Source organism: Thamnophis elegans, chromosome 2 (assembly GCF_009769535.1).
Source record: "Thamnophis elegans isolate rThaEle1 chromosome 2, rThaEle1.pri, whole genome shotgun sequence".
Lineage (NCBI taxonomy): Eukaryota > Metazoa > Chordata > Lepidosauria > Squamata > Colubridae > Thamnophis > Thamnophis elegans.
In genome coordinates, this window is record NC_045542.1 from 14816819 (window position 1) to 15095311 (window position 278493).

General features: G+C 41.0%; 9 protein-coding genes across 12 annotated transcripts; 4 read left to right on the plus strand and 5 right to left on the minus strand.

The window, feature by feature from the left end:
- Positions 1 to 33424: 33424 nt before the first annotated feature.
- Positions 33425 to 163702, minus strand: COL5A3 (collagen type V alpha 3 chain). Of its 4 annotated transcripts, none has more exons than XM_032210463.1 (67): positions 163531 to 163699; positions 131541 to 131708; positions 130903 to 131116; positions 129051 to 129213; positions 124142 to 124264; positions 121650 to 121781; positions 115914 to 116045; positions 112389 to 112574; positions 108924 to 108971; positions 108118 to 108159; positions 106290 to 106352; positions 105995 to 106069; positions 105112 to 105195; positions 102290 to 102346; positions 101177 to 101230; positions 96705 to 96758; positions 96557 to 96610; positions 94827 to 94880; positions 94692 to 94745; positions 90975 to 91019; positions 90726 to 90779; positions 89569 to 89613; positions 85694 to 85747; positions 82512 to 82556; positions 81975 to 82028; positions 81635 to 81679; positions 81375 to 81428; positions 78521 to 78565; positions 77449 to 77502; positions 74095 to 74202; positions 73538 to 73591; positions 73396 to 73449; positions 72190 to 72234; positions 70674 to 70727; positions 69393 to 69437; positions 68956 to 69009; positions 66845 to 66898; positions 66268 to 66321; positions 65137 to 65244; positions 64644 to 64733; positions 64184 to 64237; positions 63826 to 63933; positions 62175 to 62282; positions 61875 to 61928; positions 61629 to 61682; positions 61133 to 61240; positions 60221 to 60274; positions 60074 to 60127; positions 58694 to 58747; positions 57051 to 57104; positions 56709 to 56816; positions 55706 to 55759; positions 54714 to 54767; positions 49781 to 49834; positions 46556 to 46609; positions 45424 to 45531; positions 42823 to 42876; positions 41563 to 41616; positions 39811 to 39918; positions 39679 to 39732; positions 39257 to 39292; positions 38430 to 38483; positions 37590 to 37848; positions 37268 to 37380; positions 37050 to 37118; positions 35808 to 36044; positions 33425 to 35038 (listed from the first exon to the last, which is right to left on the minus strand). In XM_032210463.1, exons 1-67 carry the CDS (start codon positions 163613 to 163615, stop codon positions 34892 to 34894), a joined length of 5376 nt encoding a protein of 1791 aa, XP_032066354.1. In that variant the 5' UTR covers positions 163616 to 163699; the 3' UTR covers positions 33425 to 34891. The 4 variants fall into 4 exon arrangements, with proteins under 4 accessions (XP_032066354.1, XP_032066353.1, XP_032066356.1 ...); XM_032210462.1 differs by having other exon boundaries at positions 108924 to 108974; XM_032210465.1 differs by lacking the exon at positions 121650 to 121781 and having other exon boundaries at positions 108924 to 108974; positions 163531 to 163698.
- A 20370-nt stretch (positions 163703 to 184072) lies between these two features.
- RDH8 (retinol dehydrogenase 8) lies at positions 184073 to 207159 on the plus strand. The gene is made up of 6 exons (XM_032210548.1): positions 184073 to 184411; positions 190339 to 190500; positions 194999 to 195178; positions 196709 to 196802; positions 204857 to 205040; positions 206130 to 207159. Exons 1-6 carry the CDS (start codon positions 184306 to 184308, stop codon positions 206352 to 206354), a joined length of 951 nt encoding a protein of 316 aa, XP_032066439.1. The 5' UTR covers positions 184073 to 184305; the 3' UTR covers positions 206355 to 207159.
- Positions 207160 to 208548: 1389 nt separating this feature from the next.
- On the minus strand, positions 208549 to 211958 carry LOC116504652 (histone H4). Its single transcript, XM_032211817.1, has one exon. It carries the CDS (start codon positions 210028 to 210030, stop codon positions 209719 to 209721), a length of 312 nt encoding a protein of 103 aa, XP_032067708.1. The 5' UTR covers positions 210031 to 211958; the 3' UTR covers positions 208549 to 209718.
- A 1971-nt stretch (positions 211959 to 213929) lies between these two features.
- Positions 213930 to 215031, minus strand: LOC116504091 (histone H2B 8). The gene has a single exon (XM_032210933.1). It carries the CDS (start codon positions 214944 to 214946, stop codon positions 214566 to 214568), a length of 381 nt encoding a protein of 126 aa, XP_032066824.1. The 5' UTR covers positions 214947 to 215031; the 3' UTR covers positions 213930 to 214565.
- Positions 215032 to 215371: 340 nt separating this feature from the next.
- On the plus strand, positions 215372 to 217054 carry LOC116503595 (histone H2A type 2-C). Its single transcript, XM_032210120.1, has one exon. It carries the CDS (start codon positions 215412 to 215414, stop codon positions 215799 to 215801), a length of 390 nt encoding a protein of 129 aa, XP_032066011.1. The 5' UTR covers positions 215372 to 215411; the 3' UTR covers positions 215802 to 217054.
- Positions 217055 to 217376: 322 nt separating this feature from the next.
- On the plus strand, positions 217377 to 227359 carry LOC116503598 (histone H3-like). Its single transcript, XM_032210123.1, has 3 exons — positions 217377 to 217809; positions 222709 to 222722; positions 227033 to 227359. The coding sequence occupies exons 1-3, from the start codon at positions 217479 to 217481 to the stop codon at positions 227342 to 227344; spliced, it is 657 nt and encodes a 218-aa protein (XP_032066014.1). The 5' UTR covers positions 217377 to 217478; the 3' UTR covers positions 227345 to 227359.
- Positions 224643 to 225155, minus strand: LOC116503597 (histone H2A type 2-C-like). Its single transcript, XM_032210122.1, has one exon. It carries the CDS (start codon positions 225129 to 225131, stop codon positions 224748 to 224750), a length of 384 nt encoding a protein of 127 aa, XP_032066013.1. The 5' UTR covers positions 225132 to 225155; the 3' UTR covers positions 224643 to 224747.
- A 233-nt stretch (positions 227360 to 227592) lies between the features above and the next one.
- On the minus strand, positions 227593 to 228049 carry LOC116503596 (histone H2A type 2-C-like). The gene has a single exon (XM_032210121.1). It carries the CDS (start codon positions 228005 to 228007, stop codon positions 227618 to 227620), a length of 390 nt encoding a protein of 129 aa, XP_032066012.1. The 5' UTR covers positions 228008 to 228049; the 3' UTR covers positions 227593 to 227617.
- Positions 228050 to 228394: 345 nt separating this feature from the next.
- Positions 228395 to 228917, plus strand: LOC116503973 (histone H2B 5). Its single transcript, XM_032210745.1, has one exon. It carries the CDS (start codon positions 228443 to 228445, stop codon positions 228821 to 228823), a length of 381 nt encoding a protein of 126 aa, XP_032066636.1. The 5' UTR covers positions 228395 to 228442; the 3' UTR covers positions 228824 to 228917.
- The last annotated feature ends 49576 nt before the right edge of the window (positions 228918 to 278493 follow it).

The following is a 278493-nucleotide window of genomic DNA, read 5'->3' on the forward strand; positions in this document are numbered from 1 at the left end:
CTAATATCCAGAGGGAAGATTCTAGAACTTGAACAGACAGCTGCCTGAAACCCATCTCCAAGTAAATGGAAATGCAAATTTTTGCTTGTCCCTCAGGGCTTCCAGAAATCTGTTCGCACATTTCCACAGGCAATCTATGTGGTTCCCAAGGACTGAAGCGCTCGCTTTGCAACTGGTTGTGCTTCCCAGTTTGGGGGCATTCAAGTTTGGCATTGGAGGTTGTGCTTACCTATGCAGTGCTATCAACAACCTGGGGAATGCCACATGTAATTGCCACCAATCCTTTACTGATCACATCTGGCATAATTAAGCCAGATGTGCTAACAGCAACAAACAGCAGGTCCAGTTTTCCAAGAGGAACACTCTGCTGGCTGGTACTTTTCAACTCCAAATGCTACCACAGCTAGAGACCAGTTTATCAATCAGTAAGAGGGGAAGTGACAGCGCTGAGATTAATTGCCATTCCATTTCCTTCCCTGCTGGAGAAGTAATGGCCTTGGGAAGGGGGTCTCTTCTGCACCGAAGATGGAGCTGTCTCTGGCTGTACAATCAGCAGCTGCTGGATCTGACTGGTTGATATATATATATATGTGGGTCATAATTTGAACTGGGGAGGAAAACATCCATCCTTTTCCTTCCCAACCCATTCCAACAGTTTTGAGAGGGACTAGTTACAGATTTCATAGAAGAAAACTGTTCAGATTGAGTATGAGGGTCAGCTATTTAGGCTTTAGGTCAAATGTAGTGGCAGATATTGTGTCTGTTTGAGAAAATCTTGACAAATGCTCCCTTGAAGCAGAATTGGCAATGTTATGTGGGAATCATCTTGGGAGGCTGGGCCCTGAGACACTGCCTAGAGATGGGTCAGATAAGAGAATGACCTACAGCTAGGTAATGGGTTGGGCAAGAGGCTGAGAAGAGATCCTCCATAGTTTCTCAGGCACAAAGGAGAAGGCAGGGAAATCATTTTTTTAGATTTGCAAGATTCCGTTAATGCAGGGTCAAATTAATTCATCATGGTCCTTGTCTGGTCTACCTGGTAAGGTAATAGAACCTCAAGGCTTTCACAATGATGTGAATGTGGTATTCTTGGCTGAGGCTGCAGGGGGGGGGGTAGTGCCCATCAGCTACTCATGTGCCTTTTGTTGTTGGTAATGGAAAGGCCACCTATTCAGTGGTGTGTACATCTGGGTAATTGATATCTGTTTTTCAATAATTCTGCAATTCATCAGCATCTCTAACTCGGCTAATTGATTTCAGATTAATTTCCCTCTGCTCTCCCCCCTCCCATCCCTGAAGGCTTCTGAAGGTAGCATGGAAGAGGTGAAAGAGAGATTAAAGGGAAGGTGAAGGGAAGAACTGAGATTAAATGAAGGCAAAAAATATAGTAATGCTAGAATGTTACCTCCCTTTTGGGTTACATGTTTTTCCTTGTTTTCTAACAGTTTCTGACATTTTCGCATACACCCTCCCCACACCCTCACATACACAAACACACACACACATGCACGCACGCGCACACACACAAAGTCACTCTCTTGGTACAAGAGAATTGAACTTCTTCCCGCTTTTCCCCCTGAAAGATAACACAAACCAGCTAGCGTTTTAAAACAAGGCTTTATACAATTTTCTGCATATTACAACTTTAGATTGTGTAATTTGGGAGGCTCTCGGGTGAAATTAGTAAATGCTGAAGGCTGGAAAAGGAGGGGCTTTGGGTAATAGGGAAAAGCTGGGTAGATTCCCTGCTGACGAGCATTTTGTAGAATAAGTGTTTTGTATGAACACTCCCTAGGCACTGGCTTAAATGACAAGGGAATGTTTCGTCGATTAACGCAATTTTTTTTTCTGATTGAATGGGAAAAAAGGGTGTTTTTTTTTTTTTTAAAGAAAAGGTCTACAAGCAAGATGCTGAAGGCTGGAATAGAATAAGAACCATTACCTTGTAAAGATACTTCTTTTTTTTTCTTTTCTAAGCCAGCCGAATGTTGAGAAGAAATTAAATAAAAGAGATCAAGAGTTCCTCACTCCATCCACCAAAGCCCCATTTTTCCGTCTAGAAAACTGAATGGAATAGAAACAAACTTGATGTGTTCAGCAGGGGGAAGTCAGCAAAAGAAAGATCATGTTGTTGAAAATTGGCTAGATTTGGCTGGGGGCTAAAGTGGGAACATATTCTAGAAAAAAATCACTCCTACATCCAAAGGTGGTCAGGCACATGGTCAGGGGCTGAACGTACTGCCGACTCCTTCATTCTAAGCTGCCTCCCTAGTTCCCATTGCTCAGATCACAGACACATTTAAGGTGATGGGAAGAACTAATCCATTCTCCTGGTCATGGTCAGGATATTTAATTAATTAATTAATTAATTAATTAATTAATTAATTAATTAATTAATTTGTATGCTGCCCACTCTCAAAAAGACTCAGGGTGGCTTACAAGTAAAAAAGGGAAGGGGAAGACATACAAAAACAAAACAACATTAAAAGTCCACAACATTCACAACTTAGGATGGGGCTGGACAAATCAACAGCCCCAGGCCTGCCGGAACAGCCAGGTCTTGGTCGCTTTGCGGAAGGCCGGAAGGGTAGTAAGGGTCCGGATCTCAACGGGGAGATCATTCCATAGGGCCGGAGCAGCTACAGAGAAGGCCCTCCCCTAGGGAGTCGCCAGCCGACATTGGCCGGCAGATGGAATCCGGAGGAGGCCTAGTCTGTGGGATCTTATAGGCCTCTGGGAGGTGATTGGCAGGAGGCGGTCTCTCAGGTAACCAGGTCCGATACCATGTAGGGCTTTAAAAGTAACGACTAGCACCTTGAAGCGTGTCCGGAGACCAATGGGAAGCCAGTGCAGTTCGCGGAGGATAGGTGTAACGTGGGTGTACCTAGGTGCACCCACAATCGCTCGCGTGGCTGCATTCTGGACTAACTGAAGTCTTCGAACACTCTTCAGGGGCAGCCCCATGTAGAGCGCATTTATCTCCAGTGTCATGAACACTATTAGCTGCTGGGGAACAAAAATAGATGGCTTCTGCTGCTGCTGCCTTTGTCCTTTCTATGTTTTTCCCAGTGGCTCCTCACTGATCACATGAAGAACTGAACATTGCAGAACCTTTGACTTGGTTTATTTTGTTGTTGTTGTTTATGTTCCTAAGGTGCATGAAATGATAATGATATTTTATATTTGGTTCAAAATACATGAGCGTTTTTTTTTAAGTCTTAGAAAAGAATATCAATTGTTCTGGCTGATTCTAGGTTGAAGGGAGAAAACCTGTTGGTTTTTTTGAGGCTAATAATTTGCTAGTCATTTATTGATGAGCATGATAACATCACTAAATGGTTCACATCACTTTTTGTTTCCACCATTGATTGCCTGAACGATGAAAAAAAAAAGATAAATGAGCCTAAGCACCTGTGTATTTCTTTCTTCTATTTGATATGTGAGAGAAACACAAATAGAAACCTTTTACCAGGTCATACTATCTCTTGCCCATGGAGCTCAGTACTCAAAGCTCTGAGCAGAGGCTGTTCCCTAAGGATTTTTACCAGGGGTGGGACTCAATTTTTTTTTACTACTGGTTCTGTGGGCATGGCTTGGTTTGGGGGGCGTGGCAGGGGAAAGATACTGTAAAATCTCTATTCTCTCTCCACTCTAGGGGAAGGTTACTGCAAAATCTCCATTTCTTCTCAATCAGCTGGGACTTGGGAGGCAGAGAATAGATGGGGGCAGGGCCAGTCAGAAGTGGCATTTACCGGTTCTCTGAACTACTCAAAATTTCCACTACCAGTTCTCCACAACTGGTCAGAACCTGTTAAATACCACCTCTGATTTTTACCCATCACTACCTCCATGAAATCCTTTACACCACAGAGGTCAGGAAAGGACCCTGCTGCTTTCTGTAGGAAAAAATATATATATGCTGCACCCTTAAGCTCTAGGACACTCCATAAAAAGACTAACTTGAGAGGCGGCTTATTCACATGTACCTTTGAGTTTAATTCTGCCATAAACCTAAAAAAAAAACCTTTAAAAAAAAGTTAAAAGCCAAATCAAATACTGTTAACTCTTGAGGCATTGCAAGAGTAAGGAGTGTAAAAATAAAGGCTCTCCATCTATACTTAATCTTCAAGTGAAATGGGACGTGTGTCCTAAAATCCACTGATTTAGCTCTCAAAGAAATCAAGCAAATTACAATTGGATGATTTTGTCTGGGAGGGGGATTAACATTTTCCATTATTCAGATCAAAATGAATAAATTGTAATCAGAATAATGGAAAAATGAGGTTAATCTCCTGTTGGACTTTCATCCGAAAGCCAATATTAAACACATGGTGGGGATAATACCATGTGTTTAACGTTGTCTTGTGGATGAAAGTCCAACAGGAGTTCCTTTCCCATGCTTAATAGATATTGCCAATTTACCATGGCCAACTCACCGCTAGACAACTTGCCACAACCAATTTGCCATAGAACAACTTGCTGTGGGACAATTTAACCATTCTACTTAATTATTTAAAATAAATTTAAAAATATTTAAATTTTTGCCATTCATGTTTCATTCTGTCCCTCCTTTTGCATCCTTTTTAAAATGATTCTATTCCACCATTTCTTTGATATTAATGTAGGTCTTGTTCTGCAGTGAGTTGGCCATGATGAATTGTCCTGCAGTGAGTTGACTATGGGGAGTTGCTGTGGTGAGTTGACCACAGTGAATTGCCGTAGACCCAAGTACACATTCACCAGATGACTTTGGTCCAATCACTTTCTCAGTCTAATCTAACTGATTTGATTGTTGTTGTGGGACAAAATTGGAAAGAGGGAGTTCTATGTATGCAACCTTCAATTCCAGAACAAAATAGGAGTTCTCAATAAAATTGCTTCTCACTGTAGATTCCTGGGGATGGGTCTATATGACAACTCCCTCTTTCCATTTCTGTCCCACAACAACAATCAAATCAGATAGATTAAACTGAGAGAGTGTCTGCGGGAAAGTCATTTTATGAATGTATGCTTGCATCTCAATCCACTTTTACTTACATTATTTTCAAAGAAATGTTTTAATTCCTTTTGAAATCCTCCATTATTGCTTTTATTTTATTTCATCTTCATCTAAAAGAACTAGATTTCCCATATATACACCAAACTAACAGGATTATCATCTGAAAGTTTTTGGTAATAGCTCTACTTAGAAACCTTAGTGGCCAAATTCTTTGAAATCCAAATTGTATCTACTCTTTAAAAGGATCATTCTTTCAGAAAAAATAGGTGCACTCTGTTAAATTGTCAATTTTCTGCCTCCATATGTCCACAAGCTCTAAATTGTCTATCAAATCAAACAATTTTTTTGGCAATTTACCTTGAGTGGTTTTAATATATATTTTTTCTCAGAAGTTCTATCCAATTGTGGGGAAATCACTTCATTCCAATCCCTTATCAAACACCAAGAAAAATCCATTCATCTCTTCATAAATCCTTTATAAAATGATACTTTGTCTTCATTTAGGGCATAAATTCCCAATATCAAAATCTTAATTCCAAGCAAATTAACTTCCATCTCAACAAATCTACCACTGTCATCAGTCATTACAAGTTCTGGTTTTAGTTGGGGATTTATATATAAAGCAATTCATTTTGTTTCATTTTGTTTTGTTCGCACTGAGATAAATTCTTCCTGCCAGTGAATCACAAATGCAAATTGAATCACCCTCTCTTCAGATCTCGAATCTCCAATTTGAATTGAATCAGGGCCGATTCGAACAGATTATTAACAAATTAATAAGAGATTATTAACACTAAGAGCTCTTTTTCTTGTGGCTAATAACCATTCATTGGGGCCTCTTAGCCATGTGTTTTCTCTGTAAAATGACCGATGTGGGGGGTTATTACATGGGTGGGTTAAGTTGTCATACATAAAATGATGTGGGAAACTAAATGCTTGCTCCTGCTTTGTGACATGCACAAATGGAGACGTGGATACTTCCCTTGAATATTTGATCTCTGAAAAAGTCTAACACAAAGCTGGGGAAAGAACAGTTTGTGCCTGGATATACATTTCATCCCAAGGCACAGATATAAAATAAATAAATACAAAAAGTAGCAAGCAATGTAGCAAGCAAGTGACTATAAATTCAAGAGGGGATAAATCAAGTAAGGCAGAACCCCAACTACTCTGAACTGGAATGGAGTCCCTCCATACTGACAAATCTCAGCTCTTTGTCAGCTGCCCTCCTGCCTTTTGCAAGGGAGGCAGGGTGGCTCATTCATCTGCCTCTCCACTTCCTGCTCATTTGCACTCCTCCTAGCTCTCTCTACATTGCAGCCATTCTGACAGCTCCTCTTCTAAGGCTGCCAGTGATAGGAAGCTTCTTTCAGCTTTTGCAAATCCTGCTACTTTTCTTGACCCATTTCTCAGAGCTGTCAGGTTGGCCTCGAACCCCGTTCCTTCCCACCTGTCAGTTGCACGAAGGGTTTTGTTAGATGCTTTATTTCCTTTACACACACACACCTTTCTTCCCCACCCCTGGCTTTATGCTTTGTGAGAAGTAGGAACCCCAAATTATAGTTAGAGCCTCTTGCTCTCTTGAAGCAAAGGATGCTGATTCCCACATAATCGATAGGGAAATAAGGAAGTTGAAGTTCCACACATTTAGAATTGCCTAGTTTGTAAAAGCTGTGATGTAGCGTTACTTGCCTTTTTTAATGACACCTGAATGATACAGGCTTTTTCTGACTCCTGGAAAATGCTGGATGGGCCACACTCCAGAATTGACTAGACTCTGAATTGTCTTTAGCTTCCCCTTAGCTGGATTTGCTCCTTCTCTTCACTAGCACTGATGATGTTATCTAGTTTGGGAATGAAACATCTGCAAGAAAGCAACCAAGTAGAAAGTACTAAGGATCTCTCATTTCAACTCTGAGCTATAGTTATTCTTCTTTATTGGTCCTCCTTTGTTCTGATCTAGGCTTCCCCAAAAAGCACAAAGCAGATTCCTGGTCTCGACAAAACCCCTTTTATTAAATGAATGTTAGTTCCTCTCATTCACATTCAGCAAAGGCCTGGTAAACAGTCTTTCAAAGGTGAATTTATGACCACAGACCTTATCTAGCTTGGAAAGCTGCCATGTAAATATTTTCGAAATGCAGTGCTATGCAAGAAAAGACTTGGCAGAGTCTCTGACATTCATGGACAGATCTTCACACTCCTGAAACAAACAAATGAATGATCGCACAAACAAATGAACAAACCAATGCATGAACAAACCAACAAATTGTTTCCTACAAAAGCCAACTCCCCTTTCACTTCTCTTTTATTTCTATAGCAATAGCAGTTAGACTTATATACTGCTTCATAGGGCTTTCAGCCTTCCCTAAGCGGTTTACAGAGTCAGCATATCGCCCCCACACTCTGGGTCCTCATTTCACCCACCTCGGAAGGATGGAAGGCTGAGTCAACCTTGAGCCAGTGAGATTAGAACCGCTAAACTGCAGATAACAGTCAGCTGAAGTGGCCTGCAGTACTGCACCCTAACCACTGTGCCACCTTGGCTCATTTCTTATGTGAGGGGACATTCACCATCCTACTGTAGCTTTACTCCCAAGTCAACCCTGATTTCTTAGCTGTTTTTTCTTCTGGCAGCTCTGCGCATGTGCACACTGGGAACAGGCTCTAGCTATTCCTCTGCCTCACTGCTGTCTAGCTCTGAAAGCACTGGAAAACTGCCAGATAGTCCTGGACTCATCACTGCTTCCAACACAGAGCCCTTGTCCGAGCCTTCCCCAGCCTCCAGGACTGGACCATGTCCTCCCCAACCTCCTCACTATCTGACTCTGCTGCCATCTCCACTGGCCACTGGCGGGCTACAACATCCTTTCCTCTGATACTGATTTGAATTTCCTTGGCATTTCCCTGTGTATAGAATCTGCACAAGACAAGTTAAGGATGCTTCCAGACCATCACACTTTCATAGCATGTGTGGTTGAAAAGGATAGTCAGCAAATGTCAGCAGAGCCAGGAGGCATCAGAGCTATCAGTAGAACTCATACAAGTAGATAGGTCTTAACATCCAAGTAGAAAGCCTTTTTTTATCAAAAGCTTAGCGTCTCAGCATTCCATGCAGATACTTTGACTGTACCTCTCTTAAAAACACTGGCTGGCTTGGTAAAATTGCCTCATGGATTTCACATGGCCTGTGGGGTGTCTGTTAACCATCACAGTAATAAACATTCAGCTGGCAAGTGAAATTCATAGTTCTCTAGAGAACACACAGCAACCCATGAATGACTCAAGATTATTAGCACAGTGTGATGGCTGGAATACCTTGAGATTCATATAAAAAGGTCCACAGGCACATTGCTCTTTTCCCCTCTCTTCCCCTCTAAGCACATACTCAGCAATCAGAGATTGTTTTCTTATATACAGTATAAAGTCTCAAATTCTCCAAATTCTAGTCCTACTTCCAGAGATGACCCCAGAGCAAAAGGAAGGCAGCAGCACCATGGACAGCACATTATCAATGACATCATCTCCAACATGCCACTTTTTCACATTTCTGGGTGTCTGCTAGGTTTCATGTTCAAATTGATTAGAGGTGGTTGAGTGTTTTACCCTAGAGAAGTACAAACCATACATATATAAATAGATGAGTGAGCGCTAGAGAAAGAAAAGAGAGTGTTGATCTCTAATTCAGAAGTTAACACAAGTCCAGAGAGAGTCAAGTTCATTTGGAGCTAATTTTTATATACCTGAGTTGGAAGAACTATCTCTGTCTACTCTGCTCATTTGTGTAATTGTTGCTGCAAATTTTACTCCAGTTCTCAAATGTTTCTTCATCATGGACCCCCTTTAAATATCCTTTGTTGCCATGGTCCTCCAAGACGTAATTCAAGATTTAAATCATAACATTTCTTCAAGCAAACCCAGGTCTGGTTTCTATGATATTTCATGATGAATATTTTGAATATGAATACTCTCTCACAATCTCTCTTGCTTATAAATTTCATTCCACCGTGATGAAAAGCAAAAATATTATGAACCAAATTTGAAAAGGATGTCAATAACAATGTTTTTCCCATGCTAGGAAATGGAAGGATAGAGTTACCTCTGTTTGAAATAAGAAAGTGTGCTACAATCAGATCATTATGGATGGGATGGTTTATCACTATAGCATTAGATACAGTCCTTAAAAAATCTAGTATTTTCCACAACTTCTGTAAATATTTGTACTTTTATTTTTTAATTTTAAACATGCTCTATGGCCAGTCAATGAAGTAGAAATGAATAAGAAATGGACAGAGATTTGTGGGTAAATAAATCAGGGAAAGAGGGAGATCTGTAAGGAAACTGATAAAATAAAAATGAAATATTAAACTTTCATATTCCTGGGTGTAAACACAAGGTTTACCAAATCAATAATTATGTCCAACTTCTCTGTAGGGTTACTTAACTAATTTTGAATGATGCCAGGAAAACATTAGGTTTCCTGCTGATGTGAAACTTCTGAATAATAATAATAATAAAGCCAGAATTGAGAAGACAGCAACAGACAGCAAATGTCACCTCTGCCAAGAAGCTGAAGAAACAGTGGACCCCCTAGCTAGTGGCTGAAAGATGATTCCACAGATGGACTACAGCATGATGAAGTAGCAAAATGGTGCATTGGAATAACTGCCAGAAATGCTATTTGCCTGTATGCAAGAATTGGTGGGAATACAAAACAGACAAAGTAGTAGAAAGTGAAGAGACTGAAGTGCTCTGGGACTTTAGAATTGAAACCAATAAGCACCTGCCACATAACACCCCAGACTAAATGATTGTCGTTAAAAAAAAAGTCTGGATAGTGGACATTTCAGTACCTGATGACAGCAGAATAGAAGAAAAAGAACTGGAGAAAATCCAAAATAGAAAGATTCACAAATAGTAGTAGAGTGACTGCGGCAAAAGAAAGCAAAGGTAGTACCAATAGAAATGAAGTGGCTTGGGTGCAATCCCAAAACATCTGGAGCATCACTTGGATACCATCAGCATTGACAAAATCGCATCAGTCAAAGCTGATGCAGGAAAACTGCATCCAAAGACAGCTTTACTCGGAACAACTTACGTCCTGAAATGATATCAAAGGTATCAAATATGTACATCTGCTTATCCCAGATTTGATAAGTGTACAAAAATGTTAAATCCAGTCTCAACATCTGGCTGACTTTATGATGAACCATAATAATGCCACTTGACTCCAAGCAAATAAAAGGTAGTTTAGCAGCATTTGAAGACCTTTAACTTACTTTCTAAAATGTGCAGACTCTTGTGATTGATTTATTTGGGCCCATTTAATCCATTATTTCTCCAAGAGACTTGGAGCATTATATATAGTTCTTCTGGACTCTTTTATTAGTTTTTAATCTGCTTTTACATTTTTTTAGTACTATCTATCCAGAATAATGAATTTGAGATGGGTGACCCTACAATAAATAAATACCTGCTCTACAGAGGTTCATTAATCTTCATGACAGGTGGAAATTTGAACCTAGTTCTCCTGAAGGCCAATCATTTGTTTCTGATGAGATAGAGACCTATTTGCTAGCAACCTGAAAATCCTATGTGATGATTAGGTTTGAAATGGCACTTTCGTTGATGTCCAGGCCTTCTTTGACCATTCAATTCAAATGTGGAGCAGAATCCTTATTTTTAAAGAGATTACTGGGCCTTATTAAAATATGGTGGCCAATCCTCTAATATTATAGGGCTCCTGGGAGTTTGGCAGTAAGAATGTAAAACTCAAGACCTTTTATACTAGCAGAGTTTTGGAAGATGCAGCTTTCTCTTGTTGGGTGCTGCACAGTTTTGAAAAGACGAGTCTGAGATATAAAGCTGTGTAAAACTGGGCAGCCTTTGCTTTTTTTCCCCCTGGGAAGATCCGTGTTGTAATGAGTTGCTCGAGTTTTGACTGAAGCCTGCCCCTTTCTTCCAGATTTCCTAATAGCCCTGCCACTGAAATCTCAGCTGCCATTTCCAATCCGCCTGTCCATTACTCAAGCCTTCACTGTGATCAGATGAAATCTCTTGTCAGAGGTGCTGACCTCAGCCACAGTGTATGTGATGGACAGAAATCCCAAGAGCTGACCAGGATGACTAAGGGAACAAACAATAGCAGGCCTGCAAAAGATGGGGCTTGGGGATTATGGGGAAATATGGCCTTTCCCTATTTTCTTGAAATGTGGCGTTTCTTTGCATGGAGCTACCCCTCAACTACACTAATGACATGAAGGAGATCAATTCCCTTGCGCATATGAAGCCTGAGACTAATCTTTCACATACAAGCTAATCAGGGGTGGGTTGCTAATCCCGTTCCAACCAGTTCACGCATGCGTCTTAGCGCCTGCGCGATGCTCCAGCTGCTCGCGGAGACTTGCGCAGGCACTGTATGTGCCATCCAGCTGCTCGCGGAGAATCGCGCAGGCGCTGTATGTGCCATGCACCTGCGTGGAAGCGCAGAAGCCTTCAAAGACCGGTAAGGAGTGCGGGTGGGTGGGTGGCCCCTTCGCCGTTCCCGGAAGTTACTTACTTCCAGGTTCGCCGACCAACCGGTTCGCGGGGACCGCCGCGAACCGGTTGAAACCCACCACTGAAGCTAATGGCCCTTCCTTTGCTTTTTAAAGGAGAATGTCTGTAGTTTGTACAGATGGTACAAACACCAATCTTGGGGACCTTTGAACAAGGCTTGAAAAGATCTGTGTGAAATTCTTTTGATGATACTGAACTAGATGGACCAAGAGTTGTCTGACTCAGTGTAAGACAGTGGCTGTTATTTCTATGTGTTGGAGTTCTTGCTTTGCAAGCTGCAGTGTCTCTTTCTTCCTAATTGGGCTATCTGTCTCTGTTCCTGGCTCCTGGAACAGAAGAGTGACTGATCTGCCTGAGAAAGGGAAGAGAATGAGAAGGAAAAAGGGCAGTATCACTGAACCCTGCATTCCAACCACCTAATTCCAGATGCAGAGAACTGTGATACCCTACTAGTGGGAGAAAAGCAACCTGCACATGTTCCTAAAGTAATTTCCTTTCCCCCGGTGCCCCCTTACCTCACAGGTTCATAGACAAAACATGCCATTTCATGATTCAACAGCAGAGTGATTCTTGTTGTGGTCCCAACTAGCTTCTTTGAATTCAATAACTTTTTGCAGCAATCGTTGCCCATCCCAGACAGAATGATTCATATCCAACTCCACCTAATATGCTCTGATTTAGAAAATTGGGGCTACCTTCTTATAAGTCATCATTGCTTGCAAACCTTAGAACCACAGTGACCCAGCAGTGATTTCTTTGACCCCATTAACTATGTGGTTACACTCATTCTTGAGAGAGATTGAGGAATTTTTTCTACTTTGAGAAAGAAAACATTCTGCTATAGTCTGTTGGGCAAAAACAAACGCGGATGATAAGTAAATTAATCATACCCTACACTTAGTTTGCCTCTGTAGAATAGAATTAGCTAAGTCTTGTAAGGATGTTAGCTGAAACTGTAAGATTATGCTTTTTTAGAAGGGAGCTATCTGTGTGAATACATTAATATTTAATTCCACATAAATCCATCACTAACTGTCTTTGGTAGTCTATTCATTACAAGTGGTCCTTGACTTATGACCAGTAATTTAAAGACTGTTCACAATTACAGTGGCCTTGAAACCAGTGCTTTATGACCCAGAATACATTTCTAGCAATTGTGAAATGTTTCACCGGGTCCCCAGGTCACATGACCACATTTCAGACACTTGGCAATTTTTTTGCATTTTTGACCGATTGCCAAGCACACTGTAATCATGTGATTTGCAGCCTTCTCTGCTGAATTCCCCCTAAAAATCAATGGAGAAGACAGCAGGGAAGGTGGCAAGCAGAGGGAATGTTGAATTTAAATTCCATTTCCTACCACATTCTGGAAGAACGAATCTCAAAGCTAGCAAAAACACTAATGTTCTCAGTCTTTCAAAACACTGCTGTTTGTTAATGTTTCCCTCCACCCACTAGTAGAGTTCGAAAGGCTCCAAAGGGATGGGGAAAATGGGTAGGATTCTGAAAAGCTCAGAACATAGGTGTTCATTATTGTTTTCAGCAGATTTGAGATCTGTTTCTTCAGCATGTCGAGGGATTACCCCTCCAGAAAGGAAATCCCTTGGCACACTGGAGGAACAGATTTCAAATCTGTCAAAAGTTCTAGGGAGTGCCAGCATTGCTGGATCTCCCCAGGGAGAAGAGAGAGTCCAGATCTCCCAGATGAGGTGAGACACCCCACTCCCAAGGCCTCTGCCCACCCCAACACACCCAGGATGCCCAGACCCAGCAATCTGCTTAATGACTTACAACTGGGAGAGCTGAGATTGCAATGATTGACCAAAGTGGTCATGTGGCATCTTGCTTAATGACTGCCTCATTCAGTGATTGAAATTCCAGGCCCAGTTGTGATCATAAGTAAAGGGCTATCTCTAGCTGAGAGGAAAGAGTGTTCTCCAACCTCATATGGGCTTCAACTTTCATAATTCCTAACCAATATAGCCCTGAGTCATATTGTCGTGAAGCTTTGGCAAAAGAAATCCAATAAATCTGGAAAGCATCAACCCAGAGAAGTCTTGTCTAGAAAAGTATGTTCTGATATGATGCAACATGTTCCAAACATTCCTGGATTGAAACAAGCTGATACAGTATAGATGTATTAGAGGAGATTCCTAAAATTATTAAATGTCATTATCAACCAAGTTTTCATCATTCACTGAACATTCAGATTGTCTTTCACTGAAATTAAATAATCATCGGATTATTTGAAGGAGATTATTCAGATTATTTAGGGAGGCATTTTACAGACTAAAAGTTTTGGGAATGATAACGCTTTGTAAACTTGGTGCACATTATATATAGGAAGCAGCAGACATAAAAGGAGCATGAAGGAGAGGAAGTACCATGGCAAGACACGACCCAGCATGGGAAGTACCACGCCAAACAATTCTGATGACTCTAGATGCTTCTTCAGATACCTCTCCAGATGTCAGCTTGGAGGAAGATGAACCAGTTCCAGGCACAATTGGAGAAGGGTTAGTCAATGGCTCCAAGCAGCCGACTGAGAGGGATTTGGCTGAAGCACTACAGCAGTGGTTCCCAAACTTGGCAACTTTAAGACTTGTGGACTTGTGGACTTCAACTCCCAGAATTCTCCAGCCAGCTCTGTTCCACAAGTCTTAAAGTTGCCAAGTTTGGGAACCACTGCACTACTGCAACAGGATAGTCCTGAGGCTTCAGATGTGGAAAATATGCAGGTGTAGCCGGTCAGTGATGAGGAACTGCCTTCTGCACCTGATCCAAGAACACAGTAGGGCAGAGAAAAGGCAGGAGTAGAGAAGGTAAGTCAGATTACTCACGAGGAGAAATCCTCACCCTTCTTGATGGGCTGCACCAGAGGTTGGCTATTTAGCACAGGAGGCAGGTGGAAGTGATGGGGGGAATGTGTTCATTTCCTAGCTGTGCGTTTTCTGGTGGTTCTGATTCTTGCCTCACTTTGAATTGATGCTGTGCCTTGACTTGCATCATGCCTTGTAAGAAGTCCATTCTTATGTCATGAACGCTCTTGTATTGAGGATTTAAGTTTGCTTGGTGGGATTATGTCGATTGGAAAACTTTCAAGTGCCTTGTGGACTAGTTGGCCATGGACTCTGTAGACTAGCATTGGTCTGCTTGTGGCTGGACTTAATTGGGGCAGTTCTGGGTTTGGGGTGAAGGGAGTTGCAGGGGAAATTAATAAACCCACTAAACCACAGCTGTGAGTGTATGAGTGAGAGAGAGCAAGCAGGGCGGCACAACAACTAAAATAGGTGACATTGGGAAATCCTACCAGTGGCTGGAAAGGGCTGGACTGAAGCACTGATTGTAACAACACAAGAACAGCCCTGAGCACCACATTTTTGAAAAGCAGGAATCTACCACACTAGAGAAGACCTGAGGTGCAGATTGTACAAAGAGGCCTCAGAGATAGTCCAATACACAGTGGCAGGGTGTAACATATAGGCAGGAATTGTATATATTGAATAGTATCCCCAGGTAGCTGTCATTGTGTACAGGACCATCTGCCCAGTATATGAGGAGTTAGACCCTCCCAAATCCAGGTAGGACATTCTACAGAAGGGAAAATAACAGAGCTAAAAACCCGTGGGACTTCCAGATCAATACAAGCTGGCAGGTACTGAGCAATCAACCAGACAACATGTTAGTAGACTAGAGGACAGCGATGATAATAAATGCAATGATGACAATTGAAAGCAACATCAAGAAGGAGTATGAGAAGCTGAAGAAGGTTTTAGAGCCTATGTATGGTGCTAAGGCTGTCAACTTCTCCATTCTTGATCTAGGAAAATGTTCAGAAAAACATTAGACAACAATTCAGAGAGGGGGGAAAGGAAGATGGTTCAGGAAAACAGTCTAATTTGATAGATAATTCCTGTTGTGTTCCTAAACCATACCCATAGTCTGTCATAGTTACTACAGGGGCAAGCCCTTTGCTGGTAGGTAGAGATTTGTGACCATGCCAATCACTTGGTTCTCTTCTGCAGTTTTATTCTTCTGGCCTTTGAACTGCCCAGGATGAATCCCCCACCTTTCTGCATTATCTCTTGCCTTTGAACAAATTCAAAATAATCACTTTGCTTTTGCCAATCTGCAGTGTCATGTATTTCGAGTTGAATTGCGGGGCCATTTTCATTCCCAGGATGAGCCTACAAAATTGAGCATAGGATCACTCGCTTTTCGATTTTGATTGCTGAGATGCTTTTCATTTTTCTCTGTTCCTTTTTAGAGAGTCTGAGACTGAGAAAAGAGAACTTTCTTTTCTATGCCAATAAGTCCTTGGGAAGTGAAACATATAGTCTTTTCAATATCCTAGGACCCCAAATGAGCTATTATGATTGTTTTGACTGAATAAATCACATCTGCATGTCTATTACAGCCCCATCTATTACAGCCCCAGGAAGATTTTATCCCAGCTGGAAGGGGAGCACCACTTCAGACCTTACTTTAAAATTAAACACAGAGCAAGAGAAACTCATTGTCTCTTTGTGAACAATTTGCATATTTTAATCTATTATCCTGCTATGAACCTCAAATCCTTCTATGGCAGGTCTCTTTCACCATGTCCCTCCAGCTTCAATGAAATCTGCAGTTGTAGGCAGGTAGGTATTACTGAATACATCAACTTCTTGCAGAGTTCGAACTAATGGTAACTTTCAATGAACAAAACTTTATCAGAGCATGAGATGGAACCCTACAATTTATGCAATTAAAAATCACACCCAAAGTTAAAATAAATCTTGGAAATAATTATCGATGAAGAGGAAGTAAAATAGATGTTTTTTTTTACTACCTTCCTCAATACTGAGAGTAGGAGCCAAACACATTAGGAAGCACATATCATAATCTGGGTTATTTCCTGCATATCCAAGATCCACGTTTCTAGCCACAAGAGCATCTTTGGAAGAACTTCTACCAATATAAATAACCAGGCAATTTCTTAGAGATGAAATGATAAATGGAGAATAAACAAACTAATATCTGCAAACAAGACATCTTCCAACCCAGCAAATATATAAATGGATCTCTATTGATCCTTTAGTCACATAAACCATAAATATCAGGCTTTAAATTGCTGTAGGGCTTTAAAGGTCAACATTAACACCCCAGGTTTTACCCAGTACAAATATTTCAGTAGAAGCATCCTATGATCCCTATTTCCTGCATTGGTCAGCAGCATTCTCACTACCACAATTTGCATTAATGGTACTTTCCAGATGATTTTCAGGGATAGCCCTTGTAAAGCACATGACCATAGTTGAGTTGAATTGTTGGTGCACTCACCTTAATTGTGCAAACTTGTTTCTTGCCACAACAGCTAACTATAGATCTAAACTAAGAGTCAACTTTACTAAAAGATGAACCTGATTTAGTCAGACAGTATAATTCCATCTAGGGCAGATTTCACCCCAATCCCAGACTCAACTTTTCTCCAAACTATCTTCTCTAGATTTAATTTCAATTTATTCTCCTTCATCCAGACCATCACTAAGATTAGGAAATGTTCAAGGATATTGATTGCTTCTCTGGAGACAGAAGGAACAGGACTGCTGAGTGTCATCAGCATACTAATGGGATTTCAATCTAAAACTCCAAGTGACCTTCTCAAGCAATTTCCTGATGATGATAAACAGCACAAAAGACAAAATAAAACCAGTGACACAACGACAGACAATGACCTAACTGTTGAACAGTAGTTCCCCATAATGTAGGTCTGACCCAACAATAATTCCAAAACCATCGCAAATCCCAAGGTTCAACCTTGTTGACAGCATAGAAAGGTTACACTGGTTAATGTATTGAAAGCCTTTGAGAGATTCAAAACAGTTGGCAATTCTCCATTCCCCCTTTATCTAGGTTATTCCCTAAGGCAACCAAAGCAGTTTCCAATCCAAATGCTGTAGGAAACCTACCGTGAGGTAAATTCAGAAAATACATCTGGAGTTATGACACTACTTTACCCAAGAATGGAATACATCTTATGGTCTACGATTACGAAGGTCTTACAGACCATGTAGGTAGGATATTTTCAACAAAAGCCCCCATTTTCAGTTGAGGTCCATTTTCTAGGAAGTATTAAGTACCTCATTTATAAGTATGGAATCAATCCCTATTTGGTTAATTTAAATAGGAAAGGGTTTAACCAAGCAATAGTTTTTGTTTCTCCACATACATGGTCCATGTCTTCGAAATCAACAAGGTCAACATATAAACAAGACAAACATTTGTTGTTATTATATCACCCAATATTGGAGTCCAAAGCAAGGCACATATAATCAAAGAATAATAAAAAATCTCATAGTAAACCTCCAGCTGTTTTAGCCATCTCTCCCAACATCTTCAAGAAGATGATGCTTCATAGTACTCAGGGACATGTAACATGGACTTTGTAATACCAACAACATGGACTTAGTGAGTATTGTTTTCCTGTTTCTTAATGTGACTTATTTTTCCTCTCTTTTAAATGTAATGCTAACAGTTTTTCAAAACCTTGCAGGATGAAATGTAAAAAGCCTTTTAGCTTAGTAATTGGATCCTGTTAGGGCCAATTGATTGATATGTTGCAACATTCCCAAGCTGCAAGAGAGAACTCTTCGGTGTTAATTGACAACTGGTTTGTCTCTTCATGGACTCTAAGCGGACTCTAAATAAACTTATGATGTTGTTTTTTTCTCATTAACATTTCAAACTGTCTGCCATGTTTTGGGAAATACATTTAAATGATGATGCTAGGAATATTATAGGTTAGTATGCACTGATACATACGGGTAGTTACTGAGCACGCTCTCTAAATGTCTTACGACTCAAATTATGCTAGTCAATGAAAGAAAACGTTCCAAACCCAATATGTTTGAACATATGTATATAAAGTTATTTCTCTGCCTAAGGGTCTTTCTGCCTTGTATCTGTGGGAGACCTACACTTTACTTATGCATAAATAAAATATTCTTATCTACCTTTCTGGTTTGGATGCTATTTTGGCCAGGGGCACACAGGGGTAAAAAAAAATCCATAGCCATGATTTATGGCCAACAGAACATGCTTGGTATTATGTGGTATAAATACGTAACCTGTTTAACTCCATACAAGTGATATCCTATGAAAACTTTTAACCAAATTAACTTTTTTTTGTATTTTTCCTTTGATGTACTTACCATAAAAGAGAATGCTGGTTGATGCCTGGGGTTTCTTCTTTGCATGAGGACATCTCCTTTTTTACAAAATTAGAACGTTCTGAATAAATTGCAATTAAATTATCTTTCTATCCAGGGTTTGCTTAATTGGGATCTGTGCATTCCAGGGCACAAGCCTGGAGCCAGATTTTGCTATTTGTATCAAAAAGCATATCCGGTCTCTTCTGTGCAGACTCAAAGGAGAAAGAGAAGTAGATCCTATTCACTGTCCCCACGGCCACAGAGTAAGATTTCAAAGAAGCCTAGAAAAGAGGCCCACTCCATGATCCATCCATTTGTCTTAAGAGTTGCTCCATTTATATTCCATCCTTCCATCTATTTGTTTCATTACTGTCAGCTCTCTGGAGCACCAAATACCTATTGAGTTTTGCTGTAGGGAAGGAGATGCTCAGGAGTTATAGTATCCACCACTCAGGCTATTTCCTTGTTCCACAGATCAATCATGGCTTCCATAGTAACACCAGCAGACAAAGCAGGGATTTCCCTGAGGAAATTAAGGAAAACCATTTGGATCCAGGCAAGTGATTAGGATGGACTAGTTTAACCAATTCCGTACTTTCTCCCATTCCTCCTTCTCCCATCCTTTCCCTCACATATTCCGCAGCGCCAATGAGCAATGAATAAAAGGCAGCAAAAAGAAGTGGTTTTGCTACAAGCCAGTCAAGCAAGCCTGGTATTTTGTTGACCTTGTTCATGCTTTTAATATGCATGAGCCTTAAACAATAGATGTGCGCCTTCCATCTGACAGCAAGAAGCTCTGGAACAGCAAAAGGCACAGGTGTCTTTTTAGCGGGTACCCAGCTGCAGGTCTAGGCAGCGTTTGGAGATCACCTTCATTAATTTTTCCTCTCTGCGTGCTTTTGAATGTTATTGCTGGAAGGGCTCTGGCCTTTTTGAAGTGTATGCTTTGGTTCTGGGAACCAATTTTTAGCACTAAAAATATTAGTAGGCATGGAGGGTAAATGTGCGTAAGAGGAGGGGGAAAGAAGACCAGAGAGAGAGAAGCACAATTCACTGTAAGTGGAGGTTCTGGATTCGGTTTTTTTTCCCCTCTGAAAGAAACAGGTGTGTTACTTTCCAGGAATTGGAAGGCGTCTTGCTATTGATGGGGAATGGGAGGGAGAGCCAAGTCAAGACATCTTAATACCTAATGGGAAGTTCGAAAGGTGCTTTTTTTCACTTCATATACAAAAGCTTAATGGGTTGGCAGTTGAATCTTTCAACAGGAGTTGTTCTGGGCTGTGGTTTTCCACTGCATCGGAAAATGGATAGTTTGAGAACTCCATCCAGTCCTTGACTTACAATCATTCATTTAGCGAGCATCCAAAGTAGATACAGCAGCACTGTAAAATGTCTCTTACAACCAGTCATGCTTACAATTAACGCAGCATCTCCATGGTCATGTGATCAAATTTTGGTTGCTTGGCATCCTGCATCTATTGTATTTGTTGGACTATAAAACACTCCAAAGCATAAGACGCATCTAGCTTTTGGGGAGGAAAACAAGAAAAAAAATCTGCCTCTGCCTCCCAGCAATTTGCCTCCTTGCAGCAAACAGCAAAAAGAGTGGTCAGCTTGAGCACAGCCTGATTTAGCATGAGCAGCTGATTGGTGGTTGGATCTGCCTCCCAGGATACTTCTTATCAGCTGTTCCAGGCTGTGAGGATTGCCGCCCGCCACCCATTGGTACTGGCACTGCCCATCGCTATCTTCTTGCACCCCGTTTTTGGCCTCCACACAACCCATTTTTGGCCTCTGCATGGACCATTTTCAGCCTGTTCCAGGCAGCAGGGATCACCTATTCCCCACTGCCTGAAATGGGATGGGCAGAGGCCAAAAATGGGGTACATGGAGGCAGTGAATGGTGGTGACGGCGATGGGTGGTGACTCTGGCAATGAGCAGCAGCAATCTCCCAGCCTGGAACAGCTGATAAGGAGCATTCTAGGAGGCAGATCCAACCACCAATCAGCTGCTCATGCTAAATAAGGCTGTGATGAAGCTGACCACACTGTTTGCTGTATGCTGCAAGGAGGCAAATTGCCGGGAGGCAGAGGTTGAAGGATGGGGGGGGGGACATTCTGTCAGAACTATCATGTACAAAATGCTGGAGTATCTGAACAAATAGTTCTAATGTGAGACAGGTCCTTATACAGGAAATTTCGATTAATGATGCAGTGGGAGAAAAAAGAGTAAGATCTCTAGGTCAGTTGTCTCATTCCAGCAGGATTGCAAAACCATACCTATTTATTTGGAGAAAACTGCCAATACAATCAATAGGACTTACCATTGATCAAAAAAGTTGAAGGTGGAATGCATAAGAAATCCTGAGATCTTCTGAGATCTTACTACTAGAGTTGCCCACCCAATAGAAGAAAAATCATGATTGGTTTGCAAAAGATGCGTGGATTTTCAAAATGCATCCCATCAAAAGCTTTAGAATAAACCACCCTTGATATAAGAGGACTCATCTGTCCTTTTATGGATTTCTAACAGGTTCAAAAACTGAAAGCAACAAGTAGGAGTAAATTGATTTTTTAAATGGAGGAAAGGAAGAACTGGAAGTTCTGTGTGGAAACCAATCCCCTTTCACTTATTCATGCATTATTTTGGCTTAGGGAAAGTTTGCAAGGGATACTAAACTATTCAGGATGCAAAAAACAACAACAACAACAAGAGCTGTGAACACTTCAGAAGGTTCCCCGTTAAATGATGAATGGTCAATCCAATGTGAAATATGGTTCAGTTGAATAATGGTAGAAGAGCCAGTCAGTCATTGTTTTCATCACTGAAACCGAATTGCTTCCTTCTCAGCAGCTGCCTTTTACAACCCCACAAACAACCCCACGGTTGCTTTTTTCCAGTGTTTGTGTTTGCAGTCCACTGTTAATGTACATTTGTCTTCCTTTTTAGGGTATTTGATTGTGTGAAGCTGTTGGGTTATTCTTCCTATGTAAGTGGTGCTGTTTGTTCATTTCTTCTGTACAGAAGAAATGAGAGACCGCCTACTGCCAATTACTTCCACTAGGCCAATAAGATCCCATAGACTAGGCCTCCTCCGAATTCCATCAGCCGGTCAATGTCGACTGGCAACTACCCAGAGGAGAGCCTTCTCGGTGGCTGCTCCGACCCTCTGGAACGAACTCCCCGTGGAGATTCGTACCCTCACCACCCTCCAGACCTTCCGCGTAGCCCTTAAAACCTGGCTGTCCGACAGGCCTGGGGCTAAAGACTTCAACCCCACCCGAATAGTATGACTGTTGTGCTTTTTAACGATGTATTGTCTTCATGTGTATAACTTGTTTTGTACTTCCCTCCCCCTGAATTGTGAGCCGCCCTGAGTCCCCTCAGGGAAAAGGGCGGCATACAAATAAAGCTAAAATCAAAATCAAAATCAAAAAACATCCTCTGTCCCATTTCTCAGACATCATAAAGCATCTCTTACCACCATCAAAGCTTGCAAAACTCTTGTTTCATTTCCTCCATGTTTGGGACTATCCTCTTGGGTTACTTTGCACCAGAGCGAAAATAGCAATAGCACTTAGATTTACCATTTCCCTGAAAATGACCTCCCCAGATAATAAGCCCAATTGAGCTTTTGAGTGCATGTACTAAAATACCCCCCCCAAATAATATTAATATTAATATCCCTTAAAATATTTAATGCATGTGCAGTTGGTCCCCGCCATTTCCTGGGGGAAAAGGGGGAACATGCCTCATGTGCTCCGCATGCACCTGCCATCCATGCGGAACAGCCTCGCGGGAGACCTCTCCTGCAAACCCTAGCTATTGCGCCCCTTCTCTTAGTGACAGCCGCAAAAAGAGCAGCAGGTCCAGTGATGCTAGGATTGACAAGAGTGTGCCAGAAACAGAGACAGAACTTCTGGCCCTCTCTGGATCAGCTGATCCATGGACTGCAGGCCAAGGTTAAGGGGCCTCCTGCACCTCAAAAATAATAAGACCTCCTCAAAAACAAGCCAAGCACTTATTTTGGGGTTCGATGAAAACAAGACCCTGTCTTATTTTCGGGGAAACACAGCATATACTGCTTTACAGCCCTCTGTAGTGGTTTACAGAATCAAATATTGTCTCCCAACAATCTGGGTCCTCATTTTTACCGATCTCGGAAGGATGGAAGGCTGATTCAACCTCGGAAGGATGGAAGGCTGATTTAAGCCGGTGAGATTTGAACTGCCAAGTTGTAGGCAAGCTGCAGTCAGCAGAAGTAGCCTGCAGTTGAAGCATATGAACCTGGCTCATATGCTTCAACGTGCCTGTCTGCTTGCAGGCCAGGGGTATTTATGACTTGCCCTTCTCCACTAACAGGGCAAACCATTGTATATAAATAGAGGGCAAAGCCCACTTCTTCTATCACTGATGATGTTACCTAGTTGGATAATGAGACATCTGCAAGAAAACAACCAAGCCCAGAAAGCACTTAAGGACTCCACTGAACCTCCTCAACTTGGTTTTCATTATTTCAACAACAGTTGCTGAAGCTCAAAATGGCCCACTAGGTTAGAGTGAATGCAGTTGGTGACAGTAGGGTGAGCCGATAGATGCTGGCTTCCTCTGAAGGATGCATTTCTAAACATAGAACCAAGCAATCTAGGTTGTCCCCTGCCTTAGATATGATATTTTTTTAAATAGGAAAGAGACAGAAAAGTAGAGCAAAATGCTTACACAAAGAAAAGATGCCTTCATTTCAGCACAGTTTTGTTTACATGGACTGTCTAAACAAAGTGTTAGAAACAATCTTTTCGTATGAAGGTAAAAAGCCCAAAAAGTTATAGTCAGCATAGGGACAAATTTATATCATCTTAGATAGGAACTCTGAAAGGCACCTATATCCCTATAAGGACATTAGCAAGAAGTAGAAAATATGCCACTTCTATTATTCTTCCTTTGCCTTTTTCTCCTTAAAATAATATTCCCCACTTAATACTGACAACAAGCCTGAACCATTATCCCCATAGTCTGACTAATGGAAGTTCTAACAGACACTTCTGGATGGCACTACATAGTCAACATTTGTCACCATTTCCACAAGGTTGGAAAGGCCATCATGTTTCATTACGAGTTGGATAGCCCTGGACTGCCCTGAGATTACTCCTACTAAGATCATCATTGTCCCCAACAATTTGGAACATGAAGTCCAACATGACACAGGAATTAAGCATGGACTCATCAGCAAGCATCACCTTCTTGTGTCCAGCCTATTGGTCTTCCCAACGTATCTTGTATATTTTATCTGATTTTTAAATTGTATTATGTTATTTTTTGAAAGAAGGCAAGGCAGCTGTTTAAAATGATCGAAAAAAGTGATAAGCCACAAGAATAGAAACTTGATTCTTCAAAATATAAATGGGGGGTAGGATAAAAAAATATATCAAATTTTTACTAGTGTTGCGCTCTTCCATCCATTGATTCATGAAATACATGGTTTTGTTCACCAGGACATGCTTTTCTCCCATCCATTGGAGCTCAGGCATAGAAGGGCAGAAGGCATCTATAGGTGACATTGTCTGCCACTTGTTAATTGCTTCTTCATTTTCCAATGCATTAGCAGCCTCTGAATATTTGGGGTGCTGCAGGCTAAGCGAGATGCGGTGCGACCAGAAGGCTCAGGGATCATCAGCATGCAAGGAGCTGCTGGCTGCTGTTCTCAAGCTTTTGAATACAATTGGGACTTGGACCTCAGTTTTGTGAGGCACATTAATAGCCCTTTTCTGTTGTGCATTCACTCTCTCCACTCATATCTAGCGATGCTGACAAAGAAAGGAGATGGGAAGGGATGGTAGAGGATTGTGAATATTCAATGCCTGCCACGATTACTGCAGCAAACATTGTCAGAAGACGATTCCTCTGTGAACTGGCACAGGGTTGGGAAAATGTGCGGAGCCGGCAATTTCTTTTTGATAACACAAAAAACTACAAGGGTATAGCTGAAAGATTTATGAAGGTTATGGTGGATCTGTTGTCCCCCCAGAAGGCAAGCCTTCATTTCTTGATGTGGCTAGAAACAGGGACACAAACCATGACTAGTGCCTTCAGAGAGGTTTCTAAATGTCTCAAAATGATAAGTCAATCACTTTAGAAAGCCAAGATTAAAAAGGGAAAAAAAAACAAGCTCATGGGCAACTTACCAGCTCTGATGCAGACCCCAGTGTCCCCCATTAAATGATTTGAAGAGCAGTAAGAAGCCTGAAGCTTTCAAGAGTTATGGTGATTAGAGAGGAGCGATGCACAGTTCCTCTCTCTTACCTGTTTAATAGAATGTTTCCTGCGTTCAAAAACAGGTTATTTTTAAAGGGTTCCTTGAGTTGAGTTTCACTCCAACAAATACACCTCTATGCAATTTTTTGGGCAATGATATGGCAGTGATTTGCCGCTTTTTGCAGGATAGTTCTGGACTTCCATGGCCTGGGGTGTACTGATAAGATCTTATCCAAGCACTAAGCAGCTCAACCTTGCCAGGCGATATATTTTAATAATAATAATAATAATAATAATAATAATAATAATACCCAATGGGCAACTAATTAAATGCAACGAAAATGAAGCCTACAAATACTTAGGCATTCTGCAGTTTGGATAACATCAAGCATGGAGAAGTAAAAACTATTGTCAGGCGAGAGTACACCAACAGAGTTAGGAAAATTTTGAAAATCTAAATTGAATGGTGGAAATACAATCAAGGGCATAAATACCTGGGCAATACCAGTTATAAGATACACAGCTGGCATAGTTAACTGGACACAAGCTGATTTGACCTTTTGGACCGAAAAACCAGGAAACTAATGACAATGCACTACAGTTTACATCCACGTGGTGATACTGATAGACTATATCTGCCCCGAAATCTGGCAGAGGATTATTACAAGTGAAGCAAACAGTTGAAGAAGAAAAACATGCACTGGCTGATTATTTAAAAGAAAGTCAAGAACATCTATTAATCAAAGTAAAGAACAAAATCTACTGAAGGCCCAACAGACGAAACAAGAATACAGAAAAGATGTGATAAAATCAAGAATGGAGAGTTGGCAGAACAAAGCACTGCATGGCCAATTTCTGGAAAAATAAAAGATAAAGTGGACAGTGAACAAACTTGTTATGGTTAACAACAGGTACATTAAGAAAGAAACAGAGTCACTAATCCTGGCTGTGCAAGAACAAGCTATCCGCACAAATGCCATTAAGGCCAAATCGAAAAATCCTCTGATGATGCCAAATGCAGACTTTGCAAAGAAGCTGATGAACTGTTGATCACATACTCAGCTGCTGTAAAAAAATCGCGCAGACTGATTATAAATTGCGGCACAATTCAGTAGCACAAATGATCCATTGGAATTTGTGCAAAAATTATAATATTAAAACAGCAACAAACTGGTGGGAACATCAGCCTGAAAAAGTCACCGAAAATCAGATGGTCAAGATCTTGTGGGATTTCCGTATACAAACCGACAAAATACTGGCACATAATACACCAGACATCACACTGGTTGAGAAAAATAAGGTCACAATCATAGACATCGCAATACCAGGTGATAGCAGGGTCGCCGAGAAGGACATGAAAAATCGCAAGATACCAGGACTTAAAAATCGAAATTCAACGACTATGGCACAAACCAGCAGTGATAATTCCAGTGGTAACTGGCACACTGGGTGCTATACCAAAAGCACTGGAATTACATTTAAAACAGTTAAAAATTGACAAATCACCATCAGTCAAATGCAAAAAGCCGCACTGCTTGGATCTGCACGCATATTACGAAAATATGTTACGACGTCCTAGGCCCCTGGGTGGGGCCCGACTAGTAACCAATGCCAAATCCGGCGAAACAACTGGCCGCTGTGATACAATTGTATAATAATAATAATAATAATAATAATAATAATAATAATAATAATGAAAAAAAGTATGGCTCATTGATATTGCAATACCTGAGATGCACGAATTGAAGATAAACAGCAAGAAAAAATCACAAAGTACTGGGACTTGTAAATTGAAGTTGAGCGACTGTGGAAAAAGAAATTGTGTGTTGTCCCAATTGTAATTGGAGCCTTTGGAGCAATACATAAAGGGCTACCTCGCTATTTGAAAATTCTAAATTTACCTGACTTGAACATTCTGATTCTACAAAAAACCACCCTACTTGGAACAGCTTATATCCTCCGATGTTACTTTAACAGTTCCTAGGTCCTTGGTTAGGACTCGAGCTGTTGAGCTACCAACCAGCCCCAAAGGCTGTGAATGTCACAAAATATCATCATCATCATCATCATCATCATCATCATCATCATCATCATCATCATGTTGAACATAGCTGTGTGATCAAATGCTTACCTCTTTTACAGAACCACTTGCAAAACCCTCATCTACAGGTTCTGGTTTTTGTTTTTTTGGGTTTTTTTTTTTAATTAGATAGCTAAGTAGTATCACCAATAAAAAATATTATATAGTTATGCTTTATTGCTCAGCACACACACACACACCCAAATAATGAAGTATCATGACCTGGCCATCAAAACTACACAGCTATGGATGAAGCATGTAACAGTGATACCCATTGTCATTGGGGCACTTGGCACCATGTCCAAGAATTTTACAAGATACATCAACCAATTGCAGCTTCCTACAATAACACCAGCGGAATTGCAAAAAACTGCGCTACTCGGAACACCTTATATTTTAAGAAGGTACTTGGTTGATACCTAGGATGCTGGCAACAAAAGGTATCAACCATTAGCACCAGTCACAGGTATTTGTGATGCATTTTTGAATGTTCAGTTGGCTGAGTTTCATGTTTAATGAATAAAGTATATAATAATGGGATTATCACAGCTGTGTGATCAAAGGCTTACCCCTTTTACAGAACCATTTGCAGAACCCTCATCTACAGGTTCTGTTTTGTTTTTTAAAATTAGGTAGCTGAGCAGTATCACCAATAAAAAATATTCTATAGTTATGCTTTATTGCTCAGCACCCAAACTTCAATGGTATCCATCAAATTCCATCAAAATCAAAATCTATATGAACTATGGTTATCCCATGAGCTTGGTGCAATCTTTGGATCCATTTATTTAAGAGTTAGGGTAGGTCATGCACAACTCTTCCATTTTTATCAGCAGCAAGCATTTGTCTTTGCTATTTATATGGATTGTAATCCAAACCATCCAGTTGTCAGGCCTTTAGTTATGTTCCTTTTAGGATCTTTGGCCTGCCACACTTTCTATTATTTCACTATGCTGTTTCATTAGTGTAGTAGTTGGGAGGGGGGAATAGAAAGGAGTAGAATGGTGGAATGTGTTGTTGTCATTCTTTTCTAGAAGCCAAGGTCATCTTTTGTCTCCGCACCTCTGCACCTGACCGGAACCAGTTGGGTGGAGATGCCAGCATGGCCGAAGAAGATTGGACCCTGTGATGGATTTATGGGTGTGGGGATAAGATCATGAACTTTCAAATGGATGGAATCCCAGGAAATTTTCAGATTTGGGGTTCCACAGTTCGTTGCCAACATGTCTGTCTATTAAATTGGAACTTTAACGATAGCTCTGCCTTGGACTTTGATTTAATTCTGCATGATATTGGGAACGCTGACACCAGTTATACTTAATTCATAAAATCCATTGTGTTTTCTAAATGTATGGTTTCCAGAGATGTTAGGCTACAACTCATATAATGACAGTCACTATTACCTTTGGAGGGCATTCTGATATCTGGAAAGCATAAGATGGTTTTGTATCTTCCAATGTTTTTAGGTCACATCCTTTAATTTAGAGTGACCCACAGAATGGTAGGCTACCTGGTGTCAAATAAAATCTAAATATATTTAGCAGTGTTTTAAGTCACAAGGGAAAGTGGTGTCTCTGGATAATTAGTTCCTTTCGTGTGCTGAGTATGATTGGGATCATTACTACTTCTAAATATATAGAAAGGGACTTTCCCTAATAATTTTAGTGGCTGTCTAAGTCTGTCATTGTGAAGGCAGTTTGGTAGGTATTCTGGTGCCAACTGGGTTTTAAAATTGGTAGGTAGTATCATTACTTCAGTTGAAGTGTAACATGTGCAGACAAATGCCCTATTCAGACAGCTAGTAATCTGTACCTCTTTGCAATTTTAGCACCAAAGACAAGGGTAGTAAGCCGCCCAGCCTTATTGCGAAAATGGGTGATATATAAATTAGATATATAAATAAAATAATTCCACCTTAACTTCATTACAATTTTTTAAATGGGGGGTTCCCAGCATCTCAACAATTTTAATAGAAGAGAATCAAGGTGGAACTATGATGCTCTCTGAGCTTGGTCATTGACCGCAGATGCTTTGTTACCCAACAAGTTAACATCCTCATGTCCAGTAATAACCTGGCTAACTGTATGCTCCTGAATGAATCTGTTTTGAACTGATATGCTTATCATATGTGCAGTCTATCCTTTGGATGTTTCAGTTAAAATAATGTGGCCAAATAATATATTCCAGCCACGTTACCAGCCTGTTTTAATCTGAAGAGTATTCATTTTTTTCCAATCCTGTTTTCTCCTGTTGCTTCATCTGATACTGCTTTGATGCCATAAAGCTGGCTGATGAAATTGTAATTGCACTGTGCGTCTCCTTTTCAGGGCATACTTGTGACTGGTCAGGTTTTTTTTTAATGCTGCAGTTGGATAAATCTGGTTTGGCAGATGTTAGATTGACTGGGACCCAATTACTGTTTTCTCTAAGCAGCATGAGGATGAGGATGGAGTTGCAACATTTGGAAGGTTGTAGTTTCTCAACAATGAAATACTGTAGTAGTTAGCTTGGTCTTAGCTTCCAAATGTGAAGTCTCAACCCTATAATATCTGCTCCAATTCAATCAGCTGAAGGCATCAAATAGCAATACTTTGGGTTGGTGAAGCCTGATTTAGTATGGATACAGACTGGCAAAAGATTTTCTTCGGATTTCTCCTCCATTCAGGGTGCTCGCTTGAGTAATTTCTATCTAGCTTAACAATATCTTGCAGAATTGTTATAAGAATGCACTTCCCCAAGCCACCTCAGATGATGAAGGAAAAAAGGAATCAGGCACATTTTAGAGTGGCAGCTCCATACACAAAGAAAAAAAACCCCAGCTCTGAAGATTTTTTCTTTCTATTTTTTATGCCCTTGTTTGCTGTATGTCTAATCACACCAGACATGTGCAATTTAAAATGCCCACACACAGTTTAAGGTCAGGTATCTCTTTTTTCAAACAACATGTATTGTTGCAAGCCAAGGTTTCTAAAGGAAAGAAAAAGTCTAGTTTTTGAAAAGATCTCTCGAAAAAGCAATCTCTGGCCTCAATCATCTTCAATATGTGTCTGGGGCCATTTTTGTGTCTGTGAATTACCTGAGTGATCCCATGCTTAAAGCAATCAAATGCTTAAAACCATTTAACAGCATCCAACATCACTTTTTCCTGTATAGAGAAGCAGATTTAGCACTCACAGTTTCTGATCACTGAGGCCTTTTTTACCAGCTGCTTTAGGTATGTTGATCAATGAATTGTTCATACAGATATAATGAGCAATTGCTCTCTTGAGCTAATAATCTGAACGAGATAGAATTAAGGAGCCACTGCTTAGAATCATCACAAAACATGACTTTGATGGATTTTTTTTTGAACACAGAGGTTACTGCTGCTCCAAGCTCCACCCCCCAAATAAATTATCTAATACAGCCTTTTAAATTTGGGGTGGGGTGGGATAACTAAGAATCATTGTGGTAAAGGGTCAGCTTTGGTCCAGAAAAGTTCCAGTTCAAATCTCACAAGGGGCATAGATAATATTGAGGGTAGTCACTTTCTGGGCAGATAGAAAACTAACAGAGATTATGTGAGATGTAGGTATGACTTAAGTATTGACAATATGGCTGCTCACATGGGAATCACTGCTGGGAGGTTTCAGTTGCATCTTTGTGACAACTTGTATTGTCTGCAGAAACCAATCCAACCACATCAGAAAATTACCCATTTGAAAACTCTCCCAAACGTAATGAAGCTGGCCCAATTCCTGTCTTCCAGATATAAGTCTTGAGATACATTGGGCCAAGTCACCTACAGACCTCTAGCCATCATTAGTTAGAGATAACTATTCTGTGTGCTCCTGTTCTAAATTACATCCTTCTAGAATGGGAATGTGTATTTCCTATAGCTAGAAGCAATCTACATAGAGAGGGCCATATTCCATAAAATAGACATGTTCTCCTGATTTCCCCCTTATTTTTGTCATGCACACCCCAAAGCCACTTTCAATGGCCATTCTGAAGGCAGAGGGAAGTTGAGGAGCAGGCAGTTTTCATTATGGTGCCAGAAAAGAGCATTTCTAAGATAACAGAGACTGAATATCACCACCCTTGTACTTGCAGCTTCTATAAGGATGATAAGAGATTTTAATCTAATGTAAATAGGGGTACCATACTGGGGAGGGCAATTACAAAACAAAAAAGACTATTTGTCTATTGAAGGCTAATTTCCAACAAATCTATTTTCCCTTCTCTTCTAAGGCTGCAGTATCTGGCCTGACACAAATACCAAAAACACAAACACTTTGCTTTGATTACAACTGACAGGGAAGATATGGTAGCTTGTTCAACCTAGTTATCCCCATTGAAAACTTCAGCGAAATTAAAGATACAGTAATGCTTTGTCTTTTGTGATTTTGGGGAGGGAGCTGCTCCTAATAGAATTCTTTTTTAAAAGGGGCATTTTAAATCTACCCTTTCCATAGCCACACATTAATAGAGCTAAGTTGGGAATGAGTAACCTTTATTTTCATTGAAGGCATTTGAGAATTATTTGGGGGGGGGGGAAGCAATGGTGTTACTGGACCACTATCTCCTTCCCATGAGAATTAACTATGAGGTCTGTGGGAATATGTGCAGCTGGAAAACTGCTTGGCTAGCTTGTTTTAACTTGAATGTTTAATTGCAGTGGGTATCAATATATTCTGTATATGTGTGTGATTGCACATACATATGTACAAATACAGTAAATATATAGGTTTCATTAATCTCATTTTCCTTCTGTTTCCTTTTTAGTTAACCATTTCTCACAAGTGGATATATCGGGATAAATTACAAGAGCTAATTTGCAAGTGCTGTTGTTACTAGTTTTGAATTGCATTAATCATTAAACCCCATTTTATAAAGCAGTTTTGACCAAAACGAGACCAGACGCTATGCATTTATATACTAGCTGTTGTCCTTGCTCTAGATAGTGCTTAAAGACCTTGTATTCAAAATTACATTTTCTTTGAAGGCTGTGTTTATGAAAATCTTGTTTGGTATACCTCATCATGCAAGTGGGATGTGTTGTTACTTTGAGAAGAAGGACAGGTACTCTGCTGATGATCAGAGGAACTGTCCTTTTCTCTTCCTCCACCCACTCCCTTTTAAAATATTACTGTGTAAGGCCAGGCTCTTGTATTAATAAGGAAATGGTCTCTACCAAATCCCTGATAATTAAGTCCCAAGAATGAATAAAATGAACAGCTCAAAAAGTATGGGATGAGACAGATAATAAATATTTGAATTTAAGAGTCCATTTGCTCTATTTAGCAGCCCATTTGCTGCTAAAGATAATATCGATTTATAAAAGCACACACTCGTTTTTCTGTGAAAGTTAATGTAGGAGAAAAGAACTCTTCCCATACACACATCCCGAACCTTTATTAAAGTATGACACAGACTCTCATGGAAATATATCACTCTTTCTTCAACTTGACTTTAAAAAAACCCTGGGATCCTAGCCAATCAGAAAACTTAATCCTGTATAATATGATGTCACAGTGCCAACTACATAGCACAATAGGGTTGTGTTGAGATCACAGAGGAATGTTCAAGCTCCCACTGATTGGAGAGAGAAAATAGGATACAACCTTTTTGTGCCAGGTAGTCCCTAATATCTACTGTTTGTCACACCCACAAATATGTACTACTATTTCATGCCAAGACCTTTTAGTTTTGGACAGGAATAAGAGCACAGTTGGTATAAACACCATGATCTTCTCATATAAACATTGTAAATGGGGAATCTGGGATTCTATAAACCCATGAAAGGACACATTTGTGGGTGTGATAATATTCCTTAAATGTATTCTCTCACATTTCAGCTCAGCACTGGTCCCTGAAACGCAGTTTTAACACAGAATTAAATCTGTCTGATGCCACAAGAGATGCTGTTGGTGAGTAGCACAGGCTGGGAGTGAAAGTCCCAGTTCCAAAGATATTCTCCTCACTGAAACAAAAGAACAAAATATGTCCCTTTTCTGTCAAATACGCAAGGCGTTATTGATAGAAAATTTCACATGTGGTTCTCTCCGATCTCAGCAGTGAAAATGCAATAACTATCAAGTTGATGTCTTCCCACAGTTAGGCTTCTCTGCTTACGGCTACCTCTGCTTCAGCAGGAAAAATACTGGTTGTCTAACAATCAGGCAGAATTCTGATTATCACTCAAAAGAACAAAGAGGAAGCCTATCCTGCACAAACAACATTTGGTATGCAACTACACATTCAGAACAACCGAAACCCAACCCAGCATTTCTCCTATCAGACACTGGCTCTAAAATCCTGCATTAGGGAGTCTTTCCAATCCAGCTGATACAGAAATGGTGGGCAGTCACGTTTTGTGGTTTAATGAGGGTTGTTAGGTGAATACAGTAACCATCATACATGTGTGGACACATACATACCCAGTTTGTGCCACAGCCTGAGATACATGGAAGCATAACAAGAGGGGCACTTAGCACCATAGTGTGAGGAAAATTCAGTGATAAATGAACATGGCACAGTGCAGAAGGCAAAACACAAGGTACAAGCTCCATCTCTGAAGAGGTTGTTGGGTTTCAAGGACTCTGTTAAGTGTCTTGCTAGCAGAGAATCAAGCTTTACTCTACTTTCTTTCCCCCATAAGGAGAAAACATGCCAGAATCACTAGCCATACCTTACAACAGTCTTCCCCAACCTAATGCCCATAGCTGTGTTCAGTCTACCACTCAAAATTCCCAGTCAAGTTTTCCCTCCCAAAGCTAATGGTGGTTGCTAAGTTGGGGAAGAATGCCTTATAGGAATCTGCTGAGCATGGCTAGTATGATAGATAAGATGATGAGAGACTAGTGAGTATGGCTTGTGCTTACTCTTTCCAACATGAATATTGATAGTAGGCTTACAGGGTTATTGTGAAGTTCTTGTAGTAAATATAAAGAATGGGAGACATGCTCAGCATTCTAACAGTAAGACTTTGTATGTCTTGCTACACAAGCACCATTTGATCTTAAGATAGGAAAATAAAATAGTGATTATTTTTCCCAAGAGGATGCAGACTCTAAGCATAGTGTCTGGATAGTTTCTGGTTGTTGTAGAGAAGTATATGTCAATTAATCTCCATGGTAATTGGAAGGAAGAGATGGAAGAGTCCTATACAGGCTACCCCAAATTGCATTCCATTGTCATGCCAAAACACTTATCAGTTGAGTTGAATTCAATACAATACAGTTTTAAAAATATGGATATCCTATGCTTATTCCTTAAATCTTATATCAGTACAGTATCTTGTTTTTCTGTGGTTCTGTTGGATCCAAAACTATTGCTCTACTTCTCCATTCTTTCCCATTGCTTTCCCTCAGCGTACATGGCTGTGCCAATTGGTCCTGAATTTCCAGTTCCCAACATGCTTCAGGCATAATCTTGACATCCCGTGTCCTTTTTGCAGTGAAGTTCAACTATAGAGAATGTGGTCTCCATTATCCCCATCGCTACAGGTGGCCAGATCTGACCAGTCAGTCCAGTGCTTCACTAAGACGGCATAATAGCACCAATAATGGAGCTGCAACTAGAGAGGGCCCTGGCTCAGTCTGAACCCTGTGCAACTCCCCAAGAGTCACACCCTGAGGGACCTTGGCCGCATAAATAGGAGGCTGTCATCAGGTTAAACACAACGGCAGGTCTTTGCAAGGCTGACTCTATTCCTGCACCCTCCCACCCCCCACCCACCCACCAGTGCAGAGAGAAAGGGCTTTTAGTTCTCTCTTTTCTAGAGGTGGTCCAACATGGTCTAGAGGGAGTGTCCATCTTTGGAGGGCTCAGCCACTGAAGCAGACTGGGCCGAGTTCAAAGCCAAACTTTTGATTGGTATCTCCGAAATCCTGAACAGCCACATCAATCAATGGTAGATGCTCCACGTGTTGCGTCACCATTTGTAGAACTGTCCGCTCCTGACCTTTGCGTACCTGAAAGTAGAGAAGATAACTTCAAAAGCAAAATCTTGAAGATGTGAAATAATGGCTGCATCAGGGTTTGAAAATGTTTCATCGGGGGTTTCAGCAAAATAGTAGATCAAACATGGTTGAGAAAGCATAACATCCCTTAATTTGGCAAGCATGGACCAAAGTGGCAATGGCTCTAAATTCAGAAAAGCGTGGATATTTTTCTCAGAATAGAATAGAGAGGAATATTTTATTCTGGTCTTTTAACATGTCTCCCCTCTTATGGCTCATATGAGAGTTGCAAAATGCTGAAAAGAAAGATGAATGAAAGGGAAGAAGTCATTCAAAGGGTTTTTGGAGCAGATGGTTTTCTCTCATGATAATTTTGGAATACTCAAAGTTCCATCCCGTGATGGTGATCTCACAGGTCAATACCTTCACTTTAAGATCCAGGTGAAATCACTGTGATCTGCAATTCACAGAGTCATTTCATATTGTGGGGATGAAGAGCCAAGGTGGCGCAGTGGTTAAATGCAGCACTGCAGGCTACTGCTAGATCAGCAGTTCAGCGGTTCAAATCCCACCGGCTCAGGGTTGACTCAGCCTTCCATCCTTCCGAGGTGGGTAAAATGAGGACCCAGATTGTTGGGGGCAATATGCTGACTCTCTGTAAACCGCTTAGAGAGGGCTGAAAGCCCTATGAAGCGGTATATAAGTCTACTGCTATTGCTATTGCTATCAAGCAATACTGAAATGGTCAAGAGATACAAAAGTTAGAAGAATGCTCTCTCACCTGACAGCCATCATACACGGCATGGATGGGAGTTTCTGTGCTGTTGTGCATCAACTCCACATCATTGAAAGCCCGAAAATGCAGAGCCTTCATGTGGCTGCTGGTGTTGGCTTCATACCAAGCAGCCATATTTTGGCAGAGGAGGGTAAAGTTCTGCCGGGCAACAGCACTCAGCAGGCGTAGGAATGTGAGTTGAGTGACCAGCACAGGATTGCCATCTGCATCCACATAGGAGAACTGGCAAGGAGAAGGGGAAAGAAATGATGGGTTAGCAGAAAACCACTATGTTCCTTCCAGTCTACACTGCAACCTCCTCACAGATAAAGTCACAGACTGGCTATAATTACACTAAGCCTTTTATGATCCATTTGGCTTTGAATCCAGCAATTATACTTTGTAAACAATGGTTTGGGTGCATTGTCTGAACCCGGCAGCTGCCAAAAGAGCCAACACAGTCCTAGGCTGCATTAACAGAGGAACAGAATCAAGATCACATGCATTGTTAATATCACTTTATAATGCCTTGGTAAGACAACACTTGGAATATTGTATCCATTTTTGGTCACCACAATATAAAAAAAGTTTTTCAGACTGTAGAAAGAGTGCAGAGAAGAGCAACAAAGATAATTAGGGGACTGAGGGCTAAAACATATGAAGAATGGTTGCAGGAACTGGGTATGTCTAGTTTAATGAAAAGAAGGCCTGGGGTGACAAGATAGCTGGGTTCCAATATTTGAGGGGCTGCCACAAACAAAAGATCTGAAGGCAGGACAAGAAGCAACAGATGGAAACTGATCAAGGAGAAAAGCAACCTAGGACCAAGGAGAAATTTCCTGACAGAAGAAGAGACTGGACAAGCATTTTCCTGAAATGATATGGGGTTTCATTTAGGATATAGGTGGGGTTGGACTAGAACAGTAGTCTCCAACCTTGGCAACTTTAAGACTTGTGGACTTCAACTCCCAGAGTTCCTCAGCCAGCAAAGCTGAAGTCCACAGGTCTTAAAGTTGCCAAGGTTGGAGACCACTGGACTAGAAGACCGCCAAGTCCCTTCCAACTCTGTTATTCTGTTATTAAATCAGTTATAAATCATACCTGAAGAAAGGTGGCTTGGCTTTGCATATGGATTTGATACTGCATTGGGCCATGACTTTGATTAACAGAAAATGGGAAATAGTACTGTATTCCCTTTCCAGATTTTCTCTAGGTATAAAGCAATCTTGACAGAATGGAAAAGGTTACCTTTTTGCCTCTTTTGAAAGTGCTGAACCAACTTCCTGGTTGCTCCTTGTTCCAGGCAGCAAGTCGTACCTAAAGGCATAGATTTCATATTGTTGCTCATCTTAGGGTTTTACATTCAGGTTCCTTAGCCAAGTAACCTGTTTGAGGTACTAGGGCAATTTACATAGCATCTGATCTTTTTCCTGATCACCTCTTTAATGGTCAAGTGAGCTACTTACAGCCTCAAATTTCTTGTCAGGGAATAAGCAGGTTTCTCCACCAGCTGTGAAATTACAGTAAACTTTGAAGGCATCTCGGCTGCATCCCTGGTTTGGATCAATCCAGTATTCACCTAAAGAATAGTATGTGGATCAGTGCAGAAAGGGTTAGGGAAACCATGAGGAAGTAGGCCCTTCACAATCAAAATCTTGCAAGTTTGGCAGACTCTCCCTCTTCCCCAGTTATCAAATGCAACACACAGATCCCTTTGGTTCTCATAATTAGGGTAGATGGCACATTCTATTCTGAATCCACTGCTTGGAGTTTCACTTTGAAACTCACCATCTTTGAGATGAGCATGACAAAACTGAAGCTCCTTGCAGACCCTGGCTGGACTATCCAGAGTGCCCAGTGGGCATCGCATTTGCTCCACCTCATCACGTAGAGAGCTTAGAGCTGCCAAGACTTCTGCCAGTCCATCAGCATCAGGATCAATATCCCCTTCCCCTGGAGCATCCCCCTGTTCTTCAATCTCCCAGTCCTGGCGGCTTGTGCGCCCACTTTCCATGGGCATTGGATTCTGCAATTCAGCAGGGCGGCCCTAGAAGCAGGAAAATGAAAAACAGAAAGAAGATTCAATAGTTTGTGTACACATATAACATAAAGTTAGACCTGATTAAGTAACCCGGGTGGGAAATCACTAGAAAATTCCAAGGCTGCAACCAGGCAGAATGTTTAAAACTAAAAAAATGGAAGAAAGGAATCATAAACCACTTCTGAACGGTTATCATGTACATGTCCAGAAAATGTCAGGAATCAGACATGAATCAAAGGAGACCTTTTAAATTTATGTTGCCAAAACTCAAAGCAAACCCTTCATTTTTAACATTTCTTTGAATTTTGTAATGTGTAAAAAATGTGGATTCATGCAGTATTTACATTGCTAGAAATTTGCACAAAGTTGTATGCATTTTAATATCTATCTCTCCCAATGTGGGAATTTCTGTATGCTTTTATAACCATAACATGTATTATTAAGAGAAAATGTAATAAACATGCATGCAATGGGAGAAGATGGCTAGAAAAATGCACACAGACACAATAGGCATACCGTATCCTAGAGAAAGCTATATAGAACAAAGGTGAATTTTGTGTAGACCTTGTAGTAAACCATTCACTTACTGGTGGTCCTGGTGTCCCTGGTGCCCCTGGATCACCTTTTGGTCCAATAGGTCCCTGCAGGAAGATGGATCAATAACTTGGTACCAATGCACATATACCTTTTTACTACTGCTCATATCTGGAGCATCTGGGAATAGCAGTTTAGCAATATCTGCAGAGCCCAACTCTGTTTGAGTAGCTAATGTCAGGAGCTAAGCATCATAAGCACTATTCAGAGCCTCCCTTAAGTGCACATCTCTTCCCTTGACTAGAATAATAATACTAATGATACTACTACTACTACTACTACTACTAATAATAATAATAATAATAATAATAATAATAATAATAATAATACCCATTGTCATCAGGGTACTTGGCACCATGTCCAAGAATTTTGCAAAATACATCAACAAATTGCAGCTTCCTGCAATAACAAAAAACTGCAAAAAACTGCGCTACTCGGAATATCTTATATTTTAAAAAGGTACTTGGTTGATACCTAGGATGCTGGCAGCAAACTGCATCAAGCATTAGCACCAGTCACTGGTATTTGTAATGCATTTTTGAATGTTCAGTTGGCTGAGTTTCATGTTTAATGAATAAAATATATAATAATAATACATTAAATATCAACCAACTGTACAATTTGCGGTACATTGGTTGCCCCCTGGATTATAGCTATTATCTTTCACTGACCCAAAATTTAAGTTCCTTTGATACAGTTTTCAAAACTGTACTGTACAAGACTTTCAAAATTAAAGCCCTAAGAATAACAGCTAATATGTAGACAACTCTGGTTTGATCTCTTCCTCTTCATGAGCCCTGCAGTATTGGTTGGGACTTACCAAAGACCCTTTGTTGCCTTTTTCTCCCAGAGGGCCCTACGGAAAGACAGAAAGGGTCAACAGGCGAAAGGAGCTCCTGGATGTAAGAAGAAGATGGCAAAATAGCATAAGAGATAATATTCTTTTGCAAGGAAACTAAAGAAATAAAGACAATGTCAGAAAGTATGGATAGGCAATAATGAAATAGTGATAGTGATGAAATGCTGTAAGAATAAATGTTTTTAGATAACTGGGGAAGAACAGATGAGAGAGGCACAGCCACATAAAAGAAAAAAATAACTAAGGTGTAGAAGAGGGAGACAAATGTTGCAGAGTTCCAGAGAAGTTCTCATATCAGAAAGCTAAAATCCTGGGCATTACACAGTGGCAGCTTTTGAGGAATTATTTTGGAAGCGATTTAGAATTTTGCATGAAATACTTACTGAGTGGCCAGGAGATCCAGGTGGGCCTGGAGGACCATGAGGTCCAATATTGCCCTTAGGAAGAGGAAAAAGAGTATCAGTATTGTGTGCCTGACTGGGAAGTCCCATCTCAACCAGCTTCCATCTACTCACAGAATCGCCTTTAGTGCCCGGTGTTCCCTGGTTCCCTGGCAGCCCCTGGTCACCTTTTTCACCCATCTCACCTGGAGGGCCAATCAACCCAATGAGTCCTGCATGACCCTAGAAGGAAAAGGGGAACTGCTTAGTTAAAAAAAGAGCACTCTGATAAAGCTGGGAGAGGAGAACTTTGAAACCACTGTATAATAAAAGGTGTAAGAAATAGGTATGGGATACTTCACATGATGGGGGCAAGAGGTTCTGCACTGTCATTTTGACCAGAAGGAATGCTGATCTATTTTAATTTTCTGCTGCCTCACTTCAGGAAAAGTGGCTTTTGTCCAGCAAAGTAGCCACTCCGTGGCTGAGAAGCAGCTTCTCTTCATTGGAGTACTTCAGTCAAAGCTTTTGAAAGCAAAAGGCCATTTGAAAGTTCTACATGCCCCAGCCCCATCCCCATACATATATACACAGATTTCTGGATCTTGCTAGAAAAGAGAATTTGTCCAAAACGAAATACAGGCTATGTTTATACAATGAATGTTAACCATGCTACTGCTGGGTCATGATGTAACCTGATAAGCCAGTGGCAGCTATGCCTTCATCAAAAAGCAAGAAGCTGAAGCTATCAAGAAGCTGCTTTGTTGTTGTTGTTTGGGGAAAATGTTGCTGGGGAAAAGACAGATAAGAGGATCCAGAGCAATCCTGTATTTGCAGGATCTTCTAGGAATTTGCTTTTAAATCAAGAAGCAAGAAGAGCAGGTTAGCACTCTCTTAAAATATTATTATGCTCAATGTAGTTGGCTGGGGGATGTTTAGCTTAATCGAAAGCAACTATGTTTCATATTAAAATTGGGGCACAATGCACAATTGCTAATGTCTCAGTTGACCAAGGTGGAACCTAGTTCTATTAACTGTCTTATCTTTTTTGAACAATACTGCTGAACAAGAGGAGTTTAGGCTTTTTGTGGCTAAAACTGACCTCTAAAAATCCACCCCTACTGACTTTGTCCATACAATTGCATACATAACACTTTGCTCCAGTTAAGCATGACATGAGAACAGAACCAACTATTATTCATTAGATAGACAGGAAGCCCAACACTTTTGCTTAATACAGGTAGTTTTCTGGTCACAACCCTAATTGGAATTGGAATTTCCATTACTAAGTAAAGTAGCCATTAAGTAAAACATCACATGACCATGCCACTTAATGGCAGTGGTTTCAGCAGTCCTGGCTGCAATGGTTAAGTAAGAGCTGCATGGTCATTTAGTAAGGACCTCATACTCATCTATAATACTGTCTTGTTCTCTCTTCTTATGATCCATACAACATCCATTCATTTTTTAAAAAAATAATAACTTGAGCTGAGAATTTCAATAGTGCATTGTTCTGTTGGTCTTATATGAGTTAACAGCATCCTAAAGTAGTCCCGTTTGATAGTTGGTGAGCTCCCCTCAAGTACACGTAGCACTGAATACCTCCAGATGTGCTAAACAATCTCCTCTTTAACCTAGCTGAATTATAGCAGTTCTGGGCAGGGAGGCAAATATAAAATTCTTGTTGAGCTGCTATCTAAGGATCATCAGCTTCCTGCATCATAAATTATTCAAGACCCCATCTAACAGTTACAACAATTGAAAAGGAAGGTTCAAAATTTAACAAGGTAGCTGCAGAAAGAAGAAGCATTTCTAGGACAAGAGATGATTCAATTGAAGATTGTAAGGTCTTTCATTTTCTACCCAAGCAAGAATATATATGTTTACCTTCTCTCCCTTGTAGCCAGGATCACCTTTGAGACCAGGGAGCCCTGTAGGACCCTATGAAGAGGAGAACAGCTGCATTAAGAATGGAGTTCAAGAACCACTGCCTGGAAGCCTCATGATAACAGAATAACAAGAGCTGGAAGGGACCTTGGGGGTCTTCTAGTCCAACTCTCTGCTCAGGCAGGAAACCCTATACCATTTCACATTTTAACCTTCAGTCCCCTAATCATCTTTGTTGCTCTTCTCTGCACTCTTTCTACAGTCTCAATTTCTTTTTTAAATCGTGATGATCAAGTGTGGTCTTACCAGCATGATCAACCAGTGAGGCCCTCTAGTGTAGGTATAATCAACAATTTCAGCATTTAGATTTTTTTTTTGTTTAAAGTTTTGTTATTTTTTTTTCTGTTCATGCAAATAACCATTTGGATCTTTTTGTTGGTTTTGAAGTTTGCGAAAATTTAAAGGCCTACATTATTCTTTGCAGAGGCTTAGATCAGTGGTGTCAAACTGGCGGCCCATGGGTGGATGCGTCATGCACAGGCCACACCCACCCCAGCTCTGTGAAGGGAGGAAACATCGTGATAAATCATGTGATGGCAATGTGACGTGGCGAGTTTGACACCAATGGATTAGACATTCATTCCAGTTTTCCCTGATCCAGATGAGTAATGGTTTCATCCACTTCAGGTGTATTGCTATGTAATATGCTGTGTAAGGCTGAATATGGTCTTTGGGCCAACAGGAATTGACCAATCTTGCAATAAATGATCATTTAGAGCTGGAGTCAATAGCAAGCCACAATCCAATGACACCAGAAGAGTAGGACTATTACTCATTTGTCCTCCCATATTCTGATAACTGTTTCCTTCATATAGGTTCATCCACATCTATTCTTTGGTATGGCATCAGTTTATAATTTAATCCTGGCTAATTCATTAGAATCATAACTAGTAATTCCCTCTGGGAATTGAGCTTTAATCAACCATGAATTTTGAAGTAATAACTGCTCAATGAATCAGAATAAGCAGCTGCTTCTCTCACTTTTCTTTGAAAAATATTTTGGAAAGCCTACTGGGATTTTTTTATTTTTTTGTTGTTAGAAGGTCCTCCTAACATTGTCCCAGTGATAAATACCCATGTAAGACCAACCCTAATTGAGGGGAGGGAGATGAAAGTGATTGTGAAAGAGTCTCAGCATTATTAACTGACAATCTCAGGACAAAACCAGTTGTTGTGCAGAGGCCATTTCTTTTTGCTTACCATGGGACCTGGGGGTCCTGCCTGTCCTGGAGCTCCCAGTAGACCAGGTTCACCCTAGAGTTGAAAAAACTTGCAACATTAGTAACAAGAATTAGAAGACTTTTGGAGCTAAAATGTTCATCTGGGCAAACTCTTCTCTACATCATCTCCTCTCTGTGAAAAAGGCTTTGATTTGTACCCGTGCAAAGCTTTGAGGGAGTCATTTTAGTTGCTGAGTCATGACTCTTCGCAACCCCATGGATCATAACACACCAGCCCCCCCACCCTTCGTTGTCTCCCGGAATATGCCCAAACTCAAAGTCATTTGCCCTACCTCTAAAAGCCAAACAGCTGTGTTGCTTCATTCCACCCACCTCTCCATCAGTTCCAAGAGGAGAGCAGCATATGCAAAAGTATATTGGAATTAATGGGATTGATAAAAGAAGCTTTGAAGCCACACAAAAAATCAGTAAGGGGAGCTGCAGCACCAGTTGTCTTGAAACATCTTAGCAAAAGAAAGCCTGACAGCCTTGCATATTAAACTTTTGTATTCACTTTCACAATAATGACTCTTAAAAAGAAATTATCCTTTTTATGTGTCTTTCATTTTAAAAAACCTCAACAATGCTATGGATATATGTGGAGTAAAAACAAATTTATGTGGTAAAAGTATGTGGAGAGAAAAAGCAAGTTTTCAAATCACCTTGTAATTTTCTTTTGACAAATAATAAGCTGGCTGTGCAATATTATGTGGTCACTTGCCATCATGTATTCAGTTAATCTCTCAAAATATATTAAGACGGACAGCTATTTTCCCCTGCCCTTATTGTAGAAGGGGCGAGAAGAAAGAAAGAAAGAAAGAAAGAAAGAAAGAAAAGAAAGAAAGAAAGAAAGAAAGAAAGAAAGAAAGATTTGCAAAATAGCTGCTCCTTCCTTCTCCTTGTAAACTCCACCAAGTGACAAGACAGTTCAGAACTGTCCAATAAAACTTTTGCTGTATAGTTCCAATCCAAACTGAGAATTGGTGTTAGAAAATGGCTTAGGCAAAGCATAACTACTAGGTTCATATAAAATAATTAAATCCAGGATTTTGTCCAATCCTGTTCTAGTTCTTGCTACTTCTGGACTTATTAGAAACAGAAATCAACATGTGAAATTTTTTCAGCTGTGAACATTCCCCTGCAAATGTTTAGAAACATGCTCTTGAAACAATTTTTTCTCTTAATATACTCCTTTTCATTTTTTTAAAAATCTGATAACAGCATGAGGCATTGAGGAAGTATAGAATTTAAGATACATGTATTTCGTGGAAATGTCATAAAGCTCAACTCAGCTGGAAGATGATCCATTATAGGATGAAACATGTCCTGAATGTTAACTTTCCTTTTCTACCAATTACTGAGCTGGTTTTATATATATTTGTCGCAAGGATGCTTTATCTTTTTACTCGAAATCACATTTAATCCCTTTAAAAATGACAGTTTATATTCTGGGAGAATGTAATATAGTCTAAAGTACATTATATTTGGAAAAAAAGTTGGATGTTAGTGTCAGTTTAACTTAGAAACTCTTTATGGAGTACAATTCTGTACATGTCCTGCCATTACATCTGGGTTTTGGGTTCTCTTAAACTACAGATTCTAAACACTTTTCATTATTTTTATAATATAGATATCTAATTATTGATTTCAATAATATTTAAATACAAGTTTTGAAAGTACTAGAATAGTAAAATGGTCACGATACTATCTTTATATTTGTTTTAATCCAAGCTTATACATCAAGATAAAATTGATATTTCTTCAAGTTGAATAGTTTGTGTTGTCTTTTAATTTTATCTTTATGTTACTCTGCAAAGTTTTCCATGTAACATCTGTACTTTATAATTTTTGTCTTTTTCCTCTCTTTTCTTTTAAAATAAACAAAGAAGTGAACAATTAATAAATTAAAGTTTTCTTAACTAAGAGGTGCAGATCATGATGTGCTGGATCGTAATTTGCTAAGAGGAAATTCTTCAATCATTACTCACTAAGCCCTGTAAAATAAATGGCCTATAAACTAAAGGAACAATATGTGTGCATCTAAGGGAACTCCATGCTCAGCTGGAGCTTTCTTTGATGTCTTCACCGCTTCATTTCCCTCAGCTGACAATGTGCACAACTTTAAAATGCTGTGTGCCTCCCTTCTGATGCACCAAAAGCTCTTTTGAACTACAGTCACTCATTTGAAAGGAATCTAATAAATGACCCTGGAGTTAGTCCATTTATTCCTTAAACCGGAGTTTGTTCCAAAGAATAGAATTTTTTCCCACCACCTTTCCAACCTTATTATTCCTTGCCCAGGTTTTCTAGCATTAGAAAGACATTTTCTAATTTTTCAACTAAATCCACCTGCTAGGAGTTCAAAGATCATTGCTTCTGGCCCTCTATTTTTAGACTGAAGAACAGAGACTCACCTTCTCCTCAAAATCTTTTCACATTATAAAGTAACTTGATTTTCTGCCTTGGAACTTTTTTGCTAATGTTTGCAATTTTTCTCCATGCAACATGATATTGCATTAATTTGCAGCCTATTCTTCTTCATCCCTCTGTCAACCATTTGCCAAGAACGGAAGATACTTACTGCTGCACCAGGAATTCCACGCAGACCTTCTGAACCAGGTTGGCCTGGAGGTCCTTGCGGGCCCACAGGCCCCATTTTCCCCGAGGGACCATCTATACCAGATTCACCCTATGGGCAAAGAAGGGAAGAGAGAGGGGGAAAATATCCATTTATCATATAAATATTTAATTATTTCAAGATTGTCCAATGGTTAGTCACTATTTTCATGGAGCAGATAGCTTTAAAGAATACTAAGCTAATTTATTTCACTTTGCTTTTGGAGCTGAAGGATAGAGGTGGCTATTGTAGAATGATTTCTTGTATAGTATGCTTTGTCCTTCTCCTATGTACAGAAATTGGTTCCACCACAAAATCGCGGAGGACAAAATCGCGCTCGACAAAAGCGCGCATTTGACGTCATCACAGCGCGACGAAAACATCGCGCTGTGATCGAAAAATGTAAAAATAAAGCTAAAACCTTCCCCTAACCCCCCCAAACCTACCCCTAAACCTAACCCTTAACCTAACCCTAAATCTAACCCTAAACCTAACCGTTAACGTAATGCTAAACCTAACGCTAACCCTTAACCTAACGCTAAACCTAACGCTAACGCTCTAAACCTAACCTAACCCTTAACCTAACCCTAACCCTAACGCTTACCTTTATGTGAATCGGCTTGCTTTAATTTTAATTTTATTTCAATTTTTAATTTTTTTCGTCGCGCTGTGATGATGTCACATGCGCGCTTTCGTCGAGCGCGATTTTGTCCTCCGCGCTTTTGACGGGTCACGCAGAAATTAATTAGATTGACAGTTGAATGTTACTTCCTCCAATATACTTTGTGGCAGAGGCTGCAACATGGTGTTTCTCAGTCTTAGCAATTCTAAGATGTATGAACTTCAACTTCCAGATTTGGGAGTTGACAAAGATTACACATCTTAAAGTTGCTAAGATTGAGAAACAACATGTGCGTCTTCCAACATAGAGAAGTCATTGCTACTTTTCAGAATCTTCTGAGACATTTGCCTTGCCTCGGTCCAACCCTGCATGAAACACTGATAGTGGAAAAGGTGGAAGAAAAACAAACAAAAGAAAGAGAAACTAGCATTCCTTTATTGGATACCAGAATAAAATTAGCTTGGTTTCTATCACCTTGATCCCTTTCTCACCCTGTCGACCTTCACGTCCAGCTGGCCCAAAAGGTCCCTGGGGGAAAAAATGAAGTCACTGCATAAATCACTTGGATTAAGGTCTTGTGGTTTAACATTTCTGCCTTTCTTCTACAGAACACTTAGTTCTATTCATACCAGGGGTGAGCTGCTCCCGGTTCTAATCGGTATGGTAGAAGAAATTTGCCGTACCTTTTAGAACACGTTCCTCCAGTGGGACAGTAGTGATTCATACTCTCAATTTTATTAAATAAACATGTAAAATTCTATCCTAACCATAAGCTTATACAAAAATTAAACAACATGCTATCAGTTTGAAAAAAAATCAGGCACATCACACATAATAAAATGGGCAGTATATCAGAGAGGAGTCATCCCCATGGAGTGGAAATATATACACAAATAATAAAAATAATAAAATATCTCGAAAAAGTACACATGGATTCTTATGAATATTATTCAGACAATTAAAGGTAAGTTGAGAATTCATATACATTTGCTTAATTTTAAGCAAAGCCAATAAAAGAATTCAAGTCAACCTCAACCCCCTTTGTAAGCGGGACATCATTATGCCTTTTTTAAAAGGATTTTTTTCATTTAAAACAGCTCAGAAATACAATCTTTATTTTATATTTGGACCAGGAAAGGAAAGTTACATATTTTCAATTTCATCTAACATGGCATATATGTAATTACAAATTATATGGCATATTCTGGAATCTAAATGAAGCTAACCTAAAATTATAAAACCAGCTTGCATAGAGCCAATGTGTCCTTTTATCAGAAGGACCAGTATCAGAAGAAGTTAAAGTGGAGAGCATGTCCCTCATTCTGGAATTTTTGTTAAAGCAGATAAGATAACATTTATTTCCAGGTGAGTTTCTGGTGTGAAATTGCAAATGCATGATTTCCTCTAAGGGACCTTAGATGCATTTTAATATTGGTTCAGCTTGTTTACAAGAAATATTTTCTGCTTATGGAAGAGAGTTGAGCTGGAAGGTAAGTTGATCAAACAGAATTTTCATGGAAGCATCCATTGTGTTTTATTGGCTGTATCCATTGGGCTATATATACATACATCATTTTATTCTGGCATTTTAAAAAATCCTTTAAAAACATTGCACAAATGTTTTTTTTTCATGACTTTTTTTTTAATATAAGGAGCCTTTGTATATAGCTTCTCATAAAGTGGGTTTTCAATATAAATTCCCCAAGAACTTCATTTTGTTTTATTTTTGCAAATTACCTTGAAGTTTTCCTTTATTGCATAATTATCCAGATGCAGGCTTTTTTGAAAGGAAGTTTCCCTCATTTTTTTAAACAAAACAAAACAAATCAAATTACCATCGTTTGGCTAAGAGGGCTCTTGTGCCAGAAATATCACATCTTTAATCTATGCCCAATTTTCTTTTAGCTGCTTTATAGCCCATCAAGAAAGTTGTTAATAAGACTTTCACGTAATATATAAACATAGCATTTCCTTGTGTCTGGTTACTGTGGGTTGTGCTTTGCAATCTTTTGCTTTGAATCATGAAAGGGGTGATTCCATGGGTGTTCCTCTGTTATTTTGATATATTTGTCATCAAATTGAAAGTAGATAGTGAAGTAGAGATTGATGAGGTGCACGAATATGAGTATTTCAATCTTAGCATATTTGGTTAGGCTGAGTGTGTTGTGTAATACATCGATTTTTTTCACTACCTTCAGATTTATGGATACAAAGAGTGCTGTGGCATCAAATGAAACCATATTTTCATTTTCTTCTATTTTTTAGGCCTTTTGATTTTTTTGGGAGGTAAGTTGATAGAATATTCACTCCCCTCTGTGAGATGTCTGAGCATTTTTGTTCTTTAGCTATGTTGCATGTTGGGGTCCCTGATAAAGATACAACTGGATTAAAAGAAGTGTCAGACTTATGTATTTTGGGACATCTATAGAAGCATGGGGGGATGGGTCTATTGTTTTTCATCCATCACTCTTCTTCTTTTGTGAATTCTTTTGTTAGGTCATTAAGGGTTTTCTTGACCAGGTCATCTAGTTTCTCTATTGAGTTCAGGCTTTATGGAATGTAGATTTGTTTGTTTTCCACATCTTTGGGTTTTTGTGTATATTGTGTGCTGTCCATGATAACTGTAGTTCAATATTTGTCTGCTGATGGTGATGGTTTGATTCTTCTTTAGATTTTTGGGAGCTGCTCAGTCCTCTGCTTTGAATTGTTTCTGATTCTGTACTTTGATCCGTGGGTTTTATTGTCTGTTTTATGTTTTCTTGAGTCTCTGTGACAGGACCTGTCCCTTTAAATCCTGTTTCTAAGGTTGAAAGAATTCTAATTGTTTAGCATTGTTTATGCAATGTCTATACCTTTCACTGCAGGTGAGAACTGCCTCTTCTGGTTTTGCCAGCTGCCTGGAGCCCTGAGGGGGGCACTCACTGCTAGAAGTGGCTGATGGGATAAAAAGACCTTGTCCCTGTCCTGTCTGACTTTTAACACTCTTAGTTTGGTTTTAGTATATTTAGTTCTTAATAATAGTTTAACTTTGTGTTGTTTTAATCTTTTAACTGTGTTTCACTTGTTTTATAACCAGTAAGACGTCTAGAGTGACCTTGGAGGGGAGATGCAGAATAAATAAGTAAATAAATTAGATAGATGGATAAATGATAGATAGATAGATAGATAGATAGATAGATAGATAGATAGATAGATAGATAGATAGATAGATAGATAGATAGATAGAAAGAATGAATGAATGAATGAATGAATGAATGAATGAATGAATGATGATAGACAGAGCTTTGAAGGACATTGTTCTGCAATGAATTGTGGAGGACTGAACATGTTGATTACTCATTTAGGTTCTTTGATTCCTGGGGATTAGCTTGAACAGTTTGTTTTTGAGTTTTGTTTCCCTTTTTTTCAGCTTGTCTTAAGAGATGTCTTGATGGTGGTTGTCAGCATTTTTGTGTGTTCTGGACTCATAATACGACCCAGTTGTTCTTGAAGTTATTTAAGGAGTGCCAGTATTTGTTTAGTCTGGGGTGAACATCCATGATCCATAGCTGCATCACTTTTTGGCCACTTTGTGCTGTTTATTGTGCTGTTTATTGGAGATTTGTATCTGATACTGGGAAACAAACCATACTGTCGTTGGCATTGCTACAGAAAGAACAGTTGTTCCTTGGAGGTTTGCCTATGTAAGTCCCAACTTACCCTCTTCCCTGGTGGCCCAGGAGGACCTACTTCCCCAAAAGCTCCAGGTGGACCCTAAACAAAATGAGAAAAATAAAACAAAAAGTATTATGTCTATGGACATCATTTGGGAAGGCACGTAGTGTAGAGAAGTTTTCCTGATCCCATAACATGGTCTAATGTAGATCAATCACACACACACACACACACACACACACACACACACACACACACACACAATGTCCCTGAGTACAATGAAATGTAATTATCCTTGATTGGATTGATTTAAGTTTCCTGCTATGTATAAATATGCCACTACACGTGAATGCAGTGTATCTACTTGTGACAATCATTATTTGGATCAGTGGATGTGACTTTTAAGTATACATTAATATTAATATTTTAAGAGACAACTGTATATTATGCAACATTCTGACATCAAAATGCTTTTAACATTTTGATGGGTTTCAACTGTTTTCATTTTAGGGTTCTCATATTATTCATCACAATAATAGCAGTAAAATACATGATATTGATTTATCATGGTGATATTGATTTATCATGGTTTCCCCTGGTTTGCCTCTAAATTCTGGAAATTTCAGTTAACATAATGTTGAAAATGTATTTGTTGTCTCTTTTAGAGAACTTTAATTCTAAGGCTTCATTAATTTATTTTATTAAATTTAGACATCTCCCTGGCTCCCAAATCCCACTTTAATTTTTTTTTTAATTTTTAAATTCAGGGGAGGAAACAAAATAGTCAACTCCATTTGCATATATAGTGAGCATGTAGATCCCATATATAAGGAGGGGATCTGAACTGTCTGTAACTAACCAGGAAAAAAGTTAATAATTGGTGAAGATTCCACCAATGAATACCATCTGTGAAAAAAGCAAATCCATACCAGGCAACCTTTGAAAAGGAATGGAAAATAAAACTGGCAATATTGGCAATACAATCTTTATGTATTACATCCAAATCTAGAATAATGCATCATTCTAGTCACCAATTTTGAAAAATGGTAATAGAGATGGAAAAAGTACAGAAGAAAGCAATCAAAATGTGTGTGAGAGAGACCGGGTGACTACTTTTCACATGTGAAAATATTATAATTTGAGATTATTTAGTTTGGCAAAGAAGTATAATAGGGAAAATACGGTCAGGATATATAAAATAATGCATGCAGTGGAGAAAATTGACTTTTATATATATGAACCTAACCCACTATTCATTTTCAAGATGATCAGCAATATGTGAAGCACAGAAAATATATAAGAAATAGAATGGAAAAGAAACCCAGGGATATAAAAATAAGAACAAAACAAAGGGAAATAAAGCTAAATTTAATTCACATCATACTTTTTTTACACTCTTCTGTTCTTGTTTCAACCATGTCCCCAATCACTACATATGTTTGTTGTTTAGACCTCATCTCTCTATTTTTAAAGGTCTTGTCAACTCCATTCAACAGCATATATCCATTTTGCAGTTCAATCCTCACTGATTTTCTCTGTATGATCAAACCGACTCAGTGCGCTTCTCTCATATCAGTCACCCACTTTTGTATTCAAATCACATTCATTGAGCAGTCATTTGTTCTTAACCCCATCTTTTTCCCTTCTTCCCCTTCAGCATTCTACTTAGTTTTGTGTTTCTTCTGACATTCCCAACTCTTTTTTTCCATAGATCAAAGTGGATATAGAAGCAGTCTTAAAAACATTTCCACTTCTTTTGATAAAGAAATATTCTTCACAACAGATTACATTACTATCCATTACTTTTCTTAATATCTGAACACTTCTCCATCCATTTTGCCATTTTTAATGAATATTTCACCTGCAAGACACACAAATTCATCTCTCTTCACCGTTTTTCCATGATTTATGAAAAACGTGTAATGTTTTGCTCCATTTTATCCGTCAAATACAACCATCTTGGTTTGAAAATCTTCACAGGCAGCTTCACCATAAGTAAATCACATCAATATTTTAACATTTTTCATAGTAACATTCAAAACATTTTTTTGACTTATTACTTTCATTCCCTTACAAATCCTTAACATCCTGTTTCACATTTTCCCTTATTTCATTTTCATTCCAAACAATTCCATTAGTTTTAGTCTTAATTCTACTTACTCTGCTGGAGACTCCTTGTTTAGTTCTTTTCACACACTTCAAATCACATTTTCATTTCTTTCAAAATTGCTTTGTATTTTTCTATTATTATTTTTTTGGCTTAACAATCATACAAAGCCTACATATCTTGCTCAGTCATGCCCCAATCATGTCCTGTTTGGGCTATTGCAATGCACTCTACATATGACTATCCTTGAAAAGTATCCAGAAACTTCAGCTGCTGCAGAATGCAGCCACATGAGTAATTGTGGATGCCCAAAGACGGGCACATGTAACACCTTTGCTTTGCAAACTACATTGTGTTCCAGTTTGCTTCCAGATCTAATTTAAGGTGTTGGTTGTGATTTATAAATCGTTACATGGCATAAGGCCAGGCTACCTTAAGAACCATCTTCATCCCATTACAAAGATTCTTCCCCACGCAAAAAGGCAGGAAAGGTATGTTGTCAACCCCTTCAGTTAAGAAACTGACTGACGGAAACTAGGAAGAGAGCCTTCTCTGCCATTCCCCCATCCCCAACCTGGTTGTATATTCTCCCCATTCTGGAGATTAGGCAGGCCTTCACTCTCCTGGCCTTCTTTTAAAGGAATTAAATCATTGCTCTGTGGCTTCATATGGGGAGCTCAGAGTTGCACATTGAAATGGGGCTGGCTAGTGCCCTGAAAGCCTATCTTCATCTTCTAATTAATTTTAAGTGTTTAGTCATCCTTGCCTTTTAAGTTTTTAACTATTATACTGTTTTTATACTTTAACATTTTATTATACATTGCCCAGAGCCCTTCTTCAAGGAAGATCATTGGCATCCTTCAATCTCAAGAGACTATGGTATCATGCTCTGGAAAGAGGTCCTAAAGCAGCATCTGGTGTGGCTAAAAAAGGCCAATTTGGGGGGTGGCAATCCCTTACACACTGAGGGCAGATACATTCCGTCCCCCGCCCAGCCCCCAGATTCCGCTGGTTCCGGAACTGCCTCTTTGCCTCAGCCTGCTGAACAAGTGTATCTTTGAATTGGAGAAGGCCATGCTGTGTCTTTAGCCTCCAAACTGAATGATCAGAGGGAAGGATCCAAGGAAGATGGGCAATTGAAAAATATGAAAAGTAAATAAATACATATCTACAGATATTCTCAGTCATCTAGGCCATGGTTGTTCCAAACATGTTTTTTCAAGAGGTAAATGAACTTTCCGTTTTGTTCTTTGAAGATGTTTCGCTTCTCATCCAAGAAGCTTTGAAGAAGGTTCCAGTTGCCACTTGAAAAAGCACCTTTGGGATGGATGGATGGATGGATGGATGGATGGATGGATGGATAAATAAATAAATAAATAAATAAATAAATAAATAAATAAATAAATAAATAAATAAAGCCTCAATATATATTGTTGCTATCAAGGTACGATATGGACTTTCTTTTTTTTGGCAAAAGTGAACAAGAATATTGTTGCAGAGTAGAAGGTATAGTTCAGTGATGGCGAACCTTTTTTGGCTCATGTGCCAAAAGCAGGGGCGAGCACAGGGGGGTCGTGCGCAGGTATGCCACATCCATGCTTTGCGCATAGGACCAGCGCTCCCCCCCCCATTTTTGCCGTGCTTTTTTTGCCCTCCCCAGGCTCCAGAGGCTTTATAGGAGCCTGGCAAGGGCGAAAACAGCCCCCCCCCCGAGGACCTCCAGAGGCTTCAGGAGCTTCCCTGAAGCCTCCAAGCACGAAAACCCAGCCTTACAGGCAAACCAGAAGTTTGGGAACAGACTTCCGGTTTGCTCGTAGGGCCGGTTTTAGCCATCCAGAGCCTTCAGGGGCCTCCAGGAGACTTCCCTGAAGGCTCAGGAGGGCTAACACCGGCCCTACGAGCAACCTGGTCACTTCTGGTTTGCTCATAGTGTTATTTTTTGCACTGCGGAGCCTTCAGGGAAGCCTCCTGAGGGCTCCTGAATGCTCTGGAGGGCTAAAATCGGCCCTAGGAGCAACCCGGAAGTCACTTCCAGTTTGCTCATAGGGTCATTTTTTGCCCTCCAGAGCCTTTAGGGAAGCCTCCTGAGGGTTCCTGAATGCTCCAGAGGACTAAAACCAGGCCTACCAGCAAACTGGAAGTCCGTTCCTGAACTTCTGGTTTGCCCATGGGGCCAGTTTTTTGTGCTACAGAGGCTTCAGGGAAGCTCCTAAAGCAGAGGTGGGTTCCTACCAGTTCGCACCTATTCGTTAGAACCGGTTCGTCAAATCTACCGAATCAGTTAGAAGTTCCACCAGTGGACCTGGAAAGCAGGCCACACCTACAGAAGAGGTTCCAAAATTTTTTGAAACCCACCACTGGTCCTTGGATTTGATTATTCTACACTATCATGCTCATATTTATAAAACTCAGTGCTTCTGTGAAAGGTAAGGATGACTACTGCATTTGTGGTGCAATCAGAACATTGCGTGTGTTGAAGTTGTTTTAACACAAACCAAAGATGCCTTTTAAAAAAGAAAGTTTACATCATATTCTTATGCATGCCAGTGCTGTGTGTGAGGTAATTTAAGGTGGTTATGACAAGTGTCGTTGGCATCTTCATATCCGGTCACATGGGTGGCAAGCCACTCCCACAAAGGAGGCCACACCCACAGAGTAGGTTCGAACAATTTTTGAAACCCACCACTGTCCTAAAGCCTCCAGAGGGCGAAAAATTGCCTCAAAAGAAGGCCGAAGTCAGCTGGCCAGCGCCCGCATGCGCACTGGCCAACTGACAGGGCAAGCCTCGCGTGCCCTGACAAATGACTCCATGTGCCATAGATTCGCCATCAAAGGTATAGTTTCTCCACCAAGAATGTTTTCTATACTTACTGGAAGTCCTGGATCACCCACGTCACCCTTCTCACCAGAAATTCCATCTAGGCCCTGCACAGAAGTGGACAGGAGGAGAGCAAATCAGATTCTGAGTACAGAGAATATAAATGAGGCCTGCAACAAAATGTTGTAACATGGGAGGGCTACGATTCAGAGTTTCATCACTTAATTTGTCATCCCTTCTTCCTTCTATGCACCGCGTCGTGCTTTCCCAATTCCAACTTGAAACAAGCTTCTCTAATCATTGAATATGCTCAAACCTCATCAGGATATTTAGGCAGTTCCACCCATAGATCTTTTTCCTAAAGTATTCATTAATTTCATACCCAGTCCAGGTGAATCTCTAGCTCCAAAGCCCTTATTCGTATATATCAGGAATATAATTAAAACCTCTTTATTATTCACATCAAGAAACCTCTGCAGATTTTGCTGAATTATAATTTCCAGAAAAAATTAATCACTGGATCTGACGTTTTCAGTTGCTGTTAGCATTAGTTTAGTGACACCCAGAAGGCCACAGGATCCCTCTGCATCCCTCTTCTGTTGTGATTATTCACCCCAACATAAAAAGGAGCCAAGGTCTTGTCTCTCCTTGCATCCAGCTAAAGCTATGATTGATTATAAATCTAAAACAGCAGCTCCTAGGTGTTGGAAAGTTAAACGAGCATTTCCTAGATGGGGAACTGAGTGCCTAAAAAGTGAACTTTCTTTTTATTAATCTCTTAATTCAGGGTAGAGTTGGGGCAGTCCCTAACCTAACTCTCTCAAGAAAAAGAGTAAACAGTAGTACAACTTTCATGTAATTAAAGTTATGAAAGACAAGATCAGAGTAGGATCCCAGTATGAGATTCCTCTTTTCCCTATAAACAACAACAACAGAATTTGTAGCTTTCAAACTTTCCCCCTTACTTCTTACCCCACTAAATTCTTTTGCAAAGCAGGAAATGAAATGTGACAATGTTGTGACTCAGTTGAAAGTTGATACTTACAGGAGGACCAGGATCTCCAGTTGGACCCGGGTCACCAGGGAATCCTATCGGACCCTGCGATGGAGAAATGCAATAAGGCATAAATATCGGAAAGTACCAGTTTCTCCAAAGGTGAAAGGGAACCACTCCCTCACAAGCCTAAGTGAAAATAGTATCAATCGCAAATTACGTCAGTTGGTCTTGTTTCCAGATTTCTAGATCTCCTGAATTTAAGAACTGAATTGAGAGAACACCCTCTTGAATTATGCCAACTATGTTAGAGGATTGCAACTGACAGCCATGTGGTTCATTCCAGTTTTATCAATTAATTTATATTAATCAATTGATATTAATCGATTGATATCAATTGATACTAACTGCATCTTGAAAAGCTGCAGTTAACTTTACTTCACTGCTGTCAGCACCTCTTCATTGGGTAATTAGGAAAGAAGACCACGAGACTCCATAGATAGAAATCAAGTGTACTTTTACTAATTATAAATGATTAAAGGCATAGCGAAGCGAAGACTGATTATTTAGGCGCGAAAGCGATTGATATATAGAATAGCCCATTCCCCTCCCTTGGCATCACAGTTACAGTCCAATCATAATTCTCCCAAGTGTCAGGTATGAGATAACTTCAAAAGGCATCACGAAGATGGAATGTCGGTGCCGTTAGTCTTGGCGGGAACCTCCTACGCATGCGTAGTCCGTCAGGCAGCTGAGCTCCAGAATCTTCCTCCAGCACAATTAGTAAACCCCTCCCAAATACCATGCCCTCCCTCCCCATTTCATGGCAGCCGAAGCAGCAGCAAAGCAGAGGCTGACAACTGCAAAATGAGAGTGCTCACTCAGCTATCCATTCAAAGCAGCCGTGAAATCTTTCAATGGAAGTTGCTATAGAAGTGGATAGTCAATAAGGCCATAGAATCATTTTATATCATATGTAGATGACATGTTTTCCATAAGAGAGGTAGGACCAAATAGCTGTTTCCACTTTGACGTTCAGGAATCATTAACTCACCATGTTCCCTTTGGATCCATCTTCTCCTGGGGGACCTTTTTTCCCAGGTGGCCCTGCTGCTCCAGACTGGCCAGAATCTCCTTTTTCACCAACATCACCTTTCACTCCCTGTGAATGCATAGAGAGATATATAACCCAGAGTTCCCCACCATTGTTCATTAAATCATCCTTAGCATTAAGCTGCTCACTTAATCAAAGAGAGGGAAGGATCAATTAATCAAGTGATCCTATACTTCAGAGAATGATGTAATATAGAGAGACATTGAGTTCTAAGTAGCACGCCCTACTAAGAATGGGGAAGGAGTACCGCAGTTGAAGTCTTCTCAAAACTTGGAAACTTACTTGTTGGCCTGGCTGCCCTGGTGGTCCAGGATCCCCTGCTTCCCCTGGCTCACCCTAGAAGGTAGAGAAAAAAATAAAGAGGGAATCTTGAACCAATCTCTAGCCAATGTTGCATTTCCAGTTCTTATTTGAGACCAGTTTTCAGATATGCACATTGACACATACTAACATCTACCCATCTATTTTTAAAAACTAGACTTCCTCAATGTACCCATGAACTACTTCATTGGTCTCTGCCATGATGCCTGTCATTTTTCTTTTTAAAAAAATATTTGAAAAAATAACTTCAGCATGATCTTTATTTCCAATAACACTGTTGGTTCTCACAAACACTTTTAGAACAAAAATACCAGTTGAAATCAACCCAGAGCGTTGTTTGGAAGTATATCATCTGTCTACAAACCTCTATACAGAGGGGAAGGAGAGGGAGGGAGGGAAGGAAAGAGAAAAAAATAAAAAATAAAGGTAAGGTAGACAGAAGAATCTGTGAAGTTCAAATAGGATGGTGACAGGCATCCTTGTCAATTTGTTTTAGAGTGAATATTTTTTATTAGCCATACAGACTATTTTTTTTAATGTAAAAACTTGTAATACATTCTCAACATTCTCCAAATCACAGAATGAGGATGAAATTTTAAAATCAAGAGAAAACTTTTCTGGTTAGAAACTGTCCCCTGAGACAAGATTCAGGTTCTGATATATCCAGGAACTCCAGAAGGGCCTAGAAGTCATTGGACCCAGATTTCCTTATCCTGCCCTTAGTTGCTTATCTAAAGCAAATGTATATTATGCAGAATTTTGTTATCCTCCTATCTATGGACATGTTCTGCAAGCTAAAATGTTCTTTATAATTCTTCCTCTACCTGTTGATAGCCAGAGCACAATGAACATACACTAATTTCTTGATATTTCCAGCTTTCATCATACTCTCTTCCCTTCCTATTTGTTACCACACGCAATTTGTTTCCTCTTGAATAACTCAAAGCACCATGTATCCGCTGCTAGCTAAATTCTAGGCTGCAAGAGAAAAGAGTATGCAAATTTTACAGGGAGATTACAACCTTCTGTTCCCTTGCAGAGATGTGGATGTACTGAGGAAAATGCTGAGGCCCATGGTGTTGGTTCCAATACCATCACATAGTGACAGGCCATTAATTCATTGGCTTTGTATTTTTATGCAAACTTATCTCATTTGCATTTTCCAAGCTAGCACAAATCTCCTTCATGGTACACTCTTTTTCAAATATTGCTATGCCATTTCCAAATAAAAGATAATATGCTGAAACAAAAATGCATCCCAGAATGTGGATAGAATGGAAGTAGTATTTCAAAATGCACCGGATTAAAATGCTTACCCACATGCATCGGTCACGAGAAAGGCATATGAATTTTCATGCATATTTTGGTAGGCGGGGGTGAAAAGAGATCACAAATGAATATAGAAATGGGATAGAAGAATTAGGAGCACACTCTAGCTTCATAGATTCCCCCTTTCAGCACTGTACCTGCCTCCCCTCAGGAAAAATCCCAAGTTCCCCCAATGCTGACACCAAATACTTCACATCCCTTAGGCCCTGCTTGATGAAGTCATCTGTATATCACAGGGGTTACCCCTTCACCTGAAATATCCTCTCAGGCCTCACCTTTTCACCTACGGCACCAGGCTGGCCTACCCCACCACGCTGACCTTGTGGGCCCTGAAATAAAAAGATACACAACAACTAGTTGAGAGAAATCACTGTCCTGAGTGTTAACTGCTAAACCGATTACTTAATCAGTTCAGAGCATTCTGTTCCCTCCAACTAATAATACATGCGTTTATTATCTGAAGCCTTGTTGTTTTTAACTCATCCCCTTTTGCCTTATGCCACAGCTTCAGACTGAATAACTCACTGACATTTATCATCTTTGGATGGTGTGATTTAATACCCTGAGCATTTCCTGACACCAAACTATGTTTCTCTTTTCGCATGCAGGGAGCTTCATGCATATCAGAAGGCCCTACAAATTAATGGATGCTGCTGAGCCCAAGCACTTACTTAAATTGATTTTCAAGGGTCCTCATATGATTACTTGACATGCTGCATTACCTAGGCATCTATCTATCCGCTCAATAGCTACAGCCATTGAAGTATCTTGGGGATGCTTTCCTGGTGGGACCATTCATCCATCAAATTAGCACATCATGGAGACCCATGAAGCTATGCTTAGCAGTTGTTCTATTTCCATGGACCTGTTTTTGAGCTTCTATTGATAAAGGGAAGGCTGAATTTGTTTTATGACTGTATTAATTTTTTCTCTCTCTATCAGTTTAATCTATATGCTAGGTTTATTTCAATAGCCATTAGCCTGTTTAATTTACTTCTTAATTTTCTATTCTGTCTTTCGATCTGCAAGGATCCCCGGGAGCATCCATGCTTTATGGTTCTGATTATATTGCATCTAAAACTATTACAATGAGTAATGACATAAAACCCAATCAATAAATGAAAAAAAAAATATGTGGTCACCGTAACTGTAATTGTTTTGAAACTGTTGTTACAAAGTCAATGGATGCAGATCATTTCCATTTAGAAGATTGCTCAATGTGCAATGTACTGTATATATTACACAACAGCTTTTATATAAAATGAACATGTGAGTGAGCGCAGCACTATGAATAAATGTGCTGATCTATCACTTGGAACATATCTGGAATATAATGTGGTAAATGGGAGCTATACAGATATTTGGAATTTTCTCATCTGCCATATTTTCATATTCAACCAGCAATACTTCATAGTATGTCTTCTCAATAGTCCAACTACACTTGCACTAGTCATTCATATAACATGTTGCAACTCCATGCAACTCATCTTCAAGGATTACCCAAATCTGTCAGGCTAATATTTATATACAAATTGATGTCTCCGTCTTCCCTAGGAGGAAGATGGGAATATAGTGTTGAGTTACCCAGGATATTCAAATGTCTGAAATCACTCTTCTCCCCATTTTGCCCTACATGAGAAAAAAATATTGCTCACATCTCCACCACTGGAACCTTGTGGGCCTCGGGCCCCTGGAGCTCCAGGTGGACCCTAGAGAAAACGGAAAGGGAATGATTCATAGGTGATCCTAATAATAAAATCAAACCCAGGGTCAAAGCCAGAAGGTAAATGAATGACTCTTACCATTAGCCCAGTTTCACCACTTTCGCCCTTTTCACCTGTGATCCCTGGCATTCCCTGTGAGGGAAACACACACATATATAGCAGTCTACAGTTGAGCAGTAGAAGGCATTCCATTCATTTTCTGATTCTGCACAATGCTCAGATTTAAAGGAGTATATGTGAAATTTAGGTAGCGTGTTTTCTCTCTCTCTTTTTAGAAAAAATATTTGTGACTGAACTTCGGATTTAATAGGGAGATCGATCTAGGCATAGTAATGAAAGTGACATGATTGTGTAACTGCACCAAAATCTTGAATAATCGAATGAAATGTTTTCATTTTTACGGTAACATAAGACTTCAACAAACTATGATAAATGACATTCCTTTTTAAATTAATATTTGGAGAAACAAGATATTCCCAATATATCAAATTTCAGCATATCAAAATTTAGCCAAAGATTGGTTTGCACTAGAATCATAAACCAAAGGTTTATTTTTTAAAATATTTGAACTTCATGGGTTTGGATGTTTGGCTTTTAATTCAATAGCACATTTGTACAATGAACCAGCTAAGGATAATTGTGATTGCATAACACTAAACCAAAAAAACTGAAGCTACCCAAGTTATAAATCATTCAAGACATTTAATGTCTTGTGTAAATGTAGCTATTATGTTTTTAGCAGATTTGCTTAAACAGTTTATTGGGTGAGTTAACAGCCACGATCTCTTAGCCAAGCTTACTTCACAATGCTAGTGTTCTGAGGATAAAATGGGTGATCCTTGAATGGGATGTTTGAATTCCCAAAGGAAGGAGAGGATTTAACTGGGTAGAGAAATAAAATTAATAGAAACCTGTGGGTTTTTTTTTTTGTGCTGCCTTCATTCAAATTAATGTAGCCTTCTAAAGATTGTTTGTTGGTCTCATACCCACCTGTAAACCAGGTGGGCCACTGACACCTGGCAAACCACGGACTCCTTCATCTCCTTTTTGGCCAAACATGCCCTGCTGCCCTCGGCGTCCAGGCTCTCCATCAACTCCCTAATAGCAAAATATTATGTTAGAGATCAATGATTCTTCATTTGCTTTAAGCGAGCCAAAAATCTGGGTTGAATGTGACACAATGGAAAGCATTTTAACCAAGCAGGAGGATCTTAAACATTACCGTGGGAAGGAACTTCTTAATAGTTAAAGAAAATAGGGATAAGGGAAAGGAGCTGAGCTGTACATAGAGGAGACAAACAGTTTGAAGGAAAATGATGTATATATTTACTCAAAAGAAAGACAAACATTTCAGGGGAAGGAAAACATTAGGGCATTTTGGATTTACTGAAAATACAGAAAGAGGAAGGCTTTTTTTTTTTCGTCCACTAAACTTCTTAGATTCATATTATTTCAGCCAAAAGTGTTGGGGTGAAGCAAGACTCACAGCAGATCCTGGATGCCCAATAGGACCCTGGATCCCGGTTGGTCCTGGGGGACCCTGTTGAAAGAGAAAGTAAATGAAACAGTGACTCTTAGTTCTGTGTTCCTGGTGCTGAATTCCTGGTCTTCCAATCTTTTAAAGAAATATTGGTAGGCCAACCTTAAAAAAATGGCAAGCAAATGTGGGAGTAGTTTTAAAGGGCAATTGTTATAAGTTGCACCAAAGCCTTTGAGTAAACTTCAAACTCACCGCATCTCCTTTATCACCCTTGCTTCCCTTCTGTCCCGGGCCACCCATTTCTCCCTACACACACATACATTAAGAGACAGAGGGAAAAATAGAGAAAACATCATTACAGCAATTATTATCAGGAACATTTCTCCCACCAACTAAAGTCTTGGCTAAGGAAACCAGCTATAGGAATAATTGCTGGGAAAATCTCAATAAAGTTGTTGCCAAGCCATGTGTTGCCAAGGAAACAAAAATGGGTCTATGTAATCAAATGGATCCAGTGCACTCCCTATTTCCTCCAAAATGCAGATCTCTTACTTTGTAACCATCTTCTCCAGCAAGTCCTGGAGGCCCAGCTGGCCCTGGAAGCCCCACTGGACCTAGGATTCCATCACGACCAGATGGGCCCATAGGTCCTCGATCACCCTGGGAAAAAGAAAACATAAGAATGGGGTCAAATAAAGATGTCTGCTATGGAAAAAAATATTCACTATGCATAGAAAAGTGGATGCTGTGGTTTAATGGATACCTTAATTAAACATACTTTGGGAATAAACTTTCTTCAGACTTCTCAATTCTAAATTCTCAAACTAACTAGATACTGGCACTCAAAGATCCTTTGCAATCCACAAGTTATATACAAAGTATAGACATACAAATTTACATCTGAGTTATGTCACACTGGGGATGCTGATACAAAAGTCTCAAAGTGGCCACAAAGCTACATAAAAATTAGATTGCTGGCAACCAGTCAATTAATAGTCCCAATTTATGTTAGGAATAAAAGATAAATAATCAGCACAGGCCACTAATGGCAAGTTTTCTTCCTTTCAATTTTACTTGTAGTCATTTTTACAAATCAGCCTGTGACCTAATGAGCACATTTGAGTCTAACAAATCTTGAGATTTGACTGTGACATTATTTATACCAGGAAATTACAGACAAAATCTTGTATAAGTACCACTGTTTCATCTGTCATCCTGTTCTGATGGACAGGCTGCTTCTTAAAGTGCTGCAATTGGTAATTTATAAGGCAAGTATTAATGTAACGGTACTACTTCTTAATAATATGGGTGGGCATCTGGAAAACCTTTTAGTACTATTATTCATTCTTGGTATTTGGCTTTCCTGAATCCATTTTTATCTACAACACTTTTCTTTTTCCTATTAGTATTTTAATCCGATAGTGACACTCTTTTAGATTTTAATTAAAACTTGGCTAATTGCAAAACTCTGCATATTGCATTTAGTAATGCAAAGTCTTGTTCCCCATCAAAAAGATTAAAATATAAAGTGATGAAATGAGAGGAAGGCATGGTTTTAGTACAAGGTCCAAAGCAGTTGCTAGGCTGAATTTATACTATCTTATCATGGATAGAACCAGACCTAGGATGGAGCAAGTGATGCCACCTATGGATCTGAGCAAAGAATCTCTTTGCATTGGAAGTAAAAGAATGAGACCTTAAGGATTTATTATTTCTCCACACCTGGATCTTATGGTTTCATCTTAAAATTCTTTCTAAGCCAAGATTCCCAATCTGATGTTCTTCAACAAACTGGGATCCTTTCCCATCACAGAGAAAGAATTTTAGGCTAACATATCTGGAAGTTGGGAAAGACTATAATAAGCATTCATTAGATGACTTTCCTTTTTTGACGCTTCTAGGTGTCAAACTCAATTTCATTGAGGCCCACATCAGTGTTGTGTTTGACCTCGGGAGGTGGGGTGGGGATGGCCAGCTATACGTCACTCATGTCAGGGGTGCCTGTGGTGGCCCGAGACCTCTGCCAGTGAAAATGAGCTGTTTCCAGGGTGGCTGTGTGGGTCAGATCTAAGCACCCCATGGGCCGGATCCAGCCCCCAGGGCCTTGAGTTTGACACCCTGTTCTAGTTCACCTGCTCTTTAGGGTAAGATCATCTTGCATATTAGTTGAGCTCTGAATGGCAAAACGGTGCCTTGTACATACCGGTGCTCCTTTCTCCCCTGCAGGTCCAGGTGGTCCAGGATTACCCCCTCTTCCTGGTAGTCCAATGCCTCCAGCTGCTCCAGAGGGACCTCGCTCCCCAGGAGGACCCTATCAGGAGGTAATAAATCTATGAACCCCATTTATTTGATCTGAAGTTATCTCTAATGCAAACTTCTCCTTTGATTAATGTTCGCTATTAATTAATTCGGGCTGCAACATCACTACCAAGAATTTTACTCTAAGACTATCTTGCTGCAGTAGGGTGTCTTCACTTCATTGATAATGAGTATTATTTGCAGACACTCTCTCCATCATGCAACAAAAGTCTGATCTTTTGAAGTTAGGGGAAAATACTTACCATGGAGCCTGCTGGACCAAGTGGCCCTTCTGCTCCTTTCAGGCCTATTGGTCCCTGTGATAGAAAGTAAAACACAAGAAGATGACTTTCCATGGTACCATCATTTCATGTTCCCTCCTTATTCTCATTCTCCTTTTCTATTGGATCTTTTAGATCACAAACATGCAGGCAGGAACAGGAGAACTTCACTGCGATTGAAGAGGCTCATTTATCCTAGCATGATATTCCCAATAAGGAAATTGATCCATGGAATCTTTTACCCAAGGACCAAGACATAGCAACACAGCATCCTTAAGTTACGCATTCCAAGTACGTTGCAATTAGAGGTCCATGACGATTGCAACTAAATAACCCAGTTAAATTAAATTAGCCTGGTACAGCATAGGCCTTTATTATATTCTATACCCATCATAACTATTAAGTTCCACATTATTTCCTGTTCATCTTCTTGAACACTTACTTTCTCTCCAACAGGACCACGGGCTCCTGTGAAGCCTTTAATTCCAGTAGGTCCTGGAATACCTGGGATGCCACCAGGTCCAGGATCACCCTAGAAGTAAAGATCTAGTATTACTATGCAGTTACTTCTAACAATTTTGATGTGAGCTGACATCATTTGTCCTGCCGTACTTTAGACAAACCAATTGTTTCCTATAGTTACTGGACCCAGATGTATGGATCAGCATGTGGCCTTGCTATGGTCCCACTGCAAAGGATTTTGTAGAATGAAGGTTACATAAGCAAGCTCTTAATCCTTGTATTGAACATGACAAAAATACAGAATAGTTATTGCCTTAGGGCTGAAATGCAGCTCTTCTGGGATGTATATGTGGCAATCTCTTTAAGATAAGGTTAATTCTGGTTTAGGGACACTTGGCAGCATTTAGGAAAATCCATTCCTTTTCCCCTGCTCTCATCCCTTGTTTATGACTATGGTATCTGTAAGTGCTCACCTTGGCACCTTCCCTACCAGCAATACCGGGCAGGCCTTGTTCTCCAGGAGGACCAGGGGAGCCTGGGTGGCCTCTCTCCCCCATAGGACCAGTTTCTCCCGTGTTTCCCTGTAGAGAAGATGCAGTGCTTTTGAGAGCAGGTTAAATTTATAATAAAACACAACTGTAAAAATATTAGTACTATGCTGGGTCATATAATTCATTTTGCATTTCAAGGAATTCAACTGATATTTCCATTGCATCTTCTTATTGATCCAAGAAGAGCATAATCAAGATAATCTCTTCTTCTTCCTATATACATGGACTATATATATTACTACTTCAACATTACTGAATTGAAGGCTTGACACATGCATGCTAAGCTATCTGATGGTTTTATATATAACATGTAGCTATTATATCCATATATTTACTAGCTCGTAAGAGTTGAAGGAAAACATCATTGAAGCTACTGTAATAAAAGATCTCAAAGGAGGATGTATTTTTACAGTATTCTTGACAGAAAGCCAAACAGATAAGCAGCTTCAGTGAAAGAAAAAGTTACCTGCCAAAGCAGCCTATTTCACTACTGCTAGCTCTGTTTGCTATGAAGTACTAAGTAATGTTTAGCTAATACTTACTTCCTTATGTTTACTACTTCCCAAATTTTCATTCAGAACATTTTAATTCTCAAAATTGGGAAGAAGAGTATAAGCACATGGATATTATATCCCCAGTAGTTTTTAATGTGAGAGAAGGGGGGATATTAAATATTAAATACATAGGAAATAATCATTGCACTTAATTAACTTCAATTTTGCAGCATCTGTAACAAATGATGTCAACAAGACAACAAGCGTACAATAACATAATCATACAATTGCCACTGGTGGGTCCCCACTCAGAGATCAAATATGGCCCTCTGATTAAGAAATGTTACATGTCCCACTGTAGTAGCTAGAAATTCTGGAATATTTTTCATGCATGGTATCTACTAAATTCAAACAGATATCATTAATTTTCTACATCAGGTTTGCACATGGGTCTTATTGCTACTTTAGCAACATGGATAGTATCTCAGCCAAGGTTGCCCAGTTTTAATTATGAATTCATATTTTTATTATAAATACATAAACTAAAGAACCTCTTTACCTGTGGCCCCACAACTCCTGTTGGCCCCGGTGGGCCAGTTTTGCCATGAAATCCCTATAAAAAAAGAGAAAGAAAGATTACTATCTAAGATGAAGATATTTTGGTCCAATGGAGATCTCTTTCATGGTTCATTCATCTAAGAGCCCAACAATTCCCAAACAGATATTGGATAATTAGTTTCAGGATTCCATCAAGTGGGATCATGAACCAAATTCATTGGGGAATTTCAAGTATTGGCCCAAAGTATCTGAAGAGTTGTATCAGATAAGACAAGTAAAAATGCAATACTCAACACCTGAAACCTAGTTGAATATTTTAATTTTGACGACTGATCACCTTAGAACTTGTAGAGACAATGGTGTGACTTACATTTTTTACTTCCTCTCATGGAGAAATGAAAATCATTTTGGAGAGTCAACAATAGAATGCTGAGCCCATTAAAGAAATATAGAGAAAGCAGTCAGACAAATTACCAAGGCAAGAAATCAGCAAAGGAGAATAAGAGAAACAAGGAGGCAGTTATCCACAGACCACATGGCAACAACCAACCTTGAGAGAAGTTTATATTAATACTTACTGCCTCACCACGCTGGCCTGGATGTCCTGATAGACCATCTTTTCCTACAGGTCCCTTCCAAACAGAAATAATTGTGGTTATTAAAAAAGATTCTGGTAGATGTTCAAGCACTAAATATGGTGCCTGTCAGAATCCTTCCCTCACTTAACTTCATTATTTATTTATTTGTAATTCTTCTAAACCAACCAGTCAATGGGAAAACTGGCATACTATAAAGGAAATGGCAGCTTTTATGAGGAAATATTCAATAGGCCCTGGAAAACAGAAAAGGAAGCAGACGTATTAAAAGAAGGACTTGGGCCATTATTGAAAAGATATCTTGATCCAGGGAGGGGAGAACAGGAGAAAGAGGCTCAAAGTAACTAATACTTCTCTAGACATTAGTTGATCTAGAGAACTGTTCTGACAGGCTTTCAATAATTTCTCTTTCCAGAAATGCAAGAGGTGCTTGTTTTCTGAGTTTGCCTGCTCCCAATACCATCTTTATTTACAAGAATATAATCGAGTCCCAAACATAGCTCTAGAAAACATAAATGGTGGGTGAACTGCAGCTCAGCAGTATGTTTAGAGGTTCACCAGTTGCCTTAAGAAAAAAAAAGAGAAAGATAAGCTTAGATGGCAGGAAGTGTTGCAGGAGAATGAGGGTGTGGTGAAGATTTCCTATTAAAAACTGCCAGATTCTTTTAGCATGGGCAACATTAGGAGGTAGAACCACTGCCATCTTTATAAGCATTTCTGGCGCAGTGATTAGGGTGCAGTACTACAGGCCACTTTAGCTGACTGTGATCTGCAGTTCAGTGGTTCAAATCTCACCGGCTCAAGGTCGACTCAGCCTTCCATCCTTCCAAGGTGGGTGAAATGAGGACCCGGACTGTGGGGGCAAGTTGCTGACTCAATTTGCTAAAAAATTTGTAAACCGCTTAGAGAGGGCTGAAAGCCCTATGAAGCGGTATATAAGTCTAATAAATAAATAAATAAATAAATAAATAAATAAATAAATAAATAAATTCCGTTTGTCTATCCCAAGTATGTAATCATATGACTTCACCTGCATATATATATATATAATTGCAATGGCTCTGTAGAATCTATTGTGCTACTGTTTAAATGAATGTATTTCACAATGCAGTATAGATGGATAGCCATGGTGAGCTAGACCTAATAAAATGGTTTTAAGATTCCAATATATTTAATAAAAAAAGGCCTGGGAAATTTGGGGCTTGCGAAATCTATATCACATGTACTCAAATAGCAAACAAGGATTACAGCTTTTTCAAGTGTTCTGATCATGAACATGGGAGAAGAGATTGAAATATGACTGCCCTCCAGAGCTCCCCTACTGGCACTGAGATGGGAATAAGATAGCTCTGAAAAGGAAAGAAGATTAAAGAAGATCTAATAATAAATTCTGCCACCTGGTCCCCTCCAGGCAGCTTTAAAAGAATATGTCAAGCTATTAAACTGTTATGATAAAAATATGCCCCACATTTTTATGCTATTTCATCTTCTTTATGCAATTAATATGTTTTAGGTAAAACTAATTTGGTCAAAATGAATGCCCATGGCAACAAAATAATAAAGGAATAGGACTCAAACATGTTTCCTTAACTCAAATGCCATTCTTTGGATTCTACAAAATCTGACACTGGTGGTAATCTTTTAGGTTTCTGAAGTTTTACCTATCCTGTATACCTTACAAAAGCAATTCTAGTCCCAGGCAGGCAGATATCCAATCTTATAATCCCAACTGTGTCAACAACCAATTATCCAAACCACCAGTTTGCAGCAAAGTAGACCCAAGCTCCTTCATTTTGCAAGTAAAAATATAATACCACCAAGACTAAAATTCTGCACCTACCAGTATATTTACTTATAGGTATCCTGTAATGAACAGTAAGTCTATTGATTATTTAAGTCTTTGAATACACAATCTATTTTTAACTTGGGCTTTGCATTCTCCCCATGAATAATTCACATGGTAATTTTTTATTAGGTAGATTGTAATAATAAAAAGTACAATCTGCTCTCTCATACACAACTATTTTATGGAATATTGATCTTTACCTCTAGTTAAATAGAAATTTCTGTAAAAGGAACAGTGGGTTACTTACTGGCGGCCCCTTTGATCCTGGGAATCCATTGGCTCCCTGTGGCCCAGTGGGCCCCTGTGGGAAAAGACAAAAAATACTTTGATATATTTTAGCTTCCTATTCTGTTTTCCCCACTCTCACATTTTATCACATTGTAAATATTTAATTTCTGAAGTTAGTTCTTCATCCTATAAACTTTAAAGGAACTGTTTATGCAGAGATTTTTGCTTTGGCAAAGGAGGATCTCAGGAAGCGAACCTGTGACATCATAAAGGCTATGCTATTTCTGAGACTGTTGGATCCATGAAGACATCCCCATGGTTTCAACAACCTCAGAGACATCATGGCCTTTATGATGTCATAACTTCTCTTCCTGAGACATACTTTTACCAGAGGAAGAAAAAAGATTGCTGACCACAGATGTCCTTCATTTGCAGGGATTTGATCATTCATCTTACCTTTTCTCCTGTAGTCCCTGGGGAGCCATCATGGCCAGAGTCACCCTAGAGGAAGAAACATTAGTTAAAAAACAACAACCAACAAAAAAACCCTCTCCAGATTTTAACTTCAGTTAACGTCAAAGGCTGACAAAGCAGCAGGAACAAAACCCAGCATAACATCAGTGCAAATCGCCTAGGAGTTTTACTATTCATCTACAAAATCAGGTGATGCAGAGTTCCTAAAATAACATTTTGGACACTATCAGGTAAAGTTACACTGCAAAAATTTGTTTATAGGAAAATTGGCATTTTAAAAAAGTAGATGATAGTGTCAGGTCTGCAATTATATTCCTTTTAGAATTTTGGCCTGCCACACTTTCTCTTATTTCATTATGCTGTTTCATTAGTATAGTTGATGGGAGGGGGGAATAGAAGGATTGTGGAATGTATTGTTTTCATTCCTTTCTAGAAACTCAAGGTCATCTTTTGTCTCCGCACCTTTGCACCTGATCAGAAGCAGTTGGGCATAGGTGCTAGCGTGGAAGAAGAAGATTGGACCATGTGATGGATTGTGGGTGTGGGGACAAGATTATGAACTTTGAACTGGGTGGGATTCTGATGTAATTCCAGAATTGGGATTTCATAGCATAATGCCAAGATGTCTGATCTATTAAATTGGAACTTTAAGTATCGTTTTGCTTTGGACTCTGATTTAATTCTACATGATACTTGGAACGTTGACAGATAGATTTTATAAATAAGATACATCTATCAGCCCCTCCCATACTAATGCTAATATTCTAATATTCCAACGGACAAAGAAATTAGTATTTTATTAGTTCTGTTTGTGGGGGCTTTAAGATGGTTTTGCCAATAGTGTTAGTCTTAAAGTGTGGCACCATTTAAAAATGAAATCATGCAACTCTGTATGAAAAGTGCACAATCTTTACAATGTTTTTGTATAATGTAATTTAGTTACCTATAGCTGCCTGTGTAGATTGATTTAATGCATATTGACAGCTTCAGTTGTCAATAATGGAGTTGTATAATTTGGCAAAAAATGGTAAGTAGGTAAGGATCAAGACAGCCAGGCCTACAGTATATGCCCAAGTGTATATTTTAAAAATACATTTGACATAATCCAAGAATAAGCAAATTTTAAAAATATTTGAGACAGCAAATGATGAACAGACTCTGCATTTTAGGGAGTGCACTCGTCACAGCTGTTTACATACATATCCTGCACTGTGTATGGAGAAATGTAGAAGGCCATACACATCATATGGAAAACAGCCATACCTTTGATCCCGGTTTTCCTGTAGGTCCTGGCAAACCACGTTCACCAGGAATACCCTAAATGGGAAAGGATATTAGTTTCAGATTGGTATTAATAAACTGAAGTCTGGAGCTGAGCCAGGCTTCCTAGATCCCCAGAATAGAAATGGATTACCATTAGTATATGGGATATTTATTAAGCAGCTAAGCCCTGGATGCTTCCCAGAAATCAGCATCCCCTAACTCTTGTTTCAGAAATTGTGTACCAAATAGAAGTAGAGAGAGATAAGACTACAAGTAACATCTCTGTTTTTTGCAATGATCCAGCCACATGCACATGTCATCTACCTATAGAATGAACCAATAAGGAAAACAAATTCAAGGCTGGAGAAATTATCTATGGGCTGAAGACAGATGAATCCAGTTTAAAGGCAAGGTTTCACATTTTCACAACTATCATGTGGTTCATTTCATTCTAGTGAAATATGCAGTGCAAAAAGGAAGAAAATTAAGGGTTCAAACCCCAAATTTAATGGTGTGTGTGTGTGTGATATTTCAATGACTTTTATATCTCTGAAGTTTTCTTTTGCTGCTTTCTGGCTTGAGCAGCCCATTGGGACAGTCAATTTAATCTTAACACATTCTTGTGCTTTCTCCCCTCTCCCTGATTTTTCCATCTATAGAAATATTAATAATAGAACCCTGAGTGAGGGCATACAAATCAGAATATACATTCAAATCTCTGCAAGCAAATTCAAATTTGGAAGATCTGAATTAAGATTTCTTTGAATTAATTTGAGCTTTGTAATGGATATGCCCCAAGTGGCTACTATATTCATTGGCATATTATGGGAGAAAGGGGAGAGATAAGAAATATTAATGGAAATTCAGCTTAATCATCATATTTTTGTGAAGGGTAGGGGAGTTGCAACCAAAAAACACTCTCCAGATGTGTGAAATTCAAAGAGATACTTCTCCCATCCTTCAGACACCCAAACACGGGCAGTTCAACAACTATGATTTTTAATGGAGTCAGTCACATATTACTTTACAAAATTAAGGTGATGAGCCTTCTCTTTGCCCTTCACTTAAGCCATTAGTATCTTGCTATTATCAGAAGTCATTTTTAAAATAACTGAATTCACAGAAAGCAGTGTCCTTAGAATGGTTTTCCGGAAAATATAAGACCTCCTATACTCCATTCAGAGCCAAGAACAATATTGCAAACACTTGATATGACCTGAGAAAGGCAGTAAAGATGCTGCAACTCCCCAGGGCTACTCACTACATCATATAAGGAATATGATGGGCTTAGAGTGCTGCACTTTCATTATATCCCTTTTTCACTTGCTCAATATTCTCATCATGATGTTTGCATCCTTGTAATTTGTTCTTCAGTTACGGGAAGTGGAGAGAGATAATGTTAAATTTTAGCACAGGACCTCTTCTAGCCAGGATACATATTGGTTGATAAACATCAAATAAAGTCTCTCTGGAGAAAACTTGGGACTTTATAAGCATCTATTCTATGAAAGCTCACCGGAGGACCACGCTGTCCAGTCTGCCCTGCCTGGCCAGCTTTTCCCTTGAAAAGAAGGAAAACAGAAAAGGAGGGTAAGGTGGAGTTCAGTGAGCCAACATAAACAGAGTTACCAGGCTTAAATGGGACATTACAGAGAGATGCTCAGATGTTCCCTTATCTCACATATCCTCTAGTTTGGACTTTAATGTCCACCATTGCCCATTAACAGAAGAACCAAAAAGTATGTTTAAATTCAAAATGCACAATAAAACGCTAAGCACTGTTATAAACATATCTGCCAAATACTAAACATTTGGACACTTAAACTATAAAGTTCAATTAAATTTGCCTAAAATTAAGGCAAGTGTCTGTTTTATATCCCTTGGTTATGGCTGCTAGCAATTTTCCTAACAAATGTGCCATGAGATTAAAAAAAACCCTTGATTATTCTTTTAAATCTAAACTAGAAAGTCACGTTCGACAGGAACATTTGAAAGTAGAGAACCATTTCTCTCTCAGATTCATTTCAGTGAAAACAGCTGGTAATTGGGTAATCCTGCTTCTCAGACTGTGCTCCCTTGCTGTGATCCATGCTGAAGTGTGAGCATTAGCAAATAAAAGCACTGCTGTAGCAAATAAAATGAATCAATAAAATGTGTCAAGGGATAGAGGACAGACAGTCCTCCAAATCCTGATGCAGTTACGTTTTGTAAGTGGAAGCGAGATCCAGGCTGCAATGCAGTCCCATTTGTTCCTTTCTGGACAAGGAGAGAACTCAAGTTTGCCCACAAGAGCTCCTGACAATTGTTCCTCATGAAGAGACTGCAAAATAGTTTCTGAGAAATGAGGGAACAACCATTTTGCTGAAACCACAGTTGGCACCTTCAAAAAAAGGTTCGCATCAGGGGTGAAATCCAGGAGGTTCTGACAGGTTCTGGAAAACCGGTAGTGGAAATTTTGAGTAGTTCAGAGAACCGGCAATTACCTCCTCTGGCTGGCCCCAGAGTGGGATGGAAATGGAGATTTTGCAATATCCTTCCCCTGCCACGCCAACCAAGCCACAACCAAAAATCAGTAGTAAAAAATTTTGAATTTCACCACTGGTGAAATTCCTTTTCTCCCTTTTCTTGAATTCTCTCTCTTCCCACATCCTCTCCCATCTTTATAATCCGCAAAAAAATCTCTCACGGTTTTTTTCAAGGGGTATTTCCTAGTTTCACTCACCCGTTTGCCTTTTTCTCCAATGAGGCCTAGAGGCCCTGGGAATCCGGTCGAACCCTATGGAAAAATAATCCGATCTGAGGGCAGGGCGGGATAGGTTGGGACAAGGTTTCTTCCTTTCCTCCAGTTCTTCCCTCCTGCTTACCTTGGGTCCTTGGCGGCCAGGATAGCCTGGCAACCCTGGCACACCCAATTTGCCCTGCAGAAAAAAAGGAGATGATCAGAGCCTATATGTGCCCAGGGATGAAATTAAACAATCCCTGGCGAGTGGAGAAAGAATTAAACAAATTCCTGCTGCAATTAATCAGTGGGACCACAACATAGTAATAGAGCAAAGGCCCTAAAGTATCCCAAGTTTGATTTCTTTAGAGCCAAGGTGGTGCAGTGGTTAAATGCAGCACTGCAGGCTACTGCTAGATCAGCAGGTCAGCGGTTCAAATCTCACCGGCTCAGGGTTGACTCAGCCTTCCATCCTTCCAAGGTGGGTAAAATGAGGACCCAGATTGTTGGGGGCAATATTCTGACTCTCTGTAAACCGCTTAGAGAGGCCTGAAAGGCCTATGAAGCGGTATATAAGTCTACTGCTATTGCTATTGCTATATTCTTTCTTCTTTTATGATCAGGTCATAACGAGGAAGACCTCTGCCTGATACCCGGAGAGCTGCTGAATGCCAAGTAGCTTCCCTTGTTCCAAAAGCTCACCTTCTCACCAGCCAGGCCAGAAGAACCTGCTTCCCCAGGAGGTCCCACCTGTCCTTTCAGCCCCTCAGGGCCATCCTCACCCCGTAGGCCCAGTGGGCCAGCATCGCCCTGTTGAAAGAATTAAAATAATTGTGCCAATCACGTTTATGAAATTCTAGTTTCAAAGCATGTTCTCAGTACTTCAGAGACAATCATGCATTATGACTGCTGTCATGTCTGAGAATGATACAGTAGATTGTACACACCAGCTATTGACACTAAAATAAGTTGCACATCATAAATCATAATTTTATCCATCATCTCAGATGGGGAGAGAGGAAAATGAATCACACAAAGTCTGGGATGTGTGTCTGTGTGCGTGCACGTAGTGTAGTGTCGTGTAGTGTGTGTACACAGGTCTCAGAGAAAAAAAGAGGTATTTTACAGGAAAGTTCAGCCAATGCATGGTAATGAACATGAACAAGGCTATATAGAAGGAATTTCGTCACACAAGCCATTGTCAAGGAAACATCAATTAATGGGAATATTGTGAATGACCCTTTACCCACCCATCAATTTTTCTTCCTTTTTTTATGCAGCAATTTTATTAAGTATTACAAGTAAAGAGAATAAAATTAATACAAATTAAGAAAACTAAAAGGACAACATGGAAATAATAAAATATACTTAAAGCCTCATTGTTCAATTCTGATCAGCAAAAGTCCATTCAGGGTTACAAGAGATAACAACATATGTATTTCGATCAAAGAAACCTTTGATATTCTTGCCTTTTATTTTTAACAGTCTTAATATTTAATCCCTTAATAATATCCTCAGGTTTGATTTCTTGTCACTTGTTTCTTTGTCTCTTCTCATAAAATTTTTCAAAGCTTTAATAAATCTCCTTTGCGAATTCAGTATGGGAAAGTTATGCAAGTCATTCTTTTGGTCTGTTCTTTGTATTTGCCTCTTATTATCAAAACATCAACCAATTGTATTTGTATATCCTGTGTAGAATCATTTTCCATATCATTCTTGTAGTCTGTCATTTTTAAATCCACCTTCAGATCAGTCTCAGTCTTCTCTGGTTAAATAGGTTCATCTTCCATATAATTTTTTAAACATGATCTACCAATCTATCTATAATTGGCAGAGACTCTTAAAATTACATTTTTGGTCCATTGTTCATCCTCTAATATTAAAGTATTGTTCCATGCTGCATTAGTAAGTCAAATTTAAATGTTTTTCTGCTTTAATTGTACTATAATCTTCAGTGCCCTCTGGCTCCCTTTAGTGTCTAACTTTCAAAGTCCTATCCTACGATATTTTTAAAGAATTCAAAACAAAAACATTTTCCCATGGGAAGGATTTTTATAATTAATTCCAAAATTTTATTTCAGATCCATCTGGCTCCCAGTCCATTTATAACTTTACAGAATCAAAATACTAAACACCATTTTGCTTTCTATTTGAAAAAAAAAACACCTCTAAGATTCTTAAATTTATTTTTAAAGTGAGTATCATAACTAACACAACAACAAGCCTGAGGTGCAGCGAATAAAAATGTATCAGACTTCATCTCCTAGGATGGCAACATCCCAATGCATCCCAGGCAAAACATTTTAAATATAATCTAGATACACACTACGGGATTCACAGAGAACATAGTATTTAACACAAAGATGGAGAATCTCTGTTTTACAAATCGTTTCCACAAAGAAAAACCCTTTCTGGATTTCTAAAATTGGAATGAAAGAATCTTCGCTGAATCCTAACCTCCTAACCTCAAACCCACCTTTGGCAAGCTTTCTGTGTACTGAAAAACATAACATGAACTGGCCTAATCCTTTTGTACTTGGAAAGTTGACGGTGGGATTTATTATTTCATCATTTTATCACATAACTTTTATTTTAACATTTAACATCATTTGTTATGTTATTATACGATCTCACAAAGGCAATCCTCCTCCTACTTATTTATTATTTAATTATTATTATTTAATAAATTTGTATGCCACCCAATCCCGTAGGACTCTGGGCGCCTTACAGAGACAAGATAAAAAAGTTAAAGATTAAGAATAAAAATACAGTTTTTAAAATAACACACCATCCATTCTGTCTAGGTGGGGCTGGACATTGATCAACAGCCCCAGGCCTGCCGGAACAGCCAGGTTTTGGTGGCTTTTCGGAAGGCCGAGAGAGTGGAATATAGTTGAATATAGAAACCATGTCCTTTTACTAAAAATGACATGGACAACTTTTTAAAATAGATGCAGGTTTCTTCTTCTTTTTTCCTTTTAGAAAAATGTTTAGTCTCAAGACCAAGAGCGTTATGAACATATGACCCATTGTATTTTGTGGCTGCCAAATAAGCATTAAAAAGTAAAATTGGTACTCTAATGCTTGCATGTTTAAGGCACTTATTTTTCCACAAAAAATTATGCTACTGAAAATAAGTGATTTTATTGCCATTAATACAAGGGGGGTTATGCTGTGATTGAAATTTACATTGTGTTCTAATCTTTGAAAGGATTGTTATAAAATAATGTATCGTTGATATTTGTCACCAGAGAAATTGTCTAGAATGTATAAAGTTATTTTGAATCTTCGTTGGAAATGGGAATATCATGGACATTTTATGGTAGACACGTAAAAATTGTTTTTATATATACAGTAGATAAACTATTTTGATGTGTCCACCATTATATACATATAATTATTAATATATAATAATATATTAATTCAGAAATTTAAAATATTAAAGGATCATTGCAACTAGAGGCCTGTCTTTGAGATTAATGAACAGGTAACTAGAAAAAAGTCATGGAAATTTGGTTTTTATATATGACAAATGCAACAAGATTATTATATGTTCAAAAGTGGAAAGATCCGACATTATTCACAATATAGGAATGCTTAATGAAGATGGTGGAAACTGCAGAGATAGCTAACTTAACTTTTTTGATTAGAGAAAAGAAAATACGTATCTACATTTATGGCTGACTGGAAACCACTTACAGACAGAAAAAATGATTTATGGTTTTTATGATTAGAAAATAACTATGCTAGGTTATATTAAAAAGAGAAGTTTTCTTTTTGTATATGTAGAATAAGGGATAATTATGTAATCATACTTGTATTTGCTGCAAAGGAACTGGGAGGTTTCTATCTTTTCTTTTTTTTGTACTTTTGTAGTTTTGTCTTTTTCCTTTTTCTTTATAATATTTTATCTTCTATTTAAAATTGTTAATAAAATCTACCACCAATGCTAACTATAAGGAATGAATTTCTAAAGCCTCAGTGATGGTTCATGCCTTCTTTTAAAAGCCTTTACAGATACTTCATACTGGGAATACTGGGAAGAATATTGCTCACCCAATCGCCTTTGGGCCCCATATCACCTTTGAAGCCAGGGAATCCATCTTCACCCTAGGAATCCATAAAAGTTCAAAACATGAGAATAATAAAAATGTCAATCTTATTTTAATGCTGAAATACAAAGAAAGAATCATGTGTTTTAATGGTGTGCAAAATTCATTTTACTTCAAACCTACAGTTTTACTTTTTGTTCTTATCCCCAACCCCCATCCAAAAAAAGAGAACATATATATATTTCTAAAGACAGGAACACTTGGCTAGTAGAGTTGCTAGTTAAAATGTCTCTGCCTGAACCTGAAATTATATTCTCCTACCTGACTGTCAACCTTGTCAGTTATTGCTTACTGACTGAATATAAGAATTTTAAACTACGAAGAAATAATTTGTTAGTCAGAACTTCAAAGATAATACTGAAAAGAAAGTTTTCAAAAAAAAACAAAATATGAACATATTGAATTATATTGGAAAGGAGATTCTAAAATTTGGATGAATTTCAGATATGGACAATATTTTAATTGCTATAAAATATTTTCCAGGCTACCTCTAGATGACAACCAAAACATTTTCCTACTCTTTTGAAAGATTTTGGTTTTGGTTTTGTATTTGTGTTTGTGTGTGTGTGTGTGTGTGTGTGAGTGTGAGTGTGTGTGTGTGTGTGTGTGTGTGTGTGTGTGTGAGAGAGAGAGAGAGAGAGAGAGAGAGAGAGAGAGAGAGAGAGAGAGAGAGAGAGAATGAATTGATCCTAGCAAAGTTATTGTATTACCCCATGGTACATTCTAATTTGTTGCAATCTAGAAACTAATATAAAAATCCAAAAGAACTACTTTTCAAGGGTTTATACCCAGATGGAACCTCAACACTTATATCACTCCAAATAATGACTGCGTTGGAAAAAGGTAAAAAATGAAGTACTTATTCCACTTACTCCAGTTAAATGTTCATGATCTGTTCTAGAATAGCACATTAGCAACACAGAGAAAGCAGGAGCAGTGAAATGCTCTCTTAAATTTGATGAAATCTTGTGGAGCTCTTTCTCTGATATTGTCTCGTATTCTCTTCAGAGACTTACCTTCTCACCTTTGCTGCCTTTCAGGCCCCTTATTCCAAATGCCCCCTACGGAAAAGGAAAACAATGATATATATCATTTTTATATTTTATTTATATTTATTTATTTATATATATATATATATATATATATATATATATATATATATATATATATATATATATATATCCACTTTAAATATTCACTTTGATATAGAAGCCATGATTATAGGCAGAAAGCTACAAGCGGTGAACGACACCACACAGAAAGATGCCATGGTAGGTCTGAGCAGTGACTATTGAATTCTGAAGGTTGGCAGTCCAGTTCTTTGCCCTGAAGTTTTAAAAGCATTCAGACTTCAGGAGAGGGCAAGTTTTGATTGCATGGCAGCAGCCATCATCTGACTTTTAGCACACCTCCTGTTGACCTTCCTGCCTCGGCTTAGCCTCTTACCTGAGGTTGTTCACTGAAATCATCCATTGGCATAGGGTTAAATATCATTAGACATTTCAACCCTTGGCTGGCCAAGCAATGCCACTGAGATTCCGTCTCAATGTCTGGAGGCTGGGGAAGCCTGGATGGAGGAGAACAGGCTCAGGCCAAACCTTAGCCAGCCCAAGTGACTGTGGGTTTTACCTTAATCATTAGAGTTTCCACCTTTGGTTCTGGATGGGATTGCACTACCTCAAACAGGGTTCATGCTCAATTGGGGGGGGGGGGCTCCTAGACTCAGGCTGGTATGTTAAGAGCATTCCAAAGGTGCTTTTTTCAAAAGGCAACTGGGCTTTGTTTTTCCTTGAAGGCATTTCGTTTCTCATCCAAGAAGCTTCTTCGGATCAAGCTTCTTGGATGAGAAGTGAAACATCTTTGGAAAAAAGCACCTTTGGAACAACCATGACCTGGATGACTGAGAATCTCCCTAGACATTTATGTTAAGAGCAGGTAGCAATTGGAGGGTCTTTGCATAAATTCACCTTATGCAGCAATTATGTCCATTTCTGAATCAGGAGATTCTACACACAATGATTTATACTTGGTCATTTCATGTATGAAGTACTGCAATGCATCTAAATGCAGCTGCCCTTGAAGACGACTCAAAGAATGCAAATGCATGAGTAATTATGGCTCATCTCAGTGCATCCATTAACACTGCAAATACAGGTAGTCCTCGAACCTACAACAGTTCATTTAATGACTATTCAAAGTTACTACGGCATTTAAAAAAGTGACTTACAACTGGGTTTTTTTTGGTTACAATCTTCCCAGCATCCCCATGATCATGTGATCAAAATCCAGATGCTTGGCAACTAGTTAATATTTGTGACTGTTGCTGTGTCCCAAGATTATGTGACCTTCTGACAAGCAAAGTCATTGGGGAAGCTAGATTCACTTAACAACTGTGTTACTAACTTATCAATTGTAGTGATTCACTTTGCAACTGAGGCAAGAAAGGTCATAAAATGGGGCAAAACTCACTTAACAAATGCATCACTTAACAGAAATTTTGGGGTCAATTGTGGTCATAAGTCAAGGACTACTTGTATAGAATTTGCAAGTTATGTTGGTGACCAGGCGGCTTCCAGCTGCAATTTCAAGATGTTGGTTGTTATCTATAAAGTTCTCAGTGAAACAGAGTCTAATTGTGGAACTGTCTGCCTCCAATTACTTCTTCCTGTCTGATAATATCTGACCAAATGGAGCATGGGTTGGGCCTCTAGATCCAATGGAGCTCCAGGTCCCTCACCCAACTACTGTCTTCTAGCAGGACTGAGGAGACATCCTTTCTTTGTCACTATGCCTATGGAACACCATCTCCTTGAGATCCAGGTGGGTCTGACCCAGTGGTGGGATTCAGCCAATTCTCACCTATTTGGGAGAACCAGTTGTTAACTTTCTAAGAGGTTCAGAGAACTGGTTGTTGGAAGAAATCTCCTTTTGTTTTTTTCCACTTTACAGGGCTAATCCTGTAAGGAAGGCAGGAAGGAAACATTCTAGTGTTGTTTCTAGCCTAATCTTTATTGACCTGCTTACAGAAACTGCCTCTCCAGTTAACCATTATTACATTGTAATAGCTAAGGTGAAGCGCCCATTGACTGAGTGATGTTGAGTTGGCCACTCCCACCTGACCACGAAGCCCCCACCTACCCAGATGGTCATTAGGGCAGAGAACCGGTTGTTAAATTATTTGAATCCCACCACTGGTCTGACCCTACCTTCTTTTTCAAATACTTTACAAATACCTGTTTTTCTTCCCTGGGACAGAATCAAAAGATTTTGTACCCATTGTGATTGTTTTTGTCTTTGTTTCACATAGCCTCAGATGCAACATATCTTACTACATTTTAGTGTATTTTTGTAGTTGTTATTTGCTGTTTCTAATTTTCTACCCCACCTTGGTCACATGTCAGTTGGGTACAGTGGTGGGTTCCGGATCCCATTCCAACCATACTGGCAGCATCCACATGGATGCGTGCAGCATGTGCATGCGTCTTAGCACCTCTGTGAACCTCCGCAACGCTCCAGCTGCTCAGCAGAGCATCGCGCAAGCACTGGACGCGCCGTGCACGGAAACACCGAAGACTTAAAAGACCAGTAAGGAGCTTGGGCGGGTTGGTGGGCCCTCCAGAGCACCGTACCAGAATGGTATCTGGTACTCCGGGCAGACTCCGGTACGCCCGTACCGGGGTGTATCACCTGCAACCCACCACTGGTTGGGTAGCTATGTATGTTGATTTCATAAATATATAAATAATAAAAAAATAGACTGGCAATAAAAGGAGGCTCTAGCAAGAGAGAGGCTGGAGGGAAAGGAAATGGGGAAGAAATTTCAGTAGAAATGTTCATTCTTGAAAAATAATAAAAGGGGTATCTCTTTACCTTGACTCCTCGTGGACCTGGGTAACCAACTGGTCCTGCTGCACCAGATGGACCCTGAAGGAGAAAGACATTTGAAACAAGTCTGTCCAGCAGCCTCCCTGCCCAACCTTGCTGCAATCTTAAAGACCATAAATCCCCCTATTCCTGAAGGTTTTTTTTTTGGGGGGGTGCATTGGGAAGAAGATGGAGGACTGGGGGTGGGGAACTTCCTTTTCTAAATTATGGACTTTAGATAACTCTATAGCAAGCTTCTTTTTCACCTGAGTTCCTTTCTCTCCAGCTGGCCCTTCTCTTCCAGGATGACCCTGAAAAGCAACAGAAGAGACAGTCTTGTGAAGTAACTGTATTATGAATGCTTGCTTAAAGGTACTTCACCACAATGAAAATAGTGCCCTGGGAAAATATATTGGGTATTAGAAAAGAGAAGGCAGGGAGCTAAGTTTTCTTCTGGGCATAATGTAGTATTTCAAGGGTGATCTCTATATGTTTACATCATTCACCTCTCCTCAGATATTAGTGCTACTGCAAAAGAAAGTTAAGTGTCCTGGTTTCATCTTTAAGTACTATCTTCATGAAGATTTTAATAATGTTGGCATTTACCGGAGGTCCATCCATTCCAGCCAGTCCTGGTATTCCTGGTTTTCCTGGTGGACCCTGTGAGAAGAAGGTGCAGGGAGATATTCAGAAAGCTGGGTGGGACAATCTGAATTGTGACTATGGATTAAGTGACAGTCCTATCAGTTCTCACATCTCCTCTATCAAATATATGTCTAAGTGTATGCTGACATAATGGGAATAGGCATGGAGAGCCCCTGGCAGATTTCTGAGGAATATGTAGCAGATTTAAGATGCACATTTCCTTCCAAACTACAGAAATAAAATCAGCAACAAAATGTAATCCTCTCCCACCATATATTACACAGCTGAAATAAAGAAATACTGGAGCATTATTAGGTGGAAATGCTGCAAAATCAGATTGATCTTGGTGCTTAACAAAATTCCGTGCACAGCAGTCTTTTGTATTAGATCCCTGTGGTAGAACTCTGATGCCTGCTGCTATAGCTACCCTGAAAATTGGGATTTTCAGCCTCGTTCTGATTCTATGCCTCAGCTAGACACTCCCTAATTCCAACTCACCTTTTCTCCTGGAAGTCCAATGGGGCCCTGAGGACCAGGCAAGCCCTAAGGAAGAAAAACCAAACAGAGTGGAGAAATGTGGCAATTTACAAGAAGAATTTCTATTAGTATTATTTTGTAGGGATAAGACAAACTTAATGTTTTCAGAGCCCCGGGACTATCCAGGAAATGTCCTTTCAGTTCAAATACACTATATTGCCAAAAGTATTTGCTCACCCATCCAAATAATCAGAATCAGGTGTTCCAATCACTTCCATGGCCACAGGTGTATAAAATCAAGTACCTAGGCATGCAGACTGTTTTTACAAACATTTGTGAAAGAATGGGTCGTTCTCAGGAGCTCAGTGAATTCCAGCGTGGAACTGTGATAGGATGCCACCTGTGCAACAAATCCAGTCGTGACATTAACTCGCTCCTAAATATTCCACAGTCAACTGTTAGCTGTATTACAAGAACATGGAAGTGTTTGGGAACAACAGCAACTCAGCCACGAAGTGGTAGGCCACGTAAACTCGTCCAACATCAGTGTGTGACCTCACAAATGCGCTTCTGGAAGAATGGTCAAAAATTCCCATAAACACACTCCTGAACCTTGTGGACAGCCTTCCCAGAAGAGTTGAAGTCGATCCACCCTTTGTTATAGCTGCAAAGGGTGGATCGACGTCATATTGAACCCTATGATTAGGAATGGGATGTCACGTACAGTAAGTTCCTATGCGAGTAAAGGCAGGTGAGCAAATACTTTTGGCAATATAGTGTATATCTATTCCCCTGCAAGGATAAATTCTTAATGGAAACACACACACACACACCAAAAAATATTTTGTACAGAAATTCACATTGATTAGTTTCTTTCTCTGATGAAATAGTTTTCACTGCAGATGCAATGTAATTCACTTCTGCCATAGCAATTTGGGTGTCTCGAATCAATTTATATTAGAAAGAAGAGAAAGTTACTTTCAGCCATTTCTCTCAGGGTTGACTGAAGGTCTTCCAGGTTGTATGGGTTCTACATTGCAGAGGCAGCATGTGCAGAGGCTAAAATATATATGCCCATATACATATATTCTGGGCATGCTAAGTGAACTCAATTGTGTACTTCTGGTATGTGATGTAAATGCAGAAGATTTGCACTATGCAAATTTTCGCTAAACATTTGTTCTGATCGAGGCTTCCCAAGAGCATGAAGCAACTCTTGTCCTGACAAAAATCCCTTTTATTAATTTACTGTGAATTCTGCCGGCAAAGTTTTTCATGGGGGAATTTACAGTCACAGACCTTATGTGGCTTGGAGAGCTGACAGGCCAAAAGCTGCAAAACTTGGCAAGAAGTCTCGGAGAGTCACGAACCAATTAAGCGAACTAATTGTCTCCTGCAAACTCCACTCCCCTTTCGCTCCTCTTTTATTTCCTCTGGGAAGGGTCATTCATCGTCCAACTGTGGCCTTACTCCCAAGTTGACCCCTGTTCTTTAGCTGTTCCTTTCGTCTGCGCATGCACACACTGGGAACAGGCTCCAGCTGTTTGTCTGCCTCACTGATGTCTGACTCTGAAGCAGCTGATAGCTGGTATATGGCTCTGGCCCCCTCTCTGCCTCTGACACAGAGCCCTCATCAGAGCCTTTCCCAGACTCCAGGACTGGCCCATGTTCCTCCCCAACCTCCTCACTGTCCGAATCTGCTGGGCCACAATATTCTGAAGAACCTAAATGATACCTGCTACATAACATTTACCAAAAGAGGAGGCAAGCAATGCCTCCCCCAAATTATTTCTCTCCTCTGATGAGTGCTTCAGAGAATGGGATGCTTGCCTCCTCTAAACTACTAACCAAAGTTTTTGGCAATGACTCAGAGTAAATGCTTTAGGATTGCCTGAAATTCTCTCAAACATAGCCAATCCAGAAGTCCTTTAGCATACAGGCAATCCTCATTCAGTGCCCGTTGAATAAGGAGTCTTAAAATGGTTCCTTATAGTTGTAACTGTGATAGGGCCCCCATAGTCACATCAGATACTTGGTACCTGGCCTGCAGTTATGATGTTGTAGTATCCTGTGGTCAAATGATCCCCCCCTTGAGACCTTCACCACTGGCTTCTGATAAGCAAAAACAGTGGGGAAACTGGCAGGAAATTGGAAAATGTAACAAGTGACACTGTGTCTAATAAACATGGGGGATTTGTCTAGTGATGGAACTGCTGTTGTTAAGTTGGTGTAGTCATGTAATGTTCATGCTTTACAACCATGTTGCTTAGTGATGGAGTTGATGGTCCCAATTATTAAATGCCATTATTAAGTGAGGACTAGCTGTACACCAAGGACATTCCAGGCTAGTCACCCTCAGTCCTTGGTGCAGGCAATCCTATATTATTTGCTGAAGGTAGCTCAGAAGCACTCAGTCCAGGATAGTAGGAGAAAGCTCCTTAGCCTTCTTTTTTAGTTTTTTGAAGAAGACTTCTTTTAGTCTTCTCTCATTGGAACAGCTCTGGAGGAGATGGAAGAAATGGGTTCTGAAGGACAGCAAGAGAAGGCAACATGGCTACCTCATTGGTTCTTAGATGCAAGTGAACAATATTGCTTCTTAAGGCAATTTTGAGGGAGTGTTTCACTTCCATTATCAAGAAAGTGAAGCACCTCTTCAAAGAACTGCACAGCACTAGCCTCTCTCTTAATGCTCCAGTGGTTTTTTTAAAGGTTTCCATGTTAAGGTTGATGATCAAACACAGGAATATGGATCTGTTGGATGGCATAATTAAAATTAACTAGGTGCACTTTACCCTGCATTTATATAGATGAAACAAGTAACATGAATATTCAATGTGCTGATCTGCATCCTTATCACAGTCTGATGAAGTTAGCATTTTAATATTTTCTGAACTGTTTTTATATTATACCTGTCTTCACTCTATGAATCCATTTGCTAATAAACTTCACAGTCAGAGTCAAATTAGACACCATTGGGAACTGTCCTCCTGGGGTTAATAGTAGCCCACATGGAGATTGGAGATTATAATACTGATTGAAAAAGAGGTTAACCCACATTTCATTAAAGTAACAAAAATCTTTCTAATGCATGTAATACCTGTGGTTTTTTTAACAGACTCACCAACCAGCAAATGACCTGTTCATGTTTATCCCCACCCTCTATATCCCAGCCTTCCCCATGTACATGCAAACAAAATACACACGTGAGATCCAGGGTTTCCTTGTTGCCCAGGTGGGCCTGGTTCACCTGGAATACCCTGAAGATAAAGAACCCTGAAGTCAGCTAACATTCAGTGCATATACATATGTACATATGTCATAATGGAAGAGACAACACTTGTGACATAATGACTAAAATTACTAAGGTGGAAAGAGCAGAGACTTGAAGAATGAAACATCTGGAGAAGGTTAGGATCCAGCTTCTAAAGCTTTTGGGAAACCAGGATTGTGACGCTAGAGTATTGTGTCTTACTTCTTAATTCTTCATTGGGGGTTAGGGTTTGTTTGCAGTACATTTCCTAGGATTAAAGGTTTGGCTGTGAATCATTAGAAGTAGGATGGTATAAACATGTTATTGTAAGTAAACAAACAAACCCTCTTTCCTATGTGAATGTAGACTGCACATATCTATTTGTTGTGGGAAACTAATGTTCATGATTAATTATGGAAGAGTATAATTGAAAAAGCATTAATATTTATTTTCATTCTATTCCACAGTAATTGTTGGACTTCCACATCAGGCTTAGAAAGGGGAACTGGCAGTATTCCAAGCTGCTCCTCCCATAAGATATTTTAGAGATATCCCCCCCCCCATAATCCATTGTTCAATTCAAATTTTCTTTGATTGGTTCTCCCATATGCAAAATTTAGCCCTGTTTGATTCTTTCTGGGTCCTAATAATGGAAAGATGGACAGATATACCAGCAGAATCTTGAGACCCATTACATAATTTTTCCCTGTATTTTTTGTTGCACTAAAAAAATAAATTAGAAACATAAAGCCAGATGTACTTAGCATAGGCATAGCATAGTTTAGAAGTATATTGTTTTTAGGATATTTCAAAAAACATGTATGCTTATTACAGTCTACTGCATTTTTAATTTTTCTTTACCATAGTCTTTTATTTCTCCTTTGGTTAAAATAAAAGGGAGGAAAAGATCAGTTTTAACATTTCAAATATTCTGGTCACAAGGCAAATCCAGCAAAAGATTTAAATTGCTGAAGGAACAAACACAACTTCATCTTCAGAACAAATGACAGTACTTAAAAATGTCCTTTCAAGGACATTGAAAATAAAAGAGAAACCCATCATTATAAAATGGGTTGTCTTGATTTTAAGTAGACATGGTTTTGTACTGGAAAAGAATTGGATGATTTGAGCAAAACATGGCTGTAGGAAGATTCTATTTAATTAAAGACAAATTTATGCTAATTGTTATGGCAACCAGTTAATACCTAGTAATATTTGAAAACATATAATTTTCCATTATAACATGGAATATTTAAATTATACCTTTTTGCTTTATGAATTAAATTGCCATGCTTAATTTTTTTTAAAAAAATCCACCCTCTATATGTCACAATTGCCACATCACATTTCCACTGTTATGAATACAGCCACTTCCCTTGTATTTCTACAAGATGCACATACTGTATGTACAGTAAAAGAAAATAGGATGAGCTGCATTCTTCAATTAAAGTAATTTATTTTTTAAAAATAACATTGGATTAGGACAGTAACATTCTGTCATCATTTCAGATATTTATTTACATAAACAGAGAAACAGAATGACCAAGGAGAAAAGAGTAGTGGGAGTAGGAGCAATTTCTTATTTCTTATAGTCTTGACCATGGCTGACTGCCCTCCAGTCTACTGGCCTCTGGAGCAGTAGTGGTATTCTATTTTGTTCACTACTGTTTCAGTAGTGGGAGTGTGCATGTCTGTGCATGCACAGAACCCTCTGGGCATGCGCAGAAGGTCCTTGATGATGTCTGGGTGGGCGGGCGGGGCCTCGTGCCAACACCACTATCAGTTCACCTGAACCAGTGCGAACTGGCAGCATACCACCTCTGCTCTGAAGGGCTACAGCAGGATCAGTTTACTTAACTTTTGGGTGGTGATGTGGCAATGTTGCCACGTCTAATTTACCAATTTTCATCCTCACAAGAGCCAGGAGTCACTGGTTTTAGAAGCATCCTGTATGTTGGTCCATTTGAGGCATCTTGGTTCAAAAATAATTGCCCCTATGGTGCATGGCTTGCTTCACCCAGTTAAAGGTTACAGGCATGAGAGATTTAGTAGTATATAGATTAGATCAGCATATAGTGTTACAGCAGGAAATCAAAGTGGATACTAGATTGGTGTTTAACATTTATATATTGTGAATGCACTGATGATGTTGCCTAGTTGGGTAATAAAACATCTGCAAGCAAACAACTATGCTCAGAGATCACCAAGGACTCCAAGAATTTAATTCTGAATAACATATTCTCTTCTATTGTGAATACATCATCCTTGCTTGCTAGATAGGTTTAATTGCTCACCTCATATTTTTGAGAAAGATATGCTCTTTATTGTTTTAATTTTTTTTGGCAGGCCAGGTGGAAAAGCTGTGAACCAAGGCAGAGAATAGAAAGAGCTAATATCTTCACCCACCAGCCTCAAATTCAAACTTGACAGACTACATAAAAGGGATTTGGCTAGAAATGGCCAAGAAATGGCTATTTCTGTAGAAATAAGTTCATTCCGTTGTTTCTTTCCTTTTTACATTAAATTGTTCTTTTCTTTTTCTCACTGTAGTATTACACCAAATTTAATGAATTTGCTTTTCTGTACAAGCTGAATAATTGTGGCAATTCAGCCTTCATTCACAATTTAGGCACTATTTAAATTTGCTTCTTTGAAATTTTTATTCCATAGGGTTTTTGGGATCAATAATTTTCTAACAAAAACTTTTATTTGTAGAAAACCAACACCTTCTTATCATTTGCCTGGAGTAATGTTGTCTTTCAGCCAAGGTGGCGCAGTGGTTAAATGCAGCACTGCAGGCTACTGCTAGATCAGCAGGTCAGCGGTTCAAATCTCACCGGCTCAGGGTTGACTCAGCCTTCCATCCTTCCGAGGTGGGTAAAATGAGGACCCAGATTGTTGGGGGCAATATGCTGACTCTCTGTAAACCGCTTAGAGAGGCCTGAAAGGCCTATGAAGCGGTATATAAGTCTACTGCTATTGCTATTACTGCTATTGCTATTCATACTCTATTTTCTAACAATATGTAAAGAATAGAGTGGAGTAGAGTGGAGTGGAGTGGAGTGGAGTGGAGTGGAGTGGAGTGGAGTAGAGTAGAGTGTAGTGTAGTGTAGTGTAGTGTAGTGTAGTGTAGTGTAGTGTAGTGTAGTGTAGAGTAGAGTAGAGTAGAGTAGAGTTGAGTAGAGTAGAGTAATTGGAAGGGACCTTGGAGGTCTTCTAGCCCAAAAAGCTAACAGTAGCTAAATGGTTATCCAATCTCTTCTTAAAAGCTTCCAATGTTGGAGCATTTACAACTTCTGGAGGCAAGTTGTTCCACTGATTAATTGTTGTAGTTTCAATCTTAAAATTCAAAAGAGGTTGTTTTTTGTTACATTTTATTTTATGTTTTTATTTTAATTCTTTTTATTTAAGTCCTATGAGATTGATTACTTTCCTATGAAACAGGTGAAGGGAAGGCTGAAACCTCTGGTTTTTTGTACTTTTTATCTTTTAGACATCAGAAAGACAATACAGGATATGAGGACCCCATATCTCTTATACTCTGGGTAGTAGGGAAGGTTATCAGATGAGGTACCTCTCAGAAGATAGATGACAGCAGGAAATACCAAAACTTTGACCCCAAACAGAGGCAAGATCTGAAGATATACAAGGCTGCAAGGAATTGAGGTGTGAGACCTTCAGCCTTCTACCGCATGTGCTCAGCCATTTCTAGCCTTATAATTTAACTATGTTCATCGTTGTTATGAAATGCTATTCATATCTGTCTGCTATACACAAACAACCCTTTTACCATATACTAAGGAAAGTCCCCATTCCTTGTTTACCTACCATATTGCCCTTATGTCCAGGAGGACCATCAATACCAGTAATACCCTACAAGAGGTAAACAAGATCATGAAAATCAAAGGGAGATATATTTTTTTTGGTACAGAACAATATCAAATGAAATCATTTTGTAAATCCAAATTGGAAACCTAAAATTCTAACCCTAATTATTCTGTCTCCATTTTGGAATATATGAAGGGATAGATAGAACTGAATGGCATCTACTTTGGCAAATTGAGTTCCGGCTCTTAGTTCCTTCACAGTTATTAATGTTTTCTATTTCCTAATCTAGTTCTGGCTTTAGGAATATTTCTTCATAATTTTCCCCTCCCTTCTATGTTTTACCAATGATGTATGTTATGACTGCACTGAGATTATATTTAAGAGTAAAGCTTGTACGAATAGGCAAATTTGAATTTTGCAAATTGTGATTGATCCTTATTGAGATACATTTTTTTAACATCCTGGTTAAAATGTTAGAAGTTTTCATATGAAAGAGGAAAATAAGGATGAGAAGGTGTCTGCCATATACTTTTAATATAACTAACTATTATTAAAAGATCAGACATGTAGGTTAACAATTCACATTAGCCTATATTAGTTCATGTCTTGGTTAAATTAAATGTGTGCCCTTTGGTATTAGCTTTGAGTACTATGCAAATTCAAAATTTGTCATTTATTCACTAGATAAACTATAATACTAACATAAAAATGAAATGAGTATAGTTTAATGTGATAGATAATTCTAACTCTTATGATTTGTTTAGGTTCTTTTTTGCATGATATGCAAACTCAGCTACTAATTTGTAAAGCATGTCCTGTTGCTTTATTAATGTATATGACTCAGACCAAAAATGGTTCAATGAAAATATATCTTAGTGTAACATATGGACCCTGACAATATACAGTATCTGCTCTGGGTTTTCACCATTACATACTGGAATATCATAAACAGAACTCAAAACCTAATTGCAAATTCAAAAACTAAGACATCAAAAGTTAAATGTTATGTTTAGATTAAATTCCAAAACTTTACCAGAACTTTGACTTAAAAAAACATTTTCCTGTTAAAATTTGTCCCATTCCTTGAACCCATTGCCTGCTCAATCCCTGCTCAAACCTTCTTGTGAACAAAAGGGGACATGGAAGGAAATTCATACCGTCTGGCCGAAAGAACCAGGATTACCTCGCGAGCCTGGCAAACCACGTACACCCTAGGAGAAAAGATGGTTATATTAGAAGACTTTGAGGAACATTGTTCAATGAAACACACTTGTCAGAAACTTGGTTCCATTGAAGAAGAAAGACTGAGAACAGTACACCTGTTACTCCCCCATTAAAATGGCTTAGAATGATGCCATCCCAGAAAACCCAATGTATTTATTCCTGGTAGGTAGGCAGATACTCACAGCTTCTCCAGGCTGTCCTCTGGGCCCTTGCACACCTTCAGAGCCCTTTGAAAACAAGGAGGAAATGGGAAACTGAGGTATTAGATTAGGCTCTTTCCACCCACCTCCACCCCCCCACCCACCCCGTTATAATACATAATTCATACTGGATACCAAATGAAAAAGCACCTGAGGCAGCTTTGAGAAATCCATCATAGGAAATTCAACTTTAAGTGGGAAATATAATCACTACTTTTTAATCCTAGCATACTTTCTATATTCCTAGGAAGGTATTTTGAGTGCATTAAGGTTACTGCAATATCTGTACCTAACTCAAAGGTAACGGTTGGCATTACATTTCCAAAGGGCCACTGCGACCTAAAATATTATGTGGTTGTAGTTCTTATGTATTTAATTTTTATCCTGATTTTAATATATTTTTATCAATAACTCAGGACAACAAACATATTTAATACTTCTTCTCCTCATATTTTCCCCACAACCGCAACTCTTTGAGGTGCATTAGGCTGAAAGAGAGAGAGAGAGAGAGAGAGAGAGAGAGAGTGACTGGCCTAAAATCATCCAGCCAGATTTCATGCCTAAGGCAGGACTATCTACAATACTCCAGTTTTAGTGAGGATTGAATATAGCTATCTTGAAATACATTTAAGTGTATTCCTCTAAAACATTTAAGTCTGTCTGTATGTTTTTTTTTTATAAATTGAAGAAATTAAAAAAAACGATCGCATCAGGAGAAAAAAAGTTTTAAAAAGGTAAATTTATAATGATTAAAATAAACTACATTAACTGTTCTCCAAAACTAACAAAAAATCCATATAACTATAGATAGCGATATAAAATTTATTTGAACCTCAACTTACCATTATATCTAGAGCATATATAAGCACTATGAATCATCATTTTCAGAATACAAAGACTTAGCAAAAAGTGTTAGGAAACATGTATCCTTGATCCATTCCTTAAAATCAGAAATTTTAAGTATTTTTTAGTTATATAAAGGTATCATCTTTGACATGTTCCAAGCTAGACGGGACCACATTTTTCATAAGAATTCTTCAGATATATTGTTAATATTTTCAACTTAACTATTTAATAATTTATTAAATTGAGTTGTTAGTTTCCAAGCTGTGCATCACTCAAGACTCTCATGATTGCAGACGCTTCAATGGCATCTGTGCCATATTCTTTCATTATTACATATTTCAATTGTATACATTCCAATAAATGTTAGAAGTGAATCATATACAACATGCTATCTCTCAAATCTTTAAAAACATTAGTAGCCATCTGTTTTAGTGTTGATTCTTTGGCCCAAGTATTTTAATAAGGTATATCTCCCTCTATTTTCAAATATGGGTTATTCCATAACATCAATTTATCAAGTGATTTGGAATAAGGACTTGTTTACTAATGACCAAATGCGCCTAATAGTTTTCAAAGCTAAAGACAAATATCCTTGTTATATCCTTGTGCTCCAAAGAGACTCCAAAAGATTATCATTAAAACCCGCATTCAAAAAAATATTTAAACTAAAGCTGATTGAAGTATAGTTGAAAATCTGGAAGTTTGAAGCTGCTGTTATTGTAACCGCAGTTTGGCTAAGGATAGTTATGAAGCTCTAGCTATCCATAACAAAATGTTCTTATTGTCTTCTCTCTATAGAATACCTATTAGTAAATAAAATTGGACTCCTTCTTAAAACATATATTTATTTCAATGTAATATTCATTGTAGGGCAATCTTGCCTCAAAGACTTAATGCAATGGTTTTAACCATCAACAGAAATGGCATCTACATATTTAGATATATTCAGTTCAAGATACTAGAAAGTATTTTTTTAAAGATATAAACCCAAGTATTTTGTGGAGTTGGTGTGAATTGTATTACAGTAATCTAGAGGCATAGTAGATGCCAAAGGCAGCTAATAATATATTTTCCTAATTAATGGTGTAACCTGTAAAAACATATTAATAGTGTAACCTGTAAAAACTTCAATAAACATAGATAATGACATCACATAATTATCAAGAATAGTCATAATATCAGCATATATAAACAATTTATATTCCATTTCAAGTGCCATTACACCCTTAATATTTTCAGACTACTTAATAAACAAAGAATTTAAATATAAAACATTTGTTTATTTTCATCCCTTCTTTCATTGTAATGTAGACTGTTTGTCCCAAAGATCTGTCTGCTAATGACTGTCTACTATTCAAAATCAGAAGTCTGGTAGCACCTTTTCAGAGTTATCAATTTCATGAAAGATATAAGCTTTTCTAAGAACACTTCATTTCATCACATGCATCGTGGCTAAATTGTTGTAGGCCTGAAATTAAGATAAAGTGGAGAAGGGGAAGGAAGAGGAAGACAGAATGATTATGCAGTCAGATGGAAATATTCCAATTATCAACTATAACTTATTTAAAAACATTGTATTTGTTGATACTTTTTTTGATGTATATGAATTCATTAACCTTGTTCCAAGGGCCCCTCTAGATAAAGATGCTATACAGTTGTATAAGGAAACAATAGCCCTATCTCTAAAAGTTTTACAAGAAAAAGGTTATACACTATTCTACAGGAACACCTATACAATGTCTTGCAACAAAATAGATATCCATGAAACTTTATCAAAAAGTGACTGACCCCTCAACCCAATACACCACAACTAACACAAGCTATGAAAAGCACAACCCTGCCATACATCAAAAACATATCAGAAACTACCAACTAACTATTGCAACCACATGCCATCACCGTAGCTCACAAACCATCCAAAGCCCTCCAAGACATCCTAAGTAAACCAAAAGACCCAGCAGCCCCAGGAAGAAAAACAGGAGTTATTTACAACATAATATTGTAAGGACTGCAACAGTCACAGGGACCAAATCAATTAGCAGGCAGAAGACATGATGAAAACTCCTTAATTTCACAACACATCAACAGACTTAACCATAGTTTTAATTGGGAAACTGTGAGCATCCTAAACCAAGACAAGTCCAAAAATGCTAGATAATTCCTGGAAGCCTGGCACTCAATAGCAATAGCAGTTAGACTGATATACCGCTTCATAGGGCTTTCAGCCCTCTCTAAGCGGTTTACAGAGTCAGCATATAGCCCCCAAAGTCTGGGTCCTCATTTCACCCACCTCGGAAGGATGGAAGGCTGAGTCAACCTTGAGCCGGTGAGATTAGAACCGCTGAACTGCATATAACAGTCAGCTGAAGTGGCCTGCAGTACTGCACCCTAACCACTGCACCACCTCGGCTCAAGACAAATTAGCCATCAAGAAGCACACAGAAATCCACATCTACACTCTTCAAAAGAAAAAATCAAACAGCCAAAAAGGAAACAAAAAGACCGAAACACCTCTTCACCAGCAGACAACACTCAGATGAGGAGAAATTAACACCAAGATTAACACTACACTAACAATCAAGAAGCAAACAATACCCCAATCAAGAAACTAGCAATGCAGCCAAACAAGCTAACAGTAAACAACAGCCCAATCAAAAAACTACCAAGCCCACTCCCCCAACACCAACAAGGCAAGCCAGTAGTATATAAAATGAAAGCAAACTCTACTCCCTTACTACAACTAATAATGTTTGTTAATGAAACATCTGCAAGAAAACAATGAAGCTCAGAGAGTACCAAGGATTCTACAGTTCAACCCTGAGCTAGAAATATTCTATCAGAATCAATGCGTACCTTAGAACCGTCATTTCCAGGAGGTCCAGGTAGGCCTGGCTTTCCTATATCTCCCTGCAAAGCAATAAAGTGGGGAATGAATGTTGGTGGTAGCTTAAATAGAGGACAGAAGTATAGATATTAGGGTAGTCTTACTCTGTGTCCCTTTACTCCAGCGGGTCCTGGGTGACCATCAAAGCCCCTGTCACCCTAGAAAAAAGGAGGGAAAGCAGATGAGTACTGAATTGACAAGAATAGACCAGTTTTTCGGCTAGGAAATAGATAAGTAGATAGATAATTTTGCATGCCTAATTTTACTGCAACAATGCTCTTTATCCTTAGCGCAATCCTACAAGATAAATAAATTTTCACAGAACGTAAATTTTAAATTATACCCGAGAAATAGGTGCACAGAATGATGGGGAGGACAATGTTGTCTTGATGATCAATTTGCCATGTTTTGACAGGCAACATTGGTGCTTCAGAATTTGGAAGGAAGCACAACTTGAACACTTAAAAAGAGGTTTAAATTTGTTGGATTGTAAACCGAGGCAAGGATTTGCTATTTTTGTGACTATGTATGTCTTGGAGGCTAACAGCTGAGACAAATAAGATTCAGGAATTCTGTGGTTTGACTTTCAATTCAGAGGAACTACACCAGCTTCACTCCCATCTCCCTTTTTGCAATATGCAGGAAATTAAATGTAGTATTGACTCACTTTGTCAGCAATGAGACTCTGCAGATGTTGTTGAACTACAACTTCCACTGACCCCATTCTATAGGGTCAATCATAAAGGATGCTCAGTTGTAGCATGTATGGAATACCACAGAATCCCAATCCCTGCATTGTAAAGATTATAGTAGATTTTTTAAATAAGATCTGATGGGAGAAGGGCAGAATGGATCTCTACATTTTTTTTTGAGCAATGAAAATTGAAAGCATTATGTGGTATGAAAGGGACAAAAGTCTGAAGTCATGTTATTCCACATACTAGAATCCCCCTTTCTCTCTCTCTCTCTCTCTCTCCATCCATCCATCCATCCATCCATCCACACACACACACATTTACATTTATATTTTCCAAAGCTTTTGATCCTTTTATCCCAGTATTTAATAATTGCTCAGAGGAAGTTGCGCACACAAAACTCAACACACATTGAATCTACATTCTCTCCTTTATTATCATATAATAATAACAGGAGAATTCGATGACTTAATGATAAATCACACACTAATATGCAAAAAGCTCCAGTTTCAGTCTCCTTTATCTTGAGAAATAAAGATAGGACAGGACAAAATCCAGGACAGCTGCTAACAAATCGCAGGCTAGGTTGGCAAATTGCATGGTTTTCTATATTCTTACCTTTGAAGGCTTTGGCAATGAAGGAGATGTGTTGCCAGTGAGCTAGTTCAAACATTATTCATGTTTGGGGAGGAATTATATATTTGAATACCAGATCCTAGGAACCAACAACGGGGAAAGTTTGTGGTTTCCTACCCTGTTTGTGTACCTGTGGAACTGCCTGGCTGGCCAAATGTTGGAAGCTAGATGGCTTAGATAGGCCTGCTTTGGATTTAGTGGAACTCCTCTTAATTTCCTGCATGAGTTCCTCTGAGTTCTGAATGGGTTTCAAGACCACAATCACAAAATACGAGGGGTGGGAATTGGATTTTCATGTGGAATGCATACCGCATGGAAGAAAATTTCTCCTGAATGTGCAAAATTCAACACAAAAGTGGAAACAACATTTTATTCAGCTCTATTTGCACCCCACTATTGTGTTCCTATTGCAGGAAAGACCAAACCACCATGGGAGTGAGAATCTCAAAGCTCTCTTCCCCTCCTTGGTGTAAATTCCACTCTACAATTAAAGTTTAGAAAACCTTGGGTCCTGTTTCTCCTGGGAGTCCTCTGCCACCATCAGCTCCTGAACGACCCTTTACAAAAATGAAAAGGAGAAAAAGAGTGAGAAAATGGGGTTAAAAAACCCATTCCTACAGATTGGCACCCATCCACGTATCTGATGCTTACCCGCTTGCCAACTTTCCCTGGGGGTCCAATTGGTCCTTGTATCCCAGGGGAACCCTGTAACAAGAATTGAAATAAATGAGACCAATTGTTGCTCTACGTATTTGTTTATTTTCATATGAAAATTCACCTCCATTGGGAAAATGATCTGCCTTGACTTAAATCTCATCTTTGGCCATTAGTGGCAATACATATTTTACTTTAACATCAATATAAGATCTATCAGAAAGGACACCTTTTAGGTGCTCTAGTCCAGTGGTCCCCAACCCCCGGTCCGCGGACCGGTGCCGGGCCGTGGAGTACCTGGCACCGGGCCGCGCAGCGGCCGGGGGACATGATCGCTGCAGCGGCCGGGGGACATGATCGCTGCAGCGGCCGGGGGACATGATCGCTGCAGCGGCCGGGGGACATGATCGCTGCAGCGGCCGGGGGACATGATCGCTGCAGCGGCCGGGGGACATGATCGCTGCAGCGGCCGGGGGACATGATCGCTGCAGCGCAAAGGCTCCTGGGCCATGCGCAATGCCCCCCCACCCCTGCGCGCGCTCAGCGGGCCACGGTAAAATTATCAAAGGCTGACTGGTCCGCGGCGATAAAAAGGTTGGGGACCACTGCTCTAGTCTACTGATAAGAAGAAAATTGTAAGGAGCCCTGGTGGTGGAATGGTTAGAATGCAGCATTGCAGGCTAACTCTGCCCACAGTCTGGAGTTCGATCCTGATGGGCTCGAGATTGACTCAGCCTTACATCCTTCCAAAGTCAGTAAAAGGAAGACTCAGATTGTTGGGGGCAATATGCTGTACAGACTGGTATATGTAAAGAGTGGCTGCTGTATGGAGTGGTATATAAGACTAAGTGCTATTGTTATTGCTATGTTAAGATCCAAAACAATTACTGATCCAGAATGCAACATTTGTTTTGATAAATGTTAAATTTATTTCCAAAGTTAAAATACAAACTTAAAAGAAAAAAAACAAAGCAAAAATGAAACAAGAACAAAAATGTTCATTAAAAACATGCACATATATTGCCCCCATAATTGAATATTGATAAATATATTTCAACAATAATAGTTTGCAAAACAGGGCTGCAATCTCTAAACTGCTACACCAATAGTTGCCCAACTAATTTGACCTATCATTCATTTACTGGGGAAAAAAATCAATTAACAAGTAAAGCTAGTAAAATTAAACTTCAAATCCTCAGTTAACAATCTATTATTCTATTTCACATGCAGAAAGCCCACTATGGCTTCTAAACTTCCATAGACCATTGCAATCATCATCTCTAATCTGTCTCCATCTTTGACTGATTCTTAATAATAAAGTTTTTTCCCCTTAAATTATAACTGGGACATTTTTCAACAATTCCATCTCATTCCCCAAAGTCAGTTTTCTGTTATATTTCTGCACCACTTGTTGTTCAGAAGTTTTTTGAGCCAGTTGAACCACAACATCTCTTTAACAGTTGTCTTCTGACTGAATATACCAAATCTATCCCATAGTCTCCAACAGTTTTCCTAAGAAAGTCCAGTTTATCACTGATCCATACTGCCGTCTCTAAGCCTTTTAAATTCATACCACTTTCAGCCTTCTCCAATGGACCTGCAGTTCTCAAAGCTCCTTCTCCTTCAGTTCTGTCAGCAACAAACTGACTTCCAATCCACCCAGTTAGAAGTCTGATTTAGCTGCTATTAGTTGTATCACTAATAGCAGCTAAATCACCCTTTGGTTGATTTATGACTGTTGTTAAAACATCAAACATTTTATCCATATTTTCACTCAGAGCTTGTGAATTGAAAAGCATTTTTTCAAAAGCTTCCAAGAAGGCTTTGAGATTAAGTTGATATTGCTTTATTGTTGCTTCCATTTTTAACATAGTCTAAATTTCTTTTATACTGTAGCTGGATTTTCACAACAAAACATAGGGAATTCCTCACAAGGACAAAAGAAGTTGATATTCCATAGCAACCCCTGCACATGCCAGACATGCACTGTGAGCACGTGCACTGTTCAATGTAAAATGTTCTTCGCGCATGCGCAGAACAACTTACAGCAAACTGAACAGGCACAATCACTAAAAGCCAAAATGGTGGCAGCCCAGCAGTGTCGAGAGAACCAGTTTGGGGGCGTGGTAGGCCTAGGTCGCTGCCAGTTCTGCAACCCAGGCCTGAATTCCACTACCAGTTCAGCCGACCGGGCCAAACCGGGAGAACCCAGCTCTGGTCAACTCAGCATAGACTTGAGTCATTCCTAGTTGTTTCCATTCAAATCTCGGCAGTGTGCTACCAAAGAGCCAGTTTTGGCAGCAAAGTCAGCTGTTCATTGGCAGGGGAAAAAAATCATCCTGCCACTCAGTATGCCAATTCCTGGAGGACTCCAGAGTGCAACATTTAAAGTATCAACTTTTATCACCAATTATATTAAATTTGTTATTACATAATAAAATTATTCCAGAAAAAGAGAAGATTTTAAAGACTATTTCTTTAAATGCCTATCTCTTCAGACCCATAAGAAAGACTTCATGTGTGTATCCCAGTCTTTTGATTCAGCAAGGTGGAGTCTTCCTCATTAGGAATTCTAATATTTGGAGCATATTCCTGAGAAAGACTAAGCTAATTAATTCCCCCTCTGATGTTAGATCAGAAGAAGAGAACTTGGAGACCTTCCAGACATTGTCCTCTCCGTTAATTCTCAATTTCCATTTATAAGATATGTCCATGGATTAGGGATCCTGAGAACTGTTTGGAGAGCTACAGATTACTTATCCTGGGACAAGTGGTGGTCAAAGATCTGAAATTACTGTATGTTTCATCTTATTTCATTTCTTTTTCTCTGAATGCATTTTATGATACATTTCTTTGAATGTCTCAAAGGGGAGGATGGGGCTGAAATAGGGTATAAAGATAAATGAATATATATCACAAATAATTTTATATCAGTGAGTGGTAGGATGAGGGCACAATAGATAAAATACCAGGAAAATCTTGCAAAAGACCTATATTTCTTTAATAATTTTGTACCCTAGGAATGTATTTTTATTCCATGAATGGTAAATGGTAAATGGGGAGGGAAGGAAAGAAGAAACTGATGGAAAAAAGACTCATTCACTTATTTTGCTACCAATGCCAGAATTCTGTCTGCTAAGGATAACCTAATCATTTGAGCATGCCAGGAGAAAAGATCAGCACGCTTAAAATGGCTACAGACAGTGCACCTTCCAAATTTGGGGGAAGGGATGAATTATTATCCGTATTGCAAAACTGCTTATTTCATATTCAGATTCAATTTTTATGCAGTTCAATAAGGAAGAGTACAATATAATAAGGCAAAGTAAATATATCAGGCTAGAGAAATTTTCATGTGAAAGATATGTATACGGGCAGTAAATGGGCAGGAAATAAACAAGTGCAAGAATAATGGAGAGATACTTTGATCTAATGCAAGGGTGGGGAATTGTTGTGGCCCAGCAGGAGCTGTTGGAGCTGCCACCAGACTCCGACAGCGAGGGGCCCGATGAGTCGGCTCTGGAGGATGTGGAGGACCCTGGACAGGGTTCCAACTCCGAGCAGGGCGCAGAGAGACTGGTTGGCCACCAGGTGGTGCCTGAGCCTTGGACCAGTGAGGAGGAGACAAAGGAGAGTGATCCAGAAGCCAGTAGTGAGTTCTTCCTGCATGCCCGGAATCGAAGAGCTAATAGGCGTCAGGAACAGTTACGTAAGTACAGGAGATAATTGCACTCAGCTGGTGGTCATTAGGCTCCTCTCCAGACTATAAAAAGACTGTTGTGCACACGCCCCTCTTGCAGAAGTCAATGCATTGACTAAAGAGAACTTTTGTAACTAACTTGGCAGGCTGGATTGTTGCCAAGGTTTGTCTGAGTTGCTGCCAAGGTCCTTATCTGTTTGTTATGCTTGGCTTTCAGCCACTGAGGTTTCAGTTTCTTGCTATTAAAGTACATTCCAGTTAAGCTTGTCTCGGCTTTCGTTATTGGCTGGAAGAGGGGGTCAGAACAGGGAACTATGGCCTTTTTATGACTTGTGGACTTCAACACCCAGAATTCCTGAGTCTAGAAACTCTGGGAATTGAAGTCCACAAGTCATAAAAGGGCCATAGTTCCCCACTTCTGGTGTAACTGTTAAGTACCAGGCTAGAAACAGAAGATTGAGTTCTCGTTCCACCTTGGCCACAAATGCAGCTTGTTGACCTTGAGTCATTCATTGAAGAAGCCATTGATAATATTTTGCAAAGTAAACTGCAGGGATTAGTCCAGGCAGTCAACAGCAGTCAAGACTGACTCGAAGGCACAAAAAGAGAAAAGGATAAGAAACCCTGAATGGAAAAGAGACTGGGCTGCCTGGCATTTTTATACTTCACACTTTACCAACCTTGTGTCCTCCAGGGGTGTTAGATTTCCACTCCCAGAATTCCCTACCAGCATAGCCCAAGCCCCTCCTGTCCATCTTCAGCAACCAACCTGGGGTCCGGAGTCACCCGAATCCCCTTTTTGTCCTGATTTTCCTGGTAGACCCTGTAGAAATCATATTTTAAAATGGATTAATTTCTTCCAGAATATTCCAAAGATGAACAATCCAACCATAGTGACTACATCCAGGATTTGATGGGGCAGAACTATTCCATCTGTTAATTCAAAAAAAAAATTCAGCAAAGCAATACATATGAGGAAAATTCAGGCATTTTACTCCTGAAAATATTAGTTTCTCCTCTAACAGAAAGTGATACATGGAATGATGGTGTTTGCACACTCCACACCTATTGATCAATAAAGAAGTATGGGGAGTTGTGGTTTCGCAGCCTAAAGTAAATTTGGGGGAATGGTCTGGAGCAGGAAATAAAAACTAAAGATGAGATCAGCTCTATCACTGGTAGCTTCACATTTGCCCAAGTCAATTCATTTTCTATGTGTGGACTGCTATTATTGGATATCAGCAGCAATGTGGTATAGAGGAACAGTCTATATATTTTCTCTCCCCCGCTTCTCTGTGCATGGGGAAAAAATCCCATATCTAAGGGCAAATATAGAAATACACAAAATGTAGCAATTCAGGAACGATATGTTTCAGAAAACTCAACAATTTTTCCTTCCAGACATACAAATTCTTCCCTTGGCCATGCTATTTTAGGAAGGTATAGCATGATCCAAAGGGGAACAGAATTTCTGGAAATTGCCAAACTCTCCCTAGAATGGCATGGTCCAGAGAGGAAATGAAATATATTGGGAGTTTTCTGAAACGCTCCATTCCCAGTCCTTGAATTTTGTACATTCACAGATAAGACATTGTTAAGATCATTTGTAACTTGGCCCACAAATAGGTTTAGACAATTTCAAGAGATTAAAGTTCTTTTCAATGTCGGTGAAAGAAAAATGCTTGTGGGCCATGTAGTTTTTTTTCCCCATGAAAACTTTTATATGCTGAAGAATAATTCATTTCAGCCAAAATACAATACATAGACAATAAGTTAACCATGATTCACAGCCCAGAGTTGAGTATGAAACTCAAAACTTTCCTTTAAAAAATCCTATTACTCTCAATTTATGGGTCAGCTTTGAACAATCACATTTACTCACTAGTGGTCCTGGCCTTCCTGTGAGTCCCATTGGGCCAGGAGGTCCTTTCATGGAAAGCTGAGAAAAGAATGAAAATGATGAGTTATAATAATATCAAAAGGAAATGAGAAGTTCATTGAGTAATTGTAAGCAAGAAGGGGCAAGAAGACGCTGGCTTGAGGTATGGGTGAAAATGGGGAAAAAAGTAATGTTTGTCTGGGAGTAGTTTCATTCATCTTCTTTCTTCTGGTTATACCCCTAAATGTGGAGAAGTGGACAAACTGGGCTTTGAAATGATTTTGGTTTTGCTTGGCTCTAAGCCAATTTCTATCTGATTCAAATCAATGAGAAAAGGCATGTTATTCATCTTATTATAGGGCATGACTACATCATTAACCTAAATTAATTATTGAAAAGATCTTCTGTTTTTCAAATGAACTCTCAAGCCAGGTGCAGATTTAATTTAGGATCTTTTTTAAAAAAAACTTAAATCAATCAAATCAGTTCTCCATTGGGGTGGGTGAAGATTTTGTTTCTCTTCTGAGCGGTATGATGATTTATCTGCTTTAGTCTGACTTACTAAACTATTCTTTGAAACAGAATGTGAATAATGTGGGAAACCTTTAGTGCTGGAAAGGGTTTGCATGACATAGTTGCTGCATCCTGAGGTAAACTGCTGCCAATCACCTCCAATAGACCGATCAGATCCCACAGATTAGGCCTCCTCCGAATTCCATCCGTCAGCCAATGCCGACTGGTGACTACCCGGAGGAGAGCCTTCTCTGTGGCTGCTCCGACCCTCTGGAACGAACTCCCCGTGGAGATTCGAACCCTCACCACCCTCCAGGCCTTCCACAAAGCCCTTAAAACCTGGCTATTCCGACAGGCCTGGGGCTAAAGAGCTTCTGCCCCCCTTCTCGAATGGTATGGTTGTTGTGTGTTTTTTAATTGTGTATTGCTTGTTTGTCTTTTTATCCCCTGTCTGTACCCCTCTCCCTGACTGAATTGTGAGCTGCCCTGAGTCCCCTTCGGGGAAAAGGGCGGCATATAAATGAAATAAATCCTAAATCCTAAATCCTATCCTAAACATACACTGCCATGAATGACAATTGGCAACATAGATGCCATGATTAAATGGAGAAAGACCATTATCACTATAAGGTTGGCTGGATTTACTTCCTGCAGTTTTATATCTTCTAAGGTGGCGGGGGGAGGAGTGTTGTGATTTCACATTTCAAAAGTGTGAAATAATCAGCGAACAGGAGTTCTAGAGAGGCTCATTTTTTATGGGTGCTGGTTTAGACTCTTGCTTTATATTTGCTTCAAAGGAGATGCTAACCTGTTCTGACCACCCCCCTCCGTCCAGTAATGAACGCCGACAACTGGAATGCCACAACACTTTATTAGCAGGACTATAAATCTTGGTGGCTGAAAGCCCAAACACGAACGAACAGATAAAGAACCGTTGCAGCAACCCAGACTCCGACAGATACAGATAACAGCTTCTCCAGCGTTGTTAACCAAGTTGAATCCTGCAAACAGTCTCCTCCCAAAGTCTCTCCTTATATACTATCTTGAGATGAGCCTAATTACAACTACCTGGGTTCAATTATCTTTTGTATCTGTGTAGTTCTCTGCATCTATCTGCCTGCCATTGCCGGGAATCCAGGACCAACTCCCTTGTCTCCTCCCCACTGCTCCAGTGTCCGATGTCAGGGACAAACTCCCTTTGGCTTTCACCGCTGCTCCATGCCTCAGGCGCCTCCTGGTGGCCAACCAGCCTCTCTAGTCCCTGCTCGGAATCAAAACCCTGTCCAGGGTCCTCCACATCTTCCAGAGCCAACTCATAGGGCCCCTCGCTGTCAGAGTTCTGTCAGAGTCTGTTTGCAGTTCCAACGGCTCCTGCAGGGCCACAACACTAACCCTCTATGATTCCTCTCTCCCACATTTGCTTGTTCTCTTCCAAGACTGCTTGAAATGGATAATCAGATTAATTTAAGTGCAAATAAATGCAGAATCTTTGGGATAAAAACTCTGCTGAACCCACAGTTAACTAAATTTAATTGTTTATTGTTTGTTTGTTTAGAGCCAGTTTGGACATGTTCCTGCTGTTTTCTTGGCAAGATTTTAGAAGTGGTTTGCTACTGCCTCCTTCCTAAGAGAGTACCCAAAGTCATTCAGCTGGCTTTGTGCCTAAGCTGGGACTAAAACTCATAGTCTCCCAGTTTCTAGCCTGGCGCCTCAACCATTATTTCAAGCTGGTTCTCTGTTTTATACAATATCATTTTGTTCAGTCAGTAATTCTGACTATGACTTGCTGAAGCCAACATAACCTCACTGAGGAAATTGGGAGGCTGTGATTTAAAGGCAGATGAATAGATTAAGAGAGTGATTTGAGTAATTTGATTAGCTGACATTCTGTGATGAGCCACATGATTTAGAAATCACTTGAAAACCTGCAATATTATTATTTCAATTTATTCACCTATAATTCACATTTCTAAGCTTAAATATCTCAATACCTCTGAGTGGCTAAAAGAATATAGAACATTAACCAGAACAGAAATAAAACAATGAGGGAGGGAGGGAGGGAGGGAGGGAGGGAGGGAGGGAGAGAGGGAGGGAGGCAGAGTTAGAGAGAGAGAGAGAGAGAAAGGGAGGGAGGGAGGGAGGGAGGGAGAGGGAGAGGTAGGTAGGTAGGTAGGTAGGTAGGTAGGTAGGTAGGTAGGTAGGTAGGTAGGTATTAAATGCTGGAGCAAAACAAGTTGACTACTTAAATCAAGATTTAAGACAAAAAAGCTTAACATATGCACAATGTTCATACATTTGTCCACAATGCTTACCTTGGCTTGCTGTAAAATGGCCTGGGCCTGGGCCTCCTGGAAAGATACTGAAGGTCCTTTAAGCAAATCACCACGAAACTGGAACTGGAAATAGATCAGTAACACATATTCAAGGAAGAGAACAATGGAATACGGAGGCATATTGCCATCTACAGCAGTGTTTCTCAACCTTGGCAACTTGAAGATGTCCGGACTTCAACTCCCAGAATTCCCCAGCCAGCGAATGCTGGCTGGGGAATTCTGGGAGTTGAAGTCCGGACATCTTCAAGTTGCCAAGGTTGAGAAACACTGATCTAGATAAACTAGATGGCAATATGGCATCTCTATGACACCTATCCTACAAAAAAAACACCACAAATCTTCATATCTAGCATCTTTAAGTGAAAACATCATCCACATTTAGTAATTGAAATATTGATTATTATTTGGTGCCAAAAGGTTAGAAAATGGGTTCAACTGTAGAAAACTCAAAATGTTCCGGTTTTGAAGATTATCAACTTTCCTGTTCTTAGAGAGGCATGAATTGCATATTTGAACTTAGTTCCTCAGTCTTCACACTTTCCATAACAAAATCCATTCCATATTAAAAAGAAAAAGTCTCTCCTGGATATTAGGCCACATAAAAGTGATTTCCTCTTGACCCGTTTCTTACCTAACCTATCTTCTGGGATCTTATTTTATAATCAATGTCAACACATCTTTGCACCTGGAATATACTCAAAATAATGCCCCTGGAAACTGAGAGGTGATTCTCATTTTACATCAAATATTCACTAAAACTGAAAATCGCTAAATCTGTTTCTCAAAGGGACTGGGTGATGATGTTTCCTCAATGTATATCTCATATTCTCAAACTGATCCGTTTCCAAACTGCATCACCTACTGGAAACATGAGCATTGTCCCAGGAGGTCCGCGAAGCCCATCTGCTCCTGGAAGGCCTGGGAAACCTGGTGGTCCCTGTGGAAAAATGAGTTAAGATACCTCAATCATTCTTGAAAGTCGTTGGACTAAAAGAAAGCAATATCAAGCTGGGGCTTGTCAAAGAGATACCCGGAAGGGGTGCATGCCAGCAATTCCTTATTCCCCACACCCGCCATTTTCAGAGAAGACACAAAATCGCCAGGGGGAAAGATCGAAGAGACTATCATTCCTTCGAACCACGTAGTGATTTCCTTACCCTCTCACCAGGATCTCCTGGGAATCCCGGGGGCCCTGGTGATCCCATTGGACCCATCTCTCCCTGGGAAATGAAACAGCAGAAAATTAAGATAAATGAAGAAAATACTCACAGACAATCCTACTTTTAAAATAGAAACATCATGACAGAGTAATATCCAAACCCAGCATTGTATCGAATGTATCTACAGCAACAATATTATGCCTGATGTTCCAAAAATCAGGCTGCAGACAATGAAGTTTGAAAATTACGCATAGTTTCTTTTTCCTCCCTATGAGTAACAGGAAAAGACCACATAATGCACCTAGATACCAACATCAATCATTAGTCTCCTTCTGCAGATGTACTTGGATTATACTTTTTGCAAAACTCTGTACTTCTTGACTAAAGTATCAGATATAGACTTTTATAAGAAGTCTACCGGTAAGCAACAAACATTAACAGATCCTTATTGAAGAAAGAGGTTCTTAATTCTAATTCCTCCAATTCAAGCCTTTTTAAAAAACTCAATCTTATCAAACAGGCACTCCCATTTGCTTACTTCCTTATACAGGTAGTCCTCAACTTACAACAGTTCATTTAGTAACCACTCAAAGTCACAACGGTACTAAAAAATGACGTATGGCCGTTTTTCACAGTTACGACCCCTTGGTCACGTGATCAAAATTCGGCTGCTTGGCAACTGACTCACATTTATTATGGTTGTAGTATCGTGGAGCCACATGATCCCTTTTTGCGACCTTCTGACAAGCAAAGTCAATGGGGAAACCAGATTCACTCAACCAATTTGTTACTAACTTATCAACTGCAGTAATTCACTTAACTGTGGCAAGAGATGTCGTAAAATGGGGCAAAACTCACTTAACAAAGGTCTCACTTAGCAACAGAAATTTTGGGCTCAGCTGTGGTCATACATCGAGGACTACCTGTAATGAGTTTAAATGGAGGGACAAATGGTCTTTATTCCATAGACATTGATAATTTGTTATAGGAAGGCAATATTGGGGATGTAAATAAGAAGTGTTTAAAAGTTCAATGATCAGAATAGTGGTTGATCTTTGATAGACTGATAAAAAGACCCCCAGCCCCCTCATGAAGTGGCTGAAATGAAGGTCTCTTGAGTTTGCAGGAGTCAACAGCATGAGGGCTGTAACTCAGTTCAAGTGCAAGAAGTTGGCATCTAATTTCCAAATGCATTCAGAGATACCCTGTTCTGTAATTTTTTTGTTTTGTTGCAACTGCCTGGCAAAACAAAACAGACAGAAGAGTACTATCACTTTCATGCTAAAATATTGGGGTGGGTGGAATCACAGAGATATTCCCATTCCCATGAAATATACTGGGAGTTTTGGGGCAAATCAATGATCATGCAGAACTGCAAACCTTAGTGGGTCATGTTCAGGGCATTAATCATGCTATATGAAGTTTACATTTATCTTTTTGACAGAAAACTCCCTGTTTGTGTTTGGGTCTTAAACTACTTATCCCATGCCATGCAAGCAAGTTTCCAGTATATTAAATGTATTTTCAAATATCTATGATTGAGACAAAATCCAACAGAGAAGGGGCCATCAACCCTCTCAAGAGATTTCTGTGTTTCTCCCATCTAAGGACATATGGGGGAAAGGCAGAAAAAGGAGCAGAAAGACATGGAGATAAGTCTATCCCCAATCCTATTTTTAATGGCACCAACCTGGATTGTGCTCTTGCAAATCCTCTTTCCCCACCCAGGAAGGGCGGGGAGCCAGGAACCAGGAAGGAGGTGACCACCTCCTAAACAACTTTAAAGTGACTGGGAAAACTGATATCACCATACATTATCTCTCACCTGTGGACCTGGATATCCAGCTGGTCCTTCAAAAATCATACCCTGCAACAGAAAGGAGAAAGATTTAACAACCCTGAACTGGTTCTGAAGGGAAAGGGTCATTTTGCGGCCTGTGAATATTCACAGTACAATATTATATGTGAATTTAGTTGTCTCAAAACACTGAAATAAGTTCACTCACTTGTAAGAAGGATAAGATTAATGCTAACGATTCTTTAATACCTAAGGAATAAACCACTTGCATGCTTATGGTTGAATGCTCTACACAAGTAACAAGCTTGTTGAATGTATAAAAAAAAGAGAGAGCTAATTGTTGCATAATTAGATCACCTGTACCCATGAGGTATTATCATGAGATATGCCTGTGATTCTGGGGCACAATTAAGCTAACTATCCTCAGAAGGGAAAACTATATTGTGATCTATACTTATCGGAGGGAAAACCCAGCATATCACAGCCAATAATAAACCACACAAAAGATTCAACTAAGAATCTGTTGCAATGCAACAGGAACAGTGCAATAAAGGAACAGATTTCCCACTCTCATATATTTGTGTTTGTTTTTGTATTTGTCTGCAGGATTTTTGTCCTCATCCAAGATCCAATTGCTTCATCTCAAGTTTCCAGAGCATATTCCTAGTATCTCTCAACTGCATGGAAACCACTAGAGTTTTGGATATTTATCCTTCCAAGAATCAAAATGGAATTCACCACAAACCCCAAGCCACCCCTTTGTGGTGAAATTAAGTCTCCAACCAGGCTGATGGGTTTTGGCAAAGCCAGAACAGAAAGCATATCTTACTCACAGGTTCAACGACCGCTGCCTCCCCTTTCTGTCCCTTCAGATTTGGTTGCTGCTACAGACAAAAAAGAGAATAATCACCATGAGGACCAGTTATTATGATAATGTGAGAATCTGCATTGTAGATGGAGACGACCTCCTAAAGTAGAGAAGATATTCAAGATGACTGTTTCTTCAACTGAGCCACAAATCGTACGCTACTATTGAAACAGAAACAAGTTACTGTACCTTAAATGAAGGCGGATTTGATTCTGGACTGTGTTAGTTGTTGGAAAGGAGGGTGGGATTTTTCTGAGTTGACAGTGAGAACTGGGTAGCTGTTGCTTAGATAGAAAGTGATCTCCAGTCACCTCTCCTGTAAAGTGAGCTATCCCACACTTCTCCAGACTTAATGCATGGTGAGTGAAATAGGAGCAAATAAATGACTTAACAGTGTTTCTCAACCTTGGCCACTTGAAGATGTCCGGACTTCAACTCCCAGAATTCCCCAGCCAGCATTCGCTGGCTGGGGAATTCTGGGAGTTGAAGTCCAGACATCTTCAAGTGGCCAAGGTTGAGAAACACTGATCTAGATAAACTAGATGGCAATATGACACCTCTATGACACCTATCCAATATGCCACCTCTATGACACCTATCTGGGAGTTGAAGTCCAAACATCTTCAAGTGGCCAAGGTTGAGAAACACTGACTTAACATCTCCAGAAATTGGAAACAAATTCAAAAACTAAGTTTCCGTGAATTGGTCCCTGGAGCAAACTCAACTCCGAAGGCTTAGGGCAAGAGAAAGGCAAAATAGCATCAAATAAAAAAGTGATAAAATTAATTACTAATTACAATTAGTTCTGAGCACCTATGAATTAAATCTTACTGAGTTTTCTTTTATCACCAACAACTTTGAGCAAAAAGATCCTAGAAGATTGGATTTTTTTAAAAAAATCTTGTGTTTTAATTTACAATGGTTTCCAGTTTTGATCCAAACTAGGTGGCAGCACTGAGGCAATTTTGACTGATCTTAAGAAGCTGAGCCAGGCTGGATTGAATTAGTACCCAAGAGGAATTATCAGGGTTATTGGCTGGGCTGAAAAGTCCCTAAAAGAATCATAGAAAAAGGAAGCAGCAAACATGTTTTCTTTCTTCATGTCCACGTAAATGCTGAAAGTTACATTTGGCTTGAAAGAAATGCTTGATGATACTCAAAAGCAATTTCTTAGCCCAGAAGGTGGGACTGAAATCCTTGCCATGAGAAATAACGCATCGTGGGAACATGGGATGCACAGCAGGTTCTGGACTGAGTCAGAAGACTCAGGAGAGAGCAAGTCAACCATGGTTTAAATGCCAAGTTTCCATCCCAGCGTGGTGGCAATTAGCCATTGGGAAAAGAGTGGGTGAGGCATAGGGGCAACAAGACATTCATAAACATTTATGATTAATGTCATAGGAGTTTCAGTGCTCCTAAGTCCCAAGTAAAAATAGGGCACTCTTGGCAAATATCTAGGTGGAGATAGACATATTCTTTTGAGAAGCAGCAGAGCCCAGTTTTTATAATTTCTTCTCTTTAAACACATAACATTCACTTTTTAAAATCATCTGTAATAGATCCCATGGGAAATAGTTTGGCATGTTTTGAGCATCATGGACAGCAGACACAACTAAAAATATGTCTTGGGTACCAACACACCTTCTCATCTCCATTCTACTCATTAAAATATATTTGTGATTTTTTAATATAAAGAGAGATTGTGGTTGGGTGTGTGTGTGTATGTATGTGTATGTGATTTTATATCTATATATCTATCATATATATATATATATATATATATATATATATATATATATATATATATGATAGATATATAGATATACATACATACACACACACACACATATATATATATGTGTGTATGTATCTATATCTATATCTATCATATATGACACTATAGTTGTCATATATATTTAGTTGTGACACTAAATATAAATATATATATATATATATATATATATGTTGTATTTGTGCTGATCAATAAATAAAGCTGATAAGGAGGAGGACCTGTGGCTCAATAGTTAAGACATCTGCCTAAGATGCAATACAGCACAGGTTCGAATCCCAGTAAGGGTATGGCTAGCTGATGAGAGCTAAATAGCTTGAAATAGATCTATACTAGTCTCCCTTTATTTATTTATCAGCACAAATACAACAAATGTAACAAAGGCAACAGTAAAAATATTGGGTTACTGTCGTGATGGACTCTTGTGACGAGCCAGACAGATAATGGAAGCAGTTAGCTTCCTCCCATAATTGGGGCATACCAGGGGTATATATATGTTATATTTATGCTGCTAAATAAATAAAGGGAGACTAGTATAGATCTATTTCAAGCTATTTAGCTCTCATCAGCTAGCCATACCCAAGTTTTTTGGGAATCGAACCTGTGCTCTATTGCCTCCCAGGCAGGGAGTTAACCATTTGAGCTACAGAGAACGACTCCTTATCAGCCAGCCAGGGTGGGAGGTATATACTTAGAGTCACAACCCCTGGTATGCCCAAGTATGGGAGGAAGGTCACACTTCCACTCTCTGTCATTAGGCTCGTCACAAGAGTCCATCCAGACAGAAACCCAATATTTTTTACTGTTGCCTTTTTTGTTACATTTGTTATATTTATGCTGATAAATAAATAAAGGGAGACTAGTATAGATCTATTTCAAGCTATTTAGCTCTCATCAGCTAGCTCCTGATATATATATATCAGGAGCCTCGGAAGCTCCTTTTCAGATTAACATATTTTATTCAGCGGTATAAGCTTTCATGAGCTACATCTCACTTCATCAGATGTACAGACTGGCTAGACTGATGTGGGAGGGGGGCAAGACAGTGTGGTTATGCAGATGGGTTATATGAGAGGCATATTATAAACACACTGTAGCTCGGCTGAACTACCACCTTTTGCTATTCCATCTTCTCATTGATTTCAGATGAGACTTTGGGTCTTGACCCACAACAATCCGTGCAACTGAGGGTCATGGCCTAACAATGAAACAACAGAAGGAGTGTATGAGGGAGTGCAAATCAGGAGCAATTTATGCGCAAGAATGCTACCCTCATTGATAAGATTCTCTTTGCTCTAGCAATGGGAAGAGTGTTAAGTTGGCTCAAAGATTTTACTATTATTTTCAAAAAACTGTACAATCAGTATTTTTAATACAAGAGAGATTAGTCCTCTCCTCCCTTATTCCAAAGCTTAAAGTGTTTAAATGGTATGTCTTGTTTGCAAGATTATCTTTTAATTAGAATTGTAATACTTGCATTCCAACTGATTAAGCCTCAGTAGGTTTTTGAACTTACACAATCAAAAACAAGCACCACTGAGTAAAACTGAGCTTAGTTCCAAATAAGGAATGCATTATTTGAATGAAATGAGATTATTTTCTGCAGTGTTCAGATTGTTACTCATTGCTTAGAGTTGCTACCTCGGGAAATAGGATGGTGGCTTCAATGCGCTCAGCTGGATCATAGTGCTCTGCTTCACTGGCCCCTCGTCGGTCATAGTAGTCCTCATAATCTTTATTGTCAAGTCTCTCATCAAATTCTCTGTAAGTGACATTGGCATTCAAGTCTCTATTTTCGTTGATTAAATACTCTTCTCCAAGAAGGTCCTGTTGGGATTAGGAAAGGGGGATATGAAGTACAGTAGACGTATTTAATGATAATTAATTTGCACACTCACGATGAGGCTCTGCCTATATGTGTCTCTTTCTCCTACCATTACATTCTGTTTTTCTTTAAAAGAAAAGAAACTTTGTTCATTGAATCCTGACTAGGACTGCAGATATGCATAGTGATGGCGAAGCTTGTCAACACCGAATGCCGAAACTGGAATGCATGTGTGCACGCCGGAGCCCTGGAAACCTGAAGACCAGCTGGCCAGTGCGCATGCTGGCCTCCTGGTTTCTGACGTATGCATGTATGCCGGCCAGCTGTTCTTTGCATGCAACGGAGCACAGGAAACCCGGAAACCAGGGGGCCAGTACATGCATGCACACCAGCCAGCTGGTCTTCAGGTTTCTGGGGCTCTGGCATGTGTGAAGATTAACTGGCCGGTGCACATGCATGCACCGGAAACCAGAAGAACATCTGGCAATGCCGTGAGTGCCCACACAGAGAGCTCTACATGCCACCTCTGGCACATGTACCATAGGTTCACCATCACAGTTCTAGAATCTAGGTACATGGTTTTGTGTGGGATACAGCTCTAAATATACATGTTCCTGTCCTGAATATACCAACAGACTTTTGGATGCTTATATATATATATATACATACCATATTACCAATAATGAATGGATCTAACAAGTTATGGAAATGGTTATATATGGCTCTTGATTAGATGGGATGAGGAACATGAACCAAAGGTTTGATCCAGCGGATTTTCTACCCCTGACAAGGCTAAGTATTAAACAGTTGGAGTACAACTGAAAAAGTTATGGATTTGCATGACAGTAATGTTAAGGGAAGTAGTATTTTACTCCCATTTTAATTTATAAGAGATAATAGCAAAATGTAGACTTCAGGGAAGTTTGTTTTTATGTTACATCATTTCATTTATTGTTGCTTTGCTTTGTTTACTAGAACCTCAAGATCCACCAACTGAAACAAGAATATATACACATAGAATTAAAGTAGCTTTAATTAATTAAAACAACTTGAGATTTCCCTTGTATCCCTGAAATGAAACCAAGTGCTAACAAAAAAAATCTACCTTTTGTTATTTCTTTCCCGTTTTCATCATTTCAACTATACTGTATGTATGTTTATGAATAATTCCTCAAGTTGTTTAAGCGACAATCCAGATCATACCTAAAATCTTAATCCAATCTTAAAAGCCTAGCAAGGTCTCTCCCAAACAAAGATTGGAGGTAAATTTCAAGGAGTAGATTTCATAAATCTGAAGAAGTGTGGATAAACTATTAAAAGTTCAGTACCTTAAATTCAAATTATATAAAAATCTAACCAGTAGATCCCAAACTTTTATTTTCCTATTTCTACTCTATCCTAAACTAGGTATGCACTTCCAACAGCTAAGAATTAAATTACTGTTTTACTTCTTTGTTTTGGCCACACACTGAGAGGGAAAAGGCAGCTCGGTGATTTCTATCCCAGACAGTAATACTTACACTGTACCCTAGAAATATCTACATTATTTCTTACAATTATCCCATGGGAAATTACTGTGGCATACAAGTTGGATTTTCCCAGCAGTAATTTGATCACCAAATTGCTACTAGTTATGTGCAACCCCTATTGAGATAAGAGTATGTCCAGTTACTCTTTCAACAGTGAGGTCCTGAAAGCACATTCCATTCAGCATTTTCAACAGTCCAACAAGGGTTATTATAAACTCTCTTTTGAGGGTTTTAATGAAAAGGTTAGGATTGAAACTGTATGATGGATGGAGAATGTGAGGGTGATGTCACTGGCTGGAGACCAATCAGCTTCCACTTCCAAAATTTAAATATAAACAATTGTAATGTTAGGCAAAAAAAATGTGGCATAGTGTTTTCTGGGAATATAGTACCTCTTATTAGGAGTGGATTCAACTGAACAAATCCAAATCACATTCTCACTTTACATACAAATGATGCAACCAAACTAAAGTAAAAATAGGAAAGATTTTGGATGTCTCAGAAACGCCTGCTCCCTAGTGGCTTATCCCAATTGCCTTTTTTATACATTGTGCTACCATCCTTCACTGACAGCTACTGTCACCCAATGGTGAGATTCAAAAAAAATTACTACCAGTTTTGTGGGCATGGCTTGGTGGGTGTGGTGTCTTGGTGGGCGTGGCAGGGGAAGGTTACTGCAAAATCCCCATTCGCTCCCGATTAGCTGGGACTCAGGAAGCAGAGAATAGATGGGGGCGGGGCCAGGCAGAGGTGGTATTTACTGGTTCTTCGAACTACTCAAAATTTCCACTACCAGTTCTCCAGAACTGGTCAGAACCTGCTGAACGCCACCTCTGCTCTCCTCCCATTAAAGTCAGCTATGGGTCCCAATGGTTGCCCTGAAGAGCCACACTAATCAGGTTTCAGGATGGGTGCAGCTTCCTGGTAAGACAGACTGCCATAGGTTTGACTCTGGGGATTCTTCAAGGACACCAACTATTCTGAAGAACTTGCAGCCCCAATGCTTTTCTCCAAATATCATTTAAAGGAAAATATTGAAGAAGCTCTTGAGAATGGCTGTCTGTCCATCATGATGCCTCATATGAGGACTCTGAAAAGGTGCTAAAGAAGGCAACCCTTTTGCAAATGCTAAATTCTTAGCCTGATATTGAATTGTGAAAATCTGCCAGAACAAACAAAACATTGCACGTTCTACTATAGGCAGTATCTTGGGAAGACAATCGGTAGGGACTTGGTTCAAATCCAAATCCTTCCCTGATCTGAGTAGACTACCTCATTGTATCTAAAGATGGAATTGGCAACAGAGATTCTTTAGATGTTATTCTGATTTTGCATTTTGGAGTGATAAAGTCCTAGGAAAGTGAGACCATACGTGTGGTCTGAAGACATCTTATGGCCTTAAAGTCTTTATAAGATTCATGGATTTTGACAGGCCACAGACCACAGATGAATTAGCTGACATCCCAGAGCTTCATGTGGCCCTCAAAGCAGCCTCTAAAGACCTTCGAAATTTGATGCCAAATTATACTTTCAGTGAAGCATGTGAATTAAATTATTAAATACATGACTGGGAAGTAAATTCAATCAAATTAACTTCAGCTGTTTCCAGGCCTGTTCGCTGCATTTTGGAGTGGGGGTTTCGCTGGCTCCAAAACCAAAACGGAGTTTTCAGTACAAGAAAAATATTGCACCTAGACTTTCCCACCTTTATGTCTACCCCAACCACATTTTCACCCCTTCCCTGCTTTCTTTAGACTCTGAAAGGAGCACCGGGGGGGGGGGGGGGATGCTTGGAAACAATGTCTATCTTACCTCATAATTGTCTGTAAGATTGAAGTTGGCTGTCATAGTGGTAGAAGTGAGAATGCCAAGCTCTTCATTAGGATCCTTTCCCCAGAACTCAGTAGCTGCCTTCATCGGACTGATATCAGTTGGAGTCTCATTCTTGAGGGTGGTGGGGAGACATAGGATGTTAAAGGAATCTATATAGCTTATTTGGCAACATACATTTAGCAATGTGCACACAGATTTGTACAAATTCTTTAGGGGTTAGAAATATGCCAGCAGCCAAATGCCAACTAAAGTGGTCATGAAATAAGAGACATACAGGCCAATAAAATCTGGTACCTTGAGGTTAGAGCAGAAACAGCCTTTCATATCTCCATGCCTTGGAGATGTGTTTGGAACTTATTATAAAAGACTAATCTTTCAGTGTAAAATCTCATGGCTTCATATCTGCCAATTTCCCTGGGGGTTTAAATACTGAAATACATTTGGCAGCACCTACTAGTTAAACCATGTTTGTGGAGTTTGGTAAGAAAGCTCCAGTTGATCAGAGGCCCTGCCATATTGGGAAAGAAGCAGAAATACAGCTGAGCTTTCAAGCACATTAAGTAGTACAGCCTTTCACTCTGAGACTTACGAAACTCAGAACACCTGGCATGAAAATTCACATTTGGTGCCATTCATTTATCTGGAAATCTGCAAAGAGACAGCAAAATCTATACAAGGAAAAGAGTTTCTTCTGTCAATTTGCCCCAGCCTATCATCAATATGTGAGTAAACTGTATGGGTTGTTGGACATCTTTGTGTTGGGTGTGTCATTTTCTAGGACTGATGTGCCTGAAGATCAGTGAATTTTGTTCCATGCTGCACCGTTATCTTCTGATATCTATGTGAGCTCATAGCCATTCATTTAAAGTCGGCATCCAATTTATGTATCCCAAGTGTTATGTTCCCGGGACCATAACATAACATCCCCATTATCTTCCAGCAGATCTTGAGGCAAGACAAAGTAGTGCCTTGGGAAGAGTATTATTTTCTTATTGCAGGTGACTTCCACACATAGGGAAAGTTCCCCTGAATCGGGACTTAAAACAAAAAAGGGTTGATGAATATATGTAACTGCAAAAGGAATGTCACTCGACATTCTGAGAAAGAAATAAGGTTTGTGAATTGTCAATTTTGAAACTCAAAGTCACTGAGGAAAGAGATGATGTGTTGGGAAATCGTATACCGTAATCCTTTTGATTGCCAATATTCCTTGACTTACAACAGTTCATTTCGTGACATTCAAAGTTAGAATGGCACTGAAAAAAAGTGACTTAAGACACTTACAAATGTTGCAGCATCCCCATGGTCACATGATCAAAATTCTACCGCTTGGCTACTGACTCATATTTATGACGGTTGCAATGTCCCAGTCATGTGATCATCTTTTGAGAAGCAAAAGCCAGATTCACTTAATAACTGTTACTAATAACAACTGCAATGATTTACTGTGGCAAGAAAAGTTGTAAAATGGGGGGAAATTCACTTAACAACTTTCTCATTTAGCAACAGAACTTTTGGGCTCAATTGTGGTCTTAAGTCAAGGACTACCTGTACTCTGATGATTCCAATAGGCAGGAAAGATGCAAAGAGAACAGATCTTAAGTAGTCATGTATTTCCTCTGACAGTGAAATCTTTGCATATGTCCTTGAATGCAGTTCTTCAGTTTAATCTCAAGTATTTCCCAAAGTGGGATCTGAATCTGGATGAACTTGTCAAGGATTGAAAGCTAAGCAAAGCAAGGCTTAGTTAATATTTGAATCAAGCATTAACTTGGATGTAGGAGAAAGGCAATGACAAATCACTTTCAAAACTACTGCCAACTTTGCCTGAAGATGCCCTCAGGTAAAGTTGAAATCCCAATGTTTACATCAAAGCTATCATATTTTTTCTGGCAACAGTTTGTGTGTCTATGACAGACAAATGTATATTAATAACTCTACCTTCCATCTATTTACTACTGGGCTAAACCACCCTTGAAATAGCTGCAGAAAAAGCCACCTCCTCAACATTGTGCATAAATCTCCATGGACAACTTTTAATCCTGAAGGAGCTTCTTTTGAAAAGGCAAATCAGTCAAGTATATTCTCCTAGAACTTGTAGCATTGCAAAGATATCTCAGTGATGCAGTAAGGCATGATTGCAAAAAATGGACTGACTAAGCCAAAAACTAACCAAAGAATTAACTTTGTGGACTGCAATTTCACTCACATACAATAGGAATCTATATAAAAGGGGTGCTGCGGATGTTTACCCGATCAAATGCACAACAAACCTGAACTTTATTGCTGGACAAGTATTTGCAGAATTAGATGAAATGAAGTGTGCCTACATTAGGAGAGGGGGAGAAAAGGATAAGTGGGTGGCAAATTCTTCCTGAGAAGAGATTAGAAAAGAAAAAGAGAAATGCTTTGTTGTTGCCAATACTAAACAGCCAAACAGCTGTAATTCTGATTCTAGAAAAAAAGGAACTCTGCCAGCTGCTCCATTTGGCAGGGAAAAGGTTCCCCTTGGCCAAGGCAAGAATGATTCACTGGCAGGATGAGCTCAGCATCCCCCTATCCTCTATTTCACACATTTGAGGATGCTTCCCTGACATAAAAAAGGTCATTAGTGGAAGACAAGAGGAAAACAAAATGCAAATATGTTTGTTTGATCATAAGCTAAAACAATCAGAACAAAAGGATCAACAGTCACAAAGGAAATTCCATTAAAGCTCTTAGGATAATGTCCAGATTCTATTATAAAATTACAAATCTCCTAAACTACTAAACCTAGCTGTGCCAGCAAAATTAAACAAGAGTGTGCACAGTATTCAACTGCCATAAACCTATAACTTATGATCAACTTAGATACATAACCAAGAATAATGGTTGAGTCTAAAGCTGTTATTATACAGTAGCTGTGAGCTATTTAGTGCCATTTTTAACATCCCTTTTCACTGCACAGCTAATGCCATCAGGAAGTTAGGATAGTCTCTTAACAACCTTTTTTTTTAAGTATACAGTTGATCTACTGCAGGTTTAACCAACTTGTGATTGAGTAAAATCTTTACTCAAATCTTCGCAGTGTCTTTGCCTCATACTGCTCCTTGATATTTTAGATTAAGAGAAGAAAAATAATGGGGGGAAATCTATCCTGCCTGAACTGCAAAGCATATAGAAGTTTTGCTATTTTCTTTTCGAAATCACCAAAGTAGAGAAAACAAGGGGAGGAACATGAAAAATTGAGAATAGCAATAGCAATAGCAGTTAGACTTATATACAGCTTCATAGGGCTTTCAGCCTCTCTAAGCGGTTTACAGAGTCAGCATATTGCCCCCAACAACAATCCGGGTCCTCATTTTACCCACCTCGGAAGGATGGAAGGCTGAGTCAACCTTGAGCCGGTGAGATTTGAACCGCCGAACTGCCGAACTAGCAGTCAGCTGAAATAGCCTGCAGTGCTGCATTTAACCACTGCACCACCTCGGCTCTATAAAATGGATAAAATGGATAAAAGGAGAGATATGAAACATATTATCACCAGGAAAGCAAACTGGAGCCAACTATTTTTATGGAACTGAGTGCTGATTAATCAGTAACAGTTTTTCCTGAATTAACATATTCAAGCCAAGACACCTCAAAGTTCCAATGTCATATTTATAGCTTTCATGGCAGACCCAAGCTAGGGCCTATAATTGATAATGCATCATTAATGTCCTAATGCGGGAATCAGTTTTCTGAAAATGTAGGCAATTTGCAATTCATTTTGTATGTAAAATCATTTATAAGAATTTGGAATAGGAATAGGACAAAATAGGACATTAAAAGAAAACATTTGTACGCACATACTTTTTGTGCATGCTTTGTTTCTCTCAATCCTATGTTGGCTATGCAGTGCCTAGAATATTTTTAGCTCTGGGCACCACATTTTGAGAAGGAGATCAAGAAATTGAGTGTGTCCAGAAGGGAGCAGCCAAAATGATTAAGGATCTGGAAGGAGGGGGGAAATATGAAGAGCACTTGAATTTATTTAGCCTGGAGAACAGAAGACTTCGGGGAGACATGATAGCTGACTTCATGTATCTGAAGGGCTGTCACATAGAAGGAGGAGTGGAATTATTTACAAGTGGTGCAGGAAACAGGAATAAATAACAGTGGATTTAAATTGTTACATGTGGACAAATTTCCTAAGATACAAGCTATTTCATAAAGAGACAACTGCCACAGAAGATGATAGATTCTCCTTTACTGGAAGTGTTGACATAAATGCTGCATGGACATCTGCCAGAGATGTGCAGTGAAGAGGATTCAATTAAATGATTTCAACATTTACATTCTATTATATCATGTTTCAACTTGAAATCTCTGAATTCTCAGAGTGGCCATGTTCTGTATTTCATTCGTGTGATAGGCCAAAATACAGTATGTTTTCATCTAGGAATAGCAAAATTCAAAACCCGATAAGATGAGTGCTTCCATGATGTTGAGACATATATTTACAATGTCATTTTTTGAAACGTCATTTAATAGTCCAGATCAATATCTGTTATCCCAGCTCTGTTATTCAGAGGCAATGACCTCTGCATATGTTAGCTAAGGAACCCTGTGGTATTTTAATTATAAGGCATTTCCAAAAGATGGACTTTATACAGGCAGTCCTTGTTTAGCTACTGTTTGCAATTATCACAGTGAGGAAGAAGTAACTTTGTGATTGTAATTCAACTAATGACTGAGTTGCCAGCCCCAATTGTGGTTGATAAATGAAGACAACCTTTATTATCATTGTAGAAGTGCTTCTAAGATATTCCCTCCTGCAATTGCGTAGCACCACAGGATCTACATAGCTCCTAAAGCTAATGCATTGTTTATAATGGTCCAAAGAGCAAAGAACCATGAGTTTGCTTCCCAGAGGTCACTTATTCTATTTGGCCTCAATAGAATAACATCTGGCTATCTGCACCTGAAGATTCCTGATAAGGATGAAACTAGTAACACAGTGCCTACTCTTGCTCATTGTAACTTATCCTTATTCATACAATTGAATCTTAGATCAATGGAAGATGCCATGCTATCAATTTCAGAATTAATGATTCAATAATAATACGGCTCAATGGAAGTTTGCATCCTACATAGATTTTAATTAAAAAGTAATTAACCATTAATAGTTAATTAACTATTTTAAATATCACTTTTAAAAATCCTGTACTATCAGAGGCTGGTGTCATAGTACCAGGAAGGAGCCAGCCAAAGTCTATACAGATATTTTCCTGAGACATATCATGCATTCTTTCAGCTGCCCATCCACACAGAAATGCTTATGTAGCCCTCTTTCTGGAGTGACCATGAGCTCTCTTGATTTTTACTGAACATCAGAAAGAAAATTGAGAAATTATTGGCCTGACACTTGATGGAGAAGAACATGTCTTCAGGCGTTCAAACTCACCTGTGTTTGGAACTTTGCAGCCATTCAGGACTAATGGAAGTGGAGTCCTTGAGCTCCCTAGCCAGAGGCTATTGCATGGTGCCATCAGCCCTCATGCAAGGCAGTCAATGGACAGCCATAAGGGCAGAAAGGCCAGACACTCTGCGGGCAGTTCTGCCTGAAGAATCATTGATAATAAAGCAAGAGGAAGCTGCTAATTAGATGGGTTAGGCATGTTAGGAGGCAATGGTTAGGCTGGCTGGGACCAGAAGTTATTAGATCAGCAGAGAGCAGTTAGTTGCACTCTCTACCTCGCCTGAGGTTGGACTGAACGAGGACTTCTCGAGGGACTCTTTGTTTCTCTTCTTCTTGCCTCTACCTTTCTTCCTGCCCTTGCCCCTTCCTTTGCCTTTGCCCTTCTTGCCCTTCCTCTGTGGAATGTTCTGCACACAGGGGGGGTGGGAGCAGATAGGATAGAGAAGGGGAGAAAAAAGAGAAGGGGAGGGAAAGAGAAAAAGAAAGAAGAGATACTTGAGAAAGGAAAAAAAATATTTCCCCATTTCCTTAGAACACCAAAAGTCACCACCCATACGTCCAGGCTCAGCCAACAGGAAACCATTCACAAGAGACAGACATGAACATGGCACCAACCCCTTGGAGAACATAGAGGAAAGACCATCACACAATGGATTTATTTGTGGTTCAATATGACTTTCTGGAGAAGACAGATTTGGAAAGTAAGAATGTACCTGTTTCTTTTTATCCACATAGTCCAGAGTTGCCCCAATTATATCCTTCTCAGGGTCCTAGAGAGCAATCTTATTTCTTTTTCACCTGTGGGTTAATCATCTAAGAGACTTAAAGAGTCATTCCCATGAATCACAAGGAGAAGTTATCCGAGCATCTTATGAGCCTTATCTTTAGGAGATAAGACCAGGGGCAGACTTATCAGTCTAAAAAAGGTGTGAAGATTTCCACAAATGGTGGAATGGATCAGTGGTGAAATTCAATTTTTTTTACTGCCAGTTTGGTGGGCATGGCATGGCGGGCATGGCAGGGAAAGGATACTGCAAAATCTCCATTCCCTCCCACTCCTGGAGGAAGGATATTGCAAAATCTTCATTCCCACCCCACTTTGGGGCCAGCCAGAGGTGACATCATCATGTAGATGCTGTAATTGTATACTTCTGAGGTAGCCACATTCAACAGGCCCAAATTTCTTGGAGCAAGGACAAGATCTAACAAATAGACTTTCATTTTTTTCAACGTCAGTCTTTTAATCATTTTCCCCCAAGGAAATTGGAAAACACATGGTTAAACTGCAATTGACAAAATCTTGAGTGATGTGGGAAGATGGTTATCTATAAAAAATGTCAGGCCAATGGTGTTTAGAGGGGCATTTACATTCTTTTATAAGGGTTTCCCCAGGTAGCTTAATGCCCCTGAAATTCCCTCACTCCCAATAGCTACTTCTTGATTTTACTAAATCAGGTATCAGATTCTGCCTCATTCACTCCAAGAAGACTGAAGACTGAATAGGGAAAATATACTTGCTGGGTATAAAGTTCTAAAATCCATGTCAAATGTTTAGAAGGGGAGAAAGATCCATTTGTTTGTCTGTTTGTTAAATTTATTTGCCACCCATCTCACTGTGGGGCTATGCTGGGCAGCTTACAATAATAAAACAAGGGTGGGGGGATGATTAAAAATGCAAACATGACAATAGCAAAGGAATAAAACTATTAAAAATAAACAATGGAAGTACAATAATATAAAATTTAAAAGGTGGGTGGGAAACAGGAAGTGCAGAGGGGAGGCTGGGTCAGCTAATTAGTCCAGTAGCCACCTCCAGTGATATATTCCCCCATTGGGTCTCCAGGCCAACCAGCAGAGCCAGGTCTTCAGGCCCTTACAGAAGGATAGGAAGAAGGGGGCAAACCTCACCCCAGGGAGCAGGATGTTCCAGTGGATGGCACTACAGCAGAGAAGGCTCTCTTCCTGGAAACCTATCAGTCAGAGTTCCTTGACCAAAGGGATTGTCAGCAGGCCTCCTCTGCTGGCATGAGCAGGGCAGGCTTGTCTTAGTGGGATGAGACAGTTCATCAAATAATCTGGACCTATGTCATAGAGGGCTTCAAAGGTCATAATCAATAGCTGCACCCAGAAGCAAACTGGCAGTCAGTGCAGCTTGCAAAGCAGCAATGTGACCTTGGGTCATTTTATAGGCCCCAAGGGCTGCTTGTGCTGCTGCACTTCATACCAGTCGAAGTTTCCAACTGCATCTCAAGGATGGCCCCATGTAAAGCATACTGCGGTAATCCAGAGGAGAGATGACCATCCCTGATCTTTGAGCAGGAACTGTGAGTCCAGGAGAACCTCTAAATTGAGGATGGGGTCTGAATGGGGTAGTGCAACTCCATCTGCAACTCAAGATGTCAAAGACCCTGATCTTGAAGCTCCAAGACCCAAAGCCACTCGGTCTTACCTGGATTCAGTCGTAGCCCACTGTCCCACACCCAGGCACCATGAAAAGGTAGCAGTTCAAGTCACCAAATGTAGAGATCTAAATTTCTTATCAGCATATGAATTATATCTCAACTCATAGTTATTTAGAGTAACATGGAGAAAGAGATGCGTTTACTATTTAAGAGAGAGAGCAGGGACTTCAAAGTGCCAGTTTCATTCTCACAAGCAGATGTCGTTTCTGGGTGTCTGCAAGGAACTTTGGCACAGAAGATTATCCCAGGGATCTTGGCCAGGAACCTGGCTATTAACAGCTCCTGCCTTTTGGTTGCCTACCTACCTCTTCTGCATCCTGGGTCTGCAATTTGTAGATGAGTTGTCTGTTGCAATCGGGCATGTAATCCTGGCAATATTGGGCAGCAGCTGCTGGGTCTGGCACAAGAAGTAATTGTTGGAGATCACCCTGAAGAGGAAGAAGCACAGTACAACCATTCAGAATCTTTCATGAACATATGATATGCTTATGGATTTTCAATCCAAGACTTTATTGTATAGAAAATGTCCTGTATATTATATTTTGCACTCTTAAGATCAACTCTAACAAAGTGAGACTGCAGCATGTCCATCTAAAAAAATGTGCATTTTTGTTGTTGACTCTTACAGAATATTAACTCAGATTATCATTATCCAGAGCTTAACCAGTTGGCCTTCCTCTACTAATTTAATGGGCTGTGAGAATAACCCTGGGAGGCCAGATGAGGAGCCACAACCAGGGAAATGGCCAGACAAGAAATGCCTCAATCCACAGAAAAAATGAAGTGGAGAGAGCATCTCAGAAGGGACCCTCCCTAATCATCTGGGAAGTAAAAGCAGAGGAGGAGAGAGGTGCTTTCAGATTTACAAGATTATAGTTGTATGCTATTTATAATCTTATAAATCTGTCAATCCTTTGAGGTAGTCCAGACAGGAGTAGTAATACTTATGGTTTGGTTTCTTTTCTGGACTACCTCAAAAGATTGACACCAATTTTGCAAGGCTCAAAGCACTTTTCCCCTCCTTTGCCTTTAATTTTAATTTCCAGAAAACTTCTGTTACACTTTCTCCAACTGTGTTTCTGATGAGGGGTGAGATAGTTCTCACCTGACCATTGCCCTGGCTGCAGTTCTTCCTCCTGTTTCCCAAGGTTATTACAACCATTTGCTTAAAACTGAATAAACCTCATTGTTGTGGCTCAGTTTGGCCCTGACTGGCACTCAGTTGCTTAAGTTTTAAATGGCCTCATCAATATCCAAATCAATTTAACCATGGCCCTGGATGTACCTAACTCTCATTCCACTGTGTGCAGATCTCATCTCACTTGATTCAATACAATGGGAACAAACCAGCTAATCTGTCAGCCACTCTGAATTTTGTGGGTTTTTTTAACCTTGCTCTAGAAAGCCAGACACAAATACCTCCTGCCAATTAAGAAGTTTGCAAATAACTTGGTGCAATTCAAAAACTTGGATATTTATATATTAACCACATTTAGTATGACAAAGAATGTTCACTCATTCGTTTCTGCCCTCTCCCTCTCTTTATGGTTTGGATTCAGAATGCCAACAATAGCTATATTAAATTTTTATGGCTGCCATGTGTATGCAAACACACTCTCTTATGCAGCTGAACATGCCCCAGCTCCTCTTGCTCAGCCAGTGTGACCCTAGCAGTCCTGGTGAACAGAGAACATTTGCTCCCAATTAATCATCTCCCAAAATAAGGCCAGTAGGCCTACTTCCAGAAGAGCTCACAAAATCGCTGTTCCCACCTGGTCAGTTGGGACCCACAATTAATCTGCTCCCAGCATTCTTGAGGAGATGGAAAGGAAGAGAAATTAAGAAGCAAGATGGAGGGCGGGCTACAGTGAGTCAGAGTCCAAGGCATGAGGTCAGGTAGGGACAGAGAGGGCTACATCAAGGCAAAGGAAGCCCTGTGGTTAAAAAAGGAAATCACAGGGGAAGGAGCAAAGCAGCCAGAATTGGGGAAATGTCAACATTCCCACAGTTCAAAAATAAACAGAGAAGCATATATGCACATAAATGAACCCAAACAACTGCAAATTCTAATTGCAAATTCTAGACATGTGCAAGAAAACCAAACACTGAAGAACCCAGTTGATATATACAAGATAACAGCGCATGGTAGTCAGATATACAACATGATGCAGACTTTGCCTTTATTCCTTTAAACATTATAATATACTCATGGCTAGATTAGTTATGTTGGTTCCTGAGAACATTAAGCATTCACACACTCCTTGCGTAGAAAGAGTGGTCTGGGTGCAACTGCAGTGGTCCCTGGTGGAAGCAGATTATCTCAACCTGTCTTGTTTCAACCCTGCATTCATTATGCACATGACACTGATGGTATTTGATAGTGATCACTGGCAGGACCAGGATAGGGATACTGCATCCTTCCCAATCCTGCTTGATCTCTTAGCTGCTTCCAATATTACCATTCATTATTTCTTCTGAATCACATCCAACATTTGGAAGTGGACAACAATCTGTGCCCCATTCTTGTTATTATGTTTCTTAATTTTCATTATTAGAACTTTTAAATCTTTTGCATTCTCAGCTGTTAAAGTAGTGCCCTCGGGCTATGGTATTTTTGCTATCTCTTCCTCCAGTTTTAAAACCACAGTCATCATTTTTCAATCCAGTATCCAACAACCTATTCAGTGTATCAGTTGAATAAATAACAGGAGTGTATGCCATCTTTTGCACTCCTTTGCCAGCTGAAGCCAGTATGCTTTGCCATGTTCCATCCATACTGTGACTTCCTGGTTTGTGTAAAGATTTTGCATAACAGCAATGAGATAATCTGGGATTCCCTATTTTCCTAGGCACATATGGCTTGTCCAGGTGGTTTTCTTGATAAAATACAGGAGTGGTGTAGTATTACTTTCACCCTTTTATTTTGAAATGATGCCTTTGAAGTTGTGACTAATGTAATAGTCTCTACAACATCTTCCTATATTGTTGTTGCCCAATGTAGGTGCCCGCTTGCTTTAGCCTTTATGCCTTGAGTGGCTCTACTTGGAATACATAGCCCTGGCAAGGACTCTGGAGCTCTTTGTTCCTCCTTTCCAGAAACAGCCTTCCTCCCACCCATGATGAGGCAACCCAACAGGACCCAAGGGAGGGAAGAGTGGATGTGAATCCATAAATATGCAATGAACGTACTAAAGAGTTTCAAAGGACTGAATGTATGTGTCTATTGATTATTTAAAGAAATGCCCTTCACACATTTCAGTTTACACTTTACCACATGCCACACTGAACATGACTGCAGCACACACAGAGATTTCACACAACTGGAAGAATGGAAGAGAGCTTCACAAGACCCTTTCACCAAATTTGTAATTAATTTATAAATGATAATTTATAAAAACTATTCAGCTCTTCCTGCAAGAGCTGCTTCATCTTGAATTCCACATCCACTGGTTCCCAATTCTTTTGAATACATGTTTATTTTTACCGGAAATAGAAGAGATGATTACAAGATGGAAAAGCTCTATGGAAAAAGGCATCTAGCCCAGCCTGGGAACATTCCTCTGGATTCCACTCCACCTGTCCCCCATTCCATTGCAGAGATCCCTGCCACCATCTTCATCACAAAAGGGAGTTACCCTTCAGCAACCACCCACTGCTAAGCTGACATTTCTAGGCATTCCCTCCGTCACTGCCCAATTACCAGAGGCAGATGGCCCTAAGCCAAGGTTTTCTAAGCATTACAACAAGAAATGCTTGTTCTTGGCCACCCCGAAGTCAACAACAGCCTAGATGCCTTCAAAAATCTTGTGCCCTCTGACATTTTATGCATGGAGAAAGAATGCATTGGGGGGTGGGAGAGGGGTGGAATGAGGCTTTTCTCTGCTTTCGGGGCTACTGAAACTAATAAAGTCCTTTATAGAGGAGAAATCCCTAAGTTGTCTTCCTGAAGAGTCTGATCCCACTTAAAAGAAAGATATTCCTATTCTGGAATGCACACAGAATCCTCTGTCTTTTTCTTCTTCTATCCTTTCCTTGGTTTCTGTTTCTTGACTCTCTTTCATTAGCGATATTGTCTTTTGAGTTCCTTGCTCTGTATCTTTTATGATTTGCTTTCTAATTACCACCCAGCCTTTAATCCAGACTGTTAAGATTCCCCTCCTTCACAGATACTTAACTGGAAGTAGTAGTAGTTGTAGTTGTAGTTGCGTTTATTTATAGGCCGCCCTTTTCCCTGAGGGGACTCAGGGCGGCTAACAACTTATGGGAGGGGAAGACGTACAATAACATAAAAATACAGTATGTAGTTAAGATCAAACAACATTCATTCAACATTCGGGCGGGGGCAAACTATGGTCTTTACCCCCAGGCCTGGCGGGATAGCCAGATCTTGAGGGCTGTGCGGAAGGTCTGAAGGGTGGTGAGGGTACGAATCCCCACGGGGAGATCGTTCCAGAGGGTCGGAAAGAAACAGAAACCAAGCCCTGCAACAGCCTCATTCCTTGGGGAGTTGAAGAAGACTTCGGCTATTGTCTATGATGTATGCTATCAATGAGCTCCTTTTCTTGCCACCCAAAAATAAATAAATAAAGTTGAATGGATCCCAAATCTCAGCGCTGGCATTTTGGAAGGCCCCTTCCCCCAAATTCCAATGTCTGCTGATCATGCTTGCCACAAAGTGGGGAGTATTTCAATAAAAAAAGGCCTCCACATAAATCAGTCAGTATAAGCATGCAAAGCAGAATGCTCTGCTGAGCATTCTCAACCAGGCAGGCAGCATGTGACGAAGAGAGAAGGAAGAAATGGGAAGATGACATAGTACACAAGTCACTGGCTTTCCATACTTGGAAATCAATTTGTTCTTCCCCATGGCAGCAGAGCAGGGATAGAGCAGAAAAGATCATCTGTATTCTGTGAGGCTTTGTAGCTCTACAAAATATATGCTGGTGCAATTTGTCAATCCCAGACCCATAGCAGCCTCCTGTAACCTTGCCAGGCACAGTGAAAGAGATGGCACAATTGGCATGGAGGGAGAAGGATCTAGAACTAGGAGATGCTAAGGTGGTTGCGTGAAAAGGTGATGTGGGGGGAATTTGTACTCTAACATCATTCGAATCAGCAAGGAGACATGTATAAGTTAGTTACACCAGTGTAACTGACTGATACTTTCTTTGGAGTGGGAAAAATGATTTGAGATTTGTGAATATTTTTTACTACCTCAAAAATGTCTTCATCTGGCCGACGTGCCCCAAGCAAGGTGACCCCATCAATACTGACAACTGGCTGCTTGCTTCGCTTCAGGGGTAATGTTATAGCATCTTCACAGTCAATGTTCAGAGATACACTTTCACCTTTCACACTTAGAGCAATGCGGTGCCATCTGGTAAAAGACAGTAGAGTTAAGCAACTTAGTGGAACAAGGCAGCATTAGCTTGGGAACTTCAGATAGATCCCGATGAGTTTATTATTGTGCAATCCTTCTGCCTTATTCACAAAATAAATTGTATCTTCCAGTTGTAACCCTCCCAAGAACTCTTACTTACTTACTGCATTCATTCATTCATTCATTCATTCATTCATTCATTCATTCATTCATTCATATATATTATAGAAGAGAATAACTGCAGAATGCCTTTCCATTAATAGTGCAATAAACCTTCCATTTGGAAGCATCACAGATAAATCTTACTTTCAGCTGGCAGCTCAGTGAGTTTTGCTAACATGCTATACTGCCAAATATATTTGACAGGTTCCATCCTTTTCTTTTATGTGAACCATGAAATCATGAAAAGCCAAGGATTAGCACTGTGGTGCTTTGGGACAATATAGACATAATACATGACACCCACCTCCAAATTAACAGCTTTTAAAAAGTATCTGAAAAATCTCATGACCAAAAGTCACATGTTTTTACTCTTCCTAGTGGAACTTGACAGTTTTAAATAATGTTTGCCTATAATATTTTTCCTATAAACTATTTTACATATCAGCTGAAAGCAGGACCAAGGGTTATGGTCAACTATAGATCTGGTCACTTAGAAAAAAAGATAATAGCTGTAAGCAGGAGTGTCAAACTGGCAACTGTGGGCTGAAGGAATCACGCATAGGCCACGCCCACCCAGCTCCGCGAATGGGAAAAACTTCATGAAATGTCATGTGACAGCAATGTGACATCGCCAGTTTGACACCCAGGCTGTAAAGGAGGAAGCCAGTCATTAAACTTTCCTGCAACTTTTAGTAGCTTTTCATTAATGTATTGTCACCATTACCCCATGTCTGGGCTGAGAGCTGGATGAGGAAAAGAACTGGTTAAGGTTACCCAATATGATTCTTGCCTGAGGTGGATAGGAGTGTTTGAAAACACCTCTGACATAAATCAAGCCTAATATTCTATGCCATTTCCCCCCTACCTCCACTCTCCAGCTGTGTAAGGCTACATCCTCTGCTGACTGAGGAATAAGGAATTGTACTAAACATACCTAGAAGGTGTCAGAATAATGCTCTGAGCATTATATTACAGGCACTAAAAATGTTTATTTGTTTTTTTTTTTAAAGAAAAAGAACCGGTAGCATTTGATTTTCTTGTAGTGCTTTAATCATCAAGATAATATATTTAACAGTGACATCAGTTCGATGAACATGGATGCATGTAAGAAGGGGGAAATTATGCTTTGGCCACACAATTTTAGTTCTATTAAACCATCTAAGATATTACAGACTTAACTTTGTTTAGTAGTTCCTCTTTCTTAACCACTGAAGAAGCTGTGCTTTACAGCAGTAGCTTTTGCAAACCACAATTGTTGAGATTTTGGCATCTTTAATCCTGGGATTAAAATCCAAAGTGTTGATGTATGCGTGCTTGTGTGTGTGTGTGTGTGTGTGTGTGTGTGTGTAAACATTGTCTCTCTCAATCTATCACACAAAGAACCTGTTATGTATCCCTTTAAAGACCACTGCAAAAGTAATCATATTAAAAAAAAACAACACTCAAAGTAAATAATATTTCAGTCATGTCCACATTTAAATAGCTCCCTTCTATTTTTCCCCCTACCCCAATATCCCAACTCACTTGCCATCAGCCAAGTTGACTCTGTGAAAATGAGGATAGTCCTCAGGCGCTGGGAAACCCAGCTGGTCTTCATAGAGAAAGACGGGGGAACGTCCAATCTCTACACCAAGCTGCTGTACACCACGTTCATCACACAGGGAAAACAAAAAAGATTGGCTGCCTTTGAGTGCTCTCATTGTGGCTAATATTGAAAAGTCCACCGGGAAGTGGCCATCTGCAAGAGGAGGAGATAATGCATCCTGAGAAATCAACAGAACCAGGAATCAACAAGCGTTTTTAACCAATCCCCAAACGCTCCCCCTTTTCACCAACTTCAGGGCTGAACACATTTCCTAGTAGTCCTGAATCTCTGAAGGATTTAGTGCAGAGTAAGTGCAGAATTTTTTTTTTTAAAAAAAGGTTCCCATTTAATTTCAAGCCAGTCCTAGTTTCCCATATGGCCACACACAATGCATGCATTTGTCCTCAGCTTTGTGCAATCTTAGGAAGCAGGTTTTGGAACACATCTGTCTTCTGCACTTTGAGAAATCATTTTGAACACCTGCAAGTGATGATGAGACCCTCAGATACCTATGTAAACCAGGTTCGGGGTTTCGGCTCACTATGCAGATCCACATCGATAGGTTGCTTTACATTACCAGGAAAGAGTTGCCTGGTGGGGGTGATGAAATGAGTCCGATTCTCCAGGCGGAAGGCCAGGTCAGTTTCCTCCGATCCATTCCTCTGAGTGCAGATCCCAGCAGCGATGGTGACCCCATTCTTGCCCTCCCGCACACCAAACGCCTGGAGCACATCCACAAGGCCATCTGGAAGAGAAGCACAGGACAGGGTCCATCCCAGCCTCACAGCAAAGAAAAATAAGGACGGTTCATGCTTTCCGGCTGGCCGCTTTTCCCTCCTTGTGAAGCCTGTTTAACCCGAGGCAACAAGATGTGTTTGAAAATAATGGGAAACATGTCTCAAATCCCTATCAGCTCTAATAGAACTACTATCCCTCATCACTGTTAAGATACAGTTGAACACAAATTGTCTGGGCAAAAAAAGAGACTCTGAAAGGAAAATCACAGGAGACACCTAGAAAGATTATTTATATAAGGCAAAACTATGTTGCTGTTATATATAATGTTTTTGTATGCTTTTCCCTGTTTCCCCAAGCAGGTATATTCAGTGCAGTCTTTCCAAGGCAGAAGACAGCAGTGAAGCATATCTGAAATAATGTATATTTATCCGCTGAATACACTTTGAAATATTTTTTATTTATTTGCTCAGACGGAGACATTCAAGTGGAATCAATTCAAGACTATAGGAAGGTAGGATTTGCGGCAACCCTAAATCAACAACTTGACTAGAACTGGAAGTATCATTCAGAATGGATATTCATTACAATTATAAATAATAAAACCCTATCAATAGCCAGATCTGTTGGAAAAGATTATTGGGATAACCAATTACGGTAGTTGCTTCAAACAAAGTTATCATAGCCTCACCTGAATTCTTCCAAAATCCTTCCAACCTGAGTTGGAGTCTTGTATAGGCTCAGCTCGGGGCACATCAGTTTGCCAGATAAGGGGGAAAATATTTCTGGTACCTAAACAATGCCACATGCCCTTAGTTTCCAAGAAATGGAAACTGAGTTATTCCCTTAAAACTCAAGTTGTCACCCTCATTGTATTTTATTTCATGACAAATAATCATACTCTGTAAGAACACCTTAAAATATACATGGAATGGATGGGGGGAAAGATCAAACATCTCTTTCCTGTCTTTCCAACACAAAAGGTTTTTAAAGATGTGCTAAGCTTTTGAATGAGTCTGTGTGTGTGTGTGTGTGTGTGTGTGTGTGTGTGTGTTCCAGCATAACACTGGAACACTTCGAGCAATTTCAACCAAATTTGGTACAGATGACGTACACTTTGGAAAAATACTATGTGGGTAAGACACTCCTAACACCCTGGGAGGGGGGGGGGTTCTGTTATGATACAGCCTGTTGTGTCTTAAAATAGCTTCCACTGTGCTGCCGTAAAATGACTTCTACTCTACAGCGCAGTGGAGTTGTCATGGTAACGGCTTCACAGTACTCTACAAGGGGGCTCCTTCTGGTAAGAAGGAAAATCCAACATTAGAAATTACGTTTCTAATTTATAAGGGGACATTTTCCCCCTATAAATAAATACCTGAACAACACCAGGTTATCAGCTAGCATATAATAATTTGCAAATCCAAGGTATGCTTGATACCTGAAAAATGCAAATCCTAGGTATTTTTGAAACCCAAACAATTAATTTTCTCATTAGAGTGCTAACACTATCCAGCTCTATGTGGTCATTGGCCACTAAATACTTAAAAATGTGCAGCCCAACTACAAAGATTGACCCTTGCCTTGGGAACATGAGAATTCCATCCACAGCAGTTTGTATTATGGCCTGATCTACTGAATGGTAGCACATCCTCTCATGTCTGGTGAAGTCAAAACCATCCTAGGGATCATTCTCTTATTTTGCCAAGTTAATTCTTTCAAGATTTGGCTGTGACCCCAATCTGTAGGCATCCCTGACACTGATTGCAGTGTGGAATATAAAACAACACATTGCTAGTCTAAGCACCTTCCCAACCAGCATTCCTGGCCCTGGTCCATCCCCCTTCATCCCTTCCCCCCACTCACTTCTTGATTGATCCATAGGGCTACCCCACTGCAGATGTAGAATGAAAGGAATGTTAAGTAAAACACAGTTAAATAAGGCTTCCCCAATACTACTGGCAAATCGGTCTCAAATCCTCTGGCTGTTTGCCTTCATTTCTAGGTGTCCAATGAAGTACGCTTAACTGAATATCAAACACTTCTAGGAGCAGAGGTGGGCTGCTACAGGTTCTCCCAGATTCAGGAGAACCCATAGTTAATTGTTCTGACCCTCCTCTTCGCTCGTTCACAAATGACAGTCAGACAGAACTTCAAAGGAAATATCTTTATCAGTCCTGGCTCAAGCTGGCTGCGACCCCAAAATAAACGTAGATAAAGTCTCTGGCAAAAAGTTACACAGCAAAAGCAAAAACAAAAAGCTCTTACAGCAAACCAGGTTTACAGAAAGCAAATCACTTATCCAAGTGCTTCTTTGAATCAGGTTTACAGAAAGCAAATCACTTATCCAAGTGCCTCTTTGAATCTCGCAACGATGAACCACACACGATGAACCACGAACGTTGACTTCTGCCACGAAGGCGTGGCACCATCCGTCTTTTATCTGCAGAAGACGACCCTAATGAGCAACAGCTGCTCATTAGTCCTGCATCCCGACGCAACTCACAGCAAGCTTCTGCTGAGTCACAACAGTTAATGTTATGGCCGGTTCGAAGAACCTCCGAATCCCACCCCTGGCTGGCCCGTCCCCTCCCAGGAGTCTTCACGTGGCCCATTTTGGATGCAAAGTAAATGCAAGACCCACACAAAAAAATGGGCCTCCTGGAATTCCAGGAGGCTGGAAATGGAGCCTGGGCAATTTTCGCCCTCCCAAAGGCTTGAGCCTTCCTTGAGGAAAGCCTCTGGAGCTTTAGGAGGGTGAAAATGTTCCCTCCCTCCACCGGGGTGCAGGTGGCTGACTAGGCTATGCCCATACCCACCCAGCAACCAGGCAGATAACCCATTGGTGAAATTTTTGAAGCCCACCCCTGTCTAGGAGTGCAGATATCAGCCATACATGTTAATAATTAGGAATCTGTCAACGAGTAGGCTGGTTACTGAAAACATCCCATTCTATATATTAAGTATTACTAACAGACTGTGACCAGAAAGTTTCATGCCTATTTCTACACAACATGGACAGAGAATCTTTAAGAGCTGATGGCAACATTTGTAATTCTGAAATAATGTTCTGGGCACTCTCATTAAAAATTAGCAATAGAGGATTTGATCATTCATAAAGTGGTTGCCAGAGGTACGTGACCAATTAGGGACATGGATTTACTAGAAGACAGACCTGTGAGGTTGCTCTCCATCTTCTTATTTAACATTCCAAAATCCCTTTCATTGCTGCCACTGTTGCACCTCCTCCTCCTTCCTGAATCACTAAGCTTCAGCCATCCATCTTTTTTTTTATTTCTAAGAATCCCAGTAGTGCTGAAGGCTGGTGCTTTGGTTTGATGCTTGATTGCTTCCCATCTTTTTTTTTAAAAAAATAAAGAACCTAAAAAATAAAAGTCAGATAGGCCACAGAGCTTATTAGCAGGGATGTGCAGTCACTAGAGGCAAGGGAGGCGTGGCCTCGCCAGTCATGAGGAAAAGGAAAGAATGTTAAAGAATTTTTTTTAAAATAATTAAAGCCAAGGTAGTTGCTGCCAGGTTCACAGTGACTTGGAACAGTGCTTCGTGTTAACCATAGGAGGAGGCCAGAGAACTAGGGGCCTCTTTTGCATAAGGAATTTTTCGCCTTTTAAGAGATAAGCAAGGGTTAACAAGCAAAAAAAATCTTATGCAAATGAGGCACGTATTCTCTCGCCTCCTGTAGAGGGCATTTTTAGAGGCTTTTTAGAGTTCTCTGGGAGCAACTAGCTCAGTCTGACAGAGCTCTGGCCTTTCATGAGGGGAGGGCAGGGCAGGGCAGGGAGAAGCAGAGTTGAAATCATCTCTGAAACAGCTGGAAAAGGTTCGTGTGTGTGGAGGGGGGGAGGAATTAGAAAAGTTTGATCGGAAGGCAGCAGGGGAAGGGGGGGTATGGCAGAGGAGCTGCTTTCAATCCTTTGGAAAATATATCCAATCCAACTTCTGTGTTTGTGTATGAGAGTGAATGAATGAGAGAGGAATCCAAGTTCTCTGTGTGTGTGTGCATGTGTCTGTTTGAGAGAGGGGGGAGGGAGGGAGAGAGGGAGGAAGGAGGGGGAGGGAGAAGAAAAAGAATGGAAAAACTTATTTTGCAAGGGGGAAAAATGCTGTCGCTTTAAATCAGAACTGAGCATGCCTGGCTGTGGAATTCTGGGAGTTGAAGTCCACAAGTCTAAAAAGTGCCTCACCACCCCTAAAGCTGACCGCATATCACTCCTTATTAGGTACCAAGAGCGTGATTTGCAGGCACATTCTTGCCATAGGCATCATGTTGTCCACCCTGGTACATTCATATCTCAGACTATCTGTTCATTTGTATGTGTATTTATATGTACACGTGCATACATGTGCACAAAATATTCTTCCACATCTTTCTTATATATTCCTCCACTAATAAATTCCAAGAAAAATTATCTAGCAACAAGTAAAGCTCATTGTTTACCAGTTGTTTCTTATTTCTTTCTCTCTCAAAATATAATAAAAGCCAAGCATTCTCTTGGTCTCTGACTTTGGCTCCAAAATCCTTTCCTTTCTTAGATGATGGATGACATTTTATCAACAAATGAGGATTCTCCATCAAAAGTATTTCCCTTCCCCTATGTGGCAGAATACTTCAGCAAACTTGGGGCCTTACATCCATTGCCATCTTCCAGATGCAAAACATTTTGAATGATCAGCCTCACACTGAGTTACTTGTGCAGAATTTAAAATCAGCTCCACTGTCTAATGAAGAGTGAAGGGACTCTGTGCTTGAGATGGGGGGTGGGATGAAACTTTGATTTTGCTGATAAGTTTGTTGTTATAGAAATGACTAGTATATATTATCTTATAAAAGTAAAACATTGAAGTTTTATGTTACTACGTTATTCCACTGCACTAAAAGGAGCCAGAAGTCAATGCTTTCCTTTTTCCCTTTATCCTACACTCTCCTTCCTTTTCCTTCTTTAATTTTCCATTGTCTCCATTTTTATTTTATATTTTGATAAACTAATAAAAATGTTTGAACCCTTAAATTAGAGTGTGAGCTGAGTTCCTACCTTTACCACAAAACCAACTGGGGGACGCGGTCAATCACCCTTGGCCCTAGGAAGGAGGCAAGGGCAAACCACTTCTGAAATCTTGCCAAGAAAACTATAGGGACCTATCCAGGAAATCACCAGGAATTATATTGACTCAAAGCACATGTGCATATATAGTGTATATAACAAAGTATATAGCATTTGTTCGTTCAATCTAGCATCCTTCAACAACAACAATAGGAGGGGAGGAGCCTACGTCGCTATGAAATGGTCGCCCAATCTCAATGCTGCCAATACTTTTTTCGCTGGGTGGTCCAATCAGACCTAAACCGTCCTGTGGAGACAGTGAACAGAAAGACTATGTTCTGTGGATCACAGGGACATCACAAAGTCCCTGATTGATGCAGGAGAAGGTCTCTCAGCTGGCATTAAAAGCTCAGCCCCTAGGCTGATGAAGTAGGGACGGCTCCAAAATGGAAGGAAATGGAAGAGAAAGTGTTTACAGCTGGTGAGGAATTTTACCCATTTTAAAAGAGCCCGCCTATAAAGAACTTAAAGCTAATTTAAATCTAAGAGTAAAAGAAATAAGTGGTAGAATTAAGCTTTGGATGGTTGTGGTCAGTGTGTTATCTTAATTTTTAAATGTTATTTTCATGGATTGAATTTATGCAAACAGTTTGAAACGAGTGTATCAAGTTTTCTTCTTCTAAAATTTTTACTATTACTTTCACAACCTACGGACTAAACTTCTCCTTATTCATCACTATATGTGTCTTTTACGCTTTCTTCTCTATTTCATGTAAGACTGGAGATGCTTATCAAATGGGAAAAATAGAGGGTAGAGTCCCAAGCAATAAAGAGAAAAATTACTACAAAGAAATCAAATCTGCTGACATGTATGGTAAATGGTTTCTGTCTGGAAATGGAAAAAATGGAATATGGAAAGGACAACTAGATGGATGGGAACCCTACCCTAGATGGCAAGACAGAAGAAGAGAAGATAAAAGAACTTATGGATTTCAAGGGAGAAATTTTATTAGTAACACCATCAATAACAATACTGACAATTAAAGACAAGCTGATTAAGGAAAAAGAAGAAGGGCATTGAAATTACATGAGAGAATCAATAAACAAGGAGTTGCAAAGAAGAGTCCATAAAAACTTGATTAAGGAGACAATTAGAGGACTGATGCCACAAATGGCAGAAGACATGAGACTGTTTCGCTACTGGAAAGATACAGGCTAATAGATGAAAGTGTTTAATCTAAAACTAGTTGGACTTAGTGAATTTTAGTGACAATAGATACGGTTAAATAAACAATTGAAAATGATAATAATGTATACATATGTATTGGTATAACAAGTAGTAATTGGATATGAATATTGAATGGTACCTATGAAAGGAAGATGAGAAATGGTTTGGTTACATATAAAGATTAATAAAAAAGAACTAAATTATGATAATGGATATAGTCAAATAAAGGAGAGATAATGATAACAATGTATATATAGGTATGGGTACAACATGGGGAAATTGGATGTAAATTGTAAACAGTGATTTGGAAAGGAAGATTAGAAACCTTTGTTACTAAATATTATTGATGTTTAGGTAGAATAGGCCATAAGGAATAGTGTTATTGGGATACTAGAAATAGCAAATGAGATGCCAGTATGTGCTTATGTATTGTGTTTTGGTATGTTTTATGATGAAGGACATTTAAACAATTATAATCAAATGAAATGTGGGTAGGATGATGGTAATATGTTCAAATATATTTGATTTAAAATACTAGAATTAATATGAATCATGAGTGACTGTGAAAGAAATGCACGAATTTTTTTTGTAATCAACTGATACACTTTCTACAGTATGTAAAGAAAGACGATTTTTTGTGTTGTGTCTGTTTTGAAAACTGAAAATAATTTTTTTTAATAAAAAACAGCAACAATAGCACATATACTTATTTACTCCTCCATAATGCTTTATAGCACACTTTGGGTGGTTTATAAAGGTCAGTCTATTGCCCCCAACAATCCTCATTTTATGAAGGATGGAAGGCTGAGTCAACTTCGAACCGGTCAGGATGTGTTAGCTCTTAGCTAAAAGGTAACACTTTGGAAAACTAACATTTAAGGAACGTTACTTAAAATAGGATGTCTGAAAACATAATAAAGCACCTTCTCTCTTTCATGCACATACATTTAGCTGCATTTTTAAAGAGATCCACTGGCACCAAATTTGTTTTCAAAAGTTTACAACTTTTAAAAACAATCACCCTGTATTCACTCACTGGGTGATAGAACTTACATATGTTTATGCACTCAAAACTTTTTACGTTTTCACTGTATATGTAGCAGTTACATTAACAGTTACCCTATGAAAAGAGGGGCAGCCAATAAACAAACAAACAAACAAACAAACAAACAAATGTTAGAGCTGTTGGGAGAAGATCAATTACCCTCCTCCACACTGCACTCAATAAATCAGCCTACCATGCACTTTTCTTAGGATAGATACAAACAGAAGGGCTTCTACATCCTACACATTTCATATGTTGGTTACTTGACCCCCTCAGTGTGATTAAAAAGAACAATCAATAGCAGTTTGTTAGGAAAACATATCTCCCACCTCCCAGAATTAGATCCGGAGAACAACAGCTTGTAGCCATTTTGTTTTACTTGAAAAATTTCACTCAAAACCTTTTCTTAGACGATTGACTTAATTGTAGCCTGCACTCAGAACTTAACTGGAACAGATCAGAAGGCATCCCATACTCATGCCTGCCACCCTTGAGAATACTGGGAAAGAAGCTGAAGCAAGTTATTTCCCTCCGTGTCTGGCAACACACTGCAACATGTCCTGACTCATGGTAGAAGGTTGGGGGTGGTGTGGTGAAGAAAGTGGAAAAGGAAGGAAGGGAGTAAAGTCGTACTGGCCATCTAGCAGATCACAGTATGTAGCTGTCATCCAATCTTTTCCATTAAATTCTTTCTGGTCCCAACAGAGAGATGGGAATATAGAATTACTGTCCTCCGAAAAGTTCCATCTCCTTCCCATCTCTCATGCTCTTTTGACCTAGTTCTACAATCTATTTCCAGCTGAAGATAGTCCCACTGGACCCATTATCTCATTCCCCAACTTCATGCCTCCGTCCAAGCAGAGCATTCAATGGCGTTTTCACATTACCTTCTTCATGCTCTTCATTCAAATGCTGAGATGACAGTTGTGCATGGCACATAGAAGAGGCTCTCTCTTTTTTTTCCTTTTACCATTTTGTGCGGAGAAAGGGAGAACTGCTTGGCAAACATGAAGTTGAGAATTGAGATTCTGCCAGATATCCTTCTAAAAATGTTACTTGTTACCTGTTATCATTGTTGGAATATTTAGATCAAATACTCTCTTTTTAATAAACAGGAACAATGAACCAGTGGTGGAATCCTTCCGGTTTGGAGATTGCGCGCATTGCACAATACACACACCATGCATGCATGCGCATGACGCATGCTGCACTCACATGCAGTTTCTTGAACCCATCCCTTTCGCGTTACTACTGGTGAATGTATTAGCTGAGGTGCAGCAATCCCCTCTGCCATGTGACTCAGCTGTGACGATATAGGGCAGTACAGAACAGGGGCAGGCGGGTGGGTCCAATTGCTCATTGGAGCAAACCAGTTCACTCTCAGCTGATTGTCGGAGCTCCCAGTTTGCTCGAACTGGTCGGAACCGGTAGAATCCCACCCCTGGGAAGGCATCACTGAATGGTTATCATCAACACACAGCACGATTTAAAATACTGCCACTGTTAAACATGCAAAATCAATGCAAAATCCCATTCAGCATAGTAGGGAATACTGGAGTGGCATATGAAATAGGATGGGCTAGTATAGCAGACTACGTGTGTTGATCTGTTCGTCATGTAACTCTACTTCAGATTCTATATGGAGAATATCATTTTGAACGATGTGCTTTGTAGTCACTCCTCACAAGAGAAAGCTTCTTGTTAAGATTTCTTGCTCCCAAATGGATTTCCTTTTTATAGCAATGGGTGTACATGCCTAAGTAACCTAAGTTTACTGAGAGTTCAATGGCCAGCATTGCAACTCTGAACTCGCAGACAAAGGCAGCTTCCTCACTGTTAGGAAGAGAATCTTTAATTCCACAGGGAACGCTTTTGTTTATTGAAAGAATAAATGATTGCAACTCTTAACACAGAGGCCATCTATGCAAAAATAAAGCAGATGGTTAAATTATTTTATGCAGGCTTTTATTCCAAAACAATTTATTTCCTGCTTCCATCCCATCCTGCTTACCAAATATTTACATGCCAATAAAACTGATGGCTGCATCTTGCCCTATTTATGGACGGTCATTCATCTGCTGTAACCTAGAAAATGTGAACGTTTTAGGTATCTCCTGTAAAGTGATGATTGTTCATAGACTGATTAATGTTTCCTGCATACTGTAGAATAAATCTAAGCACCCATCTTTCACATAGCAGATCATAAAGTGACCTAACAGAAAATTGCTAATGAAGAAAAAAAAAGAGAATATTGATTGCAAAATAGGGCTAAATTGTGATGGATCTAATATTGCATGGGATTAAAGTTGTTTCTCTCAGCCCTCTGAGGAAGGCTAAGTCAAGAAAAACACAATGGAGGAATTCCAATAACAGTACTTTATTGTTCTGGTGCTTGCTAAGAGAATCTTAAAAGCCTGTCCAGGTTTGTCTCACAGTAAACAAATTCAAGGCAGAGTTTTAAGTTTCTTTCTCATGCTTGCTTCAATCTCTGCTCTGTGCAATTGCCTCTCTAAATTCCTCCTTGTTTCATCCTGTCTTCCGTAAAGGAGTTCTATTTAGTGGCATAGATTTTTGGGAAATCTTCTGCTCAACTTTAATCCAGAATGTGGAATTAAATGCTCTGTGCTGCAAGATGATGGCTTTGTCAACTAGAAAAGCAGAGGGCTGATAAATATGATAGAGCAAACCACAGCTGCTCAGTCCAGCAAGATGTGATGATAACGCAATTGGCTGCGTTCCTGTTGATCTTTACCATGACTTTTATTAATAGGATAATGGACAAAAAGACACTGACTCTTAGAAAAAAGGAAGAGATTGTTGGGAGATTTGAAGTTTAGGTGACCTCTGTTACAAACAAGTAAGCCTTGTCTTTGTCCCATGAGGCAAACAAATTGACCTTGGGGTTGCTTAAGTGGGAATTGAAGATTGTCATCATCAACTGTAATGGTGAGAATAACCTTGGGAAATAGAAGGAAAAGCCACAGCCAAGACAAAGATAACACAAGAGATAAATCAGCCCACATGGGAGTGAAGGAATGGGGAGGAGAGAAAAGCGTCTCAGAAGGGACCCTCCTTAGTTCTCGGAAAAGGCCAGCCAAGGGGAGAAGTGGTTTCAAACTTGCAAGATTCTGTTACTGTAATCTTATAATAAATGTAATATTTGTACTCATGGTTTTGGTTTCTTGACTTGGCTACCTCAAAGGGCTTATTGTTTCTATTCATGGAGGACTTTTCCAATATGGCTTTCCTGAATGAGGATATCGCCACTTCCTGGAAAGGGGATTGCCAGGATGAAGAGAGACAAATTAATGCCATTTTCACAATAGAAATGCGATGCATAAAAACCATTACCTTGATTATTTATTAGACTGTGATGGAATTGTTTAGCATAACGTGGATAGCTTTGTCATAGACATTATTTGAGAAGGTTTTTGATGTCTTCCAACTGAAACACTCATGGCTGTATCTAGAGATGCAGGAAGCTTGAAAACAAGTCTTCTGAACACGGTTTCATTTGGGAGGACACATCTCTGTGGAGATTCTTTCAAATCAACTACCAATACAATGGATATTTGATGCAGGGATTTAGCTCTGGCCTTGAGATTATTGTTCAGCCTCAATAAAGTTGAACGCATGAGAAAGATTTTGTTAATATATCCTACAATTAGGTAGACTTTCCGAAATCTTTATGGTGACTGTTTCTTGACCTGGTCTAATCTGATGGTGGACAATTTGTACCTGAAAAGTGTATTGAAGATACCACATCTGTAATTGCTCCAACAATGCTAATATTTGAAAAACAAGGCCTTTCATGTCATAATGCCAAAGGCTAAAGCCCTGTGACCTGAAAACCAAGTGCCCTGAATTCTATGGAGTTCTGAAAAAAGAGTGAACTATTATAAAAATTAAATTACATTTATGCTAAAATTGTGGGAGTCACATACAAACAGAAAGAATTGGTGAGAGCCCTGCCTGGTCATAGAATGCATACTGATGGGAAACACTTATGGAATTGTTTAGAAAACTTTAAGCTCTACATCAGGGGTGTCAAACTCGATTTCATTGAGGGCCACATCAAGGTTGTGTTTAACTGGGGGGTGGGGGGGATGATCAGGGTGCACATGGCCAGCTCAATGTCACTCATATCAGAGGCACCTGTAGGGGCCCCGAGTGCTCTGCCAGCGAAAAGGAGCTCCCAAGCTCCGTTTTCGGCTGCAACGACCTCCTGCAACCCTCTGCCAGAGAAAACGGAGTGCCTCCCATGGCCCTCCTGGGCTCTATTTTTGCTAGCAGAGGCACCATGGGCGGGTTGTTCACTGTTTCCAGGTCAGCCCCGCAGGCCAGATCTAAGCACCCCGCAGGCCAGATCTGGCTCCCAGGCCTTGAGTTTGATACCTCTGCTCTACATGATAGCATATATGATTCAGCAATGGAGAAAAATGTATTTGTTGAACCATGATAAGCTTTACCAAGAAGCTTTAAGCTAAGTTTCATGAGCATTGGAGATGCAAACCCGGAACTAAAGACTTTAAATAAATATTTGTGCACTGAAGAAAGAGGTGTGTGCTTCTCTAATGGAGCCTATTACTCTCCTTAATGAAAAATCAGGAAGAACATTAGTTCATAAAATTCATGGCCTTCGTTTTGAAAATGCTAATACTCAGAATATGGGAAATAGATAAGGTGAGCTGAAACTCTGTATTGATCAGAGCTAAATCTGAAAGCATCTTGAAAACAGTGTGGTAATTACCAGAATTTGTGGGGATTTGTTAAGAACAGGTCTTGCCAGATTAAATTCATTATTTTATTGAAAACTCCATTAAATCCATTATTTTATTGAAAATTCCATTAAGACAAATATATCTTTATTTCAGCAAACATTTGACAAAGTATCCCATGACTATCTCATACAAGATGGCAATAACACTTAGATTTATATACCGTTTCACGGTGATTTACAACCATCTCTAAGTGGTTTACAGAGTCAGCATATTGCCCCCAACAATCTGGGTCCTCATTTTACCAGCCTCAGAAGGATGGAAGGCTGAGTCAACCTTGAGCTGGTGAGAATCAAACTGCTAAACTGCCGGCAGCCAGCATTCAGCAGAATTAGCCTGCAGTTCTGCATTCCAACCACTGTGCCACCATGGCAAGATGCCATAAAATTTAGTCCTGGGCCTCCTGTATTCTTCAAAGTTTTTATTAATTATTTGGATGACAGAGTAGAAGGAACTTGCAGATACCACAACAGCAGATGACAGACAACTAATATCCTAAAAAATAGAAATAAAAAGCAAAATGGCATGCTATATTAAGAGTATGTCCATTGATCCTGGCATCCTGGCATGAGCAAAATCATCTGTTTCTTCAGCATTGAGAATACAGAAGCCATTATTTGAGAGACTGTGTACGATTCACATATGCAGAGGGCAATTTAGAAGCAAGAGATGGTTCAAACAAACCCATGAAAATATTGAAAAAAATGACAATGTTGATGTTTCTAACCAAAATTTGACTAGGCAGATTGCTTTCCCACAGAAATCCACTACTTGAGCCAACAAAGTGAAATCAAAATGGAATTCTGCCTGAATCCTTCATGCATGCCAAATTAATCCTTAATATGGTTTGACTCTACTAATGGGAAAATAAATGGAGATAGAGGTATTATGTGACAGTATTCCAAGCAAAGGGTGTGAAAAAGAATTTATTTTCCATCTCAACAAGAGTTGCACATTTCACATCAGAAGCTAAAGAGGAGCAAATCTAAAAGGATAAATTAGCTTTCCAGGATGTATGATCACAGAAGCAACATGTCATGAAAGACAAGTGTTTATAGATTCTGGTGGCAAGGACATCTTCAATCTTAAAAGGATATTTTTCAGCTTCTGACACTGAGGAGATGTCATATTAAAGATATAGGACGGTGTCGGCAACCCGCAGCTCTGGAGCCGCATGCAGCTCTTTCATCCCCCTGCTGTGGCCCCCTGTTGGTTGAACCCTGGCTGGCCCCACCCCTTGCCCTCACTTTCCAGTCACTCCTCATCTGGCCTGAGATGAGAGAGACAGACAGACAGACAGACAGACAGATACCCACTTCCCACAAAGAACACCAGCGGTCACAAAACCTCACTAGGCATTGCTGGAGGGGTCTTGTGACTGGGTGGGATGATGTTGAGTTGTCCACACCAACCCAGGTTTTGTGGCTCCCAATGTTTTCTTTTCTGTGGGAAATGGGTCCAAATGGCTCTTTGAGTGTTTAAGGTTGCAGAGCCGTGATGTAGGAGTTCTTTACTTAAGATTGTACAATTTCTCATCCAAATGTATACCAAAATCCTGAGAGAAATGGTCACATATGACGGGGGAAATGCATATAAGAGAAATAACATAACAGAAGACACCGCCATTTAAACAAGGAGATTTGGAGATTACTGGTGGGAAACTGAAACCACAAATACCAAGTTGTTTTCATCCTGAATAGATTGAACATGCTTTTTGAGAATGTTAGGAATTCTAAAAATTTTTTTTAAAAAAATCCAATTCTAGAACACAGAAAAGAAGAAACGGCTGTTGTAATTACTGCATATCAGACAAATGTACAACAATTTATGTTCGGTGAAAAATATTTCAGAAATGTGCACTTCTTTGTGTTCTTTAATGGCTGAATCTGGCAAGCTATCAACCAGCTGTTCCCAGGGTAGAGAAGATAGTTATATGTCTGAGCTGCTTAAGACTATCAAGATAATTACTTGGAAACCGTTAATTTGGAAAGGTGGGAAGGAAAAGTCTAGATATTAACTATGGAGTATAGACAGTTATAAATTATTAAACTTCTTTGCACTGCAGAGGTCAAAACATCAGCTTCATTTTTGCTAAAGAGCTTAATTTTTCACAACTGTGTATGAAACCTGTCCACAAAGCTAAGCCAATTGCAGAACAAGGGTGAAAGTGTGCAAAGAGCTGAGATTTCCTGCTGTGTCCTGCTGTGAAGCCTGACAGATTGAGAAGCTGAGGAAGCAGGCTTTTAGAGAACTGGAACAATAGTTAGTATATGAAGGGCAAAGATTAGGAAGCCTTTGACATGGACTGCATGCTGAAAGAATACTAAATAAACTACACAACTGTGTGGCCTTCCCTATGACCTCAGTTCATTCAAGTTTCCATCTCCATCAGGAACTTAGCTCTGTAATGTATGTCACCTATAAGTCACAGATAGCACAATTGTTTCCTTGTGTGTGTTCATGTTTACTTATCTAGTTTACATATCTAAGTGGTTGTACATAAAAGTCTCTAAATATATAGAAGTCAAGTAGAAAACCAGTAGATGCAATCAAGCACACACCAGACCAATTCACTGTTATATACATATATACATAAGCAGTTCTATTGTACACGATTTGAACATCTCCACAAGGAAGAAAAGATCCACACAAGGACCAATCCATTCACAGTACTTGCAGTCCATTGCAATCAGGCTTGATTGATCAAATCTGATGTGTGGTAAATACTGATTTTCTGCAACTACCCATCCACTGGTTAGTAAGCTAACAGTCTCATGGGGGGTGGGGAGTGGAGTTAAGATGAAATGTAGAGCATCTTTCTTTCTCCTGTTTTTACATGTCATTGGCCATTCCATCTACTCTTGATAATGGATGCTTTTTCAGAATGTTAAAATCTTGTCTTGTATATACATATTTACAGTATTTGGAAGTTGCATAATTACATGTTCCTCTGAATCTCTTGGAGACTCTAACTGGAGTAGTCTAACATACTAATGGCAATTCACATATTTGGTACTTCTCAAATGGTACTGCAGCACTGCAGGCTACTGCTAGATCAGCAGTTCAGCGGTTCAAATCTCATCGGCTCAGGGTTGACTCAGCCTTCCATCCTTCCGAGGTGGGTAAAATGAGGACCCAGATTGTTGGGGGCAATATGCTGACTCTCTGTAAACCGCTTAGAGAGGGCTGAAAGCCCTATGAAGCGGTATATAAGTCTACTGCTATTGCTATTGCTATTGCTTCTCGTCTTGATTACTTCAACATACTTAGATCCACAAGAAAGGCATTTTTAAACACACAAACACACACACACACACAAACACAAACACACACACACACTAGCTGCTAGAAATTCACACATCAAGAATGTAGAATTCTTGCGAATATTGTTTAATGCTGTATGGTGTTGGCTATGCACAGTATATATGTGAGTGTATGAAAATGAAAAAAATAAAAATAAAAATATTTTGCTAAAGATTCATTTTGCTCTCTATGTACATGTATACACCCGAACTAGACTGTGTTGTTTCTCTGTGTCATATAATATATGTAGGTAGATACATAAGTTTGTATTTGTTTGTTTGTTTGTTTATTTTGTCATGTTTATATAATGTATATTGGAGATGGTGACCTTTTGAAAGCTGTATGCAATGAAATTTCATTTTAAAATATGCCAATTAGTGTACATTCAAAGTGACAATAAAGTTATTCTAAGTCTCAATCTAAAAAATAAAAAAAAGAATGTAGAATTCTCTTTTATCTATGGAGATTCTCAGTCATCCAAGCCATGGTTGTCCCAAAGGTGCTTTTTCAAGAGGCAACTGGACTTTCTGGATTCCAGTTGCCTCTTCAAAACACACCTTTGGGTCTTTATCTTTTGTGACCCCCAATCTATGAACGTAACTGTCTATGTGTGTCTAGCCCCCGTTTACAAAGCATTTAAGAAAATGGCCAAGCTCCATTTTTTTCACTAAGCTTTTAATTGTTAATGAAATTTATTCTGATTTAGTCCTGACTTTAATTATATTATTTCATTCATAGTGTTTGAATTGCTCTGGATGATTAGAGTACAGATCCAGTAACTGCTCATACATTGGTTTGCAGCATATGGTGCTTCTTTTCAATTAATAAGAGACCCACAACTTAATGCAACCAAGAGATATATGTGGCACAGTAACAAATCCTGAAAATATATATTGGGGAAATATATTGAGGGCTGACAGGATATAATGGCTAACAATCAGGATGATCATTCATGTGAAGTACTTTTAAGCTATGTTAGTGTTACAACTGTAATATCAGCAGAAAGTGTAAGACAAAGACATACTTCTCTGCAGTAAGAACTGACTTGCAGAATTGTTAAAAAAAAATAAGATATGACAAAAGCCCTTGAGAGAAGGATGCACAGAAATGCTGGGGGGGGGGGGGGGATGAAATATTGCCACATAAATAAAAACAGCAATGGTTACTAGGAATATAGAAAGTTGTCTCCAATCTGCTCAGAATCTGTTCATTGAGCCCACTATTATCTATTGTGACTGCAGCAATTTTCTGCATGCGTGGAATTTTTGCTATCTCACAGCCCTATTAAATTGAGATGCAAGAAGCATACATTCAAAATACAGTCCTTTGCAGAGGTATACTATATCCTCAAAATTATGGGAATTGCTAGAGAGCCAGAAATTATACTTGGTGTGGATTCAAGAAACCAAGCATCACATTCTGGCACTAGGTAAATGCTGTATTTTCATCAGTGAGGAATTAAGCATGCCAATGCAAATCTGAGATCACTGAAAGAAGGGCAAAAAGACAAATTCAACACAGAGTGAATTATCTGAGCGTTAAGCCTGAATTACCCAAACTAGCAAAATATATAGTATACACAGTACGGAAGGCTATTCAGATTTGCAGAAGTACAAAAAAACTCATCACAAGGGGATTCCTCAGAAGCGGGGAGAACTAAGTAGCCATTAGATGCGACATGAAATGGAAGACAAAATAGAAAAGAATTCTCTCTGCTGCCCAATGAAGATTTCAATTGGAGTTGTGTACCACAGGAAATTAATGAACTCTCCAGACAATTAAATGAGGGGAGAAAAAAGCTGAAAAACAGCCACTGGAAAATGGAAAATTTAGATCAGGACCATGGCCGAAGAGAAAGGTGATTTAATTGCACACACAGAGAAACATAACATTGTCATTTCCTTCATCACATTTGTTCCACAAGGCTGCTATCAGAACTGACCAGAAAAAGGAAAATAAGATCTCAGTGCCTATCATATCCCTTCTGTGGGGCAACAGGAGGAACAGAACTTAATCAGGAAAGGGATGTGTGTATATGGGAGAGGAAGAATAGCACTATTTCCTCTCCACTGTACTCAGTGCTGTGCTAAGTGTGTGAGCATGTGCGCTTGAATGGGGGGGGGGAGAGATCTTTATTGTAAGATCTAATCACAAATCTTTTGGTACCATCTGTAGCTTGACCTTGATGTTGGCTAAATGATGGAGGAGGGAGAAGGGGCTGGGCTAAAGTAACAGCATATGGGCCCAAACAGAAAGGCTGGAAAAAAGAGCAGGAGAGATTTATTCACAAAGCTTTGGCTTGGGGGCAGCAGAGTAGGAAATGCTGAGCCACAAATGACTTGGAAAAATGCACCGTGGGTGGTCTCTGGCTGCTTTTAGGTTCCAGACTTGACCTGTTCTGACCCAGGTTGAGCCAGGCCCAAGTCCCACCCCATAAAGTCAAGGTCTCATTCTTGAGAACTGAATGTGCTGGTTCAGAAGAATGGAGGGCAAAACAAAAGCAGTAATGAAAACCATGCTTCAAGATAGAGCCTCCTTCTCATTGGTAAACCTGTTTACTCCTGGGTGGTGCTAGTTTATATGGCCAGCATAATTTAAGCTTCCTCTGTGAAAAGCCAAAGGAAGAGGATCATTCTTGCATAACTATCTCTTTTAACATATACACAAATGGCTTTAGGGAGACTTTATTAAAATGAATGTACTTGGGTAAAAGAAGGAAAGGGACAGGGAGAAACGGATTTTATGGAAAGCTCTTTGAGTGCCCCAATCTGCTTTTGACCATTTTTACAATTGGAGCTATTGGTACTTTATTTTGTCCAGCTTTATTTTTATTTTTTTAAAAATAGCAAAAATAAATATCCAATGTGTAATAGTACAATAGTAGAATCTCTTCTTGTTTCCTTTTTATACAGAATAATTGGTTTCTGCTTGGAGTCCAAAATGAAAAGAGCCATACTTGGCTGTCAAGCCAGGTAGGTAAATGTGGAAGAAAGGTTGCTGTCTCTTTTGAGTTGCATTAAGCCTCAAATCACCTCTCCTAATTCCTCTTCCAAGAAGCAAAAGTCAAATATAAAAACGGAATAGAGCTTGCAGGCACTTAAAACAAAATTCAGCTTATAAAATTAATGTTCAGCATATAGATTATTTTTCTTAGCAGATTCCTGGCCCAGGCAAGGAATGTCAATTGCTTTGCTTCAGGGACTATTAGGATACTGACTGCCAGTCAGGATAGCAACTGGTTTATTGAAAAGGAAGCAGGAAAAAGCAGCCAGGCAGTCAGGCCTTCCGCCACCGGATGTATGGGCCATAGAGCTCTAGCCAAACCACTTGCCTGCCAGATGTTCACAGCTGGGAGTATGTCACCCTTGACTCATCGACACTACCTGCCAAAATCTGGATTTTCCATTCCTAGCTGTAAATAAGAAATTCCAGGACAACCCTGAGCCAATGATGTCAAAACTGAAAGCACCACCTATTGTTATACAGCATTGAATTATGATCCCCGAAGTACAGGTGACCTCCCAGGTGACCTGTCCATGGTGCTGAACCATTTGCAGTGCAGCCCACGGGAATCATTACTAAATCTGGAGCAGGTGGAATAGTGACAGAGAAAGCTGATTTGTTTTCTGCAGATGCTTGGAAGCACAACATAGGCAGGTATTTCAGTGTGATAAAGTATGAAAGTCACATTAGCATTTTTCAAATACAAAATATTTCACCATGTCCTAGAACTACAAAATGTGTTTTACTTCCACCAGAGCTTTATATTCAGATCACTTCATGACTTAATTTCAAGTGGTAGATAATTGGAAGAAAATATTGCACAGCATATATTTTACAGATTAGATATTCCAAATTCAGTCCCCTGAACTTTCTAGTATGCCATTTTTTTAAAAAAAAATCTGCTGTTACAAAGAAGAGCATAATTACGTTTTAATCTTCCCTCAATCTAACTTTAGCCTCCACAGCCTCACAAAAGTCATCAATAAATTGTATTTTTAATGTGATTAAAGCAAAAATGCATTAAATATACAGCAAATAATTATATTTGTTTCAAACATATTTAAGCTTTATATTAAATTGCATTTTGTCTGACCTATTAATCTTCTGGAGTTCATAACTGAGATGTCGTAGGAGAAGGAGTAGTAGAACCTGTAGCAGAGTTAAAAGAGGGATCAGCCTATAATTCTTACATAGCCACAAGTGAGCTAAGTCCAACCTGACTTCTATTGATGCTCCAAGTTGGTCTGTTAGTTGAGGAAATTCCTATGCATACAGGTTTTAGCAATAAATCAGTTTAATTAGACCTTCACATGTGGACCTGGTCTTTCACGCCTGACAGATGTTATCTAATGCTGAGTCTAGCCCTCAGTCCAAACATTTATGCACAGGTCATCATCAAACCGGTCAGTCCTAGAGGAGATCAACCCTGACTGCTCTTTAGAAGGCCAGATCTTGAAGAAGAAACTCAAATACTTTGGCCACCAAATGAGAAGGAAGGACTCACTGGAGAAGAACCTAATGCTGGGAAAGATTGAGGGCAAAAGAAGAAAGGGACAGCAGAGAATGAGGTGGCTGGATGGAGTCACCAAAGCAGTAGGCATGAGCTTAAATGGACTCTGGGGAATGGTAAAGGACAGGAAGGCCTGGACGAACATTGTCCATGAGGTTACCATGGGTCAGACATGACTTTGCAACTAACAACAACAACATCTTGAGTCAGTGATCTGAGCAGTTTACGCCAGCGATGATATTGCCATGCTAAGTTTACATTCTGATTTACCAGGATATGCCTGCCTTGTTATCCCATGTGGCATGAAAATGCAGCTAGAACATATGGCTTGATGTCCTAATTACTTCATATTCAGAGAAAGTTGCAGCTGAAGGCATGTTTATTAGTAATAGCTATCCTAGAATTAGGCCAAATAACATAAGGCAAACAGCTGTGTAAATTTTTGATTCCAAGCTACTTGCCCATCCCTTGTTCTTGACCACAGCTTTATATACAACGAACCAAAACAAACACAGAAATATATTCCAAGAAAGAAGAGGAAGAGGGGGTAAAGGAAGGGAAAAAAGGAGTCAATCATGCAATGTACTACCTTACATTTTTCCTAATGTATATTTCGTCTCTTTTCCAAATGACTGAAATGTTGGTAACAATTAAAAGAAAATAGAAGGAGAAGAGGAAACAGCTGGATGATGAAAAGAGCCAGGAAAACAGTGCTAATAGGTGATGGTAAAGGAAATGTTAATGAACTGAGTACTTAATAATTTGCTCCTTCAAAAGAACCCTGCTCAGATTAAATCTCATCTGATATTTCAGACAAGTCTTCTGCCAACAACAAGGCCTAAAACATTTTAAAGATTTTTGGAGAGAAGTTAATTTTCTGCAGTTGTCAAAATTTGAGGAACGCTCCAGACATAAGAGGCTTGCAAATGTGAAACAAATACATATCCTCTAATGAAAGTCATGCTGAAGGGCCAAAACACTTCTCCTAGCAGAAACAAAGCAAACCAAAACAATAATATTGTGGCATAAAGAGTTGCACTAATAGGACTAGGGAAAGCACACTTAAAATTTCCTCACAGAATAATCTTGGCCTTGGACCAAGCAATTACTCCTCAGCCTGACTTAAAAGGGTTGTTGCTAGATTAAAGAGAAACAAGGTTAATCATGCAGCATCCTGAGTTCTTTGAAGGAAAAGTTGGCTGTAAATCCTTATTGTTTCATAATACCTTGCATGCATAGAATCCCTACTACTACTATGACTGTCATTTACAGATGTCACAAGACAGACTGAGAAAACATAGTCTGCTTATAGCAAAGAAACTACATCAGAGCTCAGAAATGAAATGAACTTTGATTTCCCAGAGATGAAATAAATGTACCTATGTGGTCACTAGGAAATAAAAAAAAACTTGAGGGCACAATCAATCAATCTCACCAGAATCCCATCTCTTCTCTTCTCTTCTCTTCTCTTCTCTTCTCTTCTCTTCTCTTCTCTTCTCTTCTCTTCTCTTCTCTCTCTCTCTCTCCTCCCTCCCTCCCTCCCTCCCCAGTTTTGGAGCCTTTAGGAAATGCTGCCTATGTATTTGCAAACTTTTCTTTACGATCAGAACAGCTAGAAATTTGCTTTCTTTAATTGAAAACACACATATTCAAGATGTTAAATTCTACATCAAATTCCTTTTATACACATTTGAAGGCTTCCAGATTTCTTTCCATGAGTCACAATGATCTCAGAGTTGAAGTGTAATAACATTCCTATTTTAATTTGCACTGCATATATGTAAATTAATGAATCTAAGCCCCTAACGGCTGCTTCTCCATTGCTGTACAGTTCTTTGCTAATGCTTTCCAATACAATTGGTGAGCCTCCAGAATAATTCCTATTAGATAACATTACATATCATTACTATGCAATATTACATATCAGAAACTTTGTCTATTATACAAAGGACCTATGCAAAGGTCTCTTCCCCAACTTCTGAAGAAAAAATGATTGGATTTTTTTATTTTGCCTGATCGGACTGCTTCCACCAACAGGTCCATGAGTCCGAAGAAGATTCTGTGCACATTCAATATGTGAGCAGGAGCCTCATCTGTTTATTTGTTTGCAATGCAACTGCCAGATGCAACTCTAAAGCAATATAAGGCACCTTGATGAGATAAACTGAATTCACACTGAAATTGCAGGGAGTAAAATCTGCACAGCTCCCAGAACACAAAGCACTTTACTGAGTAGCTACTTTGCACTTTCTTTCAACTTTCCACACGTAATATAGGAAAGTGGTTCTATCAACTATGTTGTGTTACAAAGGTGATATCATCTAAAGCAGAAAATCCGTAGAATGAATTTTCCTGGCTTTCAGCCCCTTCTTATAGCTCCCGAGAGCTCTTCAGGATCGTATTGTCAAAATGTTAATGCTTGATAAAATAATCTTTTGCACACACTCACAGAGAGAGATAGAGATTGCACAATAAAGTATTTCTAAAAAAAACCCCCACAATATAAAAACTGAAGTCCTTAAAAACTGAACAAACTGAAAATTTTAACCCCAGGACTCCAATGATAACACTGGACCACTAACCAGATTTTTAAAATCTTTTAAAGAGTTTCTTCTAAAAAGCAAGAACAGTGCCCTCCCCTGCTATTTTTTTTAAAAAAAACTTTCTCTTCATTAACTCTATCCTATTGTGATTGTCTTGGGAAAATCTTTCTGAAGCAAAATTTTAGTGAGTGGGAGTGTTTTTAATTCTCCCAGGCTTTTTAGGAAATTATATTTGGCAACAACCTTTCCTTTTCATTGCTTTCACTGTTAAATGCTAGTTTGTTGCTGTTCGATTTGTAATTGCTGTCAATGCTATTTTATTGTTTTTAATATATTGTAAACTTAACCAAAGGCAAGCAATCTTTTTTGCTTGCAATCAGAGGCTGCATTTTTTTAAATTGGCTGCCAAAAACGGGAGTGAGTAGAACACTGATGCTATGAAGTCACAAGCGGAGAAGAAAAGGATGTATGTGTGTGTTGTTGGGGGGGGGGTATTTCAGCATTCCCCTTCAGGGTTTATGAATGGGATTTTAAAGTTTTACTGTATTAATGCACACACTGCATTAGTGCACTTATTTTCCTTTAATACCCATTTAAAATCAATGGGAAATTATACTAACATTGTCCAATACGATTTGATAGCAAATTTTAATAGTGTAATCTTGGGAGATCCAGAGGTTTGCAAAAATTGAACGGGTGGTACTTCATGTTCCATGTGTTGTCAATTCTTGTGCACATGAAAGCGAATTACAACCATTTTGTAAAATAAATATTAAGGAAATATAGTAACTCCTTTCCCCCTCCCCAATAATCCTGCTAATCCATGTGGATTAGCAACAATCATATGAAAGATTAGTTCAGTCCCTTCTTAGAGGCAACATTTGTGGAAAACAGATTCTTTGCTTAGGAGTCCAGTATTAGTAACTGATGAGTTGCAAGAACAATACTTTTTTTTTGCTTTCATAAAGAATTAGTTATAGAGAACCAAAAAACAAATACATACAGTGAACCAAAAAGAAAGTTACCACAATAACATTATCATGCATCTTTTTAAAAAATTAGGCAATTGAATCAATCTGCATTTTTATGTTGGAGGGAACAGACACTGCATTCTGTAAATCTTAAATCAGATATTGTTATCACCTAATTCATTCTGAACAGATGAGCTCACCATATTGACACATTATTTCTCCACAAATAGATCATAGTTTTTTTTAAAAAGGAATGTGGGTGAGAGTATGTACCCTAATTGGAACAGATGGCCATACAAAATCTGATTGCAACATTCAGGCAAGTAAATATAAAATAGCCTACATACACAAACATATAAATTGCACTGAAAGGCTTTGATTGTTTCCAAATCTCAGTGCTTAATATAATGCTTCCCTGAAATTGGAATGTGTAATTAAAAAGATATCCTGTGGATGATGGGTGAGGGTTTTTAGCTATCTTTGAAGTTACCTAAGACAATGTATCCTCTGTCCTCTCCCATCCCAACCCCATGCCAGAAGTGTTCTAGTTCACTAGAGTAAATCATCCTTGCACAGCTTTTTTGAACAGGTGGATTGTGATATCTGAACATGGACTGTCATCCCTTTAGACCTCTATACATTAAACCCTACACTTAACAGATCATTGGGGGCGGTGTCATTAAATCCAAATGTAACTAAATTACGCTTTTATATTATTTGAACCAATGGACACAAAGGATATAAAAACATCAATTAAATAATGATGCAAATTGCTAAATCATGTCAATGATCTGTATGGTTTGAAACAGTAGATTTTGTCCCCTGCTTTGGGAGAGGTAATTTTTTTTTCTGTTACACCTGAGAGCTCCAGAATTGAACTCCAGAGAACTGGTTACTTACTGCAGAGTGTTTGTGTAATCACTCTTCATTAAATTGATGCCCTCTATTTCTTGGTCTGCAATTCCTATATGTCATTGAACATATTGGCTAGGAATGATGGGACTTAAAGCTCAGCCAAATATTAAGTTGGTGAAAGTTATGATGCTCACACAGCATATAAACCCATGAGCATTTCAACCAAATTTTACTCAATTAGCTTAATTAATAATGATAAAGACATCCCTCAGCAAGAGAAAAGAGCAGCACATAAAGATACAGCGCTCTGATTTTGATCATCATTTGATGTTGGGTTTGCGTATATGTACATAAAGCACATCTCATGGTAGCTGTCATCTCTTTTCCCTCTGGCATTTCAGGTGCAGACACAGAGTTCATCTGCCTGAAAGGGCCCTTGTATTTCTCTCAATCATGCCTGAACAAGTCTCTGGCAACCTGGAACGAAGTTGAAGAACTGCCTTGGGCTTCTGCATTTGAGGCCCCTGTTCTACTGATACTTTTAGCTTTGGGTTAAATATAAAAAGAATGGTAGAATAGAATAGAATGAGTTGGAAGGGACCTTGGAGGTCTTCTTGTCCAACCCCCTGCTTAGGCAGGAAACACTACACCACTTCAGACAAATGGTTATCCAACATCTTCTTAAAAACATCCAGTGTTGGAGCATTACCAACTTCTGGAGACAAGTGGTTCCAATGATTAATTGTTCTAATTGTCAGGAAATTTCTCCTCAGTTCTAAGTTGCTTCTCTCCTTGATTAGTTTCCACCCATTGCTTCTTGTCCTGCCCTCAGGTGCTTTGGAGAATAGTTTGACTCTATCTTCTTTGTGGCAACCCCTGAGATATTGGAACACTGCTATCATGTCTCCCCTAGTCCTTTTCATTACACTAGACGTAATACCCAGTTCCTGCAATTGTTCTTCATATGTTTTAGTCTCCAGTCCCCTAATCATCTTTGTTGCTCTTCTCTGCACTCTCTTCAGAGTCTCCACATCTTTCTTACATTGTGGTGACCAAAACTGAATGCAGTATTCAGAGTGTGGCCTTACCAGGGCATTATAAAGTGGTATTAACACCAGCGGGTGAGGGATTGCCCCATTCTGATTAGGACCAAGCTATCCAAAACTTTAATGACATGATAGTCATTCTTCATCTCCCACTGCTTCTTCCCACCCAGACAATTATTACAGGATGAGATCCCCACTTTTAGCAAGCATAATGGGGAAGTTCATGTATTAAAACAGGGATGGAGAGACAGAAGAGGCTGATTTGTTATAATGATTTGCAGGCTCGGGTGATCTGAACAACAAAGAACCTGGTCCTTCCTTCTAAATCTAATTGTTGAAATCAAAAAGCTCAACATAAAATAGAAGCAATACATGTCAAGCAAACACAATCTGGTCCACAAGGAAAATATATGTATTTTCTTCTCAATAAGGAATATATTCCTTGTTTATTCGCAGCTGAAAATGAAACATGGCAAAATGTTTGAAAAATAAGAAACAACATAAGAGACAGTTCTTGAGTAGCATGATGGAAAGAAACTATATAAAGGAGAATTTAAGCTTTCCAGAGTTTTTCATCAAGATATGTGATGCAGAAAACAGGATATAAATGAATCTATAAGTATTACAATAACATTTGATTTTCAGCTCCAGAGCTGAAAAACAATTCCTGGGCTGAATACATGCTCAGAGGCAGTTTGTCCCTTAATCCTATGTTTTCTTCTGGAACCATTGTTTTGCGCCTGATCCAGGATTGGATAATTTTGGATTAAAGAAAGGAACAGCTGGCAAGGTACAATCCTTTTAAATCCTGAGAGAAAGGGAAAGCAATACATTAGAGAATGACAGCGACCAGGGATCCTGAGTTGGCATCTCTCCCTATTTCATTTGTTTTCAAATCAAACTATTTTTATTGTTGACATTGCTTTGCTAGCTTCCCTGAAAACCACTCCTGCCAGGAATGTCCCATTGTGAATGGGTGTGTGCATAGACAGTAGGCAATAAAAAAAAACTTGGGAAGAGCTGAAGCAGCAATGGGAAGAAGAGGTTAAAATGTGCACATTTCTTTGATTGCATTTTTGTAGTTCCCTGATCACAAGATTTTAATGAAGAGACTGAATATCCAAAACAGTCCAGGCTTGTCAGAGTTCATGGAAGTTGTAGATTATCTACCCCTCGCTAGCATTTTATTGTCAATGCTTCTGAGTTACTAACATAGGCCAACCAGACAAGATGTTTTTTTTAAAAAAAAAAGAAATAACATAAGAGAGAATCCTTAAGTAGCATCATGGAAAGAAGCACCCATAACAGGAGGCATTCATTCTTGAAGGCCATTGTAACAATACAGCATATTTTTTTTCAATCTTATTTGATACTTAGTGTATTTTTTTGAGTATAAGATGCACTGGAGTATAAGTCGCACCAAGATTTTGAAGAGGTAATTTTTTAAAAAAAGGTTTTTGCACTCTGCATGCCTCCCAAACCCTCTGCATACCTCATTTTTTGTGAAAAACGGGACATGCAGTGTTTGAGAGGCCTGCCAAGTGCTCCTCGGGGCTGGGGGGCGAATGAGCAAAAAACAGCCCATTTTTCATGAAAATGGGCCCGTTATTTACTAAAAACAGGGCATGCATAGCCTTTAGGAAGCTTGTATAGTGCTCCTGGGGGCTGGGGGGGAGCAAAAAACGGTCCATTTTTTGTGAAAAATGGGCCTGTTTCTTGCTAAAACAGGGCATGGATAGGCTTTGGGAGGCTTGTAGAGTGTTCTTGGGAGCTGGGGGAGGCTTGTTTTTGTCCTCCCCAGCCCCCAGGAGCACTTTGCAGGCCTTCCAAAGCCTCTATATGTCCATTTTTGTTAAGGGTTCCAGGAGGCCAAGAATGCTGTATTCAGTGTATAAGACGCACCCAGATTTTCACCCTCTTTTTTGGGGGGAAGGTGTGTCTTATACTCTTGAAAAATACGGTATTTGAAACAAGATCCAGTGGATATAAGTACACTAAAATTATATTGAAATTGAAGCGCACACACATATATACATGTATAGATTTTTAAATTGTTCTCTTCAGGTATTTCATCGGGACGCTCAGTAAGATTATTTACCATAGTTTCAAGGGTAGCTACAAAAAAAACCCTAGCTTTTATACTTCCCTTGTGTGCAAGCCTTCTCATCAGCCACCTGGAAGTACGATCTAAGGAAGAGTATACGATTTTTAGAACTTTGTTCCCTGTTACCAATTTACTGTATTTTGCTGAAACTAAGATTCCTCCCTGCTTCTCCAAACAAAGCAGCTGATGTGGGAATAGAGAAAAACACAACTCAGAAAGAAAGAAAGAAAAGCAGATACCACATTTAAGGAGGAGGGGAAAAAAACAACAATGAATTAAAATAAATTTACAGAAGGCTAGAGTTACAACAGAATTTAAGCTGCGGATTAAAACTAAGAAGGCAGGATAACAATTCCCCTATGACCTTTCTTCAGATGCCATTGTAAACAATACAGATTTAAGCTGATGCTTCCAGGGAACAGCCGAAGCCTGAGGATGGAGGTTGGGGGGCATTCTATAAGATGCTATATCCAGCTTTAGTAGAACTGTATCAGCATAATTGTCCCATCAAACTGGATTCCCAGCTTGCTGCTGTCATCAGGCATCTCCTTTTATCTCCTTGGAGTTCTTTATGCAATGAACAGCAACACTTCTGGACAAGAACTCAGCCACTATTTGCTTCTGATTCATGGCAAAGATCCCCTCTCAGATTTCCTTAGTCGGAATTTAATACAGAAGTTGATTAAGGATTAAAGACTGGCAGCTCAGTTCCCACCCATAATCATTCCTCATCCAGAAAATATGCCTAAATGTCTGGCATGAATAAATGGCTGAGAAGCAATGCTGGATCAAAACCCCAGGGAGATGGCAATGATGCTTTGGACTCACTAGCAATAGCAATAGCAATAGCAGTTAGACTTATATACCGCTTCATAGGGCTTTCAGCCCTCTCTAAGCGGTTTACAGAGTCGGCATATTGCCCCCAACAACAATCCGGGTTCTCATTTTACCCACCTCGGAAGGATGGAAGGCTGTCAACCCTGAGCCGGTGAGATTTGAACAGCCGAACTGCAGAACTGCAGTCAGCTGAAGTAGCCTGCAGTGCTGCATTTAACCACTGCGCCACCTCAGCTGTCACTGAGGACTTGAAGCCTGAAGAGCCACATCAAGGGGCACAACATCCTACACTTCTTCCGGGTCAAGAAGATTCTGCTGCTAGTAACTACCAATACCTGCCTTGCTTGTAATAGCAAGTGACCAGGAAGAAGGGCATGATTTTGTTCCCCTTCCACTAGATGAGGAAGGCTTCATAGAGGATAAGGTAGTCCAAAAATAGAGACAGGAGGAGGAGGAAAATTAAGTACTAGAAAGTGATAGAATAATAAATTCCAGATGAAGTGGGTTGTAGTCCACTAAAGGTATCCAGCAATAAATTTTATTCTTCAAAGTTCAACAAACAATGCCAATTTGTATAATAGGCAAAAACAGTCACTCTGCTAGAATACAGTTTAATATGGAAAGTCAACCAATTCAGCTGTCTGTGTGTAAATCCTTACACAGTCAAAAGGACACCCACAAAAGCAATGAAACAGAAGGTTTGGGGGGAACTTTTAACAAGCTACCTGTATTTAAGAACTTAGCAGGTTCAGTAACCATGGAGGTACTGGTTCTGGAGAAGATAGCATTTAGCCAGCATTCTTGCTGATTTCAGAGGCTAAATCGGGTCAGCCCTGATTAGTAATTGGATGGTGTGGGGGTCAGGACTTGGCGTGGCACGACATAACCGCGAACGTCAAAAGCGTGCCGACAACACCGCGGCGCTAAAACCGCGATGTCAAAAGCGCACCGACAACAGCGCGCCGACAACAGCGCGCCGACAGAAGCGCGATTTAACTTAAGGTAAAGTTTAGGGTTAGGTTTAGGGTAGGTTCAGCGTTAGGTTTAGGGTTATTTTTAGGGTTATGTTACAGCGCGCTTGTCGGTGCGCTGTTGTCGGCGTGCTGTTGTCGCGCGGTTTTGACGGTGCGGTTTTGTCACCGCGCTTTAGTCTACCACAGTTTTGTGGTGGAACCGGACTTGGAGGTAAAGAAAGTAAAGACAACTAAGGCAAACAACTTCTACACTTGCCAAATAAGCTACAAAATGTGCCCAGGCAATCATTGGTATGTGATCTTCATCAGAAGGAAATTTTACTTTTGCTGGAAGTACAAAAAAATTAAATGAAGAATGTCAGGGAAAAGGCATGCTGTATTGGCATTTCAACCAACCATGCCCTTTTCCCAAGATTCTTAGATTTCTAAGACCAGAACACTCTTAAGTTACAGTAGTCAATTGCAAGACTTTATTTGGAGAACTGGAAGTTTTGGAGCATTATTCCTTCCAATAAAATTCTGCAAGAAAGACATCCATTTACAGTTCTCCAAGGCATATTTCTGCACAAACAGCAATTTTAAGTATGTCTTTAAAGTGCCACAAATAAGACTGTAAGAGCCAGTAGCTCGGAAACAATATAATGTAAAAACACCCTTTAAACCTATGGCTCACAGCAATCTTCCTGAAGGTTGATTAGAAATATGGTGTGGGGAAGCAGTACCATTCTATAAAAGCTCCTTATAAAAGGAATCTTTAAATTTCTGTGGACATATGTGCCTGACATATCTAACACTTTATCCAAGATGTTTCCGCTTCTGAGTAAATAAATATGTAATTGTTAATTCAGACACCTTTTTTTTCTGAAACGGTTTTATCTGAAGTTGCCTTCTTCTGAGAAATAGTTTTGGGGAAGTTTTAATCTGGGGCTGCTTTTTAAAACCAGGATCTGCAACATAACATCTTGAGATCAATAGTATCAAAATAGTATCAAAATAATCTATGACAATTGACTGAGATGAACAGAAAATTTTAGAAAAATGACATGACAGATAAGTTGGTGTCAGGAACAGGATAAACCACACAGAGGACTCATTTTAGCCTTCAGTATAGGCAAAGAATTGCAAGCTATCTCACCCATCACAAACACACAAGCATATGCATGATGACAACTTTTTATTTATAATAGACTACTGCCATTTCTTTTATTCACTGTTAAGGGGAAATCTATCACAGACTGAATAACATATGCTAACGTTTCAATATGTGATCTTATGGCGTAGACATTGGCAAATTGAGATACTGCAATCTTAGGACAACACATTGTTTACATTATAATTTAACCTGGCCAATTAATCAATGTGCCACATAACTTTGTAAATGAATAACAAATATCACTGCAACAAGAGATACAGTACATTTTATTTGTCTTTAAATGCTCCTTATGCCCACTTCCCAGAAAACGTCTTCTTAAAAAAAATGGGGAGGCGGTGTTAAAACTGAAAGTCAGTGATTGCTCCCAGCTGCTCCCAGAGGCATTCGGGTTAAGAATAATATCCTTTAATCGCAGTAGCTTTAGTTGTTTAAAAAAACTATTAGGCTTTTAATAAACAATATCTCTGACTTTAAAAGATTTTATTTGTAGTCTCCTGTCGCTCTTTTGATCACCCGTTATCACCAAGCAACAGAGCCTTATTTGAAGGGGATGGAGGGAACAGAAGCCTGCAAAAGGTGCGCATAGTCGAGCGTGGGAGCTCCTAAAGCAGATGGCGCCTCCTTCCTTGTCCTAAACAAGCCCCACGGACGTGTGAAACATCCCCCCGAGAGAAGATGAAGCTACTTTTTGGCTCACAATGATTTTGTGAGAGCAACTCCAAAAACCCTCCACTCCGTCGCTTCGGGAAGAATAAAAGCTTTCAATCCCTTCTTTCCGACCCCGTTTCTCTCTGCAGATACATTCGGCTGACAAGCCGGGCTGTGCTGATGTTAACCTTGGGAGAGGTTCGTGTCTATGGAGCTGCTCAGTCATCCAGATCATGGTTGTCCCAAAGTTGCTTTTTTTTTCCCCAAGAGGCGACTGGACTTTCTGGTTTTCCTTCGAAGACGTTTCGCTCCTCATCCAAGAAGCTTCTGAGAAGCGAAACGTCTTCGAAGAAAAACCAGAAAGTCCAGTCGCCTCTTGGGGGAAAAAAGAGGACTCTTGGAGACTTGGAGAGATTCGGTTTTATTCCTGCGCTCAACTTCTTGTGGGAACGAAGTTGGGAAGGCTCCTTTGCGCTTTACCTGTGGAGAGCAGGTGCTGGTCGGGCTGGGAGAGGGGAAATACCAAGCGAGGTCGCTCACGAGGTTTGAGAAGCGCTCCTAAGCAGCAGCAGCAGGACCCCTCGCCTCCCCCCCCCCCCAAAAAAAGAAAAATCTGGGCTGCCAAAGGAACCGCGGCTGTTTGTTTGTTTAGTCCGCTAAGCCTCCGCCCTCTGTGCCTAGGCGCTGCCTGGAGGGCGCTTGACCGTCGCCCCCGTCCCAGAGCACACCTTCCCCCGAGCTGCCCCCTCTTCGGACACCAGCCGGCGTTACCTGCCCTCGCCCGGGGAAGTTCTCGCAACAGGAGGGCCAGGAAGCAGACCAGGTGGCCCCTCAGTCCCGCGGGGCTCGCCGCCATCCTCAATCCGCGCCTGGGCTCTGCCTCTCTCTCTTGCGCTCTCTCTCTCCCTCAAAATCTAGCGGGGGGGGGAGGGCAGCCAGCGCGAGCCGACAGAGCCGCCTGGCCCCGCCCTGCTCCTCCCCCCCCTCCCCCCCCTCCCCTCCTCGCACGCTCAGGCAAGTCGCTCAGGCAGCCGCGGGCAAGCGGTGAAGAGGCTTCCCGGAACGGGAACGGGCCCCGCCGATCCCCCCCCCCCTTCCCAGTGCCTGGACTGGGGCGAACTTGTGACGATGGAGAAGCGGGCCTGTTCTGGAAGTCCGGGTTCCGACTTTTCCCGGATCCGATACCCCCACGGTAGCATGCAGGCCCCGCACGCAGTCCAGGGTCAAGGTCCCGCACGCGCGCTGGGTCGGCTTAACTTCTATGGTGCGACTCTGGCGGCGGAAGGGATACTCCGCTCAACAGAGTGCAGGTAGTCCTCGATTTACGACCACAGCTGAGCCCAGCGTTTCTGTTGTGGAGTGAGGGGTTTGTTAGGTGAGCTTTGCCCCATTTTACGACCTCTCTTGCCTCAGTTAAGGGAATCGCTGCAGTCAATAAGTCAGTCACACTGGGTGGTTAGGGGGATCTGGCTTCCCCACTGAGTTTGCTTGTCAAGGGTGGCCAAAAGGGATCACATGACCATGGGAAAACAGTAACAATAATAAATAGGAACCGGTTGCCAAATTTTGATCACATGATCATGGTGATGATGCAAAGGCTGTAAGTTACTCTTTTCAGTGCCACTGTAATAGCAGTAGACTTATATACCGCTTCATAGGCCTTTCAGGCCTCTCTAAGCGGTTTACAGAGAGTCAGCATATTGCCCCCAACAATCTGGGTCCTCATTTTACCCACCTCGGAAGGATGGAAGGCTGAGTCAACCCTGAGCCGGTGAGATTTGAACCGCTGAACTGCTGATCTAGCAGTAGCCAGCAGTGCTGCATTTAACCACTGCGCCACCTCGGCTTTGTAATTTTGAATGGTCACTAAACAAACTCTTGTAAGTTGAGGACTGCCTGTGCTGTAGGGCTGCAGGGAAGTCATTGTGGCCCATTGCAAGCCTCCCTTCTCCCTTTCGGTATGAAGAGAACCTCTTGGGTGAAGGGAGGCCTTAAGGCTGCTCCAAGGCCTTGAGTGTTCTACCATTTGGTAGATCTGATCCATAGATCATGGCATCCCCAGAATCCAGATTCATGAGTTTGTGTGTGAAGGTTTTTTTCTTCTCCTTCATCCTCCTCTCCGCTTACCTTTCGCATTTCTTTTTGTTATATTCCAAAATGCATTTAGCCAGTGGTGAGATTCAACCAGTTCGCACCACTTTGTGAGAACCAGTTGTTAACTTTCTGAGCAGTTTGGTGAACTGGTTGTTGGAAGAAATCATTAGGACAGGGAACCGGTTGTTAAATTATTTGAATCCCACCACTGCATTTAGCCCTTTACTAAAATATCTCATGTCTGTATGCCATGGCCTCAAAAACCAGATTCTGGGATAAACCCCTCAATCACTGAAAAAACTATCCCACGTTTAATCTATACAAGACCTTTCAAATTCTAAATTTCTCTTCCTTCTTTATTCCTTTGCCCCGCTCTCTCTCTCTTCCATCGCATATGCAACCATGCTCAAAACAGTCCCTGACCTCCACCCATCCCTACCCCCACTTCATAACATTCCTCCGAATTGAAGGACTGGCTTTGATATTTCAGCAAGATCTGGCAGGACACAGATTTTTCCTATTTACCATTGAATAACAATTCTCAGAGTGTTGACTTATCCGGAGCCCTCCACAATAAATTCAGAGGCTCATTTTTTTTTTTTTTGCTCTGAAGATGCATATACGCCCAGAGCAGCGCTCTCCCAGTCCTCCCAGTCTTCCCACAATGGGGAGATTGTGTTTTATGTGCAAGAGTCTCAATCCAGGACATCTATTTCTTCTGTGCAGAGAACCCTGACCTAGATGCTTCGATGGCCCAACTTGACCCGAGGCTCTTCCTTTGCTCAGTAAGGCTAATGTGGTATAAATGCTTCCCAGACACTCAGCTGGACAGTAGTGATTGAGTTCCAGGGCAGAGATAGGACATTGAGTTGTATTCACGAGCACAGATTTCAGCTTCGGGCTATGTATTAATGGAGATTTCACAGACTGCAGAGGGTGACAGCTACAGCTACAAGGCCATCAGGGCAGCAGAACTGATATTCACAGTGTGCCTGCAGTAGGATATGCATACCAAAGTTTTGAAGAGGGGTAGGGAATAAGTGTGCTTTTTCTGAAGGGCTCCCCGAATGCTTGGATTCAGCAGAAGAAATGGAACGTTAATTAGTATTCAGCCTTGCAGACCAAGAAAGGCCCCCGGGGAATCCAGGCATGTTGGGACACAGGATTTAAGAAAGCAGGGGAATGAAAGCTATGCAATGCTCCTCTTTACTCAGAAACACTACTGTGCTTCTGTGTTTCCTCTGGGTGGAACATCTGCCAGAAGGCAAGCAGAGGGCTGAAGCACCTGGCACCACTCAGCCATGCTGAGCTTCAGAGACTGATCCAGAGATCACCAAGATTATCGCTATCAGCCTCTCAGTTGGCCACATCTTTTTACCCTGTAGTGCTTTTTAGATGCTTCCATCAATCAACATTTTTGATATCACTTTCTGAAAGCACACTCCAGCTTTGTTCCTAAGGTTAAAAGTTTTTAAACTTTTCAGCATTCATTCAGTTTTGGGGGTTTCCTCAACACAAGCTTTTTGTTAACTTATCCCAAGACACAACAAACTCTTACATGCTTTACAATTAAGGATCACATGGGGTGAAATTTGTGACCTTAAACCACTAAAACCAGAAATTGTGTGATCATATTCAAAACATTACTGCTTCTGTCCAAATTGTGTGATCTTAGTCACACAATTGGACAGAAGCACAAATAAATCCTGTACACAGAGAAATAAATACCAATTTTGTTCAGTGGTGTTTTGGAGAGATCTGAAGCCTATTGTTATTATATTTACATTGGCCCTGTAGTTGGGCAGTTCTAGAAAACGTTGCAAGTCACTCCTGGAGATCCTGCAATAAGCAGAGCGAGATGATAGATACAGTGACACTATTCCTGTATCCTGTAATACCCTATAATATCGACACTTACATTTTTCTCATCTCTTATTCCTAAAGCATTTCAAGCTTTTCCAGCTTGATATATATAGGTCAGATAGTTGTAGCCCAAGATCAGGGTCACAAGAAAAGAAAGGGGAAGCCCTGAAGGCCAAACATCTGCCCAACATTCCTCTTGCAAAGCAGGACCATCGATGAATGAACTTTCTTCTGATCAGAGAAAACATCTCCAGATGGATAGTTGCAATTATTCTAGTCACTGTTTTCCTAGGTACACTTGCTGAATACGACTGAGAAAGCTAGGCTCCCTACAGACTTCATCCTTACCATTCTGGGTTGGGCAATTTGAGGCAAGATGCTCCATTTTTACAATACCTGGTCTGATCCATAGATCATGGCATCCTGTTTTCAAATGGAGTCTGTTCAACAGAGCCGTGTTCCCTTCCCAATCAGAGGCCTCACTCAGTTTTTGCACAGAAAAGCAGCCATAAAGTCCAGGCCAGCAGGAACGCTGGGCTGATTCCAGCCCGGGGGCTGTGGGATGTTACTCCAGCTACAGCTGTAAATATTTGCTGGGAACCTAAAATCTGGGTCAACAATTTCAGAGTTGAGCCAGTGACTCATACCCTGAAGCAACAGGGTGACTCAGGCTAGAGCCCCAAGGACTTGGGGGTGGGGGGTGAAGCGGAGATGGGGGAGAAGAACAGCCACAACGTACCCTAGAGAGTAACCCCTCATCCTTTCTCCATTCTGACCAAAGTTAGGTACTTCTCTGAGAACGTGGTTCTTTATAGAGTCCTACAACTCTATAAGAGATGTGAATATGGTCACAGTTGGGGGAAAAAACCCAGCATCCTAAAGAAGGAGCCATGGAAGCCATACCACATGGCAAAACTTACACTTCAAGCAGTAAGTGGTGGACACCTTAAGAATGACACATGTCAGTTCAAACATGGTTCCAGTATGGGCAATTACAGGCTAGGTGGAAAATAGATCAAAAAATTGGTTTTATCCAAGTTGAGGATAATTTGTTTAAACAAATAAGAGATCAAAGCTTAATGCATATAAAGAGGATATATAATGCATTAATACAGATGGATTCGGAAACAGAATTAGTTAAAGATTGTATGATAAAATGGGCTCAAAATATTGAAGAACCAATAATGTTGGAGACATGGGAAAGAATCTGAGTAAGAAATGTGAAATTTACACAAGCTCAAAATCTGAGAGAAAATTTTTACAAGATGTTCTATAGATGGCATTTAGATCCTAAAAAGTTGGCTTCTATGTATCCGAATGTACAGCCTAAATGTTGGAGGTGTGGTTCTCTCGATGCTACATATTATCATATATGGTGGACCTGCCAAAAGGTTAAGGCATTCTGGATAAAAATATGGTGGGTTATGAAAAATATCTTTAAAAGAAGGATAAAGTTTACTCCTCAGTTATTTTTACTAGGTATATGTACTGACTTTACAGTGGTAGAGACTAACTTGATTCTGCACCTAATAACGGCAGCAAGACTGTTGGTGGCGCAATACTGGAAGAAGGAAGACTTGCCTACAATCCAAGAATGGACATTGAAAGTCACAAATTTAGCCGAGATGGCTAAAATATCGGCATATCTTAAAGATCACTCAATTGAGAGATATAAACGAGACTGGAAAAAATGGATTGACTATATACAAAATAAATACGGGACCAAGAAATTCCAGTTAGCCTATGCTTAAGATCAGAAATGATTTAAATTGTTTAAAGTTAGTTCAGCAAGAAGAAGCTAAAGTCAATGTAGAATGTTATTAATTTCTTTATTTCTTTTTTTCTCAATAGATTTTAGACTGTGTTAGTTAAAAATCCATACCGTGTACGGGTTCTGGGAAGTCGGGGAGGGGGAAGGAGGAGGGGGGTTGGGGGGTGGAGGGAGGGGCATACAAAAAAATTGTACTTCAATGTTTTAATGATTGACGAATGATGAAATATTTGTGTTTTTTAAAAGAAATAAAACCTTTGGAACAGAAAAAAGAAAAAGAAAAAAAAAGAACGACACATGTCAACCAACATAATTTATGATACTTAAACAAACCCCTTAGGACAGGGATGGGTAATCTGGTCTTCTGCCGCTGCTGAAGTGGCTCTCACCAAAATGAAAGATTGCAAAAATGAAGGGAATTATATCTCACTAGATTGTACCTTATGTACAGAACTGATGGGACTGGGGTAAGAAACAGCATCAGCCTGGCTAATCAGAATCAAGCCCATTGCAATAGTCATGGCAAAACACTTTGTCACTCATCTAAGAAAATGGGGGAAAGAGGAAGAGAAGTGAGAGATGTTTCTGGTTTTGTAAAAGACAAAATCATACTATAAGCTGATTGGGAAGGTGGATACATCTGTGATACTTGAAAAGTTAGAAAAAGTATGGAATAGATTAAGTCTCACTTGGTTTATTTGGTTACTCTGATCTTTGAGTAAACATGTCAGGGGAAAAGGAATGGAATATAATTTGGATGAAATAAAAATTCAGGTTGCTAGTTGATTCCATGGTCTTCACTCTCAGAGTACTGTAATAGTCTAGCAGATGAACCATATTCATATGGCATATTAGGGTGATGGCTGGTTTCTCACATCACATTGATCCACAAATTATCCAGCTCCATTGGAGCCTAGTCTACCCTGTGGTTGTCAGAATGGATATGATCTGTGTACAGACTGTTCTGTAAGGCACGTGGTCAAAAGAACTGTCCATGTTCTTGGCTACAATGTCCTGGAGAGGTTGAAGGAACTCTGCAATGGCCTGCTGAGGCTGCACTTCTGCAACCATATGTTTAGGAAACAACATCACTCAATTCAATGGAATTCCCTTCTGAGTACAAGCAGACATGCAAGATAGCAGGGTAAAGGAAAGTAAACATATCTTGGGTCAGATATTTATGAAGTGCGTTATTTATTTTCCCCTGGACAGATCAAAACAGAGATTTTTATTTCAATGAGGCAATCTTCCAAGAAAGCTAAAGAGGACACGAAGAGTCAACGAGAGTTTAGTGAATAGAATACCCAAGCCAAGACATAAGTTCTTCAGAACTTGGATTTGGGGGGGAAAGGGAAGATTTGCAGGTTTTTAAATAATTAATGGCATTTAACAAACAGTCCTCCTCCCAACGGATTGATTTTTCCAGCTCTGACAGAATCTGATCACAGCCAAGAGGGTCAGTTAAACCTCTGGCAAGGAAGCTAGAATCATTATTGGTATATATTGCCATCTAGTGAGGAGAAAAGTGCTTTGAAGAAACATTAGAAGACACGCACTCCAATGTGATCCTGAAAACTGTTCAAGAAGATGATTCTTGATGACTCCATGGGTGTTTCAGTTCAAAGAAAATACATCCAGCTCAACCTTTTAATTGAAATCCTCTGATCAAATCAGTTTGAGGGCCTTTCATTCAATCAGATACCTCAGAATCAGCCCAAAGAAATTTAGAGTTAATTTGGAGATTGGTTGGCTTTTCAGGATTTGATAAACAACATTGGGGAGGAGATGGGGATAATAAAATGGTTGAATTAGAATTATTTACTTGGCAATACACAACATATACAATGAGATTGGTTGAGCTCCCTTGGTGCACCCTCTCCCCAACACAATAGAACTCACAGTGAAGACAGAAAATCCCTAACCCAATAAATCATATTAACAAACATCCAGTCCTATTGCACCAGAGTGAACATGTTAAACATTATGCAGGCCCTGCAAGTCCATTGTACTACATAGTTATGATGTTATTTCACATTCAGGAGCCTGACAGCCCAAGGATAGAAACTGTTCTTCAGCCTGTTTGTGCGGCTGGCTCTGCTTCTAGATCTGCTTCCCGATGGTAGGAGCTTAAAGAAGTGCTGTCCAGGGTATGAGTATGATGAAACTGGCCTAAATACCCAGCCTTGGACTTTATTGGTTTGTTTATATCTTCCACAATTTTATTACTTTTGACCATTTATAACAGCTGCAAGCAACACAAATATTTAAATAAAGTTCATGGTAGGAACAAAAATGTATTAACTATAAACAGCCTAAAAAGTATAATTGGATGTCTCCTCAGCACAGGCCTTCTAAAACAAGTAAGGTTTCAATAATTACTGGGGGCCAACCAGTGGTGGGTTTCAAAAATTGTTCGAACCTACTATGTGGGTGTGGCCTCCTTTGTGGGAGTGGCTTGCCACCTATGTGACTGGATGGGAGCGGCTTGCCACCCATGTGATCAGATATGAAGATGCCGATGACACTTGTCAGAACCACCTTAAATTACCTCACACACAGCACTGGCATGCATAAGAATATGATGTAAACTTGTTTTTTAAAAGGCATCTTTGGTTTGGGTTAAAACAACTTCAACACACACAATATTCTGATTGCACCACAAACGCAGTAGTCATCCTTACCTTTCACAGAGGCATTGAGTTTTATAAATATGAGCATGATAGTGTAGAATAATCATATCCAAGGACCAGTGGTGGATTTCAAAAAATTTTGGAACCTCTTCTGTAGGTGTGGCCTGCTTTCCGGGTCCACTGGTGGAACCTCTTCTAACCAGTTTGGTAGATTTGACGAACCGGTTCTACTGAATAGGTGCAAACTGGTAGGAACCCACCTCTGGGGCCAACACAAATCCTAAATTGTGAGAGAGAAGTGGGGAGAGGACAGGCTTAGGGACACTTTCCCATAAATAGGTACTACAATTAAGAAGTAGTGCCTGTGAGGTACTTAACCACTGCCAACTTACCTCATGAAATACATCACCTTAGTGAACCCGATATGTAATTTGTGTGATCCATTAGATTTTAAACTGTTGAGCTTTTAAACAATTTTGAACATGAGTAGAACATTTTCTGCGTTGGTTCAGCCCAATCTGAAATTATTAAAGCTACCTGCCTAAATCTTTTCAAGGACAATGTCCTCTGAAAGGGTCTACCATCCCTGCAAGTTGAATATTTCTCTTTTATAGTTTACGACAATCCAACTTTGGAATATTTTATATGAAATCCTGCTGTATTTCAGTCTCAAATATAAATTGAACTTACTCCTTTTACATCTTTAGGCACTTTAACTATCTCTATCTCTCCCTCCCTCCCTCCCTGTGTCTGAAGAACAAGGTGTCATAGTTAGAATGTCCAAATCACCTCCAGTTCAGTTGCTGACCCAATAATCCTTTTCTCAGTCCATAGTCAAGAGGGAGCAAATGCATAATTGGACTACATTTCTGTACAGATAGACAGACAGACAGATGTACATGTCTGTACCGTATGTGCATATGGACCTATCTCTGCAAAATAAAAGTAAATATTAAATCAACCACACTTTAAATCAGTGGATTTTTAAAGAATGATTTTTTTTCTCAAAACAATTATGTAACCTTCCTCATCAAGAGGATGACAAAGTAGAATTATTATTTTGGTTCGTCACACAATCAGCCAGATGTTCAGACTGGATCTGACATTTTTGCCCATATATTGAGTACTTCCCAAGGACCAATAATTGACAGGTGTGGATGTGTTAAAGATGTCATCATCTCAGGATGTAAGCTGTTCCAAGTAAAGCTGCCTTTTGCAATTGGCTGAGGGTGAATTTGTCAATGCTGATGGGGTTCAAGTTGTGCTCCAGTTTTCTTGGGATTGCGCCGTAGGCGTCTATTACTATTGGAAATACTTTTGGGGTTTTTTTGCACATTCATTCTATTTCTATTTGCAGATATTTGAATTTTGTTAACTTCTCCAGTTCTTTCTCTTCTATTCTGTGGTCTCCAGGAAGTGCCACGTCTACTATCAAGACTTTTTTTTAAAAAAAAATTATCAACAGTTGGTAAGTTTGGGGTGTTATGTGGAGGTGCCTGTCTATTCCAAGGTGGCGCAGTGGTTAAATGCAGCACTGCAGGCTACTGCTAGATCAGCAGTTCAGCGGTTCAAATCTCACCGGCTCAGGGTTGACTCAGCCTTCCATCCTTCCGAGGTGGGTAAAATTAGGACCCAGATTGTTGGGGGCAATATGCTGACTCTCTGTAAACCGCTTAGAGAGGGCTGAAAGCCCTATGAAGCGGTATATAAGTCCACTGCTATTGCTATTGCTATTGCTATTCAAATTTATTATTATTTATTACATTTATATCCCACCCATCTCCCTGATATAGTGATTTTGGGTGGCTTACAGATCATTAAAAAATAAATAAAAGGTCAATAAAAAATTTAAAACTATGCAAAAAAATAGAACAAAGAGATGAATGGCATGAAGATGTGGTCTTCTTGCCCAAACAATCATCTCTAGAGTCCCAAGCCAAACCACAAAACCAAGTTTTAATACCCTCCTGGAAGGCCAGAATCATAACAGTTCTCAACTGTAGTGGTAGAGTCTTCTACACCAAAAGAGACTCTTCTTCTTGACCCTGCCCATTGGAAATCCTTAGTAGATAGGGTCCGTAGCAGGAGTCTTCTACTAGCATGTGTGGGATGGGCTAGTATCATTAGAGTGAGGTGGTTCTAAGACACCCTGGATCCATGCCAGAAAATATATATATGCAATTTTGAGAAAGGATAAATGGAAGTGTTGCTTAGGAATTAGACTCAAATTTTACATCACCAAATAAAGCATGTCCACCAAAGGATTTTTAAATACTGTCAGTTCTTGGTTAATTAAATCCATTTACACACATATAACAAACTCTTCCAATTTTATTGACCCAACATAAAGGCTCTAGAATCAAAGTTATTCAATATCCAATATTTAACTATCATGGTGTTCTTAAAATATGGCTAACATTATGATGGCTTTAGTAAGTATGAGTAACAATCCAGTTAAACACTAGAATTAAGAGTAAATTGAAAATAAAACAATGCACAAAATATTAGCAATACAGACTGCAACAAAATATAAATTAAATATGGCATGGTGGGATTAATCAATAGGGCTTGGTCTCAGATTTTTTTTGGCCCGGATAGGCCTATCCATTCAAATCCAACTCCTTTTAACTGAGTTGGGGAGTTGGATTTGCTTGCAATACATTAACTTTGAGCAGAACTGAAGAAAGATTTAACAATAATGGTAAAAATGACATATGGATCCAAAAAAAAAGAAAAGGAGATCCTGGTGGCTTCTTTCCTTCTATGAGAGAGCATTTGGCAGAGAAAAGAAGAGAATTTGAAAATAAAGCAATCCAAATACACATCAAGGGGATTAGGTGATATTTAGGGAGACACCAATCTAAAAAAACAAAAAGCATTCACAGAAAGAAGAAGAGGGGTTCAAAAGTTTATTCGTAGTAAAGTCTCACTGGACCAGTCAAAAATGAGCTGAAGCACAACAAGGGCTTGGAACAAGGCCTCCCCCCCCCCCAAAAAAAAAGCCAAGTAAAACCCTGGTTCCCCTTTTTTCATTTCTTGGCTGGAACCAGCCTGCTATAATTTGGCTTTCGCCCCGAAGCTTCATTTCTATCCTAGCAGGCCTTCATAAGCCTCCAGAAGGAAGTCCAGAGGCATGTCCTTCAGGAGCAAAAGAAGCAGCTCTGTGTGAGGAAAGGTCAGAATGTTTCCCTCTGCCTTTCTCTCCTTGCCTTGGACTGTATGGCTTCCCACAGTTTATAGGGTTGCTCCTTTCAGGTTTAGAATCTCTCTTGTGTTTTCCTGGATGGGCAAAGAAGAGAGAATGTAAGGGTTGAGGCTGCTCTTTTTATTTTGCTAGGAATGTTGGGTCAGGTAAACATGGGAGCGAGGTGAATCACAAACCACTGACCAGTTCTGAAGGAAAAAGAAAGGAAGCAATAATTAGTAATTAGTAATTTAATAAATTTATATGCCGCCCAATCCCGTAGGACTCCGGGCGGCTTACAAATACAAGAGTAAAATAAAAAATTAAAATATAGGGGAAAACAAAAACAGATTTGAGAGACCGCCTGCTGCCAATTACCTCCCAAAGACCCATTAGATCACACAGGGTTGGCCTCCTCTGGGTTCCGTCTACTAGCCAATGCCACCTGGCTACTACCTGGGGGAGGGTCTTCTCTGTGGCAGCTCCGGCCCTCTGGAACGAACTCCCCGCAGGGATTCGAACCCTCACCTCTCTCCAGGCCTTCTGAAAAGCGGTCAAAACCTGGCTTTGCCGGCAGGCCTGGGGTGATGAGTTCCCTCCGCTCTCGACTTGAGTGGTTGCGTGATTCTTGCTTATTTTAATTATCTGTATTCTGTTTTATGTTCCCCCTTTTCCCTTTTTGAATTGTTCGCTGCCCTGAGTCCTTCCCGGAGAAGGGCGGCATACAAATAATAAAATTCAATTCAATTCAATTCAAAACAACACACCATGCACTCGAACCTAGATGGGGGCTGGACCTCATTCATGGGTCAACAGCCCCAGGCCTGCCGGAACAACCAGGTTTTATGGCTTTTCGGAAGGCCGAGAGGGTGGGAAGGGTCCGGATCTCTGCGGGCAGATCGTTTCACAGGGCCAGAGCAGTTATAGAGAAGGCCCTCCCCTGAGGGGTCGCCAGCCGGCATTGTGCAGTCGACGGTAGCTGGAGGAGGCCCAGCCTGTAAGATCTTATCGGCCGTTGGGAGGTATGTGGCAGGAGGCGGTCTCGCAGATATCCAGGTCCTAGGCCATGTAGGGCTTTAAAGGTAATAACCAGCACCTTGAAGCGTGTCCAGAGACCAATAGGAAGCCAGTGCAGCTCGCGGAGGATAGGTGTAACGTGGGTGTATCTAGGTACACCCAATATCACTCGTGCGGCTGCATTCTGGACCAACTGTAGTCTCCGAACACTCTTCAGGGGCAGCCCCATGTAGAGCGCAAATGTTAACATACACTGGGATTGGTTTTGGCTCATCAAAACAACGAGGCCTTTTGGAACAATGAGATCAGAGTGGGAAGAAAGTCAAGGAGATGGTGGCGATATCAGTTTGGGAGACTGGCCTGAGAAAACTAAGGAGCGACTGGAAGGAGCTGTCCTACTCAAAGAAGAAAGCAGCACCCTCCACCCGAATGCTGGGACCTGTTTCAAGAGAATTGCTGAGGTGACTCTCACCCAAACTGTTCGTGTTTTTTGTTACAATAAGAGAGAGAAACCCATACTCTGCATATGGCTTTCTGGCACACCAAGATGTAAAGTTGTGCCTTTGACTCCTGGCAATTGCCTGGGTTAATCTCTGAGGTTTTCTTGACAAGGTTTCAGAAGTTCTTTGCCCTTGTCTCCTTCCCACGCGGCTGAGCAATTGCCCGCTTCCTGGGCTGAAAGAGAGTGACTGGTCCAAGGTCACCCAGATGGCTTTTTAATTAAGATGGGACTAGAACTCATAGTCTCTTGATTTCTAGCCTGATTGCGATTTCTCCGCGGGTGGTTCATGAAGCCAATGAGGAAAGAAGACTCGGACACGAATTTCCTTCGGGACGAAACCGACCCAGAACGAAGTCGGGGGGTCCTTTTTTATTGAGCATACACAAGGGAGGGGTGGATTCACATAGCCAATGAGGACCAATCATGATTGTGCAAGTTTACAGTATATGGTAACTCATTTACTCTCATGTAGACTCGAAGAACACTCATAGTCAATAAACCTTTTATCATCATGCAAACATCCAATGCTTAATTAATGTTTGAGAGTTAAACAGTTGTAACCCCTGATTTAATCAACACTTAGTTACAAGTCTGTGGTTGCTGATCTGCTTAGTGTTAAGGGTACTGATTTAATCAACGCTTGGAGTTGGACAGTTTGTCTTACTGATCTAATCATATGGCCAATTATTGCTTTTAGTTTACTGATTTAATCATATGGTTAATTATTGCTTCTGTTCTATACGTGTTACAGTATGGCAGATGCATACCTGCACGTATATCGCAACATCTCCTCCTTTTGTTTTAAATTTTGAGGAGTCGGAAGGGAGTATCGTTTTTCTCTGGGTCTTCATCAGAGAATGCTGTTAGTAGGGCTTTGTGTTGCGAATCAAAGATTGCTGTGTTAATGTTTTTGCCCTGTGTCATACTTTCTACTGTGGATTGAATGATGATTCGGAGCACTGGGATTAAACAGGGTAAAAGGAGAAACCCTAGGAGCGCCATGCCTGCCATGAAGGTGGCTTGTTTCCAATTGCGAAAAATTCCTCCCAGGAAGCCTGCATCATCCATTAATCCTGTCCACTTTTGCATGGGTACGTGAACCAATTTCTGCAACTGAGATTGGCCACTACCTTGCCAGTTTCATCAATTTGAAGACAGCAATTTGTAAAATTAAATTTCCCACATACTCCCCTTCCTTTTGTTTTTTCTTCAAAACATGTGAGTGGAATGCACATGTGTTTGACAAGAGATTAAAATTGGTCACATCAGGGAGATCTAATTCTGATGAAAAAACATTGAGAGAGACACTAGAAGGATCTCTTCAGTGGCTCCCAGATAGCTTTCAACCATGAAGGTCTAGCAACCGGGGCACAAATTTCTGGAAAGAAATTTACAGTATCCAATTTTCCATGCCAATTAGTATCAGATATCATTTTCTGTGAGCTTTCAGACAAGCAGAAATCCCAAAAATTAAAAGGGATGGTTCTTCAACCTGCCCTGGCTCTTATTTTAGTGAGGCCAAATTGAGTTTTGCTAAAAATCAACCTAGGAAAAACTGTGTGTGGAGGAGATAGTTTCAATCTAATTCTGAATAGGCTCTTCTCTCTCTCTCTCTCTATCTCTCTTTCCTGGTGTGTGTGTGCGTGTGTGTGTGTTTGTGTAGCTGCTTCTACAATACAGAAAATACAGACATTTTAGACAAACTTTCCCTCCCACTAGACATAAATCCAAGGTGTTCAGAATTGCTGTGCTATCATTCTCAAAATACAATTCTTACAAGAATACATTAAAACTGATTACAATATAAATGAGAAAAGAAAGAAACCTAACAATGAATTTCTGTGAAGAAAGCAAAGAAAGAGAACTTTAGGATCAATTTTCACCCTCCCCAATAGTCTTCTGGGGATAGAAGAAAGTCTTTTGGTCTTTACTTCTCCATCTCAGAGTCCATTCTTTCATATCTGCTGGATGGCATTAGGCTTAGCTTGCTGATAAGAGTGGTCAGTCAGGTTTGGTAGTCAGTTCCAGACTTGGCTAAGTTTTTTCTCCTCATGTCAGGTTTTATCAGAATGCAATCGCCAGCAGCCAATTCAAGAGTTAGCAGTCCTTTGTGTCTTAGGTGAAGAAAAAGAGAGGCCAAATATACAGTTCTTTACAGACATATCTTTAGTCCCATGTTGTGGAATCTCACCCATTCTGTCCAAATGTGGAAATCCAAACATTATTCCAGAAGGCAGACAATGTAAATGATGTAAATTTCATGGAACAGGACATTCCCACTGCTTCTATGATTGAAACACTTTTGCAGTAAGATGAGTAAATTTTCAAAAGAGACAACAACTTGTGTTGCAAACAAACAAACAAAATATCATAGGGTAAAGCACCTTGACTCACAAGCTTTTACAAATGCACTCAGGTGTAAAAGAGAAAGGGAAGAAAAATAGCTTTTTTGTTAAAAAAAATGCAATTAAAAAAAGAGGTACTTTGAGTCAACGCTCCAAAATATTAGATTCCATTCAGATGGAAGCAAATCCTCATCAAGTATGTTAAAACATTTACAAATGTAAGCAAAATATCTCAAAATCATTTCTGTTTATAGGTTTAATTAAGCATTTTAAACCTCAAAAATTTCCAGAAGGAAAAGAGAAAAAGTCAAAATTGCATTCAGAGCAGAAAAGGAAATGTAACTGCATAACTTTTATAGATGAAAAGATAATAGTAAAAGGTAAAGGTGAAGGAGCAAGTCACCCATTTACTCCAAATGTCTCAGAAGAGAGAGGAAAAAAAATTGTTTAAAATGAGCAGAAAACTTCAGCCGCCCTTCAATGACCCAAAAAGGAATGAGGGAAAGAAGGGGGCGGGGAATGCACAGAGGCATTCACAGGTATCTCATACACACGTTCACTGTAAATGAGCAGACACACACTCTCCCCATTTCTCCTGCTTCCCTCCAAAGAATGACCCAGAGGGGGAAAAAAAGGGGGGGGGTTCACACAGGCAATCACAGGTCTTTGGATCTCTTCAGTTATCACTTTCGGGGACATATACATTCATACTGCAATCATGCTTGCTCATGCCAACCAATCATAACACACAAGCATACACACACATACCATTAAACAATCTTGCAGCTTACTGTACATTTGCACTGCAATCAGACTGCTTGTGTAAATTAATTTCACACACAAAAATATCCCATTTCATTCTTCTTTCATACAAAGCAGTTATTACAATTATTTCAGGGAGCTGTACATAAGCCAATGAGCTCCATTTTCTATTATTAAGAAATTTCAACTTCCCTCCAGGTCTGAAAATGATTACACACACACATGCACACATACCATGAAACAACACTTTCAGGCCTGGGGGAGGTTCTGTCACTTTAAATCTTCAAATTTCTTTCCTTGGAGAACTTATGGCTCATTCTCCAAGCAGTGGGGAAACTCAGAAAGCAGTTTAAATCCCAACTACTCTTCCCTCCCCACAGCTTCAAGCCCAAGCTTATTTATTTATTTATTTAGCTAGCTGATCAAACATCAGTTCAATTCAATTCCACATGTTATTAGATGCACACCTAAGAATTTATTTTTTAACAGACATTACATCAAAGTAATCAAGTCCAATTACCTAGGTCTTCCCATTCAGTCAGGCTTTAATCGCTTTGGGGAAGAAACTCAGGTAGAATTTATCTTCAGTTCATCTGATGGTGGCCAGAAAATCAGCAAACTTGTTACAAAATCTAAATGAAAACTGTCTTCTAGAGGCCAGGTTTCGAGTAGGTTGGCCAGATAAATGTGCAGAGGGTTTTTACATGCACACACAAGGCTACACTCTCCTTCTCCCCCAAAAGAAAAAATCTTTACTCACCTGAAGAGTAAATCTTCCAGGTCTGAAAAACATGAAAACAAGGTTCCCTCCCCCACAGAAAAGGCATTGTTGGGGGATTAAGGGTAAGGGAGGGGCTTGGGGCTGGGTGGGTAGAAAGCTTGCAGGCAGAGTAAAAAAAAAGGTAAAATCATCAGTTACTAAACAGATAAACTGGTAACATTTATGGGGATATCACAGATGCAAAATGGGGTCTGGATTCACATGCTTCAGGAAGGAAATAAACAGGTAAAATCATTTAAACACACGATAGAAGCAAGGATGAAACTTTTCCTGTAAATGAACTTAAAACATTTCCTGGGTTGTTACTTTAAGGCAAAGGGATGGAAGGAAGGAAAAAAAACCTTATCTGTACTCTTTTTTTGGGGGGGGGAAACAAACTGAGCGAAGGCAATTTCTGCCAGTTTAGACCTTGAGGGTGCACAAAGACTTAGGCACACATTTACACAAGAACAAGGAGAAAATAAGAAGGGAAAAAACAGAACTCTCAGGTTTTCACATCCTACATTCCTAGCACAAATCTGTCAAATTAGGGAAGGCACAAATCTTAACAAACAAACCACGTGGTTACATAGAAGACAAAGAGACAAAGAGACAGGAGAAAAAAAGAAACCTCAACATTTTTCCCTTTTCTTTTAAGTACCTTTATGTAGCCAAATTAGTTTTCCTGTATTATCACAGAACAACAGAAACAACAACAAAAATTTAAACTTTAGAGAATTAAAATTTAAAGGTACTCACCTTCTTTCCAGGCAGCCTTTGAGCTCAAACTCAAAACCCCTTTAAAACCTAGATCCAATGGTTAAGGCCAAGATAAAGTCCACCCTCAGACTCAATGGGGTCTGTGCCGGCATGGGAGGCTTACCTGGGCCATATCCATTTGTTAGGCTAGCTTGGAGTCCCATCTGTGGGTCGCCAATTGTTGAGAGAAATGTCCTTCTGGGTTCAGCTCCAAGTGGGGAAGAAGACACTGGAGACATGGAGGCTGCTTGGAAAGATGGTTTACTGTTGGACAGGGCCACATGGCTTGAGCCCTGACCAGAAAAGGTGATCACATGTTTCAATGTTGATGGAGAAGAAGAGAGAAGGGAAGAGGAAGGGGCTTGCTAGGCCTTTTTGATAAGTAAACGCCATGTTGTTAAAACGCCCAGAGGGGCTCGGGGTTCCTCATGGAAGTAGGTGCCCAATTTTATCCATAAGGAGAGCTTTAAAGACCCCTTTTTCCGGGTAGATTGGACAATGATTTTAGACATCAGTCAATAAGTCAATTAAATGCTTTTGAGGGGAAAACGGGAAGCGACTTGCCCATCGCTTGAATAATTACACTAGAAAATTTAGATATCCCGAAGCTCATGAAGGTGCGCTTCCTGTTCTTTCGAGAAACCCGATCCCATACTCACGAATTGAGAGGGTGCTCCGTTCGCAGACGGCCGGCCCTGGGTGCGAGGCTTTTCCCGGCCGAGGGTGAGATGAGATGGGCAGCACAGATCATCACGTCGGGGTCACCAGATGCGATTTCTCTGCGGGTGGTTCATGAAGCCAATGAGGAAAGAAGACTCGGACACGAATTTCCTTCGGGACGAAACCGACCCAGAACGAAGTCTGGGGGTCCTTTTTTATTGAGCATACACAAGGGAGGGGTGGATTCACATAGCCAATGGGGACCAATCATGATTGTGCAAGTTTACAGTATATGGTAACTCATTTACTCTCATGTAGACTCGAAGAACACTCATAGTCAATAAACCTTTTATCATCATGCAAACATCCAATGCTTAATTAATGTTTGAGAGTTAAACAGTTGTAACTCCTGATTTAATCAACGCTTAGTTACAAGTCTGTGGTTGCTGATCTGCTTGGTGTTAAGGGTACTGATTTAATCAACGCTTGGAGTTGGACAGTTTGTCTTACTGATCTAATCATATGGCCAATTATTGCTTTTAGTTTACTGATTTAATCATATGGTTAATTATTGCTTCTGTTCTATACGTGTTACAGTATGGCAGATGCATACCTGCACGTATATCGCAACACCTGATGCCTTAGCCACTACACCAATTTGGCAATAAAATAATCAACTTACACTGGTATAATTCCAGGCTGTTTCTCTTGATTCTGCCCTTAAAATACACCCCAAAGCAGTGTGAACATAACTCCTTGCTGTCACTTAGTAGCTGTCTGGATTTTTGCAGCAGGGAGCTGAAACTCTACAATGTGTGCAATCATATACTTGCCAAGGCTTAATCTTGCTTTAAATAGGGAGAATAGTGCCACCACCCTACATTTCTAAAGACTGAGATGCAATCTGAGCTAGATCCAATATTTCCCTCAATTTAACATATCGATCTAATGAACTTGGTGCCAAACATGTATATGGATTTGGAGATGGCTCAAATGTAGCACTTGATTCAACCAGTTCCATCACCTTTGAGCATCCGATTTAATTATTGGCAATCTTCTAGGCTTGCATTTGGAACTCTACTACAGAATCCCTGTGTAATATCCATGTATGCAGGATTTCCCAGGTGAGGCCAAAAAAGCCTAAGACCCCACTCAGTAAGGCAGATCAGTATTATTATCCCAAGATGGCACATGGAGGGAATTATATAGTTGAGAAACTTCCTAGAGGCCACTGAACTCTAGGCAGGTTACTGGAAAATTGACCCCCCCCTCTTTTTTTGTTGTTGTTCAAAACTTGTCTTGACTGATGCGCCCCTTCCTGGATCGGGATGATCTGTGCACAGTCACTCATGCCCTCATCCTTTCTCGCCTGGACTACTATAACGCTCTCTACATGGGGCTGCCCTTGAAGAGCACCCGGAGGCTTCAACTGGTCCAGAATGTGGCTGTGCAGGTTATCATGGGGGCACCTAGGTGCTCCCATGTTACACCCCTTTTAGGCGGCCTGCACTGGTTGCCGGTTGTCTTCCGGGTGTGATTCAAGGTACTAATTATGACCTTTAAAGCACTCCATGGCTTAGGCCCAGGGTACCTGCAAAACCACCAGTGGTGGGTTTCAAAAATTGTTCAAACCTACTCTGTGGGTGTGGCCTCCTTTGTGGGAGTGGCTTGATGCCCATGTGACCGGATATGAAGATGCCGACGACACTTGTCAGAACCACCTTAAATTACCTCACAACAGCACTGGCATGCATAAGAACGTGATGTAAACTTGTTTTTTAAAAGGCATCTTTGGTTTGCGTTAAAACAACTTCAACACACGCAATGTTCTGATTGTACCACAAACGCAGTACTCGTCCTTACCTTTCACAGAGGCACTGAGTTTTATAAATATGAGCATGATAGTGTAGAATAATCATATCCAAGGACCAGTGGTGGGTTTCAAAAAAATTTGGAACCTCTTCTGTAGGTGTGGCCTGCTTTCCGGGTCCACTGGTGGAACCTCTTCTAACCGGTTCGGTAGATTTGATGAACTGGTTCTACCGAATAGATGCGAAATGGTAGGAACCCACCTCTGGAGACCACCTACTGCCACCGGTAGCCTCCCACCATCCAGTGCGATCCCACAGGTTTGGCCTCCTCAGGGTGCCGTCAGCCAGACAGTGTCGGCTAGGGACCCCCAGGGGGAGAGCCTTCTCTGTGGGAGCGCCTTCCCTCTGGAATGAGCTGCCCCCGGAGCTTTGTATAATCCCCGACCTCCGGTCCTTCCGACATGCCCTAAAAAGTTGGCTTTTCCAGCAAGCCAGCCTGGCCTGAACAAAACAAAATAAATTATTGATCATTGTTAATTTTAATTGGGTTTGTTTGGGATATTCTATTTAATTCTTTTTAACTTTTGTAATATGTGGGGTTTTTTTTATGTTGTATGCTGCCCTGAGTCCTTGGGAGAAGGGCGGCATATAAATCTAATAAACAAAACAAAACAAAACAAAACAATTATATTAACCTATAGCAGGGCTGTCAAAATCCTGTCATGCACTGGCCACGCCCACGCCCAATTTAGCAAAAGAGGGGAAAGTCCTGATACATCACAGGACACCTCTGTGACGACGTGAGTTTGACACCCCTGACCTATAACAATTTTTCAATTGATATAATGGTACGTGGGAAAGACTTTGAGAAGATAAGGGCACCTAGGGCATGGTCAGATAGGAGAGTGCATAGCTCACAACCTGATACCCCTCCCACTATCTAGTGGTGGGCTATGCAGCCTCTTATCTAACTGTTTCCAGAGTCTCTTGACCTTGTCTCTTGTGGTCTTTCCCACATACATTACAATCTGAGGATGGTTGTTTGTTTAAAACTTAATGATTAACAATCCACACTGTGGCAAAGTTTATAATTCATTTCATATTTTTTTCTCTCTTTAGTTTTTATAGCGTTTCACAGGTATTAACCCATGAGAATAGGTTGCATCAGTGCTGAGCAAAGATAGAACAGCTGAAAGGAATGGAGAAGTCGAGAAGCTTTGGGAAAGGCTGATAAAGATTTGGAGGGTTAATCATCTGCCAATAGGAGTTAGGCACTGCCTCCACCTTGTCACCCTCTCAAGCCTTCAGCTGATCCCTGGATCACATGCTGGACTTTACTGTTGCTTTCCAGCCTGATCCTTTCGGGCACACTTCACTGCAGCTCAGCCATGGCCAAGGCAGCTCCACGCACTGTGCTGATCACCGGCTGCTCTTCAGGCATCGGACTGTGCATGGCTGTGCAACTAGCACGGGATCCAGGAAGGCGATTTCATGGTGAGATCAGGGCATCTGGAAGGGGGTGGGATAACTGAGATGTGACACTCAGAGGAGTGGACACTCTGGTCTTTCTAGATGGGGTTAAGTTAAAAGAAAAGTGAGATGAAAGACATGAATCTAGAATCCGAAAGGGATTCTAGAACCAGCGGTGAGAGTGATAGCTAATTGCAGAATTAGAAGAATGCAACTTGGCCCTATCAGTTCCCTTGACTCTGTCTTACACAGGATTCAGTGTAACATCTGGTCTGTCTCCCCAATACCCATCATGGCACCTTTGCATCCAGTCAGCTTTTAACTCTTCCTTGTCAACTCAGCCCAAAATTATCCCAAAGTCAGGAGGCCACTTGAATCCCAATATTATATTCTGTGGACTTTCGGGTTTTGCATCCTTGCCTTTGGGCCTACTTTGCATGCTGTTGACTCTCCAGCTTTATGGGCTGCATCCCCTTCATTTCCCCTCTCTTCCCCTTGTCTCCATCCTGTCAGACTAACTGCTCTTTGCTCAACAAACTGGCTGGGTGTGTATGCAAAGACTATCTCCAAAGGCTACTTGTGTAACCAAGCTCAGGTGACAGGAGACTCAGGAATGGTGAGAATGTCAATCAACGCCAACAATTCTCTCTCCTCCAACCTTCCATTCCAATTCTGCCTTTCTTTCTCCATTTGCCATAGGAGGTGGCCTTTTAGCAAAAAAAAAAAAAAAGTGCTATTGACAAGTAACTAGGTGATCACAGACACACCAAGTTCAATGGGCATCAGAGATAAACGGCTAGAAGCCTAACACAAGGATTCCTTAGGGAAGTTACATTTGTACCTTACATACCCCGAAAGCGTGCAGCGATAGAAAAGTTGAATGCATAACAGAGAGCATGCTGGATAGAAGTACATGCCACCTGGACTAATGTCTCAGGGATTTCATGGAAGGGCTATTTTTTTAATAAGAAAATAACTACTGATGAATTATTTTCTTATTTATTTATTGTTATTTTCCACCTTATTTTTATAACTCATGGTGGGGTTCATACGCCTTCCTCCTCCTATTTTCCCCACAATAAACACCCTGTGAGATGGGCTGGGCTGAAAGGCATCCAGGTAGCTTTCCTGCCTAAAATGGGATTAGAACTCACAGCCTCTTGGTTTCTAGCCTGCTGGCTTAACCACTAGACAAAACTACCAATCCTCTATAATTGTTATATGAGTCTTTATTAAGATGCTTAGTAATTTTCACAGCTTATACCCCCATTATATGCACAAGGGATATTACAGTACTGGCATTATGTGGAGTCAGCATGTGATATCCACACATTCACACAAACTTATAGACAAAATTCATTTCTGGGCTTGCTTCCCAAAGCCAAGCAACCTTCTGAAGCCCTCACATAATCACAAATACCATTGCCAGAGGAATTTAGAATTTCCCATTAATCTTTTTTTTTTTCTCTCTCTCTCTCTCATTTACATTCCCCTGGCAGATAATCCATTTCTGTTCCATTAAATTATATGGGAGGAGATGTTAGTTCTTTTGTAATGAGAAAAAGAAGGGGGAAGGGGGCTTAATGGGATATCGAAGAGGCAAGTTATTGGTTGGGTGCATGAATAAGAGTGAAAGGTAATGTCAGAGAAAAGGCAGTAAAAGAAGGCTTATTGTAATATTTAAAGCCATTTTTCTTCAGCTATGGGAACTACAGACTACATTCTCTTTTTTTTTTTAAAGGAGCCTTAGAATGATAGGATCTTGTTGTGTGATAATAAATCAGAATCTACATTTCGGAATTGGGTACGTTGTAAAGACCAGACTACAAAATTATAAAATAACTATTATTTAAAATCCAGAGGGAATGTGAATCAAGACATACACAATTAATCTTGCTTCCAGAGGGACTCTCTGACTGACTCTAGGCATTGAGTCTAATCAGCCTCACCTTTTACTATCAACACGGAATGGGAACATAACATATTTGGTTAAACTGTGGCTCTTTTTAACTCATCTGTGCTTAGCAACTCCTAGAAAAACACCAGAAGTATCCCAGAAAGACATTGAAAATGGAGACTAGGAAAGGTGCTTCAGTTGCCACCTGTAGCCGAAGGATGATATCCTATCCTTGCTTTGTCCTTTTTTTTCCTTGAAAGATAGATGCCCTGCCTGGCTGCTTGCAGATAGCTATCCTTTCTGGTTTCCCAAAATGCATCTTCAGCCTAGATGAATGGGCCCAAGAACTCCCTGTAAAGAAAGAAATTACTACTTTCCAGTTATTCGGTGATTTTTCAATTAAATACTTAAAAATTCAAAGCAAAGGAGACATAAGCAGATACACTGGGTCTTATTTACAGTCGGTATCCCCCCCCTCTCTCTCCTGCAAGTAAATCATGTACAGAAAGTATTTTTTTCATAATTTCTTATCCATGAATATATAGTTGAACAGATTTGCTTATAATTATTGTCTCAAAAGAGGGCATGCCGATAAATTTATGCAGAAAATCTGGAGAAACAGGAGGGAGGGAGGAAGAATGGATCTCATACTGCCCATACTCTTTCACAACAAATTATCTCTCCTCTGCCTACAAGACACACACATACACCACATGTACAGAGTTCACCCTCAAAGAGGAGATTAAACACAGAGGGATTTGGCATCATGGCCCTTAAGAAGCTTTCACAGCATGAATCCTCAATTACCCTGCTGAACCCTGGCCAAGAGCCAGCATCCCCTCCTTTGAGCAGCCTTTCTGGACTTTGGATGGCTGATATAGTCTGTTGCACAACAGAAGAGACTGTCTGGGAGGGAGAGCTTTTCAAATACCAGCATCCCAGCCTTTTACTCCTTGTATAACAGATTAACAGAGTTGGAAAGGACCTTGTAGGCCATCCAACTCCCCCTCAAGCAGGAGACCCTACACCATTTCTGACAAAGGCAGTCCAATCTCTTCTTGAAAGTCTCAAGTGATGAAGCCACCACAACTTCCAAAGACAACTTCTGTTCCATTGGTTGATTGTTCTCACTGTCAGAAAGTCCCTCCTTATTTCTAGGTTGAATCTCTCCTTGATCAGTTTCCATCCACTATTCCTTGTCTATTTCGTATTTATTTTTTTCGTATTTATTTAGCATTTATAGGCCGCCCTTTTCCCTGAGGGGACTCAGGGCGGCTTACAATAGTAAGGGAAAGGGGGTGAAAGACAAATTACAGAGAAAAAAAAATGTGAGATAACTAAAAAGTACTAAAACACAACATTCACTCAGCATTCGGGAGGGGCAATAAAATTTATCCCCAGGCCTGACGGGCTAGCCAGATCTTGAGTGCTGTACGGAAGGCCTGGACTGTGGTCAGGGTACGAATCTCCACGGGGAGATTGTTCCATAGCGTCGGAGCAGCAACTGAGAAGGCTCTCCTCCGGGTGGTCGCCAGTCGGCACTGACTGGCGGATGGAATACGGAGGAGGCCCGCTCTATGCGATCTGATGGGACGCAGGGAGGTTATTGGCAGAAGGCGGTCTCTCAGATAGTCAGATCCACTACCATGGAGCGCTTTATGGGTGGTAAGTAAGACCTTGAATTGCACCCGGAGATCCACAGGCAGCCAGCGCAGCTCGCGGAGGATAGGTGTTATGTGGGCGAACCGAGGTGCGCCCACAATCACTCGCGCGGCCGCGTTCTGTACTAGCTGAAGTCTCCGGGTGCTCTTCAAGGGCAGCCCCATGTAGAGCACATTGCAGTATTCCAGCTTAGAGATCACAAGGGCTCGAGTGACTGTCGTGAGAGCCTCCCGATTCAGGTAGGGCCGCAACTGGCGCACCAGGCGAACCTGGGCAAATGCCCCCCTGGTCACAGCTGATAGATGGTGATCAAAACTCAGCTGTGGATCCAGGAGGACTCCCAAGTTGCGGGCCCTGTCTGAGGGGTGTAAAATTTGTCCCCCCAGCCTGATTGATGGTACGGTGGTCAAATTATTGGGAGGAAAACACAACAGCCACTCGGTCTTGTCTGGGTTGAGCACCAGTTTGTTTGCTCTCATCCAGTCTTTAACAGCTTCCAGACCCTGGTTCATCACGTCTGGCCTTCAGGTGCTTTGGAAATTAGCTTGACCCCCTCCTCTCTCTGGCAGTCCCTCAAATATTGGAAGACTGCTATCATGTCTCCTCTGGTCCTTCTCTTCACTAGACTAGCCATGCCCAGTTCCTGTAACCGTTCATCATATGTTTTAGTCTCCAGTCCCCTAATCATCCTGGCTGCTCTCCTCTGCACATTTTCTACTGTAGCTTCCAGTTCTTTTTGCTATCTCCCCAAGAAAGTATTGAGGAGGTGTAACTTACAATACTGTACTCAGATGGATTATTACAGGTAGTCCTCAGCTTACAACCACAATTGAGCCCAAACTTTGTTTTTAAATGAGACATTTGTTCAGCGAGCTTTGCTTCATTTTTACAACCTTTCTTGCCAGAGTTGTTAAGTGAATCACCCTAGCTGTTAAGTTAGTTAAGTGAATCTGGCTTCCCCATTGACTTTGCTTGTCAGAAGGTCACAAAAGATGATCACGTGACCCCGGGATACTGGCACCATCATAAATATGAACCAGTTGCCAATCATCTGAATTTTATTCATGTGACCCTGGGGATGCTGCAAAAGTCATAACTATGAAAAATGATCATAAATCACATTTTTTTCAGTGCCGTTGTAACTTTGAATGGTCACTAAACAAACTGTTGTAAGTCAAGGATTACCTGCATTTGTAATAATTGAAACTCTCTTTTCCACTTCCAAATACCAAGACAGTGTAGTTTGTAAACTTTGTATCCTGGCAAGTAGGCAAGTAGAAAGACAGAAAACAGACAGACACACAATCTCAGTCAACTTTTTTAGTCAAAACTATATAACTACAGAGACCTAAGAAAATAACTAATGCTGCACTTCATGCATGTTTTCAAGTCAAAGATAAATCTGGTTCCAGGTTTCCAGTGCAATGACTAATATACGCAAGGGTACTGGGACAATTTTTTTTCATTATCACCACCACTTCATTGTTACTATGTTCTTCAAGTTATTTTAGATTTTTAACAGAGTTGGAAGGGACCTTGTAGGTCATCTAGCCCAACCCCACCTCTCAAGCAGGAGACCCTACACCACTTCTGACAAATGCCAAGGTGGCGCAGTGGTTAAATGCAGCACTGCAGGCTACTGCTAGATCAGCAGGTCAGCGGTTCAAATCTCACCGGCTCAAGGTTGACTCAGCCTTCCATCCTTCCGAGGTGGGTAAAATGAGGACCCAGATTGTTGGGGGCAATATGCTGACTCTCTGTAAACCGCTTAGAGGCCTGAAAGGCCTATGAAGCGGTATATAAGTCTACTGCTATTGCTATTAAAAATGAAAATCAAATCTCTTTTTGAAAATCTCAAGTGAGGAAGCCCCCACAACTTCCAAAGGCAACTTCTGTTCCATTGGTTGATTGTTCTCACTGTCAGAAAGTTCCTCCTTATTTCTAGGTGGAATTTCTCTTTGGTCAGTTTCCATCCATTATTCCTTGTCTGGCCTTCAGGTGCTTTGGAAAATAGCTTGACCCCCTCCTCTCTGTGGCAGCCCCTCAAATATTGGAACACTGCTATCATGTCTCCCCTGGTCCTTCTCTTCACTAGATTAACCATGCCCAGTCCCTGCAAATGTTCATTGTAGGTTTTAGTCTCCAGTCCTCTTAATCATCCTGGTTGCTCTCTGCTGCACTTTCTCTAGAGTCTCAACATCTTTTTTATAGTGTAGTGACCAAAAATGGATGCAGTACTCTAGGTGTGGTCTTACTAGGGCTTTATAGAGTGATATTAGTACCTCACTTGACCTTCCTTGTGTAAAAGTTTCTCGTCGTCCACTTTTTAGCGTCTCAGTCTCCCACATCCATAGGATGAGCAAGTTGTGTTTAATCTCTTTCTTCCTTCTAGTCATTGCCACAATGCGTGACCTGCGCAAAAAGGACAAGCTGGAGGCAGCAGCGGGGGACACACTCAACCAGACCCTCACCATTCAGCGCCTGGATGTCTGTAGTGATGAATCTGTAGCTGAATGCATTAACAGCCTTCCTGAGAAACAGCTGGATGTGTTAGGTAGGTGATCTGGGAGAAAGGTTTCCTAAATAGGCTGCGGGTGGCTCACATTTATGATACAAAGCTAAGGGGGATTGTACTTGATAATAAATTATTCTGATGCATGCAAGTTCCATAATTTCAGCATGACTGTGCTACAGCTATGTGTTCCGTATGCTATGTGTGTGAAGGGCTAATATGTCACAACTATACTGATGATCAGAAATACAATCTGTAGATCAACAGGTTGAGAAAGGTTGTTCTAAATCAGTCTTTCTCAACCTGAGCAACTGTAAGATATGTGGACTTCAACTCCAGTGGTGGGATTCAGCCGGTTCGCACCACTTCAGGAGAACCAGTTAACTTTTCTGAGCAGTTTGGTGAACTGGTTGTTGGAAGAAATCATTAGGGCAGAGAACCGGTTATTCAATTATTTGAATCCCAACACTGTTCAACTCCCAGAATTCCCCACCCAGTATGTGTTCTGGGAGTTGAAGTCCCCACCTCTTAAAGTTGCTCAGGTTGAGAAAGATTGCTTTGAGCATTACACCACTTCTCACGAGGAAGGAAAGCTGGGGTGGGTTCTGCCCAAATTCCTTCAAACTAAACAGCATCCCCAAATGTTTATTTGATGGGTTTTGCATTTCTGTCTTTCATAATCATAGCTCAAACTCAAATCCTGGAGCTTTCCTTATTGGGCTTGAGTGAAGGGAGTGCTGGATTGGAAATTTCATAATTCCCCCTTCCTCTAAGGCTAAGCCTGATCTCTAATTCTTGTTCTCCCCTTCTGTCCTTGAGAATTGGCCTCTTCCCAGGGTCACTTGAGCCTTTTGGCTCCAAGGTGAGATGGAAGTGGTGTTAGATAACATGGTTACATATGGTCTGTTACATATTTCTGACAATTTATTCCAAGTTTTTTACATATTCACCATGTGATATACAGTAGAGGGCCCAGAATCCTGTAATAACTTTAAAACAGATGTTTCCAAAGATTTTTTTTTCTTCACCTGCTTTTCGGGATTGTGATGGTTTATGGCCAAGACAATATTAACTTTCCAAATACACAAAGCAGATTTTATTGCGTGCATTACAAGCAAACAAATTGCCAAATTCCAACTGAGTTCCACACTGGGACCAAACTCTTGAGATACAATGCGTGCATTAAATTACTAGCATAGCATATTTCCAATTGACTGTAGGAATTAATGTCTTTGGGCGTCAGAATTAAAGCCATATTTTTTTACCACCGATCAACATAGATTGTACATAAAGATGATCCAAAGTATGCTCATCCCGACACCCAAATTACTGCACGTAAAATCGTTCACAGGACGCCCTAAAAAACAAAGAAAGGAAAAGAGTGGGGGTTCTGGAATTTTTTTCTTTTTTCACATAATACATTTTTATTAGTTTATCAACATATAAAATGCAAAGGGAAATTTTAAATACTAGTACAACCTCAACTTTTTACTTTTACACAACAGGATACACTAGCCATTTCTATAGCAACAAACCTATCTAATCAGCAAAAACAAAATCAAAGTTTCATATATATATATTTTCCTATTGCAAGCCCAAATCAATTTTCAAATAGAAACAACATTAAAATGTATTCTCTTCTGAGTTATCTTCTTGGATAAGAGTGTCAATTTAACCATGTCTGCTTCTCTTGTCTCCTTGGTTCTGGAATTCTTTCAAAACCCTGTATCACGTGGGGCTATTGAAGGCTATTTCTTTCTGTTTAATATAGTTGCATGTGTTTGTGTGCATGTGCATATTTCTGAGCAAACACCCCTTAACTTAAGTTCTATGTGCTTTTGTCTGCATGTTCTCAGGGAAACCCAGGGAGAATAACACGTGTTCCACAGTGAGGTGAAGAAGGGAGGGGGCTTCGAAAGGCGCTGTCAGCAACATTCCAAATCAGTGTCTAATTACATCTCCTATATGGATAGTTTTTCTGGATTTTTTTTTTCCTCTACAGCTCCCACCTTGAACTTATTTTCAAATATTAATTTGATTTGATGAGTTTTGTACCATGATCATTAAGTGAGCCTGGTTCTCTTTTTAACTTTGCCCATTGGAAACCACCTGGGAAGTCACAAAGGGCAGTCATAAATATATACTATTTGCCAAGTGCCCTGTTGTAGCCTCAATCCTATTCCAGTTTGTTTTTTAAGGTATGCACACAAGTAGGATTTCAACATGATGTTGTGGCCCACCAGTGACCAGCAGAGCTGGCAGCAGAGTCGGACAGTGAGGAAGTTGGGGAGGAGCATGGGCCAGTCCTGGAGGCTGGTGAAGGGCTCTGCGTTGGAGGCAGAGATGAGGCCGAGGCGTCAGGTGTCTATGGAGGTGGACAACAGTGAGGCAGAGGAACAGCTGGAGCCTGTTCCCAGTGTGCTTATGCACAGAGCTGCCAGAAGAAAAGAACAACTCAGAAATCAGGGTAGACTTGGGAGTAAAGTCACAGGTGGAAGGTGATTGGCCCTTCCCAAAGGAAATAAAAGAGGGGCGAAAGGGGAGTGGGCTTTTGCAGGAAACCATTCTTTCAGTGGTTAGATTCATTTCAGGAGTGTGAAGCTTTGTCCATGAATCTCAGAGACTCTGTGCCCAGTCTTTCCTTGCACAGCACCTCATTTGAAAAATACTTACATGGCAGCTTTCCAAGATAGATAAGGTCTGTATTCATAAATATTCCTTTGAAAGGCTATTTTCCAGGCCTTGATGAATGTGAATGAGAGGAATTCACATTCGTTTAATAAAAGGGGTTTTGTCAGAACCAGGACTCTGCCTCCTACTTTTTGGGGAAGCCTTGGTCAGAACATGCCCAAATTGTGATCGCACAACTATGATGAGGGTCATAAGTGTGAAGACTGATTGTAAGTCATTTTTTTCAGTGCTGTGGTAACTATGAAAATGGTCATTAGTTGAGGACTACCTGTAAAAAACAATGATGGACCACAAGTCCCAACATCCAACATGGCCAATGCAGATTGCACTCCAATGTATCTACAAGGTGTTGGCCTGGAAAGGCCTAAAACACTTGATTCTCTACAAACAGCATACGGTCCATGGTTAGATTGCAGACCAGAGGGACAGAATCAGCCATGAATTGAGGGAGGGAAAAAGCATTGGCATGCTCTTTCTTAAACTCCTGGAGGAAAATCAGGAAATATATCCACATTTTTTTTAAAAAAAAAAACTCAATTACCTACTAAATTAACTGAAATAAATCTCTCCTCTTCTTTGGGGGAATGCCTAGGCAATTCTCATTTTGGTTTTTTAAATTAGTTTTTATTCAATGTTGCATGGATGACATTTTCCATTATTTTAAAAGAAACCTAATTTAAAAACAGACATACTTCTTTCAAATGAGGTAAAAATGTGTCTAGAGGGAAAAAAGAGATGTGGGTGGGGGGATTTCAATTATATTCCAAATCCAGACACGGAGATATGAAAATTCCCATTGTGAAGTGAAAAAAATATGTTTTCATCTTTCTAGATGTATCATTTGTAGAAACATTTAGAATTGACTTTCGGGAAGGTATGAGAAATCCAGGTAGGTAGGTAGGCAAGAGGGAGGGAGGGAGAGAGGAAAGGAAGGAAGGAAGGAAGGAAGGAAGGAAGGAAGGAAGGAAGGAAGGAAGGAAGGAAGCATTAGAGGGATTTAGAGAAGAGATTACACAGCCCACTGATAAAACAACGTCAGAAAGATAGTCAAAATAACCCCATTTTGATTTTGTTAGTATAACATGGAGCAGAAAGAATTTTTAAGACTTAATATTAATGTTAGTATGCCCTACAGCAGTGGTAGCCAACCTGGTCCCTACCGCCCACTAATGGGCATTCCAGCTTTCATGGTGGGCGGTAGGCGTTTGCTGTAACTCTGCTTTATAAATTTTATAAAGTAAAGTTACTTCCCTACTTTATAAATCACCATTACTGTGGAACCGGTGGGCGGTTAGAAAATTTTACTACTAACAGAGTTACAAAAGTGGGCAGTAGGTATAAAAACGTTGACTACCCCTGCCCTACAGCAATAAAGAAGCATTTATGGAATCCCTGCAATGTAACTTCTTGACCTACATATCTCAAAGGGCTGAGTATTTCAGTCTTCACCCAGCGCTCTGGCCATGCCTGTGATAACAAGTCTTCTGTTGCATTGGCTAAGAGCCCAACCACTGAGTTGCTCCCACATAGCAGTCTCTTTGCTTTCCCTTGAGAGACTCCGGTCCTTAGTGGCGACACCTGTGAGCTTTGATTTCAAAATATCCCGCGACGATCCTATTGAAGAAAACCACCCTTTTCCTAGGAATAGCAGATCCATCCTTCTTACAAAAGGAATGAGAGGTGTTGCTGGAACACTTGCAAGGAGGAGGAAAACAGGGATCCAGGGCCCAGGGCAGAAACAAAATGGCGGTCTCCATAGAGGACATTGCTGCAGGGGGTGCAAGAAACTAGAGTTATGGCGGATTAGTAAGAGGTTAATGTTTTAAACTGTGGGATTTGTGTTTCTCAGTGAACAATGCTGGTGTGGGGCTCATTGGACCCCTGGAAACCATCACCATCGATGCCATGAAGCACATCTTTGAGACCAACTTCTTTGGTGCCATCCGCATGATCAAGGCTGTGCTCCCTGCAATGAAGCAGCGCCAGAAAGGACATATTGTGGTCATCAGCAGTGTCATGGGGTTGCAAGGTATGAACCGTACTCCTGGCTAGAGGGGGGGGGAGCGGGTTGGGGGGTAGAGAAGAAGCAGAGCCCTTATTCTAAATCAATGCCTTTAAAAAGCCTTGTCCTAGCTCTCTAGACTTTATGGGTATAAAGATTATTATGGATATACAGATTTCATGGCCTCTTGTGAGATCATATTCCTAACCTCACATCCCAACTTTCAACATCAAAGACAGAGTACATTCATTAAAAATATTCGGGACAACTCCAATGTTCACATTTGCATCTCATCTAATATTGGCGAATGACGCTCTGCATGTGTCGAGATAATGCACAATTCTGGCTTTACTATAAGTCTCCTTCTGTCCCTCATTAACTACTTACATAGGTGGTAATGTATACCTCCCATTTCAGTGTCTCGGTGCCCAACCAGCCAATAAGTCCTCACATTTCTGAGTGCAAAATTCTCGTTTAACAATCTTCCCCTGTTTTAGCCTATTGGACTTCAGCCTTCTAATTTCCCTCCATACAGACTTAGCACATTGAATGAAAGTAGAAGTCCATCACTTCTGGAAGACTGATTTTTAAACAATTCAGTGGAATCCTAACGTGCTACAAAACAAAGCACCAACTTCAAGGTTCATCTTGATTTCCGAGGATGCCGCTGAATTCTATATTGATTTCAGAGGCACTCTGATTTAAAAAAAAAAAAAACTCATGATGGCTTAAAATTAGTTCTTTGTCTAAATATGGACCCATTTCTCTCAAAATAAAATGGCAAATCAAAGTAATCTGGAAATTATAGGGGCCCTACCTCCCATTTAGGGCAGGGGTGAAATTCAGCAGGTTCTGGAGAACCGGTAGCAGAAATTTTGAGTAGTTTGGAGAACCAGCAAATACTACCTATGGCTGATCCCAGAGTAGGGTGGGAATGGAGATTTTGCAATATCCTTCCCCCAGGAATGGGGATTTTGCAATATCCTTCCCTTGCCACGCCCACAGAACCGGTAGTAAAAACATTTGAACTTCACCACTGATTTAGGGGACGCGGTGGCTCAGTGGCTAAGACGCTGAGCTTGTCCATCAGAAAGGTTGACAGCTCGGCGGTTCGAATCCTTAGCGCCACGTAACAGAGTGAGCTTTTACTACTTGTCCCAGCTTCTGCCAACCTAGCATTTTGAAAGCATGTAAAAATGCAAGTAGAAAAATAGGGACCTTAGATGGGAAGGGAACAGCGTTCCATGCACCTTCGGCATTTAATCATGCCAGCCACATGACCATAGACAGTGCTGGCTCTTCAGCTTTGAAACAGAGATGAGCACCGCCCCCTAGAGTTGGGAACGGTTAGCACATATGTGTGAGGGGAACCTTTACCTCCCATTTGCCTTTGGTAAAAAGATGCTTAGTAACCAGCTGCTCCCATCATTTTCTGAGCAGGCCCATGACATTTTTTCAATTCCTTCCACTTTTCAAAAGCGATGAAGGACCTTTGAAAAATATAAGAATAGATGGAAGAAACCAAAAAAATTTACACCCCCTTCTGCTTCTTTGCAGGTATCCCTTTCAATGATGTCTACGCTGCCTCCAAGTTTGCCATTGAGGGTTTCTGTGAAAGCCTTGCTGTGCAGCTCCTCAAATTCAATATCTTGTGAGTGAAATGGAACCAACTTAGTCTCTTCGAAGAAGGGGGTGGCAATCAAAAATAGGAGCTGGGGACAGGGGATGTCAACAAGATCCTGGAGGGCAGGGAGAGTTGCAGGGGCCTCCTAACCTCTGTCCCCCTAGAGCAAGGGTGTCAAACTTGATTTCATTGAGGGCCGCATCAGAGTTGTGTTTGACCTCGGGAAGGGGGTGGAGTGGGTGTGGCCAGGGGACATGGCCACCTCAATGCCACTCATGTAGGGGGCGCCTGTGGTGGCCAAACGCTCTGCCAGAGAAAACAGGCTTGCGAGCTTCGTTTTCATTTTATTTATTTATTTAGTTTGTCAAACATGTACGAGATAACAGGTATAAGTATAAACATGGACTTCAGCACATGAAATGAGTACAAATAAATGGGGACAGTAGGACAGGGATGGTAGGCACGCTGGTGCACTTATGCACGCCCCCTTTACTGACCTCTTAGGAATGGTGTGAGTTCCACGGTAGACAGTTCAAGCTGTGGGGGCTACAGGAAGTAACAACGGAGCCAGGTAGAGCATTCTAGGCATTGACCACTCTATTGTTAAAGTCGTATTTTTTGGTTGCGATGGCCTCCTTCAACCCTCTGCCAGTGGAAACAGAGCTGGGGAGGGCCACCCGCAGCCCTCCCAAATTTCTGTTTTCACTGGCAGAGGTACTGCAGACCAGTCCTTTGCTGTTTCCAGGATCTGCCCCCCCCCCACCCCCGGGCCTTGAGTTTGACACCCCTGCCCTAGAGTCACTTGGTGCTCTCAGAAGCAGTGATGGAAGCTACTGAGCATCTTCTGAACTGAAGTCAGGTTCCCCATATATAAACAGATTTGAGAAGGGAGGAGGCTTTGGGCTCTGAATCCAAGGTAGGAGTCCAACTCGGTTTTATTTTCTACTCTAAATACCAAGGGGGAGGGGAAGAATCTTGTACAACATGCAGACAAAGAGGCAATTTAACTTTAGAGTCTTTTATCAGAACCCGTCTCCAGGCGCTTTACATTATCATAAGGCAAGCATTACAAGGGCAACTGCATGTTATTTAGCCTCATGTGCATCCAAGTTCTTATATTCATGCTCAGCAATATTTTCAGGTTCAGCAGAAATAGCACAAAAACATAAAATGAAAAATCAATAAAAGCTCTCGAGATCTCTGGTGATAGGATAGAAATCTTTCAAGGAAAGATATGTTTCTGAAAATTAGTCTTTTTTTTTTAAGATGTTTTTGAGGGAGTGGGATGAATTTTGAGGGATGGGAATGAATCATCAAGGGATGACATGTGTTCCTTGTTGCTGTAGGTAAACATAGGTAGCAGGGGTGGGTTTCAACCGGTTCACGGCGGTCCCTGCGAACCGGTTGGTCGGCGAACCCGGAAGTAAGTAACTTCCAGGAACAGCGAAGGGCCCACCCACCCGCCCGCGCTCCTTACCCGGTTTTGACGAGTTCTGCGCTTCCACGCATGTGCAGGATGCATACAGCGCCTGCGTGATCCTCCAGGAGCAGCTGGAGCATCGCACAGACGCTAGTACACACGCGTGCGCTGCGCACGTGCACGTGTGCACGAGGACGCCGCCGGCCCCGTTCCAACCGAACCGGTTGGAACAGGGCGAGAAACCCACCCCTGATAGGTAGATACACTACCCACTATTCGTAAAAGAAATTGGACCCACACCTCTATTTTTATGCTCTCAAATATAAGCAAAGGAGATGATTTGCTTATTTCAGGCCATCAGATATTAAACCATTCAATGTTCCTAACTAGTAGTATTAGCAATACATGACACTTTAAAATTGGTTAGGATGCCAGTTCTGACGCTGACATTCCATAGCTGATATTCCTAATACAGTACATATTTCTTAAAAATAGCTAAGGAAGCTAATACATGATTTAACCAATAATGTAATTGAAAATTAAACAGCCTTAAGTGCAACCTATAAAATAGCATCAGGAAACATGCTAGCACCAATTAGCACCTTCTAAACAACACAAAACAGGATTAATACCGCAACAACCAAAGCACTGTGAACATTTTCTTTTTAGTAAAAGTCTTTGCCATTCAGCAAAATATGATAACCGAGGAGGGTTTTCACAGCTGTGGAAAATCCTGTTTCTCCCTGGCTAAAGACAATTGGAACATTTTAGAACTCCCCTAGCTTTGAGCATACGCCAGGGATACACAATGTGAGGCCCTAACAAAGTCCTAAGGCAGGGGTCAGCAACCTGCAGCTCTGGAGCCGCATGTGGCCCTTTCATCCCTCTACTGCGGCTCCCTCTCACCAGTCAGCTCCACAATTGAAGCCACACTAGGAGGATACTCTATGGTGGGGGAACCGGACTTCTGGTCGACTCCAGAATTGAATGGGGGTTTCTGGTTAGGATTTCTGTGGCTCTTTAAGTGTTTAAGGTTGCTGATCCCTGTCCTAAGAAAAAGGGGAAAAACTTGTCAACATGGGAGCCATGACTATGTAGTTGGTCCCACCCTTTTTACAGCATACTGTACATAAAAACGGAGCAAGGATTTGATTGCCTACTTGTGATTGTCTTCTTGGCATATTTAATCCCACCCGCATGGGCACCCATGTACTCATTCTTTCCAATGGACAGTTCCAAGTAGCAATATAGCCCTCATATAGCAGACATATCACAGCATCCAGATGCCAACCTTTCAAGGGAGGCCAAGTCAAGAAACAGAGATGCCAAGAATTCCAGGAAAGTTCTTCATTTTAGTCAGGTGGGCTTTATTTTGTCCTGGTGCCTTTAAGTCCTACTTCTGGCCACAGAGGTGTCTGTGGTTTTCTTGGCAACTTTCTCAGAACTGCAGGTAGTCCTTGATTTACCCTCCAAAGTTCGGTTGCTAAGTGAAACATTGAACTCGGCCCAATTTTACAGAGTTTCTTGCCACAGTTGTTAAGTGAATCGCTGCAGGTTGTTAGGTTGGTGACACGGTTGTTAAGCAAATCTGGCTTCCCCGTTGACTTTGCTTGTCAGAAGGCTGCAAAAGGAGATCACATCACCCCCAGAACACTGCAACTGTCATAAATATGAGTCAGTTGCCAAGCGTCTGAATTTTGATCATGTGGTCATGGGGATACCACAACCATCACTTAACAGTCAGTTAAGTGTGGAAAACAGTCATAACTTGCTTTTTTCAGTGCCTGTTGTAACCTTGGTCACTAAACTAATTGTTGTAAGTGGAAGGCTACCTGTAGTTTGCCCTCCCCTCATTCCTAAGGCTGAGAGAGAGAGAGAGAGAGACTGGCCTACAGTCACTCAACTGGCTTCATTTGTCCCTTGGTTTCCAGCCTTTAACCACCATCCTCAACTGGCTTCCAATGTAGTAAGATAGTGTGATAAAATTTTAAAAGCCTGTTCAAGTTTCCCTCTGCCCCATCTTACTGTTAAACAAATTCAAGACTATTTTGACTTCACATCTTGTGGTTCCCTCTCCTCATTACTGTGTAAGGTTTCAATAAAGGGGAATATTTGTTTGAATGGACCAACTTGCCACAGTCAACTCAGCATGGCCAATTTGCCATGGCCAACTCACAGCAGCCAATGGCCAACTTGCCATGGCCAACTCGCCACGGGACAATTTAACAATTCTATTTACTGTATTTTCCAGACTATAAGACGCACCATGATTTTGAAGAGGTAAATTTGTTTTAAAAAGTTTTTGCACTCTGCATGCCTCCCAAAACCTCTGAATGCCTCGTTTCTTGCAAAAAAAGGGGGGCATGCAGAGATTTGAGAAGCTTGTAGAATGTTCCTGGGGGTTGGAGGGGGGCAAAAATGAGCAAAAAGCAAGCCATTTTTTGAAAAAATGGGCTGGTTTTTGCAAAAAAGTGGGGGGCATACAGAGGCTTTGGGAGGCTTGTAGAGTGCTCCTGGGGGCTGAGGGGGGCAAGAATGAGCAAAACCAGCCCATTTTTTGCACATTTTTGCGCTCCCCAGCCCCCAGGAGCACTTTGCAAGCCTCCCAAACTCTCTGCACGTCCATTTTTGCAAAAGTGGTGCTGTTTGAGAATGCCAAAAATGCTGTATTCAGTGTATAAGACGCACCCAGATTTTCACCCTCTTTTTTGAGGGAAAAAGGTACGTCTTATACTCTGAAAAATATGGAAATTATTTAAAATGAATTTAAAAATATTTTAATTTTTGCCATTCACATTTCATTTTGTCCCTCCTTTTTCATCTTCTCTTTAATGATTCTATTGCACCATTTCTTTGATATTAGTGTAAGCCTTGTCCTGCAGTGAGTTGTTCTGTAGCAAGTTGGCCGTGGAGAATTGTCATAGACCCAATTTTTGCAGCTCAGGATTGAAATGAGGGGGTCCTTGGTGCTCTCTGAGGTTGCTTGTGTAAGGTTTCCTGCAAGAGCCCTGCAATAGCTCACTTATTTCTTCCCAAAGATCAGCTCTAAATTGTTACACCAAGCATTTTTGAAACGCAGCTCTAAGAAACTCAGGATGAATTCCATAATTCCTGCTCCCCAGATGTGTTGTACTTCTCAGGATTCCTTGTTTTGACCACGTTAGCTAGGAATTCTGGGATTAGTAGTCTGAAGAGAGCAAAGATAGGGAAAAACTGACATGCTAAAGCTAGCAAAATCCCACTCTCACAACATAAGATATATACATTCTGCATACCATCTCGTAAGTAAACATTAGTTATGCAGATTGCTCCATGGATCATAAAACTCATGAATTATCATCCCCCCAAATCTGGTGGATTTAACATCTGCATTGTAAATCCTGGTAGTATACACAATGTGCCTTGAAACAAGACGGTGTTGGATGTTTTAAGTATGAAAAACAAAGTTTGCACTGCCTTTGCAAGCCAACATTTGTTCATAATTTAAAAACGAAAATCTGTGCTTTAATTAAATTCAGAGTCGCCATATTTCTTTTTCACATCCAAAGCCAAAGCTGGAAGAATTGGAGACGATGTAGTAAAGTACAAACGTTGGCATGTGTATTTGTTATGAGTCTAAGGGAGTCATTTGGGGTTAAGCCTGTTGCAGCCGGCAAGAAAAATAAAGCTGAGAAAACATTAGTCTTAATTACTATTATTAAAATGCCATGTTCTAAATCTGAATTTCAAAACATTATCAATGTGTGAAGGGGAAAAAAAGAAAACAACCCTCCCAAGGAGGTGTATATGCAGTATTTCTGGCACAAACCAGCTAAAACAAACAAGGGAGAGTTAAATCTTATACACTGAGCCAGTAATCAATGGCTGAGCTAGTTGGGGATAATAGTTGTTGTCCAGCACATTGGAAGTCAGTGAGTTGGGGGATGCTTGTACAATCATGCAAATCTATATTACTATAGCCACAATACTCTTATTCATGCTATGTATTGGCCATAATCAGATATCTCATCAACCTGGAATTATTCAGAACTCTGGCTCAGTATGAATGAGCCGTAGCCTGGTGCATTGTTGTTAAATTAAGCCCATTTGATTCCTCCAGCCAGCCAGAACCGCTAAGAAACTTGGGCTCTCCTTTTGGGCTTTAACATGATATCTGGCCTGGGACAAACCAAACCACAGGCCTCGTCTCCATCCTAAGAAGTCAAAATCAAAAGCCAAAAACAAACCAATAGACTAGAATGGGCAATTATGAGGGCAAAAAGCAGGTGTCAACTTCAGAAGCAAGTAGGCTGGGACTGAAAGAATAGGGCAATTGAGTGGCAGTCTAGGTGGTAGGCAAGGCTCTAGTCATCCAGAAATCCGCAGGTCTGCAAACCTGGGGCCAGATTGACCATCCAGCATTGTCCTCTAAAGCTAGCTGTGATCAGGAGTTGTTGGATTAACCTGGACTCATCTGTAGTTCCTTCATCCAACACAGCAGAGAGACAGTACCTTTAGGTTCCCAAGACACATCTCCTGGATCTTGAACATACGATGAATTTAACCCAAATCCTTGCAATGTTTACTAAGGATAACAGAACATTATCTGGAGGCATCCCCTTCCATCCCTCCATTCTGAAAAAAAAGCCCTTCTAAAAGAACACAGCTTTAGGAAAATATTTGCAAGTAAGGAAAACAAATTTTCATGGGGGAGGGGAAGGGTTTGTCTCAGAACAAAACAGGACGTACTCATTTGTTCAAAAAAATGTTGTTTCATAGATATTCACCAGAAATTCCACGCCCGTTCATGCCTTATTAGTCCATTATGTGCTTTTGATAAATTAATAATAATTCAAAGACTCATTGGATTCCATGTGTGTCTGTTAATAAAAGACATCCAGAGGTTTTCAGTAGATCATGGCCTTTGCAACAATGGCAATGGACTCACTTTGCAATAAAATGAGACAGAATGATCCACATGTCACGTGAAAAAGATACAACAGCGAAGAGCCTGACTGAAGAGGTTACCTAGAATGATAACTCAAGAGGAAGAATGGGATAGATCAGTGATGACAAACCTTATTTGCTCTGGGTGCCAAAAGCGCTTGCTCGCATACCCACCCCCATAATTTAATGCACCCCATTCTGTGCCCCCTGTGCATATGTGCATGACATCCACCACCACCCATGTGTGCACAGCTTTTTTGGAGCCTGGAGAGGTCAAAAACAACCTGCCCCCCGCTTTGGAGGCCAGAAACGGCCTATTTTCTGACTTCCAGTGGGCCCAGGAGGTCCTTTTTTCCGTGGCACGACAAAACCGCGGTCCACTAAAGTGCGCCCGATTAAAGCGCGTCGCTGACGTCATCAGCAGCACGACAACAGCGACTGCGGAGAAAAAAGGGTGCTTTAAAAAGCGCTTTGAAAGCAAGCCGATTCAAGTTAAGGTAAGGGTTAGCTTTAGGGTTAGCTTTAGGGTTAGGTTAAGGGTTAGGGTTAGGTTAAGGTTAGGATTAGGTTTAGAGTTAGGTTAAGGGTTAGGGTTAGGTTTAGGGTTAGGGTTAGGTTTAGGGTTAGGTTAAGGGTTAGCGTTAGGTTTAGGGTTAGCGTTAGCATTAGGTTAAGGGTTAGGATTAGGTTTAGCGTTAGGTTAAGGGTTAGGTTAAGGGTTAGGTTTAGGGTTAGGTTTCGGGGGGTTAGGTTTAGGTGTTAATTTTAGCTTTAGTGCTCACAGCGTGCTTTTTTCGTCATGCTGGGATGACGTCAGGTACGTGGTTTCATCGAGCGCGCTTTAGTCGAACGCGGTTTTGTGGTGGAACCCTTTTTTCACCCTCCCCAGGCTCCAGAGGCTTTCTAGAAGCCTGGGGTGGGTGAAAAACAGCCCAACCCGCAAACTGGAAGTTCAGGAATGGACTTCCAGGATGCCCATTGGGCCATTTTTCACCTTCCAGAGGCTTCAGGCGGCTTCCCTGAAGCCTCCGGGGAGCAAAAAACAGCCCAACATGCAAACCACAAGTTTTTCCTGAACATCCAGTCTACGCAATGGGCCATTTTTCTCGCTTCTGATGCTCCAGGAAAGCCTCCTGAAGGCTCTGGAGGGCAAAAAAATGGGCCTATGAGCAAACCGGGACTTCTGGTTTGCTCATAGGGCCATTTTTCACCTTCCAGAGCACAAAAAATGGCCCAATGCACAAACCGGAAGTTTAGCCATAGAGCCGTTCTTCACCCTCCGGAGGCTTAGGGGTGGGGGAAGCTGTTTTTACCCTCCCCAGGGTCCTAGAAAGCCTTTGGAGCCTTAGGATGGCAAAAAACAGGTCCATCACACACCAAAATGGGGAGAGGGCAGGGGTTGCGTGTGCATACATGGAGCATGTCACTTACATAGCATTATGGGTGTATGCATGCCCACGCATGACCCCTCTGTGCTCCCCCTGCTTTTGGCATGCGATAGGAAAAAGGTTAGCCATCACTGTTCTAGATAAATAATTTTTATACAAGTTAAAAGCTTTGGAAGTCCACGAAGAAAATAGGCCTTTCATGGGAAGGGTTTCCAGGGGTGAGGGTGGTGGGCAGAGAACAGGGGAAAGGGCTGGTCCATCTGTGAAAATAATATATTGGCCAATTCTGATGTGATGGCCTCTGGGCCCAAATGCTAACTGCTTTTTTGAATGTTTTTCCTATATAGCATTTCTATGGTAGAGCCCGGCCCTATAAATACCGAATTCGAGATGAAGCTGATGGAGGAAGTGGGCAAGTCTCAGTTTCCAGGAGTTGACGCTACCACTGTGCACTGCTTCAAGGACATCTACCTGCCAGCCTCACATGAAATATTCACCACCATGGGCCAGTCCCCTGAGTCTGTGGCTAAGGTAAGGAACACTCACCCAAGTCATGTGAGGAGATTACAGAAGGAACGTTTTTCTAGATCAGAGATCTCCAAACCCTAACCCTGGCTGAGGAATTCTGGGAGTTGAAGTCCAGAAGTCTTAATGTTGGCAAGTTTGGAGACCCCTGATCTAGAAGAACTTTCCTTCTGTAGGCCCATCACATCACTTAAAGTCTTAAAGTTGCCAAGTTTGGAGATCCCTGTTCTAGATAGATGAGATCTTGCTTATCAAGTTCTGTTGCCATCATACAAAACAGAATCCATCCTCTTCCAGTGATTGGTATTGACATCAGTTTCTCCCTTCCCATTTTTATCTCCCCACCCAGTTATCCATCTAGTATTCCATGAATAGTTGCAGTAGGTGAGCAAACAGCAAGCTGCCTCTAATCAACTTTTTGCCTGATCTTTCTGAATGACCTGCCCAGACTCTTATGTCTCACCCCACGTTCATGTCTGTTTTGATTGGCTCAGGCTCTCCAAGGGCTCAGCCAAATGATATCTTTCTTAGTCCTATTAACCTAAGACCTTTTCAATTAAAAATTCAAGGGACTATCCTGGATATATCACAATATGCTCTATACCTTTGAGCTTTGGCTTTCTGATTCCAGAAGAGAAAATGCAAATTTTAAATCAATCTCACAATCTAGGAATCATGGTTCTAACCAAGGGTGAAATCCAGCAGGTTCTGGAGAACCGATAGCAGAAATTTTCAGTAGTTCGGAGAACCGGCAAATGCTACCTTTGGCTGGCCCCAGAGTGGAGAGGGAATGGAGATTTTGCAGTATCCTTCCCCTGGAATGTGAAGTGAGTGGAGATTTTGCAGTATCCTTTCCTTGCCAGGCCCACCAAGCCAGGCCCACCAAGCCACACCCACAGAACCAGTAGTAAAAATAAATGAATTTCACCACTGGTTCTAACAGCAAAGAGGAAGCAGTAAAAAGGATGTCCATGAAAAAGAATCTGCTCCACTGGGGGATAGTTTCGATGATAAAGCGAAGTAGAAATGATTTAAATGAATACTTTTTCAAAATATCTCAACCCATCAATCTCTTTCCATTTTGCCTTTCAACAGACTGTGGTCAATATCATTGCAAAAGAACGCCCACCATTCCGGACCCAGACAAACCTTCTGTACACACCATTGGTGGCCCTAAAATACGCCGACACCTCCGGTGAACTGTCCGTCAGTGCCTATTACAACCTACTTTTCCGCTTCACCAGACTTTTCTACATCAGCACAAGCTTCCTCAAATGCATTACATGTCGGTGTTTTCGGCGCCAGATCACACCTACCTGAGACCAAGTGGAGAATGGCCTTGATGGTGGTGTGCACTCACTCCTCACATGTCTTGCTAAATTACTACATCTGACCAGATTCATCTATGTGTATAAGAGATTTTATTAGGGACAAACCCATTCTTGTCATAAGGATAGTAAGTCCTGGTGATTGTGTAGTGGGAGGTGGAGATCAAGCAAGTTGATCCAGCAGGTTTATCCCACAACAAAATCAGAAGTCCAAATATCCTACTCATGGGGACAAACACTAGCAAGAGCAGAAGCCCACAATTCCATCAAGGTATATTCTTGCAATGGTAAATCCTATCACCTCCACTAAATGCAACTTTTTAACCCAAATAGGAAGGTAAAAGCTATGAATTGCCTTGACTAGAAATCCTGGCCCAGCATTCATGATGTCCTCTGTCCTTTTTACCAATTTTGGCATACCCATTTTTAATGACTAAAATGGTCACTGGGATGGGGAATAATTTTTCTCAGATTAACCCCAAATTTAACTTTTCCAAAAGCCAAAATGGCTGGTTGGCAAAATCACTGGATGACATAAGACTGACATTCTTTAGCCCAACTATTTTTGTTTTTAAACTTTTGGAAGAGTTTGCAAGGGAGCTGCATTTGCTCATCTCTAGCGTAGAATTTAGCTGACAAAAAGAGTTGCTGATAATGTGCAAAGTTCTTCACTCTATTGCATGTTCACTTGATTCTTATCCTCCTTGGTGATCTGTATGGATATAAGGAAAATCATGCTGCCCTTTTCCCAAACCTCTGTGATTTATATTTTTTGAAATAGCTTTTATGAGCAGAGCTGATACCAATCCTCAAGTGATGTTGCCAATTTTAATATGAGCAACTGTCCATCTTTCTGAGCTTTTATACAACAACAAAGTAGAGAGGTAAGGACGGACAAATGTGTTTGATAAACCAGTGGTCACCAACTGGTGGTCCATGAGAAAATTTTGGTGGCCCGCAGAAAAATTATTTGCATTTTTTATATTGCACTAAATACTATTTATCTTTGTTTAAAAAAATCATATTAGTGGTTTGCGGGATTTAAAATTATGAATTTAGGGGTCTCTGAGGTCCAAAAGGTTGGTGACCCCTATTAGAAGAGCCAAGGTGGCGCAGTGGGTAGAGTGCAGTACTGCAGGCCACTTCAGCTGACTGCTAGTTCAGCAGTTCAGCGGTTCAAATCTCACCGGCTCAGGGTTGACTCAGCCTTCCATCCTTCCGAGGTGGGTAAAATGAGGACCCAGATTGTGGGGGCGATATGCTGACTCTGTAAACCGCTTAGAGAGGGCTGAAAGCCCTATGAAGCGGTATATAAGTCTAACTGCTATTGCTAACTGCTATTGATAAACCTATTTTTTGGAATAGGGAGGTGGCCATTTGAATTACCTTTAATAGGTCCACCAGGAGATGCTGTTTTGAATTCTCTAGGAAAGGGCTCTCCAACCATGGCAACTTTAAAAACTTGTGGACTTCAACTCCCAGAATTCCAAGCAAAGCTGGCTGAGGAACTCTGGGAGTTGAAGTCCACACGTCTTAAAGTTGCCAAGGCTGGAGACCTCTGCTCTAGAAGTCTTTCGGAAGGGAGAAGCCATCAGATAGAAACTGTCCTTGCTTTATGTTCTGCCTCACTTGGAGAAGGGGTCTGGAGTGCTTGAGAGCCTACACACAGTTTTGTGCCCTGTTGATTGGCCCTAATCAAAACATTAACCAAATAGCACTTTTTGAGTCTTTTGAGTGTATGGGTACACAAATATATCTCCGCTAGCAAGGTGCCTTCTAAGATGGGGCTAATTGCATTACCATTACAGGGCTAGTTTCAGGTTTTTCTTTGAATTGTCTCCAGAAGAGCAGTCACTCAGACTTGCAGACATACTGCATAGAATAAAGGAGGGCAGAGTTATATTTTATATATTATACAGAAACAAATTAAAAACCTTCTTATCCTCTTGGGCCACTAGGTGGCAGCTCCTACACTTGAATACTCCATTTCAAGGAACCAAAAAGGTGCCTTTAGCACAGTGTTTCTCAACCTTGGCAACTTGAAGATGTCCGGACTTCAACTCCCAGAATTCCCCAGCCAGCATTCGCTGGCTGAGGAATTCTGGGAGTTGAAGTCCGGACATCTTCAAGTTACCAAGGTTGAGAAACACTGCTTTAGCAGCTAACAGCGCTATATTTTCCTTTAACTCCCCTTGCTCTCTTCATTGCTATGCAGTACACTACCTGGGGAGGTGCTTTTCTTCCTCTTTTCCTTGTCACCTCCAACAGGTAACCCTCAGAAGCAGTTCTAGGTCCTTCCTCCTCTTCCTTTTTCTCCTTGTACAGCCTCAAAAGAATCTAGGGAGGCTTTGCTACGGTAGTTGCAAGCTGAAATTCAGAGCGAAATCAAGGATGAGAGGGTAGCAATCCCAGTCACACCTCTAAGCGAAGCGCTGTTTCCCCCCCAATGCAACAGCACATTGGAAATAAATTTTGTAACGAGTCTGTTCATGGATGTCTTGTTGACAGCAAGCTCTCTCTCCACAAGCTGAAAACGAAGGTGGGGTGGCAACAAAAGGAAGATCAGATGTGAAAATGGGAGCCACCTCAAACCGGGAGCTTCAAAAAAAAAATCCCCATTTGCCTCAAATATTTGGTAAATTTGAATCTGGGGTCTTAAGGACACGTGTCGTCGCTTTCTTTTCTCTGCTCCTAAAAGCAAGCATTTCAGTAAAGATCCCGCCGCCTTCGCTGCTCGGGAAGTAGAGGAGCCACCAAACTCCGTATCTAAGCGACCCAATTCCCTCGCCAGCAGGCCTCGGGTTCTTATTGGCTACCTCTGGTATTGCATCACAATTGAGGAAACAAAGGATTTGATAGAGACTGCTGGGAAATACGCCCTCGTAGTTGCAGGGTGGGGGGAGATCCATTGTTTGGTAGGAAACACCGTATTATGCGGTTATTTCCCTCATAGGAAACCCTCCCCCCCCCTTTTTTTTAATAGGGACTAAAATCTCATTCCCCCTAAAGAATCTGCTAAATTGGTGTGGGTAACGATTGCATCCGATTTTGAAGTTAACGAAAACCGAACACGCTTTTAACGCGACGAAAAACATAAAAATCGTTAAGCCGATTCTTAAAAGGTATATTTTTTCCCCTTTAGTGCCCGCGTTTAGTTCCCCGCTCGCCGAGTTTATTTCATCCATAAGCCTGCTAATTACTACCAGATGCACTCACTTCGTAGTTTTATATAAAGAACGTTTAAGTTCAGTTACAAGCCATAGCAACAGTACTCATGGAAACTCAGCTTTTTATGAAAAAGTGGGTGGCCCTTAAAAGGGCCTTTTGTTTTTATTTCGAAAAGCTCGTTGTAATATTTAGCCACCGAATCCGTAGAGGGTACGGCCTTGGCGTTTCAAGGCATAGACCACATCCATGGCTGTCACGGTCTTTCTCTTGGCGTGCTCGGTGTAAGTCACGGCATCGCGGATGACGTTCTCCAGAAAGACCTTCAGCACCCCGCGAGTCTCCTCGTAGATCAAGCCGGAGATACGCTTCACTCCGCCACGACGAGCCAAGCGGCGGATAGCGGGCTTGGTAATGCCCTGGATGTTATCTCGCAACACTTTCCGGTGACGCTTAGCGCCCCCTTTTCCCAAACCCTTTCCGCCTTTGCCTCGTCCGGACATTCTTTAGCCTTCTTCAGTCCTTCAGCTCACAAAACCTCGAGAAAATGTGCCGCCAACTGGGATACAGAGAATTTATATTCTCTAGAACCCGACCAGAAAGAAACCTTCCCTTGAAGGGCGGTTACTTTACGCGGCGGAGCCTTTCCCGCCGTAAGTGACTGCCCCTCGGATTTGTCCAATGAGAAAGGGAAACAGTTCGAAAGCACCAATGACAAACCACCGTTGGTAACTAAAATGTTGGCGCCTTTCTTTTGTTTCTGGTTTTACGCGTAAGGAAATTTCTTGTTGACCAAGTGTTGAGTTGAATAATTATAGTTAATTATATATTGTCCACATTTTGGAAAAACAAACCCTGTTTTGCTGGGATGAGAATATATTTTGCATAAGAGGACCGATCAGGTCCAAAATTGCCACAAACTTAACTGGGTGAAAATGGATACAAGATTTTATCGGAATGCTGTTTCTACGAGTTTTTATTACTTTGTAACATGAAAAAGAAAGTCCGCCCAAAAACAAAACACACCCAAACCTTTTTTTTTTAAAGAAATGCTGATGTTTCTGTAATACTGTACAATAAATAAATAGAATGGGTATTGGCTGAAGTTTGTGTACATTCAATTCAAAAATTATTTTGCACGTTACTCAGAATTATTATCTATGATGAATCACAGAAACTATTTTAATTATAGCTAGGCTACTGTGGAATATTATTAGTTAGATGTATGTTTCCCCTTTTCTCTCTTTCTATGCATATTGTGTTTACAATAGCAGCAACCCTCCAGTATCTTAACCTCTAGAGATCGTGCTGGATTAAATGATCAGCTGATTCAGAGCCACTTTATCAGCCAGACTCATTATATCCTGTCTGAAATAGAAATTCTGCCAATATATTTTTTTTTTTAATGAGATAGCTAGACAGAAAACTAGAACAGTTTTTATTTTGAATTTTTCATTGCCATGAACTTAATGTGCTTTAGAACGGGTTGGAGATGCTAAACTTGTACTGTTTAATCCTAGTATTGTATTCATTATTGAATCTGGTTCTCTCTTTAGTTTAAATGTTGGAGCATGATAGTCTTCCTAAATGCAGTGATCAGCACTCTCACCCTCTGGGGAAGGGTAATAATAATTCAGTTTGGACTGAAGAGCCAAGATTAAATTTTGGATTAAAATTCTTTTGATATTTCTTAAAGCCAATCCATTTTCCTAAACTGAATCAAGGGAGAACTATGCAGATACATAACTCAAAAACTTTTTTAAAAAAACCTAATGACATTCTTGTTGCCATATTATTAATAATAATTAGCTTAATTCAGAGCATCTAAATGCAGAAATCTATATTCAGCACAATCCTATTATTAAGGTTCAGTGTGAACTATGCTTAAGCATACCATGTGATAACAACACACAACAAAAGTGCACTGCTTGGTAAAGATGGTGTTAACCTTATTTTTCTTGGGAGGAAATAGTTTTTGGGGTTGGTTACTATCTATCAAGGAGTCTGCATGGCTACATTACAAATGTAGCAAGGTAATGATCTAAATATTAGTGCTATAGATGTTCAAACATTTTAGGAAGATGATTTATGCTACACATACATTAGACCAAATCACCAACCTAGGTTTGATTCACCTACTGTAAAGAATGTCTCCAAATGTTACCTATAGCTTTATTAACATCATATTTATATCCTCATCTCAGGACATGGCTGTATCCCAGCCTACCATAAAGTGCAAATCTGAATGCTTGAAATCGAGTACATTTTATTTGAAGATTAATACTATGGCAAAATAGAGATTCCATGTGTCCTATAGCAGTCATCCCATCAAAATTTTTATTTCTGCACTTTACTTTCCTGCTAGTCTGTTAGACCAAAATATATTTGAAATAATTATATGCAGGGAGATGAATGGGAAAAAAAAACATACTTGAAGGTAAAGTAAAGGTTCCCCTTGCACATACGTGCTAGTCGTTCCCGACTCTAGAGGGTGGTGCTCATCTCTGTTTCAAAGCTGAAGAGCCAGCGCTGTCTGATGACTTCTCCGTGGTCATGTGGCCGGCATGACTAAATGCTGAAGGCGCATGGAATGCTGTTGCCTTTCCACCAAAGGTGGTTCCTATTTTACTACTTTTACATGCTTTCGAACTGCTAGGTTGGCAGAAGCTGGGGAAAGTAGCAGGAGCTCACTCTATTATGCGTCACTAGGGATTCGAACCACCGAACTGCTGACCTTTCTGATCAGCTCAGCATCTTAGCTACTGAGCCACTGCTCAAAGTACCATTGCTTTTCTTTCTTTTCTTTCTTTATCTTTTCTTTCTTTTTCTTTTCTTGCTTTTTCTTTCTTTTTCTTTTCTTTATCTTTTCTTTCTTTCTTTCTTTCTTTCTCTCTCTCTCTCTCTCTCTCTCTCTCTCTCTCTCTCTTTCTTTCTTGAAAACTTGAAAGCTCTGGATGTTGATCTGGCCAGGAAAGTTAGGAAGTTGGTTGAAGCCTGTCAGGTATTAATTTATTGTTCATTTAGTTTTGTCTCCTGTTGCCATTATAGGTTTTTTTTTAAATATTGTTCTGTTTTATAGTTCATATGGTATTAACTGCTCAAAGTTGCTATGGTGAGATAGGGGGAGGCATATAAGTTAAATAAAGTACTTTTTCTCTTGAATTGATCATAAGCTCATGACCCACCATTGCTGCTCATTTAGATTGCTGCAACATGTTTGACCTAGGATTACATTAAAAGACTAAACTAGTAACAGATTAGCCATCAGCTTTAGAATTGACAATGGAAACACTGGAGTAATGCCTTTTAGGATTGTCTGTCAACATCAATGTTGAGTAATCAAGAAATAAGCCTCAGGGTAGCATTGGATAGGTAGCAATGAAGGCCTCGGAAAAAATATCCAGTTGCCTTGATGCATCTATAGTTAAAATCAGAAGAATGCATGCAGTGGCTTTCCATGTGATGCTGTAGGGTAGAAAGACTATTGATGTTTGTGAACTTTGGTGTTAGAGAGAAGATTCCTAAGAACACCATGGATTGCCATGAAAACAATTCAATCCAAGAGTTCTCACTTGAGGTGGACATGCTGTGGCTCAAACTATCTCCTTTTGGGCACATTATGCAAAGACCTATGTTTATAAAGAAGTCCATAATGCTGGCGCATGGGACAACCAGCAGCAAGGTGGATGAACTCAATTACAAGCCATGATGGAGGTCCACTGTTGGAAGACTTGAAGAGGCAGGATCTCTCATCCACATGAATGAGGGAAGACACTGACTTGGCAGCTCATAAACAAACCAGTGAGCTCCTGAGCATTAAAACAAATTTAACAACTGAAATACAGAGGAAGGTGTCTCTCCCTTTCTTAGTCTTTAGATTTATTGAATTCAGGTCACCAACTCAGTATAGCTTACCTAGAGTAGAAAATCCAGTTTGGTCTAGAAGTTAAGGCATCAGACTAGAAACCAGGAATCTGTGTTTTACTCTTGTTTTAAGAGTGTAATCTAGCTGGGTGACTTTTGATCAGTCACTCAATTTCAACTCAACCCACCTCACAGGAGTGTTGTGTTGAAAATAGGAGAAAAGCAGTAAAGGTAGTCTGTGATTTACAACAATTGACCTCAAAATTTATTTCTGTTGCTAAGGGAGACTTGCTAAGTGAGTTTAGCCCTGTTTTATAACCTTTCTTGAATCACTGCAATTGTTAAGTTAGTCACAGGGTTAACTGAATCTGACTTCCCTATTGACTTGGCTTGTCAGGTCACAAAAGATGATTAAGAGTCATTGTAACCATTATATCAGTGTTTCTCAACCTTGGCAACTTGAAGATGTCCGGACTTCAACTCCCAGAATTCCCCAGCCAGCGCTGGCTGGGGAATTCTGGGAGTTGAAGTCCGGACATCTTCAAGTTGCCAAGGTTGAGAAACACTGCATTATACTGTCTGAGCTATTTGCTAAGGAGGGCGGGGTTGAATTTTGATCACATGACCACCAGGGTGCTGGGCCAATCTTTTCAGTGCCATGGCCACTAAACAAATTATTAGTCAAGAACTGTATTAGGTGTGTTCACAGCCTTGACTTAATTTATAAAATTGCTACAAGCAGGATTTTTAAAAAACAAAATCTATTAAACTCAGCATCTGCAAGGTCAGATCTGGAAATCATCCTGTCAATCCATGAACTTTTTTGTACTTTTCTTGGCTAAATTCAGAATATCTTACTTTTAAAAGGATATCTTATATTATTAGAGATAAACATTTGTACTATACAGCTTCACTGATTTTAACAATTGTGACCTATACTGTAATATGTTACTTTCCCCTAAGCCACAGGATCAATATTTTTTTAAGAGCCTTATATTTGCATTTTATTAGTATAACGAAAAGCAACGTCCGAGGCAGACCCAAGTTTCAAGCCTTAAATTAAGAAGGACACAAAGAAAGCAGCGACTTAAAACTCTTTCAGGAGAAAGTGGATGGCTCTGAAAAGAGCCTTTGGGGTTTCTGGATCGCCTTACTGCGCAGCGCAGCCGCCGCCTCACTTGGAGCTGGTGTACTTGGTGACGGCCTTGGTGCCTTCGGACACGGCGTGCTTGGCCAGTTCGCCGGGCAGCAGGAGGCGCACGGCCGTCTGGATCTCCCGCGAGGTGATGGTGGAGCGCTTGTTGTAGTGGGCCAGGCGGGACGCCTCCCCCGCGATGCGCTCGAAGATGTCGTTGACGAAGGAATTCATGATGCTCATGGCCTTGGAGGAGATGCCGGTATCGGGGTGGACCTGCTTCAGCACCTTGTAGACATAGATGGAGTAACTTTCCTTCCTGGTCTTGCGACGCTTCTTGTCGCCCTTCTTTTGGGTCTTGGTCACCGCTTTCTTCGAGCCCTTCTTGGGCGCGGGAGCGGATTTCGCCGGTTCAGGCATTGCGAATGAACCACTTAATAAAGGCTAATAAGAACAGGAACTCTCCGGAGTTTCTTCTCGTCAGAAGACCTTGACGCTCCGAGTATCTCAAGCACAACAAACAAGTTCAGCCTCCGTCTTCCCACTATTTAAAGGACTCATATGCAAATTAGGGTAGCTGCACTTCAGCGTTCTCATTGGTTGGGTGTATCACCGCTCACTCGCGCTCTGCGCACGTAGATGCAAATTAGCAGGGCTGCGATACCATGGTTCCTATTGGAAGGGGTCGATTTCAACTCGCTCGATTGGTTAGGTTGGCAAACCTGCCTTCGTATTGGTTAAGAGAGCCTGACGGCGGAGCAGCCAATCAAACCGTGCAATCTCAAACCTCGCAAAGGCATAAAAGGCCCCCAGTTCGCTCCTTTCCAATCACTGCCGGTCTGCGTTGGGCGTCTGGTGTGTTGTATTTGACTTAGGAACGACGTCATGTCTGGTCGCGGCAAGCAGGGAGGCAAGGCGAGAGCCAAGGCGAAGTCTCGTTCTTCCCGTGCCGGACTCCAGTTCCCGGTCGGTCGTGTCCACCGCCTGCTGCGCAAAGGGAACTACGCCGAGCGGGTGGGCGCCGGCGCTCCCGTCTACTTGGCGGCCGTGTTGGAATATCTCACGGCGGAAATCCTGGAGTTGGCCGGCAACGCTGCCCGGGATAACAAGAAGACCCGCATCATCCCCCGTCACCTGCAGCTCGCCATTCGCAACGACGAAGAGCTCAACAAACTCCTGGGGAAAGTGACCATCGCCCAAGGGGGAGTGTTGCCCAATATCCAAGCGGTCCTTTTGCCCAAGAAGACGGAAAGCCACAAAGCGAAAGGAAAATAGAAATTGCTCTGGAGAAAAGGAACATTGAATTTCAAACCCAAAGGCTCTTTTCAGAGCCACCTACAATTTCAAGTAAGGAGCTGAGTCTTGGTGTCAAATAAGTTTTTTTTCCCTTTTCGGATCCAAAGCATCCTGGGGCCTAGCCCTTACCTGCCCCAGGGTTTGCCTGTGATCGTGAATATTGCTTTATCGGGCAGATTTAAAAAAGCCACCTGTTACTATACAGAAGGCTTCAGCTGTTACATTCCAAACACCCACCGCTTAATTTATAAAAGCGTGAGAATGGGGAGGCAATCTTAACAAATCGCCGCATCCGGCGGGGTTATTCAAACTCGGCATTTTCTACATTTAATGTAAAATTAGGATCCCATTACACTCACCAAAGGGCACTTAACGTAGGGCCCCCTTTCTTCAGTATTAAATCTTTTTTTAAAAAAAAATAAGCCGCTGTTGAGACTTTTAAAGGTTTGTGAATGTATATATAGAAACATCTTAGGGACCTAGAACAGTGATCTCATGGCTTCATGATACAATTTTACATTTGGAAAAAGCAAATGTTTGGAAAAAGCTCCTGCGTGGAGCTTTCATGGCCGCTTCCATCCAGATTTTGGGAACAACGCGGAAATAGTTTTCCTAGTCTCTACTTTTTGGCCTTTTCTAGCCCCCGATCTTGATTGATATTTAGAGACCACCCGAAGTATCGTGCGTATGCCAGCGGAAAATAATGAAAATATATAAGGTCGCGACTAATCAGTTACTAAACCATTTACATAACAAGTGCTTAAAATGAAACGGAAAAAAATATATAATGGAATAAACTGTTGCAATACAAGTTTAGATGCTCTCCCAGTTTAGGCAATATAGGAATACACATTGAGTTTAATGGTGACGTGTTTATCTTGGTGTAAAATACACCAATACACAAAAAAGTGACTTTGTAGTGTTCCCCCTTCTCTCCCAGTTTAGGCAATATAGGAATACACATTGAGTTTAATGGTGACGTGTTTATCTTGGTGTAAAATACACCAATACACAAAAAACTTTCTAGTGTTCTCCCTTCTCGTTTCTCCCTACGACAACCCTGCGAGGTAGGTCGGGCTGATCCCAATCACTCATACATTTCTGTGGCTGAGGGATTAGTTCCCGGGTCTCATTGGTGCCACACGCTGGTTACCATCCACTACTGCTAAAAACATTTTCACCAATTCAAAATTAGAGCAACACTTTTGCACATTATATTCGTCCGCGCTAATGAAGATGAATATACCAAAAATACCGTAAAGAATTTTAAAATCTGGGTTTAAAAAAATATGGAGAACTAGCCTACAGAAAGACATTTTAAAAACCCTCCAATTCCTTTTTGCCATCTATCGGCGGTCCGGATTTTTGCAGCTCAGAAAGGGACACTTTATCTGCAAGCTATTATTTATGAGAACACTTACTGTCCAGAGCTGAAAGATTTGACTGTCCTATTGCTGACGTAACCATTCGAATACAAAAGAGGCAAAGAGATGAAAGAGCGAAACATTGTAGCCAATCCCTTCCAAGCCCGGGAAATTCGAACGTACTCAGCCAATCAAAAGAGGAGGACTCCGCTATAAATATACTCAGCCTTCAAGCGTCTAGCCTGTTTTCTTGTTTCGTCTTCATCGGGATCGCTTGCTCTATAGGCGAACAATGGCCCGTACTAAACAGACTGCTCGGAAGTCTACCGGAGGAAAAGCTCCTCGCAAGCAGTTGGCTACCAAGGCTGCCCGGAAAAGCGCTCCAGCCACCGGTGGGGTGAAAAAGCCTCATCGTTACCGCCCCGGCACTGTCGCCTTAAGAGAAATCCGTCGTTACCAGAAATCGACCGAGCTGCTCATCCGTAAGCTCCCCTTCCAGCGCTTGGTCAGAGAGATCGCCCAAGATTTCAAGACCGATCTCCGTTTCCAGAGCTCCGCTGTGATGGCCCTGCAGGAAGCCAGCGAGGCTTACCTCGTGGGCCTCTTCGAAGATACCAACCTGTGCGCCATCCACGCCAAGAGGGTGACGATTATGCCGAAAGATATCCAGCTGGCGCGCCGCATCCGCGGAGAGAGGGCTTAAGTGGTCTCTCGCCAGTTGCGCAAAGCGCAACAAAGCAATCCAAAAGGCTCTTTTAAGGGCCACCCACGTATATCAAGGAAAGGGCTGCTGCTTTGCTTCTGCTGAAAACGGCCACGCGGTTTGCAGTACACGTGGACTTTCTTCAAAAAAAAGATACCAAGAGATTTAATTGTAGGAAGACATGGGTGCATATAATTGTGTAGCTAGAAGGAAGAAAAGTTTTTAACTTTTAACTAAATTAAACGATAAAACTATAGTTTTGCTTCCTTAGGTCAGGTTTGTAAAGATTTTAGTTTGATTCCCATATTTGAATAGCATACACCAGTTGCAATTAGAATGTTTGTAAGGAACATGTTTTAAATAACTGTCTTTTTATGCTAGTGTTGGACAGTCTATTTGAGACGGTTTGAATTTTGACCTGTATTCTGCCCAGACAGCTACTGTGGGAGATTTTCATTTTCCCAGAATAACTTAATCTGATGGGCAAAGTTTGTTGGATACATTAATTCATAGGAATTAAACTGTATATATGTAATTGCATTATCTCTGTAGATATGCCATACACTTAAAATAAAATTCATAGGAATTATGTTTCCAGGATTTTTACTATTATCAGCAAGAGCTATGTGCTATGTGATGATACTTTCCCTTGTAGGGTGTTTCTTTTTTTATTAAGAATTTTAAAATCCTGATTATGGAGAATTATGTAAGTGATTTATATCCACAGACACACACACACCCCAATGCCTACCTGAGACAGCAGCTTTATCACCTCAAATATCAGTAACCAATAAGTTGTTGCTTAGCTCAAAATCAGACAATGTGCAGACTGGCCATTCTTGTTTCTACAGTGCTATTCTGTCCATGCTGGCTGCACTTAGCAGCCTTGATTGAAAAATATGGGCAAATTGGCAGTCCACCATCAATGAATTTGTTGGAAAGTTGGCCTGCTTTTTAGAAGTACTTGCATTTCATTTAATGGACTTTTGGAGCATGACCCGTCAAAACCGCGGTAGACAAAAGCACGCTCGACGAAAGCGCGTACCTGACGTCATCAGCAGCGTGACGAAAAAAATTAAAAATAAATTAAATTGAAATTAAAATTAAATTAAAGCAAGCCGATTCACATAAAGGTAAGGGTTAGGGTTAGGGTTAGGTTAAGGGTTAGGTTTAGGGTTACGTTAAGCGTTAGGGTTAGGTTTAGCGTTAGGTTAAGGTTTAGCGTTAGGTTAAGGGTTAGGTTAAGGGTTAGGGTTAGGGTTACGTTTGGGGGGGTTAGGGTAAGGTTTTCACTTTAATTTTAAATTTACCGCTCACAGCGCGATGTTTTCGTCGCGATGTGATGACGTCACGTACGCGCTTTCGTCGAGCGCGCTTTTGTCTACCGCGCTTTTGTGGTGGAACCCTTTTGGAGCTCTCATAACAGGAGATTATGCAGGTGATAGAAAAGCCATCTTTTGGAGCCATCTTTTGGATACAACTTTGGCTCATGGATTAGGGACGCGGTGACTCATTGGCTAAGACGCTAAGCTTGTTGATCAGACATGTCGGCACTTTGAATCCCTAGTGCCGCATAACGCAGTGAGCTCCCGTTACTTATCCCAGCTTCTACCAACCTAGCAGTTCGAAAGCACGTAAAAATACAAGTAGAAAAATAGGGACCACCTTTGGTGGGAAGGTAACAGCGTTCCATGCGCCTTCAACGTTTAGTCATGCCGGCCACATGGCCACAGAGACGTCTTTGGACCGAGCTGGCTCTTCAGCTTTGAAATGGAGATGAGCACCGCCCCCTAGAGTCAGGAATAACTAGCACATATGTGCGAGGGAAACCTTTACCTTTACCTTTCCTTGGCACATGGAACATAAGGCCTTTGAAGCTGCTGCTTCCTCCCCTCCTTCAGAAGACTAAAGCATTTCAGCATGTTCAGAGGATCTGCTTGAAAGAATGGGAGAGGTTCTAAACCCCTTCTTCTATCTTCCCTTGAGGGTTTTCCCATTTGAAATAACTATAGAAAACCAAAATTCAAATAAGGAGAAAACCAAAGACATATAACTCAGATATACTCTATAAGGGACTCTGTAATTACAGGATAGCACAGGAGGACTGTTTTGAAAGTGTTGGAAGAAATATCCATCTGGTTCAGTTCCAGGCTGGGAGAAAGGCACTGGCAACATGAGGGCTGATGGGAAAGAGAGTTTAATGATGAACAGAACCACCAGCAGTCCTGACTCAGCTGGCCAGTTGGTTTGAAGAGTACGTGGATTGTAATAGTTTTTTTTTCTACAGCATTTTGTAAATCAGAGGCTTCTTTTGTGTATTTTGTTATTTGATTGTAATTTGTTTGTCTCAGGAAAGCAATGAGTCTAAAGTGCTGACTTCCTTGCATTTTTAATCTTGTTTAACAAATGTAATTAGTCCTAGATGCTGGTTTCCTTGGGGTTTTAATCCTGTCTTGAATGGATTACCAAACCTGCATTTTTAAAAGGTGGGCTCCTCTAGTATTTTGGGGGCTATTAAGAAAGACAGTCTGTTTCCTGCCTCAAAAAAACCCATGTTTCTCCATTTCTCATTTAGCGGAATATAATATTCTGTTTTTTAAAAAACATTTCTCAAACTATTTCATTCTTCTGGGGTGGGGTGCTAACTTTCTACAAAAGGAAATGTAAATCAGATGAGCTGCCAGCCCAGCTTGTTGAGTGTAAACATGTGATTTTCCTATTGTCTCACCCATCCCCAGAAAATTACTATTGCTTGTCTACAGCAGACATGCGTCGAGGTACTGTTCACAATTTATCTTTGCTTTGAGAAAAGGCAGAGAGAGACCTTCACATCTTGTTCTTTTCTGGGGTGGGGGTTTCTTAAAAACAATACTGAAGGAGGTTGTTGTGGAAAATTCAGTCCAGAGCAAAAGAGGATCCCAAACAAAGCAATTTTTTTTAAAAAAATAGAACTACAATGCAGGAAAGATAGAGGGCAAAATAAGAAGGGGACGATAGAGAATGAAGTGGCTGGATGGAGTTACCAAAGCAGTAGGCGTGAGCTTAAATGGACTCCAGACAGTGGTGGGTTTCAAAAAAATTTCAAACCTACTCTGTGGGTGTCACCTCCTTTGTGGGAGTGGCTTGCCAGCCATGTGACCTGGTGGGAGTGGCTTGCCGGCCATGTGTTTTCTCTCTCTCTCTCTCTCTCTCTCTCTCTCTCTCTCTCTGTCCCTTTTCCCTTTTTTTCTTTCATCTCTCTCTTTTCTTTCTTTTTTCTTTATTTATTTCTTCCTCTTTTTCTCTGTGTGAGTCTGTGTGTGTGTGTGTGTGTGTGTGTGTGTGTGTGTGTGTGTCAGTGGTGGGTTTCAAAAACTTTTGGAACCTCTTCTGTAGGTGTGGCCTGCTTTCTGGGTCCACTGGTGGAAACTCTTCTAACCGGTTCAGTAGATTTGACAAATCGGTTCTACCGAACTGGTGCGAACTGGTAGCAACCCACCTCTGACTCCAGAGGATGGTAGAGGACAGGAAGGCCTGGAGGAACATTGTCCATGGGGTCACAATGGGTTGAACATGACTTCTCTACTAACAACAACCACAACAATGCAGGAAATCCTATTGATTTGGTGGCTAATTTTGAGGAAGCCAAATAGATTTTTGTTCTATCTACTTGTTGTTAATTTCTATTGTTAAGCAAAGCAGCCCTTTCAGGAGCAAGGACTGAACTGAACAAACCCATTGATAAAAGGCATGGAAAGCTGAGGTCATCTGCTGGGATGGAGGAGGAGGGAAGATTAGGGTGTCTCACCTGACTCCTTACTATGTTGTAACTCCTTTGTTAGGACTGCCCTTGAGCTGTGCTGTGAATTGGTGAGGCGGCTTCTATCCTTTGGTGCAGATGGGATTTCAGGGGGCTTTGTTTGGAGGGGCAAAAAGAGTCAATCTGGGTCTGATAAGATTAGGTAAAAAGAGGGAATAGTTTCCTCTGGTCATGACAGACATAAAAAGAATGCAGCCTCTATTTTATTTGTTAGATCTATTCATATCACCAACCATCTCAAATTCATGATTATATTCTCTACCACAAGTCTCTACAGTCCAGATTCTAAACATTGATTTACAAATGGGAATGTCTCAAGCCTATTTAATATATTATTTTCCTGGTGTCAGAAATGATTCACTTCCTTTTAACTCTGTATGTTGCACAGGCCTGGAATTTCCCAAGGCTTAATCGGAAGCTGTGTTGGGATAGAAGGATCAACCTTGTTGTGCCAAATCTTGCCCTGTTGCATTCCTATCAATAGCTGCAGTGATGCTCATTTCACAAAAGTGGAAAGAAGCTTGGCAAACAAAGGAGCAAATCTGAGTGTAGGACTTTAATGTCAGTTTCAATAACATTTCTTGGCTAGAATTCTTTAATCCTAAAATCATAACCCACAAGAGGGTATGTAACTCTATGACCTGTCCTTACATTTGCAACTTTCAGAGGGCTGTAAAGCTGAAGATCCACAGCACGAATGTAGGTTCACTTAGAGACTGTTTCTCGCTAGTCCCAAGTGTGACCACTAAACAAGGGGAACTTGCATTTTCATCTGATAAATTTGGAGTGGCAGGCGGATGCTCCGTAATAAAGGCCAAATTTGATTGGACTTACGTTGCTTACCAGACATTCTATCTACCATATAGGGAAGCATCATCCCTTCTTAGATGATTTTTGCAAACTTGTTTTCATTATTTTTTCCCCATACCCATCTTTCAAACTACTTTTTATCACTTAAAAGCTTATTCAAGAGTGCATTAAAATAAAATGTATACATTTTACATTTATAGTGTAAAATAGCAATAGCAATAGCAGTTAGATTTATATACCCCTTCATAGGGCTTCATAGGGCTTTCAGCCCCCTCTAAGCGGTTTACAGAGTCAGCATATCGCCCCCACAGTCTGGGTCCTCATTTCACCTACCTTGGAAGCAGGGGTGGGTTTCTCCAACCGGTTCGGTTGGAACGGGGCCGGTGGCATCCTCGTGCACGCGCGCAGCGCACGCATGCGTACTAGCGTCTGTGCGATGCTCCAGCTGCTCCTGGAGGATCGCGCAGGCGCTGTATGCGTCCTGCACATGCGTGGAACCGCAGAACTCATCAAAACCGGGTAAGGAACGCGGGCGGGCGGGTGGGCCCTTCGCCGTTCCCGGAAGTTACTTACTTCCGGGTTCGCTGACCAACCGGTTCGCGGGGACCGCCGCGAACCGGTTGAAACCCACCCCTGCTCGGAAGGATGGAAGGCTGAGTCAACCTTGAGCCGGTGAGATTAGAACCGCTGAACTGCAGATAACAGTCAGCTGAAGTGGCCTGCAGTAATGCACCCTAACCACTGCGCCACCTCGGCTCCACCCAAAATGTCCTCAAGAACTGACTGAGACAGCCACAATGATCTCAATTCCATGAGGGCAGAGCACATATTGATATATTGCACATACTTCTCCATCCTCCAATTTCCTCCCCCCCAACTATCCCCCTTTTAAAAAAGGGTAGCTAACTGGCTTTAGGTCAGGTTACCCTCTAACTTTTCATGGCTGCGTATGGACCTGCTTCTTGCTCATTCTGAAAAACAAATAGCCTGGTGGAAGCTAAACCTTTTCTAGTGAATTTGAGAGTGTTTATTTGATTTAGTCCCATTTAGGCCATTTCAACACAACCCTTTTCAATAATACTGTTTTATTTAACGTACAGCTCCAAAAATAGGCTTAAGCTGGGGGACAAGGTGACTAGTACATTCCCAGGTGTGTTGTTATGGTGTTTTCCAACCTTAGCCCTGTCTGCCTGGTTGCCTGCCTTCCTTGGTTAATAAGGAACAAAAATCCCTCTGAAGACCAATTATTGGGGGGGGGGGGGGAGGCGGAAGAGAACAAACCTTCATTAGCTTTGGAACTTTTCCACTCCAGTAATATCCAAATATCCAAACCTGTTGGGGTGTTGAAATGTACCATTTCCATGAAAACTGACCAATACCAGGGAAAGGGCTTCCTGCCAAACTACATCCAAAGTCATAGGGCTTGAAGGAAACACAGCTCTGAGGATGGTAATTGAACATAACAATCTGATTTGATTCCTGCAACTAAAACACAAACACAGGGATCTCACTTGTGCAGGAGGTGAAGAACACCTTGGGAGACTTCATAGTGGTTGTTTTTCAGCTCATTTTTTTTATTTTTGCCTGATGACAAAGTGAAGACACCCACTTAACTTTTCCCCATGGAGAATAACCACCACTCTTGTTTTTCTGAACTCAGAGCTGCTTTGAATACAGAATTAACTGAAGGATAATTTTATGTTTTTCTGTTTGGATGGTGCATGCCTGATCTTGTTGAATGTACCTACATGTTACATTCCACATTTTGGATACCCAATTTCAAGAGCTTTGAGCCATATTAGTGGCTGGTAAAATTGCCTCCTTACTGAAACTCTTCAGCAGAGGCGGCTTTCCGCACAGAAATCAAACGTTTAACAAACTGGGTCGTTAAGAATCAGTTCTACCTAACACTTAAATCCCTCGGTGACCCAGATTCAAGAGGGCCTTCAGCCAGGCAGGATTTCGCGTTAGGAGTTCCCCCGCTAATTAATCCCACTTTGGGGAATAATGTGCGCAGATTATAACACATACAAATCAATGATCGGAATCACACTTAAGAACACGCTATAGCATTATTAAAAGCGGTTTGACGACTCGACTATTATTCGAAATGCTGGAGCAAGCAAATAAAAGATGTGATTTTCTAGGAGAGGAAGAGACGGCCAACTCTTTCTTAGAGGATGTAGGTGGCTCTAATAAGAGCCTTTGGGTTGAGCTCCGAAGCCCTTGCCCGGCGGGGCAACAGCTGGTCACTTGCCTTTATGGCTTTCCGTCTTCTTGGGCAAAAGGACCGCTTGGATATTGGGCAACACGCCCCCTTGGGCGATGGTCACTTTCCCCAGGAGTTTGTTGAGCTCTTCGTCATTGCGAATGGCGAGCTGCAGGTGACGGGGGATGATGCGGGTCTTCTTGTTATCCCGAGCAGCGTTGCCGGCCAACTCCAGGATTTCCGCCGTGAGATATTCCAGCACCGCCGCCAGGTAGACGGGAGCGCCGGCGCCCACCCGCTCGGCGTAGTTCCCTTTGCGCAGCAGGCGGTGGACACGACCGACCGGGAACTGGAGTCCGGCACGGGAAGAACGAGACTTGGCCTTGGCTCTCGCCTTGCCCCCTTGCTTGCCGCGACCAGACATGCTTTTTAAAGGAGTTGCTGTCTCTCTGGCGATCTCAAAGCTATTTCCTTCACTTTGGGGCTTGAAGTGATGAGGGACAATTTATGCCAGCCTCACCGTTTGAAAGCGGCACTTCTGATTGGCTGGCTGTGATGCCCATGCGCTTCAGCCAATGCAAAAGGAGCTTCTCGCCAGGACCAATTGAACAGAGAAACATTGCTTTTCCTCCAGTAGAAAAGAGGAAGCGAGGCCCACGATTTGCATGCACACCTTCGCCAGAGGTGATCTCGGAATGCTGCAGTAACAGGAAAATCTGGGTCTGGGTACTTGAGAGACCGCCTACTGCCAATTACCTCCATTCGACCGATTAGATCCCATAGATTAGGCCTCCTCCGAGTCCCATCTGCCGGTCAATGTCGACTGGCAACCACGCGGAGGAGAGCCTTCTCTGTGGTAGCTCCGACCCTATGGAACGATCTCCCCGTGGAGATTCGTACCCTCACCACCCTCCAGACCTTCCGCACAGCCCTCAAAATCTGGCTATCCCGTCAGGCCTGGGGCTAAAGATTGTAACCCTCCCGAATGGTATGAATGTTGTGCTTTTAATTGATGTATTGTCTTACGTGTTAATGTCTGTCTCCCCCCCCCCTTTTTTTGAGCTGTAAGCCGCCCTGAGTCCCCCCCAGGGAAAAGGGCGGCATATAAATAAACTTCAATACAATACAAAAGCAACCTATAATTCATGGCAGCTGCGAATTGTTGAGTTGTGTAACTGCTGGGACTACCTTTTCTGGTATGCGAGGGAGCGCTGCAGGCTCTTGCACAAACCCTGTTTGTTGCCTTTATAATACGTAAAGCCAAGCTTGGCCGATTCTTTCCCTGTGGATATTCCCATTGCTGAAATGTCTTTGGAGGTTCTCAATCATCCAGGTCATGGTTGTCCCAAAGGTCCTTTTTTTCCAAGAAGCAACTGGACTTTCTGGATTTCTTTGAAGATGTTTCACTTCTCATCCAAGAAGCAGAAGAGTTGAAGAAGTTTCTTGGATGAGAAGCGAAATGTTTTCAAAGAAAAAACAGTTGCCAGTTGCCTCTTAAAATACCTTTGGGATAGTGCTGAAATGCATTCTTAAAATGATTGCTATCTTTCACTTCGAAAGTAATTGCATTCCAGAGACTAAAATTACAAGTTAGTGTTTCCTACCCTAGGCTCTGCAATGTGTGCACTTGTATTTAATTCTTTATTGCTTATTTTTTTATCTATACACTTCAAAATAATCTTAAGAAAAATACACTTGATTCCCTGGAGCCATGGCAATATATACATATTTGCTTTGCAGTTCTTTTGTAGCAAACTGCCTCATGCTGTGATCAGCTCCCGATCAATAGTTTGTTAGATTGTTACCCCTTTCAGCGGCTTGCTTCTACATCCCACCTATGATTTTTCTGAAGAGAAACAACACAAGCAAAACTGTTAAGCTTAAAAACTATTTTAAGAATCCCAAGTTTTTTATTCAATCACATGCGTTTCTATTGCACATATAAGATATGTTTCAAAACAAAACAGCCATTTCTAGTGGCGTTTAAGGAGGGAGGCTAAAAGTCTGAAACATTGTATTTCCATAAAAGTGAGTTGACAATTTGGATAGTATTTTACAGCCTGCGAAACTACATATAAACCTTTGCAATTTGAAACGCATTGAGTTAACCATTAGTCATTCGCTGTTTTAAAACGAAGCCGAATCTTATTGGACAAGACTCTATGGCATCGCCCTATCAAATCGTAGCCTAATTGGACGCGTGGGCTGTCCTTTCCCATCTTCGCGTTCTTCGCGACAGTTTTCCTTCTGGTCGGAAAGCAAACAATATAAACGTGGGCTAGAAGGCGAACAGTTCGTAGAGTGCAAGGTTGGTTATTCGACGAGATGTCTGGTCGTGGAAAAGGCGGAAAGGGCTTGGGAAAAGGGGGCGCTAAGCGTCACCGCAAAGTGTTGCGGGATAACATCCAGGGCATTACCAAGCCCGCTATCCGCCGCTTGGCCCGTCGTGGCGGAGTGAAGCGTATCTCCGGCTTGATCTACGAGGAGACTCGCGGGGTGCTGAAGGTCTTTCTGGAGAACGTCATCCGCGATGCTGTGACTTACACCGAGCACGCCAAGAGAAAGACCGTGACAGCCATGGATGTGGTCTATGCCTTGAAACGCCAAGGCCGTACCCTCTACGGATTCGGGGGTTAAACACTGCAACTTGATAATTTTCAAAGTAAATCAAAAGGCCCTTTTAAGGGCCACCCACTGCCTCAGTAGAGAGCTGCAATCACTGTCGCAAAACTGCCACTATGTGTTGTAAAAACTTGACATCCAATGAAGATGAACTGGACTTCCCTTTATTACATACATACATTATACGAAAAAACCAGAAGACAAGTAACAGCTCTTTTTTGATGATGTGGGTGGCTCTTAAAAGAGCCTTTTGTGTTTTTTACACTGATGTTAAGAGGGGCAGCGTCTTCATTTGCCTTTGGCCTTGTGGCTCTCGGTCTTCTTTGGTAGCAGCACAGCTTGGATATTGGGCAATACTCCTCCCTGGGCAATAGTGACGCCTCCCAGTAGCTTATTGAGCTCCTCGTCGTTACGGACGGCCAACTGGAGGTGGCGAGGGATTATTCTAGTTTTCTTGTTATCCCGGGCAGCGTTGCCAGCCAGCTCCAGAATTTCAGCTGTCAGATATTCCAACACTGCAGCAAGGTAAACGGGGGCTCCGGCACCAACCCGCTCGGCATAGTTCCCTTTGCGAAGGAGGCGGTGGACTCGACCTACGGGAAATTGGAGCCCCGCACGAGACGAGCGAGATTTCGCTTTAGCTCTAGCTTTCCCTCCCTGCTTGCCACGGCCAGACATTGCGCCGCTGAGCTCTCGGCCCTCAGCTCAAACACAGAAGAAAAAATAAGATAGCAATTAAAGGAAGAGAAACCACCGACTCCTTTTATGCCCTCCTCGCGTCCGCCAGCGCCATCCCTGATTGGGCCAAACCTGTTACCAGGATTTTAGAACCAATGAGACGGCCAGCTCTCAAGGCGACCAGTAAAGAAGGGCAGGTACAGGGTCTGCCCAATAGAAATCCGGGCATTTTGCAGGGCTCTCATTTGCATGTGCGTGCGCAGGAGCGATGATATCAAAGCTCCTTCGGCCAATAACATCGTGATGCCTTGGCTCCTCTCATTTGCATAGAGAGACTATAAATACAGCGACGCGATCGTTTCCCCTTCTTCAGACTGACTTCTTGAGGCTTTTTTTTTGTTTGCCGTGCGAAGAAACAGTGAAAGATTATTCGCAATGCCTGAGCCGGCGAAATCCGCTCCCGCGCCCAAGAAGGGCTCGAAGAAAGCGGTGACCAAGACCCAAAAGAAAGGCGACAAGAAGCGTCGCAAGAGCAGGAAGGAAAGTTACTCCATCTATGTCTACAAGGTGCTGAAGCAGGTCCACCCCGACACCGGCATCTCCTCCAAGGCCATGAGCATCATGAATTCCTTCGTCAACGACATCTTCGAGCGCATCGCGGGGGAGGCGTCCCGCCTGGCCCACTACAACAAGCGCTCCACCATCACCTCGCGGGAGATCCAGACGGCCGTGCGCCTCCTGCTGCCCGGCGAACTGGCCAAGCACGCCGTGTCCGAAGGCACCAAGGCCGTCACCAAGTACACCAGCTCCAAGTGAGGCTGCGGCTGCGCTGCGCAGTAAGGCGATCCAGAAACCCCAAAGGCTCTTTTCAGAGCCATCCACTTCCCCGTGAAAGAGCTTGGTCTCAAAACTACTCTGTTTGTCTCTTATTTATTTTATCTATTCATCCCGCCCTAATTATTTTCATAAACAACTCGAGGCGGAGAATCCTAATGTCCCCCCTTCCTCCTGTCAACACATAAATGTATTTCTTTTACAACATCGGTAAAAAGTCCACATAGTGTGCTTATATATGCTATTGTACGTTTTCCTTCCTGCAGTAATTTTATGGGACGTTTATTTCTATTCCCGTTGAATCAGTGATCCTCCCCTCCCGATTAAGATTCTTGGCGCGCGATTATTTTAATATTCTTTTAGAGTTAACTTCACCGCTGCCTGCGTTTTGCGACCAATTGGCGCTTCCAATGCCCATCCACGTCCTTGAGACGAGAGAAAAAACGGCGTTCTTGAAATTTGAGCGCGCATAAATGCGCGCGGTTAACTTCCTCCCCGTTTATATACAGAATTGCAAAAAGTTCGCACGACCGAAGAAATCTTCTTTCTGGTCAGCGGGCCGCTAAATGATCTCAAAATACTGTTTGTTTTGTTTTGTTTTTTACGTGCGCTTTTTAAATCATGCGACGGAGGTTAGGTGGGTTATGTCCTTGGAGTTGAAAGACCCCCTGAGCCAAACGGATGGCTGTATCCAAGAAGACAAGAGCTGAACTACGATTCTGCATACTCCCATTTCTGGAGAAATGACACCCAACTGAGCAGAAAGAACAATATAGCAAGTTTGTATATACTTGCCTTCAGTCCCCATAAAACACTCTTCTCCCGATGTTGTGCTAACAGCTTATGCAGCTCTTTTTATTGCCACCTAGTGGTGACCATCAGAACTAGTTTTCCGGCCTGTAGGCTGGAAGCCACTGTTGGCTTTCCTTTCTGTTAATATGTCCTTTCACATCTGAGAAGCAGTCAGATCTCTGACCAAAGCAAGAAAATCTAGCCAGCCAGGAGAAGGTAAATCAACACTTGGAGAAAATCTCTAACTCACCTCTGCAGCCTTCAGACATTCCTTGAGCTAGATTTTAGAGCATTGAGGTGGATCCTTGAATAGTTGTGTCTTAACTGAGTTTTAGGGGAGTTAGTGCCCTATGATGGATGTTTATGGAGATTCTGGGTCATCTGGTCATGGTTGTCCCAAAGGTGCTTTTTTTTTTTTCAAGAGGCAATTGGACTTCCTGGTTTTTCTTTTGAAAATGTTTCACTTCTTATCCAAGAAGCTGAAGAAGCTTCTTGGATAAGAAGTGAAATGTCTTCAAAGAAAAACCAGGAAGTCCAATTGCCTCTTGGAAAAAAAAGCACCTTTGGAGTGTCCTATAATGAGGAGGTTATTTTCTGTGTTATAGGGGTAAAAATAACCACACAGGACTCCTTCTCTTGAATGCACACCAGAGGTGGGTTCCTACCAGTTCGCATCTATTCGGTAGAACCAGTTCGTCAAATCTACTGAACCGGTTAGAAGAGGTTCCCCAGTAGACCCGGAAAGCAGGCTACATCTACAGAAGAGGTTCCAAAAAATTTTGAAACCCACCACTGGTACTTGGATATGATTATTCTACACTATCATGCTCATATTTATAAAACTCAGTGCCTCTATGAAAGGTAAGGATGACTACTGCATTTGTGGTGCAATCAGAACATTGCGTGTGTTGAAGTTGTTTTAACGCAAACCAAAGATGCCTTTTGAAAAACAAGTTTACATCATATTCTTATGCATGCCAGTGCTGTGTGTGAGGTAAATTAAGGGGGTTCTGACAAGTGTCATTGGCATCTTCATATCCGGTCACATGGGTGGCAAGCCACTCCCATCCGGTCACATGGGTGGCAAGCCACTCCCACAAAGGAGGCCACACCCACAGAGTAGGTTCGAACAATTTTTGAAACCCACCACTGATGCACACATACATTAATGCTCTTCCAGCAGTTCTGGAATTTGAGCAGAATTCTTGTAATAAAGCTCTGCATCTGGGCAACGAGTGACAAGGCCTGGGTCAAAGAAATGTACAGATAATTATCTTACTTATGTCCACAATTGACACCAGAATATCCATTTCTAAGTAAGATGGTTGGTAAGTGAGTTGATCCCAACTTTGCAACCTCTTTGTCATGGTTATTCACTGCAGCTGTTACGTGAAACATTCAGTCATTAAGCCAATCTCACTTCCCCTACTAACTTTGCCTGTCAAAAGATGGCTGGGAAGTTCAGAAATAGCAATCACATGACCCCGGGATGCTGCAATCATCAGGAATACATGCCACTTGCCAAGTGCCCAAATTTTGATCATGTGACTGTGAGGATGCTGTGATGGTTGTAAGTATGAGGGCTGGTTGCAAATAATTTTATTTTTCAGTGCCGTTGTAAAGGAACACTAAACAAATGTCGGTCTACCTTCATGCTAATTTTAGGCTGACTGGAACATCCTAGAGCCCATCAAAGGTACTGTAAATCAAAGAATGAACATAATGCAAAAGAAATACCGTAATCATTTTTGTTCCACCTTTTTCTCCTTTTCCTTTTCTTTTTCTCTCTTTCTCAACGGGGTTGATTTTAATCAATGAAAAAGTAATGGAAAGGAGAGAAAGAAATATGTTGTTATATCTGTGCAGCTAAGGCACAGATATCAAGAAAATCATCTTGATTTTTTACAATCCAGTAAACAAAACATAGGATTCTGCTTCTAGGTTTGCAGTGTAAAATTTGGGGTGTGGTCTTCAACAATATATGAGAGAATTTTCAATGAATCAAATAATAATAAGACTCGGGTAAGGTCAAAAAGTGCAAGCCCTCTATTCTGTCGACAATCAGTATTTTGCAGCCTAATTCCACTTGCGTATTCTGGGATGCTCTATAGCAGTGATCTCCAACCTTGTGGACTTCAACTCTCAGAATTCTGGGAGTTTCAATCCGTGACCCGTCAAAACCACGCTCGACTAAGCCACGCCCGATTAAACCGCGTCGCTGACGTCATCAACAGGGCGACAACATCCAGCGCGGAGAAAGAAGGGCGCTTTAAATAGCGCTTTGAAAGCAAGCCGATTCAACTTAAAGTTGAATTTAACTTAGGGTTAGGGTTAGGGTTAGGTTAAGGGTTACGGTTAGATTTAGGGTTAGGTTAAGGGTTAGGGTTAGGTTAAGGGTTAGGTTTAGAGTTAGGTTTAGGATTAGGTTTAGGGGGGTTAGGTTTAGGTTTAGGGGTTAATTTTAGGTTTAGGGTTTACAGCGTGTGTCTGTCTCCGCGCTGTTGTCACCCTGTTGACGTCAGCTACGCGGTTTAGTCGGACGCGGTTTAGTCGAGCGCGGTTTTGTGGTGGAACCGTTTCAATCCACAAGTCGTAAAGTTGCCAAGGACAACTTCCCATATGCTGCCTAAACTTCAGCAATGGTTCAAAGAAACATATTGAGTCAAAAATTACTTGCTTTGGATTTCTTGAAGGCCCTCCTTTTTCCAGGAAATGCATAGTATTTCATGAACCCATATTTCAGCAATGTACTGGTAAGGCTAGTAAGAACTCCAGCACCTTCCCTGTTGGCTGGTTGGCCAACAGTAACTGTAACTTGTTTGCTGTAATCAATCAGTCATTGCAAAATTATTTTTTAAAAAAGGGAACTGGTTTTATCAGCCACTCTTTGTTTGCCAACTATTTTTCTTGGAAGACAAAGTATGTACCAGTCAGTTGATTGGGCTTAGGTGTTCCCTGACAGGAGTGACTGAATAAACTTAGTATAGCCATGAGTGGGTCTCTTTAGAGCTAAATATAACCCCCATTGTTAGTTGACTTGGTCAATTCTTTTTAGTGTTCCCACAGCACTGTCTCATTTAAATATGCCAGAGAAACAAGCCTCTGTCAATCTTTTATTATCTATGTCAGTTAAGCATAGGACTAGATGGCAACAAAGAGATAAAGGAATTATGTGCTGCCATTTGGTGGTATTCTGGATTTTTGCAGCACAGATATAGTACCTCAGCCTCTGCATATAAAAACTGAAAACTTGGAGTTTCCCCTCTTCTTTCCCTAAACTTGATCAGGCTCTCACATTATAGAGGCTCCTTAGTATTAGCACTTAGACATATATACCAGTGGTGGGTTCCTACTGGTTTGGACCAGTTCGGCCGAACCACTGGTGGTTTGGTGGCCTGGGTCGCTGGAACCAGCAGCAACCCAGGTCTACCATGCCCCCAAACTGGTTCGCCACCACCATCTCTTTTTTTGTTCTACGCATGCACAGACCAATTCTATTGCACTGTGCATGCGCATGCAGCACGCATCAAGTGCGCATGCGCAAAGTGCGCACATGAGCAAACCGGCAGTAGTGCCCACTGGAACCCACCCTGGTATATATAATGCTTCAGAGTGCTTTACAACCCTCTCTAACTGTTTTACAGAGTCAGCTTATTGCCCCCAACAATCTAGGTCCTCATTTTACCAACCTCTGAAGGATGAAAGGCTGAGTCATCCTTGAGCTGGTGAGGATCGAACTGCTGGCAGTTGGCAGAATTAACCTGCAATACTGCATTTTAGCCACTGCGCCATCACAGCTAAACTACTGTGGGAAACCTTTAAATTGGGTGATCCAACTGGGTCAAGCCTGGGCAGCTTTTGAAACAAGCACTCCAGTTGGGTTCTGCAGTCTTTGAGTTGTTCATCACAGAACATAGCTGAAGCCTTGGGATCAGAGATGGTATTCAGCAGGTAGCGGAAATTTTGAGTAGTTCAGAGAACTGGTAAATACCACCTTTGAATGGCCCCGCCCCCATCTAGTCTCTGCCTCCCGAGTCCCAGCTGATCGGGAGGAAATGGGGATTTTGCAGTAACCTTCCCCTGGAATGGGGAGGGAATGGAGATTTGCAGTGTCCTTCCCCTGTCACGCCAACCTAGACATGCTCACAGAACCGGTAGTAAAAAAAAAATGAATCCCACCACTGCTTGGGATGCATAGTTTCCTTGAGAAGACCTGGCAGGGTAGGAAAAGGACTTCACTATAGCTAGCTCTATAGTTGGATATAGTTGAAAGATTATATTAGATAGATATAGATGTAGATGTAGATATAGATAGCAATAGCAATAGCAGTAGACTTATATACCGCTTCATAGGGCTTTCAGCCCTCTCTAAGCGGTTTACAGAGAGTCAGCATATTGCCCCCAACAATCTGGGTCCTCATTTTACCCACCTCGGAAGGATGGAAGGCTGAGTCAACCCTGAGCCGGTGAGATTTGAACCGCTGAACTGCTGATCTAGCAGTAGCCTGCAGTGCTGCATTTAACCACTGCGCCACCTCAGATATAGATATAGATATATAAACTGCTATGGTAGTGTCTCACAACCTGATACCCTTCTGATATAGTGGACTACAATCCCATTATGACAAATCAACATAGCATAGTTGCAAGAAATAATCAAAGTTATATATGGCCAATCAGTGATCATTCAAAGTAATGACAGACCCTCAGAAAGGTACTTTCAACAAAGATTTAAAGTTCCAACACTCCTCCCCCTCCCAGCCATGGTTGCAATTTCACTCAGCACTGGCCCATATTTACAAAATGACCATTTGTAGTATCAAATGATTGTAAATTACTTTATTTTTTCGAGTATAAGACGCACCTTTTTTCCTCAAAAAAGAAGGTGAAAATCTGGGTGTGTCTTATACACTGAATACAGCCTTTTTGGCCTCCCCAAACCCCACCCTTTCACCAAAATGGCCATGCATAGCCTTTAGGTGGCTTCCAGAGTGCTCCTGGGGGCTGGAGAGGGCAGAAATGAGCAAAACATGGACCATTTTTTGCTCAATTTTGCCCCCATCCAGCCCCCAGGAGCGCTCTATAAGCCTCCTAAAGGCTATTCATGTCCTTTTTTGGAAAAAAAAAATCAGGGCCATTTTTGTGAAAAACAGGGCATTTTTGGGAGGTCTGCAGTGTACAAAAACTTTTTTTTAATTTGCCTCTTCAAAATCTTGGTGCATCTTATACTCCAGTGCATCTTATACTCCAAAAAATACATTACCTTTTTTTTCCATTGGAAACCAGTGTTTATTTCAAATTTTCAGCAAAAAAGACCCATTGCAGAAAAATGGGTGTGCTTATTCACTGCTGCAAAAAAGGTTGTAAATTTAGGGTGGGGGTCACATGATGACCCACTCACTGATTGACATAATTTAGGATTGTATTTCTGGGCTCATTTGTGGTAGTTGTGGACTACCTGTATAATCCAAAGCTTCTGGAGGGCACCAGGTCAGGGAAGGCTGTGCCTTAGCGAACATTTGTGGTCCTGTGGGAATATGTATTACATTTAAGATCAGATGGGAGGACTCTGAGGGATCAATTTGTTGAGAAAAGAGAGTTGAGGGAAAAGGAATCAACCAAACTGTGTTATGTTCCAAACATTGTTCTGGTTCAATTCAATAGTTTCCCAGTAGAGGGCAGAATGCCCCTTTTGAAATCCTAAACATTCTTATTTCTCTAGAAATAGTTACTGCTATCCTGAAGCCCCATGGTGGGCAGATTTCACAGAGAAATTAAGTAGTTTAGCAAATGTCCCATTCTAATTCTTCACAAAGTATTACTTTTGAAGGAATGTCAACAAAGATTCTCGGGGGGGGGGGGGCTCCTTCACTCACCCACCCCACCCACCCCCCCGTGTGTAAAATGAGACAGGCATGCATTGCTTAAATTTTCATACATATGTGACTGGAAATTTTATTCAGCATAAGTTACTTTTGAGGGTTAATACTGTTAACACACTTTCAACTCTATTCATGCCAGTTAACATACTATGAAGAATTTTTTTATATATAGTTCTTAGCTTTTTCAAAATTGGGGTACAGGAGGCCTGCATAGAACTGCAATTACAGGGATAACAAAATTGAGTGGAATTAAATTCATGGGAAGTGGCATTTATTATGACTTTAATCCTAATGCTGCCCTTTTAAATTATTTCATGTATATTTTATGGGAATAAATTCCAGGAAAGTGTACATAGATCTGCAGTCTAAAAATGTGTTCTAAAACTCCTTGTTGTAACTCTTTTTGCTCCATCTCAATTCTCTCTCTTTCTCTCTCTCTCCTTTGAGTCATTGTTGAAAATTACAACAAGCCCCTGCAGTTTCTCGGCATGGCAGTTTTGGAAGTGGTTTGCCATTGCCTCATTCCTAGGGCTCAGAGAGCGTGACTGGCTCAAAGTCACTCCGCTGACTCTGTGCTTAAAGTCAGATTAGAACCCATGCTCTGTGTAACGTAGTATCTTAACCACTCTACCAAAACTGCCTTTTTTTTTTCAAATCAATAGAAGTCTTTTTCTCAATCAACTTTTCCACCTCCTGCTCTTAGATGAGTTAAGCTATCATTTCCATAACATGAAGTCAACCATTTGCAAAAGACTTCTGTAAGATTTCTGTACTTGATATAAAACCCTTGATTCTAAAGCTAGGATTTAGGATATTGGCAAATGATCTGAGTCTAGTGCCTGATCAGTGGTGGGTTTCAAATAATTTTCGAACCTATTCTGTGGGTGTGGCCTCCTTTGTGGGAGTGGCTTGCCAGCCATGTGACCTGGTGGAAGAGGCTTGCCGGCCATGTGTTCCCTCTCTCTCTCTCCTCTCTCTCTCTCTCTCTCTCTCTCTCCTCTCGCTCTCTCTCTCCTTCCTTCCTTTTGTCTCTCTGTCCCTTTTTCCTTTTTTTCTTTCATCTCTCACTTTTTCTTTCTTTTTTCTTTCTTTCTTTCTCTTTCTCTCTCTCTGTGTGTGTGTGTGTGTGTGTGTGTGTGTGTGTCAGTGGTGGGTTTCAAAAAAAATTGGAAGCTCTTCTGTAGGTGTGGCCTGCTTTCCGGGTCCACTGGTGGAACCTCTTCTAACCGGTTCGGTAGATTTGATGAACCGGTTCTATCGAACTGGTGCGAACTGGTAGGAACCCACCTCTGGTGGGTGATGCAATCAAGATCCTAAGCTCCTGCATTTTTCCCAGTCAGTTTGAAGAAATGCTGGTCTACTTTGCCATGCAAGCCACACCTGCTCTGCTAGCCTCTTCAGCACAATTGTGAAAAGTGCAGGCATCCCATTCTGTTTTGCACATGTGTACTTGAATTAGAAATTTAGAAAATGGGAAGTGGGAACAGCTAATTTAGAAAATAGGAAGTGGGAGAAGCGATCTTGTTAAAATAGCTTTATGCAGAGCTGCCTTATTTTTAACCAAATATATTTTAAGAATGTTGGGTTTTTTTCTGAGAAAACTGCAGGAGTGTCATGCTACTTATTATATCTTAGGGCGCAGTTGAGTCAAATCTCTCTTTTTAAAATACTCTGAATAATTAAACAATCCGTATCAAATTGGATGATATGGAGTTGGAACTGGGAATGGCTTGTGATTTCTTAGTAAAAAAACATATAAAATTATCCCATTCCTGAATCCATTTTCCTCCTCATAGTTTCCTGCTTAGAATAGAATAGCAGAGTTGGAAGGGACCTTGGAGGTCTTCTAGTCCAACCCCCTGCTTAGGCAGGAAATCCTATACCATTTCAGGCAAATGGTTATCCAACATCATCTTTAAAACCTCCAGTGTTGGAGCATCCACAACTTCTGGAGGCAAGTTGTTCCACCGATTGATTGCTGGGTGCAAGAAAGGTGAGAAGGCGACTACATCACATCCAGAAGTCCCAGTCTTGCTTGTAGCCAACTGAAAGAGCTGAAGGGTTTTTATGTCTCTAATGAGGTTGAGTCAGTCTGAGCAGCAAATCAATTGAAAGTTGAATTGAGATACCTGCCACCGTCTGTGCAAGGAGGGAGATGATCCAGCTCTTCATTTCAACTGTTTGGAAAGTTCTTCTGTCCTGTGTTGTTCCTGAGTTTTTAATCCTTATGATTTCAAGGTATGCTTGAGGGCCCGTGGATAAAAGCAGGGAAGGAGGAGAGAGGGAGGGGGGGGGGAGGGGAGGGAGGGAGGGAGAGAGAGAGAGAGAGAGAGAGAGAGAGAGAGAGAGAAGGTTTAATGAATTATTGGAGCTGCTTGTTGCATACTGACTTTCCTGCTCTTCTGAATATGAGCCGTTGAATAGGGACTCTGGTTTTGCTCTCAAGAGAAGTTAAGGATGCCAGAGCTGGAAAGCAGGATATCCTTGGCCTACAGGAAGTCCGGTTTGGCTCTCTGGCATTTCCAGGAAGGTTGGCTTAAAAAAAACAACCCTCCCAAAACCCTCCATCTCTGTAAGAAGGATTGAAATAGAAAGCAAATGAGACAATCAACAACTTCTTCAAAGGGATACAATTCACAGGGGAAGAAGAAAACAACAACACACTACCTTTCTGGATATCCTCATCAGCAAAAGAACAACAGCACATTAAAACCCAAGTCTATTGGAAAACAACTCGCACTAACTAAGTGTTCCACTACCAAAATAGCAACCTGACCTCCCACAAGAGGAGGGTGTAGGAACTATTCAGATGAGCACAAGTGCACAGCAGCAAGCCAGAACAGCAAAAAAAAAAAAGGGGGGGGAACACGTATTAACATGTAACAAATACCCACCCAACTTTATCAAAATGTGCCTCACCATTCAACCTACTATGTCCCAACCAGCCCTCCAAAGCATTTTAAGAAAACTCAGTAGCTAAATGGGTGGGGGGGAACCTACAACACACCAGGTAGGACAGGCAGGCAGAAAACTGATGTCAGAAGACAAGACAGAAGACATGAGGTGGTTACACCAGGAGTCAACAATGCCTCAAAGACAAGAAACAACATACATGATACTAACAGTATGGCAGCTGAAACTATGGTTTAGTCCGTCCATGTGTTGTGAGATTAAGACATTTTTTACTCCTGGTGTAACCACCTCGTGTATCTCATTTCTGGTTCCAGGTGTACATAGAAATTTGCTGCCACCTCAGCCAGAACATTTGCAATGGAGTTGTTGTTCCCTGAACTGGTTATTTGTTTTCAGGTCTCATTACCCGAATAGATAACACATCATCAATGGAAGTAGATGTGGGGTTTGCTCCCTCTTTATAAGCAATAGCTTCCCCCTGCCATGGGATGCATGAGGTGTATGTGTGTGTGTAGTAATTGCTAGCAACTTGGGTTCCACCACAAATGCGCGAACGACAAAAGCGCACCTGACTAAACCGCGCCGACAAAACCGTGCCGACGAATGAGCGCTGAAGCGCGCCGACAACAGCGCACCGACAGAAGCGCGCTGTAACCCTAAACCTAACCCTAAACCTTACCTTAACTTAAATCATGCTTCTGTCGGCACGCTGTTGTCGGCGCGCTTTTGACATCGCGGTTTTAGCGCCGCGGTTTTGTCGGCACGCTTTTGACGTTCGCGCATTTGTCGGGTCACAGCAACTTGCAAAGACAAACACGCAATGGAAGTTCAGTGGTATTTATTCCAAACTAAGTATCAGTGCTTGAGAGTGCTAATCATGTCACGTTATGATTAGCTGAAAGCACAGTTTATCCAACAGAATTTGGCCTAAAAATAACGTATGGACCAAAGGTGAGGAGATGAGTTATTCTAAGCAACTCGTGCTTCATTTAGTTCCTGCTATTAATTCTGCTTTGTGGCACGTTGTGTTTGCAAAGTCGTGTCCGTCCCATTGTGACCCCATGGACAACGTTCCTCCAGGACTTCCTGTCCTCTACCAACCTCTGGATTCCATTTAAGCTCACGCCTACTGCTACAGTGACTCCATCCAGCCACCTCATTCTCTGTCGTCCCCTTCTTCTTTTGCCCTCAATCTTTCCCAGCATTAGGCTCTTCTCCAGTGAGTCCTTCCTTCTCTTTAGGTGGCCAAAGTATTTGAGTTTTGTCTTCAGGATCCAGCCTTCTAAAGCAGTGTTTTTCAACCTTTTTTGTGCAAAGGCACACTTTTTTCATGAAAAAAATCACGAGGCACACCACCATTAGAAAATGTTTAAAAAATTTAACTCTGTGCCTATATTGACTATATATAAAGTCTTTTTCCCACGGCACACCTTACACTATGTCACGGCACACTAGTGTGCCGCAGCACAGTGGTTGAAAAACACTGTTCTAAAGAACAGTCAGGGTTGATCTCCTCTAGGACTGACTGGATTGATCATCTTGCAGTCCAAGGGACTCACAAGAATCTTCTATTTTTTGCTACTACTAAATTGTGGCTCCTAGCACTATTGATTTTGCAGTGTCATTGACCACCACCTGTTCTTGCAAAACTCTGGACAACCACAAGTTGGTGACACAGATACACATAGACCAACGCTGGCTGGGGAATACTGGGAGATGAAGTCCACACATCTTAAAGTTGCCAAGGTGGAGAAACATAGATTATAACTGCTAAGCTCTAGTGGTCTAGAGTTTTTCACCCCAGATGTGGTTAGACTAATTCAGCCCAGTAGAGGTACACCTCGCCATATGACCATGATTGAACCCGAAATTTCTGTTGCTAAGTGAGACATTGTTAAGTGAATTTTGCCCCATTTTACGACTTTTCTTGCCACGGTGGTTAAGTGTATCACTGCAGTTAAGTTAGTAACACGGTTGTTAAGTGAATCTGGTTTCCCCATTAACTTTGCTTGTCAGGAGGTCACAAAAGGGGATCACATAATCCCAAGGCACTACCACCGTCATAAATATGAGTCAGTTGCCAAGCATCTGAATTTTGATCACGTGTCCATGGGGAGACCGCAACGGTCGTGAGTGTGAAAAATGATCATACGTCACTTTTTTCCAGTGCCATTTTAACTATGAATGGTCACTAAACGAACTGCTATAAGTCGAGGACCTACCTGTACAGTGATATATGCTCCTCCAGTGCAGTGGTTCTTCTTGCATGCCATTCTGATCAATTTCTCAGGAAGCAAAGAATAGGTAAGTAGAAGATCCAGGGCAAGTTCAGCCTTGTCTGGCCCCAGTTTATTTTTGATCTGGTCACAGTTGGTGAAAATCAATGGCATTTTTCCTTGGCAACTTGAGATGGGAAACATTTCGAGATAAAAAACGATAACAGGAATTCCTAAATTAACCTTATATAATTGCTGAAAAGCAAACACTTCCAGCTCCAAATCCCAGAGAAAAATCCCAATGTCACCTACTTTGCACTGCCATTCTAACCATGGTGGTTTTGAGTGATGGGGAGGACCAGCTCCATAATTTGGAACAGACTTCCACAGAGATCAGAGGGACACCCCCCCACACACACCACAATCCTTTAGCTTTCCAGAGGGCTATGAAGCCAAATTTTTACTCCAAGCGTGGCCTAGGATGGGGAGTTGAACTGGAGGATGTTTGGTCTGGCACCTAAGGGAAACTCTATCTTTTATGCAGGGATGGGCTGCTACGGGTTCGCCCGGGTTCGGGAGAACCCATAGATAACGTTTTGGCCAGTTTGAAAAACCTTCAAATCCCACCCCAAGGTGGCCTCGCCCACCACACCCGCTCCTGCCACCCCACCACCCCCCTCCCAGGAGTCTCCACACGGCCCATTTTGGATGTGAGGTAAGTGCAGGGCCCACACGGAGGCTTGGGGAAGGGGGGGAAACGGGCCTCCCGGAAGGCCTCCAGAGCCTGGGGGAGGCAGTTTTCACCCTCCCAGAGACTTGAGGAAAGCTTCCAGAGCCTGCGGAAGGTAAAAACACCCCCCCCCTGCCATGGTGCAGGAGGTCAACTAGGCCACACCCACCATGGCCACGCCCACCCAGCAACTGAGCAGGACAACCCATTGCTGGACATTTTGAAGCCCTGGTTCTAAGGATTGTTGTGAGCCACCTACAGTCAAAGTAGATGGCCATATATCGTATTTTTCAGAGTATAAGACGCACCTTTTCCCCCCAAAGATGGAAATGTTGGTGCCTCTTATATACCAAATACAGCCATTTTTGGCCTCCCGAAGGACCCCCCCCCCCCCATACACACACATCCCATTTTCTTGAAAAATGGGCCGTTTTTCACAAAACAGGGGTGTTTTTCCTTCAACCCACTCCCCAGAAGCACTCTGCAGGCTTCAGCAGGGCTGGGGTAAGGGAAAAAATGAAACGGGGGCATTTTTGCCTTCCCCCAGCCCTGCTGAAGCCTGCAGAGTGCTGTTGGGAGCCAGGGAAGACAAAAACATTTTTTCTTATTTACCTCATTGAAATCTTGTGCGTCTTATACACTGGTGCATCTTATAGTCCGAAAAATATGGTAAGCCTTTTGTGATAAACAAATATTTATGGAGATCCCTCCCGCTTCGCTAGCAAAAGGCCTTGTGTTCCGTTCCTCATGGTTGCTAGCTGCAAAAAGGTTGGAGATGACATGAGCAACTAAATTCTGTTTCATATACTGAGGAAACCTTTTGTGGACACAATGGATAATTCTGAGTTAATGAAGACACAACCCAAACAGTGTACAGTCTCGGAATATGGCTTCTTCTTTCAATCCTGGGCAAAATGTTGCCAAACCGGTCAGCAAGTCAAGAAGCAGCCAAGTTTTGATGAATGCTGTGGCAGACAAGATAACTCTGGATTTCCTCTCAGGATTGTGCAACGTTTCAAGGTAGGTGACTGGCTGGGCACCACATGCTTTGAACTACAACTCCCAGAACACTTTGCCACTGGCCTTGTTAGCTGAGGCTCATGGGAATTACAGTTCAAACTGTCTGGAAGATTGCCAGCTGGCTCCCCTTGGTCTGGGTTCTGTTCAATGCTAAAACAGATGCGTAAAGAGAGCTCTAGCACGCCTTTCCCCACATTGTGAAAACAGCTCAGGCTGCCTTGAGGAAAAAAGTTTAGAGCTCCCACAGTGAGGGTACTGGACACAGGATTAGTGATCACATAATCCCTAGAACTACTTCACCCAAGGGTGATCTAATTGTATACTACGTAATCAAACTGATTCTTAATCAAGTAAATTAACATTGAGGGCTCCTTCTCCTTTATTGGTAATTAACAGTTTTCCCCCCTTTTGTTTAAAATGATATAAGTTGGCCCTCATGCGTAGTTGGCTCCCTCACGCTTCTCCCACAATAGTCAATAAAATTGTAGAGGAAACTGAGGAACAACTTGGAATTTTGTTTTTAGAAACGATATTATTCCGCTGCTTTTTAAAAATTCTCTGTTTGTTCTAAAGAGCAAAACATGCCTTTTCTTGCTGTAAGATTGTGCCAGACAATTACTGGAAGTTAAATCAACTGAAGGCAGCGCAACTTAACTCTACAAAGGACGGTGCTGTAAATTCTGTGTAACACTCAATGCATTACTTAAGGCACCAGAGGAAATTAAGAACAGAACCTTGGGGAGAAGGGGAAGTAGAAAATTAGAGATTTTCAGCTTTCTGCTAATGCATTTATTCTAATACTGGATTTCAGAAGAGGTCCATTCAGAGGTAGTGATAACCATTAGTAGACTGTCATAGTTGACTGTTTAACATCATCATAAATGTCACTTTGTGTGATTTAAATGTTCCAGGTTGGAGTCTATTCACTCCCCTAAGTAAATGTGAATATTCCAAAATGTCCTGCTCTTAGGGAGTCAGAACAGTTATTATATAAAAAACTTCATAACCTGAAATCAGATTGTTAAAAATATGAAGGCATACTTGCTTGCTTCTGTTGCGGTGACTATTATATGGGATTTTGAGACAATGCTAAATACATTTTGGTTCAGATTGGCATTATATTGGATACCTCCAGCCAATTTTCTTGGCCTTGGCAGTGTTCCTTAAACCTGGAAACTCCTTTGGCACATACCTGCAAGCCCAAAGTTGGACAATCAAAGGGATCTTTTCCCACTGAGTTGTGAACTATCCACCCGTCCTCAAACTGGCATAAACTACATCGGTATGAAATATTCTGACTTCATAGGTTCACTGCTGTTCTTGTAAGTATGAAGAAACAGCATTATGGCACAAGTTCCACCTCTTTTGAACAGGTGTGCAACATCATGACAATGCTTGCATCACAATTCGTTAATGCATCACAATCCCCTGACATTGCTTACAGTCAGTGGTGAAATTCAATTTTTACTACTGTTTCTGTGGGCATGGCTTGGTGGGCATGGCAGGGGGCGGGATATTGCAAAATCTCCATTCCCACCCCACTCCTGGTATTTGTCAGTTCTCCGAACTATTCAAAATTTCCGCTACCAGTTTCCCAGAACCTGCTGAATTTCACCCCTATTTACAGTATAAGTAGGAGTGAAATTCATTCTAATCCCTTTTGCCCTTCCCCAGACAATGCTGCCCATATCCTCTGTCTCTTTTATTTATTTATTTTATTTGTTAGATTTATTTTTTAGATTTATTAGATTAGATTAGATCTCACTTCCAGCAACTTTGGATGGCTTTCAACATTAAAAGCCATAAAGCCACAACAAAATAATTATTTCTAGTAACCAATTTCAAAGATGGGGAGGAAGGGACTGAGATGTACAGGGCGAGAGATGGGATCGCCTCTTAATTGGACAACCTTCATCTGAAATGGCATAGGGTTGCCTGCCTGAGCAGGCGGTGGACTGGAACAGGGGTCTCCAACCTTGGCAACTTTAAGACTTGCTGGCTGAGGAATTATGGGAGTTGAAGTCCACAAGTCTTAAAGTTGCCAGGGTTGGAGACCCCTGGATTAGGAGAACTCGAAAGTTCTCTTCCTTCCAATCCAATCCATCAACTACCTCCAACATAAATACACTCCTGTTGGGGCCTCAGGCCAATTAGCAGAGCCAGGTCTCTGGCACTATGGGAGGGTCAGAAAGGTGGGAGCAGATCTCACCTGAAGGGTAAGATGATCTAAGGACAAGTGCCATTGCAGAAAAGGCTCTTCTCCTTGCCCCACCAGCCAAAATTCCTTCATTGATGGCACCCTGCAGCATGTCCCTTCAGCTGGAACAGGTGGGTGGGCCAGTCCCCATTGGAGTGAGACAGTTCCTCAGATAGTCATTCTTCAATCATCCCCCTTGACTTTCTTCCACAGTATCAGGTGACAAAGCCTAAAAGATGTAACATACCCTGAATCTGTCCTTGGACAGAGTCGGAGAGATGGGAAAAATACAACACAACACAAAAACCCCCAAGAAGCCCACTGAATCTTCTCCTCATGCCTCTTGAGGATTTTTTTAAGGCACTGGCGGAAAAAAAAATGAAAAAGAAATTACCACAGCTTGAAAGATGCAAGGAGCCATACCTGGACGCATCTGTTTTCATAACTATCTTGCAAGGGCTTCTTTTAAGTCTGGTTCTTTTTCCTTTCTCAGAAACCAAGAAGAAACCTAGGAGGCCTGATCATCTATTCTCAGGGCAACCATTTTGTCACTTTAAGCTTTAACCACAATACGCTCTTCTCCATCAAAGCCAGTGAGGTAAACACAAGCTGGTTTCAGTTGATGAGCTTCCCCAAGCCACAGAATGAATCCCAAGGCAGATATGAAAATGCAGAGATGCTCTCTGCAACTAACCACCAAAAACAGTGCTCCTGACTATCTGCTAAGTTTACATCTATCAGGCCCACAGTCCTCCCGCATCTTGCACACCCATATGCACGCTTAGAAGGGACGCCGAAGGGTCCTGGTTCCTTATTCTGCGCCAGCAAAGGCTTCCCCACCCTCTGTGATTAGAAAGACATTCAACTGTCTTCCAACTGCAGTGATAAAGAACCTGGCCACGAAGCTCTAAGATGCCGGGGGTGGCTCGGTGTGAACCCTCTCTCTTCCCTTCCGTTTCTAATGGCAGATAGGCTGCATTGAATTGGCAAAATTTCCCCCCTTCTTCAGTTGGCTCACCCATTGCTTGTCTTGTTTTCTTTGCAGCGCTTGGGAAATATGGATCCATTCCCATCTGGCTGATGAAACAGGTTAATTAAATTGTATGGCATTGGGCTTCCTTAGGTCTGCACTTCTCAGGTCTGCACTCCTGGGCCCATAGGAAGCTTTTGGGTGAGCCTTTTCTCAACCATTGAAAGTGGAGACAAAGCCTCTTCCAAACTGAGCTTGATGCCTGCTGAGGCTTTTACACCACAAATGCTAAAAACAGAGGGTGCATTTTCACCTGTTACAAATTGAAAGGGATGCTAGCCTTTGTGGTGGCTTAGTGGCTAAGACGCTGAACGTTGTCGACCAGAAAAAATGCATGTAAAATGCCAAGTAGAAGAATAGGGACCACCTTTGGTGGGAAGGTAACAGTGTTCTGTGTGCCTTCGGTGTTTAGTCATGACCAGCCACATGGAGACGTCTTCGACAGTTCTGGCTCTTCGGCTTTTAACAGAGGTGAGCACCGGCCCCTAGAGGCGGGAACAACTAGCGCAATTGTGCAAGGGAAACCTTTACCTTTACTATCCTCGAGATGAATTTGACTGATATGACTGCATGGATACCTGAAGGTTTTCCTGGGAAATTCTAGGTAGGGTTTCCTCTGGCATGGTACTTTTTGGCAGTCTATCCAGATATTTGCTAGTAGTTTCCCATCCAAGTGTCTTAATGCTATCCCACTCTGGCTGTAAACTGTCTTTAGGTCAGCCTTTTTTCTTGGCAAGATGGTTTGAGAAACACATTTATGTTTATTTGCACTTGGTTCTGTGTTTTAGCTCTACATTTGGTGTTTCCAGTGAGATTTGAGTTATGGGAGCAAGGGACCAGCACCTGGTAGCATAGGAAAGGTAAATGTTCCCCTCACACATATGTGCTAGTCGTTCCCGACTCTAGGGGGTGGTGCTCATCTCCATTTCCAAAGCCATGGTCATGTGGCTGGCATGACTAAACGCCGAAGGTGCACGGAATACTGTTACCTTTCCATCAAAGGTGGTCCCCTATTTTTCTACGTGCATTTTTACATTCTTCAAACTGCTAGGTTGGCAGAAGTGGGACAAATAACAGGAGCTCACTCCATTACGGGGTGCTAAGATTCGAACTGCTGAACTGCTGACCTTTCTGATCGACACGCTCAGTGTCTTAGCCACTGAGTCACCTCATCCCCACGTTTGAGTCACACAATTGAGCCACTCACAGATAGCCACAGTTTGTTTATGGCCAAAAATGCATCGTGCAACGGGATCATCAAACAACACACCTCATTTTACTGTGAGATACAGCAGAAATGATATTAGAGATGCTTCCATGTAGCTTTCATGTGCAGATTATTTTAGATGCATGTTCTTCCTTTTCTTGGAATAATAAATCAGTTCATTGTACATTAAACAGATAATATAATTATTCATAAACATGTGTCATGTGATTATCCTACCTAGAAGATGAACAGTACCTCAGTGAAATGTTCCCACAACATCCTTCAATAGTTACCCATTTTCATAGTTTGCATAATGCACTGAACCATAAACTAATTCAAGGCAAGATTTGCATGAGCCAGTCCAGACAAAAATGAATCAAGGTTAGCATTAATCAACTTGTCATGTTCTGCAAACACAGCGGTTGGTATATATTATCACCTGTTTAAATGTAGAGAGCCATGGTGATGCAGTGGTTAGAATGCAGCACCTGCAGGCTACTTCTGCTGGACTGCCCTGCTTGCAATTTGGCAGTTTGAATCTCACTAGGCTCAAGGTTGACTCATCACTTCCATCCTTCCAAGGTCCATAAAATGAGGACCCAGATTTGGGGCAATATGCTGACTCTGTAAATCTCTTAGAGAGGGCTGTGTAAAACCCTGTGAAGCCAGTATATAAGTCTAAGTGCTATGGCTATTGCTATATGAAGAATGTCTAGCCAACGAATGATCTAATGGAATGAGCATCCAAATATATTACAACGATTGAATTGTATCCAGCCCAAAGATGTAAAATATATTATTGATGTAATTTTGGAATACATAGCAAATCTTGTCATTCTTCCATCCTTTACACCTTAGCCAAATACAGAAAGTACAAACAAATTTAGATTCTATAAATCAGGAACTCATCGTTGGCTTTTCAATAGGAATTTCTTTCCAAAAAAAAAAAGTAGATGAGATCGAATTAAAACTCCCTTGATGTGATTGATTTAAACTGAAATTAGCTCATTAATTAAAGTAATTACAGTGAATAGGATTGGCTTCCACGTCTTAAGAATTGTCGCTTAGACTATATTTTACAATCAGAGTTATATTTTTTTGTTGGTGGGGGTATCTGGCTTTGTGGTAGGCATAGATTGTACATCTATATACAGTAAGTGAGCTGGTCAATTACTGCTTGTAGACTGGGCTCAGGAATTACAGTGGGAAGCTGTGGTTAGAAGGCTCAATAGCAATAGCAATAGTATTGTCAATCCTGGAAGCCATCTTGGGCATTGGATCTTCAGCCTGCCACATTTAGTCTGTGGGAAACTGGGACGGGGGATTGTATGGAGCTGGGGAAATACATAGTCATAATAACATTCCTTTCCTCGAGAGTCAAAACATTCTGCCTGGCACCTGGGGGTGTGTGACGGGGATTGGCATCTCCATAGTGAGATGGTGCTTTGATTGGCCCATGTGATGACATGTGGGTGCTGGATAGGTGCTGGGACCTTCTTTTAGATGGGGAAAACCTGAAAACTTTCAGATTTGGGTTTTCCCAGATGTGCCAATGTGACATCTCTAATAAAATGGAACTTTGAGGAACTTCAAGCCTCAGAGTCTTATTTTGTGGGAGTGTTACTGGAACTCTGACATATAGACTTACATGTGCATGCATGGGGGGCAAGGGCACATGGAGGGGGCCACACACACATTGTATTTTGGGGGTTCGGGCACGTGTGCATTCGCGCACACATGCACACACTTCAGGCACTCGGTCCAGAAAGGTAGCTATCACTGTTCTAGAAGGAAGGAAGGAATCTCCTGAGGCTTTGCATGCAAGAAGGGCCCGTTGATGGAGAGAAGGAAAAACTGATAACATTCTTCTTTGCTGCACCCCTGGTATTTGTTGGATCACTGAGAAGGACCGTAAAACATCAGGTTAGCCTTTCCCTTTCCGAATTTGAAGTGAGGAGCCTGGAGGAGGAAGGAGGCAAGAATTCAGTGAGGATAATGGACCCCTTGTGCCTCACAAAGAGAAAGAAATAATTATTGTAGGTGCAATATGTAGGAGTTGAACCTGGAAGTTCTTCAGCACTGAAGTCCTGAGACCCATTGATCTAGAACTGCACAAATTCCTTGTGTAGAACCCCTCAGATTATTCTTACTCTAAAGTTTACAATCGTGTTGTATATAACTTCCCTTATTTGGAACAATCAGATATAGGCACATGTTCCTTTTACTCTTCTCTTCTCTTGGGGGTGGGGGGGTGTCTTCTTTTCTTCTGAGTTGTCTACTTTATTTCTTGGTGTCCCCACTTTTTTCCCTCCTGTTTTTTGATATTGCATTGTTTGCTTCCCCCCCCCCCCACCCCCACACACTTTCTTTGTATGAGTTCCAAAGGAACAGAGCTCTATTGCAGATAACAAAGCCAAGCTGTAGTATAGTGCTAGTTTCTGGAAAGTGTGTGAGGATTTGTAAATGTTGTGACTGGCTAATCACACTGAAGGCATAGCTAGAAAACCAGATCTCTCCAGGTTTTCTGGGCATATTGGCTATCATCTGTACAATGCAAGAGAGCTGCAAATTACACTTGCTTGTAAGCCAAATATATCTTCGTACAATGAGACAGAACACCATGAATTGAGAGGTATGAGTAAGCAGTTACTGTCTAACAATGGGAGCATGAATGGGATATCTTGTTAGGCATCTTGTGACTGTGTGTTTTAGCTCTTGCAGTTAGTCAGATAATTATAAAATAATTTTCATAAAATAAAAATAGCGATTTAGAAGTTAGTTGAAGTTTCATTACTTTGTAATTGCAGCAGTTAACCTAATTGCAACTAGTTAAAAAAGGAGGCATTTTCTTTTAAGTGACAACTTCTAACTTATCTTTGGCTCATCTCAAAAGCTAACCAGGTCAGACCTGATTAATACTTGGAGGGGGGACGATCATAAAACCCTAGCGTTCCAGGTTAAATCAGGAAGTTTTCTTTTTTTAATTATCTTGGAAGAAGGCAACGTTAAACCCATTTTGTATTGTTGCCAAGAAAACAGCCAGAAATATGCCAGAATCGGCAGGTGCGTAGCTTGCCTTGAAGGCGATGATGCAAGTCTACTTTTAGGAAATGAAAAAGAACTCTGCAATTACTCAATTATGAAAAACTATTTTGAAATGTTAATTATTTTTAGTGTATATGCTACAGCTACACTATAAAAAGAATCACAGGAGGCACTCTACCAAGTTTTCAAGGAAGCCTTGCTCCTCCGTTTACTCTTTCCATTGACATAGTGTACCATTGTAAGCATGCAAGAAGTATTTTTATATACTTACAGTCACTCTGGCCTAGTCATCGCCTATGGAACTGCCTTGAAGAGCACTTAGCATCTACAGCCGGTTTAGAATGCAGTGGGATCAAGGAGGGATGGGTATAATCTGTTATAGCTGGATAGTCTCTGTAGCTTCAAGAGCATAATAGTTGGCAATGGGTTTTGGGGTGAAAAAACTAAGGCACTAGTGATCACCTTTAAGGCTGTACTGCAGAGGTGGTATTCAACTGGCTCTCTCCAGTTCAGGCGAACCGGTAGCAATGGGTGCAGGAGGCTCCGCCCATTCACCCCGAAATAATATGCAAGCACTGTGCATGCACAGATGAGGTATGTGTGAGCGAAGCATGCACACACACACACACACACACACACACACACATTTGTGAACTGGTAGGGAAGGTAAGTGAATCCCAGCTCTGTTCTACAGGACTATGGGCCTGGTTATTGAAGAGATACCTTCTCCTGAACCTGTTTGCCTTTTCAATCTGTTCAAATTGGGTTAAATTCCTCCAAGTCTCTGCTATCTGATAGGGCCTTGGAAAGGGATTTTTTTTTTCAATGCCCATCTTCACATTTTGGAACTTCCTCCTGCAGAGGTATAGTCTGTTCCATCACTCCAAGGCTTTAGGAAAGTTATCAAGACATAACTGTTTCATCTAACACAGAGACATAGAATCATAGGGTTGGACGAAAAGTTGGAAGCCATCTAGCCCAACCTGTTGCCCATTGCAGAAATCTTCACACCATTCTGGACAAATGGATTTTCAATCTTTTCATGAAAATCTCCAGTGATGGAACATCCATGAGGCAGGTTATTCCATTGCTTAATAACATTCACAGTCAGGAAATTCATCCTTACTTTAAATGTGATTCTATCTCTGTTAAGCTTCCACCCATTGGTTCTCGTCTTAACCCCTAGTGTTATTGAGAATAACCGATAACCTGGCATTGCCCAGGTATTTATTTATAGGGGGAAAATGACCAGACCAAGCATAATTTCTAATGTTGGATTTTCCCCCTTACCAGAGGGAGCCCACTGGTGGAGTACTGTGAAGCTGTTACCATGGCAACTCCACTGCACTGCACAGTAGAAGTCATTTTATGGCAATCCAGTAGAAGCCATTTTAAGGCACAACAGACAGTATCTTAATAGAACACACACCCTGAGGGATTTTAGAGGTGTCTTACCCCACAGTATTGTTTCCAGGGAGTAAGTCATATGTGTACCAAGTTTGGTTGAAATTGCTCAAGATGTTCCAGAGTTATGCTGGAACATACACACATATATGATATATTTAATATATGATGATGATGATGATGATGATGATGGAGAAGAAGAAGAGGAAGAAGAAAGAAGAAGAAGAAGAAGAGAAGAAGAAGAAGAAGAAGAAGAAGAAGAAGAATCTACAATCACTTCTCTGTGACATCCCTTCACATATAGGAAGAGTGATATGATGTCTTCTCTTAGTCTTTTCTTCTTTAGATTAAACATACCAAACTCTTTTTATGATTGTCCATGGGATTTAATTTCCAAGTCTCTTTCCATTCTTGTCCTTCTTCTCTGCACTCATTCCAGTTCCTCAGTGTCCTTTTAAGATGGTGGCAACAAAAACCTTGACCAAGTATTTCAGGTGTGATCAGACCAATGCAAAGCAGTACTATCACTTCCCATGAAAATATATTGATATTTTTGAATGATGATCCTGAAGTATTCTGTGGTCCTCCAGATGCGTTGGGCATGCTCTGCTTAAATCTCATGAGTTTCACCAAGTTGACATGGCATCTATAGAACGTTTCCCTATCAGATGTTCTGGAATGATTTTGCTTGTATGACAATACTTTCATGCAACCTTTTTCAATGCGACTCCAGGCACTTCACAATAAACATTCAATTCAATTCAAACCTTTATTGTCAGAGTACAACATCTGTACAATGAGATTGGCTGAGTCTCCCTTTGTGCACCCCCCCCCAAACACAATACAACTCACAGTGAAAGACAAAAAAAAATCCTAGCCCACTAAATCCTACTAACAAACATTCAGTTCTATAGCACCATGTGAACTTATTGCACGTCGCACCAGTCCCACAAGCAATTGTACTATGCTGTTGTACAGGTTTTTTTTTTCATTCAGGGTCTGACAGCCCATGGATAAAAACTGTTCTTCAGCCTGTTTGTGTGGCTGCCTATGCTTCTATAACTTCTTCCAGATGGTAGGAGAATGAAGAAGGGCTGACTAGGGTGTGAGTTGTCCCTGAGGATTTTCCTCACTCTTCTAAGGCAGTGAGTCCTAACAATGTCATCTAGTGGTATCAGGGGGACAGTCCACAATGTTTTGTGCTGTGCTCATCACCTTTGTAATGTTTTTCTATCCTTGGTTGTCAAGCCAGCATATCACACCACAATGCAAGAGTGAGAACGCTTTCTATAAATATAATATAAAGAAAGCAATTGAAAATTTGAAATGCAGATAGCACCCAATCCACACGTCAACCTCAAATACACAGTTCCCAATATTTATTTAGGGATAGCTGAATTATTTTTTGAGTTCTCACAACACACATCCTCCACCAAAACTATAAACTGATAGCTGTCATTGTCCTCTGTCACATTCAAGCAGCCTAGAAAGCAAACCACTTCCTCCCTCCAGCTGCAAAGATCCACAATCTTCTGTGCTTGCTTGCAATCATCCTTTTTTAAAACATCTTTTCTCTTCTTCTTTATTCTTTAATATAATCCATGGATATTTCTTTTTCAAAAACTAATGTTAATTTACATATTCATATGTTACTTTGCACGTCAATATGAAGTAGTAGTAACTTAGCTGAACCATTTCTTCATAATTATACAGATTTGGCAACAATCTTAACTAAAATTTGAATGTTCCATACTGTTCAAATTGACTTTCTCTTTTTTTACTTAAATGTTTGGTTTTGACATTTTAATGTCAATATGTTTCATGCTTTTCGCCGTCGTTCCCCTGCCCACCCCATCCACCAATAGATTTTGCATGGATTTTTGCATTCTTTTTAACTAAACTATTCCAGATACTGGAGTCTCATGTTACCACAGGCCAGTCAACATTGTGCATAGCCAGTTTTATGTACATTATTGGCCTTTCTCCACTTATCCAGGATGCTCTAGAAAAAAAAACAAATTTAGATTGTATACAAAATCCCCTCTCACGTTGGTTTTGAGCTCTGAAATATTAACCGTTCAATATTTTCTTTTGTATTAAAGCAATGCTGGATATTAGTGTGATTCATGAGATACAATACTGTTGAACATTTACAACACCAATGTCCCTTTTGGCATTTTTTTGAGTTTGCCAACTGAAAATGTTGAGTCCAATCCAGCCACAGAAATATTCAACTATTGTGGTGCACAGGTTTATTTCCAAGACTCTTTGTAGCATCACAGTCACATGATCAAGTGCGTCTTGTTTTTATCATATGCAACATTCCTTTTCCCCTGGAATGCAAATTTTGAATTCAAAATAGAAAGACTTAAACTACAGAGAAGAAAGAAGGGAATTCTCCTAGTTAGAGGCCTGAGGCCTGCATGAGATTTAAGTCCTACATTGCCTATAACCTGTATTTAGAAGAAATTGCCAGAGAGGCAGCTGAATTAGTTTTTTTTGAAATGAAAGCAGGTTTTGCGGTATCTACATTTTACTAGCACAGACATTTCTGCAGATTACATTAAATTAAATTGAATAAATAGAGTGTCCTCTTGAAAATAAATTTTTGATAGGAAAGAGGGAAATGAAATGTCTGAAAATGTCAAAATGGGAAATGGCAGGTAATGAGAATAATCTATAATGATCTTTAACCAAGCAGTTATTTACAATGGCACCAATCTTCTAGCACTAAATAGGTGATCCCCATATCTTACGTAATTTAGTAACTTAAGTGCCTTAAGCAATTCAGGTAAAACTCACAAGTGGAATAAACAATGATTTTTATTTACTTGTTTGTTTCTTTTAAAGAATCAGTTCCTTTAACATTTAAAATGAAAGGCATTTCAGATCCTGAATTAATTGGAGTGTTACACTCATAGTGGCTTTGGCAGAACAAACAGTAACAGAAATTAAACCTGTTTAACATTCATCATTCTTCTTGTGGGGGAGAGGGGGGCACTAAATCAGAGGATCCAAGCGAAGTTACTTGTTTTTAATTTTCCCCAAAACATTTACTTTTTTATTTTAAAAAATGCAAAAATGCCAGTCACATGACCATTAAAGATAAAAATTAAAAGGGAGTGTTTATTTATTTCATTAAGCTTGTTATGGCCACCCACTTCAATAGGTTTAGGGCTGCTGGCAAAAACCTAATGCAAAGTTAAAACAATTAAAACATTGACAAAATCAGACTGCCCTGGTTAAGAACAACCCACAATAAAGCACAAAAAGGCAGCAGCCTCTTTCCAAACACAGGGACCCCAGGTTATAAGGACTTTTCAGAACCCATGGAGAGTGGATGCCATCTCTATTTTTGGGGAGATACTGTTCCAGGCAGGGGTGAAATCCAATTACCTTTGCTACTGGTTTGCAAATGTTAGGGTACCTGCGCTCCGCTCGCACGTGCCACCTGTGCGCATGCGCAGGATCTTCCATGCATGCTCAGTGTCAAAAACGGACGTGATGATGTCTGGGCAGGTGGGCGGAGCCAGCTACAGAGCGCACCTGAAAAGTAAGTAGAACAGCGAGGCAGAGGGAATCCACTGTGATGTGCAAATAATATTAGCTAGAAAGCAGGATTCCAGCAGGATGATCGTCGGAAATATCGGTTCACCCAAACCGGTAGCATTTTTTACTACCGATTCGGGTGAACTGGTCCAAACTGGTAGCATTTAACCCCTGGTTCCAGGGGACGGAGCTGTGATGGAAAAGGCACGCTTCCTAGTTCCCACAATGTTTAATAGAGAAGATTTGGGAGTTAGATAGCTTGTTGATTCCCAGAGCTCAGGATGGTTTCCATTCAGCATCTTTTCCATCATTTACCACCTAATCCTTCTTTATGATGATGACAAGGACTGAAGCAGAGACTTTCCACACACAAAAGCAATGACTGCACATCACTGAGGTCCATAACCCCATCTGCTTATAAACAGTAGACACTTCTTTTCATTCAAACAGCTGAAACTGCCCTGCCAGCACAAGGAATTGTTTGCAGAGATAATTCTTCCCAAATGGCATCCCCCCCCCTCCCTGTAATCTGTCTACACTCGGTCATGACAAAGGCCTTTGAGTAAAACTTGTTTCCTGCTGGAAAAATTTGGTTTGGTTTGGCCAGAGCCCAATCCAGAAAGGGAAATGCTCTTTGTGTTGACAGTTCATCTGATTTCCCCTGATGGCCCAAGAATCAAACAACAGTCCCTGGTTTAGCCCCATCCCATTTCTTTTCTGGATGGACCTCTGTACATGCACATGGAATAATAATTAACATCAGCCTAAAACCGCAGGCTATGCAAAGCATGCATTCATTCTGCTACAAACTTCAGTGTCTTTTTGTTCTTTTTATTTTTGCTTTGGCAACTTCAAACCTAAAAGTGGAAATACATTTAACACTGTGCACTCTCTCTCTCTCTCTCTCTCTCTCAAAAACAAAACCTCATACATGTACCTATAGTCCTTCTTGCCAACTGATATATTCCTCATATTCCCACATGCATTCGTTACCACTTTTATCATTGCAAGCAACAAGACTGTTGTTTGCTCTAATCCTACCTCCGAAATCATAGGATCTTCAAGTTCAATGGAATAAAGCTTGCCTGACTCTATAGAACAGTGGTTCCCAAACTTGGCAACTTTAAGACTTGTGGACTTCAACTCCCAGAATTCTCCAGCAGAATTCTGGGAGTTGAAGTCCACATGTCTTAAAGTTGCCAAGTTTGGGAACCACTGCTATAGAAGAATACAATCCTGCTAAGATGGGTCTAGTACCTTTGCTGCCACTCTATTCAATTTTGACTGGTCCAAGGAGATTTTCACCCTCTTTGCCCATTGCAAGGAATGGAACTACAGGTGTCTCCCCACCGTACCCACCCCTGTGTCTCAACTGGTTTCAGTAATATCTCTTATAGCCAGTGCAGAACTAGCCAGTAATTTTAGTTGTGATTTTATATAAACCATTCAGAGTTCATCTAGTGGCATACAAATGATGGCATACAAATATTATGATATTTTTTTAAAAAAAAATGTTGCATTTCCTATACGCAAGGACTAGGGAACCTGTGGCTTTTTAGATGTGGTTGAACTATAACTGCCAACAGCTCCGCATTAGCCAGTATTGAGAAAGGCTGGGAATGATAGCCCAGCAACATCTGGAAGGCTGAAGATTTCCCACCTCTATTTTATGATCCAGAATAGTCTTTCCCAGGCTAATACTTCCAGATGAATTGGCCTCCCCTTACACAACTTGAAGTAAACATAGCAATGGGGCATGTTAGCTTAGTTCAGTTTAATTTAGGGAACATTGAATGGGGGAAAACGGTAAGTCTGGATTAGAATAGGGTAGGGGTTGGCAACCTTAGACACTCAAAGAGCCATTTGGAACCGTTTCCCCCAGAAAAGAACACACCGGGAGCCACACAACCCTTCTCCTGTCTGACTATTTCCTGAGCGGCCACAAAAGTAGTATATGGAGTTGAATTAAGTATTATGTTTTCTTCTGAAACTTTTCTTTTCTTGGATTTAACCACGGTTGGCCTTCTGGGGTTGAAAAGCTCAATAGATCATGTTCCAGAAGGTGTCGCACATTGGTGGTTGTGATGCATATTTTGAGCAACAGGGAGCCACAGCAGAGGGATGAAAGAGCCACATGCGACTCCAGAGCCTCGGGTTGCTGACCCCTGGAATAGGGAGAAAAAAAACTAAGCTAAGTAAAAATACCATTTCGTGGATTACTGTTTTGTCGTGGCGAGGGGGCTGGCATAGCTCAATGAAGCTATGAGTTATGCCATGGGGGCCACCCAAGATGGACAGGTCATAGCAGAGAGGTCTGTCAAAACGTGATCCACTGGAGAAGGAAATGGCAAAAAGTAATGGGTTTGGACAATGTGAATTTTTGGTCACAAAGTTTTTGCATTTTCTCAAATGACCCAGTTTGTTCTTGATTGACTCCTGACAATTCATTATAAGGCATAGTTTCTATCAAAGATCCAAGAAAGCTAACTAGCATGTCCCTCTCCCTCTCCTTTCTCCCTACCTCTCTCCATTGATCCATTAAGAGGGGAGAGGTCAAGCGGGAAATCCAGGCAGTTCAAATGAATATAAAGGTTTGTTGCAAGCTTCAGCTCTCTACAAGTATCTGAACTACTAACGGTCAAAGCAAATTGGTGGTGGATAAGAGTCAGTGGAATTCTTGTGGGCATGAAGGCACGTTTGAACTTGGGCTCAGCCTAGTCATCTCCTACAGGAGAATCAACCTTCAACGCAGGATTTGAAATGCCAAGATGAACTGCATTTCACAAGGTTGCATCGGTAAGTTACAATATGTTTCTGCCATTGAGTCAGTGTTAACTCCTGGAGACTGCCTGGGCAGAAAAGAAATGATGGAGGCTTTATTTTGCAGGGGGGGGGGCGTTGGCAAGGTTTTCGGTGGTTTGTCCTTGCCTCCTTCCTAGACCTGAGAAAGAAGGAATGATGCAATGTCACCAAACAGGCTTTATACCTAAGGGGTGAGTAGAATGCACACTCTCCCCATTTCTAACCTGATGTCTTCCCACTTATACCAAACTGGCTCCACCCGGTTACAATAGGAAAGGGCATCAGGAACACATCAGTTAAACAGGCAATTAGCCAGCTCCATCAGCCTCCTAGAAAGCATTGACAGAAAACAAAACTCTCCTAGCTTAGCTAATTATTTGTTTAGAATATGGAATTCAGAATAGCATAGAATAGAAAACTGCTTCTGCTGTCTTCTTCCTTTTTCCAGGTGTGCGTATGTTGGGGTGGGGGTGGGAGAGAGTTGCTAGGTTCTCGTTGCAAAACACCTAAATATTTTGTGTGCCTTTCAAGCCTAATCAACAACCTTCATCTAGATCAGTGGTCTCCAACCTTGGCAACTTTAAGACTTGTGGACTTCAACTCCCAGAGTTCCTCAGCCAGCTTTGCTGGCTGAGGAACTCTGGGAGTTGAAGTCCACAGGTCTTAAAGTTGCCAACGTTGGAGACCACTGATCTAGATAATAGCATTTCAGCAGGAAAACAATATTGGAACAGTGGACTACAAGCTCCTGACATGATGAAATTGGCTCATTATTATAGTATTCCAAATGCTGTGGTTCTTGTTGCTTCCCTTTCAGTAAATAGTCTGATTTTAAAGCACCTTCTTCTTCCACCTGATCAAGATGCTATTTCTTTATATCTTGCTGCTCTTCCAAGGAATGCAAGGCAAGGCAGCCTCCATTATGGACATCATCCCTTTCTTTCTCTTACAGACAAGGTAGTTGCAGTCGAGATGGCAGAACTCTCTGATGAGTTTCCCAGAGCCTTTGTACTCAATTGTCCTGCCACCTGGTCAAAACACAGGGCTCTCAACTCTGCTTCCCCCAAGCCATCAAACCCTACTCCAGACCACGTCCGGTAGACACCAGACTCTTAGTCAGGATTGTCCCTGCCTGAAAGTTAAGAGTCCTGCTTCTGTCTAGAGCATAACCTTCTGACAGCTCCTCATTTAAGACACACGTTGGCTCCTCAACCCACGCTCTACAATCCTTCCTCGATTGCCATCTCTGAAAGGAGAGGTGAAACTGTTGGGCCCCTTCTTTCTGCCTGGAGGAAAAGACCTAGGCAGGAAAGAAGAAGGGCCCTTGTGAAAAGCAGCAGGCACTTGCTGCACCTGCCCCTGTGGTTTGGCATTGTGGTTTAGCCTTCTTGATCTGATAAGCACCTCAGCTGCAGGTGCTGCACAGAGAAAGTGAGTTACTGGCTTAGGGCAGGAGAACTTTCTCTTCTAGTTTATGGTTTCCTGCTTCAGGTCTTCCATTAGCCTTTAGAGTACTGAGGAGTGGAAGAAGACATGGCCTGCCCTCCATGGTTTGTTGGCAGCTTCAAATATCTGAAAAGAGCTCCGCTGAATCAGGCTGCATTTGGGTTTAACTATTGGGTAAAGTCATCATGGTGTTTGCTTCCTTTTGGCTTAGTGCAAATCATGGTTTATAGCTTCGTATGGAATGTGAACTGCAGTGTGAACCAGACAGTATGACACGCAGGTAAACAACCCATGATTTACTGGAATGGTAAACCCAGACTATGAGTTCAACAGCATCCTTTTAGCAGAGGCCAACTTGATGCTTGCACAAAGAGCCTCCACTGATCAACCGTCAAAGGAACATTGACACGCCTTTCAAGAGGGCTACCTTCACTGTCAGGCATCCAATGTTATAGACTGTTACAGGATTTCCCTCCTTTTCAATACCAGATAAAAGCCTTTTTTTAACAAAAATTATAACAATTTCATCTGAAGAACTTTAACTCACCCAATATTTGTTTTATTAGTTGAAATTGAAATGGAGCACTTTCTATCCCACTTTGAGATCTCATTTGTATTAGCAATAGCACTTAGACTTATATACCACTTTACAGCCCTCTCTAAGCGGTTTACAAAGTCAGCGCATTGCCCCCAACACTCTGGGTCCTCATTTTACCCATCTCGGAAGGATGGAAAGACGAGTCAAACTTGAGCCTCGTGAGATTTGAACTGCCAAATTGCAGGCAGCCGGCAGTTGGCAGAAGTAGCCTGCAGTACTGCACTCTAGCCATTGCACCACCGTGGCTCATTAATATATATAAATAAGATCATCTAAATTTGTGCCAGATGCCCAGAGTAGAGTTAGCTTCCCTGTATCCCAAGCCCACTTGTGGACCTCAGCTGCAGTGGGCAAGGTACTTGAGAGACTGCCTGCTGCCAATTACCTCCCAAAGACCCATTAGATCACACAGGGTTGGCCTCCTCCGGGTTCCGTCTACTAGCCAATGCCACCTGGCTACTACCCGGCAGCCTTCTCTGTGGCAGCTCCGGCCCTCTGGAACGAACTCCCCGCAGGGATTCGGACCCTCACCTCTCTCCAGGCCTTCCGAAAAGCCGTCAAAACCTGGCTTTGCCGGCAGGCCTGGGGTTGATGAGTTCCCCTCCCCTCTCGACTTGTGTGGTTGCGTTATTTTAATTATCTGTATTTTGTTCTATGTTCCCCGTTTCCCCTTTTTTGAATTGTTCGCCGCCCTGAGTCCTTCCCGGAGAAGGGCGGCATACAAATAATAAAATTCAATTCAATTCAATTCAATTTGCTCATTGCATTGAGATCCACACCAGGACTCCCATCTGTTTTTAGACAAGGTATAACAGAGAAAGATGCCCTCTTCTCCTCTGCCTCAACCAACATGTCTGGGGCTGGCTCTGCTGCCTTCCCAACATCCTTGCCAGGACTCCTTTTTTATTTGCTACCTCTGGGCCTTTCTTGACAATATCCCACATGCCGGGAGCCTTCTTTGGCCTGCAATGGGACCCAAGTTGGGGGAGAGGGGGAATGTTAAGGATGCAGGAGAAAGGAGGCGGCATTGCAATAAACTCTGAAGAATGTTACATAGTTTACTCTTAAACACCTGGTTTATATAAATCTGACAGGGAGAAGAAAAACATGCTATAAAACTAGCTGATAATTTTTATGATGCTATAATCCTCAGATCATGTGCCACTCATGCAAATATGGACTGAAGGATCGGGGAGGGGAAACTAGGGTGCCGTGGAATTGCTCATACACTGAATTAAAATAAATAAATAAATCCATCCAGTTGCTGACCATGGTATGGGATCACAATGATGTGAGACAGATTCCAGAGAAATGCAAAGAAATCCCTGTGGAAGCATCTACCATGGAAGAAGACAAGACTCTGAATGTGGGGGAGGGGGAAGTCCCATTTCTCATCTCTGCTTTCTCCAACCAGAGATGGAAAACTCCTTCCCTGAAATCCTCCAGAGCTGCTGCCAGTTGAGATTGGACAGGGCTGATGTAGATGGTGTGATTTCACGTAAGACAGCTTCTTGGGTTCCTAGCATTATCAAACCTATCAGTCGGATTATATTGCTAACGGAACTGGACTAGATTGTTCCTGCACCTTCCACAAAAGTTGAAACTCCAGACACATTTATACTCCTTGCTGATATCAGAATTCTCACTCTGGTGCCATGCAGTCATAGGAATCCCATCATTCCCAGCCAATTTAGCTGTTAGTGGGATAGGGGTTATAATCCAAAACATCTGGAGGGCATCCATGTGGAAAAGGCTGACCCTGATCAGCAGCAGTTAAGAACTTGGTGCATGTTATTGAAGATAATTCGAATTGTGGCATTGGAGAAGACTCTTGAGAATCCCTAGATCTGCAGGGAGATCAAATCAATCAGTCCTAAAGGAATTCAACCCTGACTGTTCTTTGGAAGGACAGATACTGAAGCTGAAGCTCAAATACTTTGGCTACCAAAGGAGAAGAGAGGACTCGTTGGAAAAGGCCCTGATGCAGGAAAGATTGAAGGCAAAAGGAGAAGAGGGGAGGGCAGAGGACGAGATGGTTAAATAATATCATCATGGCAGTGAACATGAATTTGGACAGACTCAGGGAGGCAGTGGAGGACGGGGGTGGGGAATGGTTCACTATGGTCTATGGGGTTGCGAAGACACAACTTACCAACTGAACAACAACAACTTCTTATCATATATTATGATGCTTTGGCTTATCCCTTCTGGAAGGCAGCTATCAAAAAATTCTTTCCATGCAACAGGGACCTCCATGAAGCTTGGGTGCAAACAAACAGTTGGAAATGTGCTTCGGTACTCTGTAGGGATAATTAAAGGTAAAGGTTCCCTTCACACATATGTGTTAGTTGTTCCCGACTCTAGGAGGCGGTGTTCATCTCTGTTTCATAGCCGAGGATCCAGCACTGCTCGAAGACGTCTCTGTGGTCATGTGGCCGGCGTGTCTAAATGCCAAAGGCGTACGGAACACTGTTATCTTACCTCCAAAGGTGGTTCCTATTTTTCTACTTGCATTTTTACATGCTTTCGAACTGCTAGGTTGGCAGAAACTGGGACAAGTAACAGGAGCCCATTCTCTTATGCAGTGCTAGGGATTTGAAGCGCCGAACTGCCGACCTTTCTGATCGAAAAGCTCAGCGTCTTACCCACTGAGCCACTGTGATAATTAGGGAGACCCATATTCATCCATTTTACCAAAGGATCAGATAAGCAATATGTAACTTTTCCCTACTTTCCGTTCAGGATGAAAATGCTTTACAGAATGTTGCTAGATTCTTTGCTATGACAATAAGCTAAGGATGGGTGGGTGCTCCAGCTGCTTAAAGAGAACGATTATATTTTGATCATCTACGATATCCTGATGATATTATTTCTTGTAGATATTTGTATTGTAAACTTTGACTTGATGGTATTGACTGTACCTGCAAATAATGCTAAATTAAGCCACTTACTGAAGGAAATTGCTTCACCAGGTTTAGATTCACATATTATATATTGCAATAATTGAACGGCAATTGATACAATACTGAAGCAAACCTATGATTTAAAAAGATAGTGGGTTTTTAATGCAACACACAGATACAGTATATCCCTCTCTTTCTCCCTCCATCCCACTCTCCTTCTTTCATTGATATAAACATTTGTATAAAAACCCACTATCTTTGTAAAATATAGATTAGTTTGGTTCAGTATTGTATCAATTGTAGTTCACTTATTGCAATATGCTGTGTGTGTGTGTGTGTGTGTGTGTGTGTGTGTGTGTGTGTGTGTGTTCTGGCTTAGCATAGTGCAGTGATGGCGAACCTATGGCACACAGGCCCAAAGTGGCACACAAAGCCATATCGCCCAGCACAAGCAGCCTTGCATGTTTGTCTTCCAGGTTTCAGGGGCACTTGCACACGCAATCATCAGCTGCCCTTCGTGTGTGCGGCAGTGCCAAAAAATGGGGTGCGCATATGCGCCGGCCAGCCGATAGTTGGGTGTGCGTGCATGCCAGAATCCAGAAGTTCAGCTTTTCCAGAGTGTATGATCCCTTTGCACACGCGGCAGTGCCGAGAACCGATGTGCGCATGTGTGCAGGCCAGCTGATTGTTGGGCGCACGTACTTGCTAGAACCCGGAAGTCTGACTTTTCTGGAGCATGGTCCCCGACAAGTGTGCATCTGCACAGCGTTTCCGCACTCAGCACTCAGTGCTGAAGAGGTTCACCACCACTGGCATAGTGTGTGAACCCATAAATATTAAAGTCAATTCTGGGAGTGTTCACCTCTTCACACCCAAGGAACAAATCAATACCCTCTTCTGTCCTTTTGTTCATTCATCACTAACATTTTGAGTTTTTCAAATGAACCTCATTTTATGGAAGCATTGGTTTTTTTTTTTCTTCCTTGTCCAAAGTAGACTAATGTTTATATTTGAATATAGAAAACTGGTTTATTAAAGCCAAACTGTCTCTTTATATTGTACTGCTGTCTATGCCTTGCAGAACAGAGGAAGGAAGGAAGGAAGGAAGGAAGGAAGGAAGGAAAGAAAGGAAAGAAGGAAAGAAGGAAGGAAGGGAGAGAGAGAAGGAAAGAAAGAAAGAAGCATCTGTGAACTCTTGTCTCTTTCCTGAAGCCCCAAGAGAATGCATTTTTACCAGCTGTTCCTCATTCATTCTCCTCCCCCAAACCATACAATTTTCCTGTTTCGTTGGAATATTTAAATCTTCCCCACCCTCCAGGGATTGGGAAGGGATAGAGAAGCAAACAGCTGCACATGGCTTCCCTCCCCCCCCCACTTGCTATTTGGAACAGCTATAAATAGCTGCAGGCAGACCAAAAAAATTATGGATTGAGACTGGGGTTAATAGCCAGAAAATGGAGCTCAGCTGTTCTTCCTGCCACTGCAGCTGCTTCGGAGCCAAGCTGTGACTTGGCAATGGGTGACAAAGATGCCAAGCAAATGCCTCCCTTGTGCACTAGCGCCAAGGAGTGATTGTTGAAGAAGATGCTTCCCCCTGCTTTTTGCTTTTTTGTTTAGAGTGGAAGAATAACTATGAGTTGATAAAATCAGTTGGAAACATCTGAGATATGACCTAAGTGAGAAAAACAGAATGCCCTTTCTCATTCTTTGGCCTTTAATACTGTATTTTGTATTCTCCCTTCCTTGGGAGTAACCTAACTAAACTCAAAAATAAGATCAGATTTTGCCAGGTGGACATCTTAGTGGTGGGAACAGAGTCAGACATATAGGAAGAGTTCTGATCAACTATCTATCTGGTCCAGCATTCCAAACACATACATTTGGGAAGATTGTAAGCATGGACAAGATAACCACAGCCCACAATTTTTCTCTATAACTCATACCAGTATTTAAGGGAAGCTCTGTGGTTCTAAAGACAGAAGGCAACCATCAAGAGAATAGACTAATCTTTATTTATAGAATCCTTATCAAAATAATCTGAATTATTTGCTACCAACTGCATCTGTATCAATGCTTCTTGACCTTGGCCAAGGTTTAAGATGCGTGGACTTCAATTCCCAGAATTCCCTGGCCAGCTGGCCTGAGAATTCTGGGAGTTGAGGTCCATACTTCTTCAAGTTGCCAAGGTTAAGAAACACTGGTCTGGAAACTACTGTATGATTCCATAGTTAAACTGTGTGTTACTTTAAAAAAAAGTAATTGTATTAGTCCTGTACTTCATTGTATTTCTGCCCATTTTTAGTTTAAATGGCCCCAGAGTGTTAGATAACTATTCCATGTTTTCCTTCTTAATGGGTTTTGTTTGGAAGGAACATAAAATGAGAGAGGGAAACTTCATTTTTTGAAATCCACCTGTTAAAACAAAGAACCCCTGTTAAAGAAGAAAAACAAAACTAATAGCACATATGACTGTAAATAAGTCCTCTCTAGTAGGCCAGCAAACTTCCATATTAAATCATGAGCCATTAAAATTTGGATTATTATCTAACATACGGATGTACCACTTTTTACTATAGTATTAATTTTTTAAATAGAAATGGGTATTGTGACTTGACAGCCTGTTCATCTTAATTTTACTAATTAGTTTAGAACAGTTTGTTTAACTGTAAGCTGGAAATATAGGAGGATTTTTTTTAAGCTAAGGATTACAAATTTGTCTCTTGGACCACATATCTAAGTTACCATAAATTATATCATCTAAAGTGGCAGAATAGGGAAATTATTAAATACACAGAAAATAATCATACTAACAGAGCATAGGTTATGCTCTATTATTCAGTCCTGGTCACACCTATTTTTTTGAATGGCAGATTCAAATGTTTTGCTTAGATATTCCACCTTGGGAAATGATGTGCTTCTCTCCTTTAAAAGCATTTTAATGTGTGTTAAGCTTTGACATATCCCTCTTTAAAAGTGTTGCTCTTCTGGCTTTAAATGATATTTTGCATACTGTGATGAAATGAATCTTCCAATTTTCAGTGACATTTTCATCACCACCCACAGAATTGTTGCAACTTTCCTAAGTGTTAAAATGCAGTAAACTGAAGAGTTATTTCGTTTCTGCGTTTTACTACACAAGAGAACAAAAATAAAGTATGCTATTAAAAACAAAAATAACTTGTCATAAATAGCATCACTATATTTATGAATGTGAGTAAATCAGGGTAAATTGCCTGATTTTACTCTGATGTGTCTTCTTTTTCTGTCCTAAAATTTATATCTGGCAGGATTTTTTAATATATTAAAAAAAACATCTGGGATTTGCTTACTTTTGAAATATAAATACTTTCACTTTGAATTTGTGTAATAAAACTTTCTTGCAGAGTTTTGTTTTTATTTGCTTTTGGAAAACTTATTGATGCAAATAGAATTCTTTATTCTTTAGAATTCTTTATAGAATTCCTTATTCTTTAATATTCATTCTGCCTGTATAGATCTCAAGCAATTCAGGGAGCCGATGTTTCTATGATTTTTCTGAGTGCGTGACACCTACTTGTTTGATTTTCATCCCCAGCTCAAACCCAACAACACCAAAGGAAAAGTGTAAATTCAGGCCACTCTGAAGGCAAAATTCCTGTATTTCTAAAGTTGTTGAAAAGAGAAGCAAGCTGATGCTTAATATGTAAATCTGGCATGTAGGTCTTTGTATCAAACAAAGATGCTATTGATTTGCAATTTCATGTGGACACGGAGGAGCCCAAGAAAGCAGATGGAGGAGAGAAGTGCTCATGCTCTATTCATGTGGATATACTGTACATAATAACTTAAATCGAATGTTGGTGGAAAGAGCCTTCTTTTCCAAGCGTCCTCTTGACCTTGCACAATGTCCTTGGACATATATTTGCCCAGGAAAAAGAGCCAGAAACAGGCCAGCATATACTTCTAAGCAGGTGTGGGATTGAACATTTTTAACAACTGGTTCTCTGCCTGGTTGCTGAGTGTGCATGGCTCCAGGAGGGCGAAAACAACCACCCCCGGGCTCTGGAGGCCCTCCAGAGGCCAGAAATGGGAGGCCCATTTTTCACTTTCCCCAGGCTCCGGAGGTATTCCTTGAACCTCTGTGAGGGTGAAAATGGCCTCCCCAGGGCTCCAGAGGCCAATGGGAGGCCATAAATGAGCCCGTTTCCAGACTTCCAGAACTTCTGAGAGGCCCATTTTTTGCCTTCCCCAGGCTCCGGAGGCATTCCTCGAGCCTCTGTGAAAATGAAAATGTCCTCCTGAACTTCCAGAACTTCTGGGAGGCCCGTTTTTCACTTCCCAGAGCCTCTGTGCAGGCCCTGCACTTACATGGCATCCAAAATGGACATTGTGGAGACTCCTTGGAGGAGCAGAGGGGGAGGGGCAGGACCAGCCAGTCCTTAGAACTACCAGTTCAGCGAACCAGATGTAAAACTAACATCCAGTTCACCTGAACCGGTCCAAACCGGCTGAATCCCACCCCTCCTTCTAAGTGTGAATGTATATTTACAGTATTTGCAGCTTATTTCTCCATCTTTTTTCTTTGCTGTTGGAAAAACATGGGCAGCATTCACACTTCAGCCTTATTAGTGGGACCCTCACATCTCCTACACCTTCTCGTCCCAGCTACTACCATTGGAGAAGGGACAATTGCAGGCAATGAAGCTAGAGGTTCAGCCACAAAGTTTTATGCTCTTCCTACAGAAATTCTGAGGGCTACACCTCTGAGCTGCTTTGCCTGCTTGTAGTTAGGGTTAGCAGGCCAAGTTGTAGATAGCCCTAGCTAGCATGTATCTTCCTGCTCTTCAATTGAGTGGAAAATGTTGCAGAAAAGTTTGTTTAAGACCTACCTTTGGCCTTCCTGCCAATCATCTGCACCTCACCTTTCAGACATTAATACATTCTCAACTTTTGTTGGTTTTAATTCTATCTTTATATCTGGCCGAGGCCCAGAGACAACATAGCAAAGTCAAATTGAGTTCAATCCTTTATTTGCTTACACTTCAAGGGGAGAAACTTGTCAAACTAAGGCTATAATCTTCTAACTTACTAGATACATCATGATATTCAGGGCAGGGGGTTGTCAAACTCATGGTGTCATGGCATCATCATGTGACGTATCAGGACTTCACCCCGTTTGCTAAACCAGATGTGGGCGTGGCCAGCATGTGATGCATACAGCTCGTGGGCCGCAAGTTTGACAGCTCTGTTCTAGGGTATGGCTACATCTTCCCCATGCAGTTCAGGACTGCTCAGTCTCTTAATCCTGGCTCCTGCCAACACTGTCCCACATTGCTTCTTCAGATGCACATTTCCATCACACTTTGCTTGGGAGCCCATGTACAATTCTACACTTTGCCCTGAAAAAAACACAGAATGTTGATTATCTGCCACCATCTATGGTGAATTGTGGCTAAAATTCCCCTGTCCAGCATTCCTATGTTAGCACAATTTGGGGGGGGGGGGGTAGTGACAGCTTAAACCTAAGATTTGATGCACATTGGTTTAGACTGCTCTGTCTCTGTTCTCTAGGTTGTTTTTCAGATTCAAATGATATCACTGCCATATTATAGTAATATTCTAGTACATGCACATTGGCCGGCCATTTTGTTTTTGTTTCAATAAAGACTTGGCTTGCTATGATTGTCAAGACCAGTGACATGCAGTCAGGGGAGGCAGGGCCTCACCACTGTCATCATGAAAAGAAAAATTCAATTCAATTCAATTTATTGAACTTGTATGCCGTCCTATTCCCGGAGGAAAATGTAAAAGGAAAAAGGCTGAGGTAGTTGCTGCCAGAGTCACAGTGGATGACTCTGCTTAGTGCTTAACTTTTTAAAAAAGCCTCTAAAAAGCGCCCTCTACAGGAGGAGGCAGGAGAACCACGTGCCTCATTTAGTCTGACTTTATGATCACTCGAGCAGAGTTAAGCAAGGGTTAAAAGCCAAAAAATTCCTTATGTAGATGAGGCACATGGTTCTCTTGCCTCCTCCTGTAGAGGGCATTTTAAAGAGGCTTTTTTAAACACTTAAGCAGAGTCATCCATTGGGGACTCTGGCAGCAGTTAACCCAGCCTGACCTCAGCAGCTCTTGCCTTTTTCCTTTTATATTTTTACATTTTCATCATGGCAGACAAGAGCAGAGTTGAAATCCTCTATGATTGTGAAACAGCTGGAAAAGGTATGTGACTCAGAGGGAGGGAGAGGAATTCAAAATTAATGTAATTTGTAAGTAATTGTAAGTAATTTGTGTGTGTGCGTGAGAGAGAGAGTGTTTGTTTCTTCACTCAAACAAACTCTCTCTCAATTTGAGAGAGAGTTTGTTTGAGAAGAGAGGGAAGGGGTAAGAGAGGCAGGGAGGACAACCTGCCAGCTTTCTTTCTCTGTGTCGGGGCAGCCCGCCAGCAGAGGCGTGTCTTTTATCCGCCTCTGCTGATGGGCTGGCGCTTTGTTTCTTTTGCCCAGAGGCGGGCAGCTCAGGCGGTCTGCAGCCTCTGGGCAAAAGAAAGAAAGCGGCTTTTGCCCACTCCGCCGCTATGTCCCACATAGAGGCGTCCCGCCTCTATGTCGGACATAGCGGCAGGGCAGGCAAAAGCCGCTTGCTTTCTTTTTGCCTCACCAGCCATAAACCCCACCGCACATCACTGGTCAAGACATTGGCAGACAGAACTTCCCATGTATGGACTAGGAAAGAGGCATTGTTCATTTGCAGGATGCGGCCAGTAATCTATTTCATTCCTTGCTATTCTACTTTGCTTCTTCTGGGTTTAGGGACTTACTGTATTTTTCAGAGTATAAGACGCACCTTCCCCCCCAAAAGAGCATGGAAATGTTGGTGCATCTTATACACTGAATACAGCCATTTTTGGCCTTCCTTACCTCTTCAAAATCTTGGTGCATCTTATACATCAGTGCCTCTTATAGTCTGAAAAATACAGTATGCTCTAATGATCTGGCTGAAGTAAAGTGGAGGCACCTGGGTCTCATGCACTGTTTATTTCATTTGTGTCCACAGTTGACATATATTGGAAGATTCCTCCTGAAGAAATAAGGCCCTTGATAGAAGAAGGAGAGAAAACTGTGTCCATATCATGTTGTTTCAGGCAGGCAGGCTGGCTGGCTGTTTATTGCTTTCAACCACAGATTTATTTAGCCACGGTTTATTAAATAATCCACAGTGGTTGGGTTTTGCTATATGGCTAAACCTACTGTATGCTGTGTGAATACATGTGGCTTCCCAGCATCAGTTTTGTGGTCTCTAGAACTGTGCTTTTAAAATTTATTGGGAAATCTCTCAATACTAGTGGGGTGATTTGAGATGAGTATGTGCATTTCTTAATATAAAGATTAAAAAAATAGTTTGTTCAGGACTATAGGTAATCTTTGATGTACAATATGCTTAGTGACCATTCACAGTTACAACGGCATTGAAAAAAGTGCCTTATGACCATTTTTCACATTTATGACCATTGCAGCATCCCCATAGCCATGTGATCAAAAGTCAGAGGCTTGGCAACTGACTCATATTTATGACGGATGCTGTGTTCTGGGATCATGTGATCCCCTGCTGGGACTGTCTGACAAGCAGTGACAATGGGGAAGCTAGACTCACTTAACAACCATGTTACTAATTTAACAGTTGCATGGCCTCACTTAACAACTGTGGCAAGAAAGGTCATAAAATGGGGCAAAACTCAAATTAACTGTCTCACTTAGCAACAGAAATGTTGGCCTCCATTGTGGTCGTACGTTGAGGACTATGTATACTGGGCTTATATTTCTTTTTTTACATTTTAGAAAAGCTAAAACTCCAAAATGCAAAACAAATTCAAATGCTGCATCCCACCATCTCTAGAAATATTACCCTGTGGTGACTTTCGTTCCCCATGGCCCCTAAAGGCAGAAACAAAGAGTATGCAAATTTTGGAGGCTGCAAACAAGTTGCCAATGCTATAAATGGATTTTATTTTTTAAGTGCTGGCCCCTCCTCGGGGTTGGTGACCACCAATGGCATGTGTTCATTTGATGTTATGTTTTAAACAAGGTCACTGATTTTTTTTTTTTTTTTGCCAAACTATATACTATGAGATTTTTCAGCCAGGATATGTGTTGTCCCCCACTGCTGAATTTGTTCTGAAAGTTTCTTTGTATAATTCATAGTTTATAATCTCTTGGTTTCTTTCAGAGATTTGCAAGCCTTTCTACTTTGTATAAAGTTGTACTGCTCTAAGAAGGAGCCTGGAGCAGTTGTAATGCTATTTGCAATAGTGGGAATGAAACACATTCATATCACAATATAGGAACGGTACATGTGTATTGGTATGATGGGCATGTGCCCCAACACAAACTCTGTCTCTTAATGTTTAGTGCAACAGTGCAGTGCAAGAATGAAAGGAATGAGTTTGTACTGTGACATCACAACACCTGTTTTGCATCACTATGGATACCTGTAGATCAGGGCTGTCAAATTCGTGGCCCATGGGCCGGATGCGTCACGTGCTGGCCACGCCCATGCCCAGTTTAGCAAAGGGGGGGAGAAAGTCCTGATACATCACATGACAATGCCGTGACGACACAAGTTTGACACCCCTGCTATAGATTACCATGATGAAGAAGGCAGCAGAAAACCACCATACGCATCTAATGTTTCTCCATCTTAGACTGATCAGGAGATTTTTATATCCTCACTGACTAAGATGGAGAAACATTAGATGCGTATTTTTGACCTATTGATCTTTTTCTTAACAAAATATTAGATGGTGGTTTTCTGCTGCCTTCTTCACCATGGTAATCTACAGCAGGGGTGTCAAACTTGTGTTGGCATGGGCGTGGCCAGCACGTGACGCATCCGGCCCACGGGCCACGAATTTGACAGCCCTGATCTACAGGTATCCATGGTGATGCAAAACAGGTGTTGTGATGTCACAGTACAAACTCATTCCTTTCATTCTTGCACTGCACTGTTGCACTAAACATTAAGAGACAAAGTTTGTGTTGGGGCACATGCCCATCATACCAATACACATGTACCGTTCCTATATTGTGATATGAATGTGCTTCATTCCCACTATTGCAAATAGCATTACAACTGCTCCAGGCTCCTTTAGTTACTTATTGGTAGAACCACAGATACACTCCACCTGAACCATGGTTATTTGTAGTGTTCAGGCCACAATATTGCCCTTGAAGATTTTGGGGGGGACATTCCCCATACGTTGCTGTCACTACATTCTGGTACTGTTGCTACTAATTGTCCATAACTGCTTCTTTGGCAGAGTTCATATCATAGCTAACCATTACAGACTGTCCTCATTTAGCGACAGCCTCATCCAGTTACTGACAGTTGCAACAGTCATGGAGAAGTAATTTTCTGACCAATCCTCACATTTACAACCTTTGCAAGTATATAAAACAAAGGAAAGCTGAAGTAAGATTGTAAGCACATTTGAGGTTTCACTTAGCAACCACTTCACTTAACAACCACATTTCCCTCTCAGTTGTGGTTGCTAAATGAAGGCTACCTACATATTTAATGCCCATTCCTGATGGCACCCTGGTGGATGCATCTGATCGCCTAGAACCATGATGGCGAACCCATGGCACGCTTGCCTGAGGTGGCACACACAGCGTCCTCTTATGGGCACACACACCAACCACTCTGTCTTCAGGTTTCCGGTGTTCCAGTGCATGTGAAGACCAGCTGGCTGGCGTGCATGCATGCACCAGAAGACCAGGTGGCCAGCGTGTGCATGCATACCGGCTAGCTGGTCTTCAAGTTTTTGGTTCTCAGGCACATACGTGTGTTCCAGTTTGGGCACTCAGTGCTGAAAAGGTTGACCGTCACTGGCCTAGAAGGCTTGGTCACAAGTAGAGTTGGATCCGTGAGCACAATGAACTATATTATTCCACCACAATGTGATATTCAAAGCTTCATTTTCACAATGTGCCATTTCTCTCTGCTTTCCCCTTCTGCCCAGTCCCAGCTAAGGTCGTACTCCAGCATCTTCTCACTTTAACATACTGTTGAAAGAAATGTCCTTCTGGGTTCAGCTCCAAGTGGGGGAAAAGACACTGGAGACATGGAGGCTGCTTGGAAAGATGGTTTTAATGGTGGACAGGGCCACATGGCTTGAGTCCTGAACAGAAAAGGTGATCACATGCTTCAATGTTGGGTGAAGAAAAAGAGAAGGGAAGAAGAGAAGCTGAGACCCTGTTTTTATGCCCTCTCTGGCTTTTGATCTTGAGCTTGTATTCTGATTGGTTGTCAGACTCCCATGGGGCCATACAGGGGCAACTATCTAGGCTGCGTTTTGAATCCAGGTTTGGTTGAGTTTTCAGATGCCCTGTGGTGAGTTGGGTAAAGGGCCAATATTATCATGCCTTAATCCCATCCATCCCCCTAGAGCTGAAGGGGAGAACTCTTTATTATGTAAAGGGACTGGCTTGGACATCTTAATGGCCCATTGACAAAGGGGAATGGGCAGGAAGCTTCAGGGAGCTACTCTGTCTTTTTAAAACATGTTTCTTCCTTTTCACATCCAGGGAAATATAATATTTTGCCATTTCAATATTTCCTAGGATATTTCATTTTTCTGGGAGAGGGCTGGGTGATAACTTTCCACAATGCTAAACAGTGGCTTGCATTTTAAAAAAGAAAGTTCTATCTCAGCTTTTTACCTGCCTATGTTGAGGGGACTAAATAAGGGGTGGGTGGGAGCGGGAGGAGTTAAATCCCTGCTTCCAAACACACAATTCCGTTTTTGATGCTATGGGGCACCTGATCCTGGGGAAGGTAAGATAAGCAGGAGTGGGAAAAGACAGGCAATGAAAGGCTGGGGAAAGGTTTCATCTTCACCCCGAGCAGAAGCAAATGGCAGCTTTGTTCAGCCCTCTTTCTCTCCCAATTTTCTGACAACAACAACAGGGAAAAAAAAGGCTCTTGATAAGGGAATCCCCCTGGGGTGAAAAGCAATATACGGCTTCTTCCATGCTGCATTCATAGGGATGCTCAAAGCCTCATTCATCTCAGTTAAGGCAGCCTGGGCAGGAGGGCAGAGCGGAGCAAAGGAGGGGGAGGAGGGGAGGCTCCATATTTAGCACCGGAGCTTCTGTGCCTGAATAGACTTTTCTCTACTGCCCTTTTCCCACGAGAAGCTCTGACCTGCTTGGGGAGGGGGGATATAAAAAAAACCCCTCACCCTTCAAGGCTCTTAGCAAAAGACTCAACAGGAACAATGGCTTTGGGGTGACTCAATGGAACCTCCATGGTGGGGCGGTATAGCATTGAGTGCCAGTTGATGGGGAGCAAGAAGAGAACCCCACTGCTTTCATCTGAAGCTCTGCTTGGGGTCCTCTTCCTGGAGGCATTCAGTTCCTGGCCAGCCTTAGTGGCTTAAGAGGAGTGGATCTTGGCAAAATTCTTCCTAGTGCACCCACTGTGAGGTCAGTGGGTTGCCTGACAGTGGAAGGTGACTCCTTTCATTTTCCACAAGCCACCATCCTCCTCCCTCACCACATGGCGGAGTGCCCTGTGAGAACCTGAACTGCCTAGTTTACACGCTTCCTTCTTCCTTCCTGAATGATCCCTGCGGGAGAAAAGAATTCCAGGTTAAGAACCCCATCCCATTAAGAGTCCCATTAGGTTTAGTACAGAAAGCTCTGTCTACCTGGTTATGACATATCAAGAAGGGCCTTCTCTGTGGTGGGCCCCTCTCCCTGGAACACCATCAGAGTTTAGAATTGCTCTGACCTAGGCTTCCCAAGAGAATGAAACAAACTCCTTGTCCCGACAAAAGCCCCTTTTATTAATTTACTGTGAATTCTGCTCATTCATATCCAGCAAAGTCTTTCAAGGAAGGATTTACAGTCACAGATCTTATCTGGCTTGGAGAGTTGACAGGCCGAAAGCTGCAAAACTTGGCAAGGAGTCTCGGAGAGTCACAAATCAATTAAGCGAATTAATTGTCTCCTGCAAACTCCACTCCCCTTTCGCTCCTCTTTTATTTCCTCTGGGAGGGGCCATTCATCGTCCACCTGTGGCCTTACTCCCAAGTTGATCCCTGTTCTTTAGCTATTCCCTTCATCTGGCAACTCTGTGCATGCACACACTGGGAACAGGCTCCAGCTGTTTGTCTGCCTCACTGACATCTGACTCTGAAGGCAATTGATAACTGGCATATGGCTCTGGCCCCCTCTCTGCCTCTGACACAGAGCCCTCATCAGAGCCTTCCCCAGACTCCAGGACTGACTGGCCTATGTTCCTCCCCAGCATCCTCACTATCCAAATCTGCTGCCAGCTCTGTTGGCCACTGGCGGGCCACAACAAGTATAGCCCCCACTCTAGCACTCTTTCGGAAGGCTCTGAAAACCCAGTTCTGCCAGCAGGCTTGGAGAACCCAGAGAGGGATGGAGCCCATTAAATGGCTCTTATAAGGAGCTGTCACTAGGGCATGGGGTGGGGGGTGATTTTAGTATATTAATTTATTATATGACTTCTTTTATTAGTTTTATTTTTTTTAACATGGGGTTTTATATTCTGTAAGCTGCCTTGAGTCACCATGTGTGAATATTATAGTATAGTATTATAGTAAATTATAGTATAGCCTTTATTGTCGTTGTACAAAATAAATACAATGAAATTCCCTAAATAAATAAATATCTAGCTGTCCTAACAAAGCTCCTTCTCCCCACAACATGGGATAAAGTTCTCTAACATCTTTCAAAGTAACACATGCATTTACTGTGAATTGCTGGGCCCTTTTTATTATGTTTTAACAGTGAATATCCCACCCTGTTGTGGGGTGGGATTGAGAAATCTTGCAATCCACACGAGACCAGATAAATACATGCACAATGCAGAGAGATTGGGGAACAAATGACTATTTGAATCATAATAGCAACATAATAAACAGGAATTTAATCCAATCGTCTTAGTTTAACACCACTCCTCTTCACCCTTGTCCTCGGTCCTTTCCTTATCCCTGCTCTTCTGATTCTGCTAATTGCTCTTTGTTCTCAGTAAATAACTACCTTTGGCTTCTCATCCCTAACTCTGCAGCTCTCTTTGACTTATCACTAACTGTCTCTGTCCCACTTCCAACGGACTTTCTCAACAAGTGACATCTGCGGCACGAAGCATCTTTTCATCAACTCCTGCTGCTGAGTCAGCTGCAAAACCCTTCCAGAGAAGAGAGAGTCTGCTATTACCCAGACTCTGATAACCTCCAGATTAGATCACTGAAATTTATTGTATGTAGGATTGTCTCTGAAGATTGCTTTGAGGTCAGCATTGCCATAAACACTAGACTAAAATGTGGCTGGCTAGTTATAATTATCTGGGCCAGGAAAATACACACCCACCCACCCACCCACACACACACACACACACACAAATGTGTGTTATAATTGGGTTCATCTGCAAGCCATGGTTTCATTAACCATGTGTTAGAGCTTACACAAAGACAGCTACAATATTGTTGATGTACTATGACCTGCGACTGGTGAGACGAGGCTCACTGTGATACTCCTGAAATGGTCATGCTGGCTATAATTTTGTTTCCAGCCCCATTTTAAAACTTTTTATTTTCATTGTACTCTTTGGATGGAAGACCACTAGGAAACCCCAGGGATTTAAGCTGGGGTGGGAAGTCGAAAGAACATTGTTGAAAAGACAACTGCAAAGCCCATCAAGAAAAGAACATGGATATCGTCCAAAAATCATCAGGAATTCAGCTTGATTTGAGCTCTCTTTATTTTTACATCCTAAACTTAGACACATTAAAAATGATCTAATGCAGAAGTTTTTTTGCTGCTTAAGACTACATTTGCATTAAAAAAAAATATTTGGGTGTTTTTAAAGGGTGGGCCAGTCACATGATGACATTACTGAAATGTATGGACTATTTGGAGGCCAGTTTGGAGATGAAGAGAGCTGATGCAAACAAACTCCCAACATTTTTTTTTGCTTCAAAAATTGCGCACAGTCAATGAAAATCATGCTTTACCATTACATGCCAAGAGTCTTGAGTATTGCAAAAACGGGATGAAAGGTACAAGGAACCATCATAGTATTAAGAAATTTATATGATGCTCTTGGCAGTAGTCACAATAAACAGGCTGCACTGATCTAAATTACATTAATACATGTCCTTAATACATGTCCTTTATTTAGTAGGTACAAAAACTATTCTGGGTTACAAGAAACAGTCACAAATTCTTGAGTAAATCCACTGACTACAATTTTTATTCCAGCATTTCTCTTATTTCCCTTGTGTAACCTAATGATGGATTGTGGTTGTTCTTTAAAGCTTTATACACAGGGTCCCCCCTCCTTTTTTAAAAAAAAATGTAGCTGATGCTATCTGCAAGAGATACAATCCTGGAAACTGGAAAATAAAGACCAAATTTAATGAATTTGGTGCCACCTGACTTTAGAACATTATTGAAAGGTGGAAAGATTCAAAATTATCCACCATGAAAGAATGCTTCATTAAATTGACAGAACTTGTTGAGGTGGACAAACTTATTTTTTATTGCAGAAAGAATAATATCTATATTTATTGGTGACTAAAAATCCCTTATGAACCTTTTTGTGTTAAAAAAAATGTGATTTATGGTTTTGATGATGAGGCAAGATAGATTATGGAAATAAGAAAGTCATGACGTACCCTAACTTTAGAGACAGGTTAAAATATATTTGAATTGTTGCAAAGAATATCGTAAACCACTTCTTTATATATTTATGTCTCTCTTTACATTGTTCTCTTTTCCTAGTTTCTTCTTCTTTTCCTTATTACATTTTTAGCTTTTTCTTTTATTTCTCTCATCATTTTCTCTATTTCATTTGTATTAGTTCTTATTGTTGTTGTTAACACTTTATATATTTATTTATATATATGAATCACTTTGAGAAAAGAACCACACCACAAAAGGGAGGAAAAGAACAAGATGGTGAATCTAACAAATCACACAGAATATAAAGGTTCCCCTTGCACATACGTGCTAGTCATTCCTGACTCTAGGGGGCGGTGCTCATCTCCGTTTCAAAGCCGAAGAGCCAGCACTGTCTGAAGATGTCTCCGTGGTCATGTGGCTGGCATGACTAAATGCTGAAGGTGCGCAGAATGCTGTTACCTTCCCACCAAAGGTGGTCCCTATTTTTCTACATGCATTTTTACATGCTTTCGAACTGCTAAGTTGGCAGAAGCTGGGACAAGTAACGGGAGCTCATTCCATTACGCAGCACCAGGGATTCAAACCTCCAAACTGCCAACCTTTCTGATCGACAAGCTCAGCATCTTAGCCATTGAGCTACCACATCCCTCTACACAGAATATATAACCCCAGTATTCAGCAGTGTTGCTTAGTATGAAATTACTTTAAGTGTTACCAAAGGTATCCTTGGCTATTAAACTCAAATTCCAGCTCCACAAAACTTGAATATCCCCAGTTGATGAAAACAATATGAGAATAAAAACTTTTTTTTTAAAATTGAATGATAAAGACTGACAATCTAGCTGCAGTGATCGTCTCCCTAAACTCTTGCCTTTGGACTATTCACATTTCCCCAGAGGCTATCTGGTTTCTCATTTTTGCCAAATGTGTCATTCCATGGGACTATCTTTCCCAGAATATTTTGGGAAGTGAGTAATGATACGAAAACATTTTGTAGATATGTTAAAAATGTGAGCTATGATGAATTATAAATAGGTTTGTTTATATTTGTAGTAGCAAGAATTCTGGGATGCTTCTCCCTTGTGGTCTTTTTTTTTAAAATCAAAGATACCCTTGAGAGTTTTGAGGGAGAGGACAAATACTTTGTTCACCTGAGGTGGAAGGAACAGTATTCCAACAAGACAATATCTAGAGTTGATGGACTCATACTACAGGACTCGGTACAATT

Excerpts from the sequence above, each read along its gene's own strand:
- COL5A3 (XM_032210462.1), bottom strand. The coding sequence starts at position 163,615 with ATGGCGGCGAGCCCCGCGGGACTGAGGGGCCACCTGGTCTGCTTCCTG. Across the intron at positions 78,566-81,374 it reads CAGGTCCACGAGGAGTCAAG|GGGGCATTTGGAATAAGGGG; the intron begins GTAAAGAGATAC and ends CCTTTTCCGTAG. Across the intron at positions 37,381-37,589 it reads TCATGCTCATCTCAAAGATG|GTGAATACTGGATTGATCCA; the intron begins GTGAGTTTCAAA and ends ACTATTCTTTAG.
- RDH8 (XM_032210548.1), top strand. The coding sequence starts at position 184,306 with ATGGCCAAGGCAGCTCCACGCACTGTGCTGATCACCGGCTGCTCTTCA. Across the intron at positions 184,412-190,338 it reads TCCAGGAAGGCGATTTCATG|TCATTGCCACAATGCGTGAC; the intron begins GTGAGATCAGGG and ends TCTTCCTTCTAG. Across the intron at positions 196,803-204,856 it reads CTCCTCAAATTCAATATCTT|CATTTCTATGGTAGAGCCCG; the intron begins GTGAGTGAAATG and ends TTTCCTATATAG.
- LOC116504652 (XM_032211817.1), bottom strand. The coding sequence starts at position 210,030 with ATGTCCGGACGAGGCAAAGGCGGAAAGGGTTTGGGAAAAGGGGGCGCT.
- LOC116504091 (XM_032210933.1), bottom strand. The coding sequence starts at position 214,946 with ATGCCTGAACCGGCGAAATCCGCTCCCGCGCCCAAGAAGGGCTCGAAG.
- LOC116503595 (XM_032210120.1), top strand. The coding sequence starts at position 215,412 with ATGTCTGGTCGCGGCAAGCAGGGAGGCAAGGCGAGAGCCAAGGCGAAG.
- LOC116503598 (XM_032210123.1), top strand. The coding sequence starts at position 217,479 with ATGGCCCGTACTAAACAGACTGCTCGGAAGTCTACCGGAGGAAAAGCT.
- LOC116503597 (XM_032210122.1), bottom strand. The coding sequence starts at position 225,131 with ATGTCTGGTCGCGGCAAGCAAGGGGGCAAGGCGAGAGCCAAGGCCAAG.
- LOC116503596 (XM_032210121.1), bottom strand. The coding sequence starts at position 228,007 with ATGTCTGGCCGTGGCAAGCAGGGAGGGAAAGCTAGAGCTAAAGCGAAA.
- LOC116503973 (XM_032210745.1), top strand. The coding sequence starts at position 228,443 with ATGCCTGAGCCGGCGAAATCCGCTCCCGCGCCCAAGAAGGGCTCGAAG.